We start from the raw sequence: 248,482 nt of genomic DNA on the forward strand, positions 1-248,482 counted from the left end.
TGAAATATCCCATGAACACATGAAATAGCTAAGAGGTAGTTTTACATTTTTGCCTGTTTTAAGTAGATGGAATATAGCACACATACAAGACTGATGTTTCAAACAAAATTTGTAAACTGCAAGACTTTGGCACCTGCTAAAATTGCCAGTGGTTTGGGGTTTCCCTGGAGTAGCCAGAAATGAGATATTGGCTTCAAAAGCAAACTCATGAAATATGCAGTAGTATAGATTCTAGAAACCGGGCACTTGGCAGAGCTAAGTTACAGTAATTTACCATCGTGGGGTTGGCAGAAACATGCATACAGTGACTGTAATGTCAAAAACTAGAGGCCTGACATTCCTTCTGTCTATTCTTCCTCACGTCACTTTCCTTTTAAACTAGAAGAGTTGCATTTGTGAGTTATTTGCTTTAAATATTAACAGCAACAAGTAAAGGCCCTAGGTGAAACATGTCATAGGATTTCCTAATCTTTTGGGAAGTTATTTCAAAGAGAATGAATTTATTATAAGGAGCTAAGTGTAACAGAATCATGGTTTTTTAAAAAGTGTGAAAAAATGATCAGAGAAGTAGTTCTGAATTCACAATCGATTCCCAAAGAAACCTCAAACCGGGGCCCAGGTTGGCTTCTGAAAACAAAACTGGGCTTTGGGCCTGGGCAGATACCCCAGAAGAGCAGTTTCAGAAGACTGGTTCCAACCACCGTGACGACCACTCTTGTGTTTTGTTCTTTCCCTTTTGGGACTTTCTAGAAATTCACAGACCATTGAACCTTGTCTCTGAATTCCCAGTTCAGCACCTCTACTTTTAGAGAAGAGAAACACAACTCTGAAGAGGACACTTTGAAAGGTACTGTTTTTTGTGGTGTGTAAATAACTTCTTTATGAGAGGCATTTGGTGGTTATAAAGGAAAAGTTGCTAATGATAGAAAAATAATTTCTGGGGGTGCCTGGGCGGCTCACTCGGTTAAGCGTCTGATTTCAGCTCAGGTCATGATCTCATGGTTCATGAGTTCAAGCCCCACTTCGGCTCTGTGCTGACACCTCAGAGCCTGGAGCCTGCTTTGGAGTCTGTGTCTCCCTCTCTCTCTGCCCCTCCCCTGCTCACGCTCTGTCTCTCAAAAATAAATAAATGTTAAAAAAAAAAAAAAACCTTAAAAAAATAACTTCTGGCAACTCTTGATAACAATGTCATTCGTGGTATAGGTAAGATTTTGATGGACAGTGAAGCCATGCCTGACTTCTAATCTATATCTGGTGAAAGCGGAACTTCAGTCATAGAGTTTCTACTGCGCAGTATCATTCTGTTATGTGATTAATCCTCAAAAAGGGCTAGTTTTGGAGGCAAATGTGAGGTCCAATAATAGCCAGCCTGGTAATTGACATCAGCTAGAAACAAAACCCAGAGCAACACATTATGAAGATGGAATAATAAAATAAAGTTGGGAATAATAACCCTGCCATCCGGCATTAATTGATGTGCAAAAGCACTCAGAGTTCTCGGGAGAAAAGAATCATATAAATGCAAATTATTATTATTACTACTACTTAAATTGTTGTCATCAATTCATGAAAATAAGACACTTCCTGAGTTTCATGCATATATAAAACCTAATAAAATATTTGTGAGCCCACTACCAGCAGTTTTTATCATTTGGCATAAAAAATGGTAAACAACATGAAATATATGTTTAGTCCAAGATCAAAGATATTCGGTACAATCTAGAACCACACGAAATGATTACGATGGTATTTGACTTGAAATCTACAGAGACCCTCACACACTTCCATGGGAGAAAAGGTTGTGCTTTGACAAGGTAAGGATTTTACAGTCACTGTGTCTCTGAAGTATGGGAAGGATAGAAATACTTTGGATAAGCACATTTTCTGACAGAACACCAATTTGGTTTACACACCATGTACAAAAGTATTCTTATGTGGTTGTAATGCATGCCACCACAAAGGGATTTCTTAATATTTTTTTTACATCAACGGCACTGTTTCAAGCTCTCTGAAGAGAAGTATAATGAATATATTATAAGCTCAGAAAATGGCATCTAAAAGCAACAAAGCATCTCAAAGTGACTCAGGAAATCTTGCAGATTACTTCATATAACTGTTTTAATCAACAAATAAAACTTCAGTACCTAGAAAATTTATGTTGAATAGGGAAAAAAATCTAGTAGAAAATATTGCTATTAATGACCATTAGAAGATGCCATATGATGAAATCATTAAAAATGCCTTGGAATTTGGTACTTACATTATTAATGATTAATGTGTGGGTATGTGATTCTCATGTGTTTCAAAGTGGAATTACAGAAACGTTATTCTGCAGAGCAGTTAGTCTCTATCTCTGTTATGGCTTTTGTTGCTTGCTATCTTTTGCCTATCTATGTACAAGCCATTTCTTCTTCGAAGTTGTAAATTTCTGGAGGGTACGAAGTGTGCCTGATTAATCTTTCACATCTCCATGGTACTCAGCACGTGATTTCCATGTACTTGGAACTCAGTAATTACTGGTTGATGGAATAATTGAGTGCATTTGTTTCAAGTACTATTATTCTCCAATAGAGGAAAGACTAAATATTTAAAAATGTTGATATTTGGAGCACTTGGATGGCTCAGTTGGTTAAGGCATCCAACTTCAGCATGGGTCATGATCTCGTGGTTTGTGAGTTTGAGCCCCCCATCAGGCTCTGTGCTGACAATTCAGAGCCTGGAGCCTGCTTCAGATTCTGTTTTCCTTTCTCTGCCCCTCTCCTGCTTGTGCAGTTATTAATTTTATTAATAACTTAAGTTATTATGAATGGGGAAAATAACAGAAGAAATATATACCAATATGTTAATAGAAGTTGTGTTGGAGTCATGGAATTACTGTCTTTTTTTCCCATTCCAATTTATTTATAATATGGTCACATTATTTTTCTAATAAAAGGCATAAATAACCACAAAATGACGCTTAATGTTCTACTAGACTAGATCACTTTATTAGAATTATGGTGACCTCTCTGCCATAATAATGACACTTCATTCCCCTGCCCACCCTCAGACTCCCCCCTCCGCTACCTTCCTCTCCTCCACCTTCCTGTCTAGCTGCTTTATGACGGAACAGGAACAAGTTGGAAAAGATAGGTTTGGAAGGAGGGAAAGAGATGGTGGCTTAACCCTGAGATGTATTCATTCATTCATTTAGAAACACTGAATGGTTTAATGGTGAAAATTGCCTGGGGTCAGGGTGCAGTGGAGGCAGAAGGCAGAGACATCAATGTCAGAGGCAGGGGCAGGACCAGCCATACTCTTGGGGCCATCAGCCCAGAGTCCTAGAGACCAAGGGGCCAAACAACATTGCAGTCCGTCCAGAGAGGACTCAGAAGGCAGAGAGAGGCTAAACATGCTCCTGCTCTGCCGGGGTGCCTTGTAAACTTGCTTCTGCACCTAGAGCAAGGAGAGAAGCAGAAAGGCCGATGGAATTATTTTAAATGACTGTTTAAAATGGGAAGAAACTACTTTTAAGGGTCAGGATCAAGAATTTTCTGCCATCATGGGGAAGACGGTATGAGAACAGGATGAAGTCAATAACAGGCTAAAAGAAAGGTGTGTTGGGGCTCTTGGGTGGCTCAGTTGGTTGAGCGTCTGACTTTGGCTCAGGTCATGATCCACCGTTCATGAGTTCAAGCCCTGCATGGGACTCCATGCTGACAGGTCAGAGACTGGAGCCTGCTTAGGATTCTGTGTCTCCTTCTCTCTACCCTTCCTCTGCTGGCTCTCGGTCTCTCTCTCAAAAATATATAAACATTAAAAAAATAAATAAATAAAATAAAGGTATGTTTTGCACATGTCTGATCAATGTTTTCTCATTTTATATCTGCTGCATATTTTATTCATTAAAAATAATTTAATGAACACTTAATGGTTTTTGCACAGGAAAAGTATAATTAGAATAAAAGTTTGGAAACTGGCTTCAAGAGTGGTTAGAGGAGCTCAAACTATACAAACTCTATTTTTGAGAAACGTGAAATACAAAAACTGTTATCTTATTTAATGGAATTACTCTCAGGGGACACAATAATCCTTTGCATGTTTCTAACACCAAGAGTCTCTAAGCTAAATCAGCTTGCAGATTTTCAACCCATAGAGTGATCTTGGAACCTGAAAACTAATAACCGTGCATGACTCAAACTCCCTTCAACAATATCAGCGGGAAGAATGTGGCTTTGAAATCATGTAAAGATATGATAGTTCTGTATCATGCAGAAAAAAAATGACGTAGGAAAAAATGATATTATCACAGGTCTTTAATTTTATTTCTTGAGAAAACTGTTGATGGCACTGCATAGTTGAAGTCCAGTTGGCACGGGGAGTCAGTGTTAAAATTCAGATATGGATTCAGGGACAGATGCAATTACTTTCCCTCTACTCAACAAATATTTACAAAGCAACCACCATGTGCAGGCATGGTTCCTAAACAGATATAGACCAGTGGGGGAGTTTGTAAAGAAAATTCTTTTTTCTCAGAAAAATAGATATTGTACTCATCCATTGGCTAAACTTTTATCTCAGATGAACCAATTTATAGCCCATAGTTATACCCTGTTCTTCAGAAACGTCCACCAGAAAATATCTTTTGTGTCTTGGGGACCATACTGGCTACTATTTGAAGATGCTTCATTTTACAGAGTTTCACTGTACATAAAGTTTTATTCCATCTTAGAAAAGAGAGAGTGAAACAGCACTACAAGGGGACACTAAATGAATTTACCTGTAAGTTGGGGAGCTGGTGCATCAAGCCCTCTCAGTAAATTTCTGGTGAGATCTCAAACGAGACGTGGAAATATCTGAAGTGATATTGGACAGATTCAAAATTGCAAGGAATTTATTTTAAACTGCATCAAAGAATGTTGGCCATGCTCTTTCATTACATAAACATATAGCCATTTTAATAGAGTGATATTTAATTACACATTTTACTTGTAAACCACACTTAGCTCAAGCTAGTTGCTGATGTTTCTGAAGAAGAAAGATTCTTGTTTAGGTAACATTCCCTGGACTATCACCAACAAATACAGCAGATGTGTAACTAGCATTTTGGCTTTGACTTTTCTTTCAGTTCAGATTGGGGGCATTTTAGTTGTCTTCAAATCACTCAGCGCCATTGGTCAGTGTAGCATGACAAATGCAAGGACACTGATTTGGAAGAACTGGCTTAAGTTGAGTGTCACCATTTACTGTGATTCAGCCTCTCTGCTCTTTTTCCGTAAAGTGGGATTCTCCCAAGAAACAAGCAAATGAAATCATATGTAGGCATGCTGTGTAAACTATGAAGTGTTAAACCAATGTAAGATATTGTTTTGTAATTGTATAATTTGGGAGATAATTTTATATTTAATGAAAGTGGCAATCACAAGTTAGAGGGTTCAAAATATCTTGTGTTATTATATCAAGTGGAGCTAAAATCCTACCATAAAATTATGTAAAAACAAATAGTTTTGGAATCCAATAAATAAAGTTACATTTATTAAGATCACTAATGGCTGAATTGAAATAGAGTAATGGGAAAAATTATACTTCAAGACACAAATGATCAGTTCTTCAGGGAGGAAAAAAATTCCCTGTCAATCTTTAATTGCTAGCAGATTTTAAAACTAGTCAAATTTAGCATAATAATAAAGCTTCAAATTACGTTGAAACCATGCTGATGTTATATGCAAATGCACAATCCAGCATTAGAATGATGGTAATACTCACAGTGAGATGACTGTAGGAGCTAAAGTAATATTTTGGTCTTGCCACATCTTTTCATTATTGTAAGATTTTTTTGAACCTGAAATAATATGCAGTTCTATCAAATTAAACCTATATTTTATTATCTATAGGATACTGGTGTTTATTTGTAATTTTTATTGTTATATACATATTGAAATTTTGGTAGAATGAATAAAAATAATGGAATTGGGCCCACTGATGGCCTACAGTTTAGTAAGCTGTCATTTCCTAAAAAATATTAATTTGGGAACACCATTTCAGAAAGATAATTTCTTCTATAACCATATGTAGTATAACAGTGTGGAACCCAGTTGGTACAACCCAATACCACATGTATATTTATGCCTTTGGTCAAACCAGGAGTCTCAAGTATATGATGTATAATGTATTTCTCTTACAATAATTTGTACTGTCTGCTTGGTATGTTTTTCTTATGGCTCTTGCCAGCTTAGCTGGGGGATTCCACTTCGTAACTGTTCTGTCAAATCAATTCTGTCCTTCTGCTTCTGTGCAGTGTAACAAAATGACATCCAGAGCTTATCCAGATGAGCAGAGAGCAACTGAATTGCCTTCTGCTCCTTTGTTGAAGAAGAGAGAAAATTCTTCAACCAGTAAGTGCTGAGAGCGCATCATACTATGCTTTATGGTAGATTAATTACAGCACCATGAGTTCCTAGGGGGTGCAGAGTCCGGGGCAAATCATATGGGTGCTTTTGTACAGAGGTCAAATCAAGTTCAGACGAGGAGCTCTCGGGGATAATGAGAAGCCTCCAAATGTCCGGTTGAAGTGAAGGCTGTACAAACTGGGAACTTTTTGGCGACTGAGATGAAGGTGTTCGTGGGCTCATTTTAAGCCATTTCTTTACCCCCTCAGGCTACTTCTCAGGGTCCTTCCTGACCACAAAATTTAGGACAGAAAATCCCAGCCACCCTAATTCCTTTAGGTCACAGGGACAACCCCTGCCCAGGGCAAGCTTCATGGGCACACAAAGGGCGTCAGACTTGCAAAAGCCCTGCACTTGGTTCACTGGTCTACTTTCTTGGTCTTAAAATTCTTAATACTATACATATACAAATCTCATGTACAAAGCCATAAAGCATTTTTAACAAAAGAAAACAACCAGTTCCTCATCTTATTATACTTATACCAGTGATAAATGAATCAAAGGAATTTAAGGCTGGAAACAATTAGGCTGAGATTACAATGAGCCCAATTTTTAATAGAAATTAAAATTTAAATGCACTGTGATATTGCACTTCAGGGGTACTTTTTTTTTTTTAATATATATATCTCTGGCTTCTTCTTTCCATCTTTGCTGATCAGAGGATTTTGAGATAGTAAAATGTGCTTGCTAGACTTTCCAAACCAAACATGTGGAGTATCTATATAGAAGTTACTCTAGAGTTTTTGGTATTTTGTTGTTGCTGAAGTGAGAACAACAGAGTGTAAACCAAGATATTGGATAATAGGTTATCTGTTCCTACCGAGGAGGGCTGGTTCCAGCCTGACACACAAGTGTGAAGATGGCGAGGTTCATCTCTGTACCTCCTCTTTCAACATCCCTTTATCCTGTTCTGTTTGTATTCCTTTCTCCTCATCCTAAACATGGTTAGATTTCTGGATAACTTATTTGTAAATTCTTCTTCTCCCTTCACCAACACGATTTGAGCCAAAAATTTACATCCCATTTCTGTGTGGCTTTGTTCCCAGTGGACTTTCATGGTTAGATAGCATTCTGATAATTAACCCCTGCTAAGTTATCTAGCTGGTACTAATTTAAGGTGTGGATTCTCCTTGGGGAGCTCTGGACTTTAATATTTGAGAGCCTTCAGTTGTACTTAGCAGAGGGTGGCTATTGTGTTTGCTTGTGTGATGGCTGCCCATGATGGCTGTGCATGTCTGGGAGGCAGAACCCCTGACTATTCTTTCAGCTCATGCTGAACTTAATGAGCTCAGTAGCTCATCCAGACTAATGATTCAGACCTTGTCACATCATCACACTTAAGGCAGATGCTAATGTACAGAAAAGTAACGTACTTTACATAACCCCAAATACTTCTTCCCTCACCCTCCTTGCTGACTTTGCCTCCTAGGTCACTGAGAACGTAGAAGTAATTATGAGAGAACTTTCACAAGCTCCCAGTACATCTCTCACTTGCCAGCAACTGTGCTCCCACTTATTTTCTGCCTGCTCTCCTTCCTAATGGTTGATTGTCCATGTTCCTATTTAAGGTCACTGGATCCTATTATCACTCACTTGTTCAAGGTCATCCCTCCGGCAATTTACCCCTCTTTTCTGGACCAGGCCCATCAGTTTACAAATATACTATTATTTCTCTTATGTTCAAAACAACAACAACAAAACGTCCTCTTTCTTGACCCCACTTCCTGCTCAGGAAGTTTCTACTTTCTGTCACATCAACACAGCTTGAAAAGCTTACTTATACTTGCTCTTCCCACTTCTTGCCTCTCATTTCTCCTCAACCTACTTTAGTCGAGTGTTTGTTCCCAATCACTCCACTAAAATTGTTCCTGTCATGTTCACCAGTGACCTCCATGCTGCTCAACCCCGGGGTTTATTCTCAGCCTTCATATCACCTGACCTGTCAGCCACATTTGAGACAGTTCACTGCTCCCTTCTCCTTGAACACTTTCTTCACTTGGCTTCCAGGCCCCCAACGCTCCTGATTTTCTTCCTACCTCAGTAGCTGCTCCTTCTCGTGTCTTTTGCTGCTTCTTCCCCATATCCCTGTCCTCTGAACAATGGAGCACTCCAAGGAAAGGTCCTCCAACATTTTTTCTTCTGAATCTACACTTGGTCCCTTGGCCATCTCATCTACTTTCATGGCTTTAAGTGTCATCTGTAGGTGACATACTCCCCAAATCTTTATCTCTAGCCCAGACCTTTCTCTAGAATCTAGACTCATCCAACTATTTATTCTACATCAGTGTCTCGTAGTAGGCATCTTGTGCTTAACTTTGATCACCCCTTTCAAGTCCACTCTTGTCCCCCTTTCCCCCAGGCTAGTTTCACTAGGCTAGCCAATGTAATTCTATTGAATAGGGCAGATCACACCATGCTTCTAGTTAAAATTCCCCAGTGACTTCTGGTCACTTTCAGAATAAAAGTCAAAGTCCTTACTGTGACTTGCCCAATTACCTCTTTGCCTTCTCTCCCCAGTGCTCATTCCGCTGTAGCCATCCTGGCCATCTAGCTGCTCCTGCTCATGTTTAAGGGTCTCCTCGTTTGCTCTTCTCTCTGTTTCCCGCCGATTGCTCATTCCCCAGATGTCTGCATAGATTGTTCCTCTGCTTTTTTTCAGGTCTTTGTTCAAACGTTACCTTCTCATTCAGGCCTTCTTTGACCATCCTATTAAAATTACAGTGCTCCTTCCCACCCACCTTCCCTAATTTACCTTTAGGACACTCTGACTCCAGCCTTTTCTGTTTTATTTTACTATCTGGTTCTCTCACCCCAAGAATGCAAGTTCTATGAGGGATGGAATCTCTTTTACTTGATACATCCCTAGTGCCAAGGTCAGCACCTAGAGCCATTGTAGGTGCTCAATACATATTTGTTAAATGCATGATGATTTACCTTTCTACCTAACAACATGGCCTGCACATGATCTCCAGAAAACGAGTTTTCCAAAGATAGGGATCAGATTTGTGACTGAGGATCTGTTAGCTCTCTTTACAATGCTGAAGGGACTGCTGTAAGGCAGACTCCCGTATAGTTTCGTTGTTGTTGTTGTTTTTACTTTGAGAGAGAGAGGGAGAGAGAGCAGGGGAGAGGGGCAGAGGCAAAGAGAGGAGAGAACCTTAAGCAGGCTACATGCTCAGCTTGAGGTAGGGCTTGATCCCAAGATCCTGGAATCATGACCTGGATTGTCACAACCTGAGCCAAAATCAAGAGCCGGTCAACCGACTGAGCCTCTCATGTGCCCTGGCAGACTCCCACGTTTGTGTGGTGAACAGAGCATTCACTGTGAGTCCCTCACTATCCAGCCAAACCACTTACTCCTGCTCGTTCGGCTAAGCATGTGAAATTGAAATACCACAGAACGCTTTTACTATTTGTTCATGGGTATTCTTTTTACTCAGTAATTATCATGCAGCTTTGTTTTTCATGAAATGCCTTTTTAAAAATATGTTATTGTAAAGACGAAGCTGATAGATTACTGCAGCAATAAAGTAGACTTCAAGATTGACATGTTATCATCTCTTGCATTTATTCTACTTTCCACTCATATTAAATAACTTTACATTTAAAATAAATAATTGCTGCCCACCACAAGACTACATCTTGCTTTCCTCAGAGGCTGTAGCAAAAAGTGAATTCTGGAAACACTGATGTGGACGGTGGCAACCTGCTCTCATGCTGAGAGTACGTTCTGGCTGCTTCTTGAGAAGCAGTGCCTAACTCAATAGGGCAGGACATAAGATTTGAATAAATCTGAGGAAATATTCGAGAACGCAAAATTTCATTTCCCAGTTCTGACACAGAAAAGGACAAACTTCCCGTAGTTATTCATCCCCCCCCCATTTATTCCAATAAGAAATACAGAGAAATTTGTAAACTTTATTCGCAACGCAAAAGTTGAGATGAATAAAGCAGCTGGCAGCGGCACCTTGCCTCAGAGTCTGAGTTATAAAAATACTGGTGAGCACAATTCGCTGTATTTCATCTGGGGAATGATGAAGAGAGTCTTTTTATAATTAAAAAACTTCACACTTCAAAGTCATTTATCACAATACGGTCTGGAGTTCCGGAAATGTTCTGTCAGGGGTGATTTGGGTAGTTTTGGACTTGACATTTGATAGAAGTTGGGTAACCGAATATCGTAGTGGTATGTTTTCCCTGTATATACTCTGTCATTCAAGGCATAGAGTTTATCTGCAATGTCACTTCCAATTAAAACTGAAAACAGGCGGGAGATGTAACGATGCTGAGCGAAGAGCAAATATAATTTCTTTCTCCTCCAAGACACATATCGACAATCAGTCTCTGCTGTGAGGGTCACCTACAAAAACGTAAGGCCACAGAGAAGACGAAGATTAGGAAGCAAGACAAGTTCTGCCACTTCTTTTTTGCCCCAGTTTTAAATAAATTTCACTGGCTGATTTTTTAGGTTAAAAAAGTTCACTGACCCACAATATATGGTAAAAACAGAGAAAAACTACTATATATATTTATACTACATATATATGTACATATATATATGCACATATAATTTATAATGCAAACAATCACAATGTTGTGCCCGTTTCCAATTTAACTATTTAAAACCTGCCTTTTACTAAAGTGAGAGCTACCTGATGTGAAAACCTAATAAAGTTGGCTAATGGTTAGAGAAGTATTTCCAAGTCAGCCCCCCAAACTGCAGACATTTAACTCTAATTGTTTCTGCAGTACAAAGCACAATGTGTTTACCTATTCTGCATATGTATATGATTTTATATTTGTATACACACATGTATGTTGCATGTATTAATCAATACACCATAATAGGTAGAATCCATTGAAATGATTACCTTTCAAAAGTACCAGACAGAGTAGCAGAGTAGTGACAGTAAGGTTGCCACTTTTTTTCTCTTTTCTTTTTTGCTGGAGAATAACTGAAATCTATTAGCATTTAAAATTTTAAGCATCACTTACTTTGTAATAAGGGCAGACTTTTAAATTCTTGGTGTTTTTCTAAACCGTCAAAATGGCAGTATTTACAGTCAAATCTCAATTAATCATATTTTAATCCCCATATATGCAGTTAAGCAGAAGAAAATTTAAGAATATCTATCATAGACTCCTTTCTGTCATACACAATGCCCATTCTTCTTTGTGTCACTGGACCTGTACAGGGACAGTCATCAGCAAGGGTCAAACAGAACCGGGAAGTCGTGTATCCTGCAAAGTACATTCCAGAGTTGGGTATAAATAATTGCTCTGTCACCTGCTGTTTTGTTTGTTTGCCTGTTTTTAAACAAACGTTGTTTGGGAGAGGCAGTGTTCACTGTGGGCCCAGTTATCCCTTACCTGAAAAATGCCTTCCTCTGTGGGTCTCAGGGAGTCCCACTCGGGAGAATCCAGGAACTGGAAGGGGAAAATGTAATGCAGAAATTCGCCGTCAACGGTCACTCGAATCCTACCCAAACACAAAGAACATCACTTATGAGAGAAGGAGAAAGCAAGCACATGATTGGGGGCAAGTGCAGAGTGCAGTATTTCAAATCTCTCATAACCTTTTTGGCTTTTAAAATTTCGTAGGATGAATCTTAAACTCATGCATGCTAGTAAGTGACAAAATCTGTAAGATTCATGGACTGATATTCCTCACACAGTTAGGATTCTGGAATATTGGTGAAATTCATCAGAAACTATGTCACGGTGTACCTTGATGACATGGGCCCATCTGTGTGCATACGTTATACTTCCAGAAAAAGTTTCAATGCGCTCAGTCAGATTTTAAATTTAGTAGAACACTGAAGAACATAAAGGAGTACTACTGTAAATGCCTCTGTAAACTAAATGTTTACACTTCTTAAAGACATGAATCATCACATTATTGTTTCCTTCCCCAAACTTTGTTTTCAAAATTTACATACAAATATAAATATAACATGGTGCACCCCCTGCTTGTAAAAAGTGGACAATTCTAGAATTCTCCGAAAAACATCGATCATTATAAACCTTAAATGTTCTGTATTACCTAAAAGAGCACCCTATCAGAGACTATTTACTTTGCATGCCAACATAAGTATTCTGTTCATTCAAGCTGGCATCATCCTCTTCCTGACCCTCTGTGATTACCTTGGAAACAAACAGCACATGCAGACAAACCCATTTGTTCATCTTATTTCTAAGAAGAAATATTAAGGCTCTAGATTATATCCTGCTTCAAGTAAATAACAGCATGCACTCTAAATGCCTACGTATGTGTCATGGGGTTTCTCGTACCTCCCCGTGCCACATATTATCCTCTGTTGAGATGGAAAAGTGCAGCAGAAAGAAACACCAGCTAGTAACTAACAGAGGAAATAACTGAGATAGAGCAAGCAGCAAGAGTACAAACCTTCCCGAAACAAGAAGGGAGAGCTTATCAATGGAGGTTTTCCCCTGCATGGCGTAACAGTGTTCCTTTTCCAAAGTAACCACTTCAGAGCTCAGAGCAATTGTTCTGAAGACAGGCAAAGAGGTCCCCAGAGGCTGGAAAAGGGAGCTGTACAATAGCTGGAATTCGCGAGAAAAAGTTATGCTGCGAACTTGATAGGCAATGTGGACAAACTGCATGAAGCAGATGACGAACAGTACAAAATTCCAGGAAAATATGTCGGCTGCACAGACGTCGACCCAAGCCCAGACGGCAGAGCAGAGAAAACCCAAACCCAGCAAACTGAAGACGTAAAGGAGCCCAAAGAATCCACTGCCACCCATGAAACCTACTACAAATAAAATACTGGCGAGATGATAAATGGCTCCTTCGGCCTCTTCCTTCCAGGTGCTGCAGACTGGGTGCTCATCTATTAGGTTCTTCCATAAGCTTGAATTTCTTTCCATGGCGGTACTACTGTCTGGTTCACTTCTCCGTTGACGTCGAATGATATCGAAGCAAGTAATTAAGTCCTTCACTTTTCCATCATCAGAGTTTCGCAAAGTCTTTAGGAAACCCGCGAAAGCCTGGGCAATGGAGTTGTAGTGATTAAGGGTTTTGTGTGTATGGATCTTGAGAAACTAAAAATCCCATGCGAGCTTCTTTAAGTTCGTTTGGGCTCCTGATTTAGATCTAGTCCACAAATGTTTTGTGGTTTCCTGGACAAGAAAAAAGGAAGGATCTAATTACACAAAAATCGAGAGGTATATTTAATGAATCACCAGCCTTCAAACTGACACCCTATTTTCTGTGAAGTTGGAATATTTTAAGCATGAATGCTGTCAAATGTTAAGTTTCTAGGATATAAAATTTATATATTTAGGGTTATGCTTAATAATAATAACAAATTATTTACAGAATTTTAGTATTTGTTAGAATTAGCTACCCACATATTTTCCTAGGAAACTAGGTGCTATAATCAACTAGTCTTCATAATAATAGCTCAGTGTACCTCAGAATCACTTATGACAGTGACTAAAAATACAGATTCTAGGCTGTTTCCAGGCATATTGAGTCAGAATCTCTGAGGGTGAGGCCTATGTGTTGGTATTTTGACAATACCCCCCACATGATTTTGATGTATCAACCCATGGCATTTCATGGCCCACCCTTTGAGGGATAACTGTTTGACAATGTTATTTTCTCTTTACAAATGAAGAATTCAAGGCTCAGAGAGGTCAAGTAATTTATCCCAGGTTGCACAGTGGTTGGGGTAGAGCAGAACTTCAGCACATAAGCCTGTATGCTGGACCCAAACATGTGGCCTCTCATGAAAGATATTTTAAGTTAGGCACTGTAAGGAGCCCTGATAAAACAATAAACATAAGAAACACATGATTAGGTGTTGGATTTTAAGAGCATAATAGTAGACTATGAATATGTTTAATGAGTTAGATAAAAAATATTTGAGAAATGTAAATTCAGTTCTACTTTACTGTGTTAGAGCCTGTCTCAGGTCAAAGGTTGCGTCCATGTAACTAAATAAATATTAAAATTCCTGCTACTTACACATTTATTTACCAGATGGTCAAAAAATGTTACCGACTTGTTCCTCTGCGCATATATTCTCTACCCTTTGAGCCATATGGTAAGAATGCTAATGTGTGATCTGAGTCAGGAGGGATTTAACCAGGATGATGGAGCTGTAGGATGTGTATCATTTACCACCAGGTTTCTTAACAATAAATAGTTTCGGTGTGAAGCATCCATTAGATTGAATTTTTAAGTCATAAGAACATTCAGAAGCCTTGAACTTGAGTGCTATATTTAGTGTTTTTATTTTGGGGCTAGATTATCTCCAGAACACCTGTTAATGAAGTATCAGATAGCACAGATCTTGTCTCGTAGGAAAAAACAAAACAAAACACATAGACGTGAAAATGACTTAAGTAAAAAAGGGAACCGTAAGTATGATCACCAACAGGACTGGAGATAGAAATAAAGGAGCCACTGTTGTTGGTTTTTCATCTTGGACAGTGATTCTTTTCTCAGCAAATAACGACTTTAAGAACACTGCCAGGTGAATCATTACAAAAAGAAAAACCAACAAAACAACAAACCTGTAACTTACACTGTTATTTTTACTTAAGCTACTTTCCAAGGCACTTTATTTTTTTTTTAATTTTTTTTTTTAACATTTATTTATTTTTGAGACAGAGACAGAGCATGAACAGGGGAGGGGCAGAGAGAGAGGGAGACACAGAATCTGAAACAGGCTCCAGGCTCTGAGCCATCAGCCCAGAGCCCGACGCGGGGCTCGAACTCACGGACCGCGAGATCGTGACCTGGCTGAAGTCGGACGCTTAACCGACTGCGCCACCCAGGCGCCCCTCCAAGGCACTTTAAACATCCCGTGGCCCCTAATTACTGCCTCCCCCTGTCACTCTGTGAGATGATGAGGTTCGGGGCAGACCAGCACCCTGAACATGTTTAATTTCTCCTCTTTAAACACAACACAAAATTATATATACTACTGGATATTCACAACAAAGAAAACAAATTTTTAAACACAATGAGCAGTGAGAACGGCAAAATACCAGACTGCAAATGTCAGTCTCCCTGCTGTTTTACTTTTAAAATGAGGGTGTTTTAAATTAATCAGTTCCTCAGGATACCAAACGTAGCCACTAAAGCCAATGTTAAAAGCACTGCTGGCAGGGCTCTGAACTTCGGTTTGAACTTCCTTAAAAATTTATAATCCTCAACAAAAATGTTAAAATGATGCTAATAGAAAAAGGCCATGCAAAACCCTTGTGGCAATTCCGAAAGGAGCTTATGGGAATCTTGTGCCCTGAAGACCCTGACTTGGGGGGATAGATTGGGCCACCTGCATTCCAGGACCGTGACCCATTATGATCACAGGCACCGCGCTTCCGGCCCTTTCCAGTGGCTCCTGTTTCCGAAAGCTGCTACCAAACCATCCTCCTATCCTTGACACTGTATCGCTCAACTCAGAGTGCTGACTTGCCCTGATTAAATTACTCCACACCCAGCCTTTCTCCACATGGTGTTTTTATTCAGTCACCAACACAGATGTATTTTATTAGAAGAGAAAGAACTGACAGGGGCAGGTGACGGGCATGAGTGTTCCTCTGACATGTGCCAGCAGTACTATAGGAACGCCGAACATGATTCATCAACCAGCTGCCTGCTTGAAAGGCCTGGAGGCCTTAAGTCATGTTTTTGGGTAAATAAACGCTGAAATGCCAGAGGGGCAAGATGGATTTCTCAGGCAAAAAAACGCCCATCTTCCCTGCAAAAGAAGCTAGCGCACGGACATACAAAATGATGGAGGCAACATCAAGTGCAAATAAACACAGTAATTCCAACCTGCCACTTTTCTACTCTTTAAATCGTATGGCCCTGGGTTATAAAGGAATAAGGAAATTTAAAGGAAGGTACAAGGGTGCTACCTGAAATGTGACATAAGCTTGGTGCCAAATGATTAAGACTAGCTCAGAAATTGCACGTATCTGTTCAGAACTCGTACATTTATTATCTCATTGCATCACACTTGTTGCCACGAGAGAAGCAGAATCTAAATCATCATGCCCTGCTTACAAATGGAAAAAGCAGGCCACAGGATTGTCTGAGTAACTGGCTTCAGGCAAAAGAGGCAGTAAGTCACAGCAGCAAGGGAGAAGACGCTCTCCACTCAGCTCCCTGTGCTCTCCACCAGGAAGTGCAGCCTTTTAAGGCTGCGAACCTGACATGAATGTGTTGGGAGACAGTGGGATATTCCGTCAGGACGGGTTTGCCAGGAAAATAATAATTCTAACAGTGAATATTTAAGATCTTCCATATCCACTCGCACTGCTCAATCCATAATGTTTAGGGTAGAGCCAGGGAAATAGACATGGAAAGCCGCTCATGAAATAATTTACTCTATTATTCAACATTGACTGACCGCCTCTCCTAGACTCTGAAATTCTTAAGGGGCAAAGACAAATGGTTTTGTATTTCTGATTCCTGGCATGCAATGAATGTTGATTGAATATGCTGGTTTCAAGGTGCAAGGACTCTGCCTTCTCCGTTCCTACTCTCTATCCAATTTAATGAATGTTGTAACATCTTCTGCCACCCAGGGGAAAAGAAGCAGGGAATATTTCAACATCCAAGACAGTTCAGTACAGAATCACTAAGGAATTGGGACACTACTTATTTAAATGTCTGGCACAGCTCCAGATTCATAGGGGAATCCTTTCGTCTTCCTACAAATTGAGTTCCTTTAGAGCAGCTGAATACTTAATCTGATTAAAAACAACAACTCTCATAGCTAGTGGTATTGAGTTAGTGTTGGTTGCTAGGCAACTCAGAAGATAAAAATTCCATCAATATTCTACCAATTAATTGGAAGAGGTCCTAACTTTGGCATGTGTTTCATATGCAAAATCATAATTTACTTAAAGCTGGTTTTCTCTACTTCTCCTCAAGGAGGTACATTTACTCAGGACTTATGTGCCAGACATACTTAAAAACTATCTCATTTAATCTTCACAACAAGCCCATAAGAAAGGTATTATATCTCAATCTTACAGATGAGGAAATTAAGACTTAGAGAAGGTAAGTAAATTGTTCAAGGTCACACTGCTAATATTGGTACTAAAATTCCACCCAGTTCTGCCTGATTCTGAAGCTCACAGTCTAAACCACATTTATTTTTCTGCTTCCACAGCACCAGGATTTAGAAAACATAGGCATTAGTTTCCTCCTTGCCACCTAGGTGAACCCAGGCATGTTTATTCATTAGTAAAACAGAGGTAATATCACCTATTCTGTCTACTCTGACAGGTGCTAGAAGATTCAAATGAGAAAATCTATCTTAAAACTTCGTGGCAAATTTAAAAATAATATAGACATGGAATGACTGTACTTGTTGCTTATATTTTACAGAACTGAGCCATTCGCAGAATATAGTTTTTAAAAACTTTCTTTCACCCAGAGGATTACAATTGAAGACAGACATACAAATGTTACTTTTGGCTGCTACCCAACTTTACATTTTAAATTCTAAATTTACTCATTCCTGCAGGGGCGATCTCTTATTCTTCTCTGTGTCCTGACCTCCTACTGCTGGTAGATGTAGTCCCATAACCAGCCCACCCTTGAGTCTTTACTCTCCCATGGCCAAGAAGCCAGTCTCTGGAAGCCAACAATAATCTTCTACCTATGATTAGTGTTTCGGGCTTCCCAGCAGGTATCCTCAAACCACTTACATCAGAATCACCTGGGTGGCCTGGTAGACTATCCCTTCCCTGGCCCCATGCCAGAATCACTGAGCTGGGAAGGACCCAGAAATACACCTTTCTAATAAGCTCCCAGTTGATTATTATGCACACTAAAATTTATTCTACATTCTACCTTTATTCTACATTGTTCCTGAATGATTTCTGAATTATTCCTGCTTGTTTGCAGGACCTCAGCTTTGTTCATTCCTGGCTGTGCTTCTATGCTGATTACTCTGTGTGTTTTTGATCCCTCACTGTCTGCCCAGGGTGGTAGTCCTGGTGTTAGGGCACCATTCTGTGTCTAGTGTGTTCAGTTAGCATTATTACTTAAAAGAAAGGTTCTAGTCTTAGCTGTGCCCCTAAATAGCTGTGTGACTGTAATCTTTCTAGACCTGTTTCGTCCTTGGTAAAATGAAAGAGTTGGACAAAATAATGTGAGGTCCCTTTTAGCTCTAAAATAACATGACTCTAGATGATAAGGAATGGGAGACTTTTTCTAGCATGAGTTAAAATACAGAGCTGAGTGGTAGAACTGAATTAAGACTGTAGATCTTAACACCAGGGTTGTGAGAGGGGCCCCACTCTCAAATTGCTTACTTAATTACTTACAGCCTGTGCTGGGGCCCAGCCACTGGCATTTTCTGATGTACAACCAGGGTGAAGAACTATCAAGGGGGTTGAGTGAGAGACACCAGAACATTCTGTGGAGTAAAGGATCTAATTTTAATTTGCTGTAAAGGCACATTTTCTCCTTCTGTGTTCTCATTTGCATGCTTTGCTCAGGTGAGGAGGCATTTTCCTTCCTCAGCACTCATCAGTCCAAGAGGGCTCCAGGCTGGTGGATATTCTGCAGTAGCCTTTCCTTAACAGGGTGGCCTGAAGTGCACCTTCTAGCTCTGAATGTTTATGGCCTTTATTACCTGTCAGCATGGTTTCCATCACGTTATATTGACCATTATATGTATTTCCTTTTTAAAGCATCATAATTTGTTTATTCTTTTAGTCGGGGTACATATTCAAGTGAACATAGTATTTTATTTTATTTATTTAAGTTTATTTATTTTGAGAGAGAGTGTGTGCACGCTAGCACAGGCAGGAGAGGGGCAGAGGAAGAGGGAGAGAGAATCCTAAGCAGGCTGTGCGCTGACAAGGCACAGCTCGAACTCACAAACTGAGACAACGTGACCTAAGCTGAAATCAAGAGTTGGATGGACACTTAACTGGCTACCCAGACACCCCAAACATTTAAAATATCAGCTTTAATGTTTGGTTATTTTATGTGTGTGTGTGTATGTATGTATGTGTATATACATATATATAGAAATATATATGGAATTTCCCTCTGTCTAGAACACAGCGAGTCCTCAATAAATGTTCATGGACTGATAAGAACAAAAAATGCTTGGGTATAAAAGCCGTGTTCGGAATACAGTTTTGGAACAAACAGGAAGCCCAGGTGAGATCTAACCAATACCTGAATCAAGGATTTATTTGTTAGACTAGAAAGAAAGGAAAGCATATATTATACTATGAGGAAGAAGTGACAGGAAGAAGTGTTTCTATTGAGATAGAGGAACAAAGAAGGGTTGAAGACCCTTTGGAATTGTAAGAGATCCCAAAGTTCAGAAAGAAATTAGAGGAAAGGGGAACACGGTTTTATCCTCAAGTAACCTAATACTCTTGGCCTAGCAACATAGTTCACAGCAGAAGATAACGGGGAAGATGGAAGGATCTTTAGCAGTTACTATTACGCAGAACAATACTTAAGAAATACTGGGGTTGGCAAGATTATCTAGAAAGTGAGTGCAGAGAGAATTGAGAGTTGAAATTAAATGCCCATGATCAGAGGGCTTAGAACTCTAGAGGTGTGCTATCCAATGTGGTAGCTGTTAGCCACACGTGGCTGGTCTGAATTGAAATGTGTCATACACGTGGATTTCAAAGCCTTAGAGCAAAGATAAAGAATATGTCATTAATAACTTTGATCTTGATGATATGCTGAAATGATGTTTTAGAAATGGTCGGTTAAATAAAACATCAAAGTTAATTTCACCCTTGTCTTATTTTTCAATGTTGCTACTAGAAAATTTAATATTGTGGGATGCCTGTGTGGCTCAGTTGGTTAAGCATCCCACTATTGATTTTGGCTCATTTCACGATCTCATGGTTTGTGGGTATGAGACCTGCACTGGACTCTGTGCTGACAGCGAGGAGCCTGCTTGGGCTTCATTCTCTCTCCCTCTCTCTCTGCTCCTCTCCTGCTTGTGTGCATGCATTCTCTATCCCCATCTCTCAAAATAAGTAAACACACAAACAAACAAATAATAAAATTTTTTAAAAAAGAAAATTTTAAATTACATATGTGGTTCACATTATATTTCTCTTGGACAGTGCTGGCCTAGAGCCTCTCACGTAACAGAGAAAGGAAATGAAAAAGATTTGGCATGACACTGTGCAAACAGTGCATATGTATAATGTATAATATAAGTGCATAAATATGGAAGAATTATCTAAGATTAAGAACAGAGTTGATATAAATGTAAATGATATTGGCTACAATATTCATATGCTACAGTCATCAGATGTTATCCATGGCATAGATATCACCATCTGGTTTCTGCCTACATAGGTGGCCAACCCCACTATAGCTCTTGGCCTCTTTATCCTACCAAGGAAGTCGCTACTTTTTCCTCTTGCCAAGCAATTCTATCACAGTTTTATTTTTCGCTGGAAATCTCAGACAGATAATCTCCTAAATTTCATAGTGGAGACTGAATTGTGGCCTTCTGGATTTCATAGGGTCCATACCAGCCTTTGCTTTCATATAACATATGAGTTTCTTCATGCACCATTAGGCTCCTTAGGCTAGAGTATGCCTTTGACCTTCCATACCAATGAGAGGTTGGCTTCTCTTGAGACTTGAGAAAATTAGAAAACATGCCTACAGTCTATGCTGGACTTCTCTGCTTCTCACATCTTATCTAAAGTCCATTGATTAACTCCATCTGCGTCTGATTTCTCACTTTATCACATAGGCAGAATTGTAAGATGGCACTCAAGATTCCTATCTCATTGGTGCACACATGCTATAATCCTTTATCCTTGAGTGTGGCAGAACCTATGAATGAGATGGGACAGATGCTTTCTTGATTAGATAACATGATACAGTAAATGATGCTGGAATAGTCACCTGCGATTATATTAAGTTACATAAGACTGTAGAACTGGAGAGGGACTGAAAATTAGAGATACATGTTCCTACTGGCCTGGAAGAAAGCAAACACCATGTTGTGAACTGCTTATGGGAGCAAGAAGACAAGGGATGGTTGGCAGGCTCTGTAAGCTGAAAGAAGTCCCCAACTAACAGTTACCAAGAAAATGGGTATGTCAGTCTTACAACTGCAAGGGGCTTAATTCTGCCAACCATCTGAAAAGCTTGGAAGAGGACCCCAGACTCTAAAGGGAAGTGCAGTGTGCCTGAAACCCGGGTTGTAGGCTTTCAATGCCCTGAGCAGAGGATCCAGTTCAGCCATGCCTGGACTCCTGATCCACAAAACCTGTGTGATATTAAGCGCCCAGGGTAGCTCAGCTGGTTAAGCATCCGACTTTGGCTCAGGTCATGATCTTGCAGTTTTTGGGTTTGAGCCCTACATCAGGCTCTGTGCTGACAGCTCAGAGCCTAGAGCCTACTTCGGATTCTGTCTCCCTCTCTCTCTGCCCGTCTCCCACTCGCACTGTCTCTCTCTCTGTCTCAAAAATAACATTAAAAAAATTAAAAAACAATAAAATAAAATCTAAAAAAAATCCAACCCAAACTGTGTGATAATGGATTTGTGGTGTTTTCAGCTGCTAGTTTGTGGTACTTTGTTACGAAACAGTAGAAAACAAACAAACAAACAAACAAACAAAAACACACAACTATGAGTACTCACTATGTACAAGGCTTTTCATTAATCTAATAATCTACATTTTAGATGGAGTTGGAATACAGATCAACGGAGCAGAAGACACTCAATCCTGGCTAGATTTAAGTCTGGACAATCAGATAAGAACAGTAATACTTTTAAAGAATAGGGTGTGGAAAACAAGACACTGAGAGATGCCCTGGGAATTACATTTATTCACTGTGGTTCCCAGGACTATATTATAGGTTCTCCCTTCATGGAATCAGATAGCCCCAACACTATAAAGCCTCTGGTCACATGGGCAATTTCCAGAATCATTATGTCATTCGTTCACAACCTCTAGAATTCCTGGAATACCACGCTTCCTTGGGTGACTTCCAGCTTCGTCAGTTCTTGGTCAACTTGAGCCATACATATGGACTTTATGTCTACAGACAGGGCAAATACTTGAGGTCTCAGACACATCTGGAGAGTCACACTCAAAAGACAGACTACACTCAGAGAGCTCTGTAATTCTTCTAATTGTGTGACTCCGCCAAGTTCAGAGGAGTTGAGCAATGGGAAATTAATGCAGTATCTAGTTGCCATCTTCTTTAACCTCATTTACTGCTATTACTACTACTATCACCAGCATCTAACAGTTAACCGAACACTTACTATGTGCCAGACACATTTCTAAGAATTTTAAAATATTATGAATATTATAATTTAAAATATTAAGATATTTAAAATATTAAAATATTATGAATATTATGAATCCCCACGACTTTTTGAAGTGTACAGCTTTATTGTTCCCATTTTACTGATGAGAAAACTGAGGTACAGGGAAGTGAAGTAAGTTGCCTAAGGACACACAAGTGATGCAGCCCAGATTCACTCCCAGGCAGACAGATGCAAATAACGCAACCATTTGCCCTTTTAGCCACTGTGACACACTGCTTCATGTACAGTTTGTAGTCTAAGTATCTGGACTTACTGGAACAAATCAAACATTCTTGGTTTCTCCCTTTCTCCCTTCTGTTCTAGATTCAATGAACTTACATATCTTCTTAAGAAATTACAATTTTTGAGCAACACGGATGGGAAGGTGGGTCCTATGTTGAATCACTGTGTCCTATAACTGTTGATTTGAAGAAACAACAGTAAACCGATTCTTCTCATGTATGTCATTTGGTCGCTTGTAATAAACAATCCCCGGGGCGCCTGGGTGGCTCCGTCAGTTAAGCATCCGATTCTTGATATCAGCTCAGGTCATGATTTCTTGGTATGTGAGATCAAGCCCTGCACCGAGATCCGTGCTGACAGGACACAGCCTGCTTGGGATTCTCTCTCCCCTCTCTCTCTGCCCCTCCCCCCACTCTCACACACACGCTCTGTTTCTCAAAATAAACATTAAAACAACAACAACAACAACAACAACAACAACAATCTCCATGCTCTGCTTCAAGCTCTTCTGACTTCTCCACAGGCTAGAAATGGCACGAGCAGGCCATCCCTTTCTGAGCAGCTGCTACCAAGTCAGGCAGAAGTTCACCGGAGATTCCTGATGAAAACACAAGACAAGCCGGACCCATGGATCCATGAAACAGTCTCCCCTTGATATGAATCAAAGGTAGACACTTCCCCTTCCCTTTCTTCCAAGTGACTTATATGCAACAAATGAACTCACTTTTCTTATGTTTATTTAGTTCAGGTCCTCATGTTTCTTCCTGGCAAACATGCCTATCAAGTTCATGTGACCCAGCTAAATGGCTATGGTCATTTTTTTCTGGCTAAATAAGCAGGTGGACCACACACCAGGGTCAGTGATGTTTGAAACCAAACCACCCACTACTAGTGCGAAAAGGAGCACGTGTGCAGGGTATGGTGATTTCCTTTCAAGGTGTTTACATGGAGACAGGAGCTTTCTCTTTGACTGTGGGAGACTGTTCCCTGTTTGGTCCTGAATCCACATGCTCCTCAATCTTTCCATTTCTTCTCTTTCTTTCAGCCTTGTTATTGGCTTTGTAATACTTGAAGTTATTCCAACCATAGAGGTTTCTCTTTTTGCGGCACTGCCTGTGGATAGCAATGTGGATTATTCCCTTATTTCTGCTGCTCAGGAAATACACAAATTCTCTTGATTCTTTCACAATGTTTGATTATTTCAAGTTTCTCTTCAATATTGAAACTTTCCTTTTGCATGCACTATTTGACATTATGAATCAAGAGGCTTAGACATTCTTGGTATGCTAAAGGAGTGTTTTTTTTTTAAATTTTTTTTAACGTTTATTCATTTTTGAGAGATAGAGACAGAGTGCGAGTGCGGGAGGGGCAGAGAGAGAGGGAGACACAGAATCCGAAGCAGGCTCCAGGCTCTGAACGGTCAGCACAGGGCCCGACGCGGGGCTCAAACCCACGAACTGTGAGATCATGACCTGAGCCGAAGTCAGATGCTTAACCAACTGAGCCACCCAGGCGCTCCAAGGAATGTGTTTTTATACAGAAAAGTTCACAGGTGCAAAGGAATAGCAAAACACAGGATAATGTGTGGTGAACCAAGGTAGCTGCTAGATGTTTCAGGTATATGTGTATTTGTGTTTTGTGTACTCCTACCTAGCTTAGGTCAACTGGCTATAGTTTAATGCGTCCACCTGGTATTCTGGCTGAGTAAATGATGCATGAGCAAGCACAAAATGTGTGCTATGCTCACATTGTTCCCTGTGATTTCAACTGCATTGGCATTGATGCTTATTTTCAAAACAAACATAATTGTGTCATCAACTTTCAAATGGCCAGGAAAATATTAGGAATATGCAATAATTCAATAAATCCCTGCCTTCCCGGAGCTTGCATTTTAGTGAAATTCAAATGTTGCTACAATTTAAGCCTACTCTAAATTATGAGATCTATCTTAAGTAGCTAAAAATATCTCTGATATGCAAATAAACTTAGGCTACTTAAAACTCATTTAAAGTCAGTTGTTGCATACTAAATTTTTAAATAAATACTGTACTACATTTTAGGAGATCGTCTAAAGTCTTAAAAATCAAATGCAAACAAGCTTGTTTTTTAGAATATCCACCAAAGATTGAAAACAAACAAACAGGCAATCAAACCCTAGAACATTGTTATGTGTCCCTGGAGTAGCACGTAACACATTAATACATATGTATTAATTAATACATGATCGATATCCTTCTATTTGTATAAATGAAAATAAAGACATAGAACCATCTTAATGTCAAAGATGATGATTTCTGGATGGTGGGATACTACTTTACTTTTATCTTTGTATATATCTGGATTGTCTTCATTCTTTATAATAATTTCATAAAACAATAAGGTGATTTTGTATTAATTTGAAAATTTTTAAATACAAAAATCCCAAATAATTAAAACCCAGGAACCCAACAACCAGAAGTAAAAAACATCACTGTCTTTTAACAAATCTTTTTTATAATAAAAAAAATTTCACAAAAAACTGAAGATCACCATGACTATTCTCAGGTACCATTCTCCACCCACTCACTCCTTATATATAATTGTGTTTACCCTTCCAGTCCATGCAAAATAATTTTAAAATTGCAATTTAAAATGAAAGGCAAGATTAGAAATGTATTTTATGTGTTTTTTCCCAGATCCATACTTAAATTTTTTTCTGATGAATAATTTTAAACATATATAAAAACAGAGAAAATACTATATAATAAATCTCAATACACCCATTACTCAGATTCAACAATTATCAAGATTTTGCTACAGAGTTTTTGAAATTAAAAGCAAAAACTGTAACTACTGTTTCATACTATAGTTTGCTCAGTCCATAAACACAACACCTACTAAGGGAGACAGGGAAAATGATGATTAATTGTGCTCATACTATGTGCCAGGCACTAGGTCTTCCATTTACTGATCCTTTAAGGAGTCACAAAAACTGTGCAACTTTAGTAGTTGTATCAGCATTGCTGGGAGTGAAAAATGAGGCTCAGAGCAATGAAGATTTTTGCATAGGCTCAACCAGTTGATTGTCTTTCTAGAACCCATTTCATGGTGTGTGTAAGAGTCACCAGAGATTATGATTCTGTTGAAGAACACAAAATGAGAATATCTCACTTTGGGTCTGTGTGAATCAATCCCTGTATTCTTTGGGTTGGAGGAGGATCCAGCATTGATGCAGGGGCTTTAAGTCAGCAACTTTTGGTTTTTTATTTAATTTTTAAAAATACCTGTTAAAACTTTTACTTTAAGACATTTTCCTATAACTACTTAGATAAAAGAGAGAAACATTTCCCCTTTTCCTTTAAAAAGTCAAATTAATGATTCAATATACTCTTGTAAACTCTTACTCTCTATAGCTCATAATCACTGTTGACCAACAACCACAATTGGGAAAAACAATTTCAACTGCAATTTGCAGGCTTGCAGATCTATCATGGAGATTTCCAAAGCAGTTTTGAAACTTCTTGCCTGCCACGTTGCTTACGTGTTGTTACACTCATAATTACAGCAAACACTTCATAACCATCCCAACCATTCTTGAGCTTGACTATTTTAAGATAAGCAGATGTGAATGCTCCAGTGGGTCAATGCTATTAGTCAGTCTTGCCATAAGAAGCATAAGAGTTTGGTTTTCCATGACACATTTTTATTTAATGGCATAGAATGTCACCGTTTAGAAGCACAGGATGCACAATGATTCAGCTATTTTGAGACACTGTGGAGACTGCAGAAACTCAAGTATCCAGTGCCTCCCAGTTTATGTGTATAAAATTTTAGGACAGAAAACTGTCTTACTCTAGATTGCGATTTGTATTTGTATCCTAAACTCTCCAGTTTTGAGGGAAGGAAGCCTTAAAGATCATCTGGGATCAGCCAGACCTCTTCATTTTGCACATGTGGAAAGAGAGCCAATTTGTTTTATTTATGTCTTCTTTCATGTAGTCCTTGTTTGGTTTTCTTTTGCCACAAAGAACAATGCCAAGTTACTGTAGTGTACTGTCACACAAGGGACATGAGCATGCACCAGTCCCTGGTAACAGAAAAGAAAACAGCCACCACCAAACCTTAATATAAGCAGAGACCAAGAATTTTTCAAAGCTGCCATAAGATGCAATTGCTCTGTCCAAGCTTACAAATTCAAAATACCTAACTACAAGAGTTAGAATAAAAAGTCCGGAAGGGACACTTCCCATTCTTGCCGCTGACTAAATAAAATCAAATTATGTTCAAAAGTGGGCTTCTAATTCTACTTTTCCATTTATTATTCACATGTAGAACTTTTTCACTTTTTGCAAATGTCTTCTGGCTAAAACAAAAAAAAATTTTTTTTTTTTTTTTTGCCATAGTCCCATTACTGTGCCTTTAATCTTTTTCTAAAATACAGACCCTCAAAATGTATTATACCTCTGTAAACGACCTTGGTGGTGGGGTAATTTAGTGGTTTTGTTACCCCCCTCCTTTTTTTTTTTTTTTTTGCAAGGAGAATCCCCAAATAGAGAAAACAGGTCAGCATGACCTTTGATGAGGCAGCTTTCCAGTGTTCCCAATTCAGTGTGAAAACACTGACCCTAGTCGGGCCCTTTGCAGACGAGGGACAGGAACTCCCTACCGCTGCACGACTTCCCCAAGGTGAAGCCTAAGACGGTCAGGGATCCCCTTGGACCAGCTTTTCTCCCTCGGAAATGCAGTCTCTTTCCTTGGGCTCCAAGGTGCCTGGGGCAAGAGTGGGACTAACGGAAGATCCGGGGCAGAGACTCGCCCCCAGGGCAGACGACAGGAGTTCCCAGCGGCCGGCGCGCGCGGAGCCCGCAGCAGCGGACCCTCAGCCGGCGGAGCTGCGAGCGGCGCCGCCCGAACTCCCGGGCTCGAATTGGCTTGAGCGGGGCCGGGCGCGGAGGGGCGGCGCGGAACACAGCGCGGCGAAGCAAAAGCGCTCCCGGGGGTCGGCGGCCACACAGCCCACACCCCGGGGCGGGGCCGGGGTGGAAGCCGCGCCAGCAAAGTTGCAGCGAAGCGCGAAAGGTGCGATGGTGCGGACAGCTCCCGGGAGGCGGCAGCCGACGCGCCCCGTGGCTCCCCTCCTTACCTTTCCTTCCCCGGCCCTGCGCCGAGCTCCGGCCTTGCGCCCTCAGAAGTTTCCCAGCCGAGCACGCTGGGCCCGGCTGGCCGGCGCCGAAGCCCCGAGCGCCCGGCTGGCGCGCTCCTCGCCGCCCACCCGGCCGCCGCCGCCCGCCCCGCGCCGGGACGCACAGTGACCGCAGCCCATTCCGGTGCGGCGCGGCGGCGCGGGCGGGGGCCGGGCACGGGCGCGCGCCCCGGGGCGCAGGGGGAGGGCAGGGGCGGCGGCGGCCGGCGCGCTGGGGCCGGGGCGCCCGAGCTTCCCGGGAGCAGGCGGCGCGGCCACCAGCTTGTAGGACTGCCGATAGACCGGGCGGCCGCTGCGGACCAAAGTTTGCAAAGACGGGTTTCCCCAAGTGGACACTGATCACGGTTAGAAAATAAGCCTAGCATTCGCTGTTCTACTAGGCAGAGAGCGTTGGAATTGATGACTGGGATGAAAAGCAACTCTTTGTGTGCCCTCTCCTTTCCGCACGCCTCACCCCCCACACCACAAACAAGATGAGATAAATGACCACAGTGGAGATGGAAATTTGGGGTGTATAGGACAAAGAAAGGTTAATTTCTTTTTTTAGAATTAAGTTTATTTTGGGGCGCCTGGGTTAAGCTTCGCACTTGGGCTCAGGTCATGATCTCACGCACTCAGGTGATGATCTCACGGGTTTGTGGGTTCGTGCCCTGCATCAGGCTGTGTACTGACAGCTCAGAGCCTGGAGCCTGCTTCAGATTCTGTGTCTCCCTCTCTCTCTCTCTGCGCCCTCTCTGCTGTGAGCTCTCTCTCTCTCTCTGTCTCTCTCAAAAGTAAATAACATCAAAAAAAAATTTTTTTAAATAAAAAATAAAATTAAGTTTATTTTGAGAGAGAGATTGCAAGTTGAAGAGGGCCGGAGAGAGAGGGCAAGCCACAATCCTGAGCAGGCTCTATGCTATCACATGTCAGGGCAGAGCCCAACCCTCATCTGACTGAGCCACCCAGGAGCTAGGGAAGGTTAGCTTCTTGATTCAAATCAGTGGGCTTCTCAAAAAAAGCAAATGGGTGAAAAGCATAGACAACCATAGAAGGAACAATTTAAAAATACAAATGATTTTTTAAAAAAGTTCAAATTAGTATTAAACCAAATGCATGCAATTTAAGGCAAAGCTCAAATGTATTTTTCTTCCTATGAAATTAGTGAAGTTTTGTTTTGTGTCGGTGATCAAACCATAGGGTGGTCCGTGAGGGGCCAGCCAAACACATAACTTGCATAGGGATTTCTGGTCCCTTCTCTCGGCACCCTCACTCGCCCTTCGTATAACCACAATGGGGACAGTCATTCCAGAAACAAACATTTGCTGAATAATCAATGTCTCTTTCTGTCCCCAGAATAACTGCAAAAGTAGTTAATATAAACTGTAAAATTAACCTCCTTTAACTGTGCTGAAACTGAGGGTAAAAAAAAAAAAAGCCATATTCCTACACACTATACATAGTTAGAAAGCAGTCCACTGCTATGTCTTTGCTCTTACCTTCATTCTAGAGATTTACTCAGAAATGTTGAAATAATAGTTGGAACTGGATCTAGTCCAAGATTTCAAATATGTTTATATATTTGAAATATGGCCAGGGAAGTGAGAAGGTCACAAGTTTACCAGATGTACTCTGGGCTTAGACTTCACTTCTTATTTGGTGTTGCACATCACATTTTTTAAGGATTATGTTCAATTTAAAAACTCAGAAGCAGCAAGGATGTGCTTGTATGACAGATGCTACGGTGGCCCCATGATTCCCGCACCTAATGGTTTCACACCTTTGTGGGATCCCCTCCTTTTGAGTGCAGTTGGGACCTGTGACTCACTTATAAACAATAAGTATAGCACAGGTGATGGATGTCACTCCTGTGACTCATTTACGTTACAAAAGACTCTCATTAGAGACTGCCATCTCTGGCTTGATGAAATAAGTGGCCTTGTTGGGGAAGTCCACGTAGCAGGAACTGTAAGTGGCCTTTAGGAGCTAAAAGCAGCCTCCAGCCAATAGCCAGCAAGAAGTCAGGGCCTTCAGTTCTACAAACACAAAGAAATGAATTCTGTCAACCACCTAAGTAACCTTGTAAATAGAATCTTCCCCAGTCAAGCCTCCAGATGTGAGCGCAGACCAGAGGACACCTTAACTGTGGCTTTGTGAAACCCTAAGCAGAGGATCCAGTTAAGTCGTGCCTGGACTCCTGACCCACCAAAATTGTGAGTTAATAAATGTGTGCTATTTTAAGCCATTCAGTTTGTGGTAACTAGTACAGCTTATATGTGTTGTTTAGATATTCAGCATGTTAGTACACATGGTATTGTGCCTTCCTTGGAAAATTTTGTGTTAAATATTGCTGCTCTTTTGCATCCTGATTTTTCTGTTTATTATTCCTTCACATACATATCCCTGCCTGGATCTTCATTGCAGAGTCTCTCTGAAACAAAAACTCCTATGAAATGATATCCTATAGATCAAGCACAGGTCTAGGGCTCCCTAGGATTTCCAGCTGCATTTTTTTTTTATTTTAAAAATTTTAATTTAGCATTTATTTATTTTTGAGAAAGAGAGAGAGACAGAGCATGAGCAGGAGAAGAGCAGAGAGAGAGGGAGACACAGAATCCAAAGCAGGCTCCAGGCCCTGAGCTGTCAGCACAGAGCCCGACGCAGGGCTTGAACCCACAAACCATGAGATCATGACCTGAGCTGAAGTCAGTTGCTTAACTGACTGAGCCACCCAGGTGCCCCTTTCCAGCTGCATTTCTACTTCAGAGATTATGTGTCCACAATCTATAGGTTTCATCCCTTCAGGTCCTTTGGGATATTCTCTTGGCTAAGCCTCTGAGGCCGGACAGAACCACAGTCAACTGAGCTCATGCAACTCAGAGTTGCAACAGCAGTGTGAGGAATACTGTGATAAAGAAATTAGGAGCAGATTAAGTACTGAACCAGGATTCTTTTAATCCACTTACTCTGGGAAAGCTTTAATATGAGGCTTCCAGAGTCTTCCTCTTTCCTCCTCCTTGACCTCAAATTGTTCCTCTTCTAAACCTTAGTCCCTGAGATTTGTGCATTTGCTTGTGAATTGCCCCTGCGTCCAGATGTGAATCCAGCCTGGCTTGTTCACCAGCACTGCTTCTTCCTTCCTCCTTCCCTCCCTCCTTCCTTCATTCCTTTCATCTTTCCTGCCTTCTTTCTTCCATGATTCTTTCATTTTTTTAATCCCCGTATAATTGTGCATAGTTCTCTTTCTCTATATCCTCTATATTCCTTATTTGCTTTTTATTTTATGAATCTTTCATTATACAAGTAATACATTAATAGAACATCATATACTAATGTATATTGTGTGGCATCAAACTACATTTGTCAGCTCTCTTTCTCAGACAAAGTAATTGGAGCTTGTTTTTCCTTTCCTACATAATCATTCTTTAAAACTACTGCATGATTTTATCATATTATTAGTACATCACAATGTATCTATCCCCTTAACAATGTTTACTTTGTTGCTATTATAAGCAAATAATGTGTGCATGATTCCTTGGTCACATGAGTGATGATCTGCCCAAGGTAGATACCAGAAGTGGAATTCTGGGTACGATCATTTTATGTTTTAATTTCTTGTATTGAGGTATAATTGGCATATAACATGATGCTACTTTCAGATGTACAGCACAACGATTTGATATTTGTTTATTTTGTGAAATGATCATCACAATAACTATAGTTAACATCATCACCATACACAGTTACAGAATTTTTTCTTAGGATGAGAACTTTTAAGCTTTACAGTCTTCACTTTCAAATATGCAATAAAGTGTTATTGGGGCGCCTGGGTGGCGCAGTCGGTTAAGCGTCCGACTTCAGCCAGGTCACGATCTCGCGGTCCGTGAGTTCGAGCCCCACGTCAGGCTCTGGGCTGATGGCTCAGAGCCTGGAGCCTGGTTCCGATTCTGTGTCTCCCTCTCTCTCTGCCCCTCCCCCGTTCATGCTCTGTCTCTCTCTGTCCCAAAAAAAAATAAATAAACGTTGAAAAAAAAATTAAAAAAAAAAAAAAAACAAATATGCAATAAAGTGTTATTAACTGCAGTCACCATGCTATAAATTACTATGTCCATTCTAATTTTATTAACTACTGACAAATTATCCTCCAGTGTGGCCCCGGCAGCTTACACTCCTACCAACTATGTCGGAGAGAGCTCCTTTGTCCATTTTCTTTTCTGCACAGCCCCGCTGACACTTGATATTACCCGACTTAAAGCTTTTGCTCTGGCTCTCCTATTTCTTTTCTCCTCTCTATTTTCTCATCCTTTTCTTCCTCCTCCTTCTTTTCTTTCTTTCCCTCTCTCATTTTCCCCGGCTCTTGTTCTCTCTCTTTTGCTCTTTTGTCTCCTCTTTCTTTTTAAAAATTTTATAAATTTAATTTGTAATCTCATTTATTACTTAATGAAGATCATGAAAAGATGTGTCCGCAAATGTTCATTTACAAAGTCATTGTCAAAGGCTGCAGCATATTCTGTTTCACTGTGCCACCATGCTCTGTTTTAGTTGGGGTAAAGTACCCATTACATAAAATTAACCATTTTGAAGTGTACAATTCAGTGGCACTTAGCACCCTTACAATGGTATACAACCACCACCTCTATCACATTCCTAAATATCTTCATCATCCCCAAAGAAGTGGGTATGGGGACCCCATACCCACAGAGCAGTCACTCCCCATTTCTCCCTTCTCCCAGCCCCTGGCGACTACTAATCTGCTTTCTGCCTCTAGGGATTTACCTATTCTTGATAGTTCCTACAAATGGAGTCCACAATATGTGACATCGTATGTGTGCTTCTTTCACTTTGCATAATGCTTTTGGGGTGCATCCCTGCTGTAGAGTGTATCAGTACTCCATCCTCTTTATGGCTGAATAATGTTCCACTGAACAGATATGCCCCCATTTGTTTATCCACTTACCAGCTGATGAATATTTAGGTTATTTCACCTTTCAACCCTGGAGAATAGTGTTTCTATGAACGTTTGTGTATAAGATTTTGTTTCTGAATATCTGTTTGTAATCCTTTTGGATTTATACCCAAGGTAGGAATTGCTAGATCATATGGCAATTTTTTTGTCTAACTTTTTGAGGAATTGCCAAACTGTTTTCTAGAGCACTTGAACAATTTTACATTTCCACCAGCAAAGTCTGAACATTCTTATATCTCCACATCCTTGACAACACTGGTTATTTCCTGTTTTTTTGTTTTTGTTTTTTTTTTTTAATTATCCTAGCAGGTAGGAAGTAGTGTCTTGTTTTGAAATGTATTCCCCAATGACTAATGATTTTGAACATCTTTTCATGTGTTTTTGGCCACTTGCACACCTTCTTTGGAGAAATGTCTATTCACGTCCTTTATTTTTAAATGGGTTGTTTGTCTTTTTGTTGTTGGGTTGTAAGAGTTGTTTCTATATTGCAGATAATGGATGATCCCTATCAGATCTATAATTTTCAAATAATTTTTCCCATTTCGTGGAATCTTTCCACTGTCTAAATGTGTGTGTCTATTGTGAGGCAGGGGTCCAGTTTCATTTTTTTAAAAGTTTCTTTATTTGTTTTGAGAGAGAGAGGGCATGAGCAGGGGAGCGACAGAGAGAATTCCAAGCAGGCTCCATGCTGTCAGTGCAGAACCATGAGATCGTGACCTGAGCCCAAGTGGGACATGTAACTGACTGAGCCACCCAGGTGCTCCCTAGCTCAAAGCACTTCTTAAAGATGTCTAGACTTCACCTTCTTACTCTTCCAGTGCTCTTCTTATAGAAAGTCCTCGAGGCTTCTCTTCTGTGTGCACATGTCCGAGTCAAGGCTGTCAGAGCTGCTTCCAGATCTGAAAGTAGCAATGTTTTTAAGTGGGTAGGAGCCCACGAGGCCCTAGGGCAGCAAGAGCTGGGCTGGGGATTTGGTCAGGAGAATAGGAAACGTTTTGAGGTGCAGTCCTGCAGAGTGAGCCATCCTGAGTAGCTGGATGACCCCTCAGCACCCAGAAGAAACCTCAATCCTTTCTGTTTCTGTCTGAAACAAGTGCTGTGTGGTGGGTATAGCCTGTTCTTTAGTTTGTTTTTGGCTTTTTTCCCCCCTTTGTTTTTCCAAAGCTTTGTGAGTCATCTCTGTTTGAACATGCTGCTGGAGTCAGTTCCTTGAGAGATTTGAACACTCCAGCTTTTAGGCGAAGGTCACATCTTGTCGAAGAAGTCTGAACATTTTTCCACCCAGAAGCCCTTAGGCTCTGTGTTTCCTAGTGGGAATACCTGCTTGGAGGAGATTGGGGATCTCTGAGGCATTCAAGATTCTTACAAGTTTACTGAACACTGATACCTGGAGAGGCTCTGGTTAGTTTAGAATTTCCACCTTGAGATATTTCCTGAGACATGAACAGTGAACTTCTGAATGCCCCAGTGAGGCCCAGGCAATTTTCAAAGTTTTACTCCTCATTCCAGGATATATCCTTGTGTCTCATTAAGAATATGCCATCATTATCATTATGTAAGTTTTTTCCTGAAGAAGACCTAAAATCAAGAAATTAAGGATATAAATGAACAATAGTTACTTTTTAAACGGTAAGTGAAACTTATTGCTGTAAAGGTTACAGTTTGATCTAGACTGTCATTATGGAGCTGATTAAAGAAACGTAAACACTTATCTATGAACGCATGGGTGAGAACCAACTGTAAGATATTCCTATTCCAACTGACCAAATAAAAAATTAATTGTATTCAATTATATCTCAACAAAAAATTTAAAAACAATTGTAAAGAAAAGAAGGGAGAAAATGACAATAGTCAATACATGAAGAATAAATAATAATAAAGAAATGTATTTAAATGTTCCCTTATCAATTGAATTGGTTCAGATATATTCATTTGCCAACTAGACACTTTTTCTAATGTTTATTTATTTTTGAGAGCGAGAAAGACAGAGTGTGAGTGGGGTAGGGGCAGAGAGAGGGAGACACAGAATTGGAAGCAGGCTCCAGGCTCTGAGCTGTCAGCACAGAGCCTGACGTGGGGCTCGAACTCACAAACTGTGAGATCATGACCTGAGCTAAGCCGGATGCTTAACTGACTGAGCCACCCAGGTGCCCCACCAACTAAATACTTTTTAAAGTATCATAACCATTCTAAAAGAAAGTTCTGTGCATCCTGTAAAGACGATAAATAGCTATAGTTAGAACACAAATCTTAATGTCTAGGTCATATAAGCAATTGTTCTTTCCCAGAAAATTGGATAGCTAACTGCTGTCCAACTTCTATTTCTTCTCCTTGTGTCAGAGAGGTTCTTAGAAAAAATATGAGGTCAGCAGTTGAGGTCCAGGTCAGCATTTGCGAAGAGGTCTCATTCTGCTCCGTGGCAAAATCCCCACACTCAGCCAGTCTTTGTGGCCAAGAGCAAATGACTGGGGTGGCACTGCCATTTATGGGACCTGGGAAGAACTGAGGTTTTCTTGGCTTGGTTCATGGTAGGGGGTAGAGACCAGAGTTGTCCACGTCTGTCTGTGCTCCTCAAATCACTATATCCATTGCAAATTCATTCATTCAACAAATATTTATAAAGTACCACCCTGTGGCACTGCTCTGGACACAAATGGGCTGTCTCCCAAATCCCGCACTATGGCTCTCTGGTCCACTGTCATGGCACGGCCCCAGTTTGAGGTTGGCAGCTCATTCCAAAATCCAAATTCCAAGGAAAATATACTCAGGAAAGCAAGTAAATTAGCCTTTAAACATATTCTGCTTACATCTCATCTTTTTTTTTTAATTAAAAAATTTTTTTTAATGTTCTTTATTTTTTGAGAGAGAGAGAGAGAGAGAGAGAGAGAGTGCAGGGGAGAGGCAGAGAGAGAGGAGGACAGAGGATCGGAAGTGGGCTCCACATTGACAGGCTGACAGCATCAAGCCCGATGCGGGGCTTGAACGCACAAACCACAAGGTCATGACCTGCGCCAAAGCTGGACACCCAACCAACTGAGCCACCCAGGCGCCCCCCATATTTTTAAACCTGACTTGAATCACTTGATATAGTTGCTTTAAAGTATGGGAATAGTGAGTGGGGCCTGTCTAATTCTGCCTTATAGGTGATAGTGGGATTGGAGGCACAATGCAAAGAGGAAAATTTATTATGTATAAGTGTCTCACCACAGCAAGCCCTCTGGTAGGCCTTGTTTTTTGCTATGGTTTTAATTAAGAAAGCACATTTTAAAATTCAGTAGCCTTAAAGGATTTTTAAATTACAAATTATCTCTGAGTTCCAGAGGAGAGAATTAATGTTAAGAGTTAGTAGAGAAATGGAAAAACACTGAAAAATATAAATACAAATAAAAACACCACCAACTAGAGTGAAGAGAAAACAAGATGATGGAAATGTGGATTCCTCTTTAATGACTTTAGATTTTGAGGGGATTCTTTTTCAGTATTTTTCTACATTCCATACACAATTCTATTTAGAAATTATAGATGAAAACTTTATTGTTTAGATGTGTGGGTCTTATTATACTTTCATAAAGTTTAGTAAAATGTTTATATTGGCATGTTTAATCATGACACAACCATGGGGCGCGTGGGTGGGCCATCCGAGGGCATCCCACTCTTGATTTCAGCTCAGGTCACAATCTCACGGTTCATGAGATTGAGCCCCCTTGGAACACACAGAGTCTGCTTAGGATTCTCCCACTCCCTCCCCAGTGTGCACTCTCTCTCTCAAAATAAATAAATAAACCTTAAAAAAAAAACCACAATTACATGACTAACAATTGCAGAATGATAAAGCACAGTAGACCTTCCCAGAAGGTCATCAAAATTAAGTGGGACTGAAGCACAAACTCTATAAACAGTTCTGAAATTAGACTGATAAATTCTCCATTGGCCTGTGATTAGGTGTGGTGGGCCATTGTTGAATTTTCAGATTAGCAGAGGCTAGAGGGACCTTACAGCTCCAGGGCTTATCATTCATGTTAATTTTTGTTTTTTTCTTCTTAGGTTTTGTTTTGTTGTGTTATGTTTTGTTTGTTTTTTTGGGGGGGTGCAAGTGAGCAAGGGGCACAGAGAGAGAGAGAGAGAGAGACAGAACGAGAGAGAGGGAGAGAGAGAGAGAGAAGCAGTGCTCGCCCAAAGTGGGGCATGGGCTCACCCGATGCAGGGCTCAAGCTCATGAACCATGAGATCATGACCTGAGCCAAAGTCAGATGCTTAACCAACTGAGCCACCCAGGCACCCTGTTCTTAGATTTTAATATTAACCATACCTCCAAGGCTGTCATTAAGATGATAAACTGATCTAGCTCATTTCGATGTAGTGTATCATTAGATTTTTTTTTTTGGCTTTTTTTCCTTTCTTTCTTTTTTCTTTTTCTTTTGTTTTGCTAAAGAAAGGGGGGAAAAATCTGACTCCTTTAAAGTGTCATACTGGATTGGACCTGGAGAAAGTGTCAAGGATTTCCTGTCCAGGATTGCTTTCATTAAGTGAGATGATGCAACTCAAGCCCATAGCACAGCATCTGGCACGCGAGCTAGTTCATCATTACCACTCCCGCTCTTATCCATGTCTCAAACTGTTATATATCTAAGTTTTGTAAAGAAAGATATATGTAGTAAATATATGGTCTTCTTTATAGTGTTTATCTTATTTTGTACACTTTTCTGCTTTTTTTTTCTTTTTTGTATTAAGTATATTGTATGTATAATATGAAAAAAAAAAAAAGCAATGCAAAGGAAAAGAACCCTTTAGAAAGAACAAGATCACAAGAAAGGATCCTGGGGCACCTGGGTGGCTCAGTCGGTTAAGCATCTGACTTCAGCTCAGGTCATCATCTCGTGGTTTGTGGGTTCAAGCCCCGCGTCGGGCTCTGTGCTGACGGTGCAGAGCCTGGAGCCTGCTTTGGATTCTGTGTCTCCCTCTCTCTGTGCCCCTCCCCTGCTCATGTTCTGTCTCTCTCTCTCTTTCAAAAATAAATAAACATTAAAAAAAAAAAAAGAAGAAGAAGAAAGGATCCTGCCTTTATTGTGGTCCAGCAATTTGAGTAAATGGTCTCTTTTACAGGCCCATTTATACAAAGGTGAGGGGCTGCTCTTGTGGCCTCAGGTAGATGGGACCAGCCCTGGGGAACATTCCTCTGATTGTGCCCTGCTGACCTCCCTCAGACAGGTAGGGGCTTACGAGGTGTGCCTTATATACTTCGTCCAGGACTGGAGGGTAGGTGTGGGTACTCTCACTGATGTTCTTGAAGCCCTGCACAGGAAACCAATACATTAGGCTGGTATCCGTGGGGCTGCCCGTAGAATAGTCACTTTCCCTTGAAATGAGTGTCTGAGTCTCATTTCTCCATCATTAAATGAGAGGAAGACAGTAATGTCTGGTTCCCCTTCAGAACAGCATTCCAGGAATCGGCTGAGTGATATCTGTAGCTAGCCTCTGCCAAAAACCTCTCAGAGTCTCCTACAGCTCTTAGTCATGCTCCCAGTGGATTCCTAGAACCATGAGATGGAACAGAGCTCAGGAGGTCCCCATGCAGCCCTGTCTTCAAGGACGGCTGCCACCAAGCTACATAGATGTCCCGGCTGATTCCTCCTCGGCTTCCCTGAATGAGTTATTTGTCTCCAAAACCCAGTGGAGTCAGTAATGTACTTTCTATCCCTTCCTAAATCTTTCCACTCTTAAACCGAAGCCCTCCTGGGACTTTTTTCAAACGAGTTCCTTAGTCTTTGGATTTCCTCCAGCTTCTTTGTATTCAGTTCAAGTTGAGGAGATCCAAATGCAGTGTTTCCTCTAAGAGATGCTAAGTAGTCTTGAGCAGAGTAAAGGACAATTTGTCTCCTTCACTGCCATGCAAGAGTGATTCTAGGCAGAGAGAACATGTAGAGGGAAAATAGGGGCTTCTGGATCCATGGGAAACTGAGAGTAAAATTCTGTTTCACAGTCTTACCTGCTGGTGTCCATCGGCGAGTCATTTACTTTGCTTTGCCTCAGTTTTTCACAGGCAAAAAGGAATTACTAATACTTCCTAAGGTTAACTGTGAGGAGTAAATGAGACAGTATATGTAAAGTGCTTGGTTTATGTTGTACATGTTTTTTATACAAAACTGGCTTAAATACAAACCAGTTATTTTATCTGATTTTCAACAGAAGAAATGTGATCTGTTCTAGAGCCTGGGAAAAAAACTATAGTGGAATTACTGAAAAACAAAAACAAAAACAGAACTGTCCTGTATATTGAGATATGTTCAAGAATAATTTTAACGATAGTTAAATTCAAGATAAATTAACGATAGTTAAGTTCAAGAATAATTTTAACGATATTATCTTTTCACCTTAAATGCTGACTTTAAAGTCAAGCTCCATGCTAAGATCCAACTTCCCCAGCTAAGAGCTTACCTTACAGGGGTGTCTGGGGGGCTCATTCAATTAAGCGTCTGACTCTTGATTTCAGCTCAGGTCATGATCTCACAGTTTGTGAGTTTGAGGCCCACATCGCTCTGTGCTGACAGCACAGAGCCTTTTTGGCTCTTTCTCTCCCTCTCTCTCTCTTCCCCTCCCCTGCCTGTGCTGTCTAAACAAACAAACAAACAAACAAACAAACAAACAAACAAACATTAAAGAAAAGAGCTTACTTTACAATTGCACAGTTCTCAGCAGTTTACAAAAAGTTGTGATGACCCATTTTTTTAAGCCTTAGTGATTTTGAAACCATTGCCCCAAAGATAACACTTACAGTCTTCAAGGAGGGATAACTTGATTTAGAAATATCTCCTTTAATCCCCAGAAATCCCTGTGAAATAGGAAGAAAAAAAAATAAATATGAGCCGTGTTTGAAGTAGTGAATGCATAAGAGATAAAAGGCATATCCCCAGATTTTTAGGACAAAGTAAAAAGTTTGTTGCAAATGAGTCAATGTCCCTGAGATCTAATAACAAACAAACGAAGAAGGAAACAAAAGTTAGGATCTTTCCCATATGTCCATCAAGATAAATAACAGGTAGCAACTGCTATTATAGGACAGGTGCTACTCTAAGCAGATTGCATATATTGGGGTATTTAATCCTCCTATGAATTTATGAGCAAGTATTGTTTCCATCCTCACTTTCCAGAGAAGGAAGCTCAGGCACAGAGATTAAGTAGTTTTCCAAAGGTTTTATAGCACATGTGGCAGGGCTGGATTCAAACCCTCTTGGGCAGTGGGTTCTAGCAGGCCACACCTTTCGCCCCTGTACCACATTGCTTCTCTCTAGTGTTGCTGGCTGGGAACTTCTGGCACAGCCCTGACTTTATCCCTAACCTGGGGAAGCAGCATAGTACAGTAGTTAAATGCACATACTTGGGTGTCAAAAAGATTCATCTTTTAATCCCAGCTCCACCACTTAGTGGAGAAGCAGGAAGCGGCAAGCAATTGCCTTCCTGGCTCCCTGCATCTGAAACTGTGGCTGGTGAAGAAACTGAGGTTTAAAGGATTAAGATATTTAGAATAGAAACTATGTTCCATACCCAAACACTGAGTTGTTTTGCCACTTTCCGAGTCAGCTTGCTGTAGTCAAATCATCATGCGTTCAGAAAGCTTCCTGGACATCAGCTGTCTCAGATGCACTAAGTGGTTGTTTTCTTTTCTTTTCTTTTTTTTTTTTAATCATCTACTAAGCATACATGGATAAGGCAGTGTGAATTATGGAGAAGATTCATGTATTAACACTTTGAGTTACGGCTAATTCAAATGAGATAAACTCTTATTGTTTCCTCCAATTTGCTGCATGATCTTCATTATCACTTCCAGCATAGTTACAATGTGCATGGAATTAGTTAAGCAGCCAGTAGGAATAGCGACCACTTGGTGGGTACTCAACTTTGTGCTAGGAGCTTTACTTAAACTATCTCATTCAGGTTCTCAATGAGGTTGGTAGGTATCTTGATCCTTCTTTGTTGATGGGAAATTGGGGCATAGAGAGTCTCCAGCAGATTGCTTCAGTTCCCAATGTAGCCTAAAGTGATGGCGGCATTGTAAAAACCTTGAATCATTCTGATGCCCATGTGTGTATATTTTACTGCAATCCTCTGCTGCTTCCCAAAGAATAGATAAAAGCCAGGCTATGTTTATAGCTTCTGGCTTGCTACGCTGTGACTTTAAAGGTCGGTGTCTAATATGTATCTAATACCTCTTTTGTTACAAAGTTTGCATAATTGTTGATGCCCCCCTCTAAGTATCCTGCATCTCCAAATTAATCTCTAATCTGGCAGATTCCATTGTGTGATTCTCACTAAAAAATACCTTAAAACTGAAAAAATAAAAACAAAACAAGAGACCAAGAGGTTTATTTATGGTTCTCTCCAACGCTATTATGCAGAAAGAAAAATCAGGTGACACCTTTCTTCAAATGTGGACAAAAGATTAGCTCTGATCAACTCAGCCTCTGGCTCTGAGTTATTTCACAGTTGCAGGGGCAAAAATTTTTGGCTCGAGGTTAATCACATTTGGATGAAACATCGAGCTTTATAGAAATCGTCCCCAGATTGTTGTTCTCTTTCTGGCATATTAATACAACTAATTCATTAGAAGAATGAGCAAAAGCCATTCTTGCAGCAAAGCAGGGCTTCCTTTGATGAAACAGAGCATCGCCACAAGCTGTTCTCTGGAATCCGGGGAAGGGTTGTATTAGTCTGTGTTATGCATGTTTTGCTTTTGAATCCCGTTGTCCACAACAAGTACATGATGGTAACAGACGTTTAATGCAACAGGGAAACTAGTTAGAGGACAGCAGTTCCAGGCTCTTCCTGGTACATCTTTCACATACATTTTTTTTTTCCTAAATTACCAAAATAACACACCCAGAGATATATGCACATTCACACACCATTTCAGGCCATATGAATTTCTTCATTATGTTCACTAACCAAAATGGATGTTTGAGAGAAGGAAGCACAAGTGAACCGATCCACAGTTCAACGTTGTTCCCATTTCCCCTCCATCTCGGAGGCACACAGACACGAGTCACATCTGGTTTTCAGGTGTGCAGATGGGCAGTGGCACTTCTCTGCTAGCACTGAGCTGACACAGGAGACTTAGAGAGCAAAGATGGGTGGTGAGGGGTGGTGAGGAAGGTTGTTCCTCCTTGCAGTCTTTCAGGAAACCCCAGTTTCTTATGGAGCAAAAGAAAACAGAACTTGTCAACATGCGTGTGGCCCTATGACACATTCCTAGAAGATAAGTCTTCCAGCAAGGTAAATTTTATCAAGTATATGTGGTGCATGATTCTCCTGATGAATTAGGATTATTGGCTTAAAGAGTACATTGCAGGGCGCCTGGTGGCTCAGTCAGTTGCCGTTCGACTCTTGATTTCGCCTCAGGTCATGATCTCATGGTTGTGGGATCGAGCCCCGCATCAGGCTCTGTGCTGGGCATGGAATTTGCTTGAGATTCCTTCTCTTTCCCTCTGCCCTTGCCCTGTGCTCGCTCTCTCTCTCTCTCTCTCTCTCTCAAAACAAAACAAAACAAAAAATAGAGGTACCTGGATGGCTTATTCTGCTCAGGTCATGATCTCATGGTTCATGGGTTTGAGCCCCGCATCCAGCTCTGTGCTGGCAGTGCAGAGCCTGCTTGAGTTTTTTTTTTCTCTCTCTCTCTCTTTGCCCCTGCCCCTCTCATAAGCTCTCTCTCTATCTCTCTCTCTCTCTCTCTCGCTCGCTCACACACACACACACACACACACAATAAATAAATAAACTTAAAAATAAATAAATAAATAAATAGTCAGTTGATCTGGGACTAGATCAACTGGGACTAGAGTGGACAGCTCCTCTCAGGAAGCTATATTAATTCTTAGGTACAAGGGTGCATTATTTGTTCCTGTGGAATAAGGTTGACGAAAAGGTACAGTTATGTTCTAGGAGGGACAAGAGAACTGGGCCAGAGTCACAACAGGAGGGTATGACAGGTAGAGTTTGTGACAGCTGCAGGAAAGAAACAAGTGAAGTAGGGGCTCAAGAAGATACTCAAATGTAAAATTATCCTTCAGATGGTCCTGGGTGTGAAACTCTTGAGTTAATTCTGCTTATACCATATAGAAAAACAAGTTTGGATCAGACAAAGGAAAAGTCAGGAGAATTCATCTCAACAGCTAAAAAACAGGCTTATGTAGACTACCTCTCAATTGTGGCTTAAAAAAAAAATCCACACAGAATGGCTGGTTACTCAGCTCCTTTGGGATTCATCCCCAAAACTCTTTTTTTCTTTCTTGATCTGCACAGAAATCAATTTAAAATATTGAATTGACATGTTAAGTACCAATCTCGAATTTAACTGAAACTATTGCATGCCTTCCTGAAGCATAATAATCCATTATGTTGTTTTGTCTTAAATATGGAAGGGCAAAAGAGGCAGAAATTTAAAAAAATAAATAAAAGCTTTTCTCAAATTTTTTTTACCATGTCAAGAACAAAGGAATGAGGGAAATTGAGATTTGTAGGATTTCTGGTTAGTACTTGAGCTACTTAAGAAGATACCTTAGGAGCACCTGGGTGGCTCAGTAGGTTGAGCATCCGACTCTTGATTTTGGCTCAGGCCATGATCCCAGGGTCATGGGATCAAGCCCCGCGTTGGGCTCCACACTGACCGTAGATTCTCTCTTTCTCCCTCTGCCCTTCATCCCCGCTCATATTCTCTCTCTCTCTCTCTCTCTCTCTCTCTCTCTCTCTCTCTCTCTCAACAAAACAAAACAAAACAAACAGAGATACCTTAAGTTGGGTGAGGCCACACAGGAAACCCCCCATTATTTTGTGCCCTGTAGACACGATGGGGGTCCCTCATAGGAGATCACCATGCCCCATCTGAATTCACTGAAGTGACAGAGTTTATGTCAAAATGTGCTCTGAGTAATGTATGTGTCCCTACAGAAACAGCCATGTTTCTGGGTGTGCTTTGCCCTCCTTTGGCTCTAGCCTCTCCACCCCATGCTGGGAAAGGCAGCCAGTGAGTGAGGGAACAAGGAAACATTCCATTTGCTTGTGGTAGTGGAGTGAGTGAGGGAAGGAGCTGCCCCCTCCATTCAAAGGAGCCTCTCTTAAAATGTGAGAACTGTCTGCTTTCTACCTGGAGCAGAGGATCTAGACCAATTAGACATTCAGTTCCCAAGGCTTTGATTTTCATCTGTTTTCAGGCTTACCATAATCCAGTGAGGGACGTGGGAGCTGGCAAAATGGAGTACAGAACCCTGCTATTTATTGACTATGAACCATGAGCTGGGTACTCTGCTAGGACCATGCATACAAAGTAGTTATAAAGAGGTCCCTGTTCTGAAGGGAGTGGCATGCATTCTAGGGGGTATATAGTGGGGAAATTGCTGTTAGTATTGTTATCCTAGAAAGAGGCTGAGTTTGGACATAAGGATTCAGACTGAGCAAGAAGATAGGGGGGGTTGGTGTTTTTCACACAAGGAAAATGATTAGTTATAGATGTTTTAGTCTAAAAAGTATTTGAAGTGTGTACAAAGATAAACTACCATGTATTTTCCCTAAAACATACATATAAGAGGGATCCAAGTTATCTAAGAAGTTGTATCAAATTTATGTTGGCAAGGCTGAGTTCACTTTTAAATGCTTTTAATTAACTAATAAATGGATCAAAATAATATTTACAAAAATATATGTAAGCTATGGTTTCATCCCTGGGAACTTAAAAAATTCTGTTATGAAAAGTGTCAAGTGTATACAAAAATGAAGAGAAGGATATCATGAACCCCTGTACCTCCATCTACCTTCATCAGCTATCAGTATACGGGCAGTCTTATGACCCCCACCTATTTCATTACTTTAAAGGAAATTCCTTCATATCATTTCCTCCATAAATAATTTAAAATGTACCTCTAAAAGATAAAGACTTGTCTTTAAACATAATACCAGAATCAGATCTAAAATTAGTCATAATTCCAGGGGAGGCCTGGGTGGCTTAGTCGGTTGAACATCCGACTTCAACTCAGGTCATGATCTCGTGGTTGACAAGTTTGAGCTCCATGTTGGGCTTTGTGCTGATGGTTCGGAGCCTGGAGCCAGGTTCGGATTCTGTGTCTCCCTCTCTCTCTGCCCCTCCCCTGCTCATGCTCTGTCTCTCTTTATCTCGAAAATAAATACACATTAAAAAAATTTTTTTAATAAAATTAATCATAATTCCTTAATATCAGTGTCTAGTTTGTGCTCCAATTTACCTAGAGACCTTTATCACAGATATGGATATTGTTGTGGTGTCCTAATGCTGTGTGACAAACTGCTCCAAAATATGGAGGCTTTGAAAAAGAACCTGTTGTTATCTCTCATATAGGAAGGTTTTGACCATCAAGTCAATTTCCTTAGGAGGATTCAGATATTTCATTTATTTTGAGTCAGTCTTGGTAAGTTTTCATTTTCTAGGAATCTGTCTATTTTACCTAAGTTTTAAAATTTGTTAGTGTACAGTCACTCATGATACTCTTTTGTTATGTCTATAGTACCTATAGTTATGTCTCCTTTTTCATTCCTATTATTGTTTATTTGTGCCTCTTTTTTTCTTTATCAGTCTTAGCAGAAGTTTGTCAATTTTATTAGTCATACTAAAGAACCGACTTCTGTATTTGTTAATTTTCACTATTGTTAATTTGTTTTCTGATTTTTAATTTCTGCTTTTATCACTATTATTTCTTACCTCCATATTTTTTTTCTGGATTTATCTTGCTATTCTTTCACTAATTTCTTAAAATTTTTAAAAATGTTTTATTTACTTTTGAGAGAGACAGAGCATGAGGAGGGGGAGGAGCAGAGAGAGAGAGAGAGAGAGGGAATCCAAAGCAGGCTCCAGGCTCTGAGCTGTCAGCACAGAGCTTGATGTCGGGCTCAAACCCACAAGCCGTGAGGTCATGACCTGAGCTGAAGTTGGATGCTTAACTGACTGAGGCACCCAGGCACCCTACATTCACTAAATTTTTAAGTTGAATTCTTCATTCACTAATATGTGGCCTTTTTTTCATTCCTAATAGATTCAGCAAAGGTTATATATCTCTCCATTGTTTTAGCTGCATGCCAAAATTTTTGATATATAGAATTTTCATTATTATTTAGTTTTAAATGGTGCCTAATTTGTTATAATTTCTTCCTTGAGCAATTATTTAGAAGTGTATTTCTTTATTTTCAAATATAGGATATTCCTGGTTATTATTTTGTTGCTGGTTTCTAAGCTGTGAGTTTGTCTGATACCATTCCTTTGAAACTTGTTGAGACTTACTTTATGGTCTATATGGAGTTATTATTTTTTTTTTAGTATTTATTTACTTTTGGGAAGAGTGCAAGCAGGGGAGAGGTGGAGAGAGGGGGACAGAGGGTCTGCAGTGGGCTCTGCATTGAAAGCAATGAGCCTGATGTGGGGCTCAAGCTCATGAGCCGCAAGATCATGACCTGAGCTAAAGTCAGATACTCAACCAACTGAACCACCCAGGTGCCCTAAATGGAGTTATTTTTTATTACATTTTTTTTTTCATCTTCTTCCACTCATTGCCAGTTATCTTTGCAATTTCCTGGGAGGCAGGGGATATTTCTAGTTTATCCTTCCAATGAGGGTATACCATTTGGGTCCTGGGTTTTATCTCTGTCCCCACCCCCCAGCTCCAGAAGGCTGTGCATACCAAGGCTCCTGTTTACCCACTTCAGTAAAAACCTGCAAGATGAAAGCCACATCAGTGTTCCCTCCTCTCTGCATGCTCCCCTTTCGTTTTTTGACCTGAGTGTTCCTTTCAGTCTATTCTAGCCAGTTTGTCAATGCATTACAATGCAGTATCATTCAGTACTTTTTATTGGTCGTGACCCTCATCTGCCATACGTCCATTAATAGAAGTCTGTACTAGCATCTTCTTTGATCACTGTCAAATTCCTGTAACATGCACTAAGTAACATGTTCAAGGAGCTGAAGGCTTTGCCATGTCCTAAGACAATCACTGGAAACACTGTTAGGGAAACATTTTAAATAAAATACATAGAGTAAATGTTCTCAAGTATTAACCACCATCTCATAAAGGAATACACACTGAAAAGAGAGAAAAGATAGTTTAAAAAAATTTTTTTAACATTTGTTTATTTTTGAGAGACAGAGAAAGACAGAGCATGAGTCGGGGAGGGGCAGGGACAGAAGGAGACACAGAATCCAAAGCAGGCTTCAGACTCTGAGCTGTCAGCACAGAGCCCGATCTGGAGCTTGAATTCATGAGCAGTGAGATCATGACCTGAGCCGAAGTCGGATGCTTAACTGACTGAGCCACCCAGTGTGCCGAAAGGATATAGTTTAAGTTCCATTCAAAATCATAAAAAATATAGCCAATAAATCCAAAATGACTCCTCATGTTTCCCAAAAAGATACATAGAAGAATTCATAGCAGTGTTTTTCCTACCAAAAATGGAAAAAAAATGGGAATGCAAGCTGGTGCAGCTACTCTGGAAAACAGTATGGAGGTTCCTCAAAAACCTAAAAATAGAACTACCCTATGACCCAGCAATTGCACTATTAAGCATTTATCCATGGGATACAGGTGTGCTGTTTTGAAGGGACACATGCACCCCCATGTTTATAGAAGCACTATCAATAATAGCCAAAGTATGGAAAGAGCTCAAATGTCCATTGATGGATGAATGGATAAAGAAAATGTGGTGTATACACACACACACACACACACACACACACACACACACAATGGAGTATTACTCGGCAATCAAAAAGAATGAAATCTTGCCATTTGCAACTACATGGATGGAACTGGAGGGTATTACGCTAAGTGCAATTAGTCAGAGAAAGACAAAAATCCTATGACTTCACTCATATGAGGACTTTAAGAGATAAAACAGATGAACATAAGGGAAGGGAAACAAAAATAATATAAAAACAGGGAGGGGGACAAAACAGAAGAGACTCATAAATATGGAGAACAAACAGAGAGTTACTGGAGGGGCTGAGGGAGGGGGAATGGGCTAAATGGGTAAGGGGAACTAAGGAATCTACTCCTGAAATCATTGTTGCACTATATGCTAACTAATTTGGATGTAAATTTTAAAAAATAAAAAATAAAATTAAAAAAAAAATGGAAGAAAAAAACCCAACAAATACCTATCAATCAGTGGTAGGATAGATATATAAATTGTGCACAGTAATGAAAATGAACAAACTGGAACCACAGGCAACTATAGAAATGAATCCAGCAAGGTTGAATGAGAGAAGCTCAACATAATAGTATATAAAGTTGTGTGGTTCTCTTTCTATGAAGTTCAAAAACAGACAAAACAAGTTTATTGTGTTACAGTTCAAAGTGATTGTGACCCTTGAGAGAAGGCGAGTGACTGGGATGGGCACAAGGGGACTTCTGTGGGTCTGATCATGTTCTAGTTCTTTATCTGAAAGCTTGTTACATAGATGTGTTCAATTTGTGAAAATTAATTGAACTGTCCACTTTTTATGTGTGCACATTCCATATATACTCTTCAATAAAATTTACATTACAAAAAAAAATCCAAAATGAAACATAAAAAGCCATGAATCAGTACCTGATACTGCTCTGGTTTAAAAAGAAAAAAGGGCTGTGCTAACAAACTGTTACCATAATGAAATTTTAGTTGTTTAATGACTTCTTCCAGAAAGCGTGGGGCCTTGATCTTGGAAAGTGGGAATAGGATAAGTGGAGATACTTTTCCTTTTAAGCATAGAAAAACACTGCTTTCCCCAAGTAAGTTACACCGTTGAATTCTGGAACACTCTTCTTATTTGGACATCAGAGGTCAGAGCTGTGGTAACTGATCTTTTATTTTGGTTATTAATAATATTAGAATACCGTCAAATCTCAAGCCTGGTTCTAGGTTGTTTTTATTTGATTTCTGCAATGACTCATCACCTGAGTGCAGTGATCTCTCTGGGAACCCTAAATTATTCCTCTGCATGAAGCACAAAGAAAGATCCAAGTGGCTTCCCTGCCCTGCCCTGGCCCTCTCTGTAAAATCTTTGCCACCAATAAAGTGTCATCATTTTATTAAGAAAGGCAGTGGGTCATTTCATCCTAGATCTATGGCATGTCTCAGGCTAGAGAAAAATCCCAAGTTCTCTAAAGAAAAATTCCAACTCCGTTTACTCGCCAAGACTTGTCAGTAGATTCCTGGATTCCTTACAAGAATTTTGGTTCTTCATTTTAATTTATGCCCTTCTTTTAAACATAGATTATCTCTTGTCCTGTTGTTTGTCAAGATTCCTACATTTTTCATTTTAACCTCATTTTCTGCATCGTAGGCTTCCATTCTGAGATGGAGATAAATCACGCTGTCCCAGCTTGTTTGTAGTGTATTAATCATCCAGTTCTCTTCAATGGGCTCTTCATCTGGTTGCCTGTTTTACATCTGTTCATTCTTTTCTCATACAAGATGCACAGACTACTCCTATTTTCTATTTCCCTTTAAAATCTGTTATAAAATAGTGTATTTTTCTCCACAACATTTCCATTGATTGAAGACACCATAAACTATTTTAATTAGAAGGACTCCATAATTTCTACTTAATTATTTCTTTGCATGTTGTAGTATTTCATCTCTTCCCAAACCCCTCAAGGAAAGCAGCACCCGCAGTGACCTCTTGAGCTGACTTTCTGGAACTTTCCTTCTCTGAGAACAGGCAGGTCTCAAATTTCCTCAGGGCAGAGATTACCTCATTTCACTTATCAGCTAATCCCCAGGTAAATCTAGGGATTCTTTTGTTATGGTAGGATATAGACAGAAATTGATTTGCAAGGCAACCCTCCGCCCCCACCCCCCAAACCAAAACAAAAAAACAACCAAAAACCAAAAACCAAACCAAACAAAAAAACCCTTGTATAGTCTTAAAACAGTATGTTAGGAGAAACTTTTTGTTCAAAAATGTGTATCTTTTCTGAAGACTCAGTTATTTATGAAGTGAACATAAACTATAATTTTTACTTTAAAATTAGAATTAAGCTAGAAACTATTATTAAAGTCATAGAGAAATTCTGCTACTGCCTGTTACATTACTTTAGTCATATCATAATAACCATGACCTCATTGATATAATCTAATATTCCTTTGCATTTTGGGTTATGTTTTGACAGTGGCTTTTATTTGTATTTTCTAAAAGATAAGAGATTGTTGTGTTCTCCCACCCCCACCCCAGGCAAATGTTTGAAGGCTATTATTGGTATGTTTCAAGACTAAGGTTTCTATTGTCATTGAAATAAACAGTAACATTATAAGACACACTTGTGAGTATTCTCAAACTCTGTATCTACAATTTGTACATCTGGGATTTCTTGGGGAGCTTAATTTTCTCTGTTCTTTCCATTTCCCTGGTTCTCCAGCTTTTCTGTTAAATGTCAGTGTTCCTAGGGATCCATCCTTGGACCTTTTCCTTCTGTTATACACTCTCCTTGTGCCTAGTTATCACCACCACCCACACCCCCTGACTCCCACATCTCCATATCTACTTACAAGCCTCCAACTGATGGTTAGTCCTGGAAGATGCTTCCCATTGGATCTCAATACCTGGGAATGGGTGGTTCTCTTGACTCGCTTACTTGCTTTTAACCTAGAGTCTCAATGAAATATATGCTTAATTGTACTTCCCTCTACTTTGCAACTGGGAGGTTCAGGGCAGAGTTGGTGGCCTATCTATAGTTGTTGTTTAGGGTCTGTCTGTTGACTTTTGTGTATTAACCTCACCTCTCTCTTAATTCTTTTCACCTGAGTTTTTCATCCATTTATTTATTTTTATCCTGCTATAATGTATGTATTTATATAGCTTTGTTTCGGGATAGTCAGTGTATGAATATTAAGTAATATGATATGTTATAGTAGATAACACATATGTTTATATTGCATATATATATATACCCTTTCTGAATATCTCCATCCTGATGATCCATGTAGGCATACCTTTATTTCAACATGCTGGAAATGTATCCCTTTCCTAAAATTACCTGCCATGATCTAGTCCAACTAGTCTCCCAAACTAGTAGTAACCTTACTCTGACTCCTTTCTCCCTTTCCCACCATCACATCTAATTAGTTATTAAATCATCCCAATTTATTGTTGGCTTTCCTCTCCATCCCCATTGTCACTGTCCCAAGTGGATTATTGTAACAGTCTTTTGCCACTCCACTTAATTCTGTGTTCTGCTTCCAGAACAATCTTCCCAAATATATTTCAGATCCTGTTAGTGCCCTAGTTAAAACTTTTCCTATCTCCCCATTGCCTATGCAATAAGTGCGAAAAAACTTAGTGTGATGAACAAGGCTCTTGATGGTTTGAACAGTGAACTCTTTTCTCTGATGGGAGCTTATTCTCCCTTCTGGGGGTCCACCACTTTCCTGAGTTGCCATTTGTTCCAGGTTGAATTTCCTTGGAAGCAGACTCTGAGACAGAGATTGGAGTCCAAGAGTGTACACAGGGTGTGGTCTTGGCATCACCACCTCTAGATGAGAAGGGAAGAAAGCAGAAAGGGGCTGAGAGAGAAGTTGGGCTGTGACAAGTGGTATGTTGGAACTTGTGTGCTTGGAAATTGGCAAATGTTATAAATCAGGGCTTCCCCCTTCTCCAGAGAGCCCAGTTTATCAGCTCACCTCTGACTGCAGTGCAGTCTCAGTCAAGGCTTCCTCGGCTAAATCCACAAAGTGTGGATTGATGTGAGGGATGTGAGGGAGCTGGACATCTATAGCCCTGTGTCATCAGTCATGGGATGTGGACTTCCCCTGGAAGGGGACATGACCTTAGGCAAACCCTCTTCAGCTGAGGCAATTCCAAAAGAGGGCTGGCAGCTAAAGGCTGTCTGTAGGTTCCCCCCACCCCCAGAAACGGGGAAGGCAAGTCCTTCAAAAGAAGCTTGCTTCAGGTTCCAAATGGCTTCCTGTTTGCAGCATTCTGGGCACTACTGTCTTTGCTGGGGTGGAAGCCACATGGCAGAGCAAGGCTCAAGTGTGAGATTGGCCTTTGGCTCTCATAGCCTGGCAGCTGTAACTGGTAAAAGAGTTTTTGACAAAGTCAGATGGCATCCCTGGTCTTCTCTCCATCCCTTGAACTAAGAATTTAAGAATTATGGATTGTCACTCTCCTTTAGCAAGCTGTCCACCCCAACGTCCCTTACTTCATCCACTTTTTCATCCTTTTTTATGATGGTGGTTCTCAACTGGGGACAATTTTGCCCCTGAAGGGACATTTGGCAATGTCAGGAGACATTTTTATTTGTCACAGCTGTGGGAAGGGGTACTACTGGCATCTTGTGGGCAGAGCCAGGATGCTCCCAAACACCCTACAATGCACACACGGGACAGCCCTCACAACAAAGAATGATCCAGCCCCAAATGTCAATAGTGCTAAAGCTGAGAAACTGATCTATGGCAATGCCACTCAATGGGCATGAGTGCCCCCTCAGGACCCTGGGGGAACCGGGAAATGCATTGTTTCACCTCTGCAGTTTCTGAGACATCACAGTTGCCCAGCACCCCCTCCCCAATCTTTCAATCATGGCTGAATTGTTATTGCCTTTTACCTTGACCAGGCCAAGTAATCAATCTCAGATTCAGCCCTATTTCTCTGGGAATCTATTGCCTGCAGCTGTTCCCTTGTCGGTTAGGATGCTGTTGCAAGAAACATAAACCAACTCACCTTGACTTAAATAGAAAAGAAATTTATTGGGAGAATATGGGGTAACTCACAGAAGCACCAAGGGGGCTGGATTCTGGTATCCCTGTTGAAATCAGGTAGCCCAATTCATCTGTATCCTAGCCACCTAAAATTATACTACAAAGTCGTTCCAGTGAGGACACTTCCACTGGCTCCCTGAACATCGACTTGCACAGAGTGTGGATTGGACAGAACGCTGCGACCCTGGTGTCAGGCCACTGCAGCCCCTCAGCCCCTCCACACTGGGTGCCCCTAATTCTCCTCTTGCCGCTGCTGGAGAAAATACCCTACTGTTCCTGCTTCCTGTCCCCTGTCGAAGTCTGGGGCAGGTGTCTGCAAATGACGCCGTAAGAGTGATGATCTGGCAGTTTTAGCTGGGATGCTGGGAGGTGGCCTTCACCTGTGACCTGAACTTGTAAGGAGGGGAGTTCCCCAGACACGAAAAGTGTTTAGGTGCTAGAGAGCAAAACAGTGATAACTTACAGGTGAAAATGGTGTTAATTCCTCCTGACATTTGTGTACACTTGCGGCCATTTTGTTGTGAACATCTCCAATAGTGAAAGCTTACATGTATGTAGGTCTCTCTATTTTTGCCAATGTATCATCTCAGGTTAACTTATGGGTTTCTGACCCTGTCATAACTGCTCTTCATTACACACACACACACACACACACACACACACACACACACACACCTTGGTGTGATAGCCAAATTCCTCAGTATAAAAAATAGGTATGTCTCCTAAAGATCTTACCTTTATTATTCAAATCCATTTCAACATACGTTAGCGGTGCCAAAACAAACAACACTGAAAATAGTTTCCTAATGAGATAAAAGTAGACGGCATGACTTTTCATTTCTGTCATTGATTGTGTGCTTTTCTCTTTTATGAAAGATAAATCCATGTGTAAAGCTACATCAAGGCAGAAAAACAAAGAGACTCTTTTAAAAAGTTCTTAGTTTTAGTGTAACATTTTTTTTCTCATTGTCACTTGATGAATATTTCCACTCACCTTTTCTGACAACATCTGAGATGAAATGTTTTGTGCTTCAGAGATGAGCCAGTGATACCCTGACAGGGCTCTGCAAGAGTTTCTTGTTAGCCTGTCTTATAAATTACCAGCATTCTGAAGGCTCAGAAATTGCCAGTATGGTAGGGTAGTTCCCTTTTTTAAAGGTGAGTTTAATGAGGCCTTCTGAAGGAACGATCCACCAGCAGGTCCATGTTGACTTTCACGTGAAGATAAGTGACAGCCAATTTGCCTGTCACTGTTAGAGATGTTTGGCTGTGTTGGTAAGAACCCATTTTTATAGGTTAACATACCCAAACACAGGACTGCTTTTTCGGTATTGCTCAAGGTGTCTTACCATACTGCTGTCTATCATCTGTCCAGTTTTATAGTTGGAGAAACTGACTTGTAGGAAGAGCAGACCACAGACTCAGAATTAAAGGTCGAAAGTTAAAAAAACAGTGATCAAATTAAAAAACCCAGTGCTGGGGGCGCCTGGGTGGCGCAGTCGGTTGAGCGTCCGACTTCAGCCAGGTCACGATCTCACGGTCCGTGAGTTCGAGCCCCGCGTCGGGCTCTGGGCTGATGGCTCAGAGCCTGGAGCCTGTTTCCGATTCTGTGTCTCCCTCTCTCTCTGCCCCTTCCCCGTTCATGCTCTGTCTCTCTCTGTCCCAAAAATAAATAAACGTTGAAAAAAAAAAATTAAAAAAAAAAAAAAAAAACCCAGTGCTGGGGCGCCTGGGTGGCGCAGTCGGTTAAGCATCCGACTTCAGCCAGGTCACGATCTCGCGGTCCGTGAGTTCGAGCCCCGCGTCGGGCTCTGGGCTGATGGCTCGGAGCCTGGAGCCTGTTTCCGATTCTGTGTCTCCCACTCTCTCTGCCCCTCGCCCGTTCATGCTCTGTCTCTCTCTGTCCCAAAAATAAATAAAAATGTTGAAAAAAAATTAAAAAAACCCCAGTGCTTTTCCATTTATAAAGACCAGTGCGGGATGGGAGAAGGGGAATCCCTATCAGAAGCTGGAGATCACAAGCCCCAGTTTAACTCATCAGAAGAGCAAACTTTCTTCAACTTCTTTTTAAATAAACTTATTTTAGAATAGATTTAGGTTTGTAGAAAAGTTGCAAAGATAGTATAGAGAGTTCCTATATACCCCACACCTAGTTTCCCTTAATGTTAACATCTTATGATAGTATGGTATATTTATCAGAATTAATGAGTCAATGTGATATACTATTATTAATGAAAACCAATGTATTTTATTCAAATTTCCTTAGTTTTTTAAAAATTGAGATATAATTGACACATAAGATTATATTAAGTTCAGGTGTACAGCATAATGATTTGATATTTGTATATATTGGGAAATGATTGCCATAATAAGTCTAGTTAATATTATTAACACACATAGATACAGATTTTTTTCTTGTGATAAGAACTTTTAAGATCTACTCTTTTAGCAACTTTCACATATACAATACAGTCTCATTAACCATGGTCATTATGCTGTACAAGACATGCCCATGACAATTATTTTATAAGCAGAAGTTTGTATGTACATTTTGACCAGTTTCACCCATTTCTCCCACCCTTTCCACCCCTCCCTCTGGTGATCATCAATCTGTTTTCTTATATCTATAAATTTGGCGTTTTTGTTTTGTTTTTTGTTTTTTTTTAGGTTCTACATATGGGTGAGATCAGATGGTATTTGCCTTTCTTTGATTTATTTCACTTAGCGTAATGCCCTCCATCTCTGTGGTCACAAATGGCAGGATTTTCTTCTGTCTTAAGGGCTGACTGATATTCCATTGTGTATGGGTGTGCATATGTATGTATATATGTATGTATATATACATGTACATTTCATGTCTGTCTACTCTTCCTACAAGCGAGTTTTTCCATCCATAAAACTGGAGTGATGATATATGGCAGTGTGGAAAGATACCTTGAGCAGTAATGGAAAAAAAATCCTGTGTGTGTATACATACACCACATTTTCTGTATGCATCCATACTTAGGTAGCTTCTATGTCTTGGCTATTGTAAATAATGCTGCAGTAAACATGGGGGAACATAGATATTTTGGTGTTTTCATTGCCTTCAGACAAATACTCAGAAGTGAAATTTCTGGATCATATGGTAGTTCTGTTATTGATTTTTTAGTTTGATCTAGTCCCACTGTTTTATTTTTGCTTTTGTTGCCTTTGCTTTTGGTTACAAATCCAAAAGGTCACTGCCAAGAATGTCAAGGAGCTTACTGCCTCTGCTTTCTTCTAGGAGTGTTATGGTTTCAGGTCTTAATTTTGTGTATGGTATAAAAAAGTGGTCCAGTTTAATTCTTTTGTATGTGGCAGCCCAGTTTTCCCAATACAATAGTATATTCTTGGCTCCTTTGTTATAAATTAATTGACCATAGGTATGTGGGCTTATTTCTGGGCTCTCTATTGTGTTTCACTGATCCACTTGTCTGGTTTTAGGCCAATACCATACTGTTTTTATTACTATAACCTTGTAAGATAGTTTGAAATCATGATGCCTCTAGCTTTGTTCTTTTTTTTTTCCCAAGATTTTTCAAGATCATATTCAGGGTCTTTTGTAGTTTCATACAAATTTTAGGATTATACATTCTATTTCTGTGAAAAATGTCATTGGGACTTTGATAGAAATTGCACTATATTTGTACATTGCTTTGGGTGGTATGGACATTTTAACATATTCATTCTTCTAATTCATAAGCATAGATTTTCTTTCTATTTATTTGTGTCTTTTTCAGTTTCTTTCATTAATGTCTTATAGTTTTCAGTGTATAGAGGTCTTTCACCTCTTTGGTTAAATATGTACCTAGTTCTTTTATTCATTTTGATTCAGTTGTAAGTGGGATTGTTTTCTTAATTTCTCTTTCTAATATTTTGTTATTAATGTATAAATATAATAGAGTTTTATATATTGATTTTGTATCCTGCAACTTTAATGAATTCATTTATTAGTTCTAATAGTTTTTTGGTGGAATCTTTAGAGTTTTTTTTTTTATATATAATATCCTGTGACCTGCAAATAGTGACAGGTATTTTAAAAAAAAACTTATTTTTAAGTTTATTTATTTTTGACAGAGACAGAGTGCGAGCATGAGTTGGGGAGGGGCCAAGAGAGAGAGAGAGAGACACAGAATCCGAAGCAGGCTCCAGGCTCCAAGCTGTCAGCACAGAGCCTGACACGGGGCTCGAACTCACGAACTGTGAGATCATGACCTGAGCTGAAGTCAGACAAATAACCGACTGAGTCACCCAGGCGCCCCAACAGTTTTTTTTTAATGTTTATTTATTTTTGAGAGAGAGAGAGAGACAGAGTATAAGTAGGGGGAGGGGCAGAGAAGGAGAGGGAGACACAGAATCCGAAGCAGGCTCCAGGTTCTGAGCCATCAGCACAGAGCCAGAGGCAGGGCTTGAACTCACGAACCACGAGATCATGACCTGAGCCAAAGTCAGATGTTTAACCGACTGAGCCACCCAGATCCCCAAATAGTGACAGTTTTACTTCTTCCTTTCTGATTAGGGTAACTTTTGTTTCTTTCTCTTGCCTACTTGCTCTCGGTAAAGCTTCCAATAGTATGTTGAATAAAAGTGGCAACAGTAGGCATTCTTGTCTTGTTCCTTTTCTAAGCTAAAAGCTTTTCATTGTTGAGCATAATGTTAGGCATGGGCTTGTCACATATAGCCTTTATTTTGTTGAGGTACTTTATTTTGTTGAGGTTTCCTCTATACCCATTTTGTTGAGGGTTTTATCACAAATGGATGTTGAGTTTTATGAAATTCTTTTTCTATATTTATGATTTTTACCTTTCATTTTGTTAATGTGATGTAGCACGTTGATTGATTTGCAAATGGTGAACCATCCTTACATCACTGGAATAAATCCCACTTAATCATGGTGTATGATTTCATTCTAGGTCATTGGATAGGTTCCTTGTTAAAGTTGCACAAAAAGAAAAAGGTTCCGTTGAGCCAATAGATAGCAGTGATTGTGCCAGTGATAGCGAAAGTCATCCTACACAATAAACTTCCTCTCATCTCCCTCACACCAGCCACAAGGGTTTTCCAAGGTAAGTGCGGGTTTATTTTTCTTTATATTTTGTATTTTCTTTATTATTTTATGTTATATTACAGTATTTTAATCATATGAATGTTTTTGAGTTGTGGAACAAATCATCCGAGTTTCTATGATTTCTTATGGGGAAGTTTGCTTTGATATACAAGTGCTTTGCATTACAAGCTTGCTTCTGTAATGAATTATGTTAGCAAACCAAGGTTTTGCTGTATTTGGAGAATCCATAGTGCAGATCCGATTGCACCATAGTTGCTAAGAATCAGGTGTGCTGCATGAAGAAATGAATGGCCTCTGCCCTTCCCTTTCCCTGTATCTGCACTTTTCTTTCCCATGTCCTCGCACAGCCCCTGCCTTACTCTTAGGTCTGTCCTCACAGAGCCCTCTCATGATCACCAGACCTGAAATGGCCCCTGCTTTCCTCTATGCCCGACCCTGGTTTAGGTTTCTTCATAACATTTATTCATTTATCACATTATAAAAATATGTGTTTTTTTTTATTTTAATTGTCTGCTGCTGCCTCCCTGACCTCTGTGCTACAACATATGAGCCCAGTGGGAGCCAGGAATGTATCTGCTTTGCTCACCACATTATCATTGAGTCGCTGCTTACTCAATTAAAATGCCTTGCTTCATTTTTGCAATATATAGCACTAGTGATTTGGTAGCACAAACTACTTTTCAACTTTATTTTCATGAGAAGAAATTCAAGAAGGCTATATTCTAGCTCATGTTTTTGTACGAATTTTTTTGTTTGAGAGTTCTTTTTGTATCTATTTTCTTTTCAAGATTTTTTAAAGTTTATTTATTTATTGAGAGAGAGAGAGAGAGAGAGAGAGAGAGAGAGAGAGAGAGGAAGGGACAGAGAGAGAGGGAGAGAGAATCCCGAGCAGGCTTTGTGGTGACAGCCTAGAGCCAGACACGGGGCTTGATCCCACGAATCTTGAGATCATGGCCTGAGCAGAAACCAAGAGTTGGACACTTAACCCACTTTTGGTTTAGATAGTTACATACAGGTGCACCTGTTATCTAACTATATTTTAAACATTGTACTAATTGACAAATATAGATGACATATATCAGAGTTTCTCAGAGATTGGGATTTGGAATGTTTTCTTCCTCATGTTTTTTTCTCTATTTTTTGTTTAAGAATTTTTTATTTTTAAGTAATCTCTACCCCTAACATGGGACTCAAATTTACAATGCTGAGATTAGGAGTCACATGCTCTACTGACTGAGCCAGCCAGGTGCCCCTGTTTTATTTCTTGTTTTGTTTTATGTTTCAAATATTTATTTAGACCTTCAAACATTGTACATGATCTAAAATATTCGATTTTAATATTTTAAATATTAAATATTCAATTTTAACTTTATAGTAATTATATAAAAAACCCACTGTTCCTAAGGAGCCAGCTTGCAAAGGGCAGGGAATAAAAAGCCAGAAGGTGATATTAAGATGGTGCCTTATTCACCACATTCAAAAAGGAATGAAAATTGCTTAAATATAAAAGAAATCTTATCTGAGAGGAAAATAAAGAATGACTTTTCTAAAAAGGAGACATGTTTAAACCATGTCTACCGTAATAGTGGAGATGTAATACTGACCCTGATAATCATACCATGTTCATTCTTTACCAAATTCTTTAGGCTTTTAAATGTCATTTTCTTGTATTAGTTTAACCAAAATCATGGTCAGTCCACCATCTGGACATTTTCATAGTGATGACACTTGGATGCATCTAATCAAAATTCAGCAACTAACTGTTAATAAAGTAGAAATAAAGCTGCTCCACTGCTCATGCTCTGTTTCTGCCTCTCTCTCTCTCTCAAAAATAAACATTAAAATTAAAAAAAAATTTTCAAATGTTTATTTATTTTTGAGAGAGAGACAGAGCATGAGTGGCGGAGGGGCAGAGAGAGAGGGAAACACAGAATCCGAAGCAGGCTCCAGGCTCTGAGCTGTCAGCACAGAGCCCGATGCACGGCTTGAACTCACGAATCGTGAGATCATGACCTGAGCCAAAGTAAGACATTTAACGACTGAGCCACCCAGTTGCCCCAAACATTAAACATTTTTAAAATAACTGGTTTATTCTTTTTTTAAAAGTGTTTATTTTAATCACCCAGTACTCATCATGACAAGTGTGCTCCTTAATCCCCATCACGTATTTCACCCATCACCCACTCACCTTCCTTCTGGTAACCATCAATTTGTTCTCTGTAGTTGAGTCTCTTTCTTGATTCATCTCCCTCTTTTTTTTCTCTTTGCTCCTTTGTTTCATTTCTTAAATTCCACATATGTGTGAAATCATATGGCATCTGTCTTTGTCTGATTGACTTATTTCACTTAGCATTAATATTCTCTAGCTCTCTCCATGTTGTTGCAAATGGCAAGATTTCATTCTTTTATATACATATATATCACATCTTCTTGATCCATTCATCAATCAGTGGACTCTTGGGCTACTTCCATATCTTGGCTATTGTAAATAATAGGGGTGCATATAAATATAGGGGTGCATGTATCCCTTTTAATTACTGTTTTTATATTCCTTAGGTAAATACCCAGTAGTGTGATCATTGGATCCTGGGGTAGTTCTATTTTTAACTTTTTGAAGAACCCCTGTACTATTTTCCAGAGTGGCTGCACCAGTTTACATTGCTACCAACAGTGTAAGAGGATTCCTTTTTCTCTACATCTCCACCAACACTTGTCTTTCTGGGTTTGATTTTAGGCATTCTGAGAGGTGTGAGGGGATATCTCATGGTGTTTTGATTTGCATTTCCCTGGCGATGAATGATGTTGAGCATCTTTTCATGTGTCTGTTGGCCACCTGTATGTCTTTTTTGGAGAAATGTCTGTTCATGTCTTCTGCTCATTTTTTAATTGGATTATTTGGGTTTTGGGGTGTTGTTTTATAAGTACTTTGGGTATTTTGGATACTAACCCTTTATTGGATATGTCATTTGCAAATATCTTCTCCCATTCCATAGGCTGCCTTTTAGTTTTGTTGATTGTTTCCTTTGCTGTGCAGAAGGTTTTTATTCTGATGTAGTTCCAATAGTTTATTTTTGCTTTTGTTTCCCTTACCTCAGGGGATCTAGCCTAGAAAAAAGTTGCTATGGCCAATGTCAGCGAAATTACCGTCTGTGCTTTCTGCTAGGATTTTTATGGTTTCACATGTCACATTTAGGTCTTTAATACATTTTGAGTTTATTTTTGTGTATGATATAAGGCAGTGGTCCAGTTTCATTCTTTGCTTGTAGCTCTCAAGTTTTCCCAACTTCATTTGTTGAAATGAATGTCTTTTTGGAATTTCCATTGGATACTCTTTCCTGCTTCATTGAAGATCAGGTGACCATAGAGTTGAGGGTCCATTTCTGTGTCCTCTACTCTGCTCCATTGATTTATGTGTCTAATTTTGTGCTAGTATCATACTGTTTTGATTGCTACAACTTTGTAATATAACTTGAATTGTGATGCCTTAACTTAGCTTTTCTTTTTCAAGATTGCTTTGGCTATTCAGGGTCTTTTGTAGTTCCATGCAAATTTTAACATTTTAAAAAAGACTTTGTTTTAAAGTAATTTCTATACCCAACATGGGGCTCAGACTCGCAACCCTAAGATCAAGGCCCAACTGAGCCAGACAGGCACCGCCATGCAAATTTTAGGATTGTTTCTTCCAGTTCTGTGAAATATGTTGTTGCTGTTTTGATAGGGATTGCATTACATGGGTAGATTGCTTGGGGTGGTATAGACATTTAAACAAAATTTGTTCTTCCAATCCATGAGCATGGAGTATCTTTCCATTTCTTTGGGTTGTCTTCAATTTCTTTCATCAGTGTTTTAGAGTTTTCAGAGTATGGGTCTTTCATCTCTTTGGTTAGGTTTATTCCTAGGTATCTTATTATTTTTGGTACAACTGTAAATGGGATTCTTTTCTTAATTTCTCATACAGATGTTTCATTATTGGTATATAGAAATGCAACAGATTTATGTGCATTGATTTTGTATCCTGATACTTTACTGAATTCATTTATCAGTTCTAGCCATTTTTTGATGAAGTCTTTTGGGTTTTCTCTATACATGGTATCATGTCATTTGCAAATAGTGGAAGTTTTAGTTCTTCCTTACTGATTTGGATACCTTTTATTTCCTTTTGTTGTCTGTTTGCTGTGCCTAGGACTTCTAATACTATGTTGAATAGAAGTGGTGAGAGTAGACACCCTTGTCTTGTTCCTGACCTTAGGGGAAAGGCTCTCAGTTTTTCCCCATTGACGATGATGTTAGTTGTGGATTTTTCATATTCGTTGGTTTATTCTTATCTACTAAGAAATAATAGAGAGATGTGGTAAGTTTAATAATTTCAATGTAATATGAAATCTACAATGTATATTTAAATGTTCATTAAAGGAGCATGGCATATTGGTGAGTGCTGATTTGCATTTCATCTCTTTGGTTGGTTATCATTACAAATAATAACTTATTGGACATAAGTTATTTTTCTTATTACAGCTAGGAATTGGAATTACATGAACAGAATAGGAATAATAAGGGGGAAAGTTGATAGGAAAAAACTCAAATGAGATTAATTTATACTGTGAATCTCATAGTAAGAAATAAAGAATAAAACAAACTGGGTATTTCTGAGAAGTCTTAGAAATCACAGTCCATGCAGGCTGGTTCTGTTGCTGCCTGTTAATAAGCTGACCACTTTCTGAACTCAGATTGAGAAAGTCATTATTTTTCTTTGTTGGTTGTAATTCTGCTGATGCTGGTACTCTTATTATAGCAGTTCTGTAACTCAGTTGGCTAGGATTGATTTGTAGACTCTGGGTCTTTATTGATAACCTTTACTGACCTTGTCAGATTCACAGATCCTCATTATGACCAAAGTCCAAAGTGCTTCATGAAACAAAATGTTTTGGCACAAGCTTGTGATTCTGTGAACACTGGCCTGAATAGAGTTGCCCTGCAATGAGAGACCATTGCTACCTAAACCAACAATTTTCCTTGAAAACCCAGCGTAAAATGTGCACATATATGTATTTGTTTCTTCTCCAGCAGGGCACATCTCGCTCCCTATTCCTACATTCTCTGTACTCCAAGGAAATTAAAGCATGCCTTGAATTCTGATAATGACTGCATCAACACACACAAAAAATGCTAAATTGTATCCATCTCAGTGTTGACACAGATTGAGGTCTTTTATAGCTTTTACAGCAAAATTGAATTCCTGCATAAAAAATTGTTTCATGCAATAACCCTTTAACCTTTTACCTTTGGTTACTTCTCATTGAATTTAGAGAATTATGTTTTGAGAATATGAATGTGTTGGTGAAGAAAATAATGTTTTGAAACCCAGAGGAGCATCTTTTTATTGGTATTCATAAAAATCAAGTTCTTATTTCCTGGAAGAGGAAAGCAAATGATGACATTCCCTGCAGTAACTTCATCAATTAGTTCATAAATTTCCCTGAGTATCCACCCACAGTGTGTAGAAGCCTACTTTACATGCTCTGGAGCATTAGGAGAAAAATACTGGAGGAGGTGTTTTGCCCCCAAGGATTGTAATTTTTCTTAATATTAAATGAGAAACATATAAGAACACAATGTTTGTGTGTACATACACACATATCTACGTTATCTATTTTCATCATCATCATCATCATTATTGAACTTCTGCAGCTAAATACAGAGATTATAACCAGGGGTGCTAGTTGTGTTTAGGACAAAGGGGAAGAACTGGGTTGGAAAGTGCAGTTAACATAATTTTTAAAAGTCTCTGCTACTATTGTCATAGTCCTCTACTTCTTCCTTTTCAAGGCAATGCCTTAGTTTGACCATGTATCAGACTTTAAATAGACATAGGCGACTCTCCTACAGCAAGAGTAGAGAAAGAACTTGCAGCAGGAGAGTAACAAAGGACCGACTCAGACCTTCAGTGTTCCCCTTTTTATTTTAAGAAGGGCTGTAGTCTGGAGTTGACACTGGCAGAAGAATTTGTGACGTCTTTTAGTGTACCCACTATTTTTTTCCCAAGGTGTCTTACTAGTTGGGATCTAAAGACCAAGCTGATATCTCAAGGAGGACCTCTGACACTTAGTGCAGAAGCCACTCCTGTTTTATAGAGCTGTCCACCAGGATACTTGTAGCTCTCCCCTGCCACCTAGACACCTAGACTTTCTTAGGAACATCCCAGGATACCAGTACATTTTTCCAAACCTGGAGCCTTGAAAAAAAATAAGACCTTGAAAAATCTTTTCCTTCCAGTAGGCTTCTTGTCTCCTTATAAAAGTAACCACCCATTTAAAAAAAACTTCAAGCTCTACATAGTAATAGCAGTGGAGGTGTGTGTGACGCCTTCAGATTCACCAAGACCTTACTAAACCAGAGGCATGTTAAACCTGCCCATCTACATCCTCTTCACCTTATACAAGACGTATAACTTAGGGAAGCCTAGGATCAAATTTAAAGCTGTCTGCTAAGTATTTTATCTGAAAATATTATGCAAAGTAATCACTTTTATGTATATATAGCCACATTTAACATCAAAACACTTTTTCAATTTTTGTTTAATCTCTCAAATACCTAAGTAAAATTGACAACTTAGGAAAGGTCTCATGTTTACCCTATGGTTTTGCCTAAATCCTAGTCCATTGTCAATGTATTTAAGTTTGAAAAGGACGGAAGTGCTAATTGGCTTGCAAAACTTACAAAACAAGTGCTTTAGAAACTCATGGGAGGAGTACAAACTTCTGTTTGGAAAATATTCAAGGAAAACTTGATGGAAGAAAGTTTATTTTGAATTTTGCCATCACCTTGTGGACATATCTTTGATTTGTGCAATGCCTCTCCCTTCCCAGCCCTTCTGTATCCATTTCAAGATGGCAGTTTGCATGGAATTTTCAACAATGGTCAAAGGATGGATATAATGAAAGGTGTGGTGTTGAAAAAGTGCAGGTTGGGGATGCCTGGTTGGCTCAGTTGGTTAAGCATCCAACTCATGATCTTGGTTCAGGTCATGATCTCACAGTTCGTAGGTTTGAGCCCCATGTAGGGCTCTGTGCTGATGGCGATGGCACAGAGCCTGCTTGGGATTCTGTCTTTCCTTCTCGGCCCCTCCCTTGATTGTGCTCTCTCTCTCTCTCTACCTCAAAATTAATAAAGTTAAAAAAAAGTTTAGGTTGTATTTGTAAAAAGGATAGGATGTTTTAGCTGAAGTATGTCAGGTTTATGGTGTCAGGTTAAAGGAGGGGTGACACTCAAGTATGAAGAGCACAGGTGATAAGACCTTTCAGATCATACAAGTCTTTGGGAGAAGAAAGACCTTTTCTCCCACCACAAAAAGCAGACTGCAGACTTCTCTGCCTGCTTCCATTAGGGTTTTTAATATTTTTAATTGTTTTAACGTTTATTTATTTTTGAGACAGAGAGAGACAGAGTGTGAGCGAGAAAGGGGCAGAGAGAGAGGGAGACACAGAATCCGAAGCAGGCTCCAGGCTCTGAGCCATTAGCACAGATCCTGATGCGAGACTTGAGCTCACAAACTGTGAGATCATGACCTGAGCTGAAGTCGGATGCCTAACTGACTGAGCCGCCCAGGCACCCCTTTAATTTTTTTTCAGAGGGTGAGGATATCATTGTAAGTCTGTGGATTTTTAAAAAACATAGTATCATCAGCCACTGATAGGTATAAAATATCTCATTATTTTATAAGAGATTGCAAAATGGTGATATTCTAGTTCTATCATGTCTTTGTCATGTATTAACTTACAGAATGCCGATTTTATTTTTTTCTCCTTCATCCATTTGGTCACCCTATGAATTGACTAAGTTCCCTAGAAACCAAAGTTTGAGGCAAAGTTTGCATGCTAAAGTTTTATTGGCAGATGCAATTCAAGGACAGTATGAGTGAAAGAAAAAGGGAAACGAGGCAAGGAAGGAGGAAAAGCAAATGCAAAGAGGCATGTTACTGAGCTAGCCTAGCCTCACAGGGATATACAACTGGTTGTCTGGTCACATAGGACATCTTCCAGAGGTGTGAAGCATTACCTCTTGGAACAGTCCATAGGAAGGAGAGGAGGCAAATCTATTTGCTGATGATTTCCCATATCGTGTCTCTCATTGGTCAAAACTCAGAGTTCACTTCAAGAGCTGTCAACGCCCCTAACCTTGGAAGTTGAGCTATCAAACTGCCCAGGGCAGTGTTTGGGGAAGCCAGGTCCCATGCCTTAGTGTTGAACTCTATATCTGGTCCCAGAAGCAGATGGAGGAGGCAGCATCTTTATGCTCATGCTCTCAGGTTGACCCCGGCACTCGGTGCCCCACAGCAGAAGATATGGCAGCCACATCCTCTGAGCCCAGCTCTTACCTCAGGGGAGGCTGAGACAGTTGCTGTGTTAGAGCAGGCAACAATGGTAGTGGTGGGGATGTCCACTGAAGAAGGGCAAGGTGAGGTACAGGTGAAGCTGTGCGAATATGGGAAGGTGCATAAGCCCAGCTTTACATTCTCTGGAGTATACTTCATACAAAAACCAGTAGGATAAATGCTTGGCTTTTTCCCTTTCAGACCATCTTTTAGAATAGTGAATTGGTTCCATAGATCCTATGATTAATGAGGTAATCAATGAGGTTCTTAATTTTGTTTTCTTTTTTTTAATAAAAATTTTTAAGTTTATTTATTTATTTTTGAGAAAGGGGGAGCATGGGCAGGGGAGGGGCAGAGAGAGAGAGAGAGAGAGAGAGAGAGAATTCCAAACAGGCTCTGCACTGTTCAGCATGGAGTCCCATGTGGGGCTTGAACTCACTAACCTTGAGATCATGACCTGAGCCGAAACCAAGAGTCAGATGCTTAACCAACTGAGCCACCCAAGCATCTCTATTTTCTTTTTTTTAAGGGTGGGTATATCATTACAAATCAGTGGGTTTTTAAACTGCTTAATTGATTTATTTCAAACCATTGAAATTTATATTTCTCATAAATGCGTATTTTATAGGTGTCCAAATTGTCCCTCTTTGGCTAGTGAAAGCCACTTCAAGTTGCTTCCTGATTCTTATTGACTTGTCTCCAAAAGTCTTTGAGAGTTCTCTTGCTCTTTGGTATGACAGGATATCTTATACGCTTCCTGTCTCAGACCTGGAAATCAGCCATTTCTGCTCTGGTTCATTTTGGTGGGAATGGTATTAAGAACCCAGATCTGGGCACTGAGGGTAAAGTAGGAGAATACTGAAGGTAAATCCAAGTGTTAGGAAGATTCTATTAAACAGTTCAAAGAATAGAAAAAATAAATTCTCAACAGGAAAATTAAAATTTTGACAAGTGCATATAATGGAAATGGATCTATATTTTAAATGTAGCAGAAAATTCAAATTTTTCCTTGAGGGAATTGGCAGACTCCTATTTAAAAACTCCTTAAGGAACACCTTTCATTCAAATGATCAATCAACATTATTTTGGTACCTTCTGTTTGCAAATTATTTAGGCCCTTTGAGTGCTTCTAGGTTCTTTAAAAGCATTCAAGGGTCCTGAGGATGGGAGCTGGCAAACAGCCAGGAATCGGTATACATATGTTTTACAAAGGAAGCTTAGTTAAATATAATAGTAAGTATAAATGGGCCCGAGGAGAGTGGGGTGGAAGAGAAAATTGATTTATTTAGCAAACAGCCACTTACCTTCCATGTGGCTGGGCTCTGCCATGGAGAGTTCAAAGGTGAATTTATCTATCTATTTATTTATTTTTATTATTATTTGTATTTATTTTATTTTAATTTAATTTAATTCCAGTATAGTTAACATACAGTATTATATTAGTTTCAGGTGTACAATCTAGTGACTCAAAACTTCCACGCACCATCCAGTGCTCATCATAACAAGTGTCCTCCTTAATCCCCATCACCTATTTCCCCTGTCCCTCCCCTTGCCAACCTCCCCTCTGGTAACCATTATTTTGTTATCTAAGAGTCTGTTTCTTGGTTTGCCTCCTTTTTTATCCTTTGCTCATTTGTTTTGTTTCTCAAAGGTAAATTTAAATATAAGGTTTATCCCTCTACATAGTTCTAGATAATTTGAAAGTAAGAGAAGAAAATAATTAAAATACTGCATCCTATGACAAGATGGACCTGGGGTAAGGCTTCTGGGAGAAAGAAGCATTGAATTTGGTCTTGAAGAGTGACTCCCCAGGTAGAGAAAGGCTGTTATTCTGGCAAACAGAGCACTCAAGCTATAGGAAAAAGCACATGTCAAACCAAAGAAAAGGGGCAAGAGAATATCCCAAAGGAATGGCACAACATTTTGTGCAGGGTGTGTGAAGCAGGCCTGTGAAGAGGAGGCGAGCAAGGGTGGGCGGCCTGGAGACGCCTTAAGTAGTCAGATTGACACTGGGGTCATATGTGCCGAGCCATTTGAGAAGTAGATCAGATTGAGTTCACGTGGAAAATATCATTTACGAATGTGATTCTATTATTTCCTTCGTAGATAAGATGTTGATCTTGAAACAGCTTTGGAGCTTAGATGGACAGGGCAAAGACCACCGCGTTCTGAACAAGCCAGTGGACACTGCGAGGACAGGGGTTCGGGCTGGCGGTGTGGGGAATGCAGTTGGGAGGTATGTGCTCCACACAGCCATTAGGGTCCCAGACCTTTCTTTAGTGTACCTCTCATCTCATCCACTGTAGCTCCTCTCTTGACTTCCAGTCTTGACTCCTGAGTGACTTTTCATTAGGAACTCTCTTTTCCAGTTCCTGACTTTGCTGGTGATTTTCGAGTGGCTGAATCTTCTAGGACAAGGATCACTAGTTACTAGTACAAGCTGTCTTTGGGTCCTGAACTCTCACCTGGTAGATCTTTGAGCTGATAAGAGACCTATAGCAGGGTTTTAAGATGGATCCCTTTGAGGATAGGAACTTTCATGCAAAGCTGAGTTTAAGGTCTGACAAATAAGGCTCTGTTGACAGTGTCACACTATTTGTATTCGGATAATCTAAGTTTCATAACAAAGACACTCCAAAATAGCATGAATTTAATGAAACAATATCAATAATAATAATAATAATAGTTTTTTAATGTTTATTTGTGTGTAAGAGAGAGACAGAGAGACAGAGTGCAAGTGGGGAGGGGCAGAGAGAGAGAGGGAGACACAGAATCCGAAGCAGGTTCCAGTTTCCGAGCTGTCAGCACAGAGTCCGATGCGGGGCTCGAACTCACGAACTGTGAGATCATGACCTGAGCTGAAGTCGGACACTTAACCGACTGAGCCACTCAGGCACCCCACTAGTTTTTTTTTTTTTTTTTTTAAGTTTCTTTCTCTCATCTAGTCGTTTCAAAGTGAGTGTGGCAGGTCAGTATGCTAGCTTTGTTCATCTGAGGACCCAGGTTGGTTCCAAGTCATGGCTCTGCCATCTCCTGGCTAATATGCCTTCAGCTTCAGTGTGCATAGGAAGTCCCCAAGGATTTTGTTAAAATGCAGATTATATTTTAGAAGGTCTGGCGTGGGACCTGAGATTCTGCATTTCTTTTTTTTTTTTTTTAATTTTTTTTTCAATGTTTTTTATTTATTTTTGGGACAGAGAGAGACAGATCATGAACGGGAGAGGGGCAGAGAGAGAGGGAGACACAGAATCGGAAACAGGCTCCAGGCTTCGAGCCATCAGCCCAGAGCCTGACGCGGGGCTCGAACTCACGGACCACGAGATCGTGACCTGGCTGAAGTCGGACGCTTAACCGACTGCGCCATCCAGGCGCCCCTAGATTCCGCATTTCTAACAGTTCCCTGATGATGCAGTGCTACTGTTCCCTGACCTCCTTGGGGTAGCAAGACCCTCGGGCGTTATTACTGCCTACATTGTCAAAGCTGAGCCACTGCCACATCCAGGGTCTGCCCCACAGGAAAGGGAGAGACAAGGTGGCAGAGGTCCCTTTGATGACTTGGAGGTGGAGCATATCACATCTGCTCACATTCCTTGGGTGAAATCTCCGTTACATAGCCACACTTCACTGCAAGAACATCTGGGAAGTGTAATCTTGCTGGGCAGCCGTGTGCACAGCTACAATTCTATTACTTTTGAAGAATAAGGAGCAGATGTTGGCAGACAGCTCCCAGTCCCTGTCATATTACTCTATCTCAAGTTCCCTCGTGCACCTCCCAGAGACCTAGGAAGGTGAGGCGTACCCAGAGAGGTGTCCAGGACGCTTTCCAGACCTGCACTTCACAGCATTCTTTCTTTCAGCACCTTCTCGAATCCTCTGGAATTTCCTGAGTACAGAGGTGGTCTCTTTGGGAGAGAATGCATGAACAGACTTTCTTTCTACTTTCATGACTTGGAAAGTGAACAAAATGACCAGATTATACTTCAAGATCGACGTGTTTAATGCTTCCTGTTTTGGCGAGAATAAATCGATGCTTCAAACCCAGTATCACATCATCCCAGCAAAGACAGTCTTGCTGGGCTGGATCAACTGTGCCTGCAGGTTTTCCCATCCAGTGAGTGAGATAAAATAATAAATGAGTCCAGGCCGTTGGCAAGATGCACAGGCAGTCTGAGAATGAATCATAATCACAGTACATTTACAATAAAGCCCCAGTTTATATGCAGACAGACAACAACATTAGATGGTCAAATAGCTCAAGGATGAAAATGAAAATTGAATGAAAAACTTATTGTTTATGAGGGATGATATTTGTCCTACTATTTTTATTTACCTGATTGAAAAGTGTCCAGCTTATTCACTGAAGGAAAATTTCATTTCCTGATACTCTTCTCAATACTCGAGCAAATGAAATAGAATTAACTAAAAATGGAATGATATAATCTGCTTTAGCCAAAAGGCTAGAAGGGCAAGGAATGATTGAGTAAGCACTCCATGGCTGCTCTAATATGTCCCGAATAAATGAATGTGTAGGGAGAGATACTAAGCGACTCTCTGAAAAAAAAATTAAATATGTATATTATCCCCTCAAAGTACAGACCAAGGGAACAATGAGCCTTTAGTTGGATTTTCTCCCCGGCATGGTATTTCTATGCTGTCTTTCACCGAAATAAAAAAATCTCAAAATAAGAAGAAACCCTGAAATATTCCTTTTGAAATCAAATAAGGCTATTGCATGCTTGCATTAGCCCCAACAGTTGCTTCCAATTATTGTGACCAAATTGTCTCATCTGCGTTTTTTAGAGAAACAATATTTATATTTCAGGAGGAAAACTGAGAATTGAATCATTTTATGTAGATGTTTGGGACCGCAGTAGCAGTCTAGAAGAGACGGAAGAATTCTCCCTAGATTATGAGTCAAAGGATGCAGATTTAAATCCTAGCTACTTTGTTTTCAAGTAATCACGATAATGATGACAATAGCAACAAAGAAGATGCTGATGACAACGACAATAGCCGGCATCTGTAGAGCCCTTACTGAGGACATGGCACACTGTTCAAAAGCTTTCATGTTGACACATGAATTGTCCTAGAAGCTCTTTGAGGCAAGTAATATTATAATCCCCACTTTACAGATGAGAAAAATTGAGGCAGAGATGCTACTAACCACCCCCCCCCCCAACCGCCCGAGGTCCTATAGCTAGTATAGCAGACAATGTTCACCCAAAACCTGTTTCTTCCTCCTGGACACAAAGCCAACCTGACATTTCCCAGCCTCTTTGGCACTAAGAGCGGCCCCTGGACCAAGTACCAGCTGGTGGAATAGGAGAGATGTGTGCCATTTTTAGAAGCTGGTGTGCCCCCCCCACCCCCCGCCATGCACATGTCGCTGGCTAGATGAAGATGATGATGAGGCACCGGGGTGTAGCAGAGCCATGGGTGGAAGGGGTCTAGGTTCCTGAATCACTCCCATCAATCAGGAACAGCCTCCTTGGAGAATAACATAGATGAAAAACAAACTTATACTTTGAACTGTTATACTTTCAGGGGTCTACCTGTTACCATGGGATAGCCAGCACTAGCTAACACTGCAGGAAGTGGTGGAATCTGAATTTGAATTCAGGTAGTCTGGCTGCAGAGTCTACCTTGGTTCTATCACTTAACCTACTTCTCTGTTTGAAAAATGGCAATGACTGTTACAAGCCTTTTCTCCAGGCTTCTAAGCTGACATCCTGAGGTCTTCAGAAGAAGACTGAATTCTGTAGAGTTTCTGAGACAATCTAGGACAGGGTGAGAGGTGCCCAGTGAGGTGTTCTGCATTCTACCCAGAGTCAGAGGCTGGCCATAGCTAGGGCCACGATACTTTCTCTCTCTGGGGACCTTAGTCATCCATCAACTGGGCTTCTCTGTAGGCTCTAGGATGTTCTTCCTGTTATTCCCCATCTCCAGATGAGATGTCTTCTGGCCCAGGCCAGATGCAGCATATCCCTTCTCTGTAATGTGTGCCATGGTTTTCACTTGAGGGGGTTTGTGTGTTACATGGCCAGTTCAGGGGCACCTGGGTGGCTCAGTCGGTTGAGCGTCTGACTTCGGCTCAGACCATGATCTCGCAGTCCTCGAGTTTAAGCCCCACATGGGGCTCACTGCTGTTAGCACAGAGCCTGCTTTGGATCCTGTCTCCCTCTCTCTGCCCCTGATTCACTTGTGCTCTCTCTCTCTCAAAAATAAATAAACATTAAAAAATATTTTTAAATGCTACTTGTCCTAACTCCAGTCCTTCCCACTATAGCTTTTTCCTATCTCCCACTTGTCTGCTGCTGAGAGCCCAGTGTAGCATAAGCCAACTTGCCTGGCTTTTCATCCTAACAGTATTTGTCCTGTCTACATGGAAGGGTTATTATAAGGATGATTGTAGGTATACAAAGGTATATATTTGTGTCCAAATATATAGCATGAAATTAGTAACATGTTTAAATCTTTAAATTCCATGTAAAAGAGGCAATTTTATTTTTTCAAATAGATATTATTTGAAGAAATCACCCAAATATATTTTAAATTATAGTTTTTAAAATTTGATTTTGCAAGTAAAATTAATCAAATACACTATGTGTTACATGAGCATTTTAGAAAGAAGTGAAGTGAAAACTGAATATGATGTTGGAGTATAAAAGTAATTACCAAAGATCACAATTGGAAAGTGTTAATAACTGAAAATAACACATTCACCGACAATTCTTAATGGCAAAGACTGCTGGTTCCTTTGTGGTTTCTTTTATGCTGAATTATGGCACTGAAGCAAACTGTTAATTACAAAAGGCGGAGATGAAGTCTTCTCGACACAGACCTATAACTCTTGGTTGCTCATCTTTGGCAGATGCTGTCCTGGGGCATCATAGGATCTACCCATGGGGTTGAAAGTATTTCCATATACTCACTCTAGTTCATGAGGAAAGAGCTGTTTTCTGTATCCACTCATTCTGGTTGATTTTCAGGAATCAGGTTTCAGCTTCCAGGTAAAGCAAATTCAGAATGAATAAAGTAGAAACACCAAGATGGTGTTATATATAACAACACTTTATTTATATAATAAGTGTATTAAATATTATAACATATCAGATATATTTTTATTTTGGAGCATTTCTTGATTTATAGAAAATTGCAAATATAGAACAGGGAGTTCCTATATACTCTTCATTTGCTTCCCCTGATGTTAACATCTTACATAATCTATGATATATTTGTCAAACTAAGAAATTAACATTGGAATACTCTTAACAAAACTGCAGACCTTATTCAGATTTAACAAGCTTTCCCACTACTATCCCTTGTCTGGTCCAGGGTCCCGTCCAAGATGTCCTGTTGCATCTGGTTGTCATGTCTCCCTGATCTCCTTTGGTCTGGGACAGTTTCTGTCTTTCTTTGTTTATCTTGGCCTTGATAGTTTTGAAGAGTACTGGTCAGGCATTTTATAGATTGCACCTCAGTTTGTGGTTTGTCTGATGTTTCCTCATGACTAGAGTGGGGTTAAGGGTTTGGGGGACAAATATTAAGAGGGAAAGTGTCATTCTCATCACATCATATCAGAGTGTACACATGATGAATTTGGCTTATCATGAGTGATATTAACTTTGACCACCTGGCCAGGGTCATATTTGCTAGTTTGTTCCTCTGTAAAGTTACTTCCCCCACCTTGCCATGGTCTTGTCCTTTGGAAGCACATAGAGATGGGAATTGGAGGTGTGGGGGAAAGAAGATTAAGCTTTATTTACTTGAGGCTGGAGTATCTGTATACATTATCTTCCTTTGTAAGGAACATTTTAAGGAAGATTTGTCTGTTCTCCTACATTTATTTCCTCAATCACTTATTTTTATCAGTACGGACCCATGGATATTTATGTTACACTTTGGGTTATAATCCAATGTCATGTTATTGATTTCTTTGCTGAAATTATTGCAGCTTTGTCCACTAGGAGCTCTTTCAGATTCATTCTTGAGTCCCTTTAACATGCCCTGTCTTTTAAATTTGTATTTTTTTTTTGAGCACTTTCTTCCTTTCTGGCACTGAAAGATTCTTCCCATTGATCTTGAATTTTCATTGCCTAAAATCAGCTATTATTTTAAGAAACCCTGGTTGCTTTTATTGGAGAATCATGTCTTATATTTAATAGTACTCTAGGGGGACCTGGGTGTCTCAGTCGGTTAAGTGTCTGACTTCGGCTCATGTCATGATCTCACAGCTGGCGAGTTCGAGCCCCACATCAGGATCTGTGCTGACAGCTCAGAACCTGGAGCTTACTTAGCATTCTGTGTCCCCTTCTCTCTCTTCCCCTCCCCCACTCATGCTCGCTCTCTCTCTCTCTCTCTCTCTCTCAAAAATAAATAAAACATATCAAAAATTAAAAACAAAATAATAGTACTCCAGATGCTTTAACAGTGTTCTCTACAGAGAAAACCTTGGCACAAAGTGGATCCACCTTGGACCCAGACTGGGAATTAAAACACAGTACTATTAAGTGGCCCTCCAAGGGGCTAGTGGACATGGTTCCACAGGATTTGAATTGTGTGTGAGGTATCAGAGACACCTCTTCTTGGCCTCTTAGAATTGATGCGGAGAAATGCGAATCCTTTTTGCCCAGGCTCTCAACAGGAATTAGGATGCCAAAGATAAATATATCTAAATCAAATATGCCTTTGTGGTTGTTATCTGTGATTGTTAGTCTTCCAGAATTAATCTTAATGCCACTATCCCAATAGTTGTTTCAGTTAGAAATCTCTTTTCTCAGACATAAATTGTTGTTGGAAGTTGTCTGTGGATATTATAAACAAAAAACAGACTGGAGATATCCTGTGGAGATTATATGTTAGAGAAAGGTTGAGAAATAGTGAATTGTCGGCTAGTAGCAGAGAGATGATATTGAAGAAAAATTGTTGACTGATACTAATAAGTAAATGACTTTGGTCACAATGTTCCTTAAAAAAAGTCAAGTTTACTATTTTTGTAGCAGGGTAACCTATTGATATATGATTTTTATGCTTTATTCATACTGTTGTAGAAGAGTCAAATAATAAAGGACTAATTCCCACTCACTCTTCTCTGATACTGTGATATAATAAGAAATATGTATTTCTTGTCCTTGTCCTCAGTTCCTGGCCCAGAACTCCTAAAATATTTAGAATTTCCTGAGTGATAGGGATGAGAGGAGCATCTTTGTTTTCATAATAAGCCCCTTTCAGCCATACCTGTTTATGCTAAGAGCTGACCCCTTGAGGATGAGGGCTGGTTCTCAGAGGTGCCAGCCATACCATTAGAGGGTTAGAACCTTCAGAAGCACCCCCTGAGGACGGGAGAGGAGTCAGAGAGCAACTTCATCACCAATAGCCAAAGATTTCATCAATCGTGTTTACGTAATGAAGCCTTCATTAAAACTTTAAGTGATGGCGGCGGGGGGTGAGGGGGGCAGGGTGCAGTGGGTGTCGCCTGGGTGACTCATTCGGTTAAACGTCTGCTCAGGTAGTGATCTCATGGTTGTGGTCCCGGGTCAGACTCGAACAGAGGCTGCTTGGGATCCTCAGTCTCCCTCTCTCTGCGCATCCTCCATTTGCACTCTCTCTCAAAAACAAAAAATAAATAAAAAAAAAATAAAAGACTTTAAGTGATGGGGTTCAGAGACCTTCCAGGTCAGTGAACAAACACATCATGTGTTGAGAGGCTGACACACCCAACTTCACAGGGATAGAAGCTTCTGTGCTCTGGACTCTTCTGGACCTTGTTCTAGGTACCTCTTTATTTGGTTGTTTATCCATATATCCTTGATACTAAACCAGTCATACTAAGTAAAATGTTTCCCTAATTCCCATGAACCATTACATAGCAAATTATCTAATCTAAGGAGGAGATTGTGCGAATGAACCTCTGATTTGTAGCCAAGTCAGTCAGAAGCCTGGAGGCCCAGGACTTGCGAGTAGCATCTAAAATCGTGGTACTCTTACAGGACTGAGCCCTTGATATATAGGGTCTGATGCTAACTTTTGGCAGTCAGTGTCAGAATTAAATCAAATTTTAGGACACCCGATTAGGGTCCAGAGAGTTGAAAAATTGGTTGGTGTGAGTAAACATCCCATACATTTGGTGTCAAATGTATTGTGAATAGAGAAATGGTTATTCGTTTATCCCCATTTATTCTCTCTCTGCTTTCTTAACACACACACACACACACACACACACATCCTCACCCCCATACATTAGATATTAGATCTTTGCCCTGGTGCTCTGGGATCCATAGCCCCTGGGAAGAATTAAATTATTAGAAACTGGGGCCCAAACTCTGAGGAGTAAGGATTTCAACTAATTGTCTGAAAAACGGAGAAAGGAAGGGACTGGGATGGAATCTCTAGAAACTATATTATCCTGGAGTTGTCTGAACTGTGATGCCCGGGATGTGAGGGGGTGGATTGGAATGTCCATACCTGAGCTTGTGGGCAGCAGAAAGCACCACTGAAAGGGACACCACCGAAGAGTGCCTGGGCCCCAGGAAAGGAAGCAATAGTGAAATAGCAGCCACATTCTGAGAGCTTCTTGCAGGGCTCTTCCATAATTCTAGGGAGAGCAAGGAACCTTGAAAATGATGACAGTATATATCAGCCTTGGTGAATGATGGATGTGGGCCAGAATTGCTTTGATTAGAAAAGTAAGGACAAATTACAGCATCTGAACTGGAAGAATGGCTATCATGACTCACAGGATTCATAGTTGTACTCATGACTATGATTTACTACAGTGAAAGGATACCAAACGCAATCAGCAAAGGGGAAAAGTACATGGGGGGAAATCCAAGGAGACCAGGTGCAAGATTCTCAGTGTCCTCTCCCAGTGGAGCCGCATAGCATGTGCTTAATTCTCCCAACCATGAGTTATGACAACACATGTGAATGCTGCAAACCAGGGAGGCTCATCAGAGACCCAGCATCCAGGGTTTTTACTGGGACACCCTCTGCTTGGCAGATGCCAAAATCCAGACTCCCAGAAGGAAAATATGTGTTTGCCATAAACCACATTGTTTATAAAAATAGTTCAGACAGAGTGAGACACTCTTATCAGCTAATGGTGGGAGCCCTTCTAAAATCGAATGTCCCAGACACTAGACGAGGGTCAAATTAGCAGGCCTTTTAAAAAAATAGTATTAGGGGGCGCCTGGGTGGCGCAGTCGGTTAAGCGCCCGACTTCAGCCAGGTCACGATCTCGCGGTCCGTGAGTTCGAGCCCCGCGTTGGGCTCTGGGCTGATGGCTCGGAACCTGGAGCCTGTTTCCGATTCTGTGTCTCCCTCTCTCTCTGCCCCTCCCCCGTTCATGCTCTGTCTCTCTCTGTCCCAAAAATAAATAAACGTTGAAAAAAAAATTAAAAAAACATAGTATTAGGCATCGTATATTAACTTCTTTCTGTACAGCATGATTTAGATTCTGTTTGGACAGAACAAGTTGATAGAAGAATCTTTGCATAACTCTCTCTCCTCTTTGGAATATATGGATACCATTGGTGGTTTTGACTGGCCTTTTGTCTCAATTGTCCCTTCAGAATTTTTAATTTAGGGAAGTCTCTGGGTGACAATACAGAGAGGAACCTCACTGAAAGAAGATTTTTTTCCTTATAGTTCCTAAGAGGAGGACATGTAAGGGCATGCCATGCCTGGCAAGCCCACGTGGGAAAGCACCAGGTAGGGTTGGGAGGCAGAAGGAGTGAAAAGAAAGCACGGTACAGAGCCCTTTTTTTGTTTCCTGCAGGAAAGACAAGGTAGGGTAAGAGGAACAGTTTAGAATTAGCTAGTGTGGATAATCTCAGTGGGCTCTGGGCTATATGGGTTGTCTCTGGTATTCTGATACCTGGCCCTGGGATGATTTAGGGCAGAGGAAGTATTGGCTTGGTGTGTGAGTTAGATAAAGGGGGTGGTTGGGAATATGGACTTGGAATTGGTTGGTTTGTATATGCAAAGCATGTTTGCAGGTGAGTTATTTATTATCTCTAGGAATTAGCTAGGCCTAGGAGGGACATTCTCTTCCCAGCCAGCAAGGCCTTTAGGATGTTGAAATATCATGAAATAAAAAAAATAAATAGGGGCGCCTGGGTGGTTCAGTCGGTTAAGCGTCCGACTTCAGCTCAGGTCATGATCTCACGGTTTGTGAGTTCGAGCCCCACATCGGGCTCTGTGCTGACAGCTCAGACCCTGGAGCCTGCTTTGGATTCTGTGTTTCCCTCCCTTTCTGTCCCTCCCCTGCTCATGCTCTGTCTCTCTCACTCTCAAAAATGAATAAAAACATTAAAAAACAAACAAACAAACAAACAAACAAACATGATTACTACACATTTATTCCAACTTCTTACTTGTACAATAACCATACGGCCATTGGACCAGTTAGCCCCATCTGTCTCCATACATCATATTACCACAAATAGGCAGATCCACTTACAAACACCAAGAAAGACCAAGAGTATTGTTGGTACAGTTAGTGACAACCAGGCATTGTCCTAGAGTCTTAAGGAAAATGATTTATTAACATTCGATGAAATGTTTTAGGAGTGTTTGAGAAGATGATTGGAAAGAGAGGAAGAGAAGCATTCTAACTAGGTAGAGGCTAACTATTTGGGTTGCATGAACCAGAGTATAGACTGAAATAAATCCAGTTGAGTTAGGGCAAGGGGAAGGAGAGTATATCACCCATTGTTCTTAGATGAGTGAATTGAGATGCAGCTGGGAATTACCTTTTGTGCTGAAAGATGAAGGGTTCAAAATCATATGGGAGAAAGAAGAGTCTTGTATCTGAGAGTGAGAGAATGAGAATGATTAAAGAAGCCTAGAATAATGTGCAGGTAGGAGGGTCAGTAATGAGGCTTGTAGAGAAACAAGCCAGGAACGAATAGGGGCTAAATGCTAAGAATAAAAGAAGGGAAGACAAATCCTCCACTCTTGGCAATGTGAAGATTGCATGGCAAAAGGTAGGAACAACCTAAGTGTGCATCAATAGACACATGGATAAGCAAAATGTGGTATATATATACAATAGAATATTATTCAGACATAAAAAGAGTGAAATTCTGATAAATTCATGGATAAACCTTGAAAACATTATGCTAAGTGAAATAAGTCAGACACAAAATGACAAATACTGTATGATGCACTTACGTAAGGTACCTAGAATAGGCAAATTTATAGAGACAGCAAGTAGAGTAGTGATTACCATGGGACTAATGGGGAGGAAGGAATAGGGAGTTATTTTAATGTGTACAGAATTTCTGTTTGGGATGATTATAAACTTACGGACAGAGATAGCAGTGATGGTTACACAACATGTGAATGTACTTAATGACACTAAATTATGTACTTAAAAATGGTTAAAATGATAAATTTTAGATTATGTATATTTTACCAGAATAAAAGCAAAAGAAAAAAAGGTGCCCACAAATTGGACAATCTAGAAGAAATAGTTAAATTCCCTAAAATATACAGTCTTCCAAAACTAAATCAGAAAGCAATGGAAAATATGAACAGACCAATTACTAGTAATGAATCTGAATCAGTAATCAAACACTACCAAAATATAAAAGTCCAGGCACTAATGGATCCACAGGTGAATTCTACCAAACATTTAAAAAGAGATAGTAACTATTCTCCTCAAAGCTTCCAAATTCATTCTATGAGGCCAGCATTACTCAATACTAAAACTAGACAATGACACTACAAAAAAAAAAAAAAGGAAAGAAAGAAAGAAAGGAAGGAAGGAAGGAAGGAAGGAAGGAAGGAAGGAAGGAAGGAGGCCAGTATCCCTGATTAATATAGATGTAAAAATCCTCAACAAAATATTAGCAAACCACACTCAAAAACACATTAGGAAGATCATTCATCACAATCAAGTGAGATTTATTCTGGGGATACACAGATGGTTCAATATTCACAAATCAATCAACATGGTACACCACATTAACAAAACAAAGGATAAGAATCATATGATCATCTCAGTAGATGCAGAAAAAGCACTTGAGAAAATCCAACATTTTGGTATCCATTTACCAAAATCCATTCATAGTAGAAACTCAACAAAGTAGCTTTAGAGAAAACATACCTCAATATAATAAAAGGTCATATATAAAAAACCCACAGGTAATGTCATGCTCAATGATGAAAAACTGAACTTTTTTCTATGATCAGGAACAAGACAAAGATGTCCACTCTCAAACTTACTCAACATAGTCCTGGAAGTCCTAGCCACAGCAATCAGACAAGAAAAGGAAGTAAGAGGCACTCATATTGATAAGGAAGAAGTTAAACAGTCATGATTTGCCGAGGACATGATACTATACATACTATACCCTAAAGACTGCACCAAAAACCCTCTAGAACTAATAAACAAATTTAGTAAAGTTATAGGATACAAAATTAATGTACAGAATTCCATAGTGTTTCTATACACTAATAGTAAAGAATCAAGAAATTAAGAAAGCAATCCCATTTACAATTGCACCATAAAGAATAAAATACCTAGGAATAAACTTAACTAAGGAGGTGAAAGACCTACACTCTGAAAAATTATGAAACACTGATGAAAGAAATTGAAGATAACATAAAGAAATGGAAAGATATTTCATGCACATGGATCAGAAGAACTAATGTGGTTAAAGATGTCCATACTACCCAAAGCATCTGTAGGTTTAATTCAATTTCTATCAAGATATCAATTTTTTTTTACAGAACTAGAACAAATAATCTTGAAATTTGTATGGAATCACAAAAGACCCCAAATAGGCAAAGCAATCTTGAGAAAGAAGAACAAAGCTGGAAGTATTACAATCCCATATTTTAAGATATACTACAAAGCTATAGTAATGAAAACAGTATGGTACTAGCATACACACACACACACACACACACACGCACACACACACACACACACACACACACACACACACACACACATCAATAGAATAGAGTAGAGAGCCCAGTAATAAACTATGCTTGTATGGTCAATTAATCTAAGAAGGCAAGAATGTACAATGGGGAGAAAATAGTCTCCTCAATAAATGGTGCTGAGACACGCAAAAGAATGAAACTGGACCATTTTCTAACATCATCCACAAAAATAAACTCAAAATGGGTTAAAGACCTAAATGTGAGATCTGAAACCATAAAATTATTAGAAGAAAACATTGGCAGAAATCTCTTTGACATAGGCCTTAGCAACATTTTTCTAGATAGGTCTCCACAAGCCACAGAAACAAAAGCAAAAATATTGAGACTATACCAAAATAAAAAAGCTTCTGCACAGCAAGGGAAACCATCAACAAAACAAAAAGGCAACCACTGATTGGGAGAAGGTATTTGCAAATGATATATACAGTATGGGGTTAATATCCAAAATATATAAAGAACACCAAACTCCCCCAAACAATTTGATTAAAAATGAGCAGAGGACCTGAATAGGCATTTTTTCCAAAGCAGACATACAGATGAGCAACAGACACATGAAAAGATGCTCAACATCACTCATCAGCAGGGGAATAAAAATCAAAACCACAATGAGATATCACCTCACACCTGTCAGAATGGCTAAAATAACAAAGGTAAGAAATAACAAGTGTTGGCAAGGGTGTAGAGAAAAGGGAACCCTCACGCACTAATAATGGAAGTGTAGATTTGTGGAGCCACTGTGGAAACAGTATGGAGGTTCCTCAAAAAATAAAAAATGGAAATACTGTAAGATTCAATCGTTTCACTACTGGATATTTACCCAAAGAAAATGAAAACACTAATTTAAAAAGATACATGGACCCCTATATTTATTGCAGCATTATTTATAGTAACCAGAATATGGGAAAAAAAACCTGTGTCCATTGTTAGATGAATGGATAGGGAAGATGTGAAATAGATGGATGGATAGATAGATAGGTAGATAAATAGATATAATGGAATATTAGTCATAAAAAAGGATGAGATCACACCATTTGAGACAACATGGGTGGACCTAGAGGGTATAATGCTAAGTGAAATAAGTCAGTCAGAGAAAGACAAATACCATATGATGTCACTCATATGTATAATCTAAAAAAAAACCCAAGTGAATAAACAAACAAAAAGCAAAATCAGACCTATAGATACAGAGAACAAACCAGTGGTTTCCAGAGGGAAGGGAGTTAAGGGGATTAGCAAAATGGGTGAAAGGGAGTGGGAGGTATAGGCTTCCAGTTATAATGGCATGAATAAGTCACAGGAATAAAAGTCACAGCATAGGGATTATCATCAATGATATTATAATAGTGTTTTATGACAGATGTTAGCTACACTTGTGGTGAGCAAAGCATAAGGTATAGAGGAGTTGAATCACTATGTTGTACACGTGAAACGAATGCAACATTGTGTGTCAAGTATTCGAAAAAAAATTAAAGAAAGACAATTAAAAAAACACGAATGAATGGCAGTTGAACAATGACTCTGAGATGATAGCATGAAGAACAAGATGGGTAGTGGTGGACTCTGAGAGATGTGGGAATTTGATGGTTGGTAAAACTGATGCCAAGGTCATAGACTGCATTCATATGGACCTGTAAGCTTTCTTTACTGGACATTGACTATTCCATTACCCCTAGTTAAGTACCATGTGAATGCATAGTTTGGGTCTAAAGAAGATGGGAAGGAGGACTGACAGAACAATATAATTTTATCATTGCTCCTGAAGAATAAAAAAATACACTGTGACAGTGAATCAGGAGGTTAGGGTGTGTGTGTGTGTGTGTGTGTGTGTGTGTGTGTGTGTATGAGAGAGAGAGAGAGAGAGGGAAAGAAAGAAAGACTATTCACTTAATGGTAGTAATAAAACCATTGGGTATACCAATACGAACAGTAAACCAAAAGGCTGGCTGTTTTTGTGGAAAAAGTTCTACATTAGGCAACCAGATCTGTGAGTGCCAGTTTTCTGTCTTAACTGTGTGACCTTGGATGAGTCACTTTGCCTTTGTGAATCTGTTCCCTAAATTGTCCTTTATTTAAATCCAAAATAAGGAAATTATTCACTTTATTTCTATTTTTTTGTAGTTATCCTTAAATTTTAGAATTCATACTTGTTCATTTTGTCCAATGTTGATACCCAAATCCAAAGGTGAATCTTCAGATCTTTGTTGTCATAGAGTTTGCCTCCCACTAAGGTGTTGAAAATACCAAATGCTGGCTCTGCCAGATCTATCTACTAACAAGAACATAAGCATGTGACAGAATCCTCACCTGCGGGTTTGAGGGGAAGTCTGCTGGATAAAAAAAGGGCTCCTACCTGGCAGCAAGAGAAAAAAGAGGAGCAATGCTGCTATTCCTCATCTAGTCCACTCTTCAGTAGGGTACTGTTAACGGCTGGAGCAGCCATCTTGCAAATACGAAGGGACACATTGGAAATCCCAGTCAAAACCCTGACGACTACGAGTGGAAATTCAGTAAGAGCCTAGATCCTCTGAGTCATTTCTGAGCTACTGAAAAAAACCTTGAACTGTCTATCTTGGAATTTCTTGTAATGATCCCCATTATATAAGCCACTTTTGGTTGGGTATTTTGCTTTTTCCAGCCAAAGATATTCTACACGATGCAATCCACTTCCTGAAAAATATAAGAACCTTATAAAATAGAAACAATTCAAAAGTGACTACAACACACCTCCATTAAATCTACAAATCTGCTCCTTTGTGTACCTACACCCTGCTTCTGTTCTGCTACAGTGGATGACTGTCCATGCTCCTGTATAAAGGCTACCCCTCCATTTGTGCATGAATGCCATCCTTTTCTGCTTGCTCAAGGATATCAGTCTCTTTCCTCATTGTCAGCTTTTTATTCACTTCTGATTTTCTGATTATTCTGATCATCACACAAATAGAGGGTAATATATAAACCACATCTTCTTTATCCATTCATCAGTTGATGGACATTTAGTTTCTTTCCATAATTTGGCTATGGTTGAAAGTGCTGCTCTAAACATTGTGGGGGAGGGGGGCAGCAATGTGAATGGAACTGGAAGGTATTATGCTAAGTGAAATAAGTCAGTCAGAGAAAGACATATATCATATGTTTCACTCATATGTGGAGCTTGAGAAACTTAACAGAAGACCATGGGGGAAGGGAAGGGGAATAAAATAGTTACAAACAAGAAGGGAGGCAAACCATAAGAGACTCTTAAATACAGAGAGAAAACTGAGGGTTGATGGGGGGTGGAGGAGAGGGGAAAGTGGGTGATGGGCATTGAGGAGGGCACCTGTTGGGATGAGCACTGGGTGTTGTATGTAAGCGATGACTCTACCCCCCAAAACCAAGAGCACACTGTATACACTGTATGTTAGCCAAATTGACAAATTGTATATATATATATATATATATATATATATATATATATATATATATAATAGAGGGTAATATCTTCCATTCAAAACAGAGCAGAACAAAACAATAAAAATCTGCTTGACTTCCTCTCCTATTACAGTCACTACTCCATTTCCTTACTTACCAACGCACCAAAATTCTTTGAGATACCCATCTATACTTCATATTCTCCACTTAACTTTCTCCTCTCTTGAGCCCCGTCCATTCAGGCGTTTTTCTTGGCCACTCTTCAGGGACACTTATCAAAGTCACCAATGACTTCCGTGTCACCAAGTCCAATAGCTATTTCTTAGTTCACATGTTGTTACTTTCTCTTGGAAACATTTTATTCACTTGACTAACTAACTTTACCCATCTCTTCTGTCTTTCTACATACTGGGACTCCTTCTCAATCTGCTTTGAGAGTTCCTTTCAACTTCCTGAGCAGTATTCAGAACTCTCAGGGATCACTGTTCAGAACTCTCCATTTACATTCCCCAGGTGATTTTCTTTCATTACATTCCATCACTACAATGGTGAATCCCAAATATCTTGGATGAGAATGACAGCTCAGTATATCCGACTGTCTAGTAGACATCTAGGTTTAGTTGTCTAAAGGGCATTTCAAATTTAACATTGTTGAAAGCTGTACTCTTTATTTTCCCCTTCTAACTGCTTTTCTCATTCCTCATCCTCGGTAAATGGTCTGGCCAAATCCTTGGAGTCATCCTTGATGCATTTTCAAAAAATTTACATTCTATATCCAGTCAACCAGCAAATGCCTCTTGGTGCCACTTCTACTGCTATCATCCTTGTCCAGACCACTATCAACTCTCACCCATATTATTGCAACAGATCCTCAGCCACTTAAAGATTGAATCTGGCTATGAGTAAATTGTTAAAAAAAAAGTACTCTCTTCTTGGCCTAGAATTGTCCAGATAGTGGAGGGGACTTAATACCACAAGAAAGTACGGAGGCCAGCTGGATGTAAGATCTCTTTCCCAGCATAATCACAAGGATTTCCAATTGCTCCTCTTTCCTAACATTGTTGTCCTTCCCCCACGTAAGTGAGTGAAGACCGTAAATGCTAGATCTACATTGCTAGATCTACATTGGGTTTCCTCAAAGATGGCTCCTGATTCTTAACACTACTTCACTAGGACAGGCTTGTGACCTCCTGTTATTCTCTCCACGTTTACAGTGCTACAGAGGATGTGCCAAAGATTGTCTTGGTTTGACCTTGATTTCTCCCACTTTAATAAACCTGAGGGAATCGTAAATTGCAGGGAGCAGCAGGCAGCCATAACCTGACCCTTGCTTGGTCCCTCGCAGAGCAAAATACTGTGGCACTCATTAAATATTCAGCAATCTATTCCCAGTTTAAAACAAACAGAGTTGATCTTTTCAGACCATCTAGTGGGTCTTTGTTACAACTGAAGAATGACTTTCCGGCTTCATTAAACATTTAGGCTATTTCTTGGCTTGGTGTAGCTGCCGTAATCGTGACAGCAGATCGAGTGTGGCCATGTAGACTCTCTTTAATGCAAGGAAACTTCCATTATATTCTTACTGATGATCTTTGGCAAAGATGACAGGAGGGGAGATGGAAGCATCAGAAAGCTAAGTACAGAAAACATCCCAGAAAATTGGCATGTGTTCTCAAGAAACAAGTGTTAGAGCTATCTAATGTGTGGGATGTTTGATGATAACATCATTACCACTTATTTGTTTTGAAATGCCTTCCCTTGCTCCTTAGTCTGGATGAAAGTACAAGGGAAGTTTTAGCTAAAACCGTTCCTAAATTCCTGCCAGTATTGTTACTAATGATGACCTAAAAGATACTACAAATGTAAGCTCTTCCAGTACCTTCAACTTGCTGCTTTGCATTTACAGTAGTTTGGTCCTCCATCAATACATATTTTTTATTTTGTCATATTAATTGTTTTAAGAGCCCATCTCTGGTTGTGGTTATCAACTTCTGCTTTTGTAGCATGTGTTCAGATGTCCTCAAGTAAGTGCTGAGTCTGTTGGGAATTCAGAGAACCTGTATTCCCATTGAGGTGGTTGAACGATAAAAATGGGAACTACTATATATATTTGTGAAGTGCTTTAAAGTTGTGCTAACTACTTTTTAAAAAATTTTTTAATGTTTATTTATTTTTGAGAGAGAGAGAGAGAGAGAGAAAACACAAGTGGGGGAGGGGCAGAGAGAGAGTGAGACACAGAATCTGAAGTAGGCTCCAGGCTTCGAGCTGTCAGCACAGAGCCTGATGTGGGGCTCAGACTCACAAACCGTGAGATCATGACCTGAGCCAAAGTCAGATGCTTAAGCAACTGAGCCATCCAGGCGCCCTGTGCTAGCTACTTAAAAAAAAAAAATTATGAGACACTTTTGCATTTTTCTTCCATCCCCCCAAACCAATGAAAATTTAAAATATATTAAATATGAATTCATTGTAAATATAAGGTAAAAAAATTTTGTTTTCCTTATGTGTTCTCTCTCATCCATCAACCTGTTCTAGCCTTGTAGCTTCCTCCTCATGCTGCCTGAGAACCAACGTCTAAAAGTCTTTGTTGCATATCCCCCACTGCTTCATGTTTTGCTCAAACTCTGCCTGGGAGCAGTGGCTTTTTATTGGTTTTAATGTAGTTTGTCATAGAACACATTTCATGGGATAACTCTCAGCTTTGGTGTAATTCTTCTGCATTCTGCTGGTCCTTAAATACCATTTAGTCATGAAATTTCAAGCTGAATCTGATCTCAGGGATTGTCTATCTAACGTACTTATTTTATAGATGTGAATCTAAGGTTTAGACAGGCAACCGGCCCAGCCTTGAAGATTGTTTCAGCTCCTTCTCAGTTTTCTCAACCTATTTTCTTTCCCCTGGGTTAAGATTTTTCCTATTTGTTGACCTTAATGATGTTCCACTTTGTTCCACTTACCATAACCTTTTTCAGGGTATGCCTTTTTGGGTTATACACATCTTTCTTCCATTCTGTTGTATCTCCCCAGCTCCAGCTCCATCATTTTGTGTGCGGGTCGGGGGTGAGAGGAGGTTTGACTTTTTATACCCACATCTTGTCATCTTCTGCCTTAAACACATCTATCTATCTATCTATCTATCTATCTATCTATCTATCTATCTAGAGAGCTGGAGAGAGGGGCAGGCTGGGGGAGAGAGAATGAGAGAGAGAAAGAGAGAGAAAGAGAGAGAGAGAGAGAGAGAGAGAGAGAGAGAGAGAGAGAGAGAGAGGAAGAATCTTAAGAAGGCTCCACTCTCAGTGCAGAGCCTGATGTGGGGTTCAATCCCACAGCCCTGGGATCATGATGTGGGCTGAAATCAAGAGTTGGAGGCTGGACACTCAACTGACTGGGCCACACAGGCACCTGTTAAACACATTTATTAAACCAAGAACAGAAAGTATATAAACAATGTCCCACTTCCCATGAGTGTAGAATCAAGAAATGTGTTGAATCTTTGTCCTCATATAGCTGGCTACAAAGTTTTCTATTTATCAGATCTCCATACCTTGTTTCCATTTTTGCTTCACACCCAGCAAGGAGCCCAACACCAGGCTCTCACTAAAGCCTGTTTGATCAAGACAGGAGCCCAGATCCGGAGCTGGCCTCTTAACCAACTGAGCCCCCCAGGCGGCCCCGCCGTACCCTATTTGTATGAGCCATATGTAACTAACACACAGAAAGTTGCTACTAAGAAACCGCGCATGTTTCCTCCCGCTTCCTTCGGTTAATGTCCAATTTTACCATTTAGATTTTATTCTTTCTACTTAATGCTTGTGTCACAGATTTTTTTTTCACATTCTATCTAAAGTATGTGGCAAGAATATTCACTGGCTCAGCTCCCATGCATACATCTTCAGTAAAGTCCCTTTTTTCCACTTTCTTTTGTGGTTTTGCATTTTGCTTTGTTGACTCTTGCTTCAGATTCTCTGGGTTAAGATCCAAATGGCAAGCCAGAACACCAATTTCTTCATTTGCATGGAGACATAAAATGTCTAGAATCAGCATCCCCTTCCCTGTACAGAATTGGCTAAACCTCACACACCTGGCCCCTTGACTAACTTTTTTTAGACTTTGGGCTGAACAAAAATTTCCTGAGCATGTTACTCCTGCTGTCAGATTACACTACAATGAAGTAAAGTACATTAGCCACATTCCAGGCCCAGGGCTGTACCCTGGTCATTGTGATAGGGCTTTGCCAGCTCCAGGCACATGATGTGAAATAAGAGACCCTTAGGTGTTTATTTAAGTGGATCTATTTTAATTTTCAAATTCCTAACAACATTTTCCCAATGAATATTTGGGTTCCTTATTTACATTTTGCTTGATTTCTTTCCCAGAATATTTATTCGCTTCCCTCCAGCAGTGTGTTTTCTAGTTCTTAACTCCTGTACCTCCTTTAAAGGACTTATTCTGAGTTTATCAAAATACATAGCAGTTCCTGGATCCAGTATTCAGTGCTGTCTGTGGTCTCCAGTTTTGCATATTCTCCTTATTTGCCTTTACCGTGAACACTTGCCGGCTCTCCTTGTTTCATCGTGCTCTTCGTCCTGCTCTTTGTAACCTGTCTGCCCTCCATCTGGACGAAGACTCTGGGCATCAAGGAAGTGGTCTCAGGTTTCATGGCACAACAGCAACCTTGCCCTCCACTTATCTGGTTTCCGAAGCACATGTCCGCTTTCAGTCAGCAACTTAGAACGTCACCTAGAACTGCAGCAGGCTTCTACAGGAGCCACTGGAGTCTACCAGTTTCTAACCAAGCTTGCCACAGGGAAGTGCCATTTGGTCTGAGGCTCCTGCTGGTGCTTCAACTTCCTCCTCTTGACCAGAAGCCAATGGACTTGAACCACGATGGTTGGTTTGAGGAGGTTTTATTAATGGCCACTGGGAGAACTCAGTGTCATGGAGGCCACTTCCCTACTCCCTGCAAATCAGCCGTCAGGGCATCTCCCAGCATGTGGCTCAGTGTCGCCTCTATGAGATTATGTGTGAGAAGTGCCCTTTAGGATTCACCGTTAGCACTTCCGTTGCATGTTGTCTTCCATTGTTTCACAGCTGATCGTGGAGTTGCTCATCTCCCCTCTTGTGCCCTCATTAGATGATAAATTCCAGGCATGCAGGCCCCGACTTACTCATCTCCACATGCCTCCCGCCTACGGCACTGTGCCCGGGGAGGAGTGGAAGAAAATGTCTGTAAAAGGAATTTCATGGAACTGTGATTGAGAACGTACAGAATCTTTTAGGGGTGGTCATGCATCGTTAGGCTAGCAAAGGACCTTTCTGTAGCCGTGAGAGGTTTGGAAATCTGTTCTCAAGTTCTTGTAGCAGGGGACACATCATGTTTTGCAAAAGTATTTAAAGGAAAGGAGACTGCGTGTTCTGATTGAGCCGTCTGAGGATATACACATGCAAAAGGCAGGAGTTGATGCAGGGAAGCAAACCCCCCCCCCCATCTTGCTTCATCCTCAACCATCCCCTTTCTCTCTGTTTTTCCCCAAGTCCCCGGTTTGAGCTAATCTTCTTAGGGGAACTTTTTAGCCCTGTTTAATCAGGAGACAGGAAATGTGAGGTGGAGAGAGGAATTTACAGGGGGAGGCATGACATTCTGAAAACTCTGTATGTTCTTTGAAATATATTAAAATACAGATTCGCATTTTCGGACCCAAAATATCCGGGTTGCCTTGAAGGAGGATTAGGAGTGTCACAGCAGGGATGCAAAGAGAAAGAGTCAACATCCACCCTTTGACATCTAGAGGAGGGCTTCTGGGTCGCAGAAAAGCATTCGTTTTGAAAGTCAAGCTTTGTGGCGAGAGAATTTCTTTAGCACCTGTCAAGAGCCATCCTGCGGACTAGATCATAATAAAAGGCAGGGATAGAGAGAAGTCAGCGTATGACAGAAGGTAGGTGGCATGTGTGAAAGAGAAGAGAAAATGAGGAGAAGCAGGCAGTGAGGCACGGGTGTTGTAACCACCCCTCTTTGGGCTGATGTCCGAGCAGCCAAGGTGAATTGGCGGAGACAAAAGCAAAGGGCTCTGTGCCCTGAACGTTCTGGATCCCTGGGAGGTTGGCAACATCCGCCTGTTGGCACATCTACCAAGGCTCTCCCCTGAAGGAGAAGTTGTCGTGACAGATGGGCCCGAGGCGGCGCCCAGAGCTCCACAGCCTACCAGGCAGTTTGCAGGGAGCCAGAGGTCCCTGAGAGGCCCACTGCAGAAATTTAGAGATCTGGGGAGGACTGCCTGGAGGCGGAGGTCAGGAGGAAGAAGCTGCAGAGGAAGGGGAAGTGGCCAGCACGCTGGAGCCTGGTGGCAGATGATAGAATGCTGTTCCCAGCGGGCAGGTGGATGGGCCCATTGAGCCCCAGCAGTCACTGGTGTAGGACCCAGACCAGATCTTTACTGTGACCACGGCCTGGCCCCTAGAAGGAAGGTGAGAGACAGACCAGCTAGAGGAGAAGAGTGCCTTTAGTTAGCGAAGCCATTCGCTCATTGAAGCCATGTGGGGTAAATAATATTTTTATTTTGTGTCTGAAGATGCCGCGGCTCCAGAAGTTGAGGTGATTTACCCAAATTCATCCAGGGGCCAGCAGACTCAGGTCAGGATTCAGCACTCACCCCCAGCAGTGCAGCCAGGTGCTTAGCATCACTTTCTCTGCTCCATTGAAGCTTTTGATGTTTTCTGGTTTCTACTTTTAGCTGTCTTGCTTAATTTGGAAAGATGCCCAGAATTCCTCCCAGATGCACACCCCAAACAAGTAAAATGCAACGTGGCTTGGTACTGTGGTAATGACTCAATCAATTACCTTAAAAATTTTTTTTTAAGTTTATTTATTTTTGAGAGAGAGAGAGCACGAGCGAGGGAGGGGCAGAGACAGAGAGGGAGACACAGAATCTGAAACAGACTCCATGCTCTGAGCTGTCAGCACAGAGCCCGATGAAGGGCTTTAAGTCAGAGAAAGGTGAGATCATGACCTGAGCCGAAGTCAGATGCTTAACGGACCGAGTCACCCAGGTGCCCCATCAATCAGTTACCTTTTAATAAAAATGCTGCAGTAATTCCAAAAAACAAAAAACAAAACAAAACAAAAAAACCCCAAACTCCACATGGGACAAAAGTGGTTATTGGGGGAATCCCTTGATGAGTTCTCTCAGTTGATTTTATGACTCACTTATTTGGAGCTTATTGGATTTACATTTTATACCCCAAACTCAAAAGGAAATCGTTAAACATAGCAGAATGTTGAATGTTCACACTTCATGCCTTTTCCATTTTTCTTTGTTTTGCATATGGTCAGAGCCTGTGATAAAGACCTATCACAGTACCTATATTTTTCTCATTAACCAATGGAGAAACTCCGTTGCTTAATCGGGATTTTGTCATATTTTACATTTCAAGTTTTTCTTGGGAGTTAAAAAAATATATACGCTTGTCACCAGACAAAGCCAACACAGAAAGAGGTGGCAAAGGAGTTAGCGCGTGTGGCCTGAGTGGGAGGCACCTGTGGTCTGACTGAGGTCAGGGGAGCTTAGAGAACTGGGTATGGCAGCTCATCCCAGGCCAGTACACAGACCCGCCGCTCCCCACCTCCTCTCCACCAGCATTTGCCCAGTAAGTTCAGCCGCAAAGTAGGTGACACTGGAAGTGGAGGGAGGTGCATGTTGACTGTACACAAGTGTGATTAAAAGCCACTCCTTTTATTCTGTCTGGAGACAAAATAGCTTCCTAGATCAAATGTTTATGATTTGAACTTGAAATGTCATTGGTGGAATATGTATTTTGCTTACAAATGAGACTAAGGGAGTTGTATGGAGGCTTCTCTAAGTCAGACATAGGGGTTTGGAAATGTCTTGACCCCTATCAAAGTACAATAAACTTGACATTAATAATTCCTTGCTGGGTTTTTTGAAATTTCTTAACTTTTATTTAGATTTGAAAATATTGGGAAGGACTAAAATGACATATGTAGTGCTGGACTGACTGTATTTGTCTTTGGGTACCCACATGACATGTAGCATCTGTGCTCCATGGCCAGACATACTGCTCCACCTGGGTTTTAAAATACAGGGAGCAGAGTGGGGTGCCTGGGTGGCTCAGTCCAGCTTAAAGTGTCCAGCTTCAATTCAGATCATGATCTCATGGCTCGTGGGTTCGAGTCCTGTGTCAGACTCTGTGCTGACAGCTCGGAGCCTGGAGCCTGCTTCGGATTCTGTGTCTTCCTCTCTCTCTGCCCCTCCCCAACTCATTTGTGCACGCACACGCTCTCCTTCTCTCTCTCAAAGATAAATAAACATTAAATAATAATAATAAAATAAAATATGGGGAGCAGAGTTTGGTAAACGCCTTGGCTGGACATTAAAGTAAGACAGTAAGACTTCATATTGTGATCCCAAAAGGATTAAATCCACATCACTAGGGAGTTCAATTTAATGAGTCTTAGAAAATAGATGATCACCTTTCTTAAGGAAATGTATAGCATCCTTCTAATACATGCAAATTCAACAGAAATTAGAATATACCAGGATTTCTCATTTAGCTGAATTTTATTTAACATAATTTCAAATAAATTTAGGCATACGATAATTACAGCAGGATTGCAACAGTTTTATAGAAATTGAGAATTATAGCATTGTGAATTAGGAGACAAGAGAAAAAAAAATTCTCACACATCCCCCTAAGAGCTAACATCATTTTGGTGTGTTAATCATTGATTCCTCAGCTGACCCCCCCACATGGGAATCACCTGGGAAGCTTGTTACAGTGCAGATCTCAGGTTCCTTCTCTGAGTCAGAGTCACTGCAGGTAAGGCCCCACAAATTTATATTTTTAACAAGCTCCCAGGGTTGATTCTGATTTGCAGCTGGGATATTAGCTTGTTTAGCTACTCAGGGGATAGTTTTACCACCAGTTCATCGGGAGGGCTCATTCCAGGCTTTGTGCACAGATCACCTCTGATGAAGGCAATGGGAAGCCACTAAAGGCTCCAAGCAGGAGGTGACCCAATCTTATTTGCTTTTAAAAGCTTATTCTGGAATCAGTTCATATGAGGGGAGGCAGACTTGGATTCAGGGGGACTGATTATGAAACATGGTGGACATAGCTGAGGCATATTTAGAAGGTGGATTTGGTAGAACCTGGTGATGACTGAATTTCACAAGGAAATAGCAAGACATCTTCTAGACTCAGGGAATAATATAGATGCTAAAGACTATTCATGGAGATAGGGCACACAAGAACTTTATTTCTCTCAAATACTTTTTATTATAATTTATTATTTTTCTCTCAAATACTTTTATTAAATTTTCTCTCAAATTATTGAGAGAAAATATAATTTATTTATAATTTCTCTCAAATACTTTTCCAAAAGGTGGTATTTAAATAATGTATTTTAGTTTAGGCAAAATATAACTGCCATTATATTATAATGAAATCTTTAAGAGGGAAAAGTAGTAACTTCACAGTGGAGAAATCAGGTAGACTTCACCTTAACCAAGAGATCCAAATTAATGTCACCAGGAATGACACATATGCATACCATGTACTCCTGATGTGATGCAGTGAGAAGGGCAGAGCATCACATCTGGGGTATTCTTACCAAAAGTACATAACCTTGTTTTTGTAATGAGAAAACCTCAAACTGAAAATAAGGGACATTCTACAAAATAACTGGCCAGTCCTCTTCCAATGTGTCAAGGGCAATGGAAGGCAAAGAAAAAGAGGCACTGTCATAAACAGAAGACTAAGGAGACATGACAGCCAAATAAAATGTGGAGCCTGGGACAGAAAAAGGATATTTAGTGGGAAAACGGACAAAATTTGAATAAGGTGTGTAAGTTATTTAATAGTGTTATAGCGTGTGATGGTCCCCAGGTTTTGATAATTTTACTATGATTATGGAAGATGTTAGATTTAGGGAAATCTGAGTGAAGGGCATATGTGTTTTCTGCTACTTTAGCCACTTTTCTGTATATCTAAATTACAAAGTTGAAAAATTACAAACAACATTCATTTTTGTAACAATTAAAAAATATAGAGTAAAAGACACCTTTAAAGGGTTTACAGCTTCTGTGATAAAGTCACTGGTGCTTGAAACAATGTGTATGTAGGGTACAAAATCTATGTGAATTGGTTCCAGTTCCTGTGTGTCTAGTAATTTTCCTCTTCACTAGTTTGGACTGGTTTAGGCTACAAAACCTCTGTATTTCCACTATCTTCATCATTGGTCTCAGCTGAACCTTTTGATATTGTGGGATTCCTGGGGGTAAATTCCTGCGTGACAGGTGAGGCCACATAACAGCACTCCTGGGCTGAAACGCTGAGATCAAGACTGAAAGGCAAACTGTCCGCAATATCTATTCCTTAATTTCCCTTCTGGAAACATCTCTTCCCAGAACTACCTTCCTACTCTGACCATTCTCTCCCTCACTGAGTAAACCGGAAACCCACTTTAACCCACTTGTTATCCCTCACAGCTATGGAGGGATAACTTGGAAATAGCAAAATCAACTCACAAGTTCAGGTGTTAACAGGCAAGGAAGCCCCTCCTAGTTTTCTTCCCTCTCAAAAGACATTTGCATTTAACAACTATCCGGGATGAACTGGAGGGGATTTTACACTCTGAGGCAAGACCAGAGCAGTGCAGAGCTGGGTGGGGAGTTGCCAGTGTTTCTGGAGTCATTCAGGTACGTGAAACTTGTGGAGTTAAGGTTGCAGGGATCTTTGCACTCTGGAACTGGCCTGTTGTAGGGCCAACACCTAAATGTCCTGGGAGAAGTAACATGAGGTTGGTTACCTGTGTTAACTTCCATTGTTTTTGCCAGAATTGAGGCTTGTTACGTTTTGATGCTGACCTTGTTTTCAAGTTAACCTTGGTTTGACTCTCTCTTCAAAATGGCTGGAAGCTCTTGCTTTGACACTTACCAACACCATTAATATTTTGGGACCAGAGAACAGTATTATATTTTCATTGCCAACTCAAATGTAAATCGTGTTCTAAATCCCATATTAAAAATAATTTTTTTAATGTTTATTTATTTTTGAGAGAGACAGAGACAGAGTGTGAGTTGGGGAGGGGCAGAGAGAAAGGGAGACAGAATCCGGAACAGGCTCCAGGCTCCAAGTTGTCAGCACAGAGCCTGACGCGGGGCTCGAACTCACAAACCGTGAGATCATGACCTGAGCTGTAGTGGGATGCTCAACCGACTGAGCCACTCAGGCACCCCTCTAAATCCCATATTACCATTAAGGTAGTTTGTTTACAATTCCTAGTGTTATTTGGCATTAACCTCTCCCACAAATGGCCATCAGGACATTTTCTCTTGAACAGTAGAGATGGTGATAGCTTTCTTAGTTGTTTACCCAGCATTATATGAAGCCTCCTTGCCTTTGTGTCCCTTGCCTGCCTTCAGCTGATGCAGTAAAGAGTCTGCCCGAGGCCCTGAGCTTCTTAGCAGAGAGAAGCCTGGCAAGTGGATTCAGGGCATTATTTGCAGGACAGGTACCAGAGTCTGAGCCTTAGGAGCAGACTCAGGAGAGGGAGAGCTGTGCCCCGAGAGCTGAACTCTGACTGCTCAAAATAGTCCTCGTAGTCTTTGTCCTCCAAGCCCGAACCTGATAAACAAGCTTTAATCTCAATTGCTCCCTGTCACCTGCCTTTTACTTGACACTGCAATTCTCCAGGTGGCTATTCCTGGAGGGTGCTTATCCAGAGATTCATTTCTTCCTTTTTATCTCACTGCCAATGTTAACTTTGACTTTATGGAAGTATAATTTATAAGCCATAAAATTCACTATTTCAAGTGTACAATTCAAGGACTTTTTTTTTGTAGAAGTAAGAACTTTTTTACTGGGTTGTGCATCCATTGCTGCAATCCAGTTTTAGAACATTTCATCATCCTAGTAAAATTCCTTTATGTCCGTTAACCCCCAACTCCAGGCAACCTCTTATCTATGTTCTTCTGTGTTAATATAGTGTTAATATAGACTTTTTTTTTTTTTTTTGCATTTCATATAAGTGGAATAATATGGTATGTGGTCATTTGTGTCTGGCTTCTTTAACTTAGCATAATGTTTTTGAGGTTCTTCCATGAGGTAAGCAGGTCAGTGCTGTTTTTGTGATGGCAGGTTCCTACTACCCCAACCTCAAAATTCCTTAAAGCTGCTAAGACCACCTGCTCGTTAAGTGGTCCTCCCACTTCTCTTCCTGTTCCCCTAGCGTCAGTTTTCCACGTTATTGGGTCTGATCTGTTCTTCTCCCTGCTCAGCATGGATGGCCTCACCTGGGCTCAGCTGTCTGGCCCTGACCTCTCCAGTCCACCTCACCACATTCAGGTCTTGTTCAAATGATACTTCCTTAAAGGGGTCCTCTCTGACCTCCTTGACTAAAATAACATCACTTGTCCTGAACTATTAGCTTGCCCTGCTCTGTTTCTTCATAGTTTATTAATTCTTTAAATTATATTTTCTGTTTATCTTTAAAAATATTTTTGAGTTATAATTGCCATATAACATTAGTTTCAAGTGTACGTGATTCAATAGATGTTTACATTGCAAAATTATCACCACACTAAGTCTAGTTAATACCCATTATCATACTAACATATATATTTTTCCTTGTGGTAAGAACTTTTAAAATCTACTTTCTTAGCAACTTTCAAATATACAGTGCAATGTTATTAACTATAGTCTTCATGCTGTTCATTATATACCGAGGACTGACTTATTTTATGACAAGAAGTTTGTGTTTGTTGACCACCTTCACCCATTCTGCACCCTCTGCCTTCCACCCCATCTCTGGCAACCACCAATCTGTTCTCTGTATCTGTGAGTTCATTTTTTCTTTTTAAAGATTTCACATATTAGGGGTGCCCAGGTGGCTTAGTCAGTTAAGTGTCTGACTTCAACTTGGTCATGATCTCACCATTTGTGAGTTTGAGCCCTGCATCAGGCTCTGCTCTCAGCACAGAGCCTGCTTCAGATCCTTTGTCCCCCTCTCTGTCTTAGGCTGTGGTGGGCTTAGGTGATAGATACACTCCAGAGGTTAATAGGACAAAAAATTGAGAAGCCGTGCTTCTAGAGGATTTAGGGAATGGATGCCAGTGGGTGGTTGGCAACCATCTAGTTCAGGTGTTGGAGCTGGACATGAATGGTAAAAGCCCAGAAGAAGCTAGTAAAAAAAGATCTCTGAAATAATGAAAAGAGTTTTTCCATCCTGAAGCCCTTTTTGAACAATTGGTATGTGGTGACCTTGGAAGGTACTTTCTCAGGTAATGTCTCATCATCATCGATACATAGTCAAGACATTAGTTATGTCTAAGGATAAGAGGAATACTAAGTTAAAGTAAAATCATATTACTAGACATGATTTTATAAGGAGAGCTGAGAGAGTGCCTGGAAGTGGTTGGGGGCAGTCGTTTACTGTATGGTATGTGGGGATTTGGTGGGTCATTAGGTGTTATCATGTAAGGGAAAGGCTTACTAGTAGAGTGAATACGTAAGCTTGAATTAAGGCCATAGTGAATTCAAGGATAGTAGAATAAGAATGATGAAGGTTAATGAGAGCCTTGGTGGGCTAATGTTCATTAAGGCAAGGCTTCCTCCTCCAAATAAATGAATGAGTAGGTGTTCAGCAGTGATATTGGCAGTTTGTACTAGATACAGCTAGTGCTCTTGGTTGGATGAAAAGACTAATGGTTTCGTTAACTACTAGTACTGGAATGAGTGGGATGGGTGTCCCTTGAGATAGAAAGTGGGCTAAGGATGCTTTTGTTTTGTGATGCAAGCCATTAATTACTGTCCCTACTTAAGGTGGAATGGCTATTCCCAGATTCACTGAAAGTTGTATGGTAGGTGTAAATGAGTGTGGTAGTAGGCCCAGGGGCTTGCTGGGTCAATAAAAGGATGAGGAATAGAATATTAGGGTTCAGTTTTGTCCTTGATTTTGTCCTATGATTATGGATAATTATTATTTGTTTTTTTTTAAATATATGAAACGTGTTGTCGGATTGGTTTCCATACAACACCCAGTCTTGCTCATCCCAAAAGATGCCCTCTTCAATACCCATCACCCACCCTCCCCACCCTCCCACCCCCCATCAACCCTCAGTTTGTTCTCAGTTTTTAAGAGTCTCTTATGCTTTGGCTCTCTCCCACTCTAACCTCTTTTTTTTTTTTTTTTCCTTCCCCTACCCCATGGGTTTCTGTTAAGTTTCTCAGGATCCACATAAGAGTGAACACATATGGTATCTGTCTTTCTCTGTATGGCTTATTGGATAGTTATTATTTGGTCTGATGTTAACTGACTTAGTCATTGTTTGATAGCAATTAGACAGTTGTTGATTAGCTGGCTAGGTATAGGGGATATAACGAATAAAACTTTAATAGATAACCCTATCATTATTGGGGTACTGAAAGAGACACATAGATTTTCATTTACTTTTTCTCTCAAGAGGTGAGGTACTCCAGTGTCGTCGTCGTTTTTAATTCTGAGCTTGATGGGTAGTAATGTTTTGAAATGTTTAGTTGAAATATAACAAATAGGGTTATAATGATTGATATGAAGGTGATAAATTATGTTGATGTGTCTAGTTGTGGCATATCATTAAAAAGAGGCTTAAACTCTGTCTTTAACTTATAAGGTTAATGCTATTTAGCTTCTTAATGACATTACAGTACAGTTGCAGATCATTTTTCTAAGTGTTTTAGTGGAATTAACTCAGGAATGATTGGTATAAAACTGATTTAACCCACATATTTCTGAGCACTGCCCATAATATAGGCCTGGATGTATAGGTATTCTGGTTGATTTAATTGTCTGGAGATGGCATCTATTTTTAGGCCTAGAGAGGGATGGATCATGAGTGTAAGATGTCTGCTAATGAGATTAATATTTGGATTGTTATTTCTATGCAAAAACAACTTGGTTGTCAACCTTTACTCGTTGTAGTTCTCCTGGTGTTAGGTGTTGTGTGGGGATCAAAGTTTAAGAAGTCAAAGAAGTCAAGAAATAGAAGTCACAGTTTAAGTCTTCATAGTCTGTATATTCATAGCTTCAGTATCATTGATGGCCCATAGTTTTTACAGTTAGTGAGGGGTTGTTGATCTCAATTAGGATTAGGATAGTCGCTGGTAGGATAGTCTATATTGTTTCTACTTCTTGTACATCTATTGTATTTAGGTTAATTTAGCTGTTAATATTAATGAAATGATATAAAGAACTAGAGAGCTGATTAAGAAGATGATTATGTATGGTTGTTAAAGTGTAGGAGTTCTTCTATGATGGGGGATGTTGTACCTTAGAAGCCTAGTTGAATGGATATGCCACAGAGATATAAAGAACTTACACCCAGGAGAGCCCGGGTGGCTCAGTTGGTTGAGCGTCTGACTTTGGCTCAGGTGATGATCTCCCAGTCTGTGGGTTCAGGCCCCACATTGGGTTCTGTGCTGACAGCTCAGAGCCTGGAGCCTGCTTTGGATTCAGTGTCTCCCTCTCTCTCTTCCCCTCCCCCACTTGTGCTCTCTCTCTCTCTCCCTCTCAAAAATAAATAAACATAAAAAAATTTTTAAATGACTTACACCCATAATTTAACTTTGACAAAGTTATGTAATTTTTACTAATATTTCACTTTTGAGAAAGACATAATGGTTATGGTATTGACTTGAAACCATTTTGAGAGGGTTCTATTTTTTCCTTTCTTATTTTAGACTTATATAAGTGGGTTCTTCAAATGAATGATATTGTAGAGGTTAGCCGTGTAGTCATTCAAGATTAGTGTTAGTTAATTCCACTATTGCTACTTCTCATTTAGATGCAAATGCTTCTCAAATTATGAATATAATTAATATTACTGCTGTTAGGGAGATAAATAAACCTACAGTGGCATAGTATTTCATGTTATGTATGCATCTGGATAGTCAGTGCAATGTCAGAGCATTCTTGAGAGGCCAAGAAAGTGCTATGGGAAGAAAGGTATATTAGCTCCAATTACTATGATTGTAAAGAGGCTTTTGCCCAAGTATGGTTGAATGTGTAGCCTGAAAATAATGGGAATAGTGACTAAACCTTCCTATGATGGTGAATAATGCTCCTATTGATAATACATATAAAAATGTCTTACCAAACGTATGTGTCCTGGAGAATAATGTCTAGGGATGAGTTGGCTAAGACAATTCCTGTTAGACCTCCTACTGTGAATAGGAAGATAAAAGTTATAGTATGGCTAGTAATCATTTAATGTTTCTATGAAGGGTTTCTAGTTAACTAAATACTTTTATTCCTGTAGGGATGACAATAATTCTATTAGCTGATGTAAAACATGCTTGCGTATCAACATCTGTGCCTACTGTTAATATATGATAGGCTCATACAATAAAACCTAGCAATCCAGGAGATATTATCACTCAGACTATTCCTATATGTCCAAAAGGTTCTTTTTTACCTGAATAATACATCATACCACATGAAATTATTCTAAATTCAGGGAAGATAAGAATATAAACTTTGGGATATCTGGAGAATCGAAATCAAAATAGGTATTGGTGGGGCACCTGGGAGGCTCAGTCAGTTAAGTGTCTGACTCTTGATTTTGGCTCAGGTCATGATCTCACAGTTGTGGGATTAAGCCCGATGTCAGGCTCCATGCTGGGTATGGATCCTGCTTAGGATTCTCTCTGTCCCTCTCCCTCTGATTCTCCCCTGCTTTCTTTCTCTCTGAAACAACAACAACCACCACCAAACAAAAAAACTCAAAGTAGGTATTGGTATCAACTTGGGTTGCCTCCTCCTATAGGATCAAAGAATGTGGTGTGTAGGTTATGGTCCGTTAGTAATATGGTAATTCAGACTAAGACTGGATGTGATAGTAGTCGCAGGATGGTTGTGGTTAGGAGGGATCCGATGAATGAAGGTGTTGGGTATTGAGATATAGCTGGGTGGTTTTATATTAATAATTATGGTAATATGATTGATAGCCCCTAAAATTGAGGCTACACATAGATGCAGAGAGAAGATGTTAAATTGACTGAGGCTTCTATGTGAGCTAGGTTGCTGGCTAGGGGTGCTTATACTGTTCAACCGGTTCCTGTACCTGCTCCAACTGTTGGTGAGTAAGAGCAGAAATGATGGTGGTTATAGTCAAAGCTTATGTTATTTATTTGGGGGAATGCTTTATTAGGTGCTCTGATTGTTAAGGGGACTAAACAGTTCCCAAATTCTCTGATTATAATAGGTAATACTCTAAAGAAGATTCCCACAAGTGCATGGGCAATTGTGAGTACATTATAAATTAGGTCATCTCCCGATAAACTCCAGGTTGGCCAAGTTACATATGGGTTAAAAGCTTCAGGCAGTTCCTCCTATTTTAGTTAATGCACCAGATAGTAGGTATAGAGTGCTGATATCTTTATGGTTTGTGGAGAATAGTGGGCAGTTTATGAACATAAGTAAAATGGCTGAGTAAGCAGTAACCTCTAAATCTAAAGTCAGAGGTTGAGTCTTCTTTTTGTCAAGCCCTGTGGTGAATATCCTACTGAATTACAAATTCAAAGAAGCAGCTCCAACACTGCTGGGCTTCTCCTGCCCTTTTCCCCTGCTAGATGGTGAGAGACGTAATTCAAGCCAACTGATAAGGGTATTAACCACCAACTAAAATTTCATGGGGTGGAAACCCACCAATCTAGTAAGGTTTTAGCTTAAAGAACTTGATTTGCATTCAATTGATGTAGGATAGAGTTTTGCAATCCCTGTACTTTTTAGGAATTAAGTGAATATACTTGCTTAGGACTTTGAAGGGTTTTGGTCTTTTCTAACCTAAATTTCTAGTCCAGGATTGATAGGTGCAGGTGGGAGGACTGTTGTTGATGTCATAATTAGTGGTGTTAAAAGAGTTAATCATTTTGTACTTTCAAAATGTCCTTTTATGTTGTTTACTGATGGAAATATAATTAGTGATGTGAAGTTAATTGCATGTAGAAGTACAGATTGAGTAGTGCTATAATGGCTATTAATGTTGGTATAATAAAATCATTTTTTTTTTGTCATTTCCTGGATAATTATCCATTTGGGCAGGAATCCTTAGAGAGGAGGAAGGCCTATTGATAGTATGGTAGTGAAGATTAATATAGTGATTAAGGGTATTTTGTTTCATATATATGAGAGTGATAGTGTTGTGGTGGATGAATTACACATAATATATATGCGGTGAGTGTCATCGTGATGTCGTTGTAAGGTATTATTCATCTCATGTGGGCAACTGATGAATAGGATATGATTTTTCACAGTTGGGTTTGGTTAAGCCCACCTCATCTTCCAGTTACAATTGATGTAATAGCTATGATTAGAATTAAGTTTGGATTAATGGATGGTGAGATTTGGCATAAGACTGACATTGGTGCAGGGTTTTGTTGTATTAATAAAATTAACATGAAGATAAGGGAATTCCTTGTATTACTTCAAAGTAAAAAAAAAAATTTTAATGTTTATATATTTTTGAGAGAGAGAATGAGCGAGCAAGGGAGGGGCAGTGAGGGAGACACAGAATCTGAAGCAGTCTCCAGGCTCTGAGCTGTTAGCATAGGGCCCAATGCAGGGCTCGAACTCACAAACGGTGAGACCATGACCTGAGTCTAAGTCGGACGCTTAACCGACTGAGCCACCCAGGCACCCCTCTTGTGTTACTTCAGGTACTCAGAAGTGGAAAGGGGGAAGTCCAAGTTTTATAATGAGAGCTATTGTTACAATGGCAGATGGATGCTGTGGGATTAAAGATTTTTGTAATTGTTCATTGTCCATAGTATATTAAGTTATTAATGGCCATTATAAGCAGTATTGATGTGGTTGCTTGTGTTAGAAAATATTTAGTAGATACTGCTATGTCTCAGGGGTTAATCGTTTAATTCTTAAAAGTAGTTTGATTCCTATAATTCCAGAAATAAGGTCTAAACATCTATTATTTACATTTACTCTGTCAAGGAAATTCTTTGTCAGACATATTTTTGGGATTGTGATGTCATACCTGGTGTAATTATAGGCAAGGATATGTATTGCATACAAAGGGCTAATGTAATGATAGAAAGTTTTTTCACAAGAGATATATCAGTTAGTTGTTTTGGAATTGTGGGTAAAATGTCCGGATTCATGGGAAGGTAATGGTTAGTAGGAGGGTTTTGATAATAAAATTAACTGTATGTAGTTCTGGCAAGTAGTTCTGGCATTCCTAAATGTTTCTAGGAATATGATTGTTGTGAAAATGTTTATTAGGATGATTTTGGCCTATTCTGCTAGGAAAAATAGGGCAAAAGGGCCTTCTGCATATTCACTGCTGAAGCTAGTGACTAGTTCTGATTCTGAGACTCTGTTGGTTTCTGGTAGGGTTGAAATGAATCATATCATGGCTAGTAGTCATGATAGAAAAATTAATCATAAGAATTCTTGATTAGTGATTAATGTTGGTAGTATAAACAATCCATTTATTAACAGTACTGATAGTAAGATAATTACTAGAGTTACTTTATATGAAATTCTCTGGGCTACTGCTCCTACAGCTCCAGTTAAAGCATATTTGAATTTGAGGCCCATCCAAGTCAGAGGATGGAATATATAACTGAATTTGACATAGCTAGCACGAATAGGTTCTCCTAGGTTTATATTGACTAGTGGATATGGTATAGGCAGGGGAATTTATATTATTGTTGCTATGGTGAGGGCTAAGATTGGTTCACTAATGGATATGGATATTGATGATGTTAGCATTTCATTGGTTCTTTAATGAATAGTTTTATAGCATCAACAATGGGTTGTAATAGACCATGAGGGCCAATAATTTTTGGTCCTTTGCAAAGTTGTATATATTCTAGCACTTTTCATTTGATTAGTTGAGGAATGCTATGGCAAGTGGGGTGGGGATAACCAATGAGATAATATTAATTCTAAACATGTTGTTAGGAAGAGGAATTGAACCTCTGACTATAAGGGTTTAAATTTTACACAGTCACTGGGCTCTGACACCCCCACAAAAACCTGTTCTTGGTCAGGGAATATGTAAATTAACTAAATTAAGATTATACAATCTATTAGTTTGAGGGTACTTCAAACTAATGAAGTAGGCTTCAGTTTTCTTGTCCTTCCATATTGGGAGAAATTTATAATAGAAAGGAACTAACCTGGACTACTTCTGGTCTGAACTCAGATCATGTAGGATTTTAATCATTGAATAAATGAACCATTTATAGTGGCTGCACCTTTTGGATGTCCTGATGTAACTGATAAACTCTATTGTTGATATGAACCCTAGAATAGGATTGCACTGTTATCCAAGGGTAACTTGTTCCGTCAATCAATATCTTGCATCAATAAGTGACGTAATATTTTGATTAGTGAGTCTAGATTTTAATCACTCAAAGGTTATTTTGTTCTTTAAGGTCACTCCAACCAAAATTGCTAGTCCACTTAAAGTCTTGTTATCCCTTATCACCTGATACAGTTCTATAGATCCCTTAACTCATTTTTACTTTTTAAAATTCTTTTTTCTTTTTACTGATCTGTTTGTGTCAGTTCCACTGTACTTTCTTCCAGGTCACTGACTCTTTTGTCTGCTTCATCTAGTCTGCTATTGAATCCCTGTAGTGTATTTTTCAGTTGTATTCTTTAGCTTTATAACTTCTGTTTGGTACTTTCTTATACTTTCTCTTTGTTGAACTTCTCTTCATGTTCATCCATTCTTTTCTCAAGACTGGTGAGCATCTTTGTGACTGTTACTTTGAACTCTTCATCAGGTAAATTACTTATCTCTGTTTCAGTAAGGTTTTATTCTGGAATTTTAGCTTGTTCTTTTCTTTGGAACGTATTTCTTTGTTTCCTCATTTTGCTTACTCTATGCTTCTTATTTTCTTAAATATTTATTTATTTATTTTGAGAGAGAGCACGAGCAGGAGAGGGCCAGAGAGAGAGAGAGAGAGAGAGAGAGAGAGAGAGAGGATCCCAAGCAGGTTCCACACTGTCAGCGCAGAGCCCCATGTGGTACTAGATCTCAGGAACCATGAGATCATGACCTGAACTGAGTGAGATCAAGAGTCAGACACGTAACAGACTGAGCCACCCAAGCACCCCTCTGTGTTTGTTTCTATATATCAAGTCAAAGAGCTATCTCTCCCAGTCTTGAAGAAGTAGTCACAGGAAGACTGGAGATGTGTTTCAGTCTGCTGTCTGTGTAGTACCCTGGGGGTGGTAGCCTACCAAGGACTGTCTCGCCAATTGTTTTAGCCCCGTGGGGTACAGAAACACAAGCCCCCCTGGCCACAAGAGCCAGGTGTTCAAGGGGCATTTTCTGGGTTTTAGTGAGTGGGGTTACAGGAGAGTGCTGAGCTGGGATATGTCTGCCTGCTGAATTTAGTGAGGTAGGCTGTGAGGGAGCATGGTATCTCTTTTTATTTCTTCTTTGACCCATGATTGTTCAGTAGCATGTTGTTTAATCTTCACATATTTGTGAGTTTTCCAGTTCTCTTATAATTGATTTCTACTTTCATATCATTGTGATTGGAAAAGATGCTTGATAGGATTTCAATCTTCTTACATTTAAGACTTCTGGGGGCGCCTCGGTGGCGCAGTCGGTTAAGCGTCCGACTTCAGCCAGGTCACGATCTCGCAGTCCGTGAGTTCGAGCCCCGCGTCAGGCTCTGGGCTGATGGCTCGGAACCTGGAGCCTGTTTCCGATTCTGTGTCTCCCTCTCTCTCTGCCCCTCCCCCGTTCATGCTCTGTCTCTCTCTGTCCCAAAAATAAAATAAACGTTGAAAAAAAAAAAAAAAGACTTCTGCCCTAACATGACCTGTTTTTGAGAATGTTTTGTGTTTTCTTGAGAAGAATGTGTACTCTAGTGCTTTTGAATGGAATATTCTGTACACGTCAACTCCATTTGGTCTAATGTGGCATTTAGGACAGTGTTTCCTTAATTTCTGTCTGAATGATGGATACATTGATGAAAGTGGGGTATTAAAGTCTATGAGTGCTGATGCATAGGGGCACTTGTGCCCCAATGTTTATAGCAGCGCTTTCAAAAATAGTCAAATTATGGAAAGAGCCTAAATGTCCGTCAACTGATGAATGGATAAAGAAGTTGTGGTTTATATACACAATGGAGTACTACATGGCAATGAGAAAGAATGAAATCTGGCCTTTTGTAGCAACGTGGATGGAACTGGAGAGTGTTATGCTAAGTGAAATAAGTCATACAGAGAAACACAAATACCATATGTTTTCACTCTTATGTGGATTCTGAGAAATTTAACAGAAGACCGTGGGGGAGGGGAAGGGGGAAAAAGTTACAGAGAGGGAAGGAGGCAAACCATAATAGACTCTTAAAAACTGAAAATAAACTGAGGGTTGATGGGGGGGCGAGGTGGGGGGAGTGGGTGATGGGCATTGAGGAGGGCATCTGTTGGGATGAGCACTGGGTGTTGTGTGGAAACCAATTCGCCAATAAATTTCATATTAAAAAAAAATAAAATCTTCTATGATTAATGTTTATTTCTGCCTTTCGGTCTGCTAATCTTTGCTTTATATATTTAAGCACTCTTATGTTTGGGTACATAAATATTGATGAATATTATATCCTCTTATTATATTGACACCTTTATCATTACCTAATTACCTTCTTTGTCTCATTACAGTTTTTGTCTTCAAGTCTATTTTGTCTGATATAAGTATAGCTACCCCAAATTTCTTTTGGTTTCATTTGCATGGAATATCTTTTCTCATTCATTTACTTCCAGTCTGTGTGTGTCCTTCTCTCTGAAGTGAATCTCTTGTAGGCAGCAGATAGGTGGGGTTTTTAAAAACTTTTTATTTGAGTGTTACATGTAACATGTAACATGTAACGATGTTACATTAGTTTCAGGTGTACAAAATAGTGATTCGACTTTTTTATATATTATGCTATGCTCCTCACGAGTGCAGACTACCATCTGTCACCATACAATACTATTACAGTATCATTGATTATATTACCTATGTTGTGCCTTTTTATTCTCATGACTTATGATTCCATAAGTAGAAGCCTGTATCTCCATCTTCCCCTCATTCTGTCCATCCTCCTACCTACCCTTCCTCTGACAACCATCAATTTGTTTTCTATGTAAGTCTGATTCCGATTTTTTGTTTGTTTAGTAGATTCTACATGAAGTGACATTATACGGTATTTGCCTTTGCCATTCTGACATTTCACTTAGTATAATATCCTCCAGGTTCATCGTATTGTCTAAAATGAAAATACCTCATCCTTTCTTATGACTGTGTAATATTCCATTGTGTGTATATACCACATCTTCCCTATCCCTTCATCTATTGATGGACACTTATGTTTCTTTCATATCTTGGTTACTGTAAAATAATGCTATAATAAACATAGGGTTGCATATATCTTTTCTGATTGATGTTTTCATTTTCTTTGGGTAAATAACCCATTAGGGGAATTATTGAATCATAGGATATTTCTATTTTTAATTTTTTGAAGAAATCTCATACTGTTTTCCACAATGAGTGGAAATTAATTTCCACCAACAGTGTATTAGAGTTCCTTTTTATTCACATCCTCACTAACACTTGTTATTTCTTGTCTTTTGGATTTAGCCATTCTGATGGATGTAAGGTGATATCTCATCGCGGTTTTGATTTGCATTTCCCTGATGATGAGTGATGTTGAACATCTCTTCATGTGTCTGTTGGCCATCTGTATGTCTTCTTTGGAAAAATATCCAGGTCCTCTGCCCATTTTTTAATCAGATTATTTGGGGGTTGTTGAGTTGTAGAAATTCTTTATGTATTTTTGATATTAACCTCTTATCTGATATATCATTTGGAATTGTCTTCTTCCATTCAGTAGGTTGCCTTTTTGCTTTGTTGATGGTTTCCTTCACTGTGCAAGAACTTATTTTGACATAGTCCCTTTATTTTTTGGTTTTGTTTCCCATGCCAAAGGAGACATCTAGAAAATGTTGCTAAGGCCAATGTCAGTGACATTACTTCCTGTATTCTTCTAAAGCATTTTTATAACTTCAGGTCTCACATTTAGGTCTGTAAACCATTTTGAGTTTATTTTTGTGTATGGTGTGAGAAAGTGGTCCAGTTTCATTCTTTTATATGTAGCTGTCCAGTTTTCCCTAGGACCATTTATTGAAAAGACTATCTTTTCCCCATTGTATATTTTTTCCTCCTTTCTCATAGATTACTTGGCTATATAAGCATAGATTTATTGCTGGGCTGTCTATTCTGTTCTATGGGTTTATGTGTATCTGTTTTTGTGCCAGTGCTATTCTGTTTTGATTACTATATCTTTGTAGTATGTCTTGAAATCTGGGATTGTGATGCCTCCAGCTGATCTTCTTGCTCAAGATTGCTTTGGCTATTCAGGGTCTTTTGTGCTTGTATACAAACTTTTGCATTATTTATTTTAATTCTGTGAAAAATGCCATTAGTATTTTGACAGGGATTGTATTGAATCTGTAGTTTCTTTGGGGAGTATGGACATTTTAACGATATTCTTCCAGTACATGAGCATGGAGGATCTTTCCATTTGTGTCATCTTTAATTTCTTTCATCAGTGTTTTATAGTTTTCAGAGTATAGGTCTTTCACCTCCTTGATTAAGTTTATTTCTAGGTTTTTATTCTTTTTAGTGCAATTGTAAATGGAATTGTTTTCTTAATTTCTTTTTCTGCTTTTGCACTATTGGTATATAGGAATACTACTGATTTCTGGGTATTAATTTTGTATCCTACAACTTTACTGAATTCATTTATTCAAATAGTTTTTTGGTGGAGTCTTTTTTTTTCTATGTGTAGTATCATGTCATCTGCAAATAGTGACAGTTTAATTTATTCCTTAACCATTTGGATGCCTTTTTTGGTCTTATTTCTGTGGCTAGGACTGCCAGTACTATATTTTGAATAAAAGTTTGAAAGTGGATATCCTTGTTTTGTTCCTGATCTTAGAGAGAAAGTTCTAAGTTTTTCACTACTGAGTATATTAACTGTGGGGCTTTTTTATGTATGACCCTTATTATGTTGAAGTGTGTTACCTCTAAACCCACTTGTGAGTTTTTATGATGAATAGCTGTTAAATTTTGTCACATGATTTTTCTGTATCTATTGAAACGGTCATATGATTTTTATCCTTCATTTTATTTACGTGGTATAACATGTTGATTGATTTGCAAATATTGAACCATCTTTGCATCCCTAGAATAAATCCTATTTGTGGTAAATGATTTTTTAATGTATTTTTGAATATAGTTTGCTAATATTTTGAGTATTTTTTTGCATCTGTTGTTCATCAGGATATTGGCCTATAATTGTGTGTGTGTGTGTGTGTGTGTGTGTGTGGTATCTTTGTCTTGTTTTGGTATCAGGGTAAAGCTGGCCTCATAGAATGTATTCGGAAGCTTTTCTTCCACTTCTGTTTTTTGAATAGTGTGAGGAGAACAGTCATTAACTCATCTTTAAATGTTTGGTAGAATTCACCTTTGAATCCCTATAGTTCTGGACTTTTATTTTTTGGTAGTGTTTTAATTAATGATTCAGTTCTGTTGCTAGTGACCAGTCTCTTCCAATTATCTATTTCTTCTTGAATCAGTTTTGGAAGATTGTATATTTCTAGGAATTTATCCATTTCTTCTAAGTTGTCCAATTTGTTGCCATATAATTTTTCATGATATTCTCTTACAATCCTTTGTATTTCCATGGTGTCCATTGTTAATTCTTTTTCATTTCTGATTTCATTGTTTTCGGTCCTTTCTCTTTTTTTTCTTCATGATTCTGGCTAAGTGTTTATTAATTTTATCTTTTCAAAGGACCAGCTCTTTCATTTTTTCTATTGTGTTTTTTAATCTTTACTTTGTTTACTTCTGCTCTGATTTATAATTTCCTTCTTCTACTCACCTTGGGCTGTATTTGTTCTTTTTCTAGTTTCTTTAGGTATAAGGTTAGATTCTTGATAATCTTTTTTTGTTGTTAATAATTTGTTTTTAAGTAATCTCTACACTCAACATAGGGTGCAAACTCACAACCTCAAGATCAAGAGCCACTTGCTCTACTGAATGAGGCAGCCAGGTGCCCCAAGTTTAGATTCTTTATTTGAGTTTTTCCTTGTTTCTTGAGGTAGGTCTATATCACTATGTATTTGCCTCTTAGAACTGCTTTCATTATGTCCCAAAGATTTTGGACCATGGTGTTTTCATTTTCATTTCCTCTATGTATTTTTAAATTTCTTATTTGATTTCTTCACTGACCCATTGTCTGTTTAGTATCATGTTATTTAGCCTACACATGTTTGTGTTTTTTTCAGTTTTTTTTCTTGTGATTGATTTCTAGTTTCTTACCCTTGTGGTTAGAAAAGATGCACAGTATGATTTCAGTCTTAAATTCTTAAGAATGAATTCTTAAATTTATTGAGACTTATTTTGTGGCCTAATCTATTCTGGAAAATGTTCCATGTGCACTTTATTTTTTATTTTTATTTAAAAAAATTTTTAATGTTTATTTATTTTTGAGACAGAGACAGAGCATGAATGGGGGAGGGGCAGAGAGAGAAGGAGACACAGAATCGGAAGCAGGCTCCAGGCTCTGAGCCATCAGCCCAGAGCCTGACGCGGGGCTCGAACTCACGGACCGTGAGATCATGACCTGAGCCGGAGTCGGATGCTCAACCGACTGAGCCACCCAGGCACCCCTCCATGTGCACTTTAAAAGAAGGTGTATTCCATTGTTCTTGGATGGAATGTTCTGTATGTATCTGTTAGGTCCATCTGGTCTAATGTGTCATTCAAAGATACTGTTTTCTTATTGATTTTGCTGCCTGACTGATCTATGTACTGATGTAAGTAGGGTACCCCCTACTATTACTGTATTATCATAAATTTCTTTATGTCCATTAATATTTGCTTTATGTATTAGATGCTCCAGTGTTGGGTACATGGAGTATTACAATTGTTATATCCTCTTGTTGGATTGATCCCTTTATCCTCATATAATGCCCTTTTGTTGTCTCTTGTTAGAGTCTTGTCTTAAAGTTTGTTTTGTCTGGTGTAAGTATTTCTATCCCAGCTTTTTTTTTTTCCCCACTTCCATTTGTGTGGTAAATGTTTTTGTTTGTTTGATTTTTGTTTTTTTGGTTTTTTTTTATCCCTTCACTTTCATTCTATTTGTGTATTTAGGTCTGAGGTGAGTCTCTTATAGGCAGAATATAAATGGTTGGGGGTTTTGTTGTTGTTGTTTTGTTTTGTTTTACCCATTTCACCACCCTGTGTCTTTTAATTGGAGCATGTAGGCTATTTACATTTAAAGTAATTATTGATAGGTATGTACTTACTGCCATTTTGTTAATTGTTTTCTAGTTGTTTTTGTTGGTTCTACTTTGTTCTTTTCTTCTTCTCTTGCTCCCTTTCTTTGTAATTTCTTTTAATTTTTTTAAGTTTTATTTATTTATTTTTGAGAGAGAGACAGAGAGAGTGAGTGGGGGAGGGGCAGAGAGAGAGGGAGAGAGAGAGAATCCCAAGCAGGCTCCATGCTGCCAGCACGGAGCCCGATGTGGGGCTCGAACTCACACACCATGAGATCATGACCTGAGCCGAACGAAACCAAGAGTCGGACTCTTAACCAACTGAGCCACCCAGGTGCCCCTCTCTTTCTTGTAATTGATAAGTTTCTGTAGTGTTATATTTGGCTTTCTTTCTCTTTAATTTTTGTGTATTCTTTGATAGGTTTTGGGTTTTTGATTACCATGAAGTTCATATATAACATATTAACTATATAGCAGTCTGTATTAAGTTGATTATCACTTAAGTTCAAACAAATGTTAAAAAAAATGTTTTACTCCCTCCATGTTTTATGTATATGCTGTCATATTTTATATCATTTTATTCATAATTTTCTTACATCTAATTATGGCCACTTCTTTTTCACTTAAAGTCCCTTTAACATTTCCTATAAGGCTGGTTTAGTGGTATAAACTCCTTTAACTTTTGTGTGTCTGGGAAACTCTTTAGCTTTCCTTCAGTTGTCCATGATAACCTTGCTGGGTAGAGTATTCTTGGTTGTAGGTTTTTTCCTTTCAGTACTTTGAATATATCATGCTACTTCCTTGTGGACTGCAAAGTTTCTGCTGAAAAATCAGCTAATAATTTTATAGGGTTTCTCTTGTATATAATTTTTTGCTTCTCTCTTGCTGCTTTTAAAATTCTCTCTTAATAATTAAAATATTAAAGATTAAAGATAATGTGTTATGGTGTGGACTTCCTTGGCTTTATCTTGTTCAGAACTTTCTATGCTTCTTGAACCTGAATGTCTATTTTTTTTCTCATAGGTTAGGAAGGTTTTCAGCTATTATTTCTTCAAATAAGTTTTCTGCCCCTTTTTTTCTCTCTTCTCCTTCTGGGACTCCTATAGTGTCAAAGTTTATTTCCTTGATGTTGTCCAAAAGATCCTTTTACCTGTCCTCATTTTTTTCTTCCAAGATTTTATTTAAACTCAAGTTAATTAACTTATAGTGTTATATTGGTTTTAGGAGTAGAATTTAGTGAATCGTCACTTACATATAATACCCAGTGCTCATCACAAGTGCCCTCCTTAATGCCTTTCACCCATTTAGCCCGTCCCCCCATCCACCTTCCCTCCAGCAACACTGTTTGTTCTCTACAGTTAAGAGTCTCTTATGGTTTTCCTCCCTCTCTGTTTTTATCTTATTTTTCCTTCCCTGCTCCTATGTTCATCTATTTTGTTTCTTAAATTCCACATATGAATGAAATGGTATGTCTTTAACTAATTTCACTTGGCATAATATAGTCTAGTTCCATCCACATTGTTGCAAATGGCAAGATTTCATTCTTTTTGATGGCTAAGTAATATTCCATTGTATAAATATACCACTTTTTCTTTATCCATTCATCAGTTGATGGACATTTGGGTTCTGTCCATAATTGGGCTATTGTTGATAGTGCTGCTATAAACATTGGGGTGCATGTGCCCCTTTGAATCAGTATTTGTGCATTCTTTGGGTAAATACCTAGTAGTGCAATTGCTGGGTTATAATATAGCTCTATCTTTAACTTTCTGAGAAACCTCCACACTATTTTCCAGAGTGTCTGCACCAGTTTGCATCTCCAGGAGCATTGTAAGAGGGTTCCTCTTTCTTCACATCTTCACCAACATCTATTGTTTCCTGAGTGGTTAATTTTAGCCATTCTGACAGGTGTGAGGTGGTATCTCATTATGGATTTGATTTGTATTTGTATTATGAGTGATGTTGAATATTTTTTCTTGCATCTGTTAGCCATTTGTATGTATTCTTTGGAGAAATGTCTGTTCATGTCTTCTGCCCATCTCTTGACTGTATTATTTTTTGGGTGTTGAGTTTGATAAGTTCTTTATAGATTTTGGTTACTAGTCCTTTATCCAACATATCATTTGAAAATATCTTCTCCTATTCCATCAGGTGCCTCTTAGTTTTGTTGAATGTTTCCCTTGTTGTGCAGAAGCTTTTTATCTTGATAACATCCCAATAGTTCATTTTTGTTTTTGTTTCCCTTGCTTCTGGAGATATGTCTATAAAGAAGTTGCTATGGCTGAGGTCAAAGAGGTTGCCGCCTGTGTTCTCTTCTAGGATTTTTATGGCTTCCTATGTCACATTTAGGTCATTCATCCATTTTTTAATTTATTTTTGTGTATGGTGTAAGAAAGTGGTCCAGTTTCATTCTTCTGCATGTTTGTGTTCAGTTTTCCCAGTACCATTTGCTGAAGAGATTGTCTTTTTCCCATTGGATATTCTTTCCTGTTTTGTTGAATAGGAGTTGACTACACAGTTATAGGTCCATTTCTGGGTCCTCTATTCTGTTACATTGATCTATGTGTATGTTTTTGTGCTGGTACCATACTGTCTTGATGAGTACAGTTTTGCAATACAGCTTAAAGTCCAGAATTGTGATGCCTTCAGCTTTGTTTTGCTTTTTCAACATTACTTTGGCTATTCAGGGTCTTTTGTGGTTCAATTCAAATTTTATAATTGTTTGTTCTAGTTCTGTGAAGACTGCTGATGTTATTTTGATAGGCATTGGATTGAATGTGTAGATTGCTTTGGGTAGTATAGACATTATTTTTTAAAATTCTTTTCTCTTTTTGCTGTTAAGCTTAGGTGCTTTTCATTACCCTCTCTTCCAAATCCCACTGATATGTTCTTCTGCATCAGCTAATCTGTTGATTAAATTTTGTTTTAAAATTTTTAATGTTTATTTATTTTTAATAGAGAGAGAGAGGGAGCATGGACGGGGAGGGGCAGAGAGAGAGGGAGACACAGAACATGAAACAGGTTCTGGGCTCGCGGGGCTAGAACTCACAAGCCATGAGATCATGACCTGAGCTGAAGTCAGACACTTAACTGACTGAGCCACCCAGCTGCCCTAAATTTTGTTTTAAATTTCAGTTACTGTATTCTTCAACTCTGATTCGTTCTTTTTTTGTATTTTCTGATTTCTGCCAGTCTTTCCTCCAGCCCAGTAATCATCTTTACAATCATTACTTTATATTCTTTATCAGGCATATTGCTTATCTCCATTCCATTTAGTTCTTTTTCTGAGGTTTTGTCTTGTTCTTTCTTTTTGAACATATTCCCCTGTCTCTCCATGTTGCTTGACTTTCTCTTTTTGTTTCTATAGATTAGCAGAACAGCTGCTTCTCCTAAACTTGAAGGAATGGTCTTATGTATGGTCATCCCCTATATAGACTGTGTGCTTGGTGACTTTTGCTGGCTTTCTGGAGCTGTGGACGGTGTGGGCCAGGGGTCTTAGGGCTCTCTGTGCTGTAGGCACCTGGAAAGACAGCTGAAGTTGAAATGGGGGCAAGCTGAGGGTCCCAGGGCTCTATGAACAGAGGGCACCTTGATAGGATAGCTGAAGCTAAAGTGGGTTTAAACTGAGGTTTCCAGGATTCTTTGCACAGAAGATGCCCTGTAGCAGTAGCTGTAGCTAAGGTGGGGTATAGGCTTGATGATCCTCCATGAAGCCAAGGTGGGGTATAGGCTAGGGTATTCCATGCAGGGGGCAACCTGACAGGATAGCTGAAGCTAAAGTAGGCATGGTCCAGAGTGGTCCCTGGGCCAATATGCCCAGGCAGGAGAGCTGAAGCCAAGGGGGAGCAAGCTGGGGTGTCTTGGGTGCTCAGCACAGTGGATGCCTTGGCCGGGTGACTGGAGCCAAGGCTCACATGAGTGGGATTGTCTCTGAACAGAGAGTGCCCTGGTGGGGTGGCTGGAACAGGCACAGGTGGGGTAGGCACAGGTGGGGAATTTCCAGGGTGCTTCATGCAGGGAGCACCCTGGTGATGTAGCTAGATTTGAAGCAGATGGAAGTCAGAAGGTACTGGAACTCTCTGCATTGGAGGTATCCTGGAAAGCTGTCTGAAGCCCAACTGGTGTAGGCCTGGAGTGTTCCAGAGTGCTTTGCTTTGCACCTTGGTACAAAAGCTGTTGCTATAATGATTGCTAACCAGGGGTTTCCAGGCCTTGCGGCCACCTTGGTGGAATGAGTAGGCTGATGTGGGCTAGAAGCCCAGGGCTCACTGACAGGCAGGCTTATTAGGATGCCTGGGCTGTACCCTGGTCTGTGCTTTGAAGGTGGAGGGAGAGTGTAGACTATGTCTAGCAGTTCCTCTCACCTAGAGATGGTTCCAGAAGCTCTCTTGCTGTTTGGCAGAATTCTAGGGCTGGTTCTTTTATATGATAGCTATTCTTTTAAATTGCAGGTTTGTTTGTTTGTTTGTTTGTTTTGTGCCCATGGACAGATAGATCTGCTCCCAGTCCCTCAGTACCATCCCTCCCCACTACTGTTTGCAGCAGTGGAGGGGTCCTTTGCTACCATCTCTTGCTGTTCTCTTTTGCCATATTTTGTTGTGCAGAAGCTGTTCAGTTGGTCCTAGTTCTTCTTCAGGAGGAATTGCTCTATAAATAGGTATAATTTGTTGTGTTCCATGGAGGAAGTGAGTTCAGTGTCTGCCTACATCACCATCAGACTGGAATTCTAGATGGGTCTTGTAATTTTATCCATTCAGTCACTCTGTGTCTTTTGACTGGAGAATTTAGTCCATTTACATTTAAAGTAGAGCAACAGGTATGTACTTATTCCATTGTGTTAATTGTTTTATGGTTGTTTTGAAAATCCTTTATTCTTTTCTTGTTCTCTTCCTCGGTTACTTGATGATTTTCTTTAGTGGTATGCTTAAATTTCTTTCTCTTTCTCTTTTGTGTATCTACTATGTGTTTTTGCATTGTGATTACCATGAGGCTTACATAAAACAACTTATAACAGTATTTTAAGTTGATGATGACTAAGTTCAAACACATTCTAAAGCTCTACAGTTTTTTACTTCCCTCTGACTCCACAATTTGCTTTTGATGTCACATATTACATTTATCTTGTGTAGCCATTAATATTTTTTGTAGTTATGGTTATTTTTATTACTTTTGTCTTTTAACCTTCATACTAGTTTTATAAATTAACTCACCATTTTTACATTAGATTATTCTGAATTGTATAATATATTTACTTTTGCCAGTGAGATTTATACTTTCATATGTATTGCTCTCACTAATTAGCACCTTTTCCTTTCCTTTCAGCATTTCTTAGAAGGCATTTCTAGTAGTGATGAACTCTACAGCTTTTGCTTGTCTGGAAAACTATATCTCCTTCAATTCTGAAGGACAACTTTGCTTTATAGAGTACTCTTAGTTGACACTTCGTTTCAGCACTTTGAACATATTATCTTGCTCCTTTCTGGCCAGCTCCTTTCTGCTGAAGAATATACTCATAGTCTTATAGAGTTCCCTTGTATGACGAGTTGTTTTTCTCTCTTTGCTTTAAATACTCTCTCCTTGTTGGGGCGCCTGGGTGGCTCAGTCGGTTGAGCGCCGACTTTGGCTCAGGTCACGATCTCGCGGTCCGTGAGTTCGAGCCCCGCATCGGGCCCCTGTGCTGACAGCTCAGAGCCTGGAGCCTGTTTCAGATTCTGTGTCTCCCTCTCTCTGACCCTCCCCCATTCATGCTCTATCTCTCTCTGTCTCAAAAATAAATAAATGTCAAAAAAAAATTAAATATTCTCTCCTTGTCTTTAACACTTTAATTATGTGTCTTGGTGTGGATCTCTTTCGGTACATATGTTTTTGAACTTTCTGGGCTTCCTGGATCTTGCTGTCAGTTTCCTTTCCCAGGTTGGGGAAATGTTCAGCCATTATTTGTTCAAATAAATGTTCTGCCCCTTTTTCTCTCTTCTTCTGGGACCCTATAATGTGAATGTTGGTCTCTTTGATCTTGTCCCATAAGTTCTTTAAGCTTCTCATTCCTTTTCTTTTTGCTGCTCTGATTGGATGAGTTCCACTGCCCTGTCTTCAAGTCCACTGATTCTTTCTTTTGCTTTATCTAGTCTGCTATTGAACAATGTAGTGTGTTTTTTTTTAGTGCAGATATTGTATTTTTCAGTTCTGTGACTTCTGTTTGGTACTTTTTTATATTTTTTCTTTGTTGAAGTTCTTACTGTGTTCATCTATTCATCTCTCACGCATGGTGAGCATCTTTATGACAGTTACTTTGAACTTTTTATCAGGTACATTACTTACCTCTGTTTCATGGAGGCCTTTTTCTAAGGTTTTGTCTTAACCTTTTGTTTGGAAGGTATTCCTGTTTCTTCATTTTCTTTGACTCTGTGTTGGGTTTTTATCTATTATTTAAAATAACCACTTCTCCCATTCTTGAAGGGGTGACCTCATGTTACCTTACTATTGAAACCTATTGTTCAACCCTGCCCTAGCTCTTGATTGTCTGCCAAACCTTTGTGATTGTCTAAGCAGCCTACTATAGTCTTGGTGGCTTCCAGTAGGTGAGGGTGTACCAAGATCTCTCAGTGCCCTAAAGGAGAGTATCTCAGTCAGCACCTAGATTCAGGCTGATTGGAAGCCAGACACTCAGACAGCAGCTTTTAAAATATGCCATTATTCCTCTTTCAGGGGAAGACTGGACATTTCTGTGTGCTCCCTCTGTGCTGATCCTTGGGATAATAGCCAGTTAAGAACTGTTTCTTTGTTTGCCACCATTAACACAAGAACACAAGCCCTGTGAACACAAGTACCTCTGGCCACGAAAGCCAGGCTATCAAGGGATGTGGTATGGCCACAAATGCTGGAAACTCTGATGATATGGGGCAGGATAGAGGCAGGAAGATGATGACACCTGCCAGCCTCCCTGGTCTCCAGAGGGGATTGTAGTTTGCCCTTAGATGTGTTTTTAATGAGAAGTTTGCCCCTTAGGCCACAGTGATGAAGATAAGCTAATAGGCCTCTTTCACAGAAATACTGGAGGTGCATTTCAGACTGCTGTCTCTGTGTTGTGCCCTGGCGAGGAGGGAGCCGCTTAAGAACTGTTTCTCCATTTGTTGCAGTCCTATGAGACTCACAAATGTAAGTCCCCCAGGCCACCAGAGCCCAGTGTGATCAAGGGTTGCCCTTAGGCAGCAGCTGCAAAATCCACAGCACCAGATGTGTGAATGAATGCCTTTCCAGGAAATACTGGTGACACGGAAGGAGGCAGAAGGAGAGTGTGAAAATGGCTCCCACTGGCCTCTGTGGTCTTTAGAGTAGTTCAGTAGGCTGCTATGTGTATGTTAAGTTAGAAGCCTGTCCCTCCCTCAGGACAAATCTTTAAGATAAGCACACAGGTGTTTTTCACAGGAAGACTGGGCACTTTTCAGTTGGCTTCCTCTCCGCCAAGCTCTGGGGGTGGCCAGAGCAGTCTGCATGAGCCCTTTAAGAACTGTTTCTTGGGTGTGTGAAATGGGTGAAGCCGTCACAAGGCATAAACTTCCAAAAGTTTTGGGGATGTCATGTCCAACATGGTGACTATAGTTAATAGCACTGTGCTGTACATTTGAAAGTTGCTGAGAGTAGATCTTAAAACTCTTAGAATTTTCTCTATTCTCATGGACTTTTCATCTTTCAAATTAAAACTGTGAATAGACTACAGAAAACAAAAGTACTTCTCATTTTGCTATAGCCTCTGGGTCTCATGGTCACAAACACCATTGGCTGTCAAAGCTAGATGCTTTGGGGGCTCGTCTCTTAGGTACAGATTTTAAAAGTTGGGGTGCCAGATGTGGGGTCCAGACCCTTCACTCCTCAGGAAGAATCTCTGAGTTGTGAGTTCCCCCTGGGTGGCCGTGCTGGGCGTGGGGGGTGGTTAAGGTAAGATTGTGTCTCAGCCTCTCCTGTTTCCATGTGTGTTTTTTTTCTCATTTTCCCAATTCATAGGACTTATCTACTTGTGTTTCTTTTAGAGGACATTATTCTGTATGTAGCTGTAGATTCAGTGCATCTGTGGGAGGAGGTAAGTTCAGGACCCTCCGATGTCACGATCTTGAACAAGAACCCTCTTGTTTATGATCTTAGTACTACAATAATGGGTAAGAGTACAGACTCCAGGGTCCAGCTGCCAGGGTTACTGCCCTGCCTGTTCACTTCCTGGCTGGGGAACTTAGGTCTTTGTCGAATGGGGGTAAGGGTAGCAAATGGCTTGTAAGGTTGCTTGAGGACAGAGTGCTTAGGGCTGGGGGGCACCGGGTACTCAGCAAAATAATTTATCCTCTGTCTTCTCCATCTGGAGGGTCAACTTCTTGAGGGCAAGACTTTTTTTCTTGGCACCCCTGCCCCCTAGAATGAATGGATGGAGACTATGGCTAAATATTCCGTATTCATTGGCCTCAGCCCTCATCCCACTGGCCTTTTGCATTCCAGTCCGATCTCTGCTTTTTTCTGGGCCCCTCACAGCTTTCAATCCTGTCTTTCATGCACCTTTGAGTCTTTGTAGCCTTTCTGGTCAATGGCTATGTCGTCTGTCCCAGGGAACTCCCCAAGGCTGGTGAAACTGTGTATAATACACAGACTGGTGACAGGCTTTCTTGGGTGAAATTTAATCTTTCCAGTGAGCAGCACCATTTGTGTGTAATTGCCGAAGTTCTAGTGGGAGTATTAGGACACAGTAATTGCCAAATTTTGCACTATTCCAGGTGTGTACACATGAAGCATGGTAAATGTGACTATTTCACAAAAGCCACAAATGCTCTATGGTGTGTGTAGCAAGGCCCTGTGATGAGGCAGTTAGACTACCTGTGCAATGTGTGCAGCTTTGTTTTCAAAACACCATAGATCAGTGTAAGAGTGGAGGGACAGAGCACTGGACAGGAGAAGGTGGCATCTAATAGGGGAGATACCTGAGATTTGGGAAGGAGCCAACCTCATATACTTCTAATGTTTAAGGCTTAAGAAAGCTACCCTCAGGGGTGCCTCAGTAGCTCAGTCAGTTAAGCGTCTTTGGCTCAGGTCGTGATCTCTGTGAGTTTGAGCCCCCCACATCAGACTCTCTTCTGTCAGCGTGGACCCTGCTTCAGCTACTCTGCCCCTCCCCCACATTTTCTGTCTCAAAAAAAACATTAAAAACAACTTTAAAAAAAGCTACCTTCAGTTTGTGGGCTCAGTTAACCAGCTAAAATCTAGATGTGAGAGAACTCGCAATTAGAGACCAATTATTTGGTAGGCATTTTTATAAGTGTACCATATTGCTTATTTCTCATAATTACCACTAAGTGAGAGTTGGGATTTGAACCTGGGCCTGACTGACTTCTCCTGAAGCTGAGACCCTACCCACTGGATTTTCACTTTCCACTGTTAAGTAGGAGACCTCAGTGGCAAAGTAGGGCTGGATTTTGTGCCAGCTTGACAATAATCTGGACTGACTGGGAACAACCCAGTTGTTCATACCTCAAATGACCCAACTGGTCTAAGGGAAAGGCCGCCTCTAGCTTATCTATGCAACTGTATTTTTTCCCCTGCCATGCTGGTCAGCAGGTGCATGGCAGCTAGTGTTAGCATCTCTCCCGGTCGGTGGTGGGTGGTGATGTCAGTCTGTACGTGCTGATAGCGGGCGGCACACTTTTCTCGGGGGGAGGGGGATACAGTGCATCACATGTTCGATGACAGCCACACTATATACATTTCTTATTGAAACTCTGATAGAATACCTGATTCTAGATGAGAAAGTAGCCACCTTTCAGCTAGGCTTGCTATGTAGTGATATATACTTGACAGAAAACGGTGTCTAATTTCAGACCTCAATGTGAAAGGCAGAGCTCTAAAGAAAAGCACAAATATGTATGATTGGAAAATCGGACTTATCTGGGGAAGTACAAGTTAATGGAATAACGAGGTGATCTTTTAAACTTTAAGGTTAAGATACTTCCTACAAAGTAGTGGTTTTATTTTAGTCATCTGATGAAGCAAGACAAAGAAGAAACTGTTTTCTTCTCATAAATTAGATCAGCATTTCCCAGACTGATGCCCAAAGGAACAGTGTTTCATGAGATGTTAATGCCTTGAAATGTTATGAACTATACTCTGAGGAATGGTATATCCTCCTCTTAAAAAGGTGGCAGGGGTGAGGGACCGAAACTGTTTAAGTCTGTTCCTAAGTGGTCCGTGGGGGGAAACAGCTTGGGAAATGCTGAAATTTCTGATTTTAAGCTAGGTTTGGATAAATGTATCTGGGTAGTTCACTCGTGTGATCTCTTAGTTTTATATGCTAGGTACTCCGATGTCCAGGATAGTTTGTAACCAAACTGATAGGTCAATAATCTGAAGCTTCTCGTCTGCTGCTTTTTAAGAAGAGGTGTCCAAAGCAAAAGAGCCCTGGCTCCGATGATCGGCTGAGTGGTTAATACAGAGGAGAGTGAGCCTGCCTCTAATGGCTGCATCACAATAAACCAGGGAGCTGGAATGGATGCACTCAACCTCTTCTCAGGGCTGGCCTTCTAGGACTTCCTTGTTTGGAAACTAACTTGTACGGAAAGGCGAACTGCTTTTCCAACACAAAAGTGATGTGATCCAGAATGCCCCTCAACACAAAGGAACCAGAAATCAAGCCTCCCATTCTTAAATAACATTTATTATTGTTGTAAAGAAGTCTTTTTCATGAGAACAGCTCTCACATTTAAAGCTATATTGGTTACGGTTACAGAAGCACATTTCACTGAGTGCTCTATATGAAGTGTGCCCGACTACGGCTCTGAATTCAGCGATCTATTATTCACGATGTGTTGGCTGCCATTTAGCTATTTATCCAAACATGCCTTTTTAATTTTTTTTTTTTTTTTTTTTTAAAACATGTGCCTGCACAGGGTGGAAAAAGAAACGCCAAGGGCTTGCTAAAAAGGAGAAGCCTAAAAAAGATAAAATTCCCGCAGCAGTTCTGTTCAACTGCAGTCTGTGAGTGCGGGAATAGTGTCCACGTGGGGAAGCATGATGCCCAGTGGTTTCTCCGGGTTAACGGTGTGAAAGCCCTTGAGGTTTTCCCCGGCTGTCAGGAGGGAGTGGGAAATTCCATTTACTGAATCCAGTCGATGTTCAGGCACCGTGCTATGAATGCAAACATATCCGAGACTTCTTCTATCACTTTGGCCGTGGGCTTCCCAGCCCCGTGGCCTGCCTTGGTGTCCACGTGGATAAGCAGGGGGTTGCTCTGCTTCCGGCTACGGCCCACGATGTACTGAAGGGTGGCAATGAACTTCAGGGAGTGGAGTGGGACCACGCGGTCATCGTGGTCGGCGGTGAGGAGCAGCATGGACGGGTACTGGATGTCGTCTGCCTCCGGTAACTTCACGTTATGCAACGGAGAATATCTGAAAGACAAAGGCAGTTTCGTGAGGCCAGATATCTAAAGCAAAGTTGTTTGTTCGCTAGGCTCATCAAGGAGGACTGGTGGGCCCAGTGAGCGAGGCAGCGTAGCAGCTTAACTTCTCCAGCGACGGCTGCAGCTAGCTGGCACACGGGGGACCGCCACAGACCCTGCCTGCACCGTCAGCTGGGCCCTAGCGAGCTGTGCTGTTGGAAACCGGGCAGCGGTGTCACGTATTTGCTTGCGCTTTGGAAGACTGTGTAAAAAGCAAAAAACTCACGGGGCTGTTGAAATGACCGTAACTATATATGCACACTTACGGTCTTGAATGATTCCCATACTCTTTAGACTTACTTTTTCGTGACTACAAAGCGGACTGACTTTAAACCACTGATTGTGGACGTCATAGGTGCAAGCCTTTCTTTTGTTGGAAAACTTGAAATTCAAAGTTACAGCTTTTTGCCCCTTTTAATATCTATGAAACTTTTATTCCAGGCTCAGCTTGGCAGTCTTGGGAAGAACACGGGTCCCCTCTGGGCCTCTTGCCGGCTCTCACAGGCCAGCAGGAAGAAACGGCCTTTGGCCGATGCTGATGGAGTTAGCGGAGGAGCAGAAAGGAGGCGCCTTCTGAAGCACAGCCTTCCTGGTAAGCTAACAAAAGGGTTTTAAGAATAAAAGTGTAGCCAAATTAAACAGTAATTGATAGTAGTTAGGTGAGCAAGATGTCTTATTTTTTCTTCACATCTGACTCAATATGGACATCATGTCTTGCAGAGCGTTCGGTATTAATGAATACCATCAACTATTTTAGTAGAGTTTTATTTGGAGGGTGAATAGTCAAAAATAGTAAAATTTCTGCTCACTTAACCATATCAAGACTGAAAAGTTCTGGAGGTAAGCCTCCCAACAGAAAAGAGGGGGGTGGCAATGGATCGGTTTTCTGGTTCATTTAAGAGTGCTCTTGGATCAACCCCAGATAAGGGTTAGTTCTCGGGGAAAAAGGTTTGGAAAACTCTGCCTACTCAGAATACCAACCCCTACCTGTGAGATTCACACACATGCCACACTTATACATCAAAGATTCTGAGAAGTTCTGTAGAAAATTTATTGAAGCTATTCCCAAACTTGGAAATTCAGCTCCTTCATTGGGGAGACCCCCTTTAGTCTCCGGACGGTGCTTCATGGGACACGCTGCAGGGTTTGAGCAGCTCCCGGTGAGGCCCCCTCTGGCTCAGCTTGTGGTGTAGGGCTGAGCTCTCTGCTCATTTGGGAACAGGAGGTATGAGGAAACTACTGCCCTGCGAGGGCCAGTTTGGAAAATTAAAGTCTAAAGTAGGAACATCCCAGACATCTTGAGAGAAAAAAATACTTAGAACCTTCTTTCCCCCCAAATTAATTTTAGAAGTATTAAGTTCCATTGAATATTTTGTTGCCTTTGATAAACAATTCAGTCAGTATTTTCAACTGAGTTTAGATGGGACTTCTCTCCCTACGTGCGTATTTTCTTTAATTTGAACTAGAGCCTCTTTAAATATTCAGCTTTTACTGGTATTTGCCAATGAGGTTATCTGTGTGTTTAAAAGTATTTAACGAAAAAACTTTAGTCATTTTAGCTGAATCTCTAAGTGAGGAGCTAGCCACAAAAAGCACTGAAAGAAAAAGTTTTTGGAGAAATTATTGTACTGAAATTTAAAGTTGACTGAGAAGGTTGGGACAGGGGACACAGAGCTCTTCCACCATCCTAAGGGCAATTCCTAACTGCTGCTGCTAACGGTCTCCAAACCCCTAAATGTGGGAAGTGAAAAGAATGTAGCTTGCAGTCTCGAAGAGTCTAAACACCTGCCATTTTCTCACTGTTCTTGCCAAAGTGGTTGAAGGCGAGGAATGAAGCTGTGCAATACTTTCATAATGTGATTTGTAGTTTCAAATATACATGGTTACACTGAGAGAACAAAATAAGTTTAATGTACTTGCATACATCTCTATTTCCTTCTTAAAAAATTCCATATATAGATGTAAAGTATGATGACACCTTTTTCTATTATTTTGTGATTGCTAGGATAACAAATTACCATAAGTTTGGCAGCTTTTAAAACAACACAGATATCTTTTTTTTTTTTTTTTCCTTAAGAGAAAGAATCCCGAGCAGGAAGCCTGCTCAGTGCAGAGCCTGATTCATGGGGCTGGATCCCATGACCTTGGGATTATGACCTGAGCTGGATGCTCAACTGACTGAGCCACCCAGGTGCCCCACATAGATTCTCACAGTTCTTTCGGTCAGATGTCTGGGCCCAACTGGCTTCTCTGCTCTGGGTCTCAGCTGAAATCCAGGTGTCGGCTGGCTGGGCTCTTATCAGGAAATTCTGGGAAGTAAATCTACTTCCAGACTCATTCAGTTCCCATGTGGTTACAGGACTGAGGTTTCCATTTCTTTGATGACTGAATGATGGCTGGGGACTGTTCTCAGGTCCCACAGGCCCTTCCCCCATTTTCAAAGCCAGCAATGGCAGATCTAGCCCTCATGATTCCAATCTGACCTCCCTTTCTGCTGCATTCCCTGACTCCAGCCAGAGAAAGTGCTCTGCCTTTAAGGGTTAGTCACTAGACTGGGCCCACTTCAGTAATCCAGGATTATCTCCTTATTTTAAGGTGAGCTGACTGGTGACCTTAATTTAATCTACAAAGTCCCTTCACAGCAGCACCCAGATTAGTGTCTGATTAAAGAAACCAGGGGACAGGAATCTGGGGTGGGGTGGGGCTTATAAGTCTGCCTATCACATCTTTGTAGTTTGTTGTTGTTAAAGATCAAAACAAGGAAGACACATAGGTATTCCCATCACTTTCCCTACTTTTGCAGTAAGTTATATGCAAATATGAGAAACTGTAGAGGACAAAGAGTCAAACACTTATCTTTTTGACTCTGTTCAGTAGTACAATATCACACGGTTAGTAACACACACACACACACACATATATACACATATACGTATACATATATCCGTATATATACATATATGTATATATATCAATATGAATTCAAACCTTACTTGATAAGCCATTCGAAGTGTTGTTTGCTGTCTGAGCACCCATAATCGGTGGTCCAGGCATGACCAATGGTATATTTATGGAACTTCAGCATGTCCATTACTCCAACTTGGGCAATAACACAACCGAAGAGGTCAGGACGCTGATTTGCACAAGCAGCTGAAAACCAAGATAGAAAAGGGAGGCAGTCTATCATTAAACATCTAAATAAACAAAACCAAAATAACACTTTAAATACTTTCAGAACCATGGTTATCCTTTTTCCTAGAGCACAGGAAGAAACCATCCTAAATCCCCTGCCTAATGGCCATAAGCTTTTCTCCCTCTTTTCACTATATCTGAGGCGTAGGGTATTCTCACCAGGGATAGAGCTTTACTCCCCAAAGTGAATCTCAATAGGGGAGTGTTATTTGGAAAAACTCAAGGACTTCCTGGAAAATCTGTGTCTCCTGCTCCCTTTCCTTTTTTTTTTTTTTTGTTTCCACGAAAAAAACTTGTTCAGAATCTATGACATAATAAGAAATATATATTTAGTCCCTGTCCCCAGTTCCTAGCACAGAACTCCTAAAACTCTTGGGATTTCCTGAGTGATAGGGGTAAGAAATAACTGGCCCCTTTCAACCATACCTGAGTTTATGCTAAAGAGGTGACTCTTGGTGGCTCCCTAGATGGCTACATGGTGGGGACTGGTGGCCGGAAGAGCCAACCATGTGATTGGAGAGGTGGATCTTTAATCCCCACCCCTGACCTCTGGGGAGGGAGGGGCTGAAAATTGAATAACAGCTAATGATTTAATCTATCATGCCTGCACAATAGAACCTCTGTAAAACCCCTTAACAGTGGAGTTCAAAGAGCTTCCAGGTTGGCGAACACACTGAAATACTGGATGGGTGGCATTCCCGGAGAGGGCATGGAAGTTCTGTGAGCATTCCTGGAGAGGGCATGGAAGTTCTGTGAGCACCCCTCTACCCCATCCCCTACTCTATGCATAGAGTTCCATCTTACTGTTCCTCAGGTCTATGAACTGTTCTGGCAGATTCTCAAACCTGAGGAGGCAGGTATGGAACCCCAACCGATAGCCAGTCAGTCAGAAATACAAGAGGCTTGGACTTGGGTGTCTGAAGTGGGGGCAGTTTTGTGAGTCGGAGTTCTTGCCTTGTGGAGTCTGTGCTGACTGTGGGCAGTATCAGAACCGAACTGAGCTGTAAGACATCCAGTGGGTGTCTGGAGAGTTGGAGAATTGGTTGATGTTGGGGGAAAACCCCACACACGTGGTGTGGGAAGTGTCATGAGTAGAAACTGTTCATACAGCCCAAGGCAGGGCCTGAAACCCAGAACGGGCTCTAATTAATCAACTAAACGGTACACATTCTTGTACTGTTTTAAAATATTCTTCTTTGTATACTTAAGTTATATAAATGTATTTCTTTGTTTTAATAATTCAACAAGTGTTTATTGAACATCCTGCTGTGTGCCGGCACTGGAGATATACCAGTAAATGTTTTAGTGAGAAAGATAAGTGAACAAGCAATTCCAGTATGGGCAAGTCTGGGTGCTATGGAAGTGGGGGGTAGGGGTACCCAACCCGGTGTAAGGCAGATAGGGAGGCTTTGCAGGGGAGTCACATCAAAGCTGGCATGACGAAGAGTTAGTCAAGAAAATCTGGGCTTTTCCTGCCTCTGGCAAAAAACCTAGTTCGCACCCTAATTCTGATTTCAGTCCTCATTCATAATGCCAGATCCTGAGTCCTACCCTGGGGGACCCTGATTCTCTCACTCAGATGTGAGAGGGGCTTTTCATAAGCCCCTTTTTAATAAGCATTCAACACATTGACAAAGGGAAATCCAATTCTGCCAGAATCAGATGGTATTTTCAATATCCCTTCTCATTAAATCTTAGATTTGCCCTTAATGCTTCTCTTTTACACCTTCACATACAATCCACGTGCAAATTCAGTTCACTCAAATTCAGGACACACCCAGAATCTGCTCCCTTCTTGCTACCTCCATCGCCACACTCCAGGGCCACGCCACCACTGGGCCTCACTGGGATGGAGGCCTCCTCCCTGGCCGCCTGCCTTTCTGCCCTCACCTCCCCTTCCGTCTGCCCTGATTGATCCCATCACAAAATAAGTCAAATTATGACACTCCCCCAAAGGCTTCTTATTTCACAGAGTAAACTGGGTCCTCTACACTGGCTACGGGGTCCTGCCTGCTTTTGCCTCCTGCCGTCTCTCACCTCTCCTGACACTCTCCCTCGCTCACCATGCCCAGCAACAGACGTGGGCCTCTGTACTGTCACCAGAATGCTCTGTGCTCTTGCTGGCCTCAGGGCCTTTGGTGTGTTGTCTGCCTCCTCCACTAGAACAAAAGCTCCGTGGGGTCAGAGGTGGTGTCTGAACTGTATCAATGCCCTGTCTAAATTTGAACAAATTATTTTGGACGTATGTATTTTACCTCCATGGGAAAATTTTTTCACAAGACTGTATTCTATTTTTATAAGACTACCCCTCTTTACAAGAGGGGTAAAGAGTAAAAACAGGTAGGTATTCAGGTTTTGCAATGACTCAGTACATTTCAAGGATAAGGAAACTGAGTGAATGTGCTGTCCTTCCTGAACCCTCTTCCAAAAGTAAGTCCAGCCTACATTTGTACAACGGCCCGTCATATCCTAATGACATTGGGTGTAGGACCCTAGCAAGCAAAGCCCATAAATGTTCGTTACCAAGTGAAATTTAACTACCAAAAATTAGGACAAGCCACTTTAAGGCAGTGCACTTACAGGTGAAAGGAGACTCTAAAACCATAGTGTTGGGGTGCAACCCCAGCATCACACACTTTCCAGCTGTGTGACCCTAGGCAAGCTACTCAACCTTCAGTGCTCCTGAGTCATCAGGAAAACGGGACTAACCCAATCCCAGTCAGTTCCTGTCTCTTGGGCTGTGTGAGTGTCAAATGAGAATATGCATGAGAAGAGCTCAGCCCTGGGCCCAGCACAGGTGCTCAGCAAGTGAGAACTAACAGTATGAACTCGCTCATTACTGTTACGCTGTGCATCCATCTGTACGCTACCTCATTTTCTCCATCTCTCCTCTCGCTGCACCCACAGCACAGGTGTTCAACAAATGTTTCATGATGATCATGCAAGTTCTGAGTAGCACAACCATAGGGGTTGTCAGGCTCAGTCCCGTGATGGCTGAACTCTATAAACCTGTGGATCCGTGTGGGGACAGGGTCCTACCCAGTGTGCAGCTCAGAAGAGCTCAGGGCAGACAGGTGGGACAGCTTTTCAGGCTATCATGAATCAAGTCTATGTAAGATGGGTTCAGCAGTATCTTTTTTTTTAATGTTTATTTACGTTTCAGAGAGAGGGAGAGAGACAGAGTGTGAGTTGGGGAGGGGCAGAGAGAGAGATACACATAAAGTCTGAAGCAGGCTCCGAGCTGTCAGCACAGAGCCTGATGTGGGGCTCAAACCCATGAACTATGAGATCATGACCTGAGCTGAAGTCGAACGCTTAACCGACGGAGCCACCCAGGGGACCCTCAGCTGGGTCTTCATGTGTCATTTATCAGGTACCTACTCCAATACAAATGGGTTTTGTTATCTTTGGACCACTGCTCCCATCCATGAGCCAAGTAAATCAAGAGCTGTCTACAGTGTATCTGAAAACCCCCAGAGTGTTAACTAGTAAGTACAATAAAATCCAGTTCTCACCCACTAAGAGGCCTCCATTTGAACCTCCATTAATAGTCAGCCTCTTGGGAGATGTGTAACCTTCCTTGATGAGATATTCTGCAGCATGCTGAAAGTCATCAAAGCAGTTCTGTTTGTTTGCCAAGATACCACCTGCAATGTGCCAAAGTGGAAGACTGGTTAAGAAACAAAACATTAAAAAAAGACAATTTTAACCTAAATGGAATTCAAATGATAGGGCAGAGTTTCAACTATTGATCACTTAAACACAATGGGCTGACACCACATTAAGAATATGCATCATGGAAATCCATCAATACCACAATCACCAAGCCATACGGTGGATTTGTATTTTTCTAAATACAACGGCAGTGCCCCAAAGAGAAGAGATGATCTGTTATGTCAGAGAACCATGAGGACCAAAGTATGAAAGCATGTAATCAGAACGAATCTAGGTTTTTGGAGAAGCTGAACTTAACCTCGAGCTGTGCTCAACCCTTTCTGAGCTCCACCTAGTGAACAACGATGGGGCTGTGTGTGCCTCCCCCACCCAGGGACGACGGCAGTGCTCTGCACAGGTGTGCTTCTCAGCCCTCTCCCCTTTGCAGGAGACTGAAATCCTAACGATGAGAAAGAAGTTCTTCGGTTTTGCTCTTAATTAAGGAATGTAAGCAGGAATTAGGTGGGAAGGTAGTGCTGCAGAGAGCAGCCTATTACAGTTCCTCAGTTCTTGAATGAAGATCTCGGACATCTCCCCAGAGAATCCGGATTTCCTCATCTAGAAGTCATCCAATGTATACAACCATGCAAATTATGTAAAGAGAGGAACATTTGTAAGGTCTTGGAATATCTAAAAGTGAAGGCCAAAAGTCAAAGATGTACCCTCAAAAGAACAGATGTCTGAAATAACTGCCTATGAAATGAACAAGAAGCAGGCATAGCTCTAATTAGATATCTGAGATTAACCACTTCTACAGAAATTCAATTAAAGATGAAGCAGTGCTACGAAGAAATTTTTTCATATCAAAACAAATGTTATTAAAATTTTAATCAGAAATTATCAGTGAATTAGAACAGCTAGGATTACTTAGTTTCCAGAAATAATATCATTTTGGGTATATGACTATATTTTCTAAAGAGCACTAAATTTTAAACTCCATACATAAACAGAACGGAATTTAGATATATCAATGTTCAGTATACTGGGGTCTAACTGGAAAAGTACATTTCTGGTCCTATGCCTAAATCTGGAGAAGTTTATGAATCAGTTTAAACACGGCACAGATTGTCTACTGTTAGCCTCCCTCAAGCTCCAAACTCCACCCAGGGCTTTTGGACAATAAGTTGGTTCTAATTAATACAGAGATGAGAAAGAGCCCTGTGCCTATCATACATAGCATGGTAGACACCTGATGACCAGAGGGGTTTTATGGGGAAGAATCTGGGTTCTCCAGGAGAGGGCCACAGGACCAGGAGTCCACATAGGGGTGTATGTGAGTTAAAACAAACGTTGTCATTAGTAAATCAGGTGTTTCAGGTGATCCAGACTTAGCATACGGATTTGGGATACGAGTCAAATATATGGTATGTAGAGATTTTCTTATTTGATCAATCATCTCTTAATATCACAGTATGATTTTAATGTAATTAAACTCTTAATATCAGGTCAGGGTCAAAATTACACAATGACCATTGATAAAGTCTTTGGGGATGACACCTAATGATGGCAGGCAGGTCAGGAGCCCATTTGTTAATGAGAAATACTCTTGCTAAGATGCTCAAATAACTTATCTGATGTCAGCCCTTGGGGTGCTTGGTGAATGTTCAGTCAGACCTGGCCTTTCCTACATCTTGACATGTAACAGGTACTTCTGAAAAATCTCTTTACAGATCCTCATCATTGCGGACTGGATTTGATGCAGAGAAGGCCTGAAATTTGGGAACAAGTAGATATACACAGATCTGCTGTTCCTACTGTGGGAAAAGACCCCTTTAACCTGGGGCTGCTGACCAAGCACTGGTGGCCACCTTTGTCCTAGCAGGCTTTCTCATAAATGATGGTCAAGGGTCAAGAGACGGGAGAAACCTGGGGCTGTGAGGGTGAACGTGTGTTCCTGCATCCTCCTCCAGCTATTGGTTAGTCTATGAATTCCAGATACACAAAAGGCTGGGAGAAAGGATGTACCCCATATATAAAGAAAAGGAAGTGTTAGGCCTTTAAAAAATTATTACAGTCTGGAGAATGAAGTTTCATATAGAAGCAGTATTCTCAGCCAACTGGAATACACGTTTCAGGAGCCCAGAGACCAGAGCCTAAATCATTAAAACCAGAATAGACAAAGGACGGAGCTCCTGGGTCTAAAACCTGCCCATCATGGAGTCACAGCAGCAAGGCCAGGAGGATGCTACTTCTCAGCAATCATGGGAAAATCAGAGAAAACAAGGAAAGAAATGCCCAGGAAGCTCTATTTTAGATTGTTCTTTTTCTTTTAAGAGAAAATGACCTATTTGAGAGAGCCAAATAATGCCACACAACCAACCTGGTATTTACTAAAAAGAGACAGAATAAATACCAAAAAGTGCCCTGCAGATTCACTTTTGACAGTGATAGATAAAAATGTACCTAGTGCATTGCTAAAAAACAAAACAAAAATGAAAACAAAACAAAAAACCACCAATTCTGATTATGGTCTAAAAGGAATGTTTCTGAAAAATACATACTTCATTAGATTAAAATAAACAGATTACAAAGGGAAACAAAATGTGAAAACATGGACTTGTTTTTAGAGGGGCAGTGGTGCCTGCAACATGTTTGAAAATACCTTATTTTTCACTTGTCTAGCCAAACACTTTTCTGCTCCTGACCCCGTCAGCTCATTCAGACGTAGCTTTTGCTATGCCATGTCTGTGTTTCTGTAGAGAAAATACTTCACCTTTATGCCACGTCTCTCCGTATTCGCCGCCTCCTCTGATGTTGGCCACTGCAAGGACACCGCCCATGTGTCTCACAAAGATGAGCCTGGACACACTGAGAAACGGAACAAACAGTTAACCTTCTGTTAACTGCCTGGTAAGGACCATGTTGTCTCCCTCCATCAAAAAGAAAATGTATCCCTGAAGACATTCCACATGTAAAATACTGAAAGAGGAGATTCATATTTTTGTATTATTTGATTAAAGTGAAAAATATAAAAGTTCTGATTAATGTTTAACTGCAAAGTTCATACATTTTCATGAACATTCGGTTTATCTCATTTTTCTATACTGGTAAATATTTTACTATACGAAGTGGGAATACATAATTCATTTTTTAAACTTTATTTTTAGAGAGAGAGTGTGTGTGTGCAAGTGGGGCAGAGGGGCAAAGGAAGAGGGAGAAAGAGAGAGGGAGAGAATCTTAAATAGGCTCCACAGTCAGCATGAAGCCCCATGTGGGACCTGATCCCGCAACCCTGGGATCATGACCAGAGCCAAAATCAAGAGTTGGATGCTCAACCGACTGAGCCACCCAGGCACCCTGGTAATACATGATTCACAATGCAAACAGAGAAAGAACCAGAAGCCCTCATTTCATACTGAGTCCATCTTTTAAACAACCGTATTGGCAAACTGAGTATCACCAGCCACATGACACAGCCCTGGTGTGAATAGCTCTGGGTGGCAGGAATCCCTAGTGGTGGTCCCTGCTCCACTGTTTCTGGTATCTTCTAACTATGCAAGTTGGAAGAAAGAAACCTCTTTAAAATATGGGTTTTAAAGAGTGTTTCCAGTTTTACAGACATTAAGATGCTAAATTAGGTAACATAAGGTGTGAGAGAGGTAGAGGAGACCAAGGACACAGGCCAGAAAGCAAGCATGGAGGTCTCAGGGCTGGAGAAGGTTTTCTGGAAATAAGCACTAAATAAGCACTATAAATAAGCACTAAATAAGACACTATAGCATAAAGTTGCTAGGAGAAAGAGTTAAGTAAGTCCTTTGGGAAATTTGGATTTTGTTTTCTCTTCCTCTTTCCAGTCTGACCCTCACAGTGCTGAATGACATCTATTTGCTGTTAGCTAAAATTAATTGTGTTTTGAGAAATGTTCATGAAAATTTTATCGTTCTCCCCTTTTAGTAACTGGGGAAATGCAGGTCTCTGTAACCTGGGACTCTAGATGGCCTGAGTGGTAATTTCCCGAGTCTTGAGGATGCAGAGAAAGGGAGTCTGGGGAGGCGGTCATACCACACGACTGGATTGGCCAAATGGATTTCCAATCATTTGGTCTTCTCATCAAAATTTTTCATGCACCCTTGATGGTCTCTACGGAAGCTCCCAGCCTATCTGCTGGGTCCTGGGATAAAAATGGTACAGGGACCCTCCCTTATTCATCTCTCAAATCCCCAAAGAGCAGGATTAATAACTATCTGTACAAATGAACGAAGATAAGCAGTTTTAGCTACAACAGATCAGCGGAGAAATCCATGTTGTCTCTATCTAAGTCCCACTGTAGCGACTAAGGGAAGCGAGGCTCAGGGTGCAAGTCTCTGACTTGTTCACTGAATCTTGGATTTCATCACTTTGAGTGATAAAGAGGGGCACACAATGACATGGCAGCCCACCTGTAGCTCAGGCCCTGCCTAGAACAATGGTTGGTGCGGAGGCGGCTTGCAGGACGTAGAAATAGCACTGTCGCTGGACAGTGAATGAAGAGCAACCATTACTCCACTCATCTGACTGGCTTCCCTTCATTTTATTCACGTAATGATGCCTCACAAACCCTCTGAAAATATTGATCTACATGATGATTTTACAACTTCATCAGCTTCTCACTAACAAAAGGATAAAATCAAACTCTTTAAGCAGATATCCAAGGCAGTTCATAATATCAAGTATTTCAGGGCAGGGACCGTGTTTCATACTTGATCAAGTCCTAAGTACTTAGCTGTCAAAGGCTCAAAACAAAGTAACAGTTTCCTTGTCTTCAAATTTTGGGCAGCTATTTGAATCTACTCTGAATTTATGTCCTGGTAGTCACCTGTCCATACATTTCTTCCTGAATATGACCAGATTTCCTATGAGGCTCTATTTAGAAGTTGGCTTAAAGCTGGTCTTGCTGGTAGGAGACTCCTCGTTTTTACCAAAAATGTTCACCACAAACTCCGTTTTATACTGTGAATCGGATACTGAAATCAAGTTTGCAAATAACTGACAGAAGATGTTTAAATAATAGCAAATGTACCAATGCAGATTTTCCCCCCTTGAACAATACTTGTTGGTAAATCATCACATAAACCGAACAGTTTAAAATGAAGTAACAGAATATACAGAAAATATACTGTGGTAGAATGTTAAGATGGTCTATTTTAAGACTCTGTGCTGCTGAAAAATATAATCATTAGCTGAAAAAACATTCCCTCTGAAAAGAATACTGAGGACAGTGGCGTGACAGCAAATGATAAACACTGAAGGTACAAGCTTCCTTTCTGTAAGACCTCAGTTGATGCTAACCTTCTGTAGCCTGGCAGCTATATATAGCCTCAGCATCTAGTTCTCAAACAACCCGTTCACTGAAGACATAAAATTAGCTTGTAAACGATCCTGAAATTCCTGACCCAAAGTATACATACTTAACACACAACCCTGCTCCTCCACAAAAACAAGCAAGAAATATACAGTTAAATATACTTTAAAAATGAGTTAATAGTCTAGTCTCTGGTATCTTCCCACTCTATGGTGAGGATTAAATATACGCTGAAGTTCCAAGAGTATCCTGTGCTTACCTGTAGTTGGGTGTGATAGATATGTTGAAGCCGCCGTAGCCATATAAGAAAGCAGGATGAGAGCCATCCAATTTTATGCCCTTTTTATGTACAATGAACATTGGAATCTTTGTACCATCCTTACTGGGGTAGAAAATCTAGAACAAAAGAAAGTAGAGTAGATTTAGTAGAAGTTAGTCAACAAACACTTGCATGCTTTTAAATGGAAAAACGTGCAGGTAGTGAATTCTCTCTTGAAGATAGAGAGGAGCACAATGGATATCCAGTACCATTCACTGGCTATTTAGTGGTGAAGCATCTTTCAGTTTTTATGGAGATAGTGTGGAGTCAAGTGTCTGAAAGTAGAGACACCTGAACTTGAATTCTTATTCCACAACTATCTAACCAGGTGACCTTGGGTGAGCCATTTATTATCCCCTGGCCTCAGCTCTTCAGCCCCTAATGGGGCCACTGTGCCTACTGCATGGTCCGTGGAAGAGAACAGGCATTCAGTTCTCTACTCCTTGTCACCCTCCCAGCACCGGAAAAGTCAGATCTGGCCATCCTACCAAACAATTCAATTTGGGGAAACTTTTCTAGGAAACAAATTTCATATTCAACTTCCTCTCTACATGTTAAGACAACTCTTCATTTCTTCTGTGTTAAGATATTAAGTAACTGTTAGCAACTACAAAGCATATATTAGGTTACAGTGTAGAACAACAACGATAAAGAAATCCTATTATTCCTGGTTAAAGACATTTTCTCCAGCATTCTTAATTAAGGCTCATCAAACTTGCCAGAGTCTGGGCAACCTTGGGCAAGTTCAGTCAACATTTCTATATTCATTACTTCTTGGATAAAAGGAGTAAGAGAAAAAGCATAAGGAAGAGAACATTGACTGCTAGTCAAGTGATAAGCCATAGAATAACTGATAAGCCACCAAAAGCTGATAATGGCTTCTTCCAGACAGAAAACCTGTAAACAGCTTTCTTTTTGGGCAAACATGGTGTGTTTACCCCAAATGACACCTGGAAAGTGTTCCAGTTCAGAAACGTCTTGCTGACCTTCCAAGGTACACTCAAGGACATAAGCCTTTGCGCTCTGTGGCTTGGAGCCATATTTTATCCAAAGCTTTTTAAGGTAGTTCTATTGTAGGAAGTTGCCACAAAGTCCTTGGAAATCAACCAGGGGTTGGGAGGTAGGGGTGCAGATTTAGAGAAAAGCACTACAGGGCCACCATAAATGCCTGCAAACTTGGTAGTTTTTGGAACCCTGACAAGAAATAATAGCAAAAAAAGAAGCATTTGTTTTTGACTTCGGAGACAAATACTGAGACGTAAATCTGAGAGTTTAGGAATCATGGACAATACTCTGCAGGGTTCAGAATTATCAAAAGGGGCACACTTTAATTTAAAGTTGTTAGAGGCCAGTTAGCAGCCTCTAATAGAGTGTAACTGTGTGGGTGCTACAAGTAAATGCACAGTAAGAGGAGCAAGTTCCAAGTCCAAGTTCCAAGTCACTGGCTGGGGCTAATGAACTCAAGTGTAGGGCCTTCAGCTCAGACTTGAGGAGAATTTGGAGCAGGGGAATAAAGTGTCTCACACGATTCTTTTTTTTTTTTTTCTTTAAATAAAGTTTATTTATTTTGAGAGAGAGAAAGAGAGAGCAGGGGAGGGGGAGAGAGAATCCCAAGCAAGATCCCTGCTGTCAGCACAGAGGCTGATGTAGGGCTTGATCCCACGAACTGTGAGATCATGACCTCAGCTGAAATCAAGAGTTGGACACTTAACTGACTGAGCCACCCGTGTCTCACGTGATTCTACCTTAAATGAGTCATCTGTTCAAAAATAGCATTCCCTCCAATTTACACCTATCCTCAAACCCCTGATCTCTCTCCAATCCAGCTCACCCGTCCTCAGGCAATACCCTCGTCTGAACCCCACTCTTCACCCAGTCAGCAGGGCTGATGGCCCTCTAGTCCCCACTAAGCTGACTCTCCTTCTGTTCTTAGAGTTCCCATCTTGTTGCTCTGTGACAGTTTGGCTGCTCTGGTACCACCCTTCTTGTGGCCGCCTATACATCTCCAACACCTGCAAGTCTCCCCTGTCTGGCTCCAGGACAAAGGAATCCTTTTAGAAGATACCATCAGAAGCACAGAGTCCCCTTCAGGCCGTAGTTGCAAAAATATATCCAAGCTTAAGTCTGTGTCATTCAGATGTTAAAATAACATTTTGAACGCTGTCCAAAAGTGAAAGGGCACTGTGAGATGATTACAGTAAAATCACCTTCAAGAAAACTCCTTACAAGAAGGCTATTTCCGACTTGAAATAAATACACACCATACAGATATGCGTGTATACAGATTTTATCACATCTCTACACACACACACACACACACACACACACACACACACACAGAGACACACACAGCAGTGTTCTATGCCATTTCTGTTTATGGAACGGAAATTGATAATAAACCTTAACCTGACTCTTCAATAAAAGGGCAAATGGAATCTTGAGTCTCTTCATAACCATGGAATGAATCCATGTGAACATTTTAGAAACAGTCATTAAAAATAGCCCTGCCATTTTCCATCATATGCTTTGTACTTCTTTGACTTAACTGAAACTGATTTCCTCTTAAAGCCGCTTCCTTCAAAAACTTTTAAGATGCTTTGGGGTTGTCTTTCCCACTGCTCTGGATTTGCTTGGATAGGAGGAGAAGCTGGCAGACTCCTTATTTCCATTTACTTCTCATACCCAGTCTTAGTGGGTGGGCCTCAGCATCTATGACAAACATGTTAAATATGCAGTTTCCCAAACTGCATTCCCAGAAATTCTGACTCCATAGGTCTGGGGTGGAGCGCTGAAACCTGCAGATTTAGCAGGTCTCCTACCTATTCTGGCACAGGTGGATCAGGGCTCAAAAGCTAGTCACACAATTTACTTTTATCACCCCCTCTCTCCTTGTCAACTGTGTCAACTAAAACCAGGTGTGTCCCCACCATCCTTGACAATTCAATATGGAAGGCTATATTTCTCTTCCCCCTCGTTTTCATGCGATTTTCTTTAGCGACTTTCACAGTGCAACTGAGGACCCATCCGGCATCCTGTCCTTACAGATACCTTAGCTTCCACGCCACGCTGGCCACTTGTTCAGATGTTTGCTGTGTGTCTGTTACGTGCCAGGCACTGGACAAGACCTGGCTAACTTCTTCCCTCATGGGACTCGAGGTGCATGGAGACAAACCAACGGGCAGTGCAAACACCCATCACCTGGCTCTGTCTTTGCCCTCAGAACCTGAGACTCTCTGCAAGGAACTCTGATGTTGCCCCTGTGTGACTCCAACTTGTTTTTCCACCACCTCCTTCCCTCCCTTACTCCTGGGGTATCTGTTTTCTTTTTTTTTTTTTTTCAACTCTTATTACAACATTCAGTCCCTTATATTCTCTTGCTTTGTCAGCTTCACTTGGGCTTTCTCGCCCAACTTGAGACCCTTAGCAGCTCTCGTGGTGTCACTATGCCTGAAATCCTCTAATGCTAACCTAACCCCCCTGGATCCCTTCTCCTTCTCCGAGCTGCTGGCACTCAGAAAATGTCCACTCACTTTGCTGCAAATCAGTAATACCTGAAGTCATGAGCTCTGAACTTATGCTTTAGGTCTTTTTTTTTCCCTTCCCCTAAACGAGTTCCTTGCTTCTCCTTCCTTCTTTTCCTCCCTATGTCTTTTCCTAAATGTCCTCCTTATACCCTTTTTTTTGTGCCTAAATCAACTCCAGAGTAGCTGTTCCCAACACTTTCCATTTTCTTCCATTCCCCACACCACCCATTTGCATCCCCTACTCTTTGTCTTGCCTGTCGTCATAGAGGCCATCTGCTTGGAGTTCTTAAAAAACCTTCTGCCAACTTCACTCACCCTCTGAAACTCCAGAGAGAGATTCCAGTCCTTGACAACCCCCCACCACACTTCTGACGACCACAATGTTTTCTTTTTGTATTTTCTCCCTTTCCTTGGCATGCAAACACACTCCGACTTCTCCTATCCTATGTAACACAAAACGAAAACCTTTTGCATTGCCCTATGTGCCCCTAGAGCTAAATTTCCATTTCCCTCTTCCTTCCTGATCAATCATCTCCACAGTAACCCACACCCCCAGCTCACACCTTCCAACCTCATTCACTCTTGTCTCCACCACCACCCTTAAAGGGCATCAGCGAACGTTTCTATCTTTCTCCTTGCCCCTCTACCTTCACCCCTGCCTCGGTGGTGCATAACCTTCACAAGTTTTTCATAGGCTTATAGAGACACATCTATTCATACATATTTGCACATATTCGGGTTATTGTTATATGGCGATACACAGAATCAGGCTGACATTGGCCTACAGTGTACTCCTCCTCTCCTCACTTAGCAAGATATCATGGAATGCTTTCCACGTTAAAGCACCCAGACTTGCCTCATTAAAAGAAACCACAAAAAATGAAAAACAAAACAAAAATGGCAGCCTAGTATTTCATATAAATGTACACAAATACATTTAATCACTTCCTCACTGATGGATATTCAGACTATTCTTTTTCTCTCATCAACAATGGAATAAATCCCTTTTAGATAAATCTCATATACTCATTCTATGATTTCTGTATGATATATTCTTAGAAATGAGATTGCCAGATCAAAGTATATGTCCATTTAAAAATTCAATATATTCTGAAAAATAATTCTCTAAAAACAGTGTATCAATTTAGGTCCTTAGTGACAGCAATTACCTCAGTGTACATTTCTTAGCAGTGGATGTTAAAATGGATTTTAATTTTTGCTGGTCTAATAGGCAAATATTACCATTTCATAATTGCTTTAAGATTAGTTTTAAATTAGCAAACATTTTCATTTTAGTCATTTTATGTCTCTTCCTCAGGAAACAAAGTGTATCTGTTCTTTTATTGTGTTACTTTTCTGATTAGTTTATAGAAACATTTTTTTTTAATGTCTATTTTTGAGAGGTGGGGGGGGACAGACTGTAAGTGGGGGAGGGGCAGAGAGAGAGGGAGACACAGAATTGGAAGCAGGCTCCAGGCTCTGAGCTGTCAGCACAGAGCTTGACACAGGGCTGGTACTCACAAACCAAGATATCAGGACCTGAGCCGAAGTCTGACGCTGCTCAACCGATTGAGCCACCAAGGCATCCTGAAACTATTCTTACATTAAAGATACTACCTTTTTTCCCCCTGCCATGTTTTGCTTGCATTTCTTCCCAGCCTATAACCTTTTAATTCTCTTTGTGGTATCTTGAATATATATACCACATATATAGACAGAAGTTTCTCACCCCAAGTTATATAAATATTTGTCTATATTTTCATTTTTAGTTTTTACATTTATATTTATAATCCAAATGGAGTTTATTTTTACATATGGTCTTTCCCCCAAATGGCCAACTATTATGTACCATTTACGGAAGAATTATTCTTTCCCCCACTGTTCAGAAATGCTATTTTTTAACTGGTTTCTTCCCAGGCCTCATCTGTTTTGATCTCTATCTGGCAACTGCTTTGGGTTCTTGGGCAGAGTATGTCTTGGGTCCTTCTGTATTTCCCTAATTCTTTTCCAGCCTTCCTAACCAATCCAGACTAGCTCTTCTTCTTCCCACCCATGCTACTATTTTCCATACTCAGTCTCTTCTCTTTTCTCTGCAAACCCACCTCTGCCATCTCAGAGAGCTTTAATAAATGACTCTCTGCTACAGACCTTCAAGATCGCACTTGCAGGCCACACGAGGGGCTGTGATCTCACATGGCAGGTGGCCCCTCTCTACCTGCAAGACACCATGCCCTGGGTATACGTGGGATGTACTTCCTTGGGGTTCTTTTATTTTGGTTAGTAACAGTGCTCTCTCATTCTCTCTCTTTTCAGCCACTCGACTGCCAACTCAGAATCTGGTCTTGTGCCAAGGACCTCTCAGTCCTTTCAGTTCCCACAGCCAGGCCTCCCCTCCACCATTTGTACTGGTGGACCTGCTCAGGGTTCCATACAGCACTAGCCTCAAACCCAACTGTCTCCCTGACGCCTCTCATTTGCTAAAGTGGCACTGTGGTAGGAATAGAACCTGAAACTACTATCAGTAACATACAAAAATTAGAATGTAACATATATATATGTACAGAAGCCATTAGTGCCTTATGAGTAGACAACTGCCAAAGTTTATTTTTTTGTAAAAATTTTTTTTTTTAACGTTTACTTACTTTTGAGACAGAGAGACAGAGGATGAATGGGGGAGGGTCAGAGAGAGAGAGAGGGAGACACAGAATCTGAAACAGGCTCCAGGCTCTGAGCTGTCAGCACAGAGCCCGACGCGGGGCTCAAACTCACGAGTCGCGAGATCATGACCTGAGCCGAAGTCGGATGCTTAACCGACTGAGCCACCCAGGTGCCCCACAACTGCCAAAGTTTAAATCCATGTGTAATTCTTCCATTATTTAATAGCCTATTGCCATGACAATACTTAGGTTCAAGTTAAAAAGCAAAACGACTTACTTTTTTCCCCCCTCATACTTGTAACCAAATGAGAGGGCGCTGGCAATACACATCCATTGTTTTTGAGTGTCCACTGTGGGCACAGCCCTTTAATGGAATGCCAGGGCTCTTATGGAATCCTTAATGGACAGGAAAACAAAGTGCTCACACAAGATCTAACAGGCGGCTACTTGAGTAACAGAGAAAGTCTCTCTATCATCCAGCGGTAATGGCTCATCATGTGAAGCTGATGGGCCCTGCCTTCCCTTCTTCCTGTCAGCAGCAGAGCAAATAGGTTGTGCAATAGAGCCAGTTCCACAAGAAGCCCGTGACACCAATGTAACAGGGTCTGTCCTTGGGCACACGCTTCCCCTTAACAGACTGCAAGTACCACCGAAGAAGCTCCTGGGAGATCTCATAAGAGGGTCTACTTAAGCATGTGGCCACATGAAACCTTCATCAGGGACAGCACAAGTCAAAATAAACATCATGACGTCCATTCAAAGCCAAAATAAACATCACGGCAGCCATTCAAAGTCAGTTAGTTCTAAACATTAGTGAGCCAGCCAAAGGTTGCTCAAACACTAGATTAAGAAAGCTTCCCTCCTTAATTTTATTTCTCTCCCCTTTAAAACTTAAATGCCTCATTTTGGAGACTCTCACAGCAGTGTAATAATGTTACTCCACATCTTGAACCAAGAACATTCAGCACAACAAGGCAATAAAGGTCTACATTCTCTATGAAGCCCGTGCTGTTTGTCGATAGAGGACAGTGACGGGTCTTTTCTGAGCAGTCCCAAGACCGTACCACTTGGTTAAAAAAAAGCTGGTATCAGTTCTTTCTAAGCCCCGGGGAGTTAATAAGATAATCCCAAATTCTGGAGATTTGCAATGTTTTAGATACAAGGAGAGACTGTCACTCTGGGACCTCATAAGCTGGTCACCCTCTCTTATTATATGAATGACAAACCTGAGGTCCATGAAGATAAGATACCTGCCAAGGTAATGCTGCCAGTTTATGGAAAATTACCACCATGCTCTCCTAAGTCCCTGGTCCAGGTTTTTTTCCTACTCTTATCACAAAGTAATTCACTGTGTTATTACTTCCTTGTAAATATCTTTATCGGGTGTAAACTATCTAATATTTTGCAAATGTTAGAAGCTTTGGCACTGATTTAGTAGATTTTTTTTCCTCTCAAGACAATGATCACCAGTCTCTAGGGAATCCAGGGGACAAATATTCTGCCAGAGATACTGTGATTTATTGGCTTTTCTGTTTTTGTTACCCTCTTGAAAAGGAGACTCATTCAAGCATGTGAAAAGCCACATTTCAGATACAGAGGTTGTAATATTTACTATTTTTTAAAGCAAAAAAGGTCTTCTTGGAAAGATAATCCTTCTCCAAGCAGTCATCAGTGTTACCATCTTGAAGGCAGATTACTAAAATAATAAAAATCTCAGTGTATCTGCAATGTCATTCTACTAAAATAATTCAGTTTCAATGGTATTTTTAAAAGTGTAACAGATACAATTAACAAATGAAACACAAAAAATGCTTATGACAATCCTAAAGAAAGCAACCCCAACCTTCTAAGCAATCGATTAAATTTAAAGCAGATTCCAATTCTGTATATTGAAGCCCATATTCTAATGAATGATTATTTAACAGATAAGATCTCACAGATCCTCAAGTTGAATTCTTTAAATTAAAAAACTAGTGAAGAAAAGAGACAAAAGGTTTCTACTTATATAAAGTATATAGTAAAAAAACCAAACCAAAACAAAACAAAACACCAGAAATGACTACCCTTTATTGTCAAGTATGACTTTCCAGAGGCGCCACCAAATATAAAGTAGTATCACTCTGGAAGCATGCTTAGGCATGAGATGATGGTCACTGAATACATGCCCAGTTGTCTTAATGTGTAGTTAAGAGATGGTTTTTGAAAAGATGAAATAAAAACATTTTCCTTTAAAAAAAAGTGGAGCAAGGACACATAAACAAATCAAGGAAACATTACTGTTCTTCAAGAAAACATCAGTTATGAAAAGACTAGCCATCTCCACTAAAACGATCACTTTTCTTGAGATGAATACCTTTGGTAATAAAATCAATTTTGCTGAGACGTTCAAACATGGGCAACCACTGAAGCTTCTGAAAACAATCTTCAACCCACATTTGTTCTAGTTCAGATCTGGTGCTATCTGAGACAAGTGCCAGGGCTCTCAGGATCACCAGTAAAGGGACGTGCTCAGAGACGACAGAGGAAAAGTAAAGTGCAGAGGGCGGGCCCTTCAGAGAGAAGAATGTACCGTGATAGCAGCTCCTTCCTAATTTTAGGGCCTGACAGGTTAAAAGGAGAATGTTCATAAAAGGGTGCTGAGCTTCCCTTTTTATCAGAGTTGACAGAGGCCACTTGTGTGGCCTGTGCTAAGTGTGGCAAATACATGTGACAAGGAGCAGAGCTGCTCAGAAATATCATGGTCAAGGCAAACAGGGATCAAGACATTCCATTTCCCAAAGAATTGAGCAGAAGGCCATCGTTGTGCCTCCATTACCTTGTAAGATGAGTATAGGAAGGGCCTCCCAGGGTTTCGAGGGGGCACTGCTCATTTCTGTACTGTGCTTAGGCTAAAAATACCCGCCTGGCATTAGAAGGTTGTAATCCTATCTATTTTCCAGGCATTTAACGTTGGAGAAACGGGGAAGAGTCACCTTTGGGCAGAAAATATAAAAGGAAATTTCTATTCCAGGTCCTTTTTGTTTGCTTTTCGAAGGATGGGTAGACATTTTTCTAACACTGGAGATTTAAAAACTCCCATGGGGGACCTCCACAGTAGCAACATCAGTCTATTTAAAAACCTATTTTAACTTTTGGTACATTTCTTGAGCACCAACAATGTGCTAAGTGCTATACTGATAATCTCTGCAAAAATGCATTCAGCTCTCAAAGGCTGGCCATCTGTTCTTTGCCCACTCCCAGTCTCAAACTATGGAGCAAGAAGTGAAATAGAAACTGGAAGATTCTGAACACAAGGAAAGAAAGACAGTGGCACAAGTAGATCATGGTACTTTGAAGTCTGTCTGGAGTTTAGAGGCATTCTGGGCTATGATGAATAAATATGGCTTGACCACAAACATACTAGCCATCTTCAGCTCCACTGATCTGACCTCTTTGTGGTCACTGCAAACACAATCAGACCTTTTCATAAATGTGAAGGACCTACTGCATGCACAGGTTCAGAGAAAGCAGCCTCTGTTTTTGTAACAGGCATTGTTTCTGCGGGTGCTCTCGCAGAATGCATAAATTGCCAGTAATGAGGCTTACTACGGTGGCATTTAGGCTGTACGTCAAATGCACATGTGTTTGTTTTGTTCTTTATGAAAACAGCATGAGGACTCCATCATCAGGGGTTAGGAGCTCTGCACCGCTTGCATTCAATGAACATTTGCTGAATGAATAAATGGGTTAGAATTGCATATCAAACACTCTTTCTGATCCCCCCAAAACCTATACCAGCTCACCTCAGTTCCTAAGCCTCAAAAGGTATCCTGGATGCCTCTAGCATACTATCTTATCCCTGCCTGCCTGTCTCCTAACAGGACTCCCACTTCCAGTCTTTGGGCACTTGTTACCAGATTAATCTCCCTGAGATTTAAAAAAAAAAAAAAAAAAAAAAGAGAACCTTCCTTTTAATCTTGGTCACTCCCCTACTCAAAACATGCAACACACCCCCATCCTCTATAAAATGACTTTCATGTTTTAGACCAGATATTAAATCTCTCCACCCTCTGCCTTCAACCTTTCTGAATCCTTCCCAACTGAAACTGTCCTCTCCACCGAAAGTGCCCAAAGTTGGCACATCTCCAGATGCCCAAAGTTGCAAGGGTTTACAGACTAAAGCACAACTGAAAAAAAAAATTTCACTGGCTCTTAGGAATTCCCTTATTTGACCCCCCTATCATGCTCCTACCCAATGTAGGCATCCCCAAAGCTACATCTCAGGCAGGTTTAGCCTCTGCTTGGCTATTTCTAGTGGTAAGAAAGAAATTTACAAGAGCACAAATGGCAGCTTATTTCACTTCTGGAGCCTCTCTTGTTGTTACAAAGTTCCTCCTTACCTGCAACAGCAGAATAACTAAAAACACAGGGAATAAGTTAGCCAGTGTGCTGGAGATAGAACCCAGGGCTCATAAATTTCCATACAGACTATCATCTAACCTTCTATACTTTTAAAAACAAATACTAAAGTGCCTGCCAGTTAGTTTCTGCATTTTTCACAACAGAATTTTCTTTAGCCCTTACTTCAGTCAAAATAGATGTTATTTATTTTACTTGATTTAAAACATTTAAGCAAGTCTAACCCTGAACCAAGCACTACTGTAAGAGTTTATAAATATTCCCTCATTTAATGAGGTCTATACCATGAATACTCCCTTTTTTGGGGGAAGGGGGGTCGTCACTCAGACCAAGAGAAGTAGCTAGTCCAGATCATATATCTTGTAAGTGACAGAGTCAGGATTTGCATCTGGGCCGGCTGACTCCAGACTCCATGCTCTTAGCCACTATAAATAAAGGATCAGCAAATCCCCTGGTTCCCCTCCAGGGACCCCTCCCGAATCCTGTGTGGCACTGCTGCTGTGCCCTCATGTGCCCCCGTGGGTCTGTTACCTCTCTACAGCTAGCACGGTGCCTGAAAGAGAGTGAGCCCTGAGACAAGTGCTGGATGAATGCACAAAGAAAAATGCTCACACTGGACACTATGCTTCAAACAACACACCAAAAAGTATTTTAAATGGCAGATATTGAAATAAAAATCCTTACAAATAAAGCAGTCAAGAGTTTGGCGTCAAAATGCTTATAAGCTGAAAAGTAATAAAATACAAATGAACTCTGGTTGGGGCGCTCAAGAGACTGTATAAGCCTGTATGAGGTCACAAATTTCCAACGTATTACTAATGAAAAATATTTAACACCTGACATTTTCTTTATGTGTAGCTGTTAATCTGTTAATTCAGCAATGCGAGGGCGGGTGGGCTTCATGGCTCTGAAACCGTTTAGTTATGGTCATTTACTGCATGGGACTGCACCTGTGTCATAAAAACCCTGGAAGAATACATGAAATCAATTTCGAATTCTCATTAACTCAAAACTAGGGTGGACCACCTATTTATTTTATTGCCTTAGGAAAACAAAGTTAACAGGCAAAATGCTGACAAGACAAATTCCGGCTAGAATGTTCAGAAATAGAAGAGAACCACAGAGCTTTAAGGGTCTGTGGCTGGTAGCTCAGCATGCCTTCCTTAAAAGGGTGGACTAGGAAAGACAGACAGATAGATGTTAGTGAGGAGGAAAGAGCAGTGTTTGTGCAATCAAGCATTTCGTGGCGGGGGGGGGGGGGGTGCTGGAACAGAGCTGTACACGGCCGAGAGTGGCCCTGGATTAAGGGCAGTCCTGACAAAAGCCCCAGAACCAGGAAGCAGGCACAACTGTCCAATTGCCATTCTCTCGTCTGTAGGTATCCAAGGGGCAAGTGAGATACAGCCGAACACTGTGAGGAGCAAATGCACACAAAATCATTGCACTGCAGAAAAACGAATGACTGGAATACTAAAGAGGTGAATTTGGAAGTACAATTCTCTGGCATAAAGACATTTATGTGAGTGTCTGTTGGACACTTCCAGTGCAGCTATTATGCTGCTCTGCTTCTATCTAGCGTCTCTCAGACAATGCAAATGCAAATCACCAAAATAAACCCCACTGGTGAGCAAGAGGCAAGAAAAACCTATCACAGAGGATTTCAAGTCGCTTACAGAACAATCCTTAAGAAGCTCATGAGCACCTCCGTGCATTTCACTCCCCCACACCGGGAAACGTGGAGCCAGAAACGGGCCCCTGCTGGTGAAGGCAGGCTGCAAAGAGGTGGTCAGTGAGAACATGTGCAACGAGAGGCCTCCAGGGGCATCACAAACAGCTGCTGGAGGCAACTCACCAGGGGGCAGAAAGAGAGGAAGGGGAGCAAATGAACACCAATCACAAGGTTCAGAAATCCTGCTGCAAAATTACAGGCATAACTTCTTTGATTTACGTTTTATGCTCTGCTGTGTGAAATGTTTCAGATTTGTGCAGTAGAATCGGTAGCAAAAATCGTAGCAGTGAAACCGTACATAGTATTTTTTTTCTTTTTTGATGGCTGTGAAATGCCTCCCTCCACCTTGTTCATCCCAGCAGTGTCATGACAGAAAGACAGCATTTTTAAAATGCTTTAAATTTGGAAATAGTATAATTTTAAATATGCATACACATACACACATACCTTTTTGTGTATTTTTTTAATGTTTATTTATTTTAAGAGAGAGAGAGAACACGAGTGGGGGAAAGGGGGTGAGAGGGTGAGAGAGGGTGAGAGAGAGAGAGAGAAAGAGAGAGAGAGAGAGAGAGAGAGAGAGAGAGAGAGAGAGAATATGAATGAATCACAGCAGGCTCTGCACTGTCAGCACGGAGCCGGATGCAAGGATCAAAGAACCAAAAGGCAAGATCATGACCTGTGCCAAAATCAGGAGTCAGATGCTAGTCCGACACTTAACCAGCTGAGCCACCCAGGCGCACCCCCCCCCCCCCCCGCCACCTTTTTATTATCACTTGTAACCAAGGTAGCGAAATACCAAAGGGGAAGGAAAATGCAAGTTTCAGATGAATAACTGAATCACGTTCGTAGAAGATCTGGAAAAGAACACGGCTGTTCTGATGATAGCATTAAGGATGGCACACAGGGAACTTGAGGACTATGAAACATCAGGGGTGTGTACAGAAAAGCTGGCTACAAAACCAGCACACTGAGGACAAAAACTTTCATCTAGTGAAGTTCTTACATTATCTCTACTGCCTAGTTACTAACACCTAAAGCCCAGGGCTGCAAGGAGACTCCTCACTCCCAGACAGCCGGGCTCAGTGGCCCCACTCACAGCCTCTTCAGTCTGCTGCTTTCCTGGCAACCTCCCTAGTCCTTAAACGTTGTGCTCCCTTAGGTCCTCTTCCCCCTCTACATACACCGCTGGGGGTTTCAAGCTGTGCCCATGCATTCGCTGACTGCCAGCACTGCCAGGCTTCATGACTCTCCTTGACTCCTGACCCTATCTCTCTGAGCACCTGGCAGATACCACATGTGTGTCCAGAATAGTCCCTTTCAAGGGCTCCCTGCTGTAGAGGGGATAAAATCTCATCCCATTTGGATGCATACCAGGCCCTGGCGGTTTTGACCTGTCTACACTTCCAGGCTCATCTCCTGCCAATAGGCTCCAACCCTGGTGCTGGCGGTGCCTCTGCTTTTGTACAAGCTCTCCTCCCTCTGGTGCCCTTTCCCTGTCTGCCCAAAGCTCCTTTCCTGGAAGCCTTCCAGGAGCAGTCTTAGATGTTCCTCCTCCTCTGGGCTCTCCCTGGACCTGGGACCACCTTTCACAGAATTTCTCCCACCATCAAATTGCTACAAATGATTGATCACATCCTCATTTCCCCTAGTAAATCCTATTGTTCCTTATAGTGCCAGCACTCCCGGGTACAAGGTAGCAGCTTAATAAATCTCTGTGAAATAATTATTTTCATTTACACAATCTTCTAGCTTAGAAATTCCAGGTTATTTAAATTAGTATTAGTAGAACTATCACTGTCTCAGGCACCCTCTGCCTTCTATGAGGCACTGGGACTTTTGGGACCTCACTTAGGCAAACACAGGAAGGGAATACATTACAAGAAACACAAACAATGGGGACAAGAACCATACATACAAATCAATGAAACTATTGAGGACTGAAGAAGGAAAGGGAAAGTGAACGCATGAAACAAGAGGCTACTTTAGAAAACATGCTAGAAAAGCCAAAGGGAGAAGAGTAAGCTTCCAAAGTCTGAAAACATTAATTAAAAAAAATCCAAAGGAAGAAAAAACTCCAAAGTAATGATCACAAACCTCATAAAACATAGCAAGGAACTGGTCAACTGAACTTACATGTTAGTAGAATTGCTTTTTTATTGTTCAGCTTGTCTAAAAGTTTCCTGGACACTTGCAAGCAAGCAAAAAAAAAAAAACACAAAAAAACAAAAAACAAACAACAACAACAACAACAACAACAACAAAAACACACACAATGTGTGCCAGGAAGATATAAAAAAAAAATTAAGTTTGATGCTCTAAAAGGAGGGGTAGTATGATTTCCTGCTTTGGTCATAGACCACGACCCAAATACACTTAAAAGACTAGATCGTACAAAAATTCCATAGAAGTGCAAATGGTAATAAACATTCATTTTCTGACACTATTTGCTGGTTTTGAATAGACAGGACCAATTACCTCTGGAAGGGAGAGGGAGATGGTCTGATAGCAATTTTACAGACAGGGAATGATCCATTCGTATAGGTTTCTGGCAGTGATAACTAGATCATTTCAGAGTGCATCATTTATCAAGGCATCTCTTATTTATCTGCCAAGTATTTATATGTATCTATTCTGCTCTGGGCTCTGGGGACACAGCAGTGGGAAAAACCACTTTCTGAAGGGAAGAAAAAGGACCACATAAATGAAAAGACAAAGCTGGATGCTGGAAGAGGGATCGGGAAGGGCCGCTATCTTACACAGGTGGGAAACAGAAGGGATCAGTGTGAATGCCCCTGAGTGCTGAGCAGGAGAGGACAGGGGCCAGCCTAGGGGCAGGGGCATTACTCAAGGCTGGTCAACTAGCAGATGAACATAATCATAAGGGAAATGCTATTTATTAAGAAGCTACGTTCTCCTATGAAACAACAGCAGTCTCTTCCTTTGGACCACTGATCTCAGAACTGGCTGCCCTGCCTGAGAACACCGACCCCAGCCATGAAGTCTGCCCGCTAATGTATCAAGAACAACATAAATCATTCCCCCAAACTGACCACACCACACATTCTCAGTACATGTAGTATGTTGACAGGAGGCTGTAACTCACAAATGTCACGGCAAGGGAAGAGTTCTGTTTTTCCAATGATGGAAGAGCACCGTGGTAGAGGCGATCTAGCCCCAGTGTCCTCTCCCCCCAACATGGGCTGTGAATGTGGAGAGAACAGTCATGGGGGTGGGGAGGGAGACACAGCTCTCCAGCAAGATCTCTGCTTGTAGGGGTGGGTGAGGGAGGTGGCCTGAAGGGGCAGGACAAAAAGGCAGGTGGATATGGAAGTGCTGGAGCGAGTGGATGGGAAGACTGAGGAGAATAAAGACAGGGCCCATGCTTACCGTGCTGGGATGCAGCCCAGGGGTCACTGGTGGCCGGTGAGCCCCGTGCTGCTCGCAGCATCGCCCTGCCCTCCTAAGAATCAGCAGGGCAGACCTGCGGGACAGGACTGCATACATCAGCCTGGAGTTATCAGCAACTCATGCCAAGTGGAAGCTCAGCTGGCAGTTCTGTATGGTGTTTTTATTAAGTAAAGTAGGATAATAAACGTTACTTCAAAAACAGTGTTTTCAGGACACAAACTGTCCTACCGTTTTGAGTCCACTAGAAAAAATAATGTCCATGGAGAAAAAAAGGTAATGAGTCACTAAGCTTTATATGGCTATTTATATTTTTAAAGAAGATATTTGGAAAAATGAAAGCGTAGAAATAATGGAATGGATTTCTACTGACAGAATTTCAGGTGCTGTGGTCAAAGGATGGGGCCAGGGGCAGAGGCAACCTCTGTGCTCCTCCAAGGCCCCACTCTGCCTTCTCCGGGGAGGGACATGTGATGTCACCAGGGCATGGCTATTCTCTCTGCTTCCAGCACGTGGAGGACGGCCATCACCCTCTGCTACCTCTGAAGCTGGTGCGTCCCCATCACGTGGTTGTTGGCCAATGATACGTGGCAGTGGAGGAAGGCTAAAGGGCTGCAGGGCTGGGATGCGCTTTCTTCTGTGTCACAGGGACAGCCAATGCTCAGTGGGGGAGGCTCCTCAGAGGGCCTGCAGGTGGCCCTGGCGGACAGTGTGTGGGATTTCTGACATCAGGCCTCTGAGACTGGGAAGGTGCTGGTTAAATGCAATGGCCCAGCCTATCCTGACTGATACAGAAAAGAGCAATCAGCAAAGAACTCATTTGTAAGAAGCAGAAAATTCTAAATTCTAACACTCGCTATGTGAGAGCCTTCCTGCCCCTACACTGGGTACAGGACAAAAAAAAAATGCACGTGTTTCAAAAGTTCAAAACCACTTGTTAATATTTAGTTGAAACTCAAAAATTATTTGGAAAAAAACCCCCAAAAATAGGTAAGAAGAATTCAGGTCTGAAGTGGGCTCCCAGAAGGAAAGGAAGGAGGAGCTGGTGTTTGGGAATTGCAGCTCTCATACTTCCTCTTTCTCCCTTCCTGCCCAAAGGGAAGGAAGGGCCTGCTTCCACGAAGGCCAGGCCTTCCACCGGGGCTTGGGACCTGCTCACCTTCTCAAGGAACTTGGCCTCTGTGGTTGTTCCCTCCTCCTGGAGCCAACCAGCCACACACCAGAATAACCTGGTTTCTCCCCCCTTCATAAGACAGGCCCTTGACCTCGTACACCCCTCTCAGCCCATGCAATTAAACGTCTCAAGACCGTCTACACACACGGTTCCTCGCTTCCCTCTCCTCTCCTCCCTTCTCCCTGATCCTGAATTCAATGCCACAAAGGGAGGTTCCATCTTTAAAATGTCCTATGAAGTTAAAACTTGATTTTTTTGGATTGATTTGTTTTCTTAGCACAGCAGTATTCTACAGGAAGCTATTCTACAGGAAGAAAATGACAAATCTGAAAAGAAATCTGAAGGAGGATGAAGGGGGTAGGGTGTGAAGACAGAAACCACAGTTGTTAAAAAAGATGTTCAGTTAACCTCACAGGGATTATTATTTTTTTTTAAACTTTTTAAGTTTTAATATGTAAGGCTTTTCAGATTACAACATTAACACAAGACTTCTAATTGGCATAATAATGCAATACGCTAATGTATGAAAAGCAAAGCTAATCCCCCAATCACTCAATCACACCCACCCATAAGAAATCATTAAATGAACACCACGCATGTCTTCTCCCCTCTTCCTCAACACATGCCGTTCAGCCACCAGTCTGCCCCACTCTTCCAGAAAGTGTCCTTGTCAAGATCACCAATGAATCCACCTGGTCAAATCCAAGAACTCTTCTTCCTTCCTTATTTGACCAACCACACTGAGTGTCGTCTGCCACTGCCTCCTTTAAATACCCTTTCCTTGACCTCCTGGCTCCCCTGGTCTGAGGTTTGCTGGTTTTTCATGTACCTCCTTGGCTACTCCTTCTGGGGCTCCATGCTGGCTCTTCTTCCTGCAGCGAACCCCTGGCTGTGAGGCTCCTCAGGGTGCAGTCTTGAGCCTCCCTCACTCTACTCCATGTGATTCTGTCCAGATTTAAACAACACCCTTATACTGAAGATGCCCACACTTTAACTCCAACTCAGATCTCTCCTTTGAGCATGAGGCTCAAATATCGAACTCTATACCTGACATTGCCACCTGGCTGACAATGTAACATGCACCACAAACTTGACATATCCAAAATATTTTTCCTCCCAAACGTGTCCTCCCTGACCACTGCCAACAACTTTTTGCTGCTCAGATGCGGAATCTAAGAGTATCCTTGATGTGTCCTTTTCCCTCTCCCCTCCACGTGCAATCCCTGAACGTGTCCTGTTGATTCTACCTTCCAGATGTTTTCCAAACCCACTCTTCCCCACGTCCATAGTCTCTCCTTTGGTCTAGGCCACCTTAAGCCTCCCCCAGTCTACTGCTACAGAGGTCTTCCAGCAGTCTCTGTATCCACATCTGCCCCTTGGATCTATTCTCCATAAAATGGAAGATGGCTTTCTTAAATCAGAATAGGTCACATTCCAGTGTAAGACTCTGCAGGGACCCCCACCACACCTGGGATCCTCCACAAATCCCAACATGACCATGAGGCCCTGTCCTCCCCCTCTCTTACCACGTATCTTCTCTCAGGTCCAAGTGCTTTGTTCTTAGGGTCTTCTTAGCTCTAACAGCTAGGCTGCTCTACCTGAACTTCACATGGTTAGTTCCCTCCTATGTAGCCTTTACATTTCCACTGTCCTTACTCAAGGTCACTTTGGTTGACCACTTGATTCACACTGGGCCCGTCCGTCATTCCTGGCAGCAATCCTTATTTATTTTGCTCATGGCTCTTCCCCCAAGTTAAAATTTTCACATTTATTTTCTGTTCACTTGGGTTTCTTTCTTTCTTTTTTTTTTTTTTTTTGCCTGCACTCCTCAGAGGGGCAAAGACCACAGCTCTCCAGGTCACTGCCACATTCCTAGTGTTTAACACAATGCCTGGCACAGATTAAGTTCTTAATAACACACAGACTGGATGAATGAGAGTGGTTCTCTTCCCCATCCCACCTCCCACACCAGTGCTGACAAATTTCTGATGGTGGGCGAGGAAGACACCCATCGGAAGCTGAAGATGTACTTGGAGGAGGAGGCAAAGTCCGGGCAGGGGAGTAGAGGTCACGCCGGCAACACCCGACACTCGTGGCCCCTCCTATCTCCGAAGATTCTGAACAATGGTTCAAAGTTGGCACTTCAACAGTCAAATCTGCAGATTCTCAAGCAATGTGCCAACCACAGTTTAGAGTATTTATACTCTTCTCTGTTCTTTTCCAAATATTTAAATTAGCTATGTGCACATTAAACTTTGGAGCTGAACTAGAAATATCCTATGCAAAACACGGAAGGCTCCAAGGTCCTGATGAAGGCAGCGCACGCACAGTGACTTTTACTTGCACCCTAAATGGTTTTCTGTTTTGAGTGTCAATTTCAGAATTACCCACTACCTGATGTGGGATCAAAAAGCATATTCTCTGTTTAAAAATATGTTTGCACGCACATTAATATTTACATCTACTCAGATACATATACATGTATACAAACAAATGCAGCTGGAGGCAGGGAGGACACAGGTGTCTGCTGTTACTTAACTCAGCAGAACCAACTAGCAGATGATTTTCAATGTGTTAAGAATTTATATTGGCTGTACTTATCAGTACAGCTTGAGTAGACAATTTACATTTCCTTCTTTTGAGACATTAACCAAGGTAAATGACAAGGTTTCTCTGGGACCTTTATAAAGCCCCAGCATTTTATATCAATTCCTGTGTGAAACCCAGGACTGCCTACCTCAGGGGGCTCAACTGCTGGAACTGGGACAGTATGGTGATGAAGCCAGCCCAGCTTCTCAGGGCAGGGAGTACCCTGTTTAGGAGCATTGCAGCACTGGAGACCAGAGATTAAGCTCCAGCTACGCCACTCTATGATTAGGGAGAACTCATCTAACTTCCCTACACTGCAGGCTCTTCATCCTGAAAACAGACATCACGAGAGTACTGATTCTCTGAAGAAATGAGACGATGTGCTGAGAACACGGGCATACAGCCTGGTATAGTGTGTGTACACATCCGTGCTATATTTCCAAGTAACAGCTGAATATCCCCTCTCCCTGTTTTTTGCTTTAGACTGAGCTTCCAAGGGCAGGGACAAGAAGAGAAGCTTCTATAGAAGTTGGGACTTAGCTGAGTACTCAAAACGTGTAGAATTTCAGACAGTGGAGTAAAGAAAATGAGCAGTGCCACAATGGAGCACAGAGGAAAGAGAGCCAAGCGGAGGAAGTACATATGGTGGTCAAGGACTTGGTTTGGAGTTGAGCCTTGATGGTGCTGAGTATTTGGGAAGAGGACTTGGTGAGGCAGCACCTTAGCAGGGATGGATGAAGGAGGGCATCAAGAGTTGGGTAGAGGAGCTCACACTTGACACAATGACCAGGAATCTGTGTGTGTCTCTGTTTAGTACTCTCACAATGCCATCCAACTGGCAATATTCTGCCATCACGTTTACCACTATTATAACATTTCTAATCTACCACTTAAATTCAGTCAGCCCTGGGAGTGAGTGGGGAATGATCAAGTCTACTTCTCTAAACTTAGGTCGATACTTGACCCCAATCAAAAAGTTATACTTGGGGAAATGGAAAATGTCCTCCTTCTTTGTGGACCAGTGAAGTTAGGCCATAATGGTTTTTCCTCCGGGGAGATAATAGAATATCTGCAGTGCCAGGTTTATTTTTACTCACTCTATCACCCACCAGCCATCAGTGTGATGCAGGCAAAGGGGAGGGGAGGGAAGAACTGTGTAGCAGGTGGAGAGACCACCGTAAGCTCCTATGTTCTCTTCTCCCCATCTGCCTAAAAGATAGAGCACAGCAGGAAGCCAAAGAACACTTGTCTAAGTGGCAGCCTACATAAAGACATACCCCTGGGGTTTAGAAGTGATACTGTCACAGAAAAGCAGGAGAAAGATTACTCCAACTCTCTTCTATGGAGCCTTCTAAATGCAAAGAAAATCAAAGCAATTTTCAGGTTCCAGTTTCTAGACATCCACCTAATCCTCTATTAATTTTTAATCTAGCTTCACCAATTAAGAAGGCAGATATAGTGGACAGACACTGGAATAGATGTACTTGTCTAAGGAAAAAAACTGAGAAGGTCATCTGCTTTGGGCATAGAAGTGTCTTTCCAGGTTCACTGCACAGGAAGCAAAGGTCCTGGGCTAGCGTGTCCAAAGGAAATCTGAGCATATTCTTCTGAATTTGAGTTAGAAGCAACCTGATGCCAGTGCTGGCATTAGGGCCAACCCTGAATAAGATCTTGGGGGAAGTCCAGCAGAGATAAGAGGACAAAAGCAAAACCATACACACTTCAATTTTTATTTCACTTTAGAACATACTTTAAATGGAGTTTCAAGCTGCAGTATGGTGAGCAACATTTAAGACTTACATAAAACTCCTCAGATTAAAATACAAATGTATGTATGTATGTATATGTGTATATACATTATATATATATTTATATATATATATGATACAAATAGATAAGGAAATTAGAATGTCAACATGCAGTGAGAGATTAGAAGTGAACACTAAGATAAATTGTAATATTTATAAGTGATTTTAAACATATACTTATGGGCCCTTAGTGTCTTCCCTTTTACATAGAGAGTATTTTTATTGTTCAACCCGCGCCACAAGAGTCTACAAAGTAGTCGCTGGATACTTACATGATGTAGAAACATACTTTTAGAGGTAAGGGGGCATAGGAATTTAGAAACCTTTTAGTCTATTTTAGTTGCAAAACAAAACAACAACAAAAAAAACCCAACAACAACAATCGAGCTACAGAGAGTGCACCTAATTTATCCTGATAACAAAATGTGCAGATTAGCACAGTTGTGGAGTTCTGCCTTCTAGTCTCAGCTCTGTCAATTATTTACGGTGTTACTTTTGTTCAAACACATTGACTTTTAGTTTCCTCATCTCTAAAATGAGAGTTCTCAATTATATGAACCCTAATGTAAATGCAATTGAAAGGCATACAACTTTGTCCACAGCCCAAAACACATTAGTGGAAGAACAGACCACCTAGAAAAAGCAAAGAGGCAGCTATGAAATTAGAGACTTGACTCCTCCCCAAAGGCTGATCTGTGATGTGCAGGTCCTACTGAGCAGGTCCTACAAGGATGGCTTGTGCCCACATCCTTCATAGGAGGATGGTTAGGATTTGGTTTTCCCAGTCAAAAAGATGATGCTAGCACGGAGTCAAACCTCTGGAGAGTCATCTGGCCCCCAGCTTACCTGGCTTCCTCATCCTGCCACAGAGATAACCCCTGACACTTCATCTTGATTCTAATTCCCAAGAGTCTTATCTCCCCTTGCGTTACAGTTGTGCTAGAGTCAAGACCAGAGTTCAGGAAGTACATATACTCATGTTGTGGAAGCAATATTAAAGGTCTTTCTTCCTGGGAGAAGAGCATCTTTAAAGGGTGCTTCTCTCTTTGTAGAGCGTGATTTCTGCTGTCCATAATTACATTTGAATATGTACCCTTTTCAAAAGTCTTTGTTTTTCGAATCCTGACCCCGAGATTTAGGTACCTGGCCAGCAGGTGGCGTTTAGGTTCCTTGGTCTCAGGGTCCAGACCAAAAATTTATGCTGAGGGCCTATTTTGTCTTGTGTGACAGACTGCTACTTGTTCCTCAATATCTATTCTCCTGTTTCTTCAAAAAAAGTCCCCAATTTTTAGCTGCACACATTTCTTTCCTGGGACTAAAACAACATCTCTAAACCTCCTGGTGATACACGTGGCCACGTGAGTACTTTTTCACCAATAAGACAAAAGCAGACATAACACATGTCACCGTTAGCACACATGCTTATAAGACAGCTGGCATGGACCTTCCGTCCCCCTTCTTCTTCTTCCCTACTGCTGCCTTCCTGTTGGCTAGAAAGTAGACATTAATATGGCTGGATGGCCAGCAGCGTTCAAGGACCACGAAGTGATGCTGGAAACAGAAGCCACATGTGACAAAACAGCAAGAGAGGAGGAGCTTGGATTCCTCACACCTCAGATGCCATGTCAGCCCTGGACGGATTCCTCCTGCACTTCTTTTATGTGAGAGGGAAACACACATCTCTCTTCTTTAAGCCATGGTTATTTTGACGTCTCCTGCCGCTCACAGCTGAATCTAATCTGAATAACATGAGATTCAGATTCATTTTTAAAAACAATTATTAAAATGACAAAGGTAAGTGCCATTAGCACATATGCCGTGATTCATAGATGATACCATGCTATTGATTTAGCGCTAATAAGAAGGAAGTTACTTGCTACTTTGTTTTCTATAAGATAATGAAATAGGACATTCTTTTGGCAAGCTAACTGCTAGCAGTAGCCTGAAATCTACCCACCTGCACATGAGCAAACTTTTAGGGATCTCAAAAGCCATGACTCTGAGAACAATGTAAACAAAATGTGAATCTACTTAAGTGGCTTTATTACATATAATAGGAAACTCAGTATTATCTGTAGATATCTGATATATTACAAATTGTGTATGTACTAAGGATGAACAAATCTCCAGAGTACAGTCGTGACCTATGGTACTGAGTTTACACGTAGCCTAATCCCTGACATTTAGGGCCTCTAGTACAACATTACTAAAGAACAATAAACCTAGATGGCCTTCCAGAAGCAAATCTGAGCCATTCAAATTAAATCAACACCTGTTCACCTCATTAATATCTCGGCAAAATAAGCTGAGCAAACACCCCTGATGCTGAGTCACCACCACGTCCCTGAGAAGAACCAACCAATAGGGCTTCCTTTTCCTGGCCGCCCATGCTTTAAGTCACCAGGGTGGGTGCAGGTGTTTTCCTGGTCCCCATCTCAATGCAAACCCCATTTCCTCAGAGTGAAGTTCAGAGAAGCTCTGAGCAAGTCCAGCACAGGCTTCGCTTTCACCCACGTTGCCCTAGTGAAGCCCCACAGAAGGCTCAAGAAACCTCCCCAGGCCTCTCCTTACGGGACTGGCTGCTCAATTCTCAAAGCCACCTTGTGATTTCTACTGAAAGAGGGTTACATATTGGCAGGTCGCTATACAGTAATGTCCTCTTAAAAAACATGGAAGGGGATTTATTTACGGTGGTATGGGGACTGCAGGAGCTATTGACTTGGGCCCCGGAACTTATTTCTGTATTATAAGGTAACAAGGAAGCAAACTCTTTATCACCCGTTACAAATTACTTTAACACAGCCGATACCAAAAGGGGAAAGAGACACACACACACACGTACCCTCAGAATGTGAACATTATGCCCTCCGTCTAGAATGCCGGCATGACAGAGATCTAGAAGGGTGGGGATCTGTTCATGCAAGAATATCCCACTGCGAAGCCTAACATCACACAGAACCTTGATGCACAGGCGCTAAATCATCACCAACAACTGGCTTGACTTAAAGCAGTTTCCTAATCACATGCAAGCACAGTGACCTCTCAAAAAGTTCTTCATGAAAATGCTCCCCCACTCACTCTTCCCTGACATTTCTGAAGATTTCTTATCAATACCTAACTGTGAGAACACAGCACTAGAGAAAAACATCATCGCCAGTCCAGTGGTCAGCTCACTGAGGACGCGGATGAGTCAATATTCAAAAACTGTGATGCGCCATGTGCTTAGCGTGGAACTTAACAAATGTTCAAAGACTAACTAACGTTCTGAGCACGTGTTCTCTCAATGGCAAAGTCCGTATATGCTAGCAACCACAAATCAGTGATCACCAAGGTTAGAAAAATCTACACTGAAGAAAAAAATTCCCAGTCCTTGGTAAACCCAAAGAATTATTTAATTTTAACATTTCTTTTCAGTTACACAGCAAATCACCTTTGGGATGTTCCTGATGTTTCATATGCATTACTTCAGGGAAACCTCAGAAAAGTCCCTACTGAGCACCAGACAACAGGAAGTAAGATAATTCAATCTGTTACTTAGAATTCTTACTATTTTCCTACTATACTGTTTGCTTTCACCCATAAAATTGGACCTTCCTTCCAATTTTTTGTCTTTTATGCAGAAACTGTTGATAATGGAGCTTATTCACAGTACACTCAGTTCACTGTTCTTTTTCAGGTCTATAAATTTTGTCTTTTATTTGGGGAGGAAAAAGGCCAATCTCTCAGCTGGCTGGGCAAAAATGAGATACTGAGAAACCAAAAGGTGCATCTTTCTACACTACGTATCATGCCACGTTCAACCACAGGGCAAACACTATTTCATCCACAGGTGACAAAAGGCAACCTCACTGCACAGGATACTGAGAGCATGATTTCCTTCTTTAATTTGCTGTAAAATTATGAAAGTAACCTGCAACAAAAAGGCGGAGGCAGTGTCTGAATGAGGGTGGTGGAAAACTGGTCAGGAGTGTCCTGGGGAACCGGGAATCATGGAAGCACCCATCCTTCAAAGCCCTACCCAATTTCCACCCCTCCCCTGAAGACATCCTCCTCTGCCCAGCCAGGGTGGTCTTTAACACTGCAGCACTGACTGAAGGCTGCACCTTCCCCTTGCTCACTGAGAGAAGGTGTCTGACCTTTCAGATCTGTGTGTCTCAACTCTCCGTTGAGTTACAGTCTGACTGTAAATTTCCTGGGACAATGCCTTGTGTCTAGAAATTTTCTGTATTCAAACAGTACCACCAGCATTGAAGGTCATGTCATACTTGCTGACAGACTAAATTTAACTACCACCTCCCTATTACCTCACTTTTGTTTAAAGTGAAACACATGGCTGATTATAAATGTAGACAGATTTTTTCATGCAAATCACTGATCACCAAACTTATAAATGTAATTTTTAAAAAATGTTTTTACTTTTATTTTTGAGAGACAAAGAGACAGAGTCTGAGCAGGTGAGGGGCAGAGAGAGGGAGACACAGAATCCGAAGCAGGCTCCGGGCTCTGAGCTGCCAGCACAGAGCCTGACGTGGGGCTCGGACTCACAAACCTCAAGATCATGACCTGAGCCAAAATCGGACTGAGCCACCCAGGGGCCCGTTATAAATGTAATTTCTAATGTTCAGTATTTCAACTTTTTTTTTAAAGATATGGGCACAGAGGTTCTAATCAATATTATGTGGATGTGGCATTCACAATAAAAAAAAAAAAGAAAGAAAAATTCAAGATTAGTCAATTGCAGATTTGATAAATCTATCTAAAACTAAATTTTTACGTGTACCCCCAACTGGAAGAGAAACAGTTTTTCCAGGATCTGATTTTCAAAATTATATTTCTGATACACATCAATTTTCTACTCACAGCTGTAGTCAGAAACGGATAAAGGCTGAAACAGCAGCTTTGTTCTATGTCTGTTAGCAAAATACGACACCATATGGTCAACCCCACTCCCTGTCCAAATTCAAGATGGGTCCTGAGTAAATATATAGCAAACACGAATCGTCCTCTGTGGGTTATATAGCCATGTGTGTCTTTGACCCTTCCTTTTTCCTAGGCTTGGTCTATCTCACCAGCTATACCACCGGGTACATGGGCAGAGTCATGACCACCGTTAATTGCATGGACCAACCATGCAGCATAATCTGTGCCACAGTACATGCTCCAAACCATAACATACCTCATAGAATATAAGAAGGAACAACAAACAGCCCAGGGGAGCTTTTAAAATCACGTATGGAATAAATACAAACAGTAGACTCAAGAGGAATCAAAAGTGACATTACCCTAAAGTGACTAAAAACAAAAAGATTTTTTTTTTTCTTCAAAATGCTGTGGTTTTTATTACACCCCATCAGGATGTTTTCCATTCATGTACAAATCCCCCTCTAGGGCCTGCTTTTACAACGGTGGGTCATTGTTGGCAACACCACTGAGAGCCTAATCACAGTGTGAGAACATCTGTCACGTTCCCATTTCATGTCAAAGCTCTGCTGATACACTTGAATCTAAACCACCGCACAATGGATTTTAAAATGATACGAGTCTATGGTTTTGTGACATCAAAGGGCATTTCAAAGGCACCCCTAAATGATGAAAGAATTCTATTTTGCTAACTCAATGCAATATGTCTGATGAGTATAATCAATAGATATAAAATCTCCTGTTGGCATTATACATATATTCGGCCCACAGACACATCTCTACTCTCTAAAATATGGGAATAAGGAACAGTGCATCAAGATCTGTAATGTAATGTGTTCTGTCCAGTTACCACCCTTTTTTTGTTTTTCAAGTTTATTTATTTATTTTGAGAGAGAGAGCCCACGCATAAATGGGGGAGGGCAGAGAGAGACAGAGAGAGAGATCTCACACAGGCTCTGCACTGTCAGTGCAGAGCCCAACTTGGGGCTTGAACTCATGAACCGTGAGATCCTGACCTGAGCTGAAATCAAGAGTTGGACGCTTAACTGACTGAGCCACCCAGGCTCCCTATCCAGTTACTGTCTTAAAATACTTACCATCTTTTTTTCCTTTCTATACTGCAGCAGTAGAAACAAAAGGTTGTTTTTGAGTAGCTCAACATCAGGGAAGTCTTCTTTGTGAGGCAAAGAGTTCAGTTTTCCAATGATACAAGCAACCAGCATCACCCAAGCGCATCTCTTCCCCAGTTAAATGTGGGACTGTCAGGCTATGTACCTGGCTGAGAGATTTCTACTCCAACCAAGCATTTGCTTAATTGTAAAGTTTTATCTTTTCACTTCTAAATGAAAACAATACATAATAGGTGATAACCAGCTTCTTTGTGTATCCCCTATAGAGAATGTTATTATTACCAGCACGGAAAAGAACAGCTACTTGACAGAAGAGACAACCCCAACCATCCTCACTGTAAGAAGAGTGTTACTTCTCTGTAAGAAGCCGCCTCCCTGGCAGCTGCCATTATTACAGGTGCCTCGCCCTCACCTAAACTCCAAAGACAACCACATATTTGAGCACTAATTATTTGTGAGAGGCTGCAAAAGAGAGGAGAATAATGTGTCATTTTTTAATAGAGAGCTGCAGGGCTGCATAGTAGCGATGAGAAGACAAGGGGCTTGTCTTGGGTGACTGAACAAATTCTAGGGCAGCCACGGCTGCACCCCTGGGGGCAGAGGAGTGATGGTCACTGGGGGCCACTCGGGCATCCCTGGCATTACTGATGGGAGAGGCAATGGTGTGCATTGGTGCGTGCGCACACCCTGGCCCCGGGGATACTGAGGCAAAGACTAGACATAGGCCCTGGGGAGGTCAAATGTTACATTTGATAGGAGCAAACACTCTAGACGTGGAGAAAAGGGATAACAGCAAAGAACGGCAGCTTAAAAATGATTTTTAAAGTCTAATACAGGACTAGGGTGAATTAGCGAACCATGTAAGTGCCAGACGGGCTACTGGCTCCCACAGGATATCTCCCCAGGCAACGGCTCACCTTGAAAATGAAAGCAGCAGCAAGCCAAAATAGATACAGAAGACTAACAGTCTGTTATATTTATTTCTAATATTGATTGAAAAAAATCAATTTATATTCTATGTGCCAGACACTTAATATACATCATCTCAAATAATCCTACAGGAATCCTGTAAGAGAGATATCATCCCTATTCTACAGCTAAAAAAAAATTGTGGCAGAAAGGTTAAGTGACTCACCCAATGTCACCCAACGAGTATATGCACATTTCAGGCCTGACAGAGCTTCATGACAAAGGGCCTGAGCATCTACTGGGAACATTCTGATTTTATAAGTGCTTTTTACCATAGACCAGGGACCAGCAAACGCTTTCTCAGAGGGACAAATGGTAAGTATTTTACACTTTGTGGGCCATAGAATCCCTGTTGCACACCCCCCCCCCCAACCCGTTAATGCACCAAGACAGCCATCGACACTACGTAAACAAATGAGCATGGCTGTTCTCCCATAAAACCAGAGGCCAGTCTGCCAACTCCTGTTCTAGAATGAGGGTCGACAAACTGCAGCCCTGGACCAGGTCCAGCCCACCATGGATTTTTGTAAACAATGCTTTATTCGTTTATGATCTAGATCTAGGCTGTCATCTAGACCGTTTCTAGATAGTTGAAGGGTAACTCAAGGAGCTAAAATAATGCCCCAGTTTCACAGAAACATTCTCGGGAGCGTCCAGCTCTTTGTTCTAAACTTCCTTAACAAACAGTGTTCTGATTCCTAATCTGTGGCCTGTGTGATCCAGCCCTCCAGTGGGAGAGCCCTGATACACACCTGCTACCTGACAGGTGACTGACCTTTCACTGCAAAGGAACAGTGACATTCTACATCCTCAATTAATAAGTCATCAGTTTCTGGAAGACTCAATGCCTTTGGGGAGCTGAAAAAACAGAAACAGAGATTCTTAACCTGAAAGGATGGGTGGTCAGAGACTGACAAATCAGTTAATATGTTCATTCTAATTTTTAGGAAGTGTCTCCTCTGTGCCAGTGGAAATACATGTGAACGCCAGACGGAAAAGACTGACTCGTAGCACTTGAGTACTTTATGTGCAGCAAATCTATGTTGTTACTTGTGACACCACAAGACCTGAGCTGAACTGTAACCCACTCTCAAGCAAGCAGACAAGTGGTGTTGCTGTGATAGCTACTGCAGTAAGATGAGGACCCTGGCTCATCTTGTTGAGAGCAGCAGCTACGGGAGCAGAGCCCACGAGCTCTAGGAGGAAGGGACTGTGCTGGCTCAATGCCCAGAGAGAGCAGGAGCTCCAAGACCTGTTGTCTATATTATTATGGATTACCTCCATGGCTCCTGATGAACTAGGGTGTGAATGGCCTGGTCTGACAGTCAGATTTTTCTAACTCTCATGTTATCAGGATCAAATGCTCCATACCTGGACTGTCTGGTAATCGGAAGCATCGATCCCTTTCACGGTAACCTCTCGGAAGACTCGTGGCTCCAGCTCCTCTTTGGTGAGGTCACAGTGATAAATGATACCTAGAAGGAAGCGGAAGTCCTGATTTAGTCCACAAGCTCACTGGCTGCAAGGGGGCAAGGGCACACAGCACAACTGGATGCCATGAATCACAAGAGAGGAACATGAGTTGGGGACCTGCTGCCATGTGAGGGTCACTGTGCCAAGAGTGCTTATTAGAACAGTCTGCGCATGGAGTGTTCACCTTTCCTCACTGCCACCACACACAGCGTTTTGACGACCATCATCTGTCGTATACATTTTAGAAGATTCCATAGCATTCCGTGAGTATGAGAAGAGGTAAAAACTGTAAGAGTGAAAACTTAACAGGTCTTCCCTATGCTGGGTCACTTAGGAATGCAGGTCAAAAAAGATGGCGAACTTCATGTAGGGCCACTTCACCTTGAGAGGTGAATTAAGATGGAAAACTCAAATGACTGGCCCCAAGTCAACAACCAGCCAGAAGCCTCCTGATGGGAACTCTGGGGCTCCTGACACCAGATACCCACCTGTCCGTGCACACACACGTGGACAGCAGTCAGGGACCAGAGATGACCAGGTACCATTTTAGAGCTACTTTAAAAATTTTTATTATCCCAGGAATTGTGCACAACACAAATGAATGAATGTACACCAAGAATGCCAGCTTATTTAAACACTAATTAAAAATCCATTTCCTGAATTTAATGCTATTACACTTTAACACTTAAGAACTAAATCAAAGAAACAATAAGACGAGTTGTTACTATTTGAAAACTGCAGTGGTTTATGAAACAGAATTAGTCATCCAGAGTGGCTGGTGCGGAAACAGCCCTCCCACACAATACATTAAACATACACTGTCAGATAGATGAAAAAATCGATTTAGCGATCCCAATACTTGCTGGAAAACTTGAAACTAAATGGTACTCCCACAGGGTACATCTGAAGTGACTGATCAGGTATTAAAATGGTGGCTCTCTTTCTTCTCAATTCCTCTGTGCATGTATTTCATTAACAGATGAGAAGGGATACTCTGTACCCCCAGTGGCAAAGAATAATAGTTTACACTCATTAACAGCAAGGCTGCTGATCCCTATGAATGTCACTGCAATTCTCATGCTTACAGACAAATTATTTTAAGGTACTATAATTGGAAGTATGATGAATATTGACAGAGAGAAGATACGTAACATGACCCAAGTATTGGCTTTCCTGGTTTAAGTCATACTTGGGTATTTATTAAAATACATCTTCATACATACAGTACTTCCAAACTACGCTCTGGGCATACATTCTAATGTACCAGATATACTGATTATTGTCCTTGCCTAGAGGAATGTAATCTTGAAGGCAAGGCTATTTTCAGATATATGTTAATTTTTGAATAGCTTCTTGATCCGTACTTGCTTCCCTTCCTCAAAACACACAAAAAAGTCCAAATCCTGGAAAAAAAAAAACCCCAGACATCCAAACAACTAACAAAAATGATTGCAGACCGAGCATGTGCTATTTGAGCGCCTGCCTCACTCTGGTATCACTGCAACCTGTACTGCAGTGAATGAGAAAGCACCTGGCAGCCAGGATTCCCGCCTCTGACAGTTGCTGGGCCAGTGACCTTAGACAAATCACCAAAGTATTAGAATGCAAATTCCTTTGTGAAAGACAATAAATAGGAAATGTACTCTAAGCTCCTGTTTATCTGGGGGTCCCTGGGTGGCTCAGTCAGTTAAGCGGGTTCATGAGTTCAAGCCCCTCACTGGGCTGTTGTCACTGCCCAGCCCACTCAGACCCTCTGTCTGCCTCTCTCTCTCTCCCCCAGTTGCATGCACACTCTCTCTCTCAAAAATAAACAAACATTAAAAAAAAAAATAATACAAAAAAATGCCTTTTAACTGGAAAAACTACTATATCAAATCCTCTAACAGCAGAATGAAACAAGTAGGCAACAGGGGCTGGCTACTACTGTTCAGAGAAATCATGCCAAATACCTGACTTCTATCCTTCGGTCCTGTGCCAAAGTGGCACCTGGGAGGAGACTGGGTTAAACTTGAAGGTACCAGTGCTTAATATATTTGATCAACACTTCCTTTTAACAGGTCCAGCTGGGTTACCCCAAGGTTAGCCTATGGCACACTCACATAATGTGAATCGCTATAATCTAATGATGTTTTGTGTCCTGTCTGATTTGGCTTGGTAAGCCCAAGGAAGGTGGGGTTTGGAGAAGTCATCTTGGAATCATAAACCAGAGAGGACTGGTTAGGTGATCTCTAGGAAATAAATTTCGACATTTCAGGGTGAAAGAGAATTGGGTTATAGAAGAAGTCCCCTGAGGCCAGGGGAGGTGTCTGGACTTGAGGAGATGGGTCTCCTGATGAAAGCAGTGATTTAACAAAGCCATTCTAGTAACAGGAAGGAGGCGGGGATGATTAGCTCATACATCCCCAATAATCCAAAATAAATGTAAAGGGGTAAAAGAAATGGGAGTAGGAGTTAAGAGGAAGGGATGACTCTGGGGGAAACTGTGAAAGAAAAATCCAAGGCTCTGAAACACTGGTGTGTACAGAGAGGGCAAAAGAACTTTGGAAAAGATGATCTATACTGACCCACCTGTGTAGGGTGGGTTTTAAAGTTATTAAAAGAAAAAAAAACATAAATGTAAACTAAAACAAGTCTTGAAAATGTCTGCACTCCTTGGTATTTACACAGAGGAGCTGAGAAGTTATGTCCACACAAAAATCTGCACACGGATGTTTATAGCAGCTTTATTCATAACTGCTCAAACTTGGAAGGTGCCAAGATGTCCTTCAGAAGATGAATGTGTAAATAAACCTCAGTACATCCAGACAATGGAATATTATTCAGGGCTAAAAGAAATAAGCAATCAAGCCCAAGAAAAGATACGGAGGAATCTTAAATGCAGAGTAGTAAGTGAAAGAAGCCAGTCTGGAAAGTCTGCATACTACTGTATGATTCCAACCATATGACAGTCTGGAAAAAGACAAAAAACAAAAAAAAGACAAAACTGTGGAGACAGCAAAAAGATCAGTGGTTGCCAGGGGTTGGGGGAGGGGTGAAGAGGGGGAGGATTTTTAGGGCAGTGAAAATATTCTATAGGATACTATTATGATGGATACATGTCATTATTCATTTGCCCAAACCCACAGAACGTACAACACCAAGAGTCAACCGTAATGAACACTAGGGACTTTGGGTGATTACCATGTGTCAGTATAAGTTCATCAACTGTGACAACTGTACCACTCCAGTGGGAGATGATGATGGGGGAGGCTGTGCATGTGGGGGCAGGAAGAATACAAGAAATCTCTGTACCTTCCCCTCAATTTTGCTGTGTACCTAAAACTGCTCTAAAAAATTAAATCTTAAATTTTTTTTGCCCTTCCCAAGGCTTCTCTGCTCAACCCGTTTCCTACCCCCATGCACCTCGGACTTGCTGTACTGGATTATTACAACGTGCAAGTCTGTCTGGAGCTAACCTTAGACAACCCTCTGACGTTCCATGAACACAGAATTAATCAGCACAAACCACTAAGTGGTTTGAGCCAGAGGGAATAAGTGCATCGTGTTCCAAATTGCCCCGTATCCTCATTCTCTCCCAAGTTTGACTCAAGGTACAAAAGTCCTAAGCAGCTTGGGCTCAAGACACACAGTCTTCACCATGAGCCTCCAAGAGAAACAAAGCTCGTGCGCAGTGGCCAGATGCACCCATGTCCTAAACAGCTGGAGTCATAGTTAATTTTGGCCCCAGGGCTTTACTTATAATTTAGTATCTCTGTTGTTTACCACAGTAGTAGATAGCTAATCTTCAGAGACCGGGGAAAGACAGCCTCTGAGCTGGTATGTATGTGCATGTATGTATGTGCATGTATGTATGTATGTATGTATGTATGTGTGTGTGTGTGTGTGTGCGCGCGTGAAAGCAACGCCGATAATTGTTGTTTTCGAGAGATCCAGTTTACTGATATGATGGGCCATTTTTGCTTTGGACCAGAAGGCCTAAGTCTGGAAGCCCTGTTCTCTCGTTTTAGGTATCAAATTGCATTAAGGGGAGAAAAGAGAAAGATGGAGGCAAAATGAGTAAGAAAAGATAAAGGGCAAGAACAAGGCATTACAATAACAAAGCTGTCGAGAAACTGCCCAGCGGTCTAGAACTATTCAACCTCTCAAACTTCACAGCCATAGCCGCAGCTAGTATTTCATTCCTTGGCACAGAACCCATCTTTTTACTCTAGGACAATGAGCCCTCTCTCCCCCAGGTACTGATGAACTTGTTCCTGAAATAAATGGTCACATGGAGTCACCGAAGGAGGTTTACTGGCCTTTGGGAACTCTGGCTTTTATTAAGAATGGGTGAGTCACCCCTGCCCCATTCTCCTCATCGCCCTTTGTCCGTTTAAACTGTTTAAGCTATGAGATTTTCAAAGTAAAATTTCTGGAAGCAGCGTAAATTGGGGAAATACATCACAGAGCCTGCAGAATGGCAATCTGGAGGAAATGGATTTTTTTCTCGGTTCCTGTTCACTGGCAACCACTGTACCCTCAGGCCCCAGGGCAGGACAGACGTGATGCAGGATTCCCCGACACAGGGCTCCTGACCTGTCAGTTTGACTCCTGGCACTGGCCCTGGTTTCCACAGGGCTGTGGGCACTTTTCCTCACCCCCCTGGGTCCTCTGAAAGGCACACGGGACAGTAAAGCTTGCTAGGTGTTCCGGGTATACCAGCAGATCTATTTATAGAAGAACATCACTCTTTTGGTTTTAATAACCCTGACAGCAAGCTGTCACGACAAGAAGACTCCTTGTGATCGCCTGCTCCGTGACTCTGAGGTGCGCACGTGTGTACACAAATGCACACACGCACACACAGACACACACACACACACACACAAGTACATGCACCATCACTGTCAACTGGCTGAACCCCACGAGGAAGAACCACTTCGGCACCTGCCTAGCTTTCTCCCCTATGTCTGCTTACTTTGCCAGGGACTGAACCATTGCCGCAAAACCAGACAGGGCTGTGAAGGAGCTCGAAATACAAACAAGGGAAGTGCGGAAATTTTTTCAGCCAGATTGCTTTTAAGATAGGGTGTGCTCGGTCAGCAGCAAGCTGCCAACAGAGCCAGGCTCCTGGGACAAATCAGAGTATGTGTGTGGCTGTGGTTACAACAAAAACCGTGCAGCCAAGTGGAGAAGCAGGAAAGACCAAAACAGCAAAATGAGCGTGACCAACTGAAAAAAAGTTAAAAAGACAACTATGTTTACTTTGGGGAAAATCAACCCAGACCATGGAACGCAGTATCACAATTTATAAGCATTTTTTTTTCTTTTTGCCTTGAACCCAGTAACAAGTTTTTTTTTCCATATGATGTAAGACTATACCCTCAGAATTATATTTTAATTTGGCTTAACAACAACAAACATCACTCTCAGTCTGTTTTAGAAAACAAGTTTTTAATGTCAGACGGAACTACAGATTTTTATTTTATGTTTTTAAGTTAATTTGCACTACGTGTGTCCTGATCCATATAGACCAAAGTTTGAATCTAAGGTTATACTTGTTCATACTAATTTTTTTAAATCAACCTAGGACAACAGTTGATCCTGTCCCCAGAACACAGACTCAGGATATAAGATGAATGAGTTTGCTGTTTTAGGCACTCACATTTCCCTGTGTTCTAAGCATCTGTTTTACTGTTTTATTCTCATGATGTAATTCTGGCTATAATACAGCATATGTGATTTTCAATAACACAGCATTACATTTCCATTTCCCAAAAGAAACCCAAACATTAGTCTGATTTTTAAGCTGAATAACATTGGTGAAAAGACTCTCTCACCTGGAGATAAAAAGGAAGTAAACTGATAGAAGATTTCGGTGTCCTTCTTCTGACCGCTGTACCCCACAACACTGCCGACCTCCAGTGGGAAGGTCTTGAGGAGAGCGCCCGTGGCCAGGTCGTGGAGCTGCAGAACGTTCCTCACATCATGGAGGTAGCATAACACCAAAAAGTTAGACCTCACACAAGCCACCCATTCTGAAAAGGGAAGAACAGATAAAAGCTTACTTGGCTTTGAAAGTAACGAGAAGCATAGTTATTTCATTGAACAATAGCTCTTGAGCTACTATCCATTGTGCTATGCAGCAATGCGACTTGCAAAGTGATCTTATAATTGACTTTAATCGTTCATCTAACTCCAGAATATTCCTTTAGTAAGTGATTGTCACTGTCATGTCTGGAGGAAACAAAATATTCTATGTAAACTTCTGTGATACAAATAACCCTGGCCTACTTATTTTGCGTCCAATCTCATGGTAGGGGAGATCTAAGGAAAACAACAAAAACCAAGTCATGATCCACGTCTGCTGGGAATGTTTATTTGACGAAAATATATTATGCTCTGCGTATGTGCCAGATACCCTGCAAGGCACTGGAGAAACAGGCAGGAAGATGATGTCACTTCTGCCCTTAAGACACAATCATATAAAAACATAAGTAGTAACATGTAAGCAGAGGTAAGTGAGAAGTTGGCTGGGGACCCAAAACACAAGAGCCCTCGAGCGAGCACGGAACTGCATCTTGAGCACGGGGGTGTGAGACAGTGGGTGGCTAGGGTGGTGTCAGAGACAGGACAGTTCTCTGGGGGATGAGGCGGTGGGAGGGCAGGCAACTCAAGATGACAGCCAGAGCTGGGAACAGAGAGAGAAGAGGAATACAAACAACCAGTAGGGAGGGAGGCAGACTGGTGAGGAGAACAAGCGACATCTTGTTTTCAAGAAGGAAACTTCCATTTGCAAGAAGAAAAAGGCTGCTTAGCGTGGGGTCGGTGAAAATGGTGGTGGTGGTCTGCCGAGGCTCTGGTGAGCCAGATGGACAGAAGTTTAGTTCTGACTTGGCCGTTCCCGGGGAGTTACTGTGTGGACTGTAGGGTGACAGAAATAAAGATGGTATCCAGGAAGGAAGCCGAACAACGGAGGTATATGGAAGGATGGAGGGGAGACGAGGAGGAACACTACTGCCATGAGCCTGTCCTATCACATCAAGCTGGGACAAAGGCTAGGGAGGGAAGGAAAGAAACGAAAGGCATTTCCCAAGAAGAGTCATCAGGATGTGGTAACTGTGGGGAGATGAACAGTAAGGTGGAGAATTGAGTCCTCCTCAGCTCCCAGGGCTGCAGCTTCAGTAATGGTGCCGTCAGTGACAGAGCAGGGACAGGAGGTGAGCTGGGTGATGGGGAAAGGAGAGAACGGGAGGGCAGGCGGACAGCACCGCCCATCCTGGTGTGCACAAGATCAGCCTGAGGTGAGGACGGGTCCTCCCAGAGGGAGAGACGCTGGAGTAAATGGAAGCAAGGGTAGGTAGGGTGGCAGGTAACTGCTCAGATGTGGAAAAGACAAGCCTTTCATGGTGTGCGGTGAGTTTCTTGACATTTACTACAACCTAAGAAACTAGCAGTTCATGCTTATAACGTTATTATCAATATGAATAAGACATCGGCCAGAGGGAACCCTTGAGGATCAGCCGGGGCCTCAATGGTGCTGGGTTGTTTGGATTAGCACAGTAAGCATTTCTGCCAAGTGAGGACAGAAGAACTCTTGTATCTAAAAGTAATTTGCTCATTATCCAATGCAATTTTTTTTTTTAAAGTGCCTCAATCAAGCGTTATATTTCAGGTGGCCTTAATGCTTTAAAGAAAGTACAGGGGTGGGGGGGTGGGGAACTGAAGTAAATTATTTCTGTCAAAGAATAATCACTCTGTGTTAACTGCAAGCACATCAGAATTATAAAACGGAGACTGAATAAGAAAATGACAAGGTGATTTGCAGACTGTCATTAATAAAAGCTCTGACTTTATGACTCATCGCTAGTTTTTATTCTCAACAGGGCATTCTGAGCTAATGATATATAGCAAATTCAACAGCACTTCTCTTTGAATTGATGAGTTCTAGTGAATATTGAAGGTTTCCCCTTTCTAGTCTAAAGAACTTATAACCTTTCAGAAGGAAGATTATAAAAATATATCACCCCCTACCAGCCCCCGCAAAATCCCTAAGCACTGATGGTACATCTCATTAGATCTACAAAGTGAAAGAGGATGTCACCTTAAGACATACTTAAAACCACTTCTTTGGGACTTTAAAAGGCAGAAAACTCACATGCCTTGGCAAATATTTCTATCTAAGATAGCTTTCTACATGAGGATCGTGAGTGCAAACTGACTTGCACCTGAAAAACGCCAAGGGCACCTTACATGAGGATTTATAACACCGAAGGCTCACCTGGACCCACCAAATGTGAAGTCAATTCACGTGGGTACTTAGGAAGCACTCACTAAACACTGGCTTTTACTATCCTTGGACAGACATTCTGTCTCAATTTGGACAGAAGCCATCAGCCTACCAATGTCAATACAAACCAGATTCCTCACATCAACAACCAAACCCCTATTCCTTGGCTCATGGATCCCTGAACAACCCCCCCCCCCCATTCCTTGGCTCATGGATCCCTGAACCAAATATACATGAGGGTCAGAGGGAGAATGGAAGATTTTGAGGAGAAAGGTGGAGGGATTTCCTTGAAGAGAGCTCCTGCCATGCTCTAAGTCCCCCTCCCTATTAGTACCTTGTTAGCTGATGCCTAATCCAAACCTGAGAAGCTAAAGGGACTATGGCTGAACATCTAGAAAGCAAGGGGAGGGGCACCTAAGTAGTTCTGGGGAATGGCCCAGGATGTGCTGCTGCCTCAGAGTTGCAGATGTGGGTTTTGCAGGAAAGAGCAGGCATGGGGTCATCTTGGCTCCTATCCAACAGAGCTGCCCAGAGCGGTATGGAGACTCAGTACACAAGATGGTGGTGGGGTGCAGCCAGATGCCCAGGGGCTGAGGAGAATCTCAAGCAAACACCCAGAGTATTGCTTCTTCCAGAGCCAAGGGCCTAGCAGGAGGCCATCCCTGAGATGGTCAGTCGTAATCACCTGCCCACATTCCCCTTCTCCCCCTGAGCAAGGCCAGGTATAATGTGCTGAGCACAGAACGTACTGGCTTGAGCCAAGGGAGAAAGAGTCCCTTACTTTTCCAGGATACGAACCTGGACCTAACACTTGTGCTTTAATTCACTGGAAACACATTAAGAACTGCTTTATTGGCAACAGAACTGCTTTGCATATCTCAAAAGAAGTTATTTTCCTAATTTTATATCTTATACCTTCACATTTTGGGATGGCCCCAGATTTTGCCCTAGTCAATCCATTAACACAAGTTCACCTCCAATGAGTGAACTCTTCATTGGCTTGAAGGTACAGGGACTATCCTTTTGTGTAAAAACCTGTAGCAAAATTAGTGAGCCTTATTCTAATCAAACTAGCTTTCAGGCAATGAATAATTTATAAAGCAGCATATCATTTTTCGAAAATCACAGAGAAAAAGAATAAAAGGGAACTTAAGGGCACTCTGAAACAATTGATAAAGAAGGGAGGGTCTCAGGAGGCTAATGTAGCTCACTGCACACAACAGCAACTGCAATGGATTCCAATTAAATATGACAATAGTCTATTCTTTTTTAAATTTTTATTCATTTTTGAGACAGAGAGAGAGACAGACAGACAGAGAGAGCATGAGCAAGGGAGGGGCAGAGAGAGAGGGAGACACAGAATCCGAAGCAGGCTCTAGGCCGTAAGCTGTCAGCACAGAGCCCGACACAGGGCCTGAACCCGTGGACCATGAGATCGTGACCTGACCCGTTGTCAAACGCTTAACTGAGCCACCCAGGCACACCCCATCTATTCTCTCTTCTAATAACAGGACTGTAAATCCACTCTGAGATCTACAACAGGTATACTACAAACAGCCAAAGGTTATTCAAAAGCTAAAAGCTAAGAATTCTAAATAGTTTAAAAAATTAAATATTAATGATTATTATCAAACAATAATTACACAGAGACAACTGATATTTAAAAAGACTACCTTTGAAAGCCTGGATTCAGGGGCACCTGGGTGGCTTGGTCGTTAAGCGTCTGACTCTTGATTTCGGCTCAGGGCATGACTGAACCTCTGCTATCAGTGCAGAGCCTGCTTGGGCGCGTCTGACTCTTGATTTCGGCTCAGGGCATGATCTCACAGTTAGTGGGACTGAACCTCTGCTATCAGTGCAGAGCCTGCTTGGGATTCTCTCTACCCCCCCCCCAACCCCTCCCCTGCTCACGCACATGTGCACGCGCTCTCTCAAAATAAATTAAAAAAAAAAAGGAAAGGCTGGATTCATACCCCCACAATTTTTACGAAGGCCCTGCATGACATTGTACTAGCCACAAAGATGTCGTCTAGTAAATACTTGGTTACGCTACTTAGACACTTCATTCTCAAAGACTGAAGGCTGAAAGTTCTTTGCCTTCTTTCTAACAGGTCACCAAAGAATGAGAGATGTAACAATGTGTTCACCTTCTCACCAAAACCCAAAGTGCGCAGTGTTCAAGTAGTATGCAATCTTACCTAAGACATCTTTCTCGTGCTCAGGCACAAGCACTTTCCACTTAGACTCCTCAGGATCCGTGAAGTCGATGTTGATCAGGCGATAGTTGGGCGAATGGCGATTTGTCTTGAAGGTGAACAGCGTCCCCTCATTGGTCACATAGTCATATTCTCCTTCAAAGTTGTCGATCAGTTTCACCCACTTCAGGATTCCTGGTGAGAGAGCAAGCATCCCTGTCACCTCTCCTATGTTTAAAATGGTGTGGTTTACATGTGGCGAAGGGAGGGCAGGTTTTCTCTGTCCACAGAACGTAAAGCAAACAAAATATCTGAAAAGATCTAGGCCTTGAGAAAGAGCAAAGACAAGTGCAGGTAAATTGTAAGGTTTTAAAAATATGAGGAAAATATTTTTCATGAGAAACCTGAAAGAGACTAAAGGACTTCTCCTCTCAGCCCCCTGCCCCAGGTAATCTGATAAATCCTCTTCTACCCGAATATCTCAAAGCCAAGCACTTCTTTCTACCCGGACTGCCACTACACCATCCCACATCTTTGTCATTCGCCTCCATGTCTTCGGTCTATGGCGGCGGCTCCCAACCAGGATGATTTCACACACCAAGACATGCACACCCACACACTCATACCTAGACATCCCCCTCCACACACACACACACTCAAACCCAGGTACAAATACAAACACAGACACACATCCTCCACACAGACACCCCCCCCCCCCCGCACGCACACACAAATCCACACCTTAAATGCCATTTATAAAAATAAAAAATATAAATAAATAAAAAACACTGGGAAGACATGTTTCACAATGTATCACATGTAGATATTCAGAGAGTACATTTTAAAAGTTTTATAAACAAAAGAGCTCGATGATTTCTAAACTACTGAAAGGCACTGCCAGATCTTAGCTATTCTCTAATTAATCTCCTACCTTAAATTTCTCAGTGAAATTGCTATATTAATTTGGTAGTTCATTTTTATCCTTGAATCTTTCAAGGTGATTTTACATTGTCTCCTTCATCTCCATAGCATAATATCTTTATGTGATATTTGGTTGAATTAAATTTATCAAGAAAAATATACTCCCATGGAGGAAAGAGATTTTTTTTTTTTTTTTTTTTTTTTTGGTCAGACATAACTGAATTAAAACCCCAGCTCCATTATTTAGTTGTGTGACCTTGAGCAATCTCTTTATTCTCTACTAAGCTTTATTTTCTCAACTGTAAACTAGGATGAGTAAGTAAATTAAAAAAATTAGTGTAAAGTGATTACTAATACCTACCCCACAACAAAAACTCAACAAATATTTAAAAATGAATGACCAGGGGCGCCTGGGTGACTCAGTCGGTTGAGCGTCCGACTTCAGCTCAGGTCATGATCTCACAGTGGGTGGGTTCGAGCCCCACGTCAGGCTCTGTGCTGACAGCTCAGAGCCTGGAGCCTGCTTTGGATTCTGTGTCTCCCTCTTTCTCTGTCCCTCCCCCGCTCGCATTCTGTCTCTCTCTCGCTCTGTCTCTCAAAAATAAATAAAAATTTAAAAATTTGTAAAAAAAAAAAAATGACAGAATTAAAACTAATAATAAGATAAGCAAGCTAAATAAAATCTATAGCTTTCTAATATGCCAGCAATAACCAGTCAGAAAATATGGGGTGAGGAGGGGCCCTCTTGTACAATAGAAGCAAAATTAATACTTAGGAATGCACTTAACACGAAATGTGGAATCTATATGAAGAAAGCTCTAAAATCTTCCTAAGAAATCTTAAAACAACAACAACAACAACAAAACCCTGAAGAACTAGAAACACATAACCATACCTCTAGATGGGAAGACTCAATATTTCAAAGGTGCAAATAATCCCAGAGGAAATCTATAAATTTAACATAATTCCAATCAAAATTCAAATGAGATTTTTAGGGAATTTGACAATATCATCCTAAGGTTCATTTGAAAGAACATACACGTTAAAACAGTCATTTTTCAAAATAGAGTGAGGGGGAACTTTTTGCACCATGGTGCTCTGAACAAGCCTTTCCCCCACCAAAGGTAACCATCATTCTGAATTTTACATTATTTACTTTATTTTTCTTTGTTCTTTTCCTGCTCCAATATGTATCCATAAACACTACAGTCTAATTTTATCTTATCCTTGAATTTCATGTATGGTGAAGTCATACAATATGTATTCTTTTGTGCCTGATTTCTTTCACATGACACGTTTGTGAGATTTTTCCATCCTGTGGTCATTGCGAGTGACTTCTGGCTAAATCCGATTGTGCTCGAAAAACACACTGTATGATTTTTAATCTTTTGAAATTCGCTAAGAAAAACTTTTAGGGTCTAATTATTTTTCCTTTAAGGATTTTTAAATGTTCCTGTGACTGAAAAGAATGTATATTTTGCAGATTTTGGGTGTGATATGCCAAATATGTCTATTAAGTCATATGTTAATCACATTGTTCAAATCCATGTATTTACTGATTTGGGGAGCCGTTTTTTTCTAGCAGGCAGAGAAGAGGTCTTAAATGTTCCTCTATGATTATAGATTAGATTTGTTTAATTTTTACTTGTATTTCTGTTAATTTCTGCCCTCTGTAGTTTGAAAGCATGCTGTTCAATACATACCAAATTAGAATTATTATATTTAAATAAAACCCAATTGAGCTCTTTATGGTTATGAAGTTTTAACTTTAGCAATGCTTTTTACTTTTTATTTTTAAAGTCTACTTCAATGTTAAGACAACTATGTGATTTTCATAGTAACATCTTGGGCAAGTTGTCCTCTGCAGAATGACTGGTCCCAATTATGTCGTTTATCATTTCTGAAAAGATTTTTTCTTTTTCATCTCTCTTTACCAGTCATGCGTCCCACTGCTTGGTGGGAAGTAAAATTTCTTTACATCCATATTCTATTTCATTAATTCTCTCTTCAGCTGTGTTTAATTTCTTCAACCTAATAACTCAATTTTTTAACATTAATAATCATATTTTTTACAGAAATTCTACTTGGTCTTCTTCCACTCTGTTGGGTTATTCTTTACAGGATGTTGTTTCTTGCTTATGCTTCCAAGCTTCTTGTTTATTTTTTGTAAAAGTAGCATCACATTATTTACTTTTTAAAGTGTATTTAAATTTAAAATGTATTTATGTTAGGATGTGATAATTCCACTCGGTGCTTCTGTTGCTCTATTTCACATGCTGGTGAGTTTCCTTGTCTGATTTGTGATTTCTTTGTGTGTGTGTGTGTGTGTGTGTGTGTGTGTGTGTGTGTGTGTGAGTTTTGACTGTGAAATGATTTCCCTTGAAACAATATCTATGGGAATTCTTGGAGGCCTGAGTTAAAGTAGCATTCTTCCAGTTTTTGGCTTCCGTTTGCCTGCTAAGAGGCAACCAATCTGGGAGCGCTTTAAATTAAATTCTTAGCCTGAGGATTTTTGGACCTCAGAGGGGATAATCAAGATAACCTGTACCCATGTCAGCCTTTCTCATGTTTTAGGAGAATTCACATCCTGCCTCTCCCTCTCCTTCCCTAGTGCTAACGTAAAGATAGGTGGGGTTTCTTCCCATACCCTCCCTTTCCCCCACCTCTTGCTCCCAGCTCCACCACTGGTAGTTTATTTCTTAATCACCATTACATGGAAGATATCTCTCATTAGATTCTCCAATATGGAGAACCAGAGGCCTTTATCTTCTATCCCCCTTGCCCTGGGTGGCCATCAGATGGAAACTTAACCTGCAAAGCCCAGGAACATTCTGGAACAATCCAGGATTCCTGCATTCATCTTGTCTTTGGTCTCTATGGTTTCTCTTTTTTTGTGCCAACTTTGCAATATATTTAAAAAGATATTTCATAATCTTTTTACAGCATTTCAGTTGTTTTAATTGGGAGGTTACTCAGAATATATAATTTGCTGAACTCCTTCAAAGAGAAATCCTTACAATTAATTTTTATAAAGGTTATGCTGTGAATTTAAGTTTCAATTTTCTTTTCAGTAACAAACTGCTAACCTCAAACACAGGTGACCGCTCAAAGATAATTTCATTTTAATTTACATAAAACAATGCTTTAAAAGGGGAAAAACCCAAAAACTATTCCTTAGAAGACTAAGTAAATAAGTAAAAAATTAGCTGGCAACGCAAGAACTGCAGGTAATCGAAAGGTACATTTGTTTACACTAAGAATGATGAATCACAATTTTCTGGACTATGACATTTGTAGACACAGAATCTTGGTTCAGAAAAATGTCAGATTCCTTAAATGTCCCCCTGACAATAAAACATTTCCTGATGTGCAACCTTTACTTCTCAAAGTAACCATCTTATGGTTTCTGCCTGAAAAGGTCTTGCAGGCATTATAGTGATATTCATTACGACCCTAGCCACCCACCCCCAACACAAAAAGTCATTGAAATATCTACTAAAGGCAATACACAGAAATTTCCTTCAGTACCTCTGTATAATCAGGTGAGCCTGAAGATGTGGCACACTCGTTTTAAATAATCAAGCCCCAGGGAACACCAAAACAACAAAGTTTGTGGTCATTATCTACCATCAAATCCTGGAGTATTAACCTGAGTCATAAATAAATACTACAAGTCATAAATTCATTTGAATTTAGGTATGTGGCTGGATTTATACAAATGGGATTCAAAGTACTGGCCCCCATGGGGCTGCATGTTTAAAATGGCATTCACGGAATCTTTTTGCTCTCCGGAAAACCTTGCTCCTCAGGGATTTGGCACAAAATAATTCAAGAGAAATGGTATTTCAGTTGAACAATGGGGCTCACTCAGTTTTGCTATTCGCAAGTTAGAACGCTATTGATTTAAATGGAAAATGGAAAAATTACTCTTAAAAAAGAAACATGGCTTAACTCCCAAACCGTCTCACTTTTACCATCCTTTCCTGAGGTTCTTTTTTTTGTAAGTGGCATTATTCACTCTGACGCCAACAGAATTCAATTCCCAAACTTCTCCCTGTGTAAGTTAAAATGACTTTTTATAGACCTGATTCTTGGTGGGAGAATGATTTGTTTGCTGAGGGAAGGTTAGCTTAAAATAAGTCATCTTATGCTTTCCCTAGAGCAAACTCATTACTTTTTATTGCTTCCTTTGAAAATCAATGGTATTAACTTTGTTTCATAGAAAATGTTTTGTAAGCTCTCTAGCAACAGGAGCTAAAAGTGCTTTTATACTTTAAGAAACACTATACAATAACAATAAACAAATGCAAAGTGAAGTCAGGCTCTGAAACTTGGAGGGCAGAACGCTGTTGTTCTCCTTGGCCAGACACCTTCCTTCCATCCCAGCTGCCTCACAGTGACAGTCAGAACACGGGCTTGGGAGTGTCAACTGACCTGAGTCTGAATCTTTGCGTGGCATCAGGGAAGTGAACTGGCCTCCCCATCCCCAGTTTCCTGGAGATAACAACATGTGCTCCTTAGAGGTTGTTGAGAAGACTAAATGAAGTATCTACAGTTGTAGCTCAGAATCTGGCACGCAGAAAATGTTAAATAGTCAATACTTGCTACTATTCCAAATAATCCCAACACTCTTCAAATGGCAAGAATAAGCTAAATGTGGCTTCTGAACAGCATGACTTGTTAATAGTGAACTTTTAAAATCTAATTTCCATCTGTCACAGCACGTAGCTATTTTCCTAGAATAAGCCTTTAGAATCACTAATTTTAAAATTAGAAAAAAATACTAGTTTTGTCACTATTACTTGTATTTTTATATTTATTTATATTTTACTTCAAAATTAATGTTTTGCTTATTTTTATGCTGTCTTTTGATGTTCCAATTCTTTTTGCCCTTTTTACATTCCCACTCTGAAACACGTACTATTTTTTTTTTTTTAATTTTTTTTTCAACGTTTATTTATTTTTGGGACAAAGAGAGACAGAGCATGAACGGGGGAGGGGCAGAGAGAGAGGGAGACACAGAATCGGAAACAGGCTCCAGGCCCTGAGCCATCAGCCCAGAGCCCAACGCAGGGCTCGAACTCACGGACCGCGAGATCGTGACCTGGCTGAAGTCGGACACTTAACCGACTGCGCCACCCAGGCGCCCCAACACGTACTATTTTTTAATAACTCCCTGCCTTTCACAGAAGCCCTCCTCGCCTGTTGGGCTGGCTCTTAACACTCAGCTGAGTTTGCTAAACTTTGGACAACTTGTTTGTTTCAAGTTTCCCAAATTTATTTCCCCATTTCCACACCACCCCCAAAAGATGCCCAAGCCCCGTAAGGCATGAAACACGAGTCAGCGTTGTCTCAGCTACTGAGAAACAAGAGGTCACGTGCCCGGCATTAGCTAGAGACAGCTGAAGGAAAAACTTCAGTGTCCGAAAACACCGAGCTTCCTTGGTATGCGTAGCATGTAGTGTAGATTAATTTTTTATGCAGAAGAGAGCCATTTTTCATTAATGACACGGAAGCACTAAAACAAAGACAGGCTGAGTGCTGAAAACTTCATCAGTCTAAAAGGATCGAATTTTCAGCAAAAAAGGAAAAAGCAGAGAGACAGGTTAGTGAAAGTCTGGATGAAGTAAAGATAAGCTGGTATTTCCTTACAAAAATCAGTCATGTCAGCACCATCTGTCGTTTCTGCCAAATGCTCCATAAATGCTGAGATAGGAGCAAAGACCACTTCAGGGCTGTCCTAAGATGGCTACGTTGGTGTGCTAAGTGTGTTACGTTACTAACAAGGACTTTAGACACTGATAGTGCTTTTCACCTAATAATTGCTTCCTAAGGATTCTATTTCAAAACTTCTAACACAAGTTTAAATGCATTCAGAATAGGGCCAAATGGTCAGCATCTCTTTTGTTGCTGTTCACCTTAACAATAGGAAATAAAGGATCTGAACTTTCACAGAAAAGTGAAAAGAACCAAAGAGAGACGGAACAAAAGAAAGAAAACAGAGGGGAAAGGGAGGGCGTTTAGAGTCTTCAGACCGCAGAGATGTCCCAACTGTGAGCCTGCGCTGTGTGCTAGGTCACAGCAGTGCTGGTAAGCCCTGAAACTGTGCACTGGCGACCTCACAGAGACCATCCAGCAGGAATGACGGCGCAGAGTGGGGCACCTGATACATGCTACACGCGTGCTTTGTAACTAAATATGTAACACTTACCCAATCCCACAGTTTAGACTGAGACTTACATATATTTGTTGACAGTGTGAGACAACAGAAGCAACCAAATTTTAAAATAGTGGTCTCAGACTTTTCCAGTAAAAACATTTAGAAATATAAGTTAAATATTTATACTGAACACCAAGATAAATATGCATAAAAGTATGTTGAAAACCATCATTTATATTTTTAACGTATAAATGAAATGTTAATAAAAGTTTTTTAAGTCCACATATTTGAAAAAAGCAAATCTAAGGCCTGATACTTAACTATAATACAGAAAATTTGTAAAAATTTATTCTGAATTTAGTTGATATGAAGTAACTTTATATATACGTTGACTCCTGAACAACGTGGGGGTTAGGGATACCAACAACCCACTGCAGTCAAAAATCCACATATAATTTTTGACTCCCCTGAAATTTTACTAACATTCCACTGTTGACTAGGCGCCTTACTGATAACATAACCAACCCATTAACACATATTTTGTATCTTGTACGTATTATATACTGTATCCTTAGAATAAAGTAAGCTAAAGAAAAGTGAATATTAAGAAAGTCATAAAAGAAAATACACTTATAGTACAATACTGTATTTATTATTAAAAAAAAAAAACCCAAATATCCACGTTTAGTGGACCCGCAGAGTTCAAATCTGGGTTGTTCAAAGGTCAACTGCATATTCAAATTGGATAATAAACTTAGGAAATGAAATATATATATAATTTTGAAAATTCTTAATTAAATACAGAAAATATAACCACGAAAATCCAGACATAAATCATTTGCTTCCAAGGTTCAGGATGATTAATTTCAACTAATCTGCAGGCATGAATCACATTAAGAATCACAGGAGTCAAGACCCAGCTGTCTTTTCTCCTGCAGACTATTAAATTGTCACGCCAGCCTGGTGTCCTAAGTGGTTCTTCACTTTTGATCTTAAACAAGGAACAGAAAAAGAGAAAGAAAAACTTCTGCCCATACAATATACACAACTGGAGAAACATGGTCTGTACTTATTCATCATTCTCAGGGTTTCATAAAGGATAAAAATTTAACTAAAAAAACTTTAGGAGGCCAGAAAAGAGAAGATTCAAAATGCTTACAGGAACATGACCAGTGACTGATGGAGGATGGCTTATAAAGCAGGGCCACCTGAGCACCATGAGCCATAAACAACAACATCATTCAAGACAAACTGGTACCCACCTTCTAGGAGTCTATATGAAAGAAAAAAATTATCTCACGCTTGTTAAAATGGTAAAGAAGGCTTTATTCAGGACTCCCCGAGAGAGGTGTTAAGACTACAGCAATAAGAGAGAGAGAGATCAGGCTTAACTCCAAATACAAAAAAGGGAGCTGGGGATTTATAGCCAATGAGCAGAATGGACAGAGGGGTGGTCACTAAGAGGACACATGGAGTAGGGGGGATGCTAGTGAAAACAACCTACTAATATTCGTGGTGAAGGCAGGTCAAGGTAATCAGATATCACATAGGGGAGGAATGAGGAATTTGATCGGATATTAAGGGTGATCAGATATGGAGGGTAGGGGATTCTCTTTAAACCGATTTAGTGAGATTCTTGCTACAACTGAGCTGTGCTGGTCCAACAAAGGAGAGGAGGCTGAGGAACCAAGCTGAGGATTGGTTGAGAAGAGGACTTAGGGAAGTCTGACTAACATCTGGCCAAGGACAGACTCCTTGTTATCTGTCAGGCACTGTTCTAGGTGCTGGGCACTCCAGGGAGCAAGACAAAGTCCCTGATCTCATGCAGCTCACAAACACTCACACAAAGTGTTTCTGTTGTTGTTGTTGTTGTTTGTTTTTGCACAGTGAAAAAAAGAAATAAGAATAGGGGAAAGGAAGAGAAAAGCCAACTGCAGAAGAAAAGGTGTCAACCCTGTGGTAACTGCTAGGGCAAAAATCCCTCCTCCCCCAGAGAAAGAAGATAGCAACTCAGAACATGTCTCTGGCAGCCAGAATATCACAGAGAAGGGAGTGTGATATATATAGATTTTTATTTTTTTTATCTTTATTTATTTTTGAGAGACAGAGACAGAGTGTGAGCAGGGGAGGGGCAGAGACAGAGAGAGAGAGACACAGAATCAAACCAAGCTCCAGGCTCCGAGCTGTCAGCACAGAGCCTGACGTGGGGCTCAAACTCGTGAACCCGAAGATCATGACCTGAGTTGAAGTCAGATGCTCAACCGACTGAGCCACTCAGGCGCCCCATGGAGGGGAGGGGGTGTGATATTCTTTGGAAGACATTTGCTTAGCTGTTTGGAACACCTAGGAAATTGTTTCAACAAGCTTCTAAGGCCTAGATGATCTGTCTCATGCTGTTTCTACACAATGGTAAATGGGGGAGGCAGAGGAGTTTCCTGCTCAGAAAGGTCAGGAAAGGAGCAGCCACCAACCTGAAGTGCAGTTCCTGTGGAAAGGCCATGGGCGCCTTTCCAGATGTGTTCATATTATTAAGTAAAAATACTACACATGTAAATGGCGGAAATGAAGTTCTCCAAAGAGAGGCAAAGGGTAACAGGTTGAGAGATCAGGCAGAGTGGTGAGCAGGAAAATGGTCAGCAGGTTGGGGAAGAGAAACAGAAATTTACAAGACAAATGTAAATGACAAAGGAATCTAGTTTCAAAGGGAACTCCTTTAACTCTCAATATTCTAAGACTTTTTTTCCATCCTGTATTTATGTAGTTTTGTTTTCTCTATGTGTTTTCCCTATGATAGTATATAGCCATTGGCCACTTTTTTGTGCTTTTTGTGATTCTCATTTTGAAATGCACAGGGGTAGAGGATTTTCTTGGGAGACAAAGTTCACAGAAAAGTTACAAAGTGCTACCTAAGTGAAATTATTTAGTTTTTCTGACAAGCAATTTAGCCCTGCCCTAATAAACAAAGAATTAATTTACATGAAAATGCTGAGAATTCTCCCTGCCTTTAAGGTAAAAAGGATTAAAATCATAGCAAAAAGGCTTTAGGTTATAAAAGGGATATACATTTCAGCAATATAAAATGAAAGATTTCAGAGGTGTCTGAGTGGCTCAGTCCCTTTTAAGCCTCTGACTCTTGATTTCAGCTCAGGTCATCATGTTCTGGTTCGGTATGTGGGACTGAGAGCCCCGTGTCGGGTTCTGTGCTGACAGCATGGAGCCTGCTTGGGATTCTCTCTCTCCCTGTCTCTCTGCTCCTCCCCTGTGGGTGCATGTGCACTCGCGCGTGCTCTCTCTCTCTCTCTCTCTCTCTCTCTCAAAAATAAATAAATAAATAAATAAATAAATAAATAAATAAATAAATAAAATTTTTAAAAATGAAGGATTTTATAACATTGGATTCAGTTTTCAGTCACCGGGTATCCAAGTCTAACTCATCTAATAGTTAACTAGCACATTTAGCATTTAAGTTAAATGTTAACTATTCTTTCCCTAGTTTAAAAGTATAACAAAAATGAAAGAGTAGGTAAGGAAAGAGCAAGAAAAAGATCCCTGGCAGTAGTCATGGTTACCAACTGGGCATATAAACTCCCAAAATTTCAATTATCAACCTATACAATTAGACCATTTCCCACATAGTCTCACACTTAGAGGCACACCTATTTACGTTTTTGTCAATGAAAGGACCTTTTTTTTATTATGAATCTGGTTTTGCAGAAAATAAGTCAACAACAAGATCTATGTGTAGAGTAGCTTTGATACTGAAGATAACCATTTATCCTAGGATATTCTCTATCTATTTTACAGTGTTACCCAAAACTAAAGTGTCCGGATTCCAAGTCTTCCTCTTTCAGGCAAGAAACGAAGGAAAAAAGAAAGGAGGACTCCTTGAGAAACTACTATATGCCAGGAACTCTGCTAAGCCCAGCCCCATACCTCTTCATTATTCCTCACAATTCCTCATGAAGTAGGTATTACTTCCCCATCTGTAGTCATGGAAATAATGGAAACATTGAGAGAAAACATTCCCATGCCTGGTTCACCAGTTATTTAGTTATAGAGCTGAGACTGAAATTCAAATCTGATTTGAAAGTGTTCTGGTTATTGTTCCAATATATCCAACTATAATTAATAGAGGTTATTTAAAAATTTTTAATGATCACTATCTCAATATGCTATGTGTTTCCTGTTATAAACTAAATATGCTTTACTTAATGTCTTCAACAGTTCAACTGACACATAGTACTTGTTTCTTTAAATAGTCATAATCCTATCACTGACTCATAATGAACAAGCAATTAATTTAAAAAAACCAAAACACAAAAAACAAGATCTCTCTGATCTTGTCCTATGCAACTGAGTTTGAACCCAAGGATGGAAATGGATTTCCATGTCATTGTATTAGCAATGGCCAATCACTGTAACTGTGGAGAGCTTTCAGAATCCCAGGACTGCCATTTGAAAGAGTAACTACTCTGAGGTTTACGTTACCCACAAACTTAATGCTAGTAAATCAATAATTAAAAAAAGATGGCAGGTCCAGCTACCCCCAGAATTTAGCAGCTATTAGTGGAAAACATTCTCTAATGCGTTCAGTATGCATATCAGTGTATAAATCAACAGCTTCAAATCCACCTATCCTATTATACACTTCAAAGTCTATAGGCTATCACATATTTTTCTAAGTGCCTCAATGAATGCCAAACACTGGTCAGTTTAATAACCTTACCAGAAAATGAAATCAGGTTAGTGTTGTAAGACTTGTGAACTCTATTCTTCTCCATGTGCTTTTTCCATGAGGTCACCGGGATGGTGTTTTTGACAGGTCAACTTGGCTAGTCTAATGTCCTGAGTTAATGAATAAGATACTAATCTAGGTGTTATTGTGAAGGTATTTTGTAGATGTGATTAAAGACCATGATCAGCTGACTTTAAGCAAAGGAGACTATTCTAGATAATCTAGGTGGGCCTGATTCAATCAGTGGAGCTGAGGCTTCTCTGAAAAGGCAGAAATACTACCCGTGGCAGCAGCTTCAGCCTGTGCCTGAGAGTTCCAGCCTGTTCTTCCTGATGGCCTGCCCTAATGATTTCAGACTTACCTACCTAGTCCCACAATCACATAAGCCCATTTCTTGAAATACATGTCTTAATGTAGATCTCCTACTGGCTCTGCTTCTCTGATTAAACCCTGACAGACACCTTCACAAGCCATCAATAGCTCACAAATACAAAACACCTAGGGATAACTTTAACAAGTAATATGTGGTTAGGGGGCACGCGGCTGGGTCAGTCAGTAGAACATGCAACTTTTGATCTTGGGGCTGTGAGTTCAAGACCCACATTGGGTGTAGAGCTTACATAAAAGTAGGGAAAAAAAAAAAAAGACCAAGAACAAAAGAAATATGTGGTTTCACCGAGAGATCTAATATCAAATAAATTTATAGGCTTATACACAGTCCTAATCAAACATATAGCTGTTCAGATCATGACAAAATAACCTTAAAGCTCCTCTGGATGAATTAAAAAGAAAAAGAACAATTTAGAAAATAATAATTGCTAACATTTACTGAATGCTTACTCTGCCCTAGGTTTTTTACCCAAGTTGCAAAAAACAAACCCAAAAAACAAAAAAACAAAACCACCTAAGAAGCAGAGAAGACAAGGTAATTCAAGGAAAAGATCAAATTGGGAGGGCAGGCCACGGCCTGGCTTATTTTGTAAATAGGATCTTCCTATCTGAATGCATCATAGCCATTTATGGTTTCTTAGATGTGTCCCTTTTTTCTCCTTCATGTTCATCCAGGGCTACAGTGTCCGGAATTTCATTCGTGATGGCCTAGTGAATCTCTGCACTGTCTTCCCTCCAGAATCTCAGTCTCTGGGTTCTACAGTCTGTTCTCTTTTTCATGTTTATTTATTTTTTTGAGAGAGAGAGAGAGAGACAGAGCGTGAGCTGGGGCGGGGCAGAGAGAGAGGGAGACACAGAATCAGAAACAGGCTCCAGGTTTTGAGCTGTCAGCACAGAGCCTGACACGGGGCTCGAACCCACAAACCTGTGAGATCATGACCTGAGCTGAAGTTGGAGGCTCAACCGACTGAGCCACCCAGGCGCCACCCCCACAGGCTGTTTTCTAATTCCTCAGTAAAGAGGCAATGATAAATCATGGAATAAAAAGTATATAAGGTGAAAACAAACAGGTAAGGACGGAGAGGTTTGGAAGAAAACAAGGTTTCCTCCAGTTCTGCCAGCCCTTGGAAGTTTCACTCACTGCATTACTATTATTAAAGTGGACACAGCAATCCAAGCTCAGAGTACCAGGAAGAAATTCTCTTCTCTGTATTTAGAGTAAATTAAGCAACCTGTGTTTTTTGTAACCTGTATCATTTAATAACAAATCTATCTAATAATTTAAAGATATATCAAGGTAATAAATAGGAAATGAAACCAGCACTCTCTGGAGGGAGGTCGCTGTAACTGGAATTTTTAATAAACTGGAGAAAGGCTAAGTCCTTCCCACCATCTTGGACTCACACAGGAACACTGTCAGGATGACAGCACAGAAACAGCTAGTCACTGCTCCTTTCGGATTTCATTCTTCAGAGGTCCACTTCTGGGTACACCTAGACTCGCAACTCAAGTGAATAATTCTTGGGTGCTGGCTTTGCTCCTGTCAAAGAATGTGGAAACTAATGTGGCTGATCCAATTTTCTTTTGAGATCAAAATGGGTGCATCTTCTTTTTTTTTTTTAACAGAAAAACAAGAAACCAAACCCACACGTATCTTCATGAAATGGATATATATTTCACACCTGAATAAATCTGTGGACTTCATGCTGCTGTATCTGTGAACGGTGCTCTGCAGTATCTAAGAATGTCAGGATGCCGATCTTGCTCAGGGACGTTTAAAAATGATGCAATGCCCGATCAATAAGAAAAAAAAAACTGTATATTTTCTTATCATAATGTAATACAAAATTAGGTACCGATAACGAAGTAATCTAATTAATAATTAGAAATGTACTCAATATTGTATAGTTTGAAAATCTGTGTCACCATATCTAAAATATATTTATTTTACATTAACCATAACACAGGGTGATTAGTTTGGTGTCCTTATCTGAGTGCCAGCATATCTGTAGAGTTGTTGGGTCTGGGAATTCTCAGCATAGTACATTAAGCAGCTGGAAAGCTTTAATGCTCGAGGATGGTGCTGGCATGACATAGATGTTCAAAGGGAACAACATTTAAAATGAGCCACCTCCACAATTTGTAACTAGCTGGTATATGCTTGCTATCATGATGTAGAAGGCTTTCCAGGAAGCAAAACTAGGCTGTTATTGTGCATGCTGCTCAGTGCTAAGAAACTACAAGAACCTGTTAACTGGGCAAATTCTCACTGGTCTCTTACCTTAGCCTCTGACAGTTTGCACCATTACATCTAGATAATTATAATGCTTTACAGACCAAAGGGCTAGTTTCTCCTTAACACTCTTCAACTGCAATATGCACAGGACATTTTCACATTCATATGCAAAGCATATGGTTAACCTCAATCTATGGAGAAAATGCTAAAGCCAACAAAAAGCTTCATTCAATTTTTCTTCATTTTATGGAACAATACTGAAAGAAAAAATATGAACTGAGATGATGTGGTTGAATGGAAGGTTTCTTGGGAAATCAATTAGAAGACCAAAATAATTGCTTTTTTAATTGAGCTTTCTGGAATAATTACCTGTTTGAAAGATAACCTACCAGTGATGCCATTGGATTCCTGCTGTAGGTCACAGTACCAGAGTCGGTTTACTGGATCACATCCCTCCCTTATTGATAATAATACATAGCGACCATCGTCAGACAACTAGGAAGGAAATAAAAACAGTGCAGGGAGGGGACTGATTAGAAAATATTTTCTGCGAAAGCACAGTTAAGTAAAAACTAAAGGTTAACCTCAAATGTAATACGTTCGTTCCAAATTTATGTGTGGCTAAGACAGAAAAAAAAAGATGAACATCAACTTATTTTACTCTTACATCACAGTTTAAAAAACAGTGAAATATTTAAGTAGAAAATATCAATAGATAAAACTGAATGTCATGACTCAATGTGATTTTGATTTAAATTTATAGTCTATTCTTTAACTGAAAATACACACAATCTGTCATTTTGAATATCAGTATCTCTGACTTTGAAATTTTGTCACAGGTTACAGATATTAAAATTGTTGTGAATGAGTGAGAATTAGCAAAATGGGCATGATGCAGTTTATCTGTGGTGCGCACTGCTGGCATCAGCCAGTTGCTGTGGAACAACTCTCTCTGTGTATCTAGTCACCTCTACAGCAAGATGTCGAAGATCAAAAGCCTGTGCTTCTGTAGATTTCCTTTACAGAATCAAATAGGAGAATCTCAGGCAGCAAAAAGAATCTTGGTAAACTCATAAAACAAACGATATATTATGATTTTGAGTTGTCAAATTGATATAAGTGGTATCAAACTCTCTCTCTCTACACACACACACACACACACACATCCTTTTGTAAGTCACTTTTTTCAACAGAATTAAAAAAATTAGTCCATGTCAATATATGTATATTTAATTCATTTGTTTTAACTGCTATGCAGTATTTCAATCTAGAAATATACCACAATTAATTGATCCATTTTCCCATGAATAGATGTTTTATTTCTATTTTCTTCCTATCACAAGCCACACTTCAGAGAAGTTTTGAACACGTTTATTTGTGGCCTTATGTGTGTTTCCAGGTGTATAACTAGAAGTAAACTTGCTCAGTGGTAAGACACTCACATACTCAACTTTCTTAGATGTGGCCAAATAATTTTCCAAGATGATTGTACCAACTTATATCTTACATTTCACAGTGAGTAACAGTTCCTGTTTTCCATATCCTACTGTGATGGCTAATTTTGCATATCAACTTGGCTAGACCACGGTACCCAGGTACTTTGTCAAACATTACTCTGGATGTTTCTGTGAAGGTGTTTTTGTTTTTGTTGTTGTTTATTTATTTTTGAGAGAGAGGGAGACACAGAATCCGAAGCAGGCTCCAGACTCAGCTGTCAGCACAGAAGCCAATGCGGGGCTTGAATCCATGAACTGTGAAATCATGACCTGAGCTGAAGCCAGAGACTCAACTGACTGAGCCCCTGTGAATGTGTTTTTTAGATGGGATGAACATTTAAACTGGTGGACTCTTAAAAGGTGATCACCCTTCATAATGTGGGTGTGCCTCATCCAATCAGTCCTGAAGGCCTTAACAGAAAAACAGTGACCCTCCCAAGCAAAAAGGAATTCTGCCTTTGCACTCAAACTGAAAACTCAGGATTTCCAGCCTGCCAACCTACCCTTCACAATCACATCAGCCAATTCTTTAGAAATAAATCTTTCTCCTATAGGTGTATACACACATTCTGTTGGTTCTGTTTCTCTGGAGAATCTTAACACACTTACCAACAACTGTTAATATGTTTTTTCAACAAATAGTTGCTAAGCAGCCATTCTGTGCAAGACATTTAAACATAATATCAGTGAACAAATCAGGGAAAAAAAGTTACATTCTACTGGAGAAGATAAGTATGGAATTATGTAGCATATTATAAAATGATGAATGCCATGGAGAACATGAACAGGTGTAGGTAAGGGAGGCAGGATGTGGGGAGAGGAACTGTAACTTTTTAAATATGGTAGTCAAGGTAGGCCTAAGAAAGTGTCTTTCCATTCTGTTCTGCCTTGCATTGTTTCAGATGAGAAGTAATTTTCTATCTTTTTCTCACTGCATGTAATTTTGTGTTTTCTTCTTTCTGGCTGCTCGTGAGATTTTTTTTTAATCTTAAAACTAAGATTTTTATCTTAGGTTTTAATGCAAATTAATAATGGGCTTTGCTGTAGTAGCTTGAGATTTGTTGAACATTTTGGATCTGTGGGTTTGTCTATTTTATCAAATCCGTAACGCTTTTGGCCTTTTTTTTTTCCCTCCTTTATATTTTTGTGTCCCTTCACTTTACTGTAGGACTTCAGATACACAATGTTAGATCACTTAGCACTGCCCCATAGGTCAGTGGGGCTGTGTTCATTTTTGTTTCAGTTTTTTTTCTTTTTGGTTTATTTTCAATTGTCCTGTTTTCAAATTCACTGACATTTTTGTAGCATCTAAACTGCTGTTAAGCCCATGCAGAGCATTTTTTGATTCGGATGGTTTATTTTCACATCTAGAAGAATGTTTGGTTGATTTTTGAATTTTTTGTTTCTTTGTTCATGATACTGTTTTCACAAATCCTTTAAAAATTACTTTATAAGTTGTTTTTTAAAATTTTTAAACATTTTATTTATTTTTGAGAGATAGAGCATGAGCAGGGGAGGGTCAGAGAGAGACAGAGACAGAATCTGAAGCAAGCTCCAGGCTCTGAGCTGTCAGCACAGAGCCTGATGCGGGGCTTGAACCCACGAACCGTGAGATCACGACCTGAGCCAAAGTTGGAGGCTTAACTGACTGAGCTACCCAGGTGCCTCTCAGTTTTTTTTTTAAAGTCTCTGCTCATTATCCTGCCTGTCACTTCGAGATCTGTTTCATTGGCTACTATTTTCCCTGGTTATAAGTCACATTTTTCTGCTTCTTTACACACTTAGCAACTTTTTAAAATTGGATTCTACACATTTTGAATGTGGTCTGGATTTTTTTTTAGTGTTTTGTTTTTGTATTCCTTTAAAAAGTTTTGAGGCAGTTAATGTGTTAGTGGGTCAGCTCGATCATTCGGAACTTGTTTTCAAGCTTTGCTGGGAAACATCTACAGCCTCACTGCAAAGGCATGGCCTCTCTGGGGTAGCCAGTGAACACCCCAGATGTTCACAAGGTCTTTTCACTTTGGTCAGAAAGCGACAGTCTCTCAGACCTGTTACTTGTTGGCTTATAGCACCTTATAAGCTTGAATCACGAAGTTTCATTCTATGCATATACTTGGTAGTCCACAAAGACACAAAGGGATACCAAGGCAGATTTCTGGAACTTAGTGGTAGTTCCCTCCTTTTGGTACTCTGCCTGCAAATTCCAGTGGCTTCAGTCTTCCTGAATTCTTTGGATACCAAGTTCAATGAGACTGCAGTACTCTGGGGGTTCTTCCTTCCTTGTGCCAGACTCCAGAAAATAGCTTCAGAGAGGCAGAAATACAGGGCAATCACAGCATTTGTCTTTCTTACAGATGATAGTCCAGCAATGCCTGTTGACCAATATCTGCAAATGAATGCTTTATTTTGTATAGTTTTCTAGCTGTTTATGGCAGAAGGGCTGCTCTAAGACCGGTTACACCGTCATGGCCAGAAGCAAATAACTGTCATTATATATATAATTTTTTAACTCATTTTTAAAAAAAAAATTTATGGGGTGGGGAGGGGGGAGAGCGAGAGAGAGAGCACAAGCAGGGGCAGGGGTAGAGAGAAAGGGAGACAGAGAATCCCAAGCAGGCTCCATGCTGTCAGCGCAGAGCCCAACACGGAGCTCAAACTCACAAACTGTGAGATTATGACCTGAGCTGAAATCGAGACTTGGGACGCTCAATGAACTGAGCCACCCAGGTGCCCCGTTAACTCATTTTTAATTCTTTATTGTATAATTACACTTTCTTTTTAGAGTATATTACCGTGCATGATTGAAATACACAGATATAAAAATTAAGAATGTAATTAAGGTAGAACTAATTTAAAAGAGAATACCCATAATTAATAAAAAAAACATAACAGGGGCAGGATTCTGTCTCTCCCTCTCTCTACCCCTCCCCTGCTTGTGCGCGTGCTCTCTATATAAACAAATAAACATAATACAAAAAGTTTTAAAAAACATAGTGATATATTTCTTTCTGTCTCATTACACAGTAAGGTATTTTTACTGTTTCTGTTTTCTATTCCAATAATACTTCTGTGAACTACCTGCAGCCTTTGGGGCATGCTTCTTTTCTTTCACGTAGAAATGAAACCATCAAAAGTTCACTCTGACTTGTTCCGCTGCCCCCATCACGCCCACATATGCTGATTCCTTCTATCAGTGCAATGTGATAATACCGAGCGAAATGTCATCTAGACAAGAGTGCCTGAGCATGGAACACTTAGGATTTTACTTACCACCAGCAGCAAGTGCTTAGACTTGTAGGAATTAGGTTCCAGCTCTCCAAAAATGTCCATCCACTGTCTATCTACAGGGTCATTTTGGTAGACCAGCTGTTTGTCAATTTGGTTCTTTGCATTTATAAATTAGTCATAACAGCTATGCATGTCTAAAATGCCCATTGTTTTAAACACCTGGCAGCACGCTGGATGTCTTAAGTTAAGCATCGCTTTCTCAGAAAAAATCATTTTAAAGCACAGACATAATTTGTACTTGTGAAATAGAAGCGAGATTCCAAAGAAGTTAGTTTCATCAAATATTCTAGAAAATCCTGTTCAATTTGGCTGCTCTTTCCTGGTGACATTTTTTTTTTTCTGAGTTCAGAAACAGTTTCCTTTCACAAACATGAATCATACTTTGCTGTATGGGTTTTTGCCACAAATTATACATAATACCGAATGACTCTAGGTACATTCTCTTCTATCTTTTGCTGGCTCCTTATAGTCTTTTCAGATATCGTCAGTTTTGGAGAATCCTTACATAAATTTCTGATTTCCGTTAATTCTTTTCTCCATTTTCATCCTCACTGTATTTCCAACTTACTTGTCATTATGTTTTAAGTGGGTCTCTTGCAAAAGAACATTAGATTTGACTGAGTTTTAAAAAAACCCAACTTCAGAATTTGTATTCCATTTTCATTAATTGTCATGCTGAAGTACTGGCTTCCATGTTAATTTTGAGTATTCACCTTGCTTTCCCTTCTTTCCTCTTCACACTGTATTAATATAAATTTCTTTCTTTCGTTCTTTCTCTTTTTTTTTGAGAGAGAGAGAGAGAGAGAGAGAGAGCAAGAGTTGGGGACAGTAAAGAGAGAAGGAGAAAAGTGATCTTAAGAAAATATTTTTTTTAATTTTTAATGTTCGATTTATTTTTGAGAGAGAAAGAGAGAGAGAGAGAGAGAGAGAGAGAGACACAGCATGAGTGATGGAGGAACAAAGAGAGGGAGACACAGAATCTGAAGCAGGCTCCAGGCTCTGAGCTGTGAGCATAGAGCCTGATGTGGGGCTCAAACCCACGAACCATAAGATCATGACCTGAGCTGCAGCCAGACACTTAATTGACTGAGCCATGCAGGCTCCCCTTGAGGGAGAAAAAGTCTTAAGCAGGCTCCATGCCCAGCACAGAGCCCAGAATTGGGCTCAATCTCATGACCATGAGATCACGATCTGAGCTGAAATCAAGAGTCGGACACTTAACTAAGCTACCCAATCGCCTCTAATACAAATTTATGAACGTTGTCCCTTCTTTGACTTTGGGAGTTATATAACCTATTTCTAGGTTTTTACATACTTTCCTTAAGCTTTCCATATACATAGTGAATGAACTCATGACTAGAATTTTAGTTCTACCTTATTTTTATTTTTAATGTTATTTTTTAAATGTTTACTCATTTTCGAAAGACAGAGAGAGAGCACAAGCAGGGTTGGGGCAGAGAGAGAGGGAGACACAGAATCTGAAGCAGGCTCCAGGCTCTGAGTTGTCAGCACAGAGCCCAATACAGGGCTCGAACCCACAAACCGTGAGATCATGACCTGAGTCAAAGTCGGATGCCTAACCGACTGAGCCACCCAGATGCCCCAAGTTCCACCTTATTTTAAATGGTCCTATATTAATGTCATCAAGCAACCTTACATCATAACTTTATTAAATGTAATGAAAAGCAGCCTCATTAATACTTCAGACTTTTGTTCTCTTGTCCTTTAAATCAGGATAGAATTTTTATAGCTTAGTGCTTAAAGTATCGCAATCATAAATGGTGGTTAACTGAGTTGGTAGTGATTCAGCCAACAGAAAGACAGGGCAGTAAAACTCACTGCCAGAATCGCACCAAACCTCTGATGAAAGCTGTGTCTCAAGCACATCTAATGAGGTTTTCTCAGGATTTCTGGCTGAACTAAATATTGTAGCAGTTTATATTTAATCTAAGGCAGGAAACCCCAAGGTACATTGCTGTTGGGATGCCAATTAAGTCTCTCTTTTTCACCGTAACTCTCTTCGTCACAGTCCAGTGATGTTCCATAGCCACTACACAAATCTGCTAAACTGGAAACTCTCAATTTTCAAATGCTCAAGGTCTCAGATTTCAAAATCAGTGTCATTTCAAAATGACAGATTTCAAAACACGTGTCATTGTTGCCCCAAAATATATAGATTAGAAATACACCTTGATCCACTAAAATTGTAGCAATGCATGTTTAACCACGGCTTCACATTCAGACTACAAGGCAATTTAAAAAATGTATTTTGGAGCTCACTGGGAGGAAAACAGAAAAATACTATTCATGAGGAGGACACTTAAATCTCAACAGAAAAAAAGTAACTTTTCTGAGATCCACATAAAAAGAAAACAGAAAAGCAGGTGAGTCAAGGGCCCGATCTGGCCTTCACGAAACGCTACAAATTCCAGTTCACAAAATACCGTTTTTTTTTTCTTTAAATAATGATACCAGCAAGAGTACTGTGTTCTCTGGAAGCAATTAATCTGATTCAAAAGCACTGACTTGTTGCAACGAGGCTGGGATAACGCCAGTGTGGCCAATTATGAAATACATAATTCTTAATTCTGTGCCTTCCACAGCTTCCTTCTACTTTATGTCTATATTGTTTCAAACTAATTTTCCTTAAGTCAAAATGATCTTACTTCACGAAAATCTACCTTTTATACAAATAAAAATTAATTAACAAAAAAATTCAAAGAATCACTGTAAATCAAGTATTTACATTTGTGGATATTAAATCCAGTAACTAACTGCATTCCATACAATACCAACAGGGATGAAAGCTATCATTCTTTCTTTAAAATTATTTTTAAGGTCTGTTTATTTTTGAGAGACAGAGAGAGCACAAGCAGGGGAGGGGCAGAGAGAAAGGGAGACACAGAATCCAAAGCGGGCTCCAGGCTCCGAGCTGTCAGCACAGTGCAAGACTGCAAGATCATGACCTGCGCTGAAGTCAGATGCTTAACCAACTGAGCCACCCAGGTGCCCCCATAAATAACCATTCTTTACCATGTAGCTTTTCATTATCCATAACCAGGAGAACCTTAACAGACAGAAACAAATGCAAAAGCCACCCCAGCCACCACCCCTTGCTTCTGGGTGGGTGGGACTGGAGATGGCTAATGTCACCACAGTGGTCGGTTTTCACAGGAGTTGAGGTGCCAAACAACTTGCCATCCCCTTTCCCAAAGACACGATTTAACTAACATGCCACCAACACAGCCATCCAGTATTCAGGGAGTCAGAGCTGAGGCTGTTTATTCTCCTAATATCTACTGAGAGTCTGCCGCTGCTGACCAGGTTCTGAAACACACAGATCAACAGGGCCTTCAAGAGCTCATGCTCGGGTAGGAGCACTGATAGCATGAAGTGCAAAGTGTGGCGGGAGTGCGGAGAATGCAGCTAACAGGGAGGGAAGCTGGAGAAAGAATGAGATCTGAGGAGGATATGGGGGTGGGATGGCCCCCAAAAGAGAAGATTTCTCCTTTAAAAGAGAAACAGAATTCCCCTCAAAATGGTTGCTTGAATTTTACCCTCTTACAACCGCCTCATTGGTATAGCTATCTGGCTCACAGAGCAGTACTTGACAGGAGCTACATAAACTCATTCTCAAGTGCACATCCTGCCAATGGACATCAGCATGTGCAGTGGATGCCGTGGTCTGCTGGGTGCTGGGATGCTCAGCTAAGAACCTCTAGGTCTGTCCTCCGGTCGGAGAGAACCACCTTTCCCAAGATCGAATTCTTTCGGGTTCTTCCCACAGGCAATGACTGATTAATGCAAGGGTATGAAAGCCCAGACCCCTCAGCCCCCAGTCAGGAAAATGCTGAAGGCCAACCCAACTGGAGAGCTCCCTGCAGAACTGGCTGAGGTCTTTGTAATGACTGCACACAGTTCAGCCCCTCCTCTTCTGCTCTCACTTCCCCAGCACAGGTGGAGATTTCCAAAGCACTCCCTTTCAACTTCCGAGTCTGCTTCCCCAGGAACCTGACCTGTGGCAGCATGCAAGGCACCACAACACCCTGTACAGACACGGTGTGTAAACTAGCACAGCCCACAACTGCTGTGCTTCCACACAGTCCCCAGGCAGAGGCAACAAGCAGTGCATTTCTCCCAGTTCATCAGCTAGAAATGAAACGAGTCAGCAGATGCAGAACCAGATTATCAAGCTGATCCCTGATAAGGTGCTCACCTAAGAATGCAGCGCAGGGCTGTGAATCAACTAGGTTGAGAACTCCCAACCCCCCTCAGATCTAGCCCAGAAGCAGCCCTGATCCAGGAAAACTCCCAAACAAGGAGGTCACAGGAGCGTGGAAAGAAGTGTTCCCTTCTAACTTCTGTGGTTTCTCATTTTGGCATATTTTATGCTAACTGGAGAAAACCTTTGTTAAGTGTGGGCTTCTGTTTTTGAAGAGGGTACCCAGTAACAACTGCCATACTCACTGGTATTTACCAAAATGGCATAAGGTATGGGGTTTCCAGACTATACTTTCATTAAAGAAGCCACAGTCATTCACGAAGAAATTTTAATTGTGTATATTGTGGTGTTAAGCTACACGGAGATAGTAGTATTTACCAAGGAAACTCTTGACAGACACCATTCAAACTATAAGATGGAGTATGTATTTCATTATTTTATTCTGTTATGTTATATGCTGCTCCAACAAACACAAAACTCATGTGACTCAGCACACATTCAGGAATATAACTTGCACAAACCCAGGAGCCATTAACATCACAGAATTTAGAGAAATACGCAGCAACCAGAATACACCTCGGGGGAATCTAGTCCCAAATAAGAATGCCTAGTGTAGGTGTGACGGTAATCCACTCAGAACAGGGTCTGGGTCAGGCTGCTCCGTATTTACAAGATGTCAGCAGCTTCACCATCCATTCATTTATAGAAAGGAGTGTGATGGGGCGTCTGGGTGGCTCAGTTGGTTGAGTGTCCGGCTTCAGCTCAGGTCATGATCGCACAGTTTGTGAGTTCGAGCCCCGCGTCGGGCTCTGTGCTGACAGCTGACAGCTCAGAGCTCAGAGCCTGGAGCCTGCTTTAGATTCTGTGTCCCCCTCTCTCTCTGTCCCTCCCCCATTCATAGCTCTGTCTCTCTCAAAAATAAAAATAACCATTAAAAAAAAAAGGGGGGAGTGTGAAACAGAAGTTATATGACAATAATAGTTTCTCCAGAGAACGGGATGCTTATACTTTATTTTAAGCAATAAACCTGTATTATTATGTATTATTCTTACCAGCATCATAAAAATGTTAAAGTCACTGGATTTGGCTATTCTCAGTCTCAATACTATACAATAAGAGCAGCTGGGCTTTCCAAATGACCTGAATCAACTAGCTTTTCTTCATCTCATGTTAGGAGAAAATGGACAGAAGATCACTTATTAATGTTTTAAACTCCTAATCATTTATCTACAAAGTTGTCTTTCAAAATGAGAGGACACAGAGCTGATATTTATATATAGGGAGAGAATAAATGGACTTTCATCAAACAAATTACCATTTTCAAAGAACGACTCATGAATGATCTTATGCTAGAGCTACTGAGCTCCAGTCATGTGGTCTTGTGTTAATAACCGAATCTCCACAGACATGAAATTTCTTCGCTACATATAATAATTTCCATTTAGAACCCAGGAAGTAAAGAAAGGTTTTTTTTCATATTTTGAATCTACATGCACCTTTTCAAACTGGGGAAAGTATTCTTTTTTATGTATTATGATAAAAGAATTGTGTATATAAAAAAAGTATGCTAAAAAGCAGTGAGACTTAAAATTGTCTGGAAAGCTAACAAAAGGAGTGAAAATGGATTTTAATAGCCTTGAGAGTTAATCATGTGCCTTCAGAGCAGGAAAAATTTATCAATTTTATTTCACAGTCTCCTTTGGATTCCTCTCATAATAGTTGTGAATCGTAACATCATCTCTTTAATATTAAGTATGTTTCCAAAACTTAATCTATGAAAACTTTTAAAGGTCAAACTATCATCTACATTTATGGATATCTTTTCACTTAGGGAACTGATTAGGGATTTGTAAGAAAAACAGGAGACAGATTCGTACAGAACAACAGGAGTAGTCTTAAGCTCATGTGGTATGTGTTAACAAAAACATTTTCAACAGGCAGTCATTAAACCAGATTTCGCAGCTCTCCCAATACAATGTGGTACTACAGCAATGGGGGAATAACAGAAATCGACCCAAATGCTATCCGATGTGTTCCTCAATATGTCACAAACAGATGTGACAGAGAACTCAAGGAAAAGAAAACGCATTCAAAGTAAAATGAGCAATGTGGGTCTTGACATGATGTAGCTGCCATTGTTTCCAATCTACCTGGTTGTTTGTCTGGCAGAGAAGCTTGATTACTTAAGAATGTGCCGTTTGTTTTCTTTTCTCCCTCACTGATCAAGAGGGGTCAGGTGAGAAGTGACTGATCAGCAAATCCAACCCTTACTACATAAACCAACTAACTCAAGTCAGGAGCTAGTTCATGTATACAGAGTAGCACCGCTTTCTAGCTTTTTACTCACATTCAGGTCTTTTGTGTGGTTTCCTGACTTTTCTTCCCAACCATGCTGCTGGGATTTTCCCGCACGCTAATCAGCATGATGGATATTATCACGCCATGCAGTGCTGATGAAAGAGAGGACACAGGTGATGAGCCGGGGACATGCCAAGTCTGGTTAGGAATCCACCCCAGGACTGATATAAAGACAACCACTCAGCCACTCCCATGACGAACAGAGAGAATCATCAGTCTCTGGGAGCTAGTAGAGAGTGCATGGCTCTCTGGTACAGCACAAGGAAATGAAGGCTCACTAATGACACACTCTGACAGCCTCCAGCTCAATTACTGAAGTTAAGGTCAAGTGGACAACAGTCCCTTAAAAATGACACACAAACTGAACATGGTGGGAATTGTCATGAGCCCCTAAGCCCCTTAGTAACGTTTAAAAATGTTTATACGTAATGGTTTCCTATAACAAAAACATTATTCCAAAAGGCCTGAGCATGCCTGTCTCTGCTCCCGAGCACTGCCTGGCCCTGGCACGATGCTGCACCTAAGGCAATGGCTTATTGGGCATCTGGGGAATGAATGCAGGAACTGGGCTGACCAGGAAGAAAGCTGCTGGACAACTGCTACTCCAAGTCCAAACTACCCAACGAGGACGGGGCAGGTGAGGCAGCATTCCCTGAGGGACAACTGGACATTACTGTGTAGGCTTCATCAGGCAGAGCTAGATGCACACCGGGCCTCGAGGGTCTTCATGTGCCTAGACCTCAGCAGGGGGAGGGAGGGTGAGGAAATTAATGTTGGCTTTCTGCCCACAGGGTCAAGCATCAGGCAGTGATTTTACATGTTAATGTAGTATAACATGTGTATATATAAAATAGTGCAACATATACATACGTTTATAATACGTGTATAATGTACGTACAATATATAAATGTCCACACAAACAGACACATATTTGAATTATTAGGGATCACAAATGAACATATAAAAATGTCAATAGGGATATGTGATAAACATTAAGATTAGGATTACCTTTGTGAAAAGAAACTTTTTTTTCAAGAATTAGCTATGACAGAATTAGGTTCTCAATATAGAATTCAGCTAGATGGTCACAAAGAGGCTGGGCATTTTCTCCTTAATCCTTCCTAAAGGTACCGGATACATTTTCAGAATCTTCATCTAGAGCACCCTCTGCTGGGAAAAGTGCCTCAAAATACCTGATTTCCTTGTTCCCCCAAATGCTCTGCGAATCTTTAAAATAAAAGTAATTTTTTTCTGATCTGGTAGAATCTTCTAAAACATGACAATTTCTATTGTCCCACGACCCTGCCTTCCAACTAAAGCCTCACAGTCTATGTTAAATAATTGACACCACTGTCCCTTGAAGGCAAATGCTAGACAGGTTTCACATTACCCCCAAGGGAATGAGGGAGTTGAGGGGACTGAGGGCCGGAGGGCCTTGGCTGGCAGGTGAGGAGAAAGAACAGTGGGTGTGACCACCACCCACCTTCCAGGATGGGGCAAGCCCTGGATGTCACTTTCCCCGGAATGAGAGGCACCGGGAAGGTAGCTGGCCTCCAGACATCTTGAAAGGTCTCTGCAGAATAAGGATGGAAGAGGGGAGCTGCAGAGAGGCGCAATCCCAAGGGAACCCTGCTGGGAGCAGAAGCCTTGGGAGGCAACACAAATGTGAGCCAGAGAGTTTATCGTCCACATCACAGAACAGAATTGAGGGGATCTCACTACAAAAGGATGCCATGAGGGAGGCAGCACCAAGACACCCATCATGACTGCAAGTAGACGGTGGCAAGGAGATGCTGGCAAACAGCTCCAGAGGAGCAGAAATCCCCTTCCCCTCCTCTGATTCCTCCTCCTTGCATGGCCGCTGGAGAAACTAATCCATGATGAATAACTGAGGTGAGATACCTGGAGTCACCGTCATTGCTGGGAATGGCCTCACCTGCACAACATCAATTCCAATGTTCCAGTGTGATCGTCCTCCAAAGTTTCCCTCTGCCCCTTCATATTCCCTCCCTCCAATTCCCCACCCCCATCCCCAAGCAACCACTGACTGTTTTGTGCCATTATAGACTAGTCTGCATTTTCTAGAGTGTTCTACAAATGGAATCCAACACCGTGTACTCCTCTTTTCTGGCTTCTTTCACTGAGCATAACTGAGATTCATCCCTACTGTTAAGTGTATCAATAGTTTGCTCCTTTTTACTGCTGAGTAGTATGCCATCATAGAGATGTACCACAATTAGTTCATTCATGCACTTGATGATGGATATTTGGGCTATGCTAGTTTGGGGCCACCTTTAATAAAGTCTTAATGTGAAAAAAAAAAAATCACCAAGCTGGGGGTTGAGTAGTCCCTCCCCCCCCATCCCCCATGTGCTCACCAAACTGGAAGGAAAGGGAAGAAGCATGTCAACTGGAGAGCCTGCTTTGGACTATGAACAGTTCTAATACCCAAAAGCATCCAGAAAGTTATAGGTTCTGTTGGATAGAAGTCAGTCGTCCTGGGGAGAGGTGCTGTCACAGGCAAGGATGGAAAAACTAAAGCCACTTCCTGATTACAGGTAATGGACTGCTCAAGCAAGAAAGACCTGTTCCTGCAGGAAGGCAGAGGAGCTATCAGTGAAGGAAGAGTCATAAGGAGATAGTATCAAGGATAAAAGGGAAGTCCTCAGTGAACCTGGACTGCAGCAGCCCAAGGAAAGAAGGATGGCAGCTCACCAGAGAAATTCGCACACATCCACACACTCAGCCACTCACCCCAGAGGGCCCTCCAACCGTACCCACAATGCCCAAACTGCTCTCACATCCAGCAGCTACCACCTCGCCCAGGAAGCCTGCCTCAGCATCTATGAGATGTTGTGTTAAATCCTCTAGCCTAGACTTTCAGAGCTAAAAAAGCCCTGGAGGAAATGAAGGAAACATATCTGGAGAGAAGTGATGTACTCAGGGCTACGCACACAGGACCAGAATAAAACCTCCTACTTTGTGTTACAGCACACCATCACCGTAACACCAGCTCTCTGCTCAGATGCTGGGACAGTGTTGGAGGTATTAACCAAACACAAGGTTCAAAATGACGATCCTACAAGCAACTCCATGAAAAGTGAAAGAGCAATGCAGCACATGCACTGGTGCATGGTTATGAAGCAACCAATGCTAGCAAGTGGCAGGGTGACACCTGTTGTAACGAGACTCCCCTGGCAGCTGCAGTACATCTTCGAGGGAGACCACATCCAGCTTGTGTTTACTAACGCCGCTCGCTCTCTTATAGACTTCCTCTGCATCATCCACTTTTGAGGCTCTGATCCAACATCAAGTTCCTTAGGACTCACCATATAGTTCTTTTTTTTTTTTTAACAACTTTAGTACCTCTGTGCAGTAGAGATGCATCCCTTCAGTCACTGCCATCCTTTCAACAATTATTGTTGCTGTTTTTGCAAGAGCTCTTTCCTTTTGACCAAAGAAGCAAGCACGTGTGGTTAGGAAGACACAGGCTGTGGAGTCTAACACACTCAGCAGGCAGTTCCAGCCACAGGCTTGCAAGCTAATGCCTCTAGCATGCATTTTACTCCGTCCATGCGATGGAATGATCACCTCCTTCGCAAGGCTCTGGTAAAGATTACATCAGACAATTTACATAGAGTGAACGTCTTTTTAAAGAACGGTAGAAGGATCACCTCAACTACTAAAATCTGCTTTTCTTGTCACTTGCCTGGTAGAACTGAATACACATATGTTGAATACACAGATGATAGATCTTCACTGTATTTCTTGAAAGCTGGATTACTCACAATAATGCTACGGAATGCCTCAAGCACCCATCAACAGGTGAGTAAATAAAATGTGGTGGGCAACACAATGGATTATTATTCACCATAAAAAGGAAGGAAATTCTGACTCGTGCTGCAACATGGATGAACCTGAGGACTTTATGCTAGGTCAAATAGCCAAGTCACAAGAGGACAGATACTGTATGATGACATTTATATGAGGCACCTAGAGTAGTCCAACATAGACGGAAAGTAGACTGATGGTCAGCAGGGGACGGGGAGAGCGGGGAGCCAGGAAGCTGGGAAGCCGGGGGGTTACTGCTTTAGCAGGCCCAGTTTCAGTTTTGCAAACTGAAAAAAGTTTTGGAGACAGATGCTGGTGATAGTTGCACAATGATGTGAATGTACTTCATGCCACTTAACTCTATGCTTAAAAATGATTAAACTAGGGTCGCCTGGGGGCATAGTCGGCTGAGCCTCAGACTTCAGCCGGGGTCATGATCTCATGTGGTTCATGAGTTCGAGCCCCGCCTCGGGCTCTGTGCTGACAGCTTAGAGCCTGGAGTCTGCTTTGAGTTCTGTCTCTCTCTGTCTCTCTCTCAAAAATAAATAAACTTTAAAAAATTGATTAAACTAGTAAATTTTGTTATGTCTATTTTACCACAATTTTTTTTTAAGTAAAAAAAAAAATTGGGGCACCTGGGTGGCTCAGTTGGTTAAAAGTCTGAGGGTTGATCTCAGCTCAGGTCATGATCTCACAGTTTGTGAGATCGGGCTCCATGCTGATGGTGTGGATTCTCTCTCTGCCCCTCCCCTGCTTACGCACTCTCTCTCTCTCAAAATAAATAAACTTTAAAAAAAAGTAAAAAAAAGAACCTAACTGCTTCATCCAAATGCTAAGAGAGATCGAAGCAACTTGAGTTGCACGTGTATTTTACTATGAAGTTTGCTTTCTTTTAGACCACTATGCTAAATCATATAAATATTCTGGCATTTATTTCCAGTACCCATGTTACTGTATCAACCAAATAAGATTACTTTAATTAAAACAGTTCTGCTGTAATGAAATTATTAGCTTTGAAGCATAAGAATTTCTCTAGAAGAGTATGTCTTTGATTTTATGAAGAATTCAGAGGGAATAAAACTGATTATTAAAATATACTATTTTAAGTTTTCCCCATCAATACCTTCCCCCCCACAAAAGGTAAAAAGAAACACATGAACTGACATTAAAATGTTTTGGGGCAGCATATTTATCTCCCTAATTGTTACACCTGGATGACAGTAAAGATGTGTATTATTTTATAAACAAACACCTATTATCCATAGTAACTAGAAGACTTATGCAGGAGGAGAAGCTGAACTAAGAAGAAAAGAGTAGAAGCAATCTCCACATAGAGTCAGAAAAGCCATTAAAAACAAATAGGTGAGAAAAATGACAACAGCAACTACAGACGGAAAGCTCATGGGAGGCGGCACTTAAGTGAGAAAGAAAAAGCATGAAAAAAGGACACAGTCTCAGAGAATGTAAGTCCTAGAAATTCACTTTTAACACACTGCATTAAAGTCTGACAAGTTCTGGGGTGCCTGGGTGGTGCAGTCGGTTAAGCGTCCGACTTCAGCCAGGTCACTATCTCGCGGTCCGTGAGTTCAAGCCCCGCGTCGGGCTCTGGGCTGATGGCTCGGAGCCTGGAGCCTGTTTCCGATTCTGTGTCTCCCTCTCTCGCTGCCCCTCCCCCGTTCATGCTCTGTCTCTCTCTGTTCCAAAAATAAATAAACGTTGAAAAAAAAAAATTAAAAAAAAAAAAAAAGTCTGACAAGTTTTGTGGTTTTTTTCTCCTATGAAGGGCCAGAAAGTGTTCCCAGCTTTGTGGGTCATGGGTCTTTTGTGGCAACTACTCATCTCTGCTACTGACGTCTGAAAGCAGCCACAGACAGTACGTAAAGAAATGGTGTGGCTGTGTTCCCTGTGTTCCTCAAAAATTTTATTTACAAAAGCCAGCAGGAGGCCAGGTTTGGCCTGAAGGCAGGCAATAGTTTGGCAACCCCTGGTCTACGGAAACAAAATAAATAAATGTAAGGACAACTTGGAATAAGGTGTATCAATGCACATGAGCTCAAATACTGTGGATTCCTATTCTACCCCCTAGTCAATCAGACCCATAGGCTGAAGTTTAAATATAAAATGTTCCTTTTTTACCAAAAAAGGTAAGTGGTTCCATGAGCTAAAGACTTCCTAGTGGATTTCTCACTCCCATTAAAAATGGGCCGACAGCCCACCTATATCAAAACATTTAGAATGCTTTTTTTCATTTAAAAAATATTTCTCAGTATCCGGAAATGAACTAACAAGAGTTACATTTTTACTCCAAGCACCTCTAAGTTTTTCCATAGTTGATTCTCAACATACAGAGTAAAATCTACGCCAGTAACTTCACAAACTTCAGTACAGTTGATTATGGTCAAGACCCCCAAGGTATACATGAACTATCTATATATATGATGGGAAAATGTCCAAAAATATACATTTTAATGTAAAAGGTGAATAAAATATGAAGAGGCAAGCTGTGTAAAAAGGAAAACACACACACTCTTGCTCCCCACATTCTCACTTAAACAAAGAAAATGTTTGGAAGGATATTCTCCTCGCCTCTGAGAAATAAGATTCCGAATTTCAAAATGTTCGTGTTTTGCTTTATGTGATTCTGATTCTGTACTATTACATTTTCCACCATAAGCAGGTATGGTATTAAAGTTTTCTGTGGAGGTTGCAGTTAAAAGGTTTATCACTTTCAAAACTAAAAGTCAGTTTGAATACCGATATTTTTAAGAGAATATTCACTCACAGGACTTATCCACAAGGATCACACAAGAATATTTATATATACAATTCATGTGACATCATTTTTGCGGGGCAATTTCACAGTAGCACAATACCTCAGCTCCACCCATCCATTTGGGCTCATCAGGAAACTCAGCACACAAAATATCTTCTGACTGATCAGTCCCCAACACGTGGTAACAGAGTTTTTGGTGGAGATTGGTGGATGTCTCTGTACCTGAAGAAGGTAAAAATGTATACACTGAAGTGGCAGTTGACAATTTTATTTTATTTTATTTTATTTTTTTTAATTTTTTTTTTAACGTTTTACTTATTTTTGAGACAGAGACAGAGCATGAACGGGGGAGGGGCAGAGAGAGAGGGAGACACAGAATCGGAAGCAGGCTCCAGGCTCTGAGCCATCAGCCCAGAGCCTGACGCGGGGCTCGAACTCACGGACTGCGAGATCGTGACCTGAGCTGAAGTTGGATGCTCAACCGACTGAGCCACCCAGGCGACCCGGCAGTTGACAATTTTAAGAAAATCTATTCCACTGGTATTGTACAATGCTAGAAATATTTAAAAACTTACTTATCTGGTCACAGGATACAAAGTTAACATGTAAAACTTAATTGCTTTCTTATACACCAAGAATGAATAGTGGAATTTGAAGTTAAAAACACAACACAATTAGGGACATAATATACACCATGGGACCATAGTTAGTAATAGTAGTACTGTATTGTATATTTAAAAGTTGCTAAGAGAGGACAGGTTAAAGTTCTCATCACAGGGTGCCTGGGTGGCTCAGTTGGTCAAGCATCTGACTCTCAGTTTTGGCTCAGGTCACGATCTCAGGTTTCGTGAGTCAGGCCCCCATCGGGCTCTGGGCTGGCAGTGTGAGCCTGCTTGGGCTTCTCTCTCTCCCTCAGTCTCCCTTCTCTGCTCACGCTGTCTCTGTCTCTCTCAAAATAAATAAATAAACTTAAAAAAAAAGAAAAGTTCCCATCACAAGAAACAGAATTTTATAATTATGTATGGTGATGTGATACATGTTAACTAGATTTAAATGATCATCATTTCATAATATATACAAATATTGAATCATTAGGTTGTATACATAAAATATGTCAATTATACCTCAACAAAAAAATTTTTTTAAACACATTACCATTTACATTAATACCCCCTAAAATAAAATGCTTAAGTACAAATCTAACAAAATATGTATTAAGACTTATATGAGAAACACTACAAAACTGATAAAAGAAATCAAAAAAGAACTAAATAAAGGGAGAGATGATCCATGTTTATGGATAGGAATACTGTCATGTCAATTCTTCCTCACTTGGCCTACAGATTCAATTTAATTCCAATAAAAGTCCCAGCAAGTTATTTTGTGGATACCGATGAGTTGGTCCTTAAGTTCACGCGGAGAGGCAAAAAACCCAGAACGGCCAACACAGTATTGAAGGCAAAGAACAAAGTTGGAGGCTGACACTACCTGACTTCAAGATTTACTGAAACAGTGTGGTACTGGCAAAAGAACAGATAAATCAATGGAACAGAGTAAAGAGCCTAGAAACAGACCTACATAAATACAGTCAACTGATCTTTGACAAAGGAGCCAAGGTAACACAATGGAGCAAAGATGGCCTTCTCAACATATGGTGCTGGAACAACTAGACATCTATGTGGAAAAAATGAATCCAGACACAGACCTCACACCCTTCACAAGAGAGAATTCAAGTTGGATCACAAATCTAAACATAAATGCAGAACTATAAAACCCCTAAAAGATAACATGGAAGAAAATCTAGACGACCTCTGGTTTGGCAAGGACTTTTTAGATACTATGCCAAAGGTACCATCCATGAAAGAAAGAACCAATAAGCTGGATTTCATTAAAATAAAAAAGTTCTACTCTGTAAAAGACGCTGTCAAGAGAGTAAGACATGTCACAGATGGGAGAAAATATCTGTGAAACACACATCTGGTAAAAGGACTATTACCCAAATTTTACACAGAACTCTTGAAACTCAAAAATAAGAAAAGAAACAATCCTATCAAAAAATGGGCCAAAGATCTTAACACAAACCTCACTAAAGAAGATATGCGAGGGTGCCTGGGTGGCTCAGTCAGTTAAGAATCCGACTTTGGTTGAGGACACAATCTAACAGTTTGTGGGTTTGAGCCCCACGTCGGGCTCTGTGCTGACAGCTCAGAGCCTGGAACCTGCTTTGGATTCTGTGTCTCCCTCTCTCTCTGCCCCTTCCCCGCTTGCACATGGTCTCTCTCCCTCTCTCAAAAATAAACATTAAAAAAATTTAAAAAAAAGGAATGCAGATAGCAAAGAAGCATATCAAAAGATGGTCCACATCATAGGTCACCAAGGAAATGCAAATTCACACAATAATATGAAACTATACTCCACACTCCCCCGCCCAGAACAGACAAAATCCATAACAACAGCAACACCAAATGCTGGTGAGGATGTGGAAAAACAGGAACTCTGATTCATTGCTGGGGGAATGCAAACTAGTGCAGCCACTTTGGAAGACAGTTTCACAGTTTCTTACAAAACGAAACATATTCTTCCAATACAATCCAGCAATCACTCTTTGGTATTTACTGAAAGTATTTGAAAATTTATGTCCACACAAAACCTGCACACAGATGTTTATAGCAGCTTTATTTGTAACTGCCCAAACTTGGAAGGTACCAAGATACCCTTCAATAGGAATGGATAAATAAACTGTGTTACATTCAGACAGTGGAATACTATCCAGTGCTAAAAAGAAATTAATTATCAAGCTATGAAAAGACATGGAGACAACTTAAATGCATATTACCAAGTGAAAGAAGCCAATCTAAAAAGGCTACATAGTGTACGATTCCAACTATGTGACATTCTGGACAAGGCAAAGCTATGGAGACAGTAGAAAGATTAGTGGTTGGGGCGCCTGGGTGGCTCACTCGGTGGGTGTCTGGCTCTTGATTTTGGCTCAGTCATGGTCTCATGGTCATGGGGTTGAGCCTGGCCTCGGGCTTTGTGCTGACAGCGCAGAGCCTGTTTGGGATTCTCTCTCTCTTACTCTCTCTCTGCCCCTTCTCCGCTTGCTCACTTGCTCTCTCTCTCCCTCTCTCAAAATAAATACATAAACATTAAAAAAAGAAAGATGATGAGTGGTTGCCAGAGGCCAGTGGAGAGGGAGGTGAATAGGTGGAATACAGCATTATGAGGCTGGTAAAACTGACACTACAATGGTAGATAGATATCAAGTAGCATACATATGATTAATCAATCACATTTTACATTTGTCTAAACCTACGGAATATACAACATGAAGAGTGAGCTGTAATGTAAACCCTGGACTCTGGGAGAGTATGATGTATCAATGGAGGCTCATCAATCTTACCTCGTCTGGAGAGGGATGTTGATAATAGGGGAGGCTCTGCATGTGGGGACAGGGGAGGTACGGGAAATCTCTGCACTTCCTCCTCAGTTCTGCTGTGAACCTAAAAATGCTCTAGAAGGTAAAGACTTTTTTTTGTCTTTTTAAGTTTTGGTTGGGCATCACTCTGGAAGTAATTCACACATATCTGCTGGCTTTGGAGGCTGTTGTGAGACTGAACGATTCTTTTTTTCATTATGAAAAGGCACCAAGCTTTCAGGACAATGAAAAAGGTAATACCATAATATAAAAGAAAGTTGTACAGAACTTGGTGACTTTCCATAGCTTTCCCAGGAAGCACATGGTCAGAATTGTTTAGCCTCATTGTAAGTCCCTCCATCACAACCTGAGTGGCCGTTGAGGTCCTCGTGACAAGAGGGCAGCAAATTACAGCTGGCAAAAGATGGTACCTTTCTGAAATCAATCACAATAACTAATCTTCACTATTTTTGCCACTGAAAGCTGAGCCTAAATAATAATTTTCATGTTTTTCACAAACATTGTTCTCTAACAAGAAATGGCCAGTGAAATACTTTTTTGGTCTCCCACCTGTAAAGAGCAACCAAGACAACAGGAAAACACTCCATGCCAGAGATGGTAGAGCATGAAGAAGGTGGTGTTGAAAGCTTGTATCAGCAAGGTTCAAGGTACCTGGCCCTTTCTATCTGGGAGGTGAAGAGTAAAGGGGGAAAGAAAATAGACTACTTGAACACAATAGGATCTTTGTGCAAGTGAAAAGAAGAACAAAGGTATGTCCTGCAAGTTAACAAGGAGGAAAATGTCACGATACATCAACCAGGTGACCCATAACTTCTGATCAGAGGAAGAGATACGATCACCACAGTAGGAAAATTTCATAATCACTCAACGTCATTAAATAAATTGGTTTTGTAGAAAACAAAAAAGATCCATCTTCTCCATGACTCCTTGGGAGATATAACACATCTGTAAAGGACTGATTGCAATAATGGCTCCGTTTGTCATGGGTCCTTATGTCTGTTTCTCCACCCCTTGAACTGGAGCTGCTGGCCCCATGACTTGCTTTGGCCAACAGAATGCAGCAACATGATGCAGTGCCAGTAGCAAACCTAGGCATCAAAGAGGCTTGTGCCTTTTGGCTCTCCCTCTTGGAATCCTGCTAAGCTGCCATGCAAACCAAGTGGCTAGCCTGCTGGAGGATGAGAGACCACATAGATCAGAACCCAGGCCCCGACACGGGAAACAGCCAAGCCGAGATCAGCCAAATGATCCACAGCCGAACATGGAAACATGACAGAACTCAGCTAATCCAGCAGAACTGCCTGGCCAACTCACAGGCTCACAAGCAAAAACAAACAAACAAACAAACAAACAAACAAACCCAAACATGGTTATTATTCTGAGCCACTAAGTTTTGGGGCAGTCTGTTACACAACTGATACAACATCCTTTGAGGAAACTGGGTTCTACACCAAACAACTTCTATGTAGGTTTAGCTTTTAAAGTCATATGAAGTCACACTTCTATTTCACGAGAAAGGTGCTTCACCTGATACCTTAACTTACCATCACTTTTTCCATCCTGTTGGGGATATGAGTTGTAGAACATCCCCTTCCCATCATGGGTCCATGCCATACAGCTGAACTTGACTCTCTCAAGCACATCTGGAAGCTCTTTGGCACCATCAACTTTCATGAACTTGATCGTCACCCAGTCTGAGCCGCTGGCACTCAGACCATAGGCAAAATATTCACCATCTTCACTGAATGCATAGCCTATGGGACACAGGATAAATCCTCAGTGAACTTGGGGACACAACCCCTAGCCCTGCCCACTGCCCTCCGTGCTGTCTGACAACGTTCTCTGCCAGATGTGCAACAGAAGGAGCAGGAAACCTGCAGTGAGGAACCCAGAGGGCTGAGCCCAGGCCTTACAGGGATTCGCCTTACGAGCTTGGACAAGTGTCCGAACCCCTCTGGGTCTTAGTTTTTTTAACCTGTAAAATGACATCTTGAATTATATGACCACTAAGATACTTTCATTGTTTATATTTCTATAATTCAGTAAGCAATTCGGTTAAAAGCAGAGCTCATCTGAGACTTTCAACATATTTTATTTATACTCTAAAGAGGAAGGGGAAAAAGAATAAGGAAACTACTTTTAGAGTATTGACTGGATTATGACACGTAGCATGTAACAGAACGAAACGGAAGCCATTAAGTAATTTTTGGAATGGATTCCAAACTATTTGAAATCACTCTTTACAACCTCATTTTCTGAGCATTGCTGGCACTCAAGGATTAACGTCCACACCATCTGACCAGCACAAGCCCGGGTAAATAAAGCCCAAGGGTTGCAATGAAGGCTCACACAGTGCATATTCCAAAAGTGACTGTGAAAAAGAAAAAGCAACACCATTTATGAACTGTTACGCATGTCCAATTCTTTAAGTCCATGACAGAATGTTCTAATCACTACAGAATATGTGTTGAGAAATTTTATATGTTTATATCAGCTTTTATAAATATAAAGTAGGTATAGATAGCATTTGTTACCAGATACTGACACTAGAGATTTCCTCTTACAATGTTTGCTAAACTTTACTAGGGATTGAAAATTAATCCTCAGAAACTCAACTATTTTCAGAACTGCCCTACTATTTGACATGGAATTTCTATTAGTGGTAAATAAGTTTAAAATTTCACAAAATCTCCTTATTAATCATTTTTGATTCCTATGAAGTATGCAAGCTCATCTCTATATAAATACAGAGAAGAGTCTAGAAGGTGATGGAGAGAAAATACTTCTTACTCTATATAAATTATTTCTATATAATGAAATTTTTCAGGAAAAATTTAAATAATTGATTTGAAATGTATAAAAAAATCACATGCTATCAAAACAATCAGTATGTTTACCCACACTGTAACCTCCCTATAATATCATTTTCAGAAAACTTGAAGACTGAGGCCAGGTCCCATGTCTAATTTCCCTTTTCATCTATCAGGACCTGTATATGGCAGGCATTCCATTAAAATGTTACTGGAAAGAATTTTCAGAGACTCTCCTACAATGAAGTTCTTCTGGATGAGTTACAAGACAGACTTTAGTTAAAATTAAATGATATCCTACACAGGATATGTTCTTACATACCGAACCAGTGTATTAACTTCATTTACAAGTGCAAGCTCAAATTCACGGGAGGATATTTTTGGTTAGCTGGCTGGCATCTTAGTTTCAATACTGATTACTTTCAACACGAGTTAGGTAAAGGACCATCATTTACATACACAGCCTATTTAGGAAGAAGAGGGGAAGACCCATGAAGTGGCTGAGTGGCTCCACAGAAGGGTCTTCCCAAAGCGCTGCTACAACAGGGCCTTTTGATTCCCACCTAATCGATTACAGGACGACCGTGTTCCAATTGCTCAATTCCGCAGGCTGAACCCCCACCTGTGCTTTCTCTATAAAACAGAGGATGCTACAGCCAGGGAACTGCAGGGAACAGTCAGGGAAATGCTGAGCCAACTTCATTAAGATCTAGGATACCAACGAGAGATGATTCCCAGAGTATACAACTATTAAAGCATAGAACCAGAGAAGAACCAACTTCCTTCCTTAGAACCAGTGCTCGTGGCACAAACCAACAGTAATGGTTATGGACTGTGGAGGTTATCTTGGGGTGGAGTTATTGAGGAGACATGTGGTCACTACAGGCCAAACTTAATGATTTGGGTTTTAAACTTGCATCTTCAGGCAACAGGGTATCAACCGGTCTAATTTCTACAAGACTGTGTTTTTTTTTTTTTTTTACTTTTAATTCTAAAATACTGACAGCTAAAGTTTAAAACTCTGATCACTTCCTCCCCACCAAGGAAAGAGATCTTGTAAATATTCTTTCCTATTTTATATTTATAGTCGGAACATTCTTCGTAGAGCTTAAATTACTTACAGAAGATTTTTTTTTCTAAACACAGATAGGTCTCAGGGATGTTAGAAGCAATGATGTTGGTACTTAAATATCTCAGAAGCCCTGGAAGCTAATTTGGGTCCAGTGTGAATTATTCTCCAGTTCTGCTTCATGCCACCAAAACACGTGGCTACTCATGTATTCCAAAGATACTGTGCAAAAATTAGCTTTCCTGATACTGCATGTGCATCTGTTGCACAATATGGTCCATCCCGTCTGGTATTTCAGAGGTGAGGGGACTGCAGCAACGTCAGAGCCGTGAGTGAGGGCCCTGGGACTCCTGTGGGCTTGGCTGTGTAGCACTCACCTCGGAGAGCCACCGTGCCATCATCAGAGAGTATGTTGGGGTCGAGGAACACTCTGGCTTCACCTTCTAAGGAATCCTGTACGTATAATACTCGCTGGTTCTGCAAACCTGTATTGTAAAAATAGAAATACCTGGGGGACAGAGATGGTCTTTATTTAGCGGTAGAGTTTTCCACTTGTGGGGTACAATCAAATACACACAAGCAAAAAGAAAAACAACACACAAGGGTTCAATTGCAAATGGGCTATGCCAGAGACATATGTACGTGGGGACTAGGATGGAAGGTCCCACCACCTCCCTGTGCCTAGAGTTAGTTATCTGAATTGTTTTAGGTACTCAAATAATTTATCATAATTCTGCATATTAACTAAGTGGGAACAAATAAAGCCTGCTTCATTTGCTAAAATGAAAACTGATAATCAAAGAAAGCAGTAATTTTTTTTCTTTTCAATGGAAAAGAACACAGGTTTTCTAAAATGAAATGCTGGATCCTTCCCTCGGCAAGCTGCTAGGGCAGGGGTGGACAAACCCTTTCTGTACTGGGCAAAACTGCAAATGTTTTAGGCTTTGTGTGCCATAGAGTCTCTGCTGCTGCTACTCAATTCTGTAGTTGTACAAAAGCAGCTATGGATAATATGTAAATGAATGGACAGGTCTGTGTGCCATTTCAATTTTATTTACAAAAACAAGCGGCAGAGGGGCATGTAGACGGTACTTTGCTGATGTGTGTGTGTGTGTGTGTGTGTGTGTGTGTGTGCGCGCGTGCTTGTGCACATGTGTGAAGGCGGCGGAGGGGGGGGTCTAAGAAATTCTCAATAAATTTATGATGATGGTTCCAGAGACTTAAAAAAAAGAACAAGAGAATATGTCTAAGTAGGTGTGAAAGGGAGAGGAACAAGAGAGGTGAATTAGTGATAGGTGCCGCCTCCTGGCCATTTCCATTCCTGGGTGAAAGACACCCATACAATAAAATCCTTTCTAGCAGTAAAAGCCAAAGGGAATCTTAGAGGCAAACACATCTCCATTGCCGTCTGCAAATCATCCTATCTCACCAATTACTAGCCATAAGACAACAATAACTTCCTATAATCTAGATTTTTTTCCCTAGGAAGTATCTCTACTAAATTTCTTAATTATAATTTTAAGAATATGGACAACAGACCAAAAGTTTTTATTCTCATACTCAAGCACAGAAATGATTTGACTTGAGAGTGAATTAATTCCATCAATGGCAAGTTATTTAGAATTTGTATTTCAAGATTTAAAGAAAGCATTCAATTAGACAAGTAAAAAGAAAAATAAAAGCAACCTCACATACCGTTTTCCTTTCTTGAAGTGGCAACTATACTTGGGATAATCATACAGTTCAGTCATTCTCTCTTTGTATAAACCTCTGATAGGACATTGTTCAAGAAATGGAACAGTAATCTTGTTCTGGGCCTCAACAAAAGCCTATAGAGAAAATTTAAATGGAAAAAGCAAGTCAGACATAAAATTTTCCATATGGAATTTTATCCACTGATATATATCCATGAAAGCATATTTTTCCCTCAATAAATGATAACTAGTCCTTTCATGGCACTAACTACATACTGTTAACTCATTTAGAACTCACAATTATCTTATGGAGAAGGCTCTATTATCAGCCCAACTTTACAGAGGAGAAAACTGAGTTTCAGAGTAGATGAAAAGCTGCCCAACATCAGACAGCCAGGTAGGGGCAGAGTTTACTCTTGAATCTGTTCCCTTAATAAACACAGTCTGCTGTACTAAGATCATGCAGTCAATCGACTACGTTCACACGCTGCCAAGGTGCCAGCCTTCCTAGTCAGTAGTCTGAGATCCCACAAACCATCAGAATTAAAGAAACATATACAAAGGTGCTATTTTACCAATTTTGCTTTTGCCTATGCTGTCTTCCTAAGGCCTCCTACCTTGTCAACTTCAGAGAACCTTGTTAAAATTTGAAACTGAAGAATATTCTTTAAAAATTGGAGAATGGGTGGCATTAGATAAGAATATCAACAAAAACAGTTTGTAAGAAGGGCAAGAAATGGTCTGCAGGAAGTCAGGGGACCCTGGCAGCAAAGGCAGGGCAAGGGGCAGGTTTCACAACAGATCAACTATACCCAAGCCTACCCTGTTTGTAAGTAAGCAATTAGAAAGTTCTTCATACTATGAAAACTCAGACTCAGAATATTCACCTCTGGCTATTAGTAAGAAATGAAACAAGAATAAATATATTAGCTCTAAATTCAGTTGAAGGTTCAATCTGATGTTTACAAACAGGTAAGTTCTCAGAAGAAAACTTCAGGAAATTAAGAACATAATATATTTTGAATGACAGATGAAAATGCGCTATCATTGGCCTCTACTTTTGGATGGATCATCAAGGTCCAAGGGCCCACCCTAACTCAAAATGGTCTTCAAATGGGATCTCCTACAATAACCACCAACTGTGCTCTGGAAAACCATGATTCTGTGTTCAGAGAAAGCTGTTCTAAAATTCACTGATATTTATAATGTGCTTGAGAATATGAGAGAAAGAGTAGAAAGCAGGACTGAAATAATGAACAACCCTTTTTGCAAGATGATCCATTCAAGAAAAAAAAACTGTTATGGGGGTACCTGGGTGGCTCAGTCTGTCGAGCATCTGACTTGGCTCAGGTCATGATCTTGCAGTTCGTGAATTCAAGCCCCACCCTGGGCTCTCGGCTGTCAGCACAGAGCCTGCTCTGGATCTTCTGTCTCCCCCTCTCTGTCCCTCCCCTGCTCGCCCTCTCTCCCTCTCTCTCTCAAAAGTAAATAAACATTAAAAAAAAAAAAAAAACCTGTTATGGGTCACATTTCTTATTTCATTCAAACAGAAAACAAAATGTATTGAGTCTCAAAGAAATATAATGCCAAATGCTTATTGCCAAGGAACTGGCAATTCACCCTGGCCTGCCTTCCTACGGCACTTAAGCTAACGATAGTTTCTATACTTTTAAAGAGTCGGAAAACAAAAACAACCCAACAGAGGCCTATGTGGCTCTCAACATCTGAACCATTTAATACATAGTCCTTTATAGAAGAAGTTTGCTGATTCCACTGCGCCTCATTAAAAAGAGTGTCAAAGAGGAAACGGGCTTTTATTTTGGTTACAATATCAGTGTACAGCCGCAAAGCCACTCAGGGGCAGGACTGTGGAGATCACAAAGTGTGTGCAAGAGCATTACTGATTTCATGATGGAAGGAAATGCCTTGTCTACTTTACAGACACGGAAACTGAGGCATGCAGTATTGAAGTCACCCGGTCAAGGTGAACAGTGAATTAGCAAGAGCACTCAAGCAGAATTACAGTTGACCCTTGAGCTACATGGGCTTGAGCCAGGCAGGTCCACTTATTTGTGGATTTTTTACAGTACTATAAATGTATTTTCTCTTCCTTATGACTTTCTCTGTAACATTTTCTTTCCTCTAGCTCACGATAGTATAAGAACACAGTACATAATACAAAAAACACACAAAATACATGTTAATTGACTGTTTATGTTATCAGTAAGGCTTCCAGTCGACAGTGGGCTATAGGTAAAGTTTGGGGGAGTCAAAAGTTATAAGGGAATTTTCGACCTCACGGGGGGTTGGCACCTCTATCTCCTACCTTGTTCAAGGGCCACCTGTACTCTATTCCAGCCACAGTAGGAGAGGCTGAGGCCGGCTCCATGCCTGATTCCGGATGTGGGATGAGTAAGAGCAGACACCCGGGGGAGAAAGGAAGCCAGGCCTCCTATGATTTTCCCCCTGCCTGTGTTAGGTGGGGCTGGACAGGCACGTCAGGGTCCTGGAGCATCGGAAAGGACTTAAGAAAAACCTCATGTGCATCAGCACTGATCTTGGCATTGTGGATGGAGAGGTGACAAGTCCAGGACAAGCTCCCTGCCTTCGTGGCGCTAACACTGTACTGGGGGAGACAATACACAAGCCAGAGGGTTACAGAGAATGGTTAGTCCGAAGGCCACACGCAGGGTAATCATGAGCATCTGCAGCCTGTGCTGGTCCTGAACTGTATGCCACCTGCCCGGGATGAGGCCAGGACAGAGCCTGAGAGGGAGTGCTGTGAGCAATGTGACATCGCTGTGCCATCTCTGCTATGTTTTACAAAAATATCAATCCATACCGGTTTGGAAATTTAAAAACCAGTCCTTCACCACAGAGCCTGGGAAGCACTGGGAAGGAGGAGGGAGGGTGGCCAGGGAGGCCCTTCTGAGGCGGTTCTGAATTAAGGTAGGCTAGGCGACAGGGAGCAGCCATGCAAAGACGGGAGAAGTGCTCCAGGCCAAGGAATGGCAAGTGTGGGACCCTGGGAGATGGGAGCTCCCAGGTGTGAAGGAGAGCAGGGAGGGCAGTGAGGCTGGGAATGAGTGACAGGGAGCAAAGACCCAGGCGGGAGCTGATCGTGCGGCACCTCATCACGCGGCACCCGGCGGCAGTTATGAAGTTTGAATCTTCATTCTAGGGGCAAACAAGCTATGACTGGGAAAGGAGGTAGTTACAAAATCTGGCTTATCTTTTGAAACATCTGCCCTTGCTTTGGATGAAGAACAAACTAGGGAAGCAAAATTGGAAGTCAGGAAGGTGGGCCAGTGGTCCAGGGAGAGCTGAGGCCAAGTGAAATGGCTGGTCTCCAGAAGAAGCAGGAACGACCACTGTGATGGGGCGCAGAGAAAAATGGGCACCGTGTACGCTCGTGTGTGGATTTGATGGCTATTTCCCAGAAGGGCCTCATCAGACTGCTCTAGCTCCTCGGGGCTCCCACCCTGGGATCCCAGTGTGCTGAGGCTCTTGGCTGGCCCCTCTTCTTCCACCGGAGGGGCCTCTGAGGAGGGCACTGTGCAGGCTCTGTGTCCCTCACCCTTCTGGTTTGTGTTTGTCTGAGGCTGATCGAGGCCCTATTCAGGCTCTAGTAGGACCAAGGTGGGCCCAAGACACACAGGTGTTCAGTTCCTTTGCTTTGGAAAGGTGGAACCGTCTTCTTCAACTGCTCCTCTATCTTGCATCACTTCTTTTAGACGTCTCGTGGTACAGACACAACTGCAGCCACCGAATCCATCTCACACTGAAGCAGACACTTTGGCTTTTCTCGTTTCAAATGTTCATAAGACTGTTATGCCAGGTATAACGCTACTAAATAATGATATAATTCTAGGACTATTACGACAATTTTGTCACCCCACCCATCCACCGATGATAGTCAACCAATTACTCTAAATAGAGCAGTTTTTAAAGACTATGTCCTTCCAAGTCAAAGACCTACATGTAAAACCAAACTGGTCAAATGCCTCAAAGTCTCAAATTCTTTATAACTTGGGCAAATCCTTCTCATGCTCAAGACAGCAAATGTTCTATAAAGGGGCTTTGTGAAATTTAGGGTTCTACAGACTGTCAATATGATTTCTGGTATTTTAATCAGTAAAAACCTTCTTGGTCACTTACGGATTTAACAGTTTGGCTTCTTGGTCTAGAAATTAGAACAAATTGGGGGAAAGGGAGAAAAGAGGCAAGAAGAGACAAACAAAACTGGAGGACATCCATGATGATAAAGGAGCGGGATGAGGAGAATTAGAATTCTCTTCGTTCCTCAAGAAGCTTTGGCGTCCACAGTCGATTACAGAGTGTTGTCCAAGTGACTGGAATCTGAAAGCCCATTAATGACACCTGCAGCTGAGCCTCTGAAGAAGATCAACAGTTTGGATTTTATAGCAATGAATGGATGTGAACGCACTGAATAGCTGCCCGGGACTAAGAAACTTGGCTTATACCTCCCTCTTCCCTTGAAGATTAGAAAGCTCCACAGCAAGGCAATGTTTCAGTTATGCACATGGAGTAAATTCTAGAGATGTGCTGCATGGCACTGCGCCTGTAGTTAACAATACTGTACTGTGCACACAAAACTCTGGTAGGAGCTCATCTTTTTTTTTTTTTTAAGTTTATTTATTTTTGACAGAGAGAGACAGAGCATGAGTGGAGGAGGGGTAGAAAGAGGGGGAGACACAGAATCTGAAGCAGGCTCTAGGCTCTGAGCTGTCAGCACAGAGCCTGACACAGGAGCTCAAAATCACAGACCATGAGATCATGACCTGAGCCGAAGTCAGATGCTCAACGGACTGAGCCACACAGGCGCCCCTGGTAGGAGCTCATCTTAAAGTCTCACCACCATGAAAGAAAAGGAAAGAAGAGCTAGCTGGCAAAGGGTCACTCAGGTTGGGAGCTGGAGATTCCTTTACCCTGTCTTCAGAAAGAATTTCTTCAAGTTGTCCTCACATGCACTGTATTTTAATCCACAAAATACCTCACATCCTTTAATAAGCATAACTCATACATATATGAGTAAAAATGAAGCATACAGTTACTCACTAACTAGCTATATATATATAAAACACCACAATTAACATAAGATTAAACAGATGAATCAGGGATAAAGGGAAATGCTACAAGAGAATAAAGGAGAAACTATTTCCAGGATGAGGCAGGGGTGAGAGAGAGTGGGGCAGGCAGATGTCAAGATGACCAAGAGGGAGTCTTAGGTAGGACATTAACTTGCACACGGCTATCAACCTCCACTCTTCCCAAATAAACAACAAAAACTAGGAATGGTGCTATCCATCACCATCATTTGAGGAGTTTCTGCTGCAAATTATACACACAGACATATGCATGCGTGTATATGACCTGGTTAAAGCAACTTTCAGGGGCTTCTGAAGAAAACAGATTGGTGTCAGAGGAAGGTCTGGCAGAACAACACGGTCCCAGCCACGAGGAGGCTGAGTGCTTCCTGGAGGCCAGAGGGAGATGCATGTGTGGGTCCCCTCTCACTGCTGGGAGTATGGCAGAATTCAGATATGACTCTCCAAGTGCAGGGATACCCTTATAAAAAAGAAGGTAAAGCTCATCCATGAGGCTCCAGGACTCAGGGCCCGGAGATTTGGACAGTCACACAGCAAACTGAAGGCAGGTCATGCCAAACAGAAAATTAAACGCAGCTGCTTCAGGAAACAGGTCTAGAAATTGAGACTATAAAGGAATGGAAATAATATACTTTATAAAACTAATATGAGAAATATATACAAAGAGAGAGAGAGAAATGAGTATCCCATATTTTCCAGTACTCACTGAACATTTTTAAATAATTAGCAGTACCTCAGACAACAAAGGAAATCTTAAATTCCAAGAAAAAAAAGGGGATTCAGGTCACAGTAAAAGCACAATGCTACTTTCTTTTCCCGGCCCCACAAACCCATTACTTACTTATTCCCCAGGAGGAGAAAGAGTGAATTCAAGTGGTAAGAGCCCCAACTCCATGGGGCTTGTCTTTTAACATTAAAACCCCAGAGTGGGTGCACCTATTCTCTCTGGGACCGTCCGCCCTCAGGCAAGGAAGGCTCACACTGAGCTTCCAGCTGCATGTGATTAACAGTACAGGCGGGGCCTTCCAGAATCCCAGCCAGGTCTCTTTTCCACCTCCTATGCCCATCCCATATGGACAAATCAGTTTGACCTTACAGTCAAGTCTTGTTCTCAAATCTAGTCACTACTAGGAAGTCCATTCAAAGCTGAAACTTGAACTCCATTTGGCTTGGTCCTTTGGGGCACATGCTACTAACCAGAAACCTGGCAAGGACAGACAGTAGTTCAAATCTAAACCTAACTAAAAACCTGATCATGAAGAAGTTAAATGCATACACATCCTCTCTTAAATAACTATTTTTTTTCAATAAGAGAATCCAAACAGCAACAGTAATATTTAGAAAACAAGAAAAATAAGACGATTAAAGAGTTAAAATTCATGAGATGTGGCAAAACATTTGAAGGTGATATCTGTATCTTGGTACCCTTGAGAAGTCCTACTGATAGAGTTGGGGAACAGTGTGTGACTTCTATTGGCCATTTGAGCACCCCAACCCTCGATCCAGGGACTGATCCAGGGCCAGGAAGAACACCCATACAGAATGAGGCTTGCACTGGGTCCAAGGGCTTGTTCTGTGACTTATGCACACAGTGCTGGTGTCTGGGTGTGCCTTGTCCTGAAGGACAGCAATCACACTGTGACGGTTGAGGTATGTCTGGCACAGGTGAGGTGCTCTGCATTCGAATAAACAAGCTGGGTCTGGAAAGTGACAGTTATGCTTTCAGGAAGTTTGTGTTTTACCCTCTCTCTCCATCAGATTTTACTGTTTTTGAGTACCAGTAGATTGCACCATCTGTCATATGACGTTACTGCTACCTCTGTCTGTATTCTAGCTATGCTAACTCCTTTCTACATTCTTTATATAAGAAAACCCTATTGGGTCACCTGGGTAGTTCAGCTGCTTAAGTGTCCGACCTCGGCTCAGGTCATGATCTCACGGTTCGTGGGTTCAAGCCCTCTGTCAGGCTCTGTACTGATAGCTCAGAGCCTAGAGCCTGCTTCAGATTCTGTGTCTCCCTCTCTCTCTGCCCCTCCTTCACTCATGCTCTGTCTCTCTCTGTCTCTCAAAAATAAGTAAATGTAAAAAAAACCAAAAAAGTGAAAAAAACAAAAAAAACCCCTATCCGTTTCTGTAAGCAGTCTTTCCATCCATTCTTCTCTATAGGCAAGTCAATAAAGCAGTCATGAACCCAGGCAAAGCACCAGAATCCTTTTTCAGGGACAGGGATGCATACTGGCAGACAGAAGTTATCTTATGGGATTTGGGACCATGAGGACTGAGTAAAACTGAAAGAGACAAGGCCCGTCTTTTCCTACCACATGGAAGAGGCTACTGGAAAACAAAACAATCAGAGAAAAGCAGATGACTGAGAGACAAAGAGAAACAGGTTTCCGGAAATATCATGTGCACTCCTGGATCAGGCTGTGCCTAAAGGCTCTTACACCCTGGTCGCCAATCACAGCCACTTTGCTCCTTTTTTCACACGAGCTGGAATGACTTGGGTTTCAAGTACCACTAATCCGGCATCCTAACAGCTCTTCCAGGAGTCCTGCCATCTGCTGAGCAAGGTGAGGCTGGTAGAACATGAGCAGCCTAGGAAGAGGAGGAAATGACCCAAAGTTTGCCCGGGTCCTGGTGGGCGGAGCTGAGAAAGGTGTATCTACACGAATGGTGTCTTATCAGTACATGAGAAAGTGAAATGAAACTGAACATTCAAATCAAAGTTTTAAAGTAACAAAAGAACATGAGAAGAAATTAACTAGAAAATTAAAAGAGTATAACTTCTAAGTCCTCGAATGGCTTCTTTTAAAAACAAAATTTAAAAAGGGAAAACACAGACTCAACCAAAGCTCTGGCTAAGCTAATCAAGGAAAGGGGAGAAATGTTGCAGAAACTCAATATTGGAAATGATGAAGAAATATAGCCACAGACAGGGAGAGTAGAGTTGAGGACATAAGATATATTACACTAACCCCATGCTGGTACATTTTAGAATCTCAATGATGTGGGCAATGTTCTAGGAAATACAAAGGATAAAAATCGATCCAAAAAGAAAGAAAGATCTGAACAGGGCAATAACCATGAAAGAAAGTGGAGGAAAAGAGCCTAAGAATTAATTGCAACAAAAGAATTTGTCCCACATAGCTCTAAATTATCAAGCAGATAATTTCCATGCTATTTAAAGTGCTCTACAATAAATGCAGTGGCAAACATTTATCAAGCACTTACTTGTGTCCACCATTTTGCTGCATGGTTCAAAATTATCACTTAATTTTCACCACAACCATACAGAGTAATTTGCTCCAAATTATAAATCAGAAAATTGAAGTTTGGAGTGGTTAAAAAATATGACCAACATCACATCTGATGAAATTGTGGCGTAAAGATTCAAACCTGCCTTTCTACCTCCGAAGCTGCTCATTAAATGATCCTACCCACTGCCTTCCCGTGAACATGCAGGTTCCAAGATCTCTGAGGGTTCCCATTAGTTGTTGGGGGGAACAGGGTAGAAAGAAAATCCTAGAAGGGAGACAAGTTAGGAAGCTACTGAATGTCTACCACAATGGCAATGCATGCCTGAACCAGAGCAGTGTCAGTAGGAATTAAAAAGAAAGAAAGAAAGAAAGAAAGAAAGAAAGAAAGAAAGAAAGAAAGAAAGAAAGAAAGAAAGAAAGAAAGAAAGAAAGAAAGAGGAGAAAGGCATGAGATTTTATAGAGGCAGAACTGGAATTCCTAAGAATCACGTGTATGATGAAACAGACAGCTGACAGAAATGGTCAGTGCCGTACAATACTATGTAGGAGAGTCCCTCAAGTCTTTATTCTAACACTTGCCTTGATATCACCCAATGAAAACGTCAGAACCACAAACACTGTCCCTCCGATTTATAAAGATGCTATAAACAACAGTGAGGCATCGACTAGGACTTTGACTCCTTGAAAGTGGTGTTACTATCAAAGGTGTTACCACTTTTCTCTAACCGTGTCTAAGCATTCTCTAGGGCAGTTTTCCCAAGCTTTCTGGACCTTAAGAATTATCTGGGAGACAGAGATTTCTACTGAAATCAGATGCTCCAGAATTACAGTTTGGAGACCTATATTTTACTAAGTGCCCAACGAAGGTGGTTTTTATGACTAAGTGCTTTGTTCCCTGGAAATGGCAGCATGGGGTGGTGAGTGGATTTTAGACAGCTAAGTTTGGGGGCAGTGGGGAAGAGAGGCCGGGAGAAGTCAGAGTTATCTCAGTTCTTCAGTTGTTAGCTCTTTACCAATGGTTTTCCCAAACATATCTGAGACCAGCATTTCTCATAGGAACACCATTTCTCATAGGAACAGCATTTGATGATTAAAAACCAAAGTCAAGTAACTGCCCACAGGCAAGATGTCACTATTAAATGTATTCAAGCATGTTAAGCATTTTGTCAGTGGTCTGGGGTCTGCTTTTCTAAAATGAGACTCAGGATGTGTCTGAGCCTCTTTTCAGCACAGAACTCTAGCAGCTCGAAGGTTAAGTGGCTTGCACACCCCCAATCGCTGGTTCTCCTGTGCTAACACGTAAATTCCATGCCGGCAGAGGCCACATCTGTCTGGCTTTTGACACAGTGTCTGTTCCTCCTCCCAGTTTGATCTAATGCTTGCCACAGTGGACACACAGGTAAGCTTGGATAGGAGAGGAAAGACAGGGAACAGGGAAGGGAACGAACACATACGGAGAAGGGAGAGAGGATGAAGCCAGCAGACCTGTGGCATTTCGGGTAGCCGGCATCCATTCTCCCTTTCCAGTGTCCTCCCTTCTTAGCAGACAGTAATTCCAGGTAGCTTCCTGACGGTACAAAAGCCAAAGAGGGTCCCTGGGGCTTCTACCAAATTTCCCATTACCACAGTTCGGCCAAGGAGTGAGCACACATTTGGAGTTTGGCCAATCAAAACTCCCTCTCCTGGGAGAGTCACTAAACAAGGGGCAGGCAATTGAAAAAGTGAAGATCATTTATGCCATTAGCAGTGCTGGGTGAAAATTGGAATTTCTGCACTAGAACTATCTGGTTCCTGTCTGTGCCAAGCCTAGCCCTTCAGTCTACCCCAGGAGCTGGGCTCATCCTTGCCATAAATTCCCTATTTGCTAAAGCTGGCCAGAATCCATTTCTGCTGCTTGCATCAAAACCCTGGTTACACGGGTGCCTGGGTGGCTCAGTCGGTTAAGTGTCCGACTCTTGATTTCGGCTCAGGTCATGATCTTACAGTTCGTGGGTTCGAGCCCCACATAGGGCTCTACACTGACAGTTTGGAGCCTGCTTGGGATTCTGTTTTTCTCTTTCTCTCTCTCTCTGCCCCTCCCTAGCTCATGTGCATGCTCTCTCTCAAAATAAATAAACAAACCCTAGTTATAGAAGGCATGAGAAAAGAGAAAAATAAGCCAGCAGCACTTAGAAAAGAAGATGGTCCAGTACCAGCAACTTCCTCATACTTTTGATGATTATCCCATCCATACATCAAAAGAAAGTTGTTTCCCTAATTACATATTTCCACTGTGGATTTATAAGAAGTGTATTTACAGACTACCATAAGGAAAAACATTTCCAAAGGAGGTGATGAGTGAGATATTTAGGAACCTGAGATAATATGTGGTAACATATTTACCTAAAGCGCCTCCTGTTTCCAATCAAGAAGGACAGCACAGTAGTAATTCCCAATCCAGGTCCTACATGGAACAGTAATGAATGGGTGGACGAGTGTTTCACAGGCCAGCTTTGCCAAGGGCATTCACAAGGCCCCAGTTAAAAGAGGTACTACCAGATAGTTTGAAGGTAATCTCTGCCCTAGTTTAATCATCACGCTTTAGAACACGGGAACCTCACTTAGAAGTCACAGTCCCATGGAAAAATACCAACGCACAGAGCGTGAGCCTCTTTATCTTAAACACCTAGGATTTGAAAGGAAAATCCTTCTTAGTTTTCTGGATGAAAATAGAAGTCTTTGAAGTTGGACATTCTGACTAAGCGGCTGGAGCACTAGCGTCTAAAGGTCTATATCCCGCTACGGTTACGCAGCAGTGCCCCAAGCTACACCATCTTTGTGCAGACCTCTGCCAGGTACGGAAAATGAATTCTTCCGTGCATTTTCTGAGGTGAAGGTCAGTAAAACCTTGGAAGTGATTTCGATAATACTCATTTTATAGGCGAATAAAATGAATCTAGGCTAGGTAGCCTGCCATGGTCATAGAACAAGAAAATGGAAGGACAAGAGCTCTGATTTGTGTGTTCTGCCTTCCAGTCCCATTTGGCAAATATTCTCTGCCTCCACACTGCTTCCCAACAGAAGTAATATGAGGAGTGCCTGCAAGCGCACAGGATGAAGAACTATCCACGAAAAGGATATTCAGTGTGACCTAAAGTCTTCAAAGAACATCATAAACCCAAGCCAATTAATTTCCAGTGAACTTCATCTGCTGTCATTTGGCTCAGAGACTAGCCCTTCAAGCACTGGAAGTCCTGGGAGCAACCTTCAACTCTGCTGGCTCTGCAGCCTGACAGCGCGGCGGCCTGCTGTAGAAATGCAACTGGACAAATGAACTCTGCTCACCCAGCTCCAAGCTACTTCTTCCACAGGTTGGCTCTGGTTCCATGCTAGGGAAAGCCCAGTGTCCAGGGAGATCTGGGCCAGACTGGTACCAGAACAGAGCAGAAACTCCTCACACTACATACGTTTAGGGTTAACCTTTAACAATGAAAACAAAAGCTAGCAAACGAACAAGAAAACAGACCTCACAATAGGCAGGAAGGATGCCTGAAAGCAGGTGCTGACCTCCCTTAACTTTGTTCTCCACTGACCTCTGTGACACTAAAATACCTACACTGAAATCCTAGGCTGCTTCAATATCCTAGAGATGATCAGAAGTCATTTAAGATTTAAATCTTCCCTGCCAGAGAAGGAAACAGTGTAAGGACAGGGGAAGGGAAAGGTAACGTGTCCAGGTTTCTTACTCTGAAAGACTGAAGGACCCCTGCTCTCCTCCCTACGTTTCTCAGCCTCTTCTCAGCAGGTGTAATGAGCTATCTCCAACTAGTCAGCCCAATGGGAGAATGGGAAGGGAGAGCAAATAATGTCCTAGAGAAGACCTATGTTGTGTATTCCTTTGATCTTCTCTGACACAGATGGCAATTTTATTTTATCAGAAGGAATGAACATAAACTAAAACAACTGTTTTGTTTTGTTGTTGCTGGTTCTCACTAATGTTCTTCTCTCGTGAGATCCACCAAGGAAACAGAGCTGTTTGCTGTGGCTCTCATTTTGCCTAGGGCCACTCTCAGGGAGAAAACAAAATTAGTCCTTAGGTATATGCAGATCATATTCTACACTTAGCTACTGCTGTACCAAAGTCCCAGGAAAGAGTTTCTGTGAAAGGCAGATTTGACAATTAGTTACAATTAAGAGGGCTATCCCTTGAAAGGTATAAATCCCTCCATTCTCTGTATCTCCCCTTCAGTAACTCAGTAACAACTTCTGGCATATGCAACTAAGAAGTTGGAGCCACAAAACGTGGGGTAAGACGGAGAGCCTCCTGAAGAGCCTACAAGGACACTGCTTCCGTCTAGACCTTGGGGCTGCAAAACCAAGCCCAATGATGTAGAGAGAGGAATTTATCACACTATCAGGAAGGGGAGCAAACAGGGTGGAATGACTGCACCGCAGTGAGCGGAGAGGCCAAGACAAATACTCGTTTAGTAGTGTCACAGTGACCTCAAAGTGAGACTGCCATCTCAGCTGTGAGAGCAATGGAAGCAGAGTCTGGGGACTTGGGAGTCAACGCAGGGCCAAATGGCAGAGCAGTCTGCTGGACAGGACAGATGCAAGTCTCCACCACTCCTCCGAACATGTGGTCCACGTGCACAGTGAAGAACATAGGGTTGGGAAGTTTCTGGATTTGAGGAGGTTGGTCTATGTTGATGGGCAATATTACCGGGTATGGTGACAAAGGAAGAGGGTCAGCTATGTGACGGGGCGTGTGGAGTGACTCCTGGACAGAGGAAGAGAGGGAGATGGCACATGGTAAAATCTGAAATAACAACTGACCAGGGCACCCCTGAAGGGCCAGGACACCAACGAAGAGGAAGAAAGAGGTTGAGAAAAGCTACACAGAGGGTGGGGTTTGGGGTTTGTTTCTTGTTTCTAGGAGGGAAATCTAGAAAGTTAAAGATGAGGATGTCAATCATGTGCACGTTAACGTCAGTGGATGGAAGACAGGGGAGCAGAGCCTCGTTATTAGATTGAAGGCTCAAGTTGACCTCAGCGTCAAATACGGGTGTGCAGGAAGACTGCTCCAAAGTGCCTCCTACGATCTACAAAGGACATGCTGGAAATGCCTGTTGAAAGGAGAGTAGGAGCTAACTGCCTGTTGGGGCCTGCCTATTTAGTCTCCAAATCATTTTTAATGACTGCAAACCTCCCTCTCTAGCTCTTTATGCTGAAAACTTCCAAGGTCACCTGGGTGTTCCACTTACACCAGTGAGATTTCACTATGGTTCAGATGCTTCAAGAGTCATACTTAGCTCTTCTCTAAAGTGCTTTTAACCCAGAACTTTCACTTTATCTGATTTTTGTTGTTTAGTTTCTATCCCTATATAGATTCTCCTACAATCATTTTACAAAGGTCGTTTTTAATGTTGTAACCATTTGGAGCACCACAATTTTTATCCTCGCACTTAATATTCTACCACAAGCACTTTTTCATGTTAGCACGCAATCTTTATAGCCCAACATTTTAACAGATGCACCTATTACTTCATTGAACAGATTCAACATATTCTACTTAAACACTACACTATTGTTGGAAAATTTTCACTATTAGAAATAACGCCCTGGGGCGCCCGGATGGCTCAGTTGGTTAAGCATGTGACTCTTGGTTTCGGCTGAGCTCATGATCTCGCATTTTATGGGTTTGAGCCCCACATCAAGTTCTGTGCTGACAATGCAGAGCCTACTTGGGATTCTCTCTCTCTCTCCCCCTTTCTCTCTGCCCTTCCCCTGCTTGTCCCCCCCACCTCAAAAATAAATACACTTAAAATTTTTTAATAAAAAAAAAAGATATAACACTCCAAACTGAGCCTTTGAGAAATCTCTGTATTTTCAAAGTGGCATTATTACTTTCCCAGTAGGCACGAAATCTCTTTCTCATTCCCAAGTGTTTGCTTTTTGTTGCTCTCAGATGGGTTAATTTCTCATTACTGATGGTACATATAAGAGCTGACAGTTTTGTATTTCTTTTGTACATACTATTTTATACATAATCACTTCATGGAATCATTAATTCTGGTAAGTTTTCATTTGTTTCCCTTAGGCTTCCTAGATACATGATCATATAATCTACAATTCATGATTTTTACTTTCTTCTCTCCAAATTTTGGTTCATGCTTTAATGTACTGATCAAAGCTTTGTGAACATATAAGAATCGTAGTAACAGAGACATTTAGCCTAGTATTTAAGGTGCTGTTTTGAATGAGATGTCACCTTGATAAAGCACTGTAATTCCAATTGTACTTTTAGATTTTAATTTTTTAAAGTTTACTTACTTATTTTGAGAGAGTAAGCGAGCAAGAACAGGGGAGGCACAGAGAGACAGGAGAGGGAGAGAATCCCAAGCAGACTCCGCGTGTTGTCAGTACGGAGCCTAATGTGGGGCTCAAACCCACAAACCATGAGATCATAACCTGAGCTGAAACCAAGAGCCGGACGCTTAACCGACTAAGCCACTCAGGCACCCCTTTAATTTCTTTTTAATATTAATTAGGATAATTATATAGCTTTATTTAATCTATTTCTATATTAAACTCTTCCTTAATTCCTGTGATAAATTCAACTTTCTTTTAAATCTACTAACATTCATTGATATTCTTTATACTCACAAGAAAGGTTGGTCCTTATATCTTCATTGTCCCACACAGGAGCCACTAGCCACATGTGGCTATTGAGCCCCTGAAGTGTGGCTGCTGTGGACTGATACATGCTAGGGGTGTAAAATAGTCACTATATTTCAAAAACTTCGTTGCAAAAAAGAGGAACATATTTTAATAGTATTTTATATTGATTACCTGTTGAGATATTAATATTCTGAAAATACTAATTAAATATAGTACTATAAAATAATTCCATTTGTTTCTTTGTACTTCTTAAACTGTGGGTACTTGAAAAGTTTGAATTATACATGTAGCTGGTATGTATCTACTGGGTAGGACTGGTCTGTACAAAGTATCTCAAGTTTCCATATCAAGGTTGGATTTGCTTCAGAGAGTCAAGTGAGTTGTTGTCTAGGATCTTTTACAATCTGGAGCATTTCCTATAAAATAGGATTATATGGGCCTTGACAGCTTTAAGGGATTCATCTAGATTCAACAACCTCCTACTTTTAAGTTACAAGTCTGCTCTGATATTCTTTTATAAGGGATAAAGCCTTAAATGCCAGTCACTGTCAGGAATGGATAACCCATATTACATACTAGATTAAATCAAAGACCTCCTGATAGCATTTCAGAATTTAGTATAAAAGAGCTACAAATGTTCTTCACTTCCTGACTGGTTTTTCTTTGTTTTGGAGGCTATGTGAAGATATTCCTCTTTACATCAAGGTGTGACTAATACACCTTTGTGTACATGTGTCTAACCATGAGCAGGAAATATTCCCGCTGCTCTTCTGCTCATTAGAAAAACACATTAGAAAAAAATAACTCCTCAGAAGCCAGATGATATTACTAGCCTTGGTCATTAACGAACCTGTCTGGAAAGGAGGGAGATGGGTGTGTGGGAAGACTGCAGGGAGGAGGCAAAGGTTCAAAGCCACTCTGACACCGGAGGGCAGCTGTCCGCACAGGCCAGTGTGGGCACAGCGGCCCCAGCCCATGGTCCCCGCAGGAGGATGGCCAAGTCCCACGGCAAGCACTGACATGAATATATTCCCCCCAAAGCTATTACACCCAGAGTCTTTTCCCTTTTATTAGTTTTTAACATAAAGTTGATAACCACCTAGCTACCTCCACACTTATTAGCTGAATGGCCTTGGGCGTGTTACTTAACTACTCAGTAACTCCATTTCTTCATCTGTAAAATGGGGAAAATAAAAAGCTCTGCTTTAGGCTTTGAGAATTAAATGATAGGGGATGCAAAGCTACCGATGAAGTGCCTGGCACACAGTAAGCACCCAATAAATGTATACCATGAAAATAATAGCGTATACTCATTAGCTTCTAGCAAATGCGAACTGTAAGATCACTAGCAAAGTTTTTCATCTACTAATAAGTGGCTTGTCAACCACAGGACCAGCCAGTATCAATTAAGGAACAGCAAAGCATGTGTTCATTAACACATAAGCAAAAACTGGGTCACTCTGACACTACTGAATCCCTCAATCACCATCAAAGCCTGAAGAAATTCAGGTTGTAGCCAATACCTCAAAGTAATCATCACAGAGACAGTCTTTGGGGCAGTTTTCCAAGAGATGCACGCAGGAAGTTCACTCCTTTCCTGGTGCTTCCCATCCATTACAGGTTAGGTAGCTGCCTGTGACTCTCCATTCCCAGGCTCCATCCCTGTCTCGGCTCAGGGCAATGCCAAGTGATCAAGGTCATTCCTGGCAGGGTCGAGGTGAGGAGGCAGCCCCACATCTGCTCCCTAAGCCTCCTAGCCTTCCCTGCAGAGTTAGAGCCCCACCCACTCTCAAAGATCCCCATCTGTTTCTCATCGTGGAATCTCTATCCATCCACCTTTGTAACTAATGTTTCATGAAAGAGAACTGAAAACCCGAATACCAATAATTTTCACCCATGAGACCTTTGTCTTTCTTGAGGAGTTGGGAAAGGGAGATAAGAAGGACTATAGGTATAAGCAAAAACCATTAGAAAATCTCAAAATGGTGGTGTGCTTACTTCAAGGACAAAAGGTAGGGAAGAGGTTATAAGGGTTTCTACAGTGAGCCAAAAAGGACACACCTGCTGGAAAGAAGAGGAAAGGGTGCAAGAAAGGAAAGCAGGCAAGCTGGTGCATGGGAACGAAGGAAGAAGAAAGAGACGACATGAAATTTACTCCAGGACCACCTCTTCTGCCTCTACTTTCTCCTCTTGCACAGACTACCATGCCTGGCTAAGCCCTTTGCCCCATTCCTTTCCTCGTCAAGCTCTTTCCCAAGGATTTAAAAGTGGTGAAATCTGTTACCCCACAGACCGACCAGGCAGGAATGGGAGGTGGGAATGGGCAAGGGGAGAATCCCAAGCCCACCAGCCAGACCCACGTCGGGAGGGAATGCTTTCCTGGCAAATCTGAACTGCCTTGAAAACCTAAGTTGACTTCTCCAGAGAACACCGGCATTTATGGTGGCAGGGGACCACAAGACATAGGAGGAGCTAAGACATAGGCTTATTGGCGGCAGGTCTGGAAAACCACCCAGAGCGCATTTAGCGTTGCTTTTTAAAAAAATGGAAATGTACTCTGGGATTCTAAAGAAGCTCAAATAAATTTCCGGAATAGTGAGCATATTAGAAATAGCATACACATTCCCATGCACTAAGTAATATGTAAATATAAAGTAAGAGTCAAGGAACTTGACATGGATTGGAGAAACACGATCCCTTCACCCAAGCAAACTTGATTAACAAACTTACAGTATATGTAAGGATGAATCCTACATGACAAGATCTGGGCACTCCAAGGACAGAACATCTGTGGGACATAGCACTCAGGGGTACTTTCATTAATGGAATGAGACTTCAGCTCAAAATACTATGTGTTTCTCCAAAAGAACAGTAAAGATTTGCATTGTTAGGCAGAGCAGAAAATTCTCCCTTCACCCCATTACTTCCATAAAATATAAGAATGTTCTTATATTTACAGTTTGGTTCATTTTGTTTTTGTTGCATTAAAATCAATAAGTGATCCAAGACCAGCACTCAGTTTTCAAGACCTGGTATTTGTTCAACATACAGTTGACACTTGAACAACAGAGGTTTGAACTGTGTGGGTCCACTTGCACATGGACTGTTTACAGTATAGGACTACAAATGTATTTTCTTGTCCTGACGATTTTAATACCCTTTTCTTTTCTCTATCTTAATTTACTGAAACAATACAACACACACTACTTTTAAAAAATGTGTGTGGACTGTTTCTGTTATTGGTGATGCTTCCAGTCACTATTAGTAGTTAAGTTTTTGGAGAGTCAAAAGTTATAGTTGGATTTTCAGTGGGGGGGGGGGGGGGGGCGGGGAATTGACCCCACCCCCACCCCTCCTCCCACACTGTTCAAGGCCCAACTTTATAAGATTTTTTTTCCTTTGGAAAAAATATTTTAGGCAATGTTTCATTCACATAATTTTTCTCTAAGTTTTCATTTTTACTTGGTAAAATCAGTTTTTTTCTTTCTCATATTTTCCTTTCAAATTCTTGCTTCATCAGTGTTACCATAAACCATCAACATTATTGCAAACATTTTCTTTTCTCTGGGACAAAAAATGCTTTCATCTTTTTTCCCATGGATCATTTGACAAAAAGTGGTAGCACCAACAGCTATATTCACCATCCCACGGCAGAAAACACAGGAAGATGCCAGAAAGGAAAAGCTATAGCTACTGAAGTCTAGGGTTTGGGGCAAGGTACTAAGACCACCTTATCTTTAATTATAAGCCCCAATTACCTTTGTCTGCTCGCTGTCTGGATCTTCAAGCCAAGCATAAGGGTCGTAAATTTTATGTCCATGATAATCCTGTACCTGCAAAAGACAAAATGTGGTTTTGGACAATTAGAGTCTAACCCCCAATTAAATTAGTATTTTCTGAATGTAACAGAGGAAAAACAGGATAAGGACAGGCAAAATACTCCAATTGGCTCACTGGCAATGTGTCTGCCCAAATTACCACATGAACCAAAGCTGGCAGGTTCTCAAAGGTGTCAAGCCACCCATCATGAAAAGAATGTTTTAGCTGGAGAAGGAAGAAAGATGAAAGGTCAGAATAGGGAACTGCTCTGTCTGTACAACACAAAACAAAGGCCTGCCGCTGTGCTAAAGAAACTTGAAAATGTGTGGTCAGTGGCAAAGCACGGAATCGCACAATGCACCAGGGATGCAAGAAGGGCATGTTTGTGAAGGAACCACCACGCACGTGCTGATTTGCTTCTTTTCTGTTCTTGCTGAGCTTACTAATGATGAGAAAATCTCCCTGCTACATATAACATGATTGGTTTTCGTCTTTAAGTCTAAACTGCCAAAAAGCAGGTTACCAACGTGCGGTAGAATGATTCCAGTTGATAGCAGCTTTAAAAAAGCTGACGTAAGTGCAATGAAAGAACATTTCTAAAACTGCAGCCTTTCTTCCCTTTTGTGTATTGTTACAAAATGCTTACAAAAAGAGGCACAGAGGCATCACCCATTCAGACTACCCTGGTATTTGAAGAAAGACAACTGCTTAGTGCAGCAGGGCCCAGCAGAGGGGAAGGCTTCAAGGAGCTCCCGCGGGCGGCTGAGCATCAGAGACACCTTCGAGCTCCTGAAAAGCCCAAATTCCTGGGCCTGGCCTCGGAAACTGACCCACACACTACAGGAGCAGTCGGGAGTCACCGCTTCCCAGGTGATTATGCCTAAAGAAAATTTCCAAAGGTAAAAATCATCACAAAATCTCTCCATTTCATACTATCCTGATTAATGTCACTGAAAGCATAGGGACATCTCTCCAGTAAATCTCTTCTGAGCAACTCCAACATTCCTGTTACAGTTTCTCATAGGTTTTTGGGAACAAGAATGCCAGGATCTCAGATGAATTTAAAAAAATTTTTTTTTTCAACGTTTATTTATTTTTGGGACAGAGAGAGACAGAGCATGAATGGGGGAGGGGCAGAGAGAGAGGGAGACACAGAATCGGAAACAGGCTCCAGGCTCTGAGCCATCACCCAGAGCCTGACGCGGGGCTCGAACTCACGGACCGCGAGATCGTGAGCTGGCTGAAGTTGGACGCTTAACCGACTGCGCCACCCAGGCGCCCCTCAGATGAATTTTTAATCTGTCTCCTTGCTTTGTCGATTACATCGAAAGGTAAGGGCTATTCTCTAATAGAGGCAAATAATGTCCCAGAAAAGGAAAATCTGTTGTTTCCCCAGCTGGTCTAAGTTCCAGTGTGGCTGCTGGCCAGTTTAAGAAGGACCTCTTGGTGCCTAAAACCCCAGGCTTTCTGCAAAGGGCCTTCATCTCTCCTTATCTGGTACCAGATGAGAGAACACCTGGAGAAATGCACACCTGGAAGAATGGTCAGTTAAGGCGGAACACTCAGAAACTGTTCTCATTAAACAACTGACAAATACAGGTGACATAAAACCAGACTAGAATCTCTCCTGACAAATCCTCATAAAATCACCAATTTTGAACCCTTAAGAAAACGCTCTCTAAATATTAGCTGATTGTGGGACGCCTGGGTGGCTCAGTCGGTTAAGCGTCTGACTTCGGCTCAGGTCATGATCTCGCTTGGTTGTGGGTTTGAGCCCTGCGTCAGGCTCTGTGCTGACAGCTCAGAGCCTGGAGCCTGCTTTGGATTCTGTGTCTCCTGCTCTCTCTGCCCCTCCCCTGCTCACAGTCTCTCTCTTGCTCTCTCAAAAATAAATAAATGTTAAAAAAAAAAAAAATGTTAGGGGCGCCTGGGTGGCTCAGTCGGTTGAGCATCTGACTTTGGCTCAGGTCATTATCTTGCTCGGTCTGTGGGTTTGAGCCCCAGGTTGGGCTCTGTGCTGACAGCTAAGAGCCTGGAGCCTCCTTCAGATTCTGTGTCTCCTCCTCTCTCTGCCCCTCCCATGCTCATGCTCTGCCTCTGTCTCTCAATAATAAACAAACGTTAAAAAAAAAAATTTTTTTAAATGTTAGCTGACTGTTACCACTCAATGAAAATTTTGTATCTTTTCTTATCTGCAAGTCTTTCACATTTTACACACATTGAAGTGGTTTTAAATATGCTTAAAACAACCTTCTTTTCCTCTGACAATAAGAAAGCAGAAAAATTTAGAGTTGTAAAGGATCTTCCAGTCCCACATTTTTAGGAGCAACAGCAGGCTCAAGATGGCAACGCGCCCAGGGCCATACCGAGTTCAGAACCAGAGCCGGGACTAAAAGCACACTGCCAACAGCTTTTCCCCAAATATTCCTCAGAGGTGACACACCAGACACTTTAAAAATGTTCCTCGATCATGATGTTCCTAAAACTCAGACGTATCCATTAACTTGTCATAAGAAAGCAGAAAAGATTCACAGGAAATCATGTTAGTTTTGCCTAATACTAGATCCAAAGCAACAAACATTCGCTCACTATCCACACTATGGTGCCCAGTGTTGTAAAGCAACCTTGTGAGAGGGTGGATGATATTCCTATTTTTCAGATTATGGAATGCAATTCAGAGAGGTTAGCAGGAGAGAGTGAAGGCTGCAGATTTACGGCTCACTTGGAGATCACTGTGAACTAAACACCGTGCCATAGACTTCAGCCATGGTACCTCACTGTGAAGCTATTACCAACTCATTTTCCAGGTGAGGAAACTAAAGCTGGAGAGAGCTAAAGCAACTGTCAAAAGTCAGGTGGCTAATAAACAGTAGAACCCGTGACCCTCTTTGAGCTAACCCCAAAGCCTGTGGGGCTTGCTACTGAACTACAACGGGTGTAAACTGGCAGGCCCACACCTGGACCCTAACTCAGAACCTCCCGAACAGTGTGTATGGTCAGGAAACCGCTCCATCTTCCCAGAACCAGCATTACCATCTGAAGCCAATTAAGGGCAGGTGTTCAGCAGGCATTTTTAAACAGGACAGGAAACTGATTCTCTCCAGGGCAATCCCACAGGCAATCCCAGGAGCCTTGTGCCACCACCCTACTCCCCTGCCCCCTCTACTTTTTCTTCTACAAGACCGTACCCTACAGATGGGGTGGTCTCGTAGCCATATCCCCTGAACTCAAGTTGGGCAGTATGTGGTTCTCCTTATGATTTAAGTTTGCCAGCCATTCCTCATCTCCCCAAAAGACTTTAAAAATACAGCCCTGATAAGGCACTGTTAGCATTCAATATTTTACTTGTACCTTTCAATAGCTCACCTGCTGACTTCAGGATAAACCACAGAGTCCTACACAAAGTAGGCAGAGCCCATCAAACCTGGCCCCGCGTTTTTTTTTCTTTCCACCCCCCACCCAAGCTTATCCACCCATGGATGGTCACAACAGCCTTACTGCCATCCTGCAAACAGTGCAAGTCCACGAACGTCCAGCCCTACATGATCATGATTTATTTTGGTCACACAGCCAGGAATGTCCTTTCTACCTTATCCAACTGGCCAACTTCCAGGCTCAATTCGCATATGATCTCTTCCCCCTGATGGAAATTAATCCCATTCTCCTCTGTGTTCTCCACTCACCCTACACACTCTTCTAACCCCTACAGCAGGCCTGCATTTCCTGACAGCACATGCTGCCAGTACAGACAATGGCATTGCATTGGAAGCATCATGGTTTCCAAGTTTCTGCTCATTAGGGCGGAAATTCACCAAAAACGGGTGTATGCTCCAACCCCACAGGTCAACAGAAGACTGCCTGGTATTCGGCTGAAAATGTTCAAGTGACAGAGAGGGAGCTACAGCAATCTCTAACACCTGCTGCAGAGAGACAAACCCAACCTAGAAAAGAAGGCGACAATTTCAGCCAATGCCTAAATCTAGCCTAAGGTTTTAGTCATCAGGACCCTGTCACAGCAAAAAGATACTTACTCCATGTAGGCTATCGGGGCTGGGATACATACACCATGGGATCCACAGAGTAGGGTCCGAGCCAGACCTGAGCTATATTCCCTTGACCATGAGGCTTAGGGTTTTCGTGAGTTCTCCGATGAGAAGAAACTGTAGGATATCAAAATCTGTGGGACCTTTTGAGTTAATTGTTCGTAATCTTTTGGACGTCTCCATAAAAGCCTCACTTAACCCTTTCAAGAATGGCAGGATTTTGATAACCCAAATAGGGAAAAACTAAGCAAGAAGCAATCCCAACTAAAAACAAAACTAAAATGACACTTATCAAGTCACACAACCGATAGTTCTTTCTACTTTTAATCTATCCTGAAAACTCAAAGATCCTTAAGAACCGAACTGACATAGTCACAGGTCTTCTGATTACTGAAGTCTGGCACACTGCAGGGCCAGACTGTCATGGGAATAGATGAATGATGATAGTCTTACTGCAGAAGTCAGTCCTAAGCCCTGTGGTTGGCCAAGCCAGTACTAACATTTCATATATGAGAAAGAAGGCCCATAACAGGTAAGCGATCTGCCCAAAGGCATCCAGCTAGTGAGTGACAAAACCAGCACTAGCACTCAGGTCTTCTTACTTGGTCTGCCCTCTTTTCCATTCCAGCAGGATCACTTTACTCCCATACACAAAGGGAACAACCCTTTGAAACACAGGAATACAGCTTCTTGGGCTGTTAAAGTAAATTTAATAAGCAAGCAGTTGAATAGACTGAAAAACATGGTTACCAGATGGCCACTGGTCAAAGAAACCATGAATGCATCAGTGCCACTTGGAAGTCTTAATTTAAAACAATATGTCCTTTACTTTAAAGCCTCAGTACCTTTTAACCCAAAGTGAAATGTGCTTTGAAGTACAGACGTTCTGGCATAAATCAGGTCAGAGGAAGCAGAAAAACAACACAACCACCACCACAGATCTATATATACAAAAAATTTTTATTCTGATTCTATTTTCAGTAATCTGAGATATTTGGCTATTCCTCAGAGAATCAAGCCCACATTTGGATTCATTCCAGTTCTTAAGATGCCAAATTGATTTTTACACAAAAAGAGTGTTTGCCCAGATTTCCACCCACTAGATCTCAACAGTTACCCTGAGCTAATCCACAGCTTATGTAAATGATGGCTAACCCTTCCACTAAGCCAAACAAACTCATTCTGAAAAAGGCCATCCCCTCTCCCTTCTAAAGCCCTCCTCTCACCCGCATCAACTCCTTCTCTTGTTTAGGAAAACTTGGATCAGCACTGCAACACTACGGGGTCACAGCTCCACCCTCCCCATTCCACGGTCTTGTGTCTGCAACCCCCGCACCACACGCCCGGTACCCGGCCCGGGGCACGGCAGGCGCTCGAAGCACGTTTTAATACCGAATGAATGAACTTCAAGGATTTTAAATTTGGAAGTTTAAAAAGTTTGCCTTTGTTTTTGAATTTTACATCATCTACATACATCCACACTTTCTCCTACCACCATTTTTAAGCAGGAGCCTCCTCCAGTCAAAAAACAGTGACACGTTCTGTCTTCCCAATCCCGTCAAGCGCCCATTCCTACCTGGATGTCTGCCCTTGACCCCATTGATTTTTTAGGAGGCGGCCAAGCGGCGACTGGCCTCGGGCTCTGCCGCCTCTAGGCGGCCAGTGACGGCCACCATGGCCCCCGCGGCTCGGGAGGAGCCCGGCGCCCCCGGCCCGTATCTCGCAAACAAAGGCCGAGGGGGAGGGGAAGGACGCAGGGGGCGAGGGGCTGCGGGGAGAGGGGCCGCGGGCGGCGGCACACGCGGCGCCCGCGGCGGGCGAGGGCTGGGGTACTCACGGCGGTCTCGTCGCGATACACGTCGGGGTACTGGAAGGACAGCATGGCCAGGGGCGGGCGTGGGGTGGCGTGGGGGCGCGGACTGCGGGCGCGAGCCGGCCGGGCTGGCCGCGGGGCGAGGCTGGGGCGCGGACAGGGGCCGAGCGGGCGGCGGCGGCTGCGGCGGGCGGCTCTCGGCCAGGACTCTCACGACCCGACCGGCGGCAAGCGGCGAGGACGTGCTGGAAGCAGGAAGCAACTGTCGGCGAGGCCGGGAGCCCCTCCCCGGCGGGCGGGCCCAGCGGCGGCTGCGGCGGCAAGAGGGAGCGGGCGGCGCCGTGCGTGCGCCGGGCCGGGCGCACAGCTCCCTCTGCAGGAGCGCCGGCCGCGCCCGCGCCGCCCGGGCACACGGGCCACCCCGCCGAGGCCGCGTCGCAGCCACGCCGGCCCGCCCGCCCCGGGCTACCCGGCCCGGCACCCGCCGGAGACGGACCCGCGCGGGCCGGGGACACCCGCGCGGGGTACACGTCCGGTCTCGCCGGCCGGGGCCACCACGCCTCCGCCCTCCCCTTCCCGAAGTCCCTCGCTGTCAGTTTAGCCATTGCCGAGCTTGAGAGCGAACAGGCGGGTTTGCTTATTAATCGATTCCCCCATCTTCCTGTTCCCGGGCGTGGTGGGGAGGCAGGGAGAGACCTTGGCTCTCTCCAGCCTTAAGAGCAGTGGGCTTGAGGTGGCCTAATTTTTACTTGCTGCGACTCTGGACTTGGAAGGGAAGGGATAATGGATCATGATAACCATGAAGGAACCACATCTCCCTTTACTCCAAGTCTCCGTTGGGCACTGGGTGGTGGGGCATCCAGATTTTAGAGGTGCGTTGAGGTGTTAGTAGGACAATGGGTAAGCCCTTATCTGAGATTTACCAATGAAGAGAGGACCCAAGTGGGAGCATCGGGGTCTTTTGTTCATCCTGCCAGTTCCTTAATTCTGTTCTTGCCAATGTGTTTGTTTATTGAGCACCTACTGTTGTCCCTGTGGGGGAAACAGTAGTTGACAAGGTGCTTGACCTCAAAGTCATGACATTGTAATAGTTCTAATTCTTTATCCTTAGGTTAGTGATATGTGTTCTGGTCTTGCTTTCTGGACCATCAGGAAGAAGCTTTATAGCCCCAAATCTTCACAGCTGTGGTGTGTGTTCCATGTGTTATGTACTCCTGGCTTCTTAGAAGTCATGGGAGGATGGCATGGGTATGACCACAAAGCCCTTCCAGTCCTGAATTCCACATGTATATGGTAATGGTTGTAAACTCATGTGTTCTGTTTCTTTTGTATTATCACCCCAGTTCCGTGGCTCACACATCATAGTTCAATTTCTCTTCATGGCAGGGTAATTGATAAACATGTCTTGCATTGGTTTCCCAAACCCCCTCCTTGGGCAACCTGAGAATCTTCAGTTTTGGGAAAGCTCACAGTTGGGGCCAAACTCAGTGCAAACAGACACAGACAATAGTGCTCTGCAGTCCAGCATTCCTGATCCCAGTTACCACCCCCTGCCTTGCCTGCCTGTCACCTGGCCTAGGGACTGCCAGGCATTTCCCAATGCTTCTGCCACTTGTGTGTTTGGGGGGGTGGGGGGAGTGGGGGGAGGATTTTAAGAGCAGCCCAGGAGCACATGACCCAGCAGATCCCCTAGTAACAACGACAGCAATAGTAGTTAATGCTTACTCAGTGCTTCTTATATGCCAGGAAATTATCGTATTTAAACCTTATAAGATAACTAATATTATCCCAATTTTAAGTTTTATTTATTTTTTTGTTTTGAGAGAGACGGAAACAGCGTGAGCGGGAAAGGGGCAGAGAGAGAGAGAGAGTGAGAGAGAGAATCCTAAGCAGGCTCTGCGCTACCCACACAGAGCCTGATGTGGGCCTTGAACTCACAAAACCACAAGATCATGACCTGAGACAAAACCAAGAGTCAGACACTCAACTGACTGAGCCACCCAGGTGCCCAGTTTTATAGTTGGGGAAAACAGGGGCTGACTTTTGCCCAGAACTTCACAAATATTTATTAAAAAAAAAAAAATAGAGCCAGGATTCAAACCAAGATCTCTCTGATGCCAACACTCAATGTTAATCACTCTTTTTTTAAAAAATGTTTATTTATTTATTTTTGAGAGAGTGAGAGAGAGCCCAAGTGGGGAGGGGCAGAGAGAGATGGAGACAGAGAATCCCAAGCAGGCATCTTCACTGTCAGCAAAGAGCGTGACCCAGGGCTCACTCCATCCCACAAGTTGTAAGATCATGACCTGAGCCGAAATCAAGAGTTGGATGCTTAACCCACTGAGACACCCAGGTGCCCTTTAATTACTCTTCTTCATGAATAAATAGGAGTACTCCATGGTCTACAAGGATACCCATAAATAGGTGAAATTTTCCCAGCGCTTAATTTTAGCAGGCAAGGTAGAAATTATGAGAATTGTGGTGCTCAGAGGACAAATCAAACCTCAGGTGTTATCCTCCGTTCATCTCTAGGCAGTTATCCTAGTGCCCAGCTCCTCCAGGTCCTGAAAGGCAAAGGTCTGTATGTGGCACAGCCAGTGCAATGTGCTGCCAGCAATAGATTGTCTGCAACTTCAGCGAGCGAAGTGGAGATGAAGACCCATTCCCCTCTTTGTGGCCAGATTGCTTGTACATTACCTACCTTTGCCACCTATTAGATATGAGTTGTCTGCTTTAATCCTCCCTTAAAAAGCCCATTTTACAGATGAGGAAACGGAATCTCAGCAGCTTTAAAGGAATTTGTCTGAAGTCCTCACACAGCTAAGACAGCCAAGGTTCAAATTTGTCAGTTGACTGCAAAGCCCATGCTCTACCTTGCCCACAGAAAATGAAGAGAAGGGAAATATTTGAACCATCGCAGAAATGGAAATTCTACCTCCAGAATAAACACCAGAGTGCTCTTTGACTTCTAACATCGCACACTATTTCCAGGAGAATTCTAAATTAACTCTGTAAAAACTCGTGCTCTAACCTACAACCATTCCCCAAACACAAGGCCCCTGGGGGCAAAGGGATAGCAGAGACATAGAAGGACCTCCAGGGAAGCCCGCAGCCTGTGCTCTATTGCCTGACCTCCAACTTTGTACCCCACTCTGTTAACCAGAGTCACCATAGTAAGGAGGCAGGTTAGCGATATTTACTACCGCTTGCCTGTCTCAAACCCACTCCAAGTACTTGTCACAGCATCCCTCCCAACCACACATAGTACCCTCCAAGAGAGGATTTCTGGTAATTAGCCAAGGGGGTAAGTGTTGGCTGAAATCCATCTTACTCTCTACTTGCCACACTGTGCACAGGGGCACTGGCCGCCTTCAGCTGGAAAAAGGGGTGCCCATATTCTCACAAAGGTCCACTGACAAGAGGCTGCATCTACCCAGGGGAAACAGTTCTAACTCACACAAGAGTGCCATCTTGTTAGCACTCCTTAAGCCTGATGCCTTGGGTGCTCGCCTGGAGAATCCTTTCATTTGACTGCGGTTTCCAGGTAGCTAGCTAACCTACTGATTGGTGGGGTGCAGTCACTTCCAGCTACATTTCCTTTAAGATGTGTATGATTTTTTCCAGTATGATTTCTAATGAAAATTCTGATATACTCCTGTATATCTAATCTCTGCAAGGCATCATGAGGTGTGAAACAGCATCTAGAATAAGAGTGAGGTTCTCTTCCCGGCCCTGCCACTATTTCCCTGGCTTTGAATGAGTCCTTACATCATTGGTTTGTTTGTTTGTTTTTAAAGATTGAATAATCTCTGCACCGAACATGAGACTCACATTTACAACCCTGAGATCAAGAGTCTCATTCTCTACCCGCTGAGCCAGCCAGGCACGCCATATCGTCAGTATTTTTTCTCTATACCATGAAAGAGTTGGATCAGGTGGTGTCCAAGTTTCTTTTGTTCAGGAAGAAATAAAGTAGAGATGTAGGAGCCTCAAAACTATCTCTGGAATTCAAAATGAAATTGCCCTGGGAGAGTGCTATCCATACATCCTGGGCCGATGGAGGGGAGGGTGGGCAGTAATTATCTACTAAAAGGGCTTTCTCCATAGTTTTCTTCTGTTTTGAAACCATCCACGAGCACAGATTTGGCTCCGAGGCCACGGCTGGGTCTGTGGTACTTACTCAGTTCATAGATTTTATCTTCCCAGGAATTGTAGCTGTTCCCTTCTAATACCCTTCTCTTGATAGAGGCATGTGGTTAAAAAGCTAGGAGAGGTGTCTGGCACTACAGCTGTGAAATCTAAGGTCTCCTCCCCTTCTCAACTTAATGTCCAACTGAGTTAAGCCCCAGAATGAGAGGCTAAGGCTGAATTAAATCCAGGCTAAGAAAGAAAAAAAAACCCTGGGGCATAAAAAGTGGATCAAGAATTAATCTGGGGGCGCCTGGGTGGCTCAGTCGGTTGAGTGACCCACTTCGGCTCAGGTCATGATCTCGCGGTCCGTGAGTTCGAGCCCCGCGTCAGGCTCTGTGCTGACAGCTCAGAGCCTGGAGCCTGCTTCTGATTCTGTGTCTCCCTCTCTCTCTGTCCCTCCCACACTCATGCTCTGTCTCTCTGTCTCAGAAATAAATAAACATTAAAAAATTTAAAAAAATAAAAAAGAATTAATCTGGAGTATTTTTCTACTTTAGTTTGTAGAATTTATTTATACCATTTCTAACGAGACTCCCAAGTTAGGAGTGTTTCCAAATCAGGAGACAGGGATCTTTTTTCCTCTCCTATTATTAGAAAAAAAATCAGGGGTGCCCCCAAATGTAAAATGAAGTTATTTTATTTATGTAAGGAAAGATGAAATAATCCATTCATTGGTTTAACTTTAGAACTTAAAACTATTCAGCAAATGCAATATGCAATACTCAAAATGTGTCAGTTCAAAATTATTGGCTATAAGAACAGAAAGGAGATTAAGAAAGAACAGGAAGGGGAAAAAGTGATATATATAAAGCAGGAGAGAGACACAGCATCCCAGATTTGTTAATATTAAGAAAGGTGAGGGGCGCCTGGGTGGCGCAGTCGGTTAAGCGTCGGACTTCAGCCAGGTCACAATCTCGCGGTCCGTGGGTTCCAGCCCCGCGTTGGGCTCTGGGCTGATGGCTCAGAGCCTGGAGCCTGCTTTGGATTCTGTGTCTCCCTCTCTCTCTGCCCCTCCCCCGTTCATGCTCTGTCTCTCTCTGTCCCAAAAATAAATAAAAAACGTTGAAAAAAAATTAAAAAGAAAAAAGAAAGGTGAAGATAAGCACAAAAAGACAATATGGAATCAGACAATAAACACATGAAAACACATGCATAAAATCAGAGTTAGATGGACAGAAAGCTAGTCTCGTATGGAACAACACTTCATCTTATAGCCTTTAAAATAATAATGTTACAAATGTTAAGTTCTATTGGAACTTTTGCAACTCTGGGGTAATTAATGATGGACCCCTTGATGTTTTCTGCATCAATTTAAACCAAGCAGTATATCTGATCCACACACAAGAGGATCTCCACCCTGTTCAGCACCTCCATTTTCTCTAGAGTTACTGAGTAACAACCAGACTGTCTTTCCATTTATTCTTTCTGTCATGCAGTCCTCATAGGTATCAACTTGAGTCAGTTAATGCTAAAGAACTGAGCCTATATTCAAGTTCATTGAGCTGGTCTTATTTGACATTTATAGTTTCACCATTTCACTGTAGACCAGTGTAGTAGTATAGCCTCTAACAAGTAACATGTGCTGTAAAGCTTTAGTCTTTAGTCCATTACGCTCTGCCCTTTCAGCGATTTAGTGTCCTATAAAACCTAGAGTTGGGTGCCTGGCTGGTAGAGAGTTTGCCCCAACTCTTAGGACAGTCTAAGGTCTTATGTTCTCTCTGGTTGATAGTGCAAATTCTACTGAAAGATAGCTGACAGAATTCCCAGTTCTCTACTGGTCTTACCATTTTTCTCCTTTTCTGAAGGGGGCGGGGCCAGGAAAATCACCTTATTGTTTTTATAAAAGTACCCCATGGAAATCTTCAGTTAGGACAATAAGGCAGACTAGATATGT

General features: G+C 41.2%; 2 protein-coding genes, 1 long non-coding RNA gene and 1 pseudogene across 6 annotated transcripts; 1 reads left to right on the top strand and 3 right to left on the bottom strand.

The window, feature by feature from the left end:
* Window positions 1–9,971: 9,971 nt before the first annotated feature.
* POPDC3 (popeye domain containing 3) lies at window positions 9,972–28,247 on the bottom strand. 2 transcript variants are annotated; one of them, XM_023254205.2, is made up of 4 exons: window positions 28,113–28,247; window positions 12,835–13,571; window positions 11,799–11,907; window positions 9,972–10,788 (listed from the first exon to the last, which is right to left on the bottom strand). In XM_023254205.2, the coding sequence occupies exons 2-4, from the start codon at window positions 13,317–13,319 to the stop codon at window positions 10,507–10,509; spliced, it is 876 nt and encodes a 291-aa protein (XP_023109973.1). In that variant the 5' UTR covers window positions 13,320–13,571; window positions 28,113–28,247; the 3' UTR covers window positions 9,972–10,506. The 2 variants fall into 2 exon arrangements, with proteins under 2 accessions (XP_023109973.1, XP_044913824.1); XM_045057889.1 differs by lacking the exon at window positions 28,113–28,247 and adding an exon at window positions 17,933–18,190.
* Window positions 28,248–94,932: 66,685 nt separating this feature from the next.
* Window positions 94,933–167,432, top strand: LOC109499811. 3 transcript variants are annotated; one of them, XR_006598129.1, is made up of 5 exons: window positions 94,933–95,398; window positions 123,950–124,100; window positions 160,713–160,810; window positions 163,615–164,632; window positions 165,265–167,432. It is a non-coding gene; the product is annotated as an uncharacterized LOC109499811 (long non-coding RNA). The 3 variants fall into 3 exon arrangements; XR_006598128.1 differs by having other exon boundaries at window positions 163,615–163,745; XR_002157322.3 differs by having other exon boundaries at window positions 163,615–167,432.
* Window positions 100,410–102,153, bottom strand: LOC111560506 (annotated as a pseudogene).
* Window positions 122,705–242,575, bottom strand: PREP (prolyl endopeptidase). Its single transcript, XM_011282523.3, has 15 exons — window positions 242,422–242,575; window positions 236,481–236,555; window positions 217,678–217,811; window positions 216,360–216,490; window positions 213,648–213,857; window positions 208,765–208,886; window positions 191,086–191,191; window positions 176,258–176,449; window positions 171,610–171,807; window positions 165,689–165,792; window positions 135,955–136,091; window positions 133,128–133,222; window positions 130,216–130,347; window positions 126,502–126,658; window positions 122,705–123,458 (listed from the first exon to the last, which is right to left on the bottom strand). The coding sequence occupies exons 1-15, from the start codon at window positions 242,464–242,466 to the stop codon at window positions 123,164–123,166; spliced, it is 2,133 nt and encodes a 710-aa protein (XP_011280825.1). The 5' UTR covers window positions 242,467–242,575; the 3' UTR covers window positions 122,705–123,163.
* Between the last annotated feature and the right edge of the window lie 5,907 nt (window positions 242,576–248,482).

This window comes from Felis catus, chromosome B2, assembly GCF_018350175.1.
Source record: "Felis catus isolate Fca126 chromosome B2, F.catus_Fca126_mat1.0, whole genome shotgun sequence".
Lineage (NCBI taxonomy): Eukaryota > Metazoa > Chordata > Mammalia > Carnivora > Felidae > Felis > Felis catus.

Bases quoted from the DNA above. Each gene is read 5' to 3' on its own strand.
- POPDC3 (XM_023254205.2), bottom strand. From the start codon at position 13,319: ATGGAAAGAAATTCAAGCTTATGGAAGAACCTAATAGATGAGCACCCA. The intron at 11,908-12,834 runs GTTTGTACTCTT...GTGTTTGGGTAG, and splicing joins TCCCTTCTTGTTTCGGGAAG to GATTCGAGTGACCGTTGACG. The intron at 10,789-11,798 runs GTAAGGGATAAC...ACGTTTTTGTAG, and splicing joins CAGAGGAAGGCATTTTTCAG to GTGACCCTCACAGCAGAGAC.
- PREP (XM_011282523.3), bottom strand. From the start codon at position 242,466: ATGCTGTCCTTCCAGTACCCCGACGTGTATCGCGACGAGACCGCC. The intron at 213,858-216,359 runs GTGAGTGCTACA...TGTGTCCCATAG, and splicing joins TGGCACGGTGGCTCTCCGAG to GCTATGCATTCAGTGAAGAT. The intron at 126,659-130,215 runs GTGAGAACTGGA...CTTGGTTTTCAG, and splicing joins AAATGGAGGCCTCTTAGTGG to CTGCTTGTGCAAATCAGCGT.